The sequence below is a fragment of the Notolabrus celidotus genome, chromosome 10 (genome assembly GCF_009762535.1).
Source record: "Notolabrus celidotus isolate fNotCel1 chromosome 10, fNotCel1.pri, whole genome shotgun sequence".
Lineage (NCBI taxonomy): Eukaryota > Metazoa > Chordata > Actinopteri > Labriformes > Labridae > Notolabrus > Notolabrus celidotus.
In genome coordinates, this window is record NC_048281.1 from 10,466,887 (window position 1) to 10,755,244 (window position 288,358).

The window sequence follows — 288,358 nt, forward strand, 5'->3', positions numbered from 1 at the left end:
CCTCCAAGTCCAAAAAGTGAAAAAAAAGTCTCTCAGAATTTCTAGCACAAAGATGTTAACAAACAATTAGCTTGTCATCTGAGTAACTAGCTTCAAGAGCTCTTCAATACTTTCTTTGACTTACTATTTGCACATGATGGTCCCGTTTGAAGAAAAGTAGACAATGAAGCAGGGTAGACTTTAAGTTGTGGCTACCTTGAGATTGACAAGATAGAACCATGACTGGGATGTAGTAAAATATACGTAGAGGCTATCTGTTGTTTCTGTACGAATATTCATAATGTCTGGTTTATGCTTACCAAATATTATTCAAGTGCTAGCCAACACCTTAGTTTGACAAACACTTCTTCCTCTCAAGCTCTAGAGAAGGAGAAATAGCAGATCGAGGCTGCAAGATTGAACTACAATGGGTGTCAACAATTTGGCCCTCATACACCTACAGTCAACCATAGGAAATGGAAAAGAAGGAAATCTACATGCTAATTCAAAGTATATTTTTGTATGCTGTCTTTGGCACCATTCACCTGAAAGCTGGACTATTAAACGCCCCACCTTCCTCGAGCATCCACCTGCAAGTTTTGCTGCTTTTAGGTGTTAAATTAGAGATTCAAAACTGGCTGCAGGAGCAATAACACCCGGTTTAAGTTGGACGAGCTAACAGGACTAGCTAGGAGTCAGATGGAGTTTCAGGAATGTAGCATGTTGTGCTTTACAGAAGCGTGGCTGCATCCGGATATTCCCGACCACAACGTCTCCATTGAGGGCTTCCAGACTCTCTGGGCGGACTGGGATAGCACCGAGGGAGGGGAGATCGCAGGGAGATCTCACATGTCATACAGAGGTTTACATCCCCCCTCCGCCAACCCGACGACGGCGTCCAACGTTCTCAACGCTGCCATAGCCAGACTCCAGACAGACCACCAGAGTGCCCTCTTCCTGATCTTCGGGGACTTCAACCATGTATTTGTTTTCTAGATAGCTTGTTATTGTATAACTTATTATGTATAGAGCAACTGTAATGACTGAATTGTGGTCCCCCCTGGAATAAATAAAGTATTTCTGATTCTGATTCTGATTTGTAGTCAGCATTTAAGCATGTATCCAGTTAGGCTAAAGTCATGGTAGACCTGTGATGTTTTATCACACCAAACTGAGGAAGCCATCTATACAAGCCCTGCCTGGGGGTGTGCCATCTTAAAATAAGATAGAGACCACCTCACAGTACTACTGCACCATAAAGTGCTGCACACCAGAAGTGTTTATGCGTCTGAGGTGTCCAGATATTTTTTCTGTTGCATGATCTTTTCCCCGTCTGGCTTCATCTTAAATAGTTCTCAATAAGCCTCCACGTATAGTTCTGTGCTCTTCAGAGTGGCTCCGCGTGCGACAGTTTGGCTGCACGGCCCCCTGCAGTGTGCTGTGCTGTCCTGCTTGGCACTAGTACGTCCCCCTGAGCAGCTCTGTGCATTGAAGTGTGCGCCGCCCCGCTGAGCCATGCCGGGCTGGGCCGCTCTGTACTTCACACTGAGGCTGCACCCAACTTTGCCTCCCGTCTTTCCCTTGTCTGCCTGACAGTTTTGTTGTACTGAGGAAGATGGGAGAATTAGACGGCATTGTCAGCTCTCTGTGTTCCTATGACAACAAGATACTGTTGGCATCAGGAGGAGTGAGGAGAAACCTCAGGTTGGGGATCTAAAGAGGACCTCCTCCGCTGCTCCTTCGCCTCGATCCTCTTTTGTCTGCCCCCCCAAAGAGCTTTCTACTCCCTCAGTCCGTTCTTTCTGTCTCAGTCTGTCTCATCTCCCTGCTGCTGACAGAAACTGTTCACAGAGAGGAGCTTTTTGGCTTTCTCCTTTCACTCTCTGCACTAACACACACAGGCATACACATAAATGCATGCAGACACACACTGTTCACATCATACAGAAGCCTGCCATGAAGGAAACACTCAGAAGCCAAATCTCTTCTGCAGATTCTATGAATGCTCCGTGCAAGATGGACAAGGAGAAAGAGGGAGAGGATGGGGTGATAGAGGAGGGATAGAGAAGAGGAGGGTGATGAGGTAAGGGTCTACCCAGGACATCAGCCTCAGTGACAGCAGGGACAGAAGACATGCCAGGCTGTGCTTGCCGCTGTGACTGACAATAAACCCATGTTTTATTGAGAGCTGGGTGAAGCAGGGATGTGTACCCACACTGAAACACAGATATATGTGCGTATGTATGTGAGCATGATGCAAACGCGCTGAGAGCAGGAGAGAGTGGTGAGTGCATGAGCAGTTAAAGTGAATGAGTGTGTTCAGGGTTTCTCTGAGAAGGATGGAGATGAGCCACTGACTTCCTGGGCTCTGCGCCAGGACCAAACCATTCAACTCTGATGTACAGACTGTACAACAGAGGGGATTAGCACAGACATCGCCTGCCACAGAAATATAATGGATATATTTTTGCTTTTTTTGTCTACTGCAAAGGTATGAGGAGGATTACGCTATTGTCTCAAATTATTTTGGCAGGAAACAACATTCGGAGAATATTACTCTGCATTGTTTTGGAAACAAAGGTACAGAGTCGGAAAGAAATATATTTCACAATAGCCTCCTTTATCGGAAATTGTCAAATTCATGTTTTCACAAAAGCCTGGATGCAACTTTCTAATCCCTGTTCTCCAGACAATGAGCAGAGAACTGAAGGGGAGTTGTGATTAAGTGAATTAAGGCGAAGCCCGGCTCTGGCAGGCGGCACAGACATCCTGCCAGTGGGGGAAAAGGGGAATTCCTGGCAAGATCTAGAACAACAACAACAACAACAACAATAGCTCTCGCTGCTTCTCCCCACTGCTGTGTTGTTTGATTCCAGATCAAGAGCAGGGTGGTGGTCTGGAACATTTGCATGTCTCTTGTTAATTGTATCCATCAAATGAGAGCTCCCCGGTCCAAAGAGAGGATGTGATCTCTCATTTAACATTTTCAGAGCTACCTGACAGAAAGCATGCTGGGGAAACATTTGTGAGCCTGTCCTCACAGGCCTTAGTACAAATCCTCCAGCTCTCTGTGCCCGGTCTCTGGAGGGGGTTTTGTCATCGCCTCTTCAATGTGCCTCCTTATTAAAGGGAGAAATGGCTAAATATGCCGTACATGCTCGTAAAAACACAGGTGCTGGGAGCTCCTGTGCAACCTCACAGTATCCACTTATTTATCGCTCTGCATGACTCATCTTTTGACAATTTACCTGGCATCGTTTTGAGTCTCCTGGAAAGCAAAGTCAAGGTTTGAGTCATTTGAGAAAAAAACAGGTCTCAAAACCTTTGTGACGAGTCCAAGTAAAATGTACAGTCTCCATAGATATCTTAGTTTAGACTGAAAAAGATGGGAGACCACTGCAATATGAAAACAGACATGTCTGAATTCATTTGACCTCAGTACATTTTAAAGCCTAGAGGTCTAAACTCACACCAGATTTATCCGAGTTCCAAGTCCAAGCCTGCTCGTAAAGTTTGAAGTCCAAGTCACGACCCTGAATCCTTTCAAACAAGTTCAAGTCAAGCATCGAGTCACAGTATGGTTAGCCTCAAGTAAAAGTTATATTCTTAAATTTGAAGTTATTCTCTCATTACTTTTGACATGTGCGAGTCCAGTTTCAAGTCCTTTGAGAGTAGACAAGTTAGTCATCAAGTCCTCATAATACAATCTGAGTTTTTCATTTCAGCTCATGAAAGTCAAGTTAAGAAAAAGCTTTAGTTATTTAAAGGGACAGTCCATATCATTATTTATTTTTTTAAGTGGTTTTGTAAAAAGTGCTTTTTGTTGTGGTGGTTTTTGAGCATGTTCACCTTTATTAGGGGCCATCAAACTCTACAACTCCACCCTCTGATCACTGTACAATATTCTGTAGTCTGTGTAATGCAATAACCCTACTACTTAAAGCTTGCTCAAAACTATTCTGTGCTTCTGTTTATACTTTTATCATTATTTTTTTTTTTCTATTGTTATTATTTATATCTTTTTGTTTTAATTATTTCTATTAACATTCTTTGATATCCTTACTATTATGCATAAGAGCAACTGTAATGACTGAATTCCACCCTGGAATAAATAAAGTATTTCTGAATCTGATATGACAGATGAATAGAGACAGGAAAAATGGGGAGTAGGGAATGGGGGATGATGACCAGCCAATGGTTGTGCCTGGGAGTTGAACCAGTGACCACAGGAACAAGGACTGTAGCCTCTGTACATGGGGTGCACGCTTTAACAAGTCAATTTAGGTCCTCTGGGTCTTTTAAAAAGACCCATTGATTTTTTTATCTGGCTTTTTTATTTGAAGTAATTTATTTTTAGCCATGGACTATATTATTATAATCATTGTTTAAACAACATTTATGTATCTTATCCTTTTGACTTTAACTCATTTCTCTTTTTTTTTTTTTACCCTAAAGTTCAAGTCAGTAATAGACTAATAAGTTCACAACAAATCTCAAGTCTTTCCCCAAAGTAATTCAACAAAATTGAAGTCAGGTCTAACCTCATCTGTTCCAAAAAAATTCAGGCAAAGTCCTGATTCATTCAGGACCACGGATGACCATTTGAAACAAGAGTCTGACAAGAGTCTTAAAACTTCGAGGTCAAGTCAAGACTCAAAACCTTTTCAGAAGTCGATTGCCAAAAAAAAAACCCTCTTATTTTGAAAAACGTAACAATCGGGGGCAAGGTCCACGCCAAATCTGAATCCCTTTGCATGAGTCTATGTCACATCTTAAGTCAGCTCTGTTCGTGAACGTGTTAAGTCTCTGTATACAGTTCTGAATACATTTCCTCAGAGGCTCTCTTTGGTTTATGAATGAAGCGTTAATGGATCATAATGTCGGCACATTAAGTTGTCAGAGGATGTCCATTTACCGTTCACATGTAGATCGTACGCCGTGAGCCTTTCATGTCTTTGATCGCTGATTTAGTTGACACATTATGGTAACAATTTTCTTTCAAAGCTCTATTAAAGAGCGCACATGTAGAGTCATTCATGGATGTAGAAATGTAAGAAATTTCATCATGCTCTTAAACCAAGACTTTGAATGTTCCCTGATGCACACAGGGTGATAACTTGCACTTAGATTGATTTTGTGGTTATTTTCAAAGCTCTATTCCGTCTGCACATATTTAATGAGAACATAAAGCTGCAAAATGAAGACATCACACATGTTATTTGTGTGTCATGGTGATTATAGATCACCAAAATGTGTCATACAGATCAATTCTCTCACAGAATCAGAGGAACAGTAAACTCTCTGCTCTTTGCCTTGTGAATAATTCAGCTCTAGTGTAAAGGATGCAAGCAGCTGGATACTCGTGACAGAGCTGCAGACACAGGAACCTCTGACTGCCAGGTCAGAGTGCTTGGTAAGTCAGATGGGTCTGTTTTTTAAGTGGACCTCACCGGAGCTGGAGAGCTGCAGGAGAGATAGCAGATGTTAATATTTCATAGGGGTGGTAACAATGACAATGGATGGTGCAGTGTTGAATCCTGTGCAGCGCAGCACTTATTTCAGCTGGTGAGGACTTTTAATGGGATACAAAGCTTAATTGGTGGGCAGCCCAGAGAGGCTCATAAAAACAGCTATAAAAGTAATAATGGCTGAGGAGAGGACAAACGAACAAAGAAGCTGAATCAATAATGAGAGGACAGAATATTCTAATGTCAGGTGGGAGAGTGTGTAACTCTAAATGCTTCAGTTTTAAAAGGAGAAAGAGTCTGTGGCTGTCTATAAAAGAAAGGACGGTGGATTTCTGAAAAACAAACGAAACGCTTCACCATCACCAAAAACAACCAATCGAAATGTGACTTTACAGTGAAATAATTCTATAATATAGAAGGAATTATAAGAATCTATTTCATCCAAGGCGAGTAAGTCACTCACTGAGAGGGTTTAAAACAGCCTGGATGATTGGGAGCTGAACTTCTTCAAGTGATGAACTGCACACAGTCAAATCACGAGGGTGTCTATATGTGTGCCCTCACTCTGCAGGAGACGAGCTGCAGGTCTAGACTCGCTTCTGTCACATAAGAGAAGTGGAAACAGGCAGATAGCATGGTTGGATTATATATTGTAAGTCTTTTTTATTGAATCATATTAAATATTTTACGTCTTTATACATTTTCCAACATTGATGCACACATTTTTCAGGTTTTAAAACCCTGTGATGGAGTGGTCGGCCGTCTGGGGGGGGCGGGTGGGATTGGCCCTGCCGCCTCCGCCCTCCCCCCGCTCCGGCGCGCCGGTTGGTGGGCTCTGGTCCTGGTCCTGCCCGTCTGCCTGGCTGTCTGCTCCTGGTGCCGGCCCCCCTCGGCCCTGGTGGCTCCTTTGGCTCCGTCTTGGGGGGCTGTGGGGGCGGTGTTGTGGGGGTGTCCCTTGGGGGGGCTGCTGGATCTCTCCCCCCTCGCCCCCCTTTCCTCCTACTGGGTGACCTGGGGGTCGCCCTGGGTGCTCCGGCGGTACCTGCTTGCTTCCGGTCTGGGTCCTTGGCTTGTCCCCTGGCCTGGGTCTCCCGCGGCGGGTTGGGTCCTTCGGTCTGACTGCTCTCGCGGCCCGGGTGCCGGGCCGTACCGCTCGGCTGGTCTGACCCAAGTGGTTTCATCTGCACCAGTGGTGGTCTTGTTACACAAATAGAACACAGCACGGCGGCAACCCTCTGCGACCCAAGCTTCAGTAATGATTGTGGACACTAAGGGTTGCTTAATCATTAGTATCACCGCACGGATTTTTTTTTTTTTTTTTTTTTTTTTTGGCATCATGGTGAGATGGTCCCTCTCCATCTAAGTGTGTTAGGTCTCTCTCTCCTTCTCTCTCCCTGTCCCTTTGTATATCCTTATGTAATCTTTCTTTCACTTTCTCTTTTTTTTTTTTATTTTATTTGGCCCACCTAGGTGTGCACGCCCTCTTTTACAGAACATGATATTAGCTGCCAATAAAAGATAGGCCAGAGTTCTAAGAGGGATGGTGATGGTTGCATGCACACAGTCACAAGCACAGAAGAAAAAGGTTTTCTTTCTTTTCTTTTGCTGCAAGAATAAATTGCATGAATATTTGACAGTTTGTGACAAGCATGACACAAACCAGAAATATATATGCAGACAAGAGAACAAAAAAAAAAAAAAAAAAAAAAAAAGATCACTGAGGTACTTCCAGTTTGAGCCACTACCTACGAGCTGAGCATGCAGGTGTGAATGATGTCATCACAGAAGCTGGCAGAGCACTATTTTGGAGTGTGAGAATCAAACCAGGCCTGTGGATTAAATCAAACCAAGACACTGCTAAGATTAATTTTAGATTGTCGATAAAGACTTCGGCTTCAGACCATGCTGGTGTATCCATGCATCGTTCAGTTAAATAATTAATCTAAAAGTCTAGATTACAAACTCCATTTCATTGCATTTATTTGACCCAAATGCAGACACTGGTTGGATTTTCTTTCCATAGTTCATGTGGACTTCAAAACTGTTTTAGAATACAAAATATTGGAGTTAAAAACATAGGTTTCAAAATGTGATTAACATGATTAACTTTTCAAATTCAGCGATTCATTGTGATTAAATGAATTAATAGTTGGACAGCCCTAAATTATATGTATCCTTGGAATCTGTACAACATAAGCTAACAGGATATAGGTGCCTTGCTAATATATGAAACTATTGAAATAACTCCTAAAGTGGGAAAATTGGGCGCAATTCTTCATCAGAATTTGCTCAACAAACACACGAAATAAATGTCTTTAAATTTGTCCAAGTATAAAAATACAAACGACATACTGGAACACTTCCGAAGCTCTTAATTGTGAGTTCTTTTTATTTAATATGTTTATTCTAATAATATTATCTTCAAATAAATGTCTTGAATGCATTTTTCACTCATTATGAAGATGATGTGCTTTCTGGTTTCATCAGAGCTCAGCCCAAAGATCATGTCAGTTATAAAAACTACAATCTATGTGTTTTAGTTTCTAGTTCTGATCAGTTCAAGGATTAATGTTTTTCTTGGAGATCATTATTCAATCAATTTGTGTTGATGCAAAGGTAATAAATGTTGTGTGACATTTGACTTCAACACAAAGGAAAAGTTTCCCCCGGTAACTTGAGGTAATTAGACAAACCATCTGATGCCAGTGACGTGAAACAAAGGATGCTTCCTGTGCAATCAAACTCGTATGAACTTGACTTAAAGTTCAGTTTTCTATGAAAGATCCAACAATGTCAGACACCCCCATGACTGTCTCTCTGAGGTGAACACTCCAGATGCATTGTTAGAAACAGCTCTGACATTTCCAACACGTCTCTGAAGCATGCGGAAGATTTGGTGTTAAAAGCCATCAAACTCCCAATTATCAAACTCACACCGACATCCGTGGAAATGTGGGGGTAGGTGCGGCTGTCACTTTAATGTGGGATTACAGTGTTTGCTCATTATCACATACGAACACTGCTGATGGGACGGAAAACTCCAGTTAAGACTTGTTTTGTTGTTAATCCCTCAAACTGACTGTGATAATTGGTGTTGGTTACAAAATTGGCTTTGTCAGCATTATTACATCGAACCATCAAATTCAATCTGCACAGAAGTATGGGAGCTCCCAGATTCTGAACAGAGTAGGGACGCTTTTGAATCTCTCTTCAGTACTGCTGGTGAGTTTTCTCTGATTTCACATCATTGTCTCCGATCTATTTAATGATCTATTTCTCACCATAAATAGATAACTGCATGCAAGAGCAAATGACGACCTGTTCTAGATCAAACATTTACACTGCATACTTTGGTCTAAGAAGAAAAACTGTATGGAGAGCAAAAGCAGGAGGAATGCACATCGCGGCAGTAATCTGAGGACAATCAATTTCTCTATAAACAGATATCTGCATGCAAGAGCAGCTTTTCTGGATCAAACATTTACACTGAGACACAAATCTGTTGGACTTTTGTTGCAAAAGCACATCCGCAGTTACATTTCCAGACTTCCCATAATGCATCAGAAATGGCCGATTACTTGATGACAGACCTGACAAAGCTTTACTTTTTAGCATGATGTTTTTTCAGCAAGTTTCAGACCTGTGAATTGTACGTATTAAAACTGGTTTCTATTTCTGGATCGTATTGCTGAAGTATGCCAGAATGAAGCATATGTGCCTCTACTGTCAATCCGGGACTTACAGGTCCTTCTAACTGATGAGTCAGAAATTGTAATGCACCAAGAAATGACAGTGTTTACGTTGCAGACATGGACTGTATAAATAATGAACATAGTATCCGTGACGTTACCCATCTGTTCCTGAGCACTGTTTTGAGGCAAATCGTCTGTGGGTGCCGTATTGGAAATGTTGAAGTCAACCAAACTTAGCGTGAGGTAAAGAGGCTGGCTTTGAGCCTCCTAGCCAACAGCTTCAGTGTTCCAGCCATTCAATCAAGGCAGCTGTGCCTCTTATAATGGAAAACTCGTAATCTTAATAACGTCGAAACAGCCATGTTATGAAAAAAATTCACCCCCCGTACAGTGTGTGCTGATCGAGAAAGGAGCTATCCAGACTACACTTGTTTGTTGTACCAGGCTATAAAAATGTTTATTTCTGCTGTGAAGGTCGTCTTTTTTGAATTTGTGTGTATGTGGTTTCCGGTACTTCCGGAGCTAGCCTCAAGCGGATCCTCGATGCAGTTTTTAACACTTCTGCATTGGCTTAAATTCTTGCGGCCAGAGGTTGCCACTTGGTTGCAGATGCATAAACAGCATGGACTGAACATATAACCAACTTCAAAATGTTTCCAAGTCATTGGGTCTAACCTCCTGTATGCAACTTCTTCTGTAGACCTCCTGTGACTCCCCTCCTCCTCCTCCTCCTGAGCACAGTTAAATCTCTGCCTTGGGTCAGCAGCACTGACAGGAATAATGATATAATAATAAAGAAGCAAACATTTCCAGCATTACTGTTCTAATATATTAGATTACTGGGGTAAGAAATGCATGTAATTATTTCTGCATGGAGTTCGTTTCCAAATGTCAGCTCTGCAGCATTCATTGTGTTTAAACTTTTTTTGTTCTTTTTTTAAATCTTAATAGAAGCCAAAAACAGCGATAGCATTTTGTGCATAATGTCTTAATAATGAAGTAAAATGAGATGGAAATAAGGCAGCCATAATCTAATTCAGTGAATGGCAGCTTAATAGAAAATGCAGAGTCCTTTCACACAGTCATCAGCTGAAGAGATTTCTCACATGAATCAAAATCAAACTCATTCAACTCCGAGGTCATCAGCATCGGCGCTGAATGCACTGAAACAATGTGCTGAATTAATATTAATGATTTCAGGTCAGCACCCTTGTAACAATTACACTTCACACATTAGAGCACACTTTGCCCGTGTTCCCCTTTAAACCTATTTGCATGCATAATGAGGGATTTGAAGAAGAGGCCATCATTTATTAATGCTGTCATTTATATTTATGACTGGTGTACTTTTGTAGAGGAGGTGTCTGGTCAGAGGGTGCAGGGTGAGCGCTGCCATCCGGTCAAGAGTTTGACGGAGAGAATACGAGTGTCCACAGAGTTAGACAGAGACAGGATGGCAGTATGAGACTAGAATGAAAAGGTATCATTAACAGCAATTTTTTTACTTGCAGAAAATAAAGCATTAATGAATAATGCATGACTCTGACCTAGAATAATGTGCATTAATATCATTATGGTTATGATTCTAATACTACTATAATAATTGGTATTAAACTACTACAACTACTACTTCTACAATAATAATAATAAAAGCAATAGCAATTATAATACAAATTGTTATTATTGTTATCATTAGAATTATTATTATAATACAACTGCTGCAACTACTTACACTAGTAACAATACTGATAATAAACACAAAGATAATAACAACAGTATTATTGATAATAATAAAAAAATATCAACAATAATAATGACAAAACAATAATAATATAAATAATGATGGTATTATTATTAACAATACAGATAATATTAATACAAATGTGATTAACATTAATAATATAATAATACGAATAATGATAATAGCAAAAATATTATTAATAATATAAATAATATCAATTAATTGTAATCAATACTACTAATAACAATGATATAAAATAACCATAATTATTATTATTATTATGATTAAGTATATAAAACAACAACCATATTAATTATTATACAACACTGTTATGTCATTTGTATTATTTTTATTTTTCTTCTTATTAATATTGTTGTTGTTGTTGTTGAACCTAAATGTGACACAGATGACTCCTACTTTTAAAGTAGTTTTTCTTTTTCCTTAAAATAAATATAATTAGAAATACTTTATGTGGTCTTTGTGTTTAAATGGATTGCTAACATTTTAGCAGTCTTAATCGCTGCACCCCTCAACCAATGCAGACACTTATAGGAATGCTCTCATTTCTACCAACAGATTAGCTCTACAGTGAGGGAATAAAACAGATTTGGACCGGTCCAATGGTGCACCACAAACATTTTACCCCTGTCTCAACTTGTCAAGGAAAAAAAAGACCTACACATCATCACAAAGATGTATTTTTAGCGGCTCAAAGTCTCAACTTTGTCATGAGAGAAATGACCCTGACTTGAATGTATTGTCGTCCTTAAAACCACATTTAAGCATTCCCAAAATTTGACCTCTAGCTTTGGTAACATACTGCATACTGAGCATTTCTACCGAGGGATCAATGATGGTTAAAGTATATTAAAACGTCATCATAAACACAGCCACAGCCCGTACCATGTTAGGTTTGTTGTTTATTACGTCTCTTTTTTGTTTTCAGTGTTCATTCAGCTCTTTGCATCTTTAAATATGCTGTGATTCACCAGCCAGGATCAAGTATTGAAAACAGCTGCGTGATAAAGAAATATAACGGTGTAATCCTGCAGGATGATGGATTATCACCAATATGCTTCAACCAGATTGCATGCCTCAAATTGCAAAATAACAATAAGTTGATTTAGGGTGGTGTTATAAGTTTAATAAAGAGAGCAATGACAGATGTAGTCTCACTTAATGGTATTATGAGAGTTGTATAAATCATTGACAGATAGCTGGTAATAAATGTTTGACACGGTCTGGTGAAGTAATAAAGGCAACACTGATGTAGCGCGGAAATAGTGGGAAGTAATGACATCTCATATTTGCAGTGTTCACTGTGCAGGATGAACTCACTGCGGGATGACACACTGGGTGAAGGATTGAGACATAAAGCCATCTGCTGCTTTGACTGTGTCTCTGTCATGCTCTGTCCTATTTCTTTCAGAAGTAGAGCTGAGGCACACCGGAGGAGGCGAGGGAGCAGGACCAAGGGGTATCACACAGAGTCAAAGTTTGTTTATCTATCACGACATGTCAGTGTCGAAGAAGCACAAGGGGGGAAAAAAAAGTGTTTCAAGTGAGAGGGCCGTGTGCACCGAGACAGCTTTCCAACGTTGACTGTCATCAGAGGAGACAAAGATGCCTGTGGGATCTGAGTTGCACAGGTAGAGATCATGGAAGCCGATGCATTCGCATTATTGAGCCAAACTATGGTGAGAAAAAACCAACTTATCTGTCGTCTACATCGTCCTGCTGGCAGAAATAGTAATGGTAAGTTTTAAAGCATAACTTTAAATCCAGCACACCTCTGAAACTAAAGTCTGACAGCAGAGAAGTAACATGCATGCAGATAGGTTTCTGTGCAAGTCTTCCGCATAATCCTCAGTTGGATTTCCTCGAAGGGACCTTTCAAAATATCACACATTAACTGATTCACTTTCTAAACTTCTGCTCTGCAATTTGAGCAAAAGAGCATGAACTTTAAATCAGGACTTGTTCATTGTCATTACGGAGCTGCTGCTGTTGTCTGAGACACCTGCAGAGGAAATGAAACTTCTAATTAACAGTTGCAGGAGATGGTAGCTCAGACTTTACTGACTCTGTCACCTGAATTAAAGAGACCTTTGAGGGAGAAGAAATGCTCAGTGTGTCTAACAGTGTTCCCGCGTGTAAATGGGAGGGAGAAAGTCAGGAGGATTTTGCATCAGAGCAGAGGAGAGCTTGGCGAGCTGGGGGCAGTTCAGCCACTGATCAGAGCGTTGAGTGGGAGAAGTGTGACATGCTCCGGGCGGATGGGGACGCAGCCTCCCACTCTCCTGGTCGCTCTAACCGGTAACACAGACCTCAACGTGATCTTCTCCTCCACCGTGTCCTCTGCACTTTCCCTGCTTTTAGATTTGTGCCTTTCTGCAGGGCTGTAGTCTTATCACACACACAGCATGTTGCTGGTAGAGGTGGCGTGGGGTTGGTTCAGTGTAAGGTCTATTTTTAACCACATTTTATGCAGCGGCCTAACTTTTGTGAAATTGGGGTTGTAAACAGTGAACTTAGAATATCTAACCAGAGAGATTTTAATCAATCAAACAATCAATTATCCTCAGACTCGTTCCAAACAGAGCAGGTCTAGACTGTACTCTATGTTCTATTATTAACAAACACAAACCCAACATCAAGATAGGATAAGATCCAGTCCCATTTTACAGACAGGACTCAGTCTGATCTCATCTTAATCCACCATGAGCAGAGCACTTTGCAGTATTTAGCAAGTTACAGTGGCAAGAACAAACTTCCTTTAAAAGGGAGAAACCTGCAGCAGGACCAGACTCATGTTAGACACACATCTGCCGAGACCGAGTTGTAGAGAGGGATAGAGGGAGATTAAAAGAGAGAGATGATAGTGGTGAGACGGATAGTAGTTGTTGTAGCAGCTGGGGTCTGGCACGACCACAGCAGCATGCCGTCTATAGCAGAGATCCAGAGGAACCTACGAGACAAGGGAGCTTAGCTTATGGTTAGTAACTTTAATGGGACAGGAAGAGTTAAAGTAAGAGACAGTCTAAGCTTATAGCAGCATAACTAGGACCTGGTCCAAGCCTGAGCCAGCTCTAACTATAAGCTTTATGAAAAGGAAAGTTTGAAGTCTATTCTTAAAAGTAGAGAGGGTGTCTGCCTCCAGGACTCTGAATAGTAGATGATTCCAAAGGAGAAGTAACCACATGTAACCAAGGCTACTGATGACTAACCTTGGGGAGGCAAATGGAAAAAACAAGACAAACCCAAACGACAAACACAATCTACAAGAGCGTACAATATTTACAAACTTCCAATAACTACACTGACATATTAGTCAGTCAACATGGCCGTTTGCTCTTATTTTCTTTGGCGTATGAAAACCAGCTCTGTTCAGTAAAGTGTGCAACTATTTTTGAAGGTGTTTTCATGATTTGCTCATCTTTGTGTGTGCATCTCATAGTACATTTAAATGCAGACATTTTGGCTCTTTCCTCCTAACACTCACCATGCCAGTTGCAACTATATCACAACACCACAGTTACAGTTTAGACGTGACATTTGCTCATATGTGGCCCCCCAGTCAGCTTCATACTATATTTAACATATGGTGAAAGCATGGTGCTATAGTGAAGGCCTTTAATATTTAATGAGTTTAGTTCTTTTCCAACCTGTGAGAGAGACGTAGCTGTCCATGAGATCACTGCAACAGATGGGCAAGTCATTCGCTCGCTGCAAACGGAGCTATTTATAATGTGTCTGAGTGCAAATTCACACAAAAACACCACCCCTGAGAGAGCGAAGAAATATGGTGTGAAGCAGTAAAAAATCTTGCACCCTTACAAAGATGTGTCATCCCGCAGATAAGAGATGTCTGCGCAGAGAGACGAGTGAAGTATTGTCTCCAAAATAGACCAGGGGAGAAAAAAAGCAGCTTTCGCATGACCCCAACCAGAGCCGAGCAGATCCGCAGCCATCTGCTCGGAGCTTTGACAATGATAGGAGAGGAGTTTTTAATATAGAGAGGGAGGCCAGGCAGCGCAGTGACATCCAAATGAGAAGCAGTGTGAACATGTCTGTTCATATTACAGTGAAACGAGAACAGTTTGTGTTTGTGAGAGCATGTGTGAAGGCCTTTGTATGTGTGTATAAAGGAGCGGGAGGATATGTGCTGTGAGAGTGTGTGTGTGGTGAGGAGACATTCTGGTTGATCCACAGGAGTGTGGGAAGGTGAAAGATGAAAGGCAGGGAGGAACTGTCTCCGAGAGAAGAAGAGAAAAACACTCTCTCACTGAAACGTCTCTTCATATTTAAAACTCATCGTGTCAGAACTCAAGAGTTTACTTCACTGAGATTTACCGGCCACTTTACACAACTAGAGGGTAACTCATGATCTTTAACTTAGCCTAACTAAAGCAGCCTGATAATATATTAGTATTCAAGCTGGACTCTCTATGCAGTTGTACAGCTCTTCCCTAGACTAAAGATATTAATTGTGCATTTTGTCTGATATTCTTCTATATCTATATTACTCTTGTTAAAAGTTTTTGACCATAGAACCTCTGCCGTCCACTTTGGTTCCTTTTTAAGAATATTTTAATATCATAATGCAGCGATTTCAGAAGGAAGAACGTTTATAGTTTATCATAAAGACTTCCATTGCATCAGTAATGTGCAGTGTGAATGCAGATGTGTATCTCTGTCTAGCACCATCTGATACTGCCGCCATGGCTGCTACCTGCATGATGGTTTAGATCTAGTCAGTTGATTCAACGACTCGACTCAACTGCATTTACATATCACCTTTCATACAGACTGAAAACAATATAAACAGGTAAAATAATAAAAGACATGAATATATAAAGTATTTAAAAAAAAATCAAAATAGTAAAATTAATAAAATACATAAGGATAGAAAGCAAAATTTAACATCATGTAAGGTTAAAAAGATCAGATAAATACAAGAAATAAATATATAACTAAATGAATAATATAAATAAATGTTAGAAAAATGTAGTCCGGGGCTAAAATTAAATTACTCCAAATTGTTAATAGGAATCTTTTCATTCAAACCCGCTCCCCAATATGTTTATTTACCTTAAATTATTCAACCATTTTCTTTAAATGCATGATTATAGGTCCTTGTCGCGTTGGTCAACGTCTCGACTCCTGGTCCCTTTTTAAAACCAAAGCGGGTGGTAGTTCTTTGGCTTTTCTACACAACGTGAGTGCTGGTTGTACAAAAATAGTAACGATGCCTTCCTTGCACACTAAGATGCTTTGCAGTGGGTGTAAGGTCGGGCCTATAGTCTCTGTGGCACCTTTTATTAAAGATGGCCTCCGTTTGTAAATATGAACAAGCTGTGCAGTTTGTTGACTCCATTCCTCTCCCTGCATCCACATTAAAAATAAAAAAACAGAGACTTTTTTTATCCTCAGTTTGAACAGTGCACAGTGAAGCTCAGTCTTAATAGCATTGTGTACTCTGTGTATATTTACCTAGGTGCTCTCGTGGATGTGTGTCATTTCCAAGCAGCTCTCTTCAGTGTCCTGACCCCGAAACCAAATAAACAGGCCGACACTTTGCCTGCCTCTCTGTCCCAGTGAATGGTCTCTCTGTAGACTCAGAGTCTGTGGGGTCGTTGTCTGTGGTGAGTAAAGTTTCACCACAGTCACACCGTCACTCTGCATGTGACTGAACTGTATGGAGAGTCTGTAACTGGATTTCTGCAACATGTGGCATCACAGAATGATATATTTCGAACCAACAAACACTAGAAATGATGAGATCAGTTGGTAAGAAGCTGTGTCAAAGTCTAAGTTCGTCGTCTTTATTTATTTAAGGCATTTATTCTGGCTCATCCTTTTTATCTGCAAGCTGTGCTCAATTCTTGGAGAAAAACTAAACTGCAACAATGAAAACACTTCTTCAAAATGTTGCTGAAGTTGACAGGGAGTGAGCGGTAAGAGGCGGGAACAGGAAAGATATGAAAAGCCTTTCAAGAACCAGTTGAAAATCCTGCAGCAGCATTAGTATGAATTAGCCAAAATCCCACTCACTGTGATTTCAGTTCCGTGCATGCACCACATTTTTCTCACTATCGACATAATACGACGTAATCCCACTCTGCAAAGTTCTTCCTCTGCCCTACAGTCTCCCTCTCATTCACACACAAACCCACACAAACATGCGCTCACTCCTGGGGCCAATTAGTCAAGTTGAAACGTCTTCATTTTTCATTTGAGTGTTCAATGATCAGTATAATTGGAATTAATAAGCCAATTTCATTTGGCAGAGATGGGAGTTTTTGGCACTTGTTTTGAGCACGCTCGCAGTTGCTTATGGGGGAGGAAACCACAAAACAAGGGTCTCATTAACTGGGTCAATTACAGTCGAAACACATCACCTTATTAATCTTCAGCTGCCTGGCATAATAAAGATGCTTTGGTATGCTTATCAGGCGGCTGTTTATGCTGCATATTATTCACTGACACATCCTGCGCCATATGTTCACTGTACATCTAATCTGACTGATCCAGCAGGTGCTTTAAACGGCTCAATATATCTTCAACTCTCAGTGTTCAATGGGGATGAAAATAAACGTTTCACTATTATCATTATTTTTAGTATTGTTGCATCAGAGTGAACAAATTGACAATTTAATGGAAATAAAAAGGGTTTCTCAAAGTGGAGGCTTCTCTTAGTTCTGGTCTTGTTTTTCAGACTCACATCAGCCTCGTCTCCAGCCGCAGCAGCTCTTTAGCAGAGCAGTGCTGGTGCTGGGCAGGCAGCCTGGAGTGGGCTAATCAAACAGCAGGCTGACTCTGGTAGCTGTTAGCTGATGAACCTAGTGAAGTATTCAACTGCTAGTAATCCAGATAATAGGTCCTGGAAACCAAACAGGTTGTGTGAATACATAACTGATTGCAGGAATGTAGTGAAGACTTTGTGGTGGAAATGAAAACATAAATACTTTAACTGTAAATATTGTTTATGCTTATTGACATGGAGAGATGCATCATTAATACCTACTGTAGGAAATTCCTGCAGAGAAAGACTCACTTTAAAAAAAAAGTTTTGTCATCTAAAAAGTGTGCAGCATTAAAATGCAGAGGTGTTTCAATGTGTTACAGTATTTTAACGAGGAGAAGCGAGCAGACGTTTTAATGCCCAAAGCATGCTGGATAGATGGCATGATGGACGAGTCTTGTGTTGCCACTTTTTAACACTTTCTTCCCTCTGGTTTGGCATTCAAAGGGTGTGCCCCATGTACAAACTGGGACGCCGTTATAAAACTATTATAAAACTAAGATGCATTGTCTCAATTTTGTTACCCCAATATTCCAATGAATGCAGTATTTTTGAATTATCAAAACATTTGAGTCTTGTTCATGCAAAAACAGAAGTTCAGTGGACTGCAAACGAGGAATAGTTTGGTACTCTTGAGAACGAAATAGGACACAGAAAAAGAAGTATATGGTGAACATGGCTGGGAGCACTGCAACGAGTAAGCTAATGCACACACAATGGGCCTCATTCACTAATAAATGCATACAAATGTTCTTACTCTGCGCATAAAATAACTGCTTTCGCAAAATCACCGTCGGATTCATGACACGTGCGTACCAGACAATTTTGTTCTCACCACCGTGCGTATATTAGTGAATCAGAATCCTTCTAAATTGACAAGCGCGTGCCCGCAACCTGCAATGAGCATACTACCACGCCCTTATTCATCCATATAAGGACATCTGTTCGGTGCATCAAGACGCTGAATTCCACCTAGGCAGAGAGAGAGGTGATTGTTTCGGAGGTTGAGGCAAGAAAATCAACACTTTTCCGAAGCGTATCAGAGCAGGAGTCAACATGACAGAAAAATTAAGCCTCGGTTTCTTACTGAGGCTGTTAATGCTGTGTCTCCTGAGGTTCACACCATGGCTCAGGTTAAGAAAAAAAGGTTTGATATTAAAGTGGATGCAAAAAAAAAAGACTAGCAGAACAGAAAATAAGGAAGTACAAGGACCACCTGATCTGACAGCTCAGGATTAAAGAACGCCTGCGATTATTGGAGACACCTACATATCAGGAATATGTTCCCAAAATGAGGGATAAAGTGATGATATTCAACTGTCACCTAATGGTCATTTATTTAATTTAATGAACACAGCACGCCAAAATTATCTTGAACACGTTCTCGGGGGCGTAGAGTAACTTGCCACCAGCTGTCACCAAACACATCCAACGAGCCTTCAGCAGCCCAAATGTGCGCTCCACTCCGGCACACGTGTGGGCATGGACGTTGTTATAGCACGCCTCTTGGGGGTCGGGACTCGCAAATGGAATCATAAGCCTGGCCATATCTTGCGTATAAACAACAACATTTAAGTATAAACAGGATAGAGACTTAAGCTAAGTATAATATAAAATATGCTCACCAACTAGCCATCCGTTTCTTAGGGCACGGGTTCCCAAAAGGGGGGGTCGTGAGATGTCTTCCAGAATGTTTATTTTTAAAGTTGTCTAAAATAGTACATTTCTCCCATTATAATAAAAAACATTTTTCTTTTACTGAAAGTAGTTTAAATATGTCATGCATTTAGTTAAGAGTATGTGTTTACATTTTCTGAGAAAGTTGGTCACCATCATTTGTGCGTACGCATGGTATGAGGAAGTTCTAAATTTGTTCGCTGCGTAAGAACAAAGTCAAGTAAGAATATATTGATGAATCCCAGATTTGTGCTTCAAACGTGCGTACGCACAGTTTAAGCACGTATTCGTGCATACGCACTGTTAGCGAATGGGGCCCAATGGCTTTTGCTATCCCTTCCTAACTGGATGCATACTATAGTTGGATGGTTGCTTGATATTAGAGCCTTGTGTTGGTGTTGTAGTGGTGAATCTCAACCAGGAGCAGGATTTGAAATCACTTTAAATACCAAATCTTGGTAAAAATTTAAACGTCTGTTCTCTGAAAAGTCCGGCAGTCTTTCACTTGAAGGGATATTTCAAAGTCTCCCAGAGTACTTTAATCATCATGTTAAGAAAAGTTGTCTGTTGAAAAAGAAGAAGTTCTGTGACTAAAAACCCAAAGAGCACATCGTCTGGGAGAGCATACTTGTCCCCTGCCCGGTTTGATACCAATGCAAACCGTGCTGAGTGGAGGTGACCAGGTTCACCGCTGCTCCTGAGTGCATAAGCAAGAAAATTACTTTGTGCTTTTACAGTGAGTCAGTGGATGATGAGAGCAGCTATTTCCAGGATAAATGGATTTATATCTAGCTGTGTGGAGAACTCACTCTGGTTGACATCTCTGCATGTAACAAGTGGATTTATTTCCCTCTCCTCCATTCAACCTCCTTTCTTTTGTTTCTCTCTCATTTCCCTAAAGTCCATATCTCTTGTAATCCCCAGCAATCTTTCTGTTGTTTTATTATTGTTATTATTTTACTGTATGTCATTATTGTATGCAAAAAGCTGTTTGGTGTTTCCTCTATTATTTAGCATTTTCAGAGGCAGCCCCCCTCCTCTTCCTCCTCCTGGCTCTTTCTCTTCTATTTATGTGTCTAATGAAAGCCTATAATCATATTCTACACACCCACATGCTGTCTGAGGCTTTAAGATTATATGTCTCAGGGAGAAAGAACAACAGAATCATCATATTAATGGTAGTGGTGGAAGATCCTCATCATTGTTGCAGTAATGCTTATAATCCACTCTGTCTATCAAACTTGCCAATTATTCCTGAGATTGACTGCTGTGGGAGTGGAATAAACGAGGAGCAACAGATGCCTGAGTGTGGAGGGGCAGTAAACAAAGTATGCACTGACGTGAGATCACTGTAGCATATGAAGAGGGCAAGGCATAAAGAAGGGGACTAAAGAAATATGTAATGGTCGCATCAGTGTGCGTGTGAAGTGGGAGTGGGATGCATCATCCAGACGGAAAACATTATTACCTGTCACATTCACAGGCCCCTACTTTAGGGATGTGCATGGAGAGCATGACGCAAAGAATATTAGAGCTTGTCCGACCCATAGACTGTATAATGAATAGATGTAGTATCCGTGACATCACCCATCTGCTTCTGATGCTGATCGTCGGTGGGTGCCATATTGGAAATGCTGAACTCAACCTAACTTCTGTTGAGCTAATGTGAGGTAAAGAGGCGGGCTTTGAGCCTCCTCGCCAACAGCTACAGTGTTTCTGCCTGTCAATCAAGTCAGCCGCGCCCTTATTTGGGCAAAACTCATAATTTTAATATCTTTTAATCTGCTGAGTTATGAAAAAGTTCACCACCATAATGTGTGCTGATAGAGATATTAGCTATTCAGATAAAAATCATTTGACTTACATTTTCCTCACCCTTTGATTCTCCTGAGCTGCATCGTCTTTTCAAATATGGCCGCTTCTGGCTCCAGAAACAAGACGCCCATCACCAAGACTGCAAGTCCTCAAAATAATCGTTCCAAGTTAATAAGCTTGAGCCTACTTAAATTATCTGAAAGTAATGGCACGTTGTAAATTTGAAAAGCTAAAACCCTTTCAAAATAAACATTTAGAAGAAGTGGTCGTTTCTGTGTGTCAAGCTCTAATGTTCTCACCATAAAGTAAACGTGTGTCTTGACGTGCTGCGATAAAACGACCAACACAAAGACTCAGAGTATCAGATGTGAGGATTATAAAAGGCTGCATGGGATTGTTTACCAAATATTGACACTTGGAAGCTAAATTATTCAATCCTGTTTGACTCCTGCTTGAATAATTGATGGCGAGCAGGAGGAGAGGGTTTTTGTTCTGGAGGAGGGGGTGAAGAGTTTTCACAGCTTGACCATGTGAACCAGACTCCACAAACTAAACCTGCAGACTGCAGAACTTAATGTGAACAGACAGGTGAGTGTACATGGAAGAGACCCCCCGTCGCTCAGCCGTCTGCCTGTCTGTCTGCACAGCAAACACAACAGGTCAGATTATTAGTGATCTGAAGGGAGGGAAGGTCGGGCTCAGACTGCTGAAGAGATTATCATGATGGTTGTAGCAAATCTAACATTTGTCTTTGTTTATTTAATTTTTCTGGTCATGCAAAAACATCCACACAAAGCTTCTTAGAAGATAGAGAGCGGTCTCATTCCATTGCTTACTAAAGCGTCCATGTCTCGCACTTGTTCTGGTCTTGATCAGAGGCAGGAATAAAGAAAGATCTAAAATACTGCATGAATATTTTGGAGAGCTGTTCTGAAATGCTGTGAATCTCTGGCAAAGCACCTGCTGGATCCACTCTTTGTGCTGCTATTTTGATGAATACAAACTTTGTTGCTACATGTAGTGACGTTTCTAGCAGTACAGTGCTTGGTCTACAAAGAGATGACTTTACGAGCGTGGTGTTAAAAAAGTCGACTGGCCTGCAGCGTGTCTGCTTGGACAAGCTCAATCAAGAACTTAAAGTGCAGCTGCATTAAGGTTGAACCCCCAGAAATAAGAGAGCCATTTGTAAGTACTTCCAAATAATCTAGAGGATTTAAAAGAGCTGGGATTATTACCTGTCTTAAAGCAAAGGGTTATCTTCAACTGAATGGCAGTGTACCTTTGCAGCCAGGCTCCAACATTTCCACCTCATCTCACAGAGATACAACAAAAACACCACACGCTCCTACACACTGCACATAATGACCGTGACGTCTCCCATCTGTTCCTGAAGCGCAGTTTTGAAGCCGATCGCCAGTGGGTGCCATATTGGAAATGCTGAACTCGACCAAACTTCCGTCGAGCTAGTGTGAAATAAAGAGGCGGGCCTTTATCCACCTTGCTAGCAGCTACAGGGTTCCCGCCTGTCAATCAAGTCAGTTGTGTCCTTATTTGGGCAAAACTCCTAAGTTTAATACCTCCAAAAATAACGCGTTATGAATAAATTCACCCCCGATAGAGAAATTAGCTATTCAGACCTAAAGTGTATTTTGAACCAGGCTGTAACCGTGCTTATTTCTGATGTAAAGATCATCTTCTTTGAATGGGTGTGTCTGTGGTTTATGGTGTTCCTGCAGCCAGCCTCAAGTGGACACTCAAGGAACTGCAGTTTACGACACTTCCACATTGGCTTCATATTTTGAAGTTGCTCCACCTCTGATCAGCCGTAACAGAGGGTGGAAATGTGCGTTAGCGATGCAAAAGTATAACTTTAAAGTTCAACATATTCACAGTTAAGAGTTTTAAATACAAAAAAATAGTATTAGCTTTATACTTTGAGAAAAGAGGACATCTGGCCCGGCATGACATCCTCAGGAACTGTGTGGTCTGTCATGTAAACAATAAACTGTGTTTTGTGTGTTTGTGTCTCTGAGACAAGAAAATATCCCCTCCATCTTGCTTTTTGTCAGGTCATGCATCACTCCCCCACACTCCCCCCACTCTCCCCCTCAGCCCGGCTGGCACAGTGATGCCATTCAGGGCAGGGAAAGACGAGAGGTCTGCTCTATCGACCATACGGGGGAGAAGCACGATACCTTCGCTCGCTCGCTCTCTCTCTCCGAGCTGCCAGACACAATGAGGTTCCCACACACGAGGCATCGGGTTTGAGTCTCAGCCTCGCCTCCTCGCCTTTCACCATTCATCCTCCCCTCTGATAAGGAGGCAAAAAAAGTGAGAGGCATTAGGGTGAAAGAGAAGCAAGAGGAGAGAATGGACGAGCACTTGGGGAAGATGAGAAAGAAAGACAGACGAAGGGGAGTGATGAAGAGGGAGGCGGGGGAGAGAAAATGAGAGATTAGAGTGAAGAGGAGGGCAGAATGAGAGGAGGTAGTGTAAAGGCGAAGAAAAGGGGGAGTGTGAGGAAAGAAATGATGAAAGAGAGAAGCTGCATGGCTGGCGGAGTGTGTGTGAGAGTGTGAGCGTGTGTGTGTGAAGGTTTGAAGGAGCTCTAAATCCATCCAGCGACATGAATCAGCTTCACATATGACAGAAACACGCTCTCTGGCTACTGGAGACCTTTTAGCATGACTCGGTCACTCACACATGCACATACTTGAGGTGTTGGACCACATCTCTGATACTGTAACAGTATTTTGGAACAACTAGAAACACAAACCTGATTACTTGTCCCACCTACAGTGAAGAGAGGTTAGGTTGATTCTCTGAGCAGCCTGAGGCATTTGACCTTGGACAGACACAGAAACCTGATTGATGGATAAATGGATCGATGCTGAGCGTTCTTAATTTACAGTTTAATCAGAAGGTTAAATAATTCACTGGGTCTTGTAGGTTTTCTCAACACAACTCTATGTAACACATTTCATACAGACAAGCATGCAGAAAATGGTGCTTCTCAAAAGGACAGACAGAAAACAACAGAAATTAGTAAAATAATGAAAAACATAATAATCAGAAAATACTTTAGAACAATATATTAAATACATAGAGTAAAATTAATCAAATTAATAAATTAACTGATTTTTAATCTGGCTTTCTGGCATTGTTTAAGTTAAAAGGATCAGGTAAATAAATAAATAGGATAAATAAATGTTGTTAAAACAACAATAACAATAATTACAATAATAACTGATAATGATACTACTACTACTACTACTACTACTAATAATAATATTTTTTATTCAAATTAACTCAAGAGTAAAAAGAACATTTGAGTGGACTACTTTCAGTTGATTAAAAACATTTAAAAGCCAAAAGGCACTTTTATATTTTTCCTTATTTCCCCCCTCTTTCTGTCCATTTGTTTCCCTGTTTGTTTTTTATTCCGCTTTCATTTCTGAACTTTGAACCTGACTTCCTGCACTGAAACTTAAAATGTATGAAATTTTGAACATTTTACAGAGTTTAACCTCAACATTTCATGTATCTTAAAAAACTAAATCAATAAAAATAAAAAAAATAAAAAAGGAAAAAGTAATATGAGTGTGTCCTGACCGTTTCCTGTCTGCTGTAAGATACTAACATTGTTTTTTACACCAGTCAGCGTCATGAAAACGTACAAAAAAATCGTGAAGGAGGAGACTGAGAGCAAATACAAACTGGTCTCATAAATATTCATTAATGCAACCAGGAAACAAACAACCAGATGTAGACCAGAAAAGAAAAAAAACAACGTTAGATGAATAAAGTCATGCAAGCATAAATCCTTGTGTCTGTCTTGTTAGTTTAACAATGTTTTGAACAATACAACAAATAACACAATGTTAAACTCCAGTCCCAAGGCTATCAATTAATCCTGCAGAATGATGAAGGAAAGTTCTTCTTTTCCTGCAGAGTAGAGTCATCTCCTCTAATATGACTTATGCAAAAGAAGCAACACACTGCCGTAAAGACTAGCTAGCTGGTTACTGAGTCTTCCTCTGCTGCTGCTTCATCATCACTCTGTTTTTGGATGGTGGTGACCAACGAAAAGAACCGCTACTGTCCTCTATTATGAGTCAGTTAGTTAGGGCCCGAGCACCGACAATGTCGGCGAAGGCCCTCTTGTAACCCTAAGGATTGTTTCGTCTGACTTTTCAAACCCAAATGTGCTTGCCTTAACGCGGTGCAAAAGTCCCCAACCGTTGCACATGCACCAGGCCTGGTGAAAATTTCGACATTTTTGTGGTCCCGAAAAAAAAATCCCCAAAATGGCTAAACGGCGCCCCCTTGAATTTGAAAATTTTGGGGGGCCAGCCCCTCACGACGGTTCAACATACATGCATGAAATTTTTTTTGGTAAGGTGTCATGCCAAGATCTACAAAAAAGCCTCTTAACGTTGTGGTGAAATCCCAACAGGAAGTCGGCCATTTTGATTTTTCTGTTTTTGACCCCATAATTTTGGGTATGTATTTGTGTAAACTCCTCCTACAATTTTGGTCCCACCAACTCCCAACCACGCACATTTTGGAGTGGACAGATTAACGATCAAACGATATCAGACAGAATTTCTCTACGTCAATTTTTGTGGGCGTGGCACTTCGCTAAACTGGGAGGACATTTTTTCAACCGCTAAAGTATGTATTTATGTAAATAACTCCTACAATTTTGCTCCGATCAACTCCCAACCACGCACATTTTGAAGCAGACACATTGACGATCAAAAGTCATCAGACAGAATTTCTCTAAGTCAATCGGTGTGGGCGTGGCACCTCGCTACATCTGGAGGACATTTTGAAAAACTCTAAAAAGTTATATCTCTCATATGCAATAATGGATCAGGCCCAGACCGGTCATGCATGATAAGTGCCCCAGCCTGAACGCCTCTATAGGCAAATATTCACCAATATCATATAGCGCCCCCTACTGGCAGCAGAAAATACCATGTCCTACAGTTTATGTCCAATCAACTCCTGCTTCGCACCCAATGTAGTTGTCACACTGGAGATGAACATTTGTCAAAGGACTCTTCCTAAGTCAATGGATGTGGGCGTGGCCACGCCTCAAACTCTGATGTCTCGCCATGAAACAGGAAGTACTTATAGCTCCTTCATACAGTGTTCAATCTGTTTGAAGTTACATACACATGATCAGGGTCCATCCCTCAACACACCTATGGACTCATTTATCTACTACAGCCATAGCGCCACCCACAGAGCCACCCACAGAAAATACATGGTACTGACATTTACATACAATCTCCGATCTCTTCCAAATTTGACATGTTTCATCATGGACCCAGCCTGAACTCATCTATATACACATGTTTGTCATATGAATCGCGCCACCTATTGGACACAATGAGTATTTACTCTCAGAACATGTTTTTAACATGCTTGTGATCCCAACTCTTTCTATAATGATCTGTGATGAACAATCCTTCAGAACATAATTAAACACACAGCAGCACCTACTGGTGACAGGCAGTACTGCAATGTACACAATGCTGATAACTGCACAGGTAAGCTCACAGTTTCAGCCTCGGCAGCACAGCAACACCTGCAGCACATCAGGCTGTGGCTTAAATCAGGCGGTGGTGCACATCTGGGACTCGCGCACATCAGGCGGTGCTTGAACGAGGGCCCGCACATCGCCGCTTGCGGCTTTAATTTTTGTTGTTATTTAAGACAGTTATTGTCAAAACCAGTATATTTCAATAACTCCAGTGTCTTTAAATGAGTGCAGATTCATGTGCACACTAAACTGAGGCTAATCAAACTCAAACACACCTTTAATAGTTCACACAGCAGTGCACAAAATGGGACACACACCCAGACTAAGCAAAAAGTAATCTATGTGTACCCAAAATTAAATACACACACACACACATACACAGGAGACAGCACACTTGATGTCCTCTCCCACACACAGAATAACAGTGCTTTACTGAAGTGGATTAGTCTCCACAATGCTGCTCTTTATTCCCGGTGGAATGTGACTTTTTGAGGAGAGAGTACCTCCCCGCTCGCCCCTCAGTGAAAACCTCCAACTATTTTCACTTTTTAAAAACAATATCATCAATCAAGGCAGGTGGGTGGCTGTCAGGGGGCCAGGAATGCCCCACTTAGCCGTCACATGGCTGTGATTATTGTGTTCATCACAGGGAAGGGGGAAGTGGAGGGCTAGGACAGAGCGCTTCAAATAATGTCTCTATTGTGTGTGCGGGCAGACAACGCTGCTATCGATTAGGCCATCCACAAACAAGGTGCACACACAGGCTGTTTCTGACGTTTATTGGCGTTCCAATTAAACAATATTAACGAGAAACGGTACGTTGGATGTAAATATGAAAAACATTCTTGTGATTGAAGGTGAGGAGGCTGAATTTAAGATGCAGAATTGATTGAAGGAGCTAATTTGGGTGGAAATGAAGAATAAATATCTATCACAGTGAAGCACCTGGGGGTGTGAGACAGAGCAGGGGAGGTTGTCTCTAATGAGCTGGCTGCAGAAATGGCCAAGTTGATCCTGTCATGAAAGTTAAATGTTTCATGTTGCTCTGCTAATGGCTCAGCTGACTGAAAATATGAGAAAGGAAGTGTGTTCCAATTTGCTTGTCACGCAGTTTGCCACAAATCACCTGCGGACACACAGCGGGGGAAAACACTCTCCTATTTGCATTTAGCAGGAGTGACACAGCAGCTTCGTTTGCTAATGAAGCCGCTGTGTTAAGATTCTGTGTTGACACGTCGGAGCTGAACATCCGTTTACATCTCTCAAAACTCCCGGTGGCATTAGGGTTCAGCACAGACTCACACCTTAATGATCGGACTGAGGCCATGCAAGACGCAAGTTGAAGAAAATGAATCTTTTTTTTCCCCCCCTGCCATGAGCTGCCTCTACCTTCAGTCCTTAGCGTTCAATTATTCTGCTTTTTACTCACATAGCATGAGTCACAAGAAGAGGGAGAGGAGAAATCAGCGCGTTAAACAGCCGAGTTAATGTGCCCGTTTGGCAGCAGGGTATTATGTATACGTGCGAGTTAGCGACCTGAGTCTGACTTTAATTTATGTTAAAGTAGCTCGGTTAATGGGAATCTAATGTGACAGCTGCACACAATGAGAAAGAGGGAATTTAAATGTAAAGATTATACATATACAAAGATTACAATCCATGCGCCGAGCCATGAAACATAATGGGGTAATGAAACTAAACTATGAGTATCTATCTCAGGAGATCACAGCAGTGGGAAGAGAGTGTGCTCGAGGTGTTTGTTTGCAGGGTTGGGTTAATTTCTTCTGGCTTCTATGTCAAGTACCAACACAGGCAGATAATATGCATTAATCTATATCAGGACGGTAAACCAAGGAACTCAATGAAGCTCTGAAACTGAGGATTTCTACTGTTAAAAATGAAGAATAGTGCTTCAGCAGTGGAGGCCAGAATCTCTCAAGCATGATGAAGTTGTTGGCACTGGACGTGGATTTATAATGATGGCTTGAAGCTGTGCTTTAAGTGGAAATATATAAGTGCCAGTGCTCCCATCATTCAGGCAGTATCAGTGCATCAAACTACTTCAGTGCATCACAAATACAGGACTTCACAATGCTCCTATACGGTTGTCCATCATGCTACATAACCTGTACGCAGTAGCTTTGGTCTGTGGTGCAAAGACAACATCAGGCCTTCATTCGAGGACTACCCGAGAGAGAAGACAACAATGACTCAACTTACACAACACAACAGAGACAGACGCAGGACAGTAGATGTTGACGCCACTCTCTGAGTCATGTAACACCTTCAAAAGGATGTGATTGAAACGCAGTGTGTCATAGATGATGCACTTTAGGTGCCAATATGAATCACCTTGGAAATACTAACATGGAGTAGACAGGGAAGGGTACAGGCAGCTGGTAAGAGGTCCAAGTTGTGGCGGGGGAAGTATGTAGCTGACTTGTGTGCACTGGCCCGCTTAGAAGAGTGGTTTAAAATATCTTTTAAAAGAAGACATTAAACTAAAAAAAGCTGTCAACCAAACTCTGACGTCCAAATTCCATCAGATACAAGTCCGGTCCATCTCTGATCCATCACAGCACCGGAACGGAGAGGTTTCTATTCTAGTCAACGTCAGCATCTCTGGTCCGGCAGGTCGGAACGCAACGGATCAGATATGCAACTACAACAACAAACGGTCATGATGAGCGGAGCCAGGTCTGGAGTCAACAGGTCAGAGGTTTTCAGAGGACCAGAAAGACAACATGGAGGAAGAGAGGAGGAGGATCCTTGATTCTGTGATTGCCATTGGGAAACCTCAGCCACGTGACTCCAGCGGTCCTGATCAGTGCTGCGTTCCGAAAACGCAACCAGTGGGTTTTGACGGGTGAGAGAGCAAAGAGCCAGACGCAGTGGATCGGAGACGGACCGGACACGGACCTGGTGGAAGTCACGTGTAAAAGCTCCAGTGAGGACGTTGCATTTAATAAAAACATTACCTAATATATCTTGACTTTTAAAAAGCATGCATCATTGTTCAGTCATAGAAACAAGAAAGCCATTAAACCATGACTGGAAAAACTTCTGAAGTTCTTAAATCTCCTTTTTATTTACTCCTATAAACAACACTTTCAGAGGCTTTGGCTTCAACATCAAATGCACAAGTGAAAACAAGGTGCAATGCATTGTTCTGCACTGCACAGCCTCTTAAATCTGTCCACAGCCTCATTAATAGGCTCGGCCAACAGTTGTTTATAGTGTGCACATAAAAAAGTCTGTCAATCGATTGCTGGTAGTTCCAGTTTTTTACAAGAGGCATGAATGTACGGACAACATGCATCTAAATCACGTGGATATCTGATCGACAGACCAGACACTGTTCAATCATTGGTAGGCAAATGGTGAAATCTTAAAAGGTAGTCTTAGATTGCAGTGAGTTTCCAGTCAAGTTGGACCAAGAACAAGTGTGACAAAGAGGCCTGGCTCACACCAAGCTGAAGGGCAACGCAACAGTCATATCAGGTCGAGATAAAAGCCAGAAAAAAATCCTTTCTAGATCAATAAATTGTGAGAAAGAAGCTAATCTTTGAAAAGACTCTCTGCTGGCAGAAGCTAATGGACCTGAAGAATAAATCTGAATTTGATTAAAAGTTAGAGGAGACACATTTTTGAAGACGGGCAAAGACGTTTGTCCTCAGCAGACACTGGACATCATGCCACCTCAAGACAGAGCGAGTTTATCTTGCAGCAGTTGTGTTTTTGAAATAGTAAATATATATATTATTACTTTAAAGAATCTATCAGTAACTCCTCTGCCATTGTAGAGCCCGGTTAAACACCTGCACAAACACACCACAGATACAAGTTAACCTCAGCAGTGATAAATGAGTGCGTGTGTGACGGGTTGAACTTCAGAGTGTACACATGCTGGCTTATCCCTGCATATATGTGTGTGTGTGTGCGTGTGCATGTGTGCGCGCATGTGTGTGTTTCTCTGCCACCAGCATCCAGCAGCGGGGGATCACTGCACCAGATGTGTGTGATTTATGAAGTGGCAGAAGCTGCAGCGGAGAGGCCTCCAACATGTTGAACATTATTAACCACAGATGGAGCCGAGATCGCACCCAACAGCGTTCACACACATCGGGACTTTACCTCGCCTTTCATCCCTGCGTGCACGGCTATTTTTGTAAATGTGTGCAAGCAGGCCTTCAGTGAGGCATCTCACCTCACACTGACCTCGCTGTTGCTTTTTCAACAAGGTCCTCCAGTCCGGTTTGGGTGTCACATGGCTCTGGATCAGGCAGGCAGGCTGGAGGATGTGTGGCCATGTTTCACACACAGCTCTGACCACAGAGGGCTGATGAACTGAAAAGATACAAAGGAGGGTTTAAGGATAAGAATAGTGAAGAAGAAAAAGATATTCATAGCTGTGTCACTCTGGACCTCTTTAACCCCTGCAGGAGACCCGTCAGACCCCAGTTAAGCGCCTCATTCATTGTAATTGCGGGGGGTGTTGGCTGTCACCAGTCCTGATTAATATGTTTTACCCCTCAGGGTAACCTCCCAAGCCTTCCTGCATCAATCCCTTCATCCATCTCTTCACGTGTCCAGCTACACGTCCCGCAACTGATGCTTCTAATCTCTTCATTTGTCGGTCCATCCATCTGTCCGTCCTGCAAGTCGGACAAATATCCATCCATCACGCCAGATACCCAATCCATCATCGATTTTCCTGTCTGCCAATTCCTGGCTCTGCTCGAGCAGGTATTTTTGCTTCGCTTACTTTTGGAAAGCTGGACTTTAACTGTTGAAGAGCAACAGTCAAAGTATTTCTTCTCAAATACTGCAGAGTGGAGAGGAATATTCAAGTTCTTACTTTACTGACTTCAAACAGTTTGAGTGGACAGTGCAGGTGTGCAGCTACGATACAACAATGGCACATTAAAAGCTGCTGATGCCAAAGTCAAGCTACGGCACTAACACATTAAATAATCAAGACTTTGCAAGTTTAACTTCACTTTTGATGAATGAGTCTTATGGCTGGAAAAATAATTAGCCACCTCTGGTTAGAAAGAAAGTTCTTAATCCCTCACAAAGATATCTACTTTGAACACATTGTTGAATCAGGGGTGATTGCCTTTTAGGAATCCATTGCAGCCATTCAAGCAAATTTGCAGCTGCAATTTTTAACAGTCTTATGGAGAACTCTGAAGCTTTATGCACCTATTTGGTATTCAAAACCCCAAATATGCATTAAAAAACACAATTGGGGCGCTGGTGGCCTAGCGGTCTAAGCGTCCCATATACAGAGGATATAGTCCTTGTCGCAGAGGTCGCTGGTTCGACTCCCGCTCACAAACATTTGCTGCATGTCTTCCCCTACTCTCTAATCCTCACATTTCCTTTCTCTTTTCAGCTGTCCTATCAATGACGGCAAAAAAAGCCCAGAAATATAACTTAAAAAAAAAAAAGACAATTAAAAAGCTATGTTGATCTTAACTTTGAGAGTAATTTTCTTATTATCTTTCATTTTTATTTCCAAATATGTTTCAATAAATTTGCTGTGAAATGCAGAATATGAGTATATAAGATTGAATCTTCTTTTGGGCTTCCAGTTCGTGCATGAAGACATGTATTGCATTCAGCATTGTGCAGTTTCTCTGCAGATGTGCAGCTCTTTCCCATACCATCCGTTAACGCGACACTGCATGCATCCAATTTGGAGAGACTTTCACATTCCCCCTTCACTGGTCACTTGTCTTAAATTCAAGAGTCTTCTCAATCAAAGCAGTGCTCCACAAGATTTGTTTACTTGATAAACCACAGTTGCTTTAAATGCATGATTCAAATTTAAAAAAGAAGTAGCATTAAATATGGCGCCATCAGACTGCTCTGCCATGCGCCATCTTCTTTTTAATTAATATAAAGTTTCATATTGTGATGCAATCTTTACATGTGTAGCCAAGGGTAGCTGCTAACAAATAGGTATCAAGTATCCAAGCTGTATAGATATCTATACGCCAGGCTGCTCTTACTCTGTCAGTTTGAGAAAACGACACTGATGCTTTTTGTTCAGCCTGGTATCCACCAGTGTCAATATCACTTTGCCGTTTGCCTCCACCACGTTTCAAATCAGCTGCGAGTAAAACTTCTGCGTCCTCTCTGTGGAAGGCAATATAAAATGAGGAGGATTAAAGCAGAAGTGAATACGTAGCGAGCGAGGAGACGGTAATACTGACTGACATGGAGGGAGGCTACAGATGAATGAAGAAAGAAAAAGAATGAGTGCATGGTCTTGTTGAACACAGAGGAGTAGAGTGTGTGAGGGTCTAAAGAGGCAGACACAGAGAGATAGAGAGGGGGGCGAGGGCTCAGACCAGGCTGACAGGTGTAATTGGAATCTAAATAGCAGCGAGTGACGTTGACTGACAGCAGCTTAAACCTTCCCGGTGACGCCCCTCCCTCCCAAGATGCCGCACTCCCAAAAGATACACAGCGCCTTTATATCACCCGCTGCAAATATAGAGCACAAGTGAACGGGCTGCTCTCCACCTCCAGGCTCTGACCATTCTTCTCTTCACTCTGTGACCTGAACATTTGCATCTCAACCTCTGCCAAAGGCAGAAACAGAAAAATAAAATGTATTTCTGACCGCTCTTACTTCAAACAGAGGGGGTTGATGAAGCTGCACCATTGTGTGAATTATTGCTGCAACTAAAGACGGTTTATCAGCAAACGTTTGAGTCTTTTAAATGTCAGGGAGATGTGAATCTGCTGGAGAGTTAAAAACTGCTTTTCTGTCGTGCCAAAAAAATAACGAAAAGCGTCAAGACCTTACGTTTAAAAAGCTGAAACCAGTGAATGCTTTCACATTGTTTTTTCCAGCAGGACAATGCTCCATGCCACACAATGAGGTCAATCAAGGTGTGGATGAAGGACCACCAGATCAAGACCCTGTCATGGCCCACCCAATCTCCAGACCTGAACACTTTTGAAAACTCCTGGAGTGTGATCAAAAGGAAGATGGATGATCACAAGCCATCAAACAAAAGGAGCGGCATAAAGCCCCCCAACAGCAACATGAGAGACTGGAGGAGAGCACGCAAAGACGCATGATTGACAATCAGAGTTAGTCCACCAAATATTGATTTCTGATCTCTTCCTAAATTAAAATATTAGTATTGTGGTGTTTAAAAGTGAATATGTACTTGTTTTCTTTGCATTATTTGAAGTCTGGAAACATGGAATCTTTTTTCCTGCAATAGTCATATTTTTATTTTTTTAAGCAAAATGTTCATTTCACTCAAACCAATACCTAAAAAAAAAAGAGAAAAACAGAGAAACTGAATTTTGCAGTGACCTTTACATTTTTTCCAGAGCTGCAAGTAAGACGTGTGTTTTTTCTGTCGTCCTGCTTCCTTTTATCGGTCAAATGTTTAATCTGTCTACAATCCTTGCCACAGAAAATACAGAAAAAGTATTTTGCAGCATGCAGATGCTGCCTTCTCCTGAAATCTACTCCATGCAGCTCCAGACTTCAGAAATGATGTTTCAGAAACAAATATGCATAAATATTGATCTCAGTCTGTTTCATAACCAGCTATAAAAATCAAAGGAGCTTTAAGATTCATTCACTGAAATATTTTCATATTTTTTTGAGCAATATTTGAGCAAAACCTCTCCTAAGTCTGTTTCTCTTGGACATAATGCACAAAATTCTGTAAAAATGCTTGACCTCTGCAACTTCTCTTTATGTGCATCATGTACCAAAATGCTACCATGACCAATTAACGGGTCGATCAGTAAACATGGAGATGTCCAGCCAGACAAAAGTCAGCAGGAGTTACAGTAAATAGCACATTAGCCGATCTAATGTGGGTGTATGAAAGGAGGTGAGTTTCTGGTGGTCTGTGAGTGGGGTACTAGAGAAAGACTACTGCCATGGAAACAGCATCATCACACACGGTACGGCTCCGCCATGACACCACTGGATCTAATTAACCAGAAAGCTGACACGGAGATGCTAACTCTGGTAATGGCTCGATGTGAGAAGAACAGACGGTTTGGAAATAGCAAAGTTTCATCTTGTTGATCCACCTCATGTTATTTCTCCATCTCGGTCCCTCCACTTCCATCCCACCCCTGTGGTAAACATGCATGTTATAAAAGCCTTTTGAAAAGACTTAAGAGCCTGAATACCAATTGAGATGGTGTGTGATGACGTGTGCCAGCCCCAGAGAGACGGCTATCAAACAGCGCACAGGAAGCAGATATGGTACATTAGCAGAGCTGTAAGGTCCATTAGTACCTGGGAGGCAGAAAAAACATCATGTTCCAGAATAATAAGATATTTTGTAACTGTGCTGTTTACCTGTTGTGCTTCTGGTTTGTGGTGAAAGAGAAAAAAAAATAAACGTGAGACTCTCTGTAGCATCTCTTTGCTATCATAATGGATCAGACAAAATGATCCACATGCTGCGCTGTAGACAACAAAATGAACTCACAAAGAGGAGGTGAAGAGAAGTATGACAATAATATACGTTCTTTATATACTTTTAAAAGTGGATGTATAGTACTTGTAATGCCCTTTTTGTTGTTGCCACCTGGTACAATACACTACTTAAAACATGCATACAGGGGTGCAGAGGTACTTTACTGTGCAAGTGGCCTTCACCTTGCAGAACATGCTGGATACATATCAACACAGACTTGTTGGTGGCACCACTTTTTATTGCTCTTCTACCGCATCAGGCTATCATCATGCATTTACAGAAAACAGTGGAATACTACTCAGGAGAGTTTTAGCCTGGTGTCATTAGCAGCGGCCACATGCAAAAGTGCCTTTGGACGTGATTGGACAGATGTACAACCAAATCAGAGCAATGCAGTGTGTGATGTAGCTGCAGAAAACGTAAAACAGAAAGTAGCACGCATTAAAAAGTGCAGGGGTTCCCAAAGTGTGGGTCGGGACCCCTGGGGGGGTCGCGAGACAGCTATGACATAAATGGGGGATTGTGAGATGTCTTCCAGAGTGTTTATTTTTTTATTTAAGTTATCTAAAGTTAGTACATTTTAACTATTAAAGTAAAATATATCGACAAAAACAGTAGCTTTACATGAAATAAAACGTTGAAAATAGAAAATGTAATGAGTTTTGTACCTTTTTTTTGCCAATGACTCCTAAGTTTAGGGTTAGTGAACAGTTAATTATCAACAGCACAGGAAACACAGCCACATGTTCATATAGGTAGGCTAATTTTCTACAGACCACCAAAATGAAGCCACATTAAATCACTTTGAGGAACAGTGGGGGTCAGGAGTCTTTGACATCTACTGTATATTTTGGGGGTCTCGGGCTGAAAAGTTTGGGAACCCCTCATCTAGGGAGTTTAAAACGCCTGTAATGTCAGATTCAGACTTCCCTGTGGCGGAGGCGGCCATCTTGGCTGTTTCTTATTTATTTTCATAATTCTTTTTTTTTTTTTTTTAATCTTTACAGTGTTTTTATTGGTCTTAAATTATTTTTAAAAGTGTCTTATTTTGTATTTTTATTTTGTTTTTTATTTTATTAGTGTTTTATGTTCTTAATGTTTAATAACAATAATCCTAATAATCATAGTAATCATAATCATAATAATAATAGTAATAATAATGAAAGCACTTTGGGTAATACAGTTTTTTAATGTGCTGTATGAATAAAGTGGATTCGATTGAAAAAAGGCAGAAGGAACACTCCTGTGTCGTCACCTTATTTAGACCCAGCACTATTTCTACAAATAAATACAGTATATGCTGGCTAATTGGTTAGGCTACTCTTAGTTAGGTTTCATTTAAGACAAGAGAGCAGCGGAGAAGGGTACTACAAGTCTCTGCAAACTGGTAACTGGCAATAGTTCTGTCTGTTCCTCAAAACTATCAATGCTACTGTAGGCTGAGCATACTGGCAGCTAACAGGATCCCAACTCCACATGGCAAACACACATGGTTCTAGAAAGAGCTACACATCTGCACATTGTTGACTTCACTAAATGCAATGGAACAGGTCATGCAAGGAAGACAGTTTTAAAGCTTTTCCCCTCTGAGATCACTCCAATAAACAGATTGCATACTAGCCTGACTTGTATTCCAGATTTAACAGTTGTTTTTGTAAAGCCTGTGTCACACTGGGTAAAAGAACCCGTGTGTAGGGCTGTAAAGATTAACTTAACAAAACTACAAAACGCAAAAGGTCAAAGAAGAACTTACTTTGAATGTCCATGAAATAAATCCAAACGTCCAACAGAAGATTTCAAAATCACACCACTCAAGGAAAGACACAAGGAAGACTCAGTGATCCAAAAGCACAAGAGAGGAAACACAGAGACTAAATACACAGCAGGTAACGAGCAACAGGTGAAAACAATGAGGGTAATCAAAATGGAGGGAAACACACAAGGGCAGGAAGTAAAAACTAAACCAGACACACAGAGAGCAAGACCTTCAAAATAAAACAGGAAGCACAATAAACTTGACTAAGAAACACAAGAGAAACACACACAAGGAAGACTCTTGAGAAGAAGACTATTTCCAAACAGAGCAGGTCTAGACCGAACTACCCTAAGATCCAGCCCCATCTTCCAGACAGGACATCCTAATCCACCATGAGCAGAGCACTTTGCAACATTTAGCAAGTTACAGTGGCAAGGACAAACTTCCTTTAACAGGCAGAAACCTCCAGCAGGACCAGACTCATGTTAGACACACATCTGCTGAGACCGTGTTGGAGAGAGGGATAGAGGGAGATGAAGAGAGAGAGAGATGATAGTGGTGAGACGCATAATAGTAGTAGCAGCTGGAGTCTGACACGTCTACAGCAGCAGAGATCCAGAAGAACCTATGAGACAAGGGAGCTCAGGGACTCCAGAAAGGTCTATGGTTAGTAACTTTAATGGGACAGGAAGAGTTAAAGGAAGTGACAGGCAGACAGAGGAGAGAGAGGGAGAGACAGGATCCCAGTGTCAGTCTAAGCCTATAGCAGCATAACTAAGAGCCAGCTCTAACTATAAGCTTCATTAAAAGGAAAGTTTGAAGCCTATTCTAAAAGTAAAGAGGGTGTCTGCCTCCCGGACCCTGGCTGGTAGATGATTGCAAAGGACAGAGGTCTGAGGTGTACTTCATTTTCCAGAGATTGAAACTAAATGTATATGTTTCCCTTACAGATGACATCATACAGGTTTTAATAAATACCATGGGAGTGTAAGTGGAGCCAATTTTTCCACACAGCCAAGGTCAGGTTCTCCTGTCACCTGTCAGAGCCGGGGGCACTGCTCTTCTTCTTGGACCCTTCAATTTGTGCCAACACAGTCAGAGGGTCTTCTGCAATCAACGCTCTGTTATGAATTACGCTGTCCAAAGCGCTTCACCCCTGACATTTTCTTTCTTTAATCCCCACAAAGAGAAGTAACATCGCTCATTTTCTTGGAACAGTCTTCATACAGTAATAACCATAATTAACATGCCATTGTTGGTTATTTGGGTTCCGTTGCGATGGCAACAGATTCACCTAAGCCGGCTAGAGTAGGCAGTTTTTCAGAACCCAGTGTTGCCACACAGTAAGCTATGTGAAAGAGGGGGAGAATGAAAGAGGGGGAATGTAGAAAGAGGGATTTAAAGAAAGAGAGGGGAAAAAAGATGCTTGATGCAGAGGGACGGCTACAGACCCAGCTGTAAGATGTACAAGCTACGAAGAAATGACGGTAAAGTGGATGTTTTTAAAGACGAGGATCCTGCTCGGGGTCATATGGATATTTTAATTATCCAATTAGACAAAGACGCATGGTTTAGAATCCACAATAGATAAAAATGCAAAGCCGGGATGAAGAGGAACCCTTTGACCTTCCGTTGGAAACAAAAATACACACTGCTATCCTTTTTTCTCTCCCCCACCTGTCGTCCTCATGCTCACTCTTTATGTCTATTTTTACTCCAATCTATCACCAGATAACAACAAATAAGGTGGCACGGGAAGAGTTGATGGAAAGCACAAGTGACAGATACATCATGCACTTCAATGAATGCCTGCGTCTCCGTTTCTGCTTTCCAGAAAGTTGTGAGACGAGGCGAGATGTTTGACACAAAGTTTTATGTACTCAGCCCTGTTACCTGCAAAAGTCTTATAACGATCATGTAAAAGCCATGCAGTGTTGTATCTCCTCATGTTATAAAAAGTCAGAGAACATGTTTCATCTCCTTTAAACACCCTTTGCTCATAAATATTGGGGCATACCGGAATCTATGGTACCTCTCTCCACACTCCTCTCTCTGTTTTTCTCTCTTGTTTCATATGAGATGCTCCTTCCGCCAAAACAGTCATGCTTCACTGTATTTTAAAACTTAATATAAATACAGATGTAAAAGGGCTTTTTTTACTGTCACCATTTTTTATCATTATTATTATTATTATTATTATTATTATTATTATTATTATTATTATTATTATTATTATTATTATTATTGTTATTATTTATGCAGGGTGGGCGGGGCTGAGTCTGTGCATGTGTGTGCCTGCTGTAGGACTGTGTGTGCATGTGCATTTAATTGAGTGACAGATCCCATGAGTACCTGCTCATTTGGTTGGATTTGTGCATTAACAAAGTACCTTATGTATGATATATATTTGTATTATCCATTTTCTTGACATCAAATATAGGTCCACTCAACCTGCAGACAAAAATCGACCAACGGCAGCTCCTATAAAGTGTTCAAATAATGCAGGAAAACCACAAACCTGGCAACCCTGAATTACCCTGGTCCAACATTTTTACTGTGACTGTCAACCAATGAAGAGATCAGTTCAGATCAACACCTGAATGTCATCATCATTTACTTATTTAAATCCTCTGAAACACATTGAGAAACAGAGACAGAAAACAACAGAAATGGTAAAATAACAAAATACATAATCAAAATTAAAACACTTAAAAATAAAATCAATAAAGTAAATATTAATAAAACAAGTAAGAGTAGAAAGCAAAATCTAAAATAAATGTTAGTTTAAAAGATCGAGAAAAATACAATGAATAAATAAATAGATAAATAAGATAAAAAATAGTAATAATGCAGTCCAGAGCTAAAAAGAAATTAATCCAAATTAAAAGCCAGATTAAATATAATATAAATAAGTGTTTAAGTGTTAAAGCAAAAAAAAAAAAAATCAATAATACAGGAAGTGAAACTGAATTGTCTCAGTGGTATTAGTGTAGTCAACTTAAAGTTTTTTCTTAGTATTTGGAGCATAAAACTAAAAATATGCATTAATAATTACTGACTCTAACTGAACCAGAAGCTTCTCAAGCTCTTGCATCTTCAAAAAAAAAAGCCACACTTTTCCTCTCTGCAGAGATAGAGTTGTTAAATCGTAGAGAAACTATCACGGTGTGAAAACTCTGCAGCAGGTTGCCGACTGCAGAGCTATAATTTCATGAACAGCTTGTATCTTGGCCTAGTTTGGTCAGATCAGTTTGAACCAGCAACACACCGCTAATATCTGAGCAGAACAAAGTCTGAAACAGCAACAGACATTAAAGTTTCATAAATGAGAGTAAACATATCCCGTTTGATGTACCATCATCTGCTAAAGTGGAGCTAAATCCGCTCCTAATGAGTCTATTTTTAGCCTGCTTTGATGGTTATCATTGATTTCACTGAGTCCTGTGCAATGACTGAACAGAGTTGAGGACATACTCTGCAGAGAAGGATGGCATTGATGTGTTTACATGTTATGTTCACTGTTGTAGCCGCAGAGATGGAGACATTAACCCACTGTCTAATGTGGTCAAACATGCTTCCATCGCTGCCTTTATGTTGTAACCCTGCAGATGCTGCGAGTCAGCCGGGCTACAGGACGCGGTGAATAAATCATGAGCTCTCTGACCGCCGCAAGAAGAACATTTATCCTCCTTAAGAAGAGCTGAATCGGGAGAATATCCTCTTCATCCACTTAAAGCTGTGTGTAGTTGTTAGACAAGATAACTTTTAGATCTTATGCCACTTACACTCACCCCTCCTGGCTCATTTGTGCTGGAAGTTCTCCAACATGAGAGACATGACAATTGGAATGCAGGCCAGGATATAAAGCATGAGGGGACTGTTCACATGAATAAGACATGGTGCGGCTAAAGTGAATACTGATGATGTGCAGGAGATTAAAAGCTGCAGTTCTACATATTTGGTTTGCAGATTCGATGTGAGTTTGATCTCCAGCTGTCTTTTGGCTGAAGTTGTTGCACCCTTAAAGCACTTATTCCCCCCGGAGGAGGAGAGTTCTTGATTCAGTAATTACCGCAGGAAATTTGATCACCCAACTCCAGCTGTACGGCGGTCCTGCTCTGTGCTGCGTTCTGAAAATGCAAACGGTGGGTGTTGATGGACGAGATTGCACGGAGACAGACTGGACACGGATCTGGTGGAAGTCCCGTCTTACTCCAACTCTCTGCATGCTATTTAATTGTTCATTGTGCACACTCCACCATGCATGCTCCTGGTTCCTGTAGCCATCAGCTGTTTTCATCACCTGGTCACATCTATCCAATAGTGCTGCAACACACCCTTACTGTCAGCCAATCATTTTGCCCCTTTCTTTTCTTTTTTTTTAAGATGGCTCTCTTCCTCCACTTCATTCATGCACATGTTGCCTTACAACATTTGCTGCTGCTCAGGGCAGATACCATTCAATCACTCTTTCTCCCTGCAGAATCCAAATGCTGAAGAGGCTCAATATCAAACAACCTTTGTAAAATAGAAACTATGTTTAATTCATTTACTTGTCTCTTCTGATTGAACTGATGTAGTTTACATAAAGAAGAGGCTCCTAAATTGGGAACTCAAACAGGTCGGCACCTCTGGCTGCAAGTTATTTGGGGTATTATAAATGTGCAAACTCATAACATATAATCTAGAATCTGGAACAGTGATGAAATATGTCAAAACCACCTTTAATATCATGCATGGAAAAATAAATCCAAACATCAACCCCACAGGGGACAGGAATGGAAAATAATCAACTATCCCATCCTATTCTTACTCAGTCTGTTTAAAGGTTTATTATTTTATCAAACCCCACTGAGCGAGAGAGTTTCACAACACAGGAGATATGAGTGCAGTTACTCCTGGAGAGCAGCTCTCAGCTCACTGTGTGTCTTTGTAAATTACTCTTGTAATTAGCATGAACAGAAATGCTAGCATTGATTAAAGTAGCTTCCAGTTCCCTGCAGGCAAAAGTATTGAGCCAGCTTCAGCTCCAGCGCCTCTCCCACAGACCGTGTTGACTGACTTCTGTCTGCCAACAAGCGTTACGTCAGTGCAGTGTGGAGTCAGCTAACACAGAAAGCAACATTTAGTCTAATTAACAGAGGCCCTTAATCTTTTCATGTGTAAATACGTTGATTTAAACATGAAACAAACAGCACGGGTATCATTTTAAAAAACACAAGGTTAAAAAATCAGGGCATGTTAATTTGCCAGAGCTAAGCAATTAGGTGGAACACAACGCTAATTTCATCTATCTGCTCCTTTGGGATATGATAATGCACTGTGTGGAGAAGCATAACATGGGAAGGCACAACATGTCCATGCTTTCAAGCGACTGTTAATTATTCATTTCATGTTTTTTTTTAACTATTTCCAACTGGGAATGTCGCCAGCAGCTGGCTTCCCAACTTGCACTTTCTCCAGCAGAGATCCAGAGGCCTGAGCATGAAGCTGCTCCGTCACAGAGACAACTGCATGTGTTATCAGATCTCACGATGGCTAACTGCTTAAGTGTGTTTTCCAAAAATTGCAAGTGTGTGTTTGCCTGCTTTCTTAGATGTGTGTGATCCTGACCACCCAACCTGTCAGAGTGAAATATGGGCAGACCGGGCCTGTCACTCAGGAGCTGCCGACTACAAAGAGATCTGAGAGCGGGAGATGAAAAAAGGGGATGGGCCAATACACATTACCAGATAATGTGACATGACCTTATCCAACAAATAGTTATGATGGCAGAGCTTAGAGCAGCACAGAAAAACACCAGGGGGGCCGTCTCAAATCAGGTAGTGATGAAAACCGTCCTGACTCAAAGTGCTTTTGAAAGCCAAGGCCAAGGGTCTAAATACTGCAGCTAATATAATTAAAGCAGGTTCACACAGGTCCTGAGCTCCGGGCTTTGGGTCAGCCTCCCAGCCAAGGGAATGTCTCTATTCCTGTCTTGCAGAGTAGAGTTGGGGCCCCAGAAAGTCCTCAGGCCCCCCGCAGGCCTGTGCTTTTCCATTTAACCCAGTTACCAGGGGGTTTGGGAGGGAGGGGGCTCTGCACTGGGGGGATAATGAGAGGCACTATGGAGATAAGTGTTGTGAAATGGAGGGGGGAAGTGAAGCGATCCCAGCCGTGAGGTTCCTCAGGATCAGGACCCAGTGGCTGACCCCTTCACCTCTGACCATGCAGATTAGTCCCAGGGGCACAGGGGAGCGACGTGGATGTTTAGCAGGGGGCTTGAGCCGCTTTGGAGGAGCTCAGAGATTTCTGGGGGTGGAGGCCGAAGAGCTGGTCCTGAATGCAAACCTGTGCAGAGATTATTCCAGGATTATTGATGTTTCCAAGGTCACCTATTCACATCAGTCTTGATCCTGAAAAATAGACAATAGACAAACTGACACTGCTTAGTATTTGAAATCTTAAATTATAATTTCATGTGTCCAAAAATCCTTGACCACCTTGGAGCTGCAGCCATATGAGAGAAGAGAGCACCCCCAGTCCATCCTGAGTGCTCCAAACAGCAGTTTTGCATGGCTAACATCCTACAACATCAGCTTCATCTTATACCACACACTTTCCTTTCAGTCTAACAGTTCTGAGCGCAGACTGAGAGCCCTCTTTTCTTCGGTCCTATGGATGATTTCCATAATGTTCCTCTGATAATAACAGTCTGAGCCTGTAAGTGGCAAAACAAGCAATTTTGGTGGACAGTTTTGATTGGGCCAGTTTCCTCACAGTGATTATGTCGTAGCCATTGCAGCGACTGACAAAAGCAGTTACAGCAATTCAAACTTTTAGAGGCTTTAATTCGTACAAGACTCCAAACGATGTCAAACTTAGTCAAGATGTAGAAATCTAAATAATCCCTCAGGTTTAAAGTTGCTCAGTTGCACAGGTCGGTTTTGAAGTTATTTTGCAACTAATGCAATAATAACGAGAATAATGATAACTTTATTTAAAAAAACAAATGTTTACTAAGTGCTTTAACTAAAAAAGCATGGCAGGATTCAGGCGAATGACAGAATCACCCTTTAACAGAGAGAGAGGAGAGTAGAAATTTTAACAATGCAAAAAAACAAAATGCAATGAGGTTAAAAATAATAAGCATATATTAAACAGAATAAGTGATGAAACAGTAGGCCAATAAATCATTGTAAAGATATATAAATACAAATAAAAGGACTACATGCCTCCATTCATGGACCAGATGTCTTAACCACTAGGCCAATCTGGCACCATATATCCACAGTCCTGGTGTTGCCACTCTGCACTTATTCTCCACGGTTCATGCATCAATCACTCACATTTCCCTCCTAGAGCATGTCTACCTGCTGCTGCATTGATCAGTGTGAGGAGCAGAGAGCCTCATCAGTAGGAGTGAGCAGAGCTGCAGTGTGCAAATGAATTTCCTTGGGGCTAACATCCAGTTGACGTGCACTTGGCTTCCATTGATTTCCCATTCCCTGCTGCCGCCCTCCCCCACATGGCACCAGATTACATCACACAAAGCCCACCCAGTTAGCCAGAAGAAGACCATCATAATCTGTCTTAAACACATTTATCACAAAGATTTTTTTATATGTCACTGTATTTCTCTCTACCTCTGTTTGTCATTATCACCCCATCCTTTACGGTCTCTCCACCTCTCCTCGGCTGTGAGCGAGCTGTTGGAGAAAAGTGGGAATGATGCTCAACACATTGAAACAGCAGCGGGCGGTCAGTGTAAGAGCGAGGAGAATGGCAGTCGACAGAGCCGAGGGAAAATAACAAATGGAGTAGTGAAGCTGAAACAACAGTCTGCCCACATCACTCCGCTGGCTGGCAAACGGCATCACTTCTTCTTCTTCTTCTTCACTTTGTGTATTGATGGAGTTAACGCTCAAACCGCTGAGGCTCACATTGAGTTTGTGAGACTAATTCTCAAACAATCTGTGTCCTGACAAGTGGCATTATGGAGTGATAATGGAGTTCAAAGGTCTGCTTGCATTTGGCCACAAGCTCTGAGTCAGTGAGTGGAGAAGCAGTCTATTAATGACAGCATTATGCAGAGCCTGTTTGCACAATTCTTCCCCGCCACACAGGGGATTTAGCATAAAGCCATGTTTGCTGACTGAAGGCTTCACTCTGCAAGGCAAATAACAAGGGCAGCACTGTGTTTTCTGGGTTTAAGCTCAAAGGTAAACGGTCAAATGTTCAGGTGCACGTTCAAAAACCCGACATAAGTGGATGAAATTATCATTATCTGTGATTCTGGTCAGTTTAAATCATAATAAAGTATTTGTGTCTTCTTTTAAACGCCATCGACCGGTCTTAGAGATCCATCTTTAGACAGCTTACAGATACTGGGTTTCCTGCAGGCAGCTGTGCATGCATGTGTGTGTGTGTGTGTGTGTGTGTGTGTGTGTGTGTGTGTGTGTGTGTGTGTGTGTGTGTGTGTGTGTGTGTGTGTGTTGGAGGAATAATTAGGCAGGAGGGCGTGAGAAAGGAAGCATTACCACCATGGTGATTCTTCTGATATCTTTATCGCTCTAGAGGTAAGGAATAAAGACCAGGAGTGGACACATCGAAGGACAAGGAGGAAGAGAGGACACATGTGAGCCCATTTCATCTCATCTCTCATTTAATCCTCAAATCATAAAATAATATAAAACAGTGAATGAGAGAGGGAGACGGAGCAGGAAATGACAGGCGATAAACAGGCTCGGCTGCTGCCTCCATTAGCCGTCATTACGCTGCCCACTGTGAGACAGGATACCATTTTCAAACGCTGCCGAGGTCCTCAGAGAACGAGGGGCCCAGAATTATTACAGACGTCTCATAAATAGATATGTCATATCCGTCCAATCACTGTCTTTGGGGAATATCTGAATTGCCCGTCTGAGGTCATTTGCAGGCAGACGTCTGAATGGCATCTTCGCTCCTCTTTTCTGTCTCTCTGATGAAAATGGGAATTGTTCTTTTATAGCTGACTCCTTAAACTCAACCATTCAGATTATCAACCAGGTTGACCTGGAGTCAGCTCGCTGTTTGGCTGTCGAGTACGAGCACTTTCGCTTGTTTTGCTGCCTCATGTCACGCTCAGTATTGCATAAGCCACAGACCACAGGCCTGAAGTTTAACACGGGTTAGGAAGCCAAAATAAAGAAGTTCATGTTAAAAATCTGGTTTTCTATTTGCTATTGGCTTCGTATGCTTCGGCTAGAGCTGCATCAAAGTTCATCTCAGGGTTGCTCCTCTGATAACCTGAGCTAAAAGCAACTGGTTTAACATGATGTCTTCAATGAGGCGTTCAGGGTCATCTTTTAAATCTCTTCTTAAAAACGTACTAATACAGACTTACCTATATGTGATTTGCTTTTTATTGCCTTTATATTATCCTTTTAAATCTCATCTTATTCCTACTCTTCTTTTTGTTGTTCTATGTCACAGACTTCTTTTTAGATATTATTTCCATAAAGTTTATTGCTTTTATCACTCTTTATAGTTTTATTTATTTACTTAAAATGCTTCAATACTTTTTAAATGTATTTTGCTGCTTTTATATATTTTTTATTATTTTGTTTTTACTTTAAATGCTTCAATATTTTTTAGATTTATTTTACTGCTTTTATTGGTTTCTTATTTACTTTAAATGCTTTGATGGTATTTATTAATTTGTCTGCTTGAATCTCTTTTCACTACTTTTATTCACTTAAAATGTTTGATTGTTTCTACTTATTTTACTGTTTTTATTATGTTTTATTTACTTTAAATACTTCGATGTTTTTATGTTATTTACTACTTTAATTTTTGTTTTGTTTTTATATCTACTTTAAATGCATCTATTGTTTTAATTTATTTTACTATTTTTATCTTTTTTTATTATTTGTATTTATTTTAAATTATTGGATGGATTTTATTTATTTTACTACTTTTATCTGTTTTTGCTATTTTTTTACTTTCAACACTTCAATATTGTTTTATTTATTTTACTGTTTTTATCTATTATTATTTACCTTAAATGCGTCAACGGTTTTTATTTATTTTACTGCTTCAATATGATTTTAGTGGGGTTTTTTTATTCTGGAAATATTTTCTCTATTGAATTTGTTGTCTTTCACTGCTTTGATCACTTCCTTGATTTAAATTAGCTGCATATTTTACATCCTTGGTCCTCTTGGTCTCAATTTATGCTTTTGGGTTTACTATCTTTTTACAAAGTGTGGACTGTGAGCAGAGCTATTGCTAGCATCTTTATAGGTGCTCAGATTATTTTGAGCTTTGGTTTTGTTTGTGTCTAGTAAGACATAAATTACCCACAGAGTCTGGATCATGCCTTCTTCCTTCCTATATTTATGCCTGACGTCAAGATGTTGTGAATCTCTGCGTGAGAGGTCTGGTGTAAAATCTCACAAGTTAAGCAACATGACGAGATAAAAACATAAAACTTTATTTAAACAGTGCAGCTAACAGCCGTTTGACCTGACACACAAGGCTTAGCTAATGGAATGTAGTGGAAAGTGTGTGTGAGTGTGGTTTTTTTTTGGAGGGGGGGAGAGATGGAGACCGACTCTCATTTTTCACTGTAACTCTTTGTTTTGTTGAAACTGTGCTGGGGATATGACTGTGCACTCCTTTATCGTGTCTGAAGAGGGAGAAGAAAAATCACCCCGGTGAGAACAATAGCTGCTGAAAAGTGAGAGAGAGAGAGAGAGAGAGAGAGAGAGAGAGAGAGAGAGAGAGAGAGAGAGAGAGAGATATGAAATGGTTTGGATGACAAGAAATGTCTAAGCCTGCTTTCCCTTCCTCCTTTCTTTCTTTTTTCTCTCAGTGTCTGCTGGAAACTTTGACCCAGCTAAAAGCCTTCACATAGGCTCCAATCTGCAGCGTTTTGTTTGTGTAATTGCTGAAGTGCAGCTAGTTACCATATGCTGGAAGAGGGGTGGAAATCACAATAACTGTGAGTAACCTCGGAGAGACACGGGGATTAAAATGATTTCTCATTCTGAGGCAATTTCACAAAATAGTGCAATTAAAACTACATTTGTCTCTCTTTTCATATACTTCAAATTAAAACATTACCCAACATTATTTCTTCTGAAAAATGTAGCTTGAACATCTTTACTATTATGCTAAATGAATCGGCCACGGTACATTTAATTAATTAAAATAAATTAATTGTAAGCTGTTGTTTGGAACTTTAAATGTGTGTTTTATTCTGCAGGAGGTTTACACTAGACTGAATTAAATATGATTCACAGTTTATTTTCTTCATAGCTTATTCCGTCTTCCGTATACACTTTTATTATCATTATTTTCATTGTATTAGTATTTATATCTTATTAATTATTAATTCTATTAATATGATTTGATATTCTTAATTATTCAGTACAGGAGCAACTTTAATGACTGAATTTCACCCTGGATTAAATAAAGTATGTCTGATTCTGATTTCTGATTTAAGATAATGTATGGAGAGACAACCAGCATAACTCCCTCTGCCCCAACGATCTCTGTAAGCTCAGATCATTTAAAGTAACACGCTCAAGGTTTTTACTGACAAAGTAAAAAGGTAGAAAAAGAAAACAACAATACTCAATGCAGTGATAACAGTAATCAATCAATCAATCTTTATATGTATAGCGCCAAATCACAACAAACATTATCTCAAGATGCCTTAACAAACATAGGAGGTCTAGACCACTCTGTCAAATTATGAACTGAGACCCAACTTCAATCCATCATGAGCATTGCACATCGCAGTATTTAGCTAGTAACCTCAGGCAGAACCAGACTCATGTTAGACACACATCTGCTGAGACCGAGTTGGGTCTTGAAAGAGGGATACAGGAGAATAAGAGAAAGAGGGAGCAGTGATAGTGATGAGACGAGTAATCCACCAGATCCATGTCCGGTCCATCTCCGATCCATCACAGCACCGGATCTGATAGGTTTCTATTCTAGTCAATGTGTTAACTTCCACGATATCCGCTCAATTTACATTCCCGCTGCATCTCTGCATCATCTGGCATAGATGCTGGATGCCGGAGCACAACGCATCAATCTCAACAGAGCAGATGGAGCGGGACAGGAAGTCAGGCACCAAAACAAAATGAAAACATCCGGTTAATTTCAGAATAAAACACTCTGTGTTATCACCAGATCGTATTTCACTTAACTACAACAACAAACCATCATAATGAGCGGAGCCAGACCTGGAGACAACAGGTCAGAGGTTTTCAGAGGACCATAAAGACAACATGGATGAGGAGAGGAGGAGGAGAATCCTTGATTCAGTAATTACCTCAGTCACATGACTCCAGCTGTCCGGCGGTCCTGCTCCGTGCTGCGTTCTGAAAATTTAACTGGTGGTTGTTGACGGACGAGAGAGCACAGAGCCGGACCACAGCAGATCTGGTGGAAGTCTAACGTAAGAAGAAGAGATGAGACCTCAACAATGATTTCAAACCTTGAACATTGAAAGTTGGGTTATATAAGGCAGTTCCAATCCAGTTAGAGCCTGAAAATCAACAGCAAATCTTTAAAATCGATCCGGTAACATACTAGTTCTAGTAGCTCTTGAATTAGCTTGAATAGATGGGTGGTTTAAGTCTACAAACAAAAGTCAAGTGGAGATTTTACAAATGTTTGGATAACCCTCTCTAAATCTAAAGAAACATCAAGACTCTGAACAGACAAGAGAATAAAAAAAAAGAAGATGCCAGAGGGCTGAGAGTGAGCATCCAACATATCAGAGTGTACAAAAATGACGACCTCAGTCTTGTTTTCATTAAGGTTGAGGAAGTTTACGCTCATCCTTGATAATAGAAGATAAGAGTCCTCTGAAAGGTGAGTAGAGGTTGTTCTGAATCAGCAACAGAGATAAGAGGAACATTTATACATTTTCTTACCTTCCACTGCTCAGAGTGTGAACAGTTATCGATCGGTCAACCTATTCAAAGCCTCTCTGCAGCCATTATGTCCGTGAATACTACGACACTGTGATGCTTCATGCAGAAGGTCAGCTAATGTAGCAGAGGGATGATGTCGTCAGAGTGCTTCATCCACGCCGTGTTTGTTTATCAAACCCAGCTGAACATGTTTACAGCATGTTAAAAGGAAGAAAACAGACCTCGAAACAGACTGTAAGAGAAACCTTGAAAAGACACAACAGGATGGCATGAAAAGATGCTCCAGATGCTACCATGAGTGTTTGTATTTCTAACCAAAGAGGAGCAGTAACAGAGCGTCACACATTCGAGGGAAGAGAAAAGAAACATCGTGCACAAGTTTTAAAAAGATTTCCTTCAAAGCAGTGACTGAGGACACGTCACTGTGAGTAAATGTGAGTAAAATGGTGCCTATGTTGAGGGTGGTGACTTAAGAAAAAGGATATAATAATGCTGTATAAGCTACGTGATAACCTAGGTATGTAAGTGTGTAAGACGAGTACTTTGAAATATGTAGGTAACTTGCATCTCTTGCACGTTGCAATTCTACACATGCGCTGTAGTACGTACACATTGCTTGTCGAAACGGCGCAATATTGGTGTCCCAGTGTGTGATTACACATTGCACCATGGGGTTGTGGAAGTGCTTGTTGCAAGGTTTGTAAACACACAGCTGGAGCGCCACATACACTGTACACACATACACACACACTGACATGCACATACACACGGGGATGTTCCATCCTATCGGCTTCGACGCTACATATCGCCACCTTCTTCCCTGCAATCAAACTCTGTCAATATGTGTATTGCACATGTCTGTGTGATACACTATCGTAAATATCCCGCCTGGAAATTTAAGTATGGAAGCACTTTTATATTAAAAGCTTGGAAAACAGGAGATACAATCTGTCCATCATGAGAATAACCTCTGTGTTGAGCACTACAGCAAATATTTATCATCATTAGTGAACATATTTTAATGTAAACAAAGTGCGTGATTGAGGATGTTGACACCATTCTTAAATCACTCACTCCCTCACAGAGCTCTGGTAGATATTCCTGTCTCAGTGTGGTCTGAGACAAAGTAATCCTCTTCAGCCTCTGTTGTTTTAAACCAGAAGAGGGAGTATTGTTTCACCAGCAGAGCCACAGCAGACACAGGCCCAAGTTTCCTGACCCCCTCCACTCTTTCCTACTTTATGTCTATGTACACATTTCCTCATGAAGCCAAGCTTAGCCAAACAATAGAGAAAGAGCTCTGCAGCAGTCTGTTTTAAATGTTCTGATCTGGATCACTGCTCCTTAGCCTTAAAACATCAAGGAATTATGGGGCTGATCTGCAGGCAGAGCTGCAGTCCTTTGGATCATCTATGCACTGTGATCTTAAAGGAAAAATCGGCTGGGTTTTTTTTATACCCTGTCTACGATGAATAAGAAGCAAAAGGGAGGAGTGAGATAAGAAAAATTAATCTAGAGCTGAACCCTCATGGTCAAAATATGTGCTTAATACGAAGTGCTGTCCTGACACAGTGACCCTGAATCATTATTTCCAAAATCAAAACATCTGCCCTCAATATGAAAAAGCACAGGGACGTCTTTAAAAATCATATTTTAATGAATGTTTGAAAACTGCAGCAAGGACACGTAAAGAGTGTAATCTATTAAAAATCTGATCTCTGCAAAAATAGGGAGGGAGAGAAATTCATAGTATAAAAACGCAGAGCTTATTTTTGTACAGGAAACCTTTAAAGCTCAGGGAAAATACCCAGCTGAGTCTTAATGTGTGAAACAAGAGTAGTAAAATAGTAACATTCACGTCACTGAGGCAGCTTTATGTGCCTGGAATTCAAAGAAAGCTGGTTCTTTGCCTCTTTTGGTACACATTATCACCTGGCTTTACCACTCATTACCCAGCTGTGCTTAATACTGGATTTTGATTGGTCATAACTCTATAACGACAATGATTAATCACCAAAATCAAAGGTACACCGGGGACAAGCTGATCACACATGCCATATCAAATCAACCCACAGAAAGGAGTTTGGCACTGTGGTAAATACGTTAGAATGGAAAGGGACAAAATGGAACAGAACACATCAAAACAAAATGGAATGCTGTCAGTTGATCAAAGCCAAATAGAACAGTGATGCATTCTAAACAACAAAAGAGACACCAGGAACAACCTAATCACACGTCATATCAAATAACTCCACAGAAAGTAGTCCATCTCAATCCCCCTCTGCCTGTTGACACTGTGGTAAAAATGGAACAGTTGTCTCAGGCTGGTCTTGAGAGTGGGGAAATAATGACAGCTAGCGGGCAAAAATCCAGGCAACGACATTTAAACCATAAGGGGTAGTTATTACTTTTTTTATTTTATACTACTTTTTTGTTTTAAAGCTTGCCATGGAAACTAGCATGAGTTTGAATGTAGCATTTCCTCAAGTCTCCGTCTAACCCCTCCCCTCGGAGGTCCTCCAAAACGATGCCCCCACTCACATGCACAAGCGCCGCTGATTCACAACCAAATGATGGGGACTGATTCAAAACCGGTCCTCAGCACATCGTTTGTGTTTTTCACTACGTCAACTCATGTCTCACTCAGCGGTAAGACACTCAGCAGGACTGGATTTGATTGGTTTCATAATTTGGCTCCTGATGGCAGGGATTGGTTGGTGTTTTCCCAGGTTTACTCCGGCTGTAGATAGCGGCTTTTTTTTCACTCTTTTTTAAGAACAAATTATGTATTGATGCCATCGGGACATAAGGATCATTTTAACCAGTAAAACAAAAAGTGTATCTAAATCTGACTACCAACCCCAGCTTTAATGATAACCAGATAGCTGTGAAGATACCTATTTTTAGCAGTTAGAAGCTTTCAAACTCATCATCGTGAGTATAAATTGCACTATAACATAGAAGAGAGCACAGCTTCTCTTTGGGATCAGGAATCACATGCTGCCGGTTTCCAAACAGTGATCACAGAGAGAAAAATAATTGGACTTTAAATCAACAGACGTGTGTGCGTCATTCTGAAGGTTTACCCTCAGCTGTAGTTACTGCTGAGAAAAGCCCAGATTCCCTCTATGAGAATGTCTTTTTCTTCACTCTGTGGGTCTCTGCTCTTCTTCCTGTAGTTTCTCTACAGCCTTGGCACCGTGGTCATTATCTGCGGAGGACAGAAAAATAAACACAGAGGCCAGATTGTCATCGACTGTGATGCCAGACAGAGGCCTTGAGAACTGTTGAGAGGGAAAGGGAAAGAGCTGAAATGAAAAATCTATCCAAAAAGAGAAGACCGGGAGATATATTGCAAAAGTTTGTTTAAAAAATTGTTACGGATAAAATTCCTGCCTAGCCAGCCATCGCGTCAGTTCCCTCCGATAACTCAGGTGGGGCATTACCTAAAGTCAGTGAGAAATTGTGGCCCATAAAAGAGAAACATGGCTTCTTCCTTTTGCTGCCTTTGTTTACCTCGTTTCCTGGGTGGCTATAAAGCACAAAGACTGATGTTTCTGTCAATGCAGTGATGTCGGGTATGTTGGGGGAGCACAGCACATGCAGGTGAGGGAAAACACATCACAACAACAAATAGGAAGTGACACGTATGTGTGCAGAGGAGCGTGTGCACACATAAACAGACGCTTAGAAACATGCCCCAACTCCCTAAGACACACATTTACTCTCTTGTTCCCTCACACACACACACACACACACACACACACACATTCAGAGCGGCTGAGGAGTGCGGCTGGCGTCTGTCAATGTGGCAGGATGGTGGGCTTAGTGTGCTCCGCCGTGTGTGACCAGGACTGCCTGAGCCACTTCACACTGTGTTTGCAGTGCTTATCTGAGTCAGGGGCCGGGTCAGGAGGGGTCAGCGCTTGTATTTGCCATGCTGATAGACTGGGTAATGAAAAAATCTCCCAGCACAGAAGCCACACGCGCTGGGAGCAAACACTCAATGCTGTTGCTGCGATGCATTTCTCACACACTCCATCCTCGTTGGGATCCCATAAAGGCTGGTTACTTCAGGGTTTATGTCAGTAAAAGCCTGAGTCTCATTATACCACAGCATTGGTCCAAAACAGGTGAGGTCAGGCTTTCTTTCATATGAAAAATGCTATATTACAATAATTAAACCTAGGCCCTATTTTACATGGTGTACTGTAACTAACTAACTTACTAATTAAATAAATAATAAACTAACTAACTGACTAGCTAAATACATGATTAACTAACTAGCTAATCAATAAATAAACTTACTAACTAAATAATTAAATCAAATATAAATAAAGTAAATAAATAAATGAACTAACTAACTAGCTACATAAGTAAATGAACTAACTAAATAAATAAAAAAACCTAAATAAATAATAAAATAAGATAAAAAAAAGAAATAAACTAACTAAATAGTTAAATAAATAATAAATAAACTAACCAACTAAATAATTAAATAAACTAAATAATTACACAAACTTTCTAACTAAATAATTAAATAAATAATACATAAATAATAAATAAAAGAAATCAATAAATAATGAATAAACTAAATACATAAATAAATAACTTAACTAATGAAATAAGTAAATAAGTATATAAGCTAAATAAATTAAATGAAAAATAAAAAAAATACATAAACTACCAACTAGCAAAATCAATCAATCAATCAATCAATCAATCAAACAACTAAATAACTAACTAAATAAATTAATCATGTTGACATAATTTCTTTGGCCACATTCATCCACAAGGATTACATGTTGACCATTACAGTCTATATCACAGCCGATGGTTGGAACACATTACGCTAAAGTTAGCGTCTGATTTGCAGGTCACATTTGGCTATCAAGAGGAGGGATAAAGAAACCAGGTCCTGATCCAAAACCACTATACTTGGACTAGATCACCTGAGAGGGTCTACAGACTCTTTAAAACTGTGTGTCAGATTTGTGAAACCTTTTATTACTTTTGTGGGAAATGTAAAAAAGGGAAATGTCACAGCTATTCTTGTGCAGGGAAATCTTTTTTGCATTTTCACAATAAGAGTAAAGGTTGCACAAGTCTGAAAACCCTCTCAGATAATCCACTCCAGATATTACAAGTCAAGGAACAGGGGTTTGGATCAGACCCTGAACCAACATTTACTCATGCATAAAAAATTGTGTTCAAAACAGCTTAAATTTCCTGCAAGTGAAGGTTTTTATTGTCATTTAACAGAAATTTAATTTATATGAAACTATAATAGTGTCAGAGAGGAGAATCCTTGTTTGAAATGAAGAAAAATCTGACTAATTTATTAAAAACCCAACAAAGGACCTTCTCCTGGAGAGAACAGTTTTTCATCAAGTGCCGTTGGGCTGGACGGTGGAGAGATCACTGCAGGTAGTTATCTTCTGCTTCTAGTCTCCTTGCTGAGCTAAACTAATTGCCTCCAGACAGCTCTTTACTTGGAGAACAGATAGAGGAGTGATATTGATGTTTTCTGCTGAGTCTTGGCAAGCAAGGAATGTGCGCACTTCCAAAAAACAATTCCTTGAACTCCTAAAAACTTGCACAGATCCAAAGCTCTTGGCTTGCTCCGGAGAAACTAAGATTTATTTTTAGCTGCACTAGTGATACATTTTAAGGCTCTAGATGTTCTCAAAGCATTTCCATATTAAAGAGCATGATATTTAAAGTTTCCATATCCTATATGAGCTATTTTTCTTTATTCATAATTAAATTGTTTCGGATCAAAACCTCGTTTATATCCCACATTGAGCAGGATTCCTCCCTCGACTCGTGTCACACCTCTGTTTCCCCTTCAGAGATGATTATGGCGAGTATTTACACTTAAGGAGCTGCACTGTTTGGAGAAAAAGAAGTGTGTACTTGAGGCTATAATGAGTGCCATCCATTTAACATGCAATACATTCCCCATATATACTCCATAAACCCACTCTCCTCTTTCGATCTCACTCTCCAGCTCCCCTGCCTCCCCTCGTCTCTTCATTTTCCTGCTCTCTTTCTTGCTTTAGGGAAATCTCAGCCTCTCTATCCATCACCACAGCTCCTGTGTCACTGTCTCCCCCTGTGTAAGCAATAACAGCACCAACAGCGCTAACACAAGCCAACCAAAGCCCCAGCCCATTCAATCACTCCGATATGAATCTGCTTAAAACTCAGCTGTGCAGCGCCCGGCCAAATCCATCAGCGCAGGCTTAAGATCGGTGGCACACGCGGCTCTGATAAGACGGTCTCTGTGGTCAAGGGCCTGTGATGAAGAGCAGGGTAACAGCCGCTTCTGGCTGGATGACTATCAGGAGCACTTAAAAGTTAAAATAGTGGTAACGGACAAGAACCATTAGATAAATACTTGTGGTTCCAGCTTTGAGTTGGTTTAGCTGTCGTGGGAGCAGAGTCGGGGGTTTCGTTTAATTGGGCGGCATTTTTGAGGTATTATTTAATATTTCTCTACAATTGTTAGACGGCTAAGAGCTAAATTGGATAGCTGCCCTATTGTCTTTATCTTTTCCTGACTTTCGCACTTTTAAGACCCATGCTAAGTGAGATGTCTTAAACTTGGACCCTGTTTTTTCCTCTTCTGGAGTCTAAAGGAGTAATAGGTGTTTTTTTGACAAGAAGGAATAGAAAAAGACATTTTGTTAATCCCATTCATTTAACATGCAACACACACCTAGGTTGGAAATACACTAATGAAGAGATGCCAGCGTGAGGGGGTTAGTTAGAGGTCTGATCAATCAATCAATCAATCAATCAATCAATCAATCAATCAATCAATCAATCAATCAATCAATCAATCTTTATTTATATTTTTACAACTTATACAATTTATATAATTCCAACAAATGTGATCTGAAGACTCTATCCAAACAGAGCAGGTCTAGACCATACTCTAAGTTCTATTATTAACAAAGACCCAACATCAAGGCAGGATAAGACAGGATAATATCCAGTCCCATCTTACAAACAGGACTCAGTCTGATCTCATCTTAATCCACCATGAGCAGAGCACTTTGCAGCATTTAGCAAGTTACAGTGGCAAGGACAAACTTCCATTAACAGGCAGAAACCTCCAGCAGGACCAGACTCATGTTAGACACACATCTGCTGAGACCGTGTTGGAGAGAGGGATAGAGGGAGATGAAGAGAGAGAGATGATAGTGGTGAGACGGATAGTAGTAGTTGTAGCAACTCGAGTCTGGCACGTCCACAGCAGCAGAGATCCAGAGGAACCTATGAGACAAGGGAACTCAGGGACTCCAGAAAGGTCTATGGTTAGAAACTTTAATGGGACAGGAAGAGTTAAAGTAAGAGACAGGCAGACAGAGGAGACAGAGGGAGAAAGACATGGATCCCAGTGTGTCAGTTCCCCTTGGTGCCTTGCTTATGGGAACCAGTGCAATTTCCGCACTTTGGTCTGCACAGGGACTTGAATCTTGACTCTCTGGTTCCCAATCCAAGTGCTGACAGCTGCCCTCCTCACTTCCTGTAATTTCTGATCAATCAAAGTATATCCCTCCATGCAAGTGTTGCTTTTCCTCTCTACAGGCTGTGATTCTTCGTCATAGAGTCCTTACAAGAACAGACCTGTATGTTAAAGAGTACACGTTTTTTGAATCAAGAATCAGCTGTTCTATCACTGTCTTTAAAGCCTCCAGACTCCATTGAGAGTAAGAGTAATTTTACCTGATCTATAATGACCTTGATCTAAACTGGTCAAAAACATCAAAGCTACACAACAGCAGCGCCCAAGTTTTTCTCTATAAAATTCTAGTTTCAGTCACTGGAGTCAAGTGCCCTTTAAAAGAGACGTAGGCTGTTTCTGGGTGAACTAAAGGATTGTACCTGAACACAGAGCTCCCCCTCTGTAGGGACCTTTTCACTCAGAGCTTTGTTGTTGCACGTAAGTGGGGCAGCGATTTGTTTCCGCGGCACAAAACGATATTTCTTTGATTCTTCAGAGGACTGAGAGCTAAACTGGAGGTCTGCCCTTGATTGTGTTATTGTCTTTGTCTTCTCTGTCTTTCACACTCTCAGGCCCTTGCCGAGTGTGTGTGTGTGTGTGTGTGTGTGTGTGTGTGTGTGTGTGTGTGTGTGTGTGTGTGTGTGTGTGTGTGTGTGTGTGTGTGTGTGTGTGTGTGGCGAGCATTTCTCCTGTGTGTGTGTGTGGCTGTGAGTTATATACTGTAGATTAGCAATGTCAGCTAAACACACACTGCTGGAAAAAAATAGAGAGAGCTCAAGGACAGGTAGCTCATAATGGAGCGTGTGGGCTCTGTGAACCTCTGCAGCCCCCACAGATGGTGGGGGTCGAGAGGGGCACAAGCCTGCTGGGAGTCAAAGCCAGGGGCTTGATTAAACACCAGCCCCACTGCAGGGGACCCCCAGAGGAGCCACATGAAGGAGCCAGACTGGCTGTGGTTCGGCTTCATAGCCTCTGTGCTGCGCTCTGAAAGTTTGTGTGAGCGGGTCAGCAGAGGAGAGGAGGGAGAGAACAAATGGATAAGAAAAGGACTTTGAGATTCTAAAAATCCATAATGGAGACGAGTGAGATATAAAGTTGACGTGTTTTATCTGTAAAGACAAAAAAATATGGGATCTGGGAGATAGAGGAATGATGACAGAGATGAAGAGGAGAGAATAAGAGGTCAAAGGTCAGATCAGAATAATAAAAGACACTAAACTGAAAGGCATAAACAAAGAGTTTTCTCAGTGTCCAGATAAATCCTCATAAAGGCCTCGTCTGTGGATTCACGCCGAGCGGACGCAGCTGCAGCAGTGTGAGCAATGATATTCAGTTTCACCTCTAACATCTTCAACACTTTTATCCCAGTCCTATCTCTCCGCTACATCTCAGCCTCCTGCTGGATCTCCAGGTCTCCACAGGCTCAGCATGGATCGTAAATAAACATCCGTCTCTCTCCTGTCCTCTGCCGCATGGCCTTAAAGGAGATTAGAAATTATTCAGACGCTCATCCATCTTTCACTCCAAGAATGAATAAAAGAGTGGGGCTGTTATCTGCTCTCCGTCTTCCTGAGACATCTCCACCACATCACATGGTTTAAGTTTTCCTAATCTCCCTGCTCTGATTTCTTTACAGCCAACCACAGGCGCTCACATTCTTCCACTGCGATGGGGCAATCTGCTTTATTTAATAATTCACGAAGCAATCAACCTCCAGCACCGATTGTGGACGAACATATGCAGCTGAAGTGGGGAATAAATACAAATAAGATCTGCATGCAAGGGGTGTGAGACAGCTTTATAGTTTTAAAGATAGAGTAAGACATCTCTTCAGTAAAGTTTCATGTCACCAAGAGGATTGGAAGATTAATCAGGTTGAAGCTGCGTTTCTTTTTAAACCTTGAATATATTTTTACATAACTAAGGTTTAAATGACTGCAAAATGATGTTGCATATCTTTAGTCCATATCTCAGCACCCCCTTCACAGATAAAGATCTTTTTCTGGAGGAGTGTTGAGGAACCGGAATAAAATATATTTTGTATATTTTGCAGAACATATAGGAGTTGCTGATCTACCACCACCTGCTGTTACATGGCACAACACCAAAATGTACACCCGTTCAGCTAAAGATATGTGACAAGTCTACTTTCGACGGAGCCCACACCCAGCACGCATCAACCTGAACAAAGAAGATCAACCTAGACAGGAAGTCAGGCACGAGGATGGCAGGCAACATCCGCTCAGTTTCAAAATAAACACCATATACGAACTCCCGATCGTTTATCAGATCGTATTGATTAGAAATACTCATTGATTATGGATGTAATAGTTAACAGCTACAAAACAGCCATATATCCGTGATCTATGTCCACCACAACAGGACTTTAAGGTGATAACTATGTCAGAAGGTAACAGGACAACAGAGTAGAGCAGAATTATTCATATTAAACTCATCTAAACCTGCAAAAACTAAACTTTATAGTTATGCAGCATACTCAGAAGCTCTAAAGTCATGGAGTACCATCCAAAGAGCAGTAATTCAACCACAGAAAGGCTCTATAACTTGTTGTTTGTATGTTGTTCTCTCCTGTGTGGCAGGTCGCATGCCATTGGATGGAGCAAACTCATGAACTGGAATGTGGTGCACATGCACACTGCATACATTTGCAGAAATAGGTGTGGGGACCTTCGAAGGTGCAATTGAATGGCTATTAATGGTAAAAAAAAAATGAATAAGGATATTATATTAAGGGAAGTAATGTATCTGTAGAAGTAATTTTGTTATGTCTTGGGACACATTCAAATTTGCACCAAGAAAATTGTTGCAACATGTTAGCCCATTTCGTGGCCGCCATCTGAAGTGATCCACTGCAGTACTTTCAAACAGTTTTCTACTTCCAAAAGTAGATCCCAAATTATTTAAAATAGCACTTTGAAATACTGAAACTCTGATTCATGGCACCTGATGAAATTTAAAGATAACTCTTTATCTGTAGTAAACTGTTTTCTGATCATTCGTGAACCAACTAGACGGAAGTTGCTTTGAAGGCACGTAGAATGAGCTTTACACAATTTCATGCTTTCTCCTGACTGGAGCAGAGTTAGAGGGAGAGATAAGTGGATTCTCCATTGCAATTTAACAGGCTAATGACTTGTCATTCAAATGAAGGGGGCTGTAGAGCTTTGCCAAGCTGTGGAAATGAGGATGAGAGTGTGGTTTGTGCTGGGGAATGGATGTAAACAATGTGACAGTGAACACGAGTGCTGTGGAGGTTATATGAGGCTCAGATTTATTCAGCTTGTACACGAAGCGACACAAACATGCAACATATAACCAATAAGACATAAAATTGGGACATAAACAAATCTGATGCATTCTGGGAAAACTCCTCTGAGTGTCTGAAGAAAGCAATGAGCGCTCTGCAGGAGAGGAAGCCCCGGGGGCAAATACGGAAAATATGCAAATACAGATGCCTAAACAGCACATCGCTCCAAGAGCCGAGCTGTACGCTACATCACTGAGAGGAATCACTCACTGTGGAGCTGTGCTTTCTTTTACCCTCACTTATTCCATGTTACAGACTCGTGCCAGTAATCTCAATTAATTACAATGTAGCTAATTATAATTTCATTTGGCACTCCGCCCGATGCAGACTGGTTTAGACTGAAGATATACATCTGAAGAAATGGGTTTCAATTTGATTCAATTTAAACAAAAGGGCATAGAACATCCTCAGAGTCTGTGCATCTTAAAATGCACTCAAACGTCAGTGTTACAGGTGCAAGGCTCCAGAGGCAGGTTAATAATAATGTATATGTGATATCTGCTTAGACTGTCAAAACAAAGCTGCAGAGTTTGAGATATCATCAAGAATGACAGGGAGAGACTTACAAAAGTAACCTGTATTGTCGGTGATAATAAATAAGTAATGCACTAACGGACCACTGAAATAAAAGCTTGCATGAAAGAATGATTAACATGGTCAATCCTGTGATCTATCGTCAATGATTGTCAAGCATCATCTAATATAATTCCAACGTAGCTCCTTTTCCGTGCTGTGTTAACATCTGCAAAAACACTGTCCCCCAATGCAGTGCCTGTTCATGTGTTTCTGATCGATTTCAGTTCAACAGTAAATACCAATTTACACAGAGGCTTAACTGAAACTGATGTTCTTGTGATGTTCTTGTAATTAACAAGTCTTAAGTTTGCTGAAATAACAACATCATGATGCAGATTAGTCAAAAGTCAAGCTTTGTCAGGTCTGTCCTCAAGGAGAAGAAAACTACTTTTACAATGTCTGTTTATTGAATGGAGGTCTATGAAAGAGGATTAGAGGAAACTTGTGTTTTTTAGGTCTGACCTTCTTCATGGAATGTTCATATTTTTCCTCAGAATTCTGAGATCTTCTGGAATTATGTCTTTGATGTCAGAATTCTAGATCACCTGCTGTTGCTCTCCATACAGACTGTTTCTCCTGCAGACACCAGAGCCTGCTGACACCTGATTGGTGGATACTACTCAGACTACGACATAGACCAGAACACTTCTCAGACTAAAATCCAGACCCTGAGATCCGGATTCAACATGTTTCTGAATCAGAATCTGTAATTACAGGTTAGTTGTAGCTGAAAGTAAAAAGCTTTGTCAGGTCTGCCCTCAAGAGGAGAAGAAAACCACTTTGACAATGTTTGTTTGTTGAATGGAGGTGGGATCCATCGTTTATGATGCTGTGTTCCAGGAAGTCAGGAAATCTAAACGCTGATTGTCTTTAGTGACACAGCAACAAGCAGATTTGTGTCTCAGTGTAAATGTTTGATCTAGAACAGATTGTTAGCTGCTCTTCATGAAGATATCTGTTTATAGAGAAAAATAAATCCTCTTCAGATTACCACTGATTAGGTCGGGATTACAGTAGACTGTGTTCTGCCTGTTTTTGCTTTACATACAGCCTGTTTTATCTGCAAACACACTAAAGAAAGATGATATGTGAGACCAGAACACTTCGAATATTCAAATCCAGACCCCAAAATACAGATTCTACATTTTTCAGGATTAGCTTTGTATTATAGTCACAGCTTTGTTAGATTTAGGCACCAAAACAAGGTTCAAGGGTCAAGGTTTGGATTAAATTGACCCAGCGATCATTCTCGACGGTCAACTAAAGTTACTGCATCACTAAGTTGCTGCAGGTGTCCTAATAAAGCACTTCAAAGCTATTTTAAACCATCCCTTGTGAACTCCTGGAACTAAAACTCCGTGTATGTGATGTACAAACAATGACAGGTCCTTGTACAGCTGCTCAGAGGCCAGCAGCATCAGCAGGACCAGGTGCACTATGCGGGTGAGGATGCAACTTCCTGCATGTGAAGTAGGACAGTGCTAAAAAAGGAGCCTGCACAATCAGCAAAAAGCCCTACACAGAAAAACACAAGGACAAAAAGCCAGACACACACACCAGCTTTCTCTCTCTCTCATCATCCTCATTTCGTCTTCACATCTCCACTCTGTCACATTTGCTCCTGACTCCCGCTGTGCAGAGCTTGATTGACACATCACTGACTTCCCTGCATCACGTGGCGATCATTACTTTCAGATGGCTCCATTATTAGTTCTTGGAGTGAGCAGCCCTGTGCCCACAGGGATGCAGAGAGGAGGCAGAGCTCTATAAAAAGATGAGACATGGTTAACTCTCATCAAAACAGACAAGCAGGCAGGATTAGGAAGGGTCGGTGGCGCTTCGCAAAACTCTTTGTGCAGCATATTTCAATGCTCTTAATTGTTTCCCGAACATCTGCTTACCTCCTCCCTTTACAAGATGTTAGTTAATTAGGGAGTTCTGTGTGTGCATGTGTGTGTGTGAGAGCAGCAGAGATGTGCAGAAAATTAAAACACAAAGGGCAATAAGTGGCCAGCTGTGGGCTGAATGCTCCTGTAATGTGTTTGACCACACGTGGATCTGCTGAGGGCTGAACAAGGGAAATTGCTGAAACTGCAGTTTTCAACGGTACAAGGAGAGAAGGTGAGCTAACGTATGAAAAGACACAGCAAAAGAAAATGAGTAATTGTTTTCGGGGGTGTGGTAAAAAGTAGAAACAGAAGTAAGAAAACAGAGGACGTGAGGATGCAGAGTGTGCAGAAAGTGCAGGTGTGTTGAGGCAGCAGTGCATGAGTATGTGTGGAAGCAGGTGCTTTCATGGGTGTGCATGTGTGGCTGTAGCTTTGCCTGAGTGAGCCTGCTGCTATCTTGACTGATACAGTGTGGTCATGCATTTTAATCAGACTTTTTGTGTTTCTTCGTATGTTTCTTCGGTTCTCACATGCGGCCCCCGCTGGCACCTCAGAGGGAGGCCTTGCCCTCACAACAGGAACGCTGGGACTTCTATCTGTCTCCCAGAATTAGATGCCTGTTTTCAGCCACACACACCCAAGCATGCCATTACACCGTACTGTAATGTTAGATTCAAACCAGCATGGAGGCAAAAGGACAAATTGTTGCAAGACCTCCTCCCTCCCACACGTGCGCACAAACACACAGCCTTTGAATTGAACACGAGGCCTTTTACTCCAGCCCACTCAGGTTTGCAGAGACAGGACTGGAACATGAATAACTACAGTGAGTGTAGTGGCACAGTGATGGAGGCCACTGCCTACCGCCCGCCTCCCCTGTAGTTAAACAGCGTTCAGAATAACTTATATGAGTGCCAATCACTCCAAATGAAAAGTGCAAATTAAACTCTCACGCTCAAATGCATAATTAGGCCTCTGACTTGGCAGTGAAGCGTGAACGATTGAGGGCGAAGAGATGAGTGCACATGCAGGTTTTTTCTTTTGCTCCTACACATAGGTACACACATATTGTGATTACACTCTGCTGCTGTGTCTCAGAGCAAAATCCTGCCACACTTAGCACATGATATTTTCAGCGAATCAGAAAACCAAATACTCTCAGAGAAAAAGACAAAGCTCCTTTATATCTTTTCACGTCAGATGATAGAGCACACTAGAAACAAAACTGACCACATATTTATTTGTTGGTGCTTGCTCTTCTTTCAAGCAAACACTGGTTACAGTCATGTAAAATAAGGATAGAAAAAAATGTTGAACTTTTTCAAAGGCTACTGGTAGCTGTTAAACTGCGCCTACTCAGGGCATCATAAAAAAAAAAAAAACTCCTGGAAGAAAATTCAAAGAGATAGCCGAGGAAGTATCTGCACACCAATTCACCAAGCCACAAAAAGTCTGCAGGCTGGGATAAAAGCAGAAATAGTCTCTCAAAGTAAGACATGAGTGGTCGAAACAAAAGGTGAAAAAAGACTAAGAAGTTGATTCTGATGTTTTTATTAACCTTGTTTGCACTGGGAGCACCTTTACTTGATTGTTTGGGCTTACAGGCGTTAAATGAGGCAGAGCGCCTTTTGCCATCGTTATAACCTGGCTCTTAGACTACAACAAAAGACGAGAGGAATAAGAAGTTGCCAAAATAATTTAGTCATTTGTTGCAGTGTTAAATGCACCAAATGATAATGATGGATATGAGGTGTGTTAAGTCTGCAGCAGCAGTAGTGTGCATGCATGGTGTAGAGAGAGAAAGAGATCAAGGCTGCAGGAAGGCAGCTTTTATATCAGGTGTAGATCACCGGTATCAGGTGCTTCAGATCTGAGAGGATGTTTCTTTGAGGTGTTAGCTCTTCTTGCAGCTCGTAGAAACGTACAAATTAGTGCGTGGCCACATGAATATAAACATACAAGCAGGGGCTGCCATGCATGAGAAGATAATAGCTCTAGAAGTATTAATATTGATAAAACTTCAGGCTGATTGGGTCACACAGGTCCACAGTAGGAGGTGATCTACATTAAACCCGTAGGAGGATACAAAGGTTTACATCAAACCACAGGATTTATTTAGAGCTCCATCCAGGACTTTGTTTGCTTCACTTTCTGCAGCGTTCCCAGAGTATTTCTTTCTTCCTCTCACTGATGACAGACCCACAAAGTGCGTCCACAGTCCAAAAGACAATAGATGTTGCTGCAGATGTGGTTAGACTTGTTGTTTGGGGTGTAGACTTGGCCTGAGTTGAAGCAGCGTGGAGTCTGCTGTGCACAATATTGATTTCAAGGGATTTTCCACTTATTGTTTGAAAAGAAAGTCCAATGCATAAGAAATTCGAACTCTGCTTAGTGACAAAAATTAAGATGGTGCTTATTTATTATAGCTTGTGGTGTTAACAGGCTGTGGAGTGAATTCTCAACCAGTTTTGCATGTCCAAAATAAATGTTACAGAGAGGCATCTGGATCAAATGTTTGGGCCACTTCATCACACAATGGATCAATTGTCAACTCGTTATTTGTTGTTGAGACTTCAGTGTGTCTCAAAAAGTGAACCCAGACAATGGACCATATTAAAGGAGAGTATGGAGTCACTTTGAGTTTACCTATTGTTCTTTAAACGCCCTTTTAAGCTTCAGGTTCAGCATTTGCCGGGTCCATCCAGCTTTTATTTGTCTTTTTAAGTTATTTTTGGACATTTCTAGCCTTTATTAAAAAGATCGACAAGAAACATGAGGAGCAGTGGGAGATGTTATGTAAAGGGCCTTGACTGGGAGATGAACCTGAGACTGCTGCTCTGAGAACTGAGCCTCTGTACATGGGGTGCACACCTAAGCAGGCCAAAGTGGCGCCCTGCATTTTGGGTTTTTTAGAGCCAGATATTTTTGCACAGGATTGAAAAGCATTGTTACAACTTGATGCCAGTAAACAGGCCCTTGTAATATCATATTGTCTTTTGCAGGTATGCCATAAACTATTGCCTGCTTTGGCTCTATATACACTCCTCAAAAAAATTGTGATGCCAGTCATACACCTGTGACTGGTACACACCTGGCAGCACTTGAAGCTCAAAACAAGAGTGAATGCCAACAGGAGAATACTGAAGGGGATTTTCCACTTGTTAAGCTGTGTTGTTCATTCAATGAATGTGCATGCTTACAAGTTAGATCTTGGTTTAAAGGTGACTAATCTGGCTTTCCAACGATGTAACATGCAACACCAATCGATATTATTACAGGGGAGAAATGATTGACTGAAATAACGTTTCCAAACGTTTTAAAGCAATTTAGTTGGGTGTCTAGTCTCAGTCTTACAGATTGTGCTGCTGGAGTTGGGCGTGTGGAGGGAGCTTGGAGTAGAGCTGTTAATACTTTGCATCAAAATAAGTCAGTTGAGGTGGTTTGGGCATTTGATAAGGATGCCACCTTAAGGCTTCCCTTTAGAGGCGTTCAAGGCCCCAGGTAGACCTTGAGCTTGCTGAAAGGATTAAATATCCAACATAGCCTGGGAATGCTTTGGGATCCCCAAGGAGGAGTTGGGAAATGTTGCTGAGGAGAGAATGTCTGGGTCAATTTGTCCACCTGGATGGGTGGATAGGACCAAAATGTATAAAATGAACACGTGCAGTAGTAATGAGGGCATTAAATTAATTTTGGAAACAGTGAGCTCATTATGACAATGACTTGTAGAAAAGCTATTTTAAGATAATTTACCTTTAGCTTTCCGTTTTCTAACAACCTGGGATTTGGGAAGAGCAGGTTTAAGGCCCTTCTGCTTTGGTTTATGACCAAAAGTCGTACAGTTTATGACTCAGACACCTTGAGAGAGGGCACATTTATCTAGTATCTATACCATTTCTACATTTTCAAGATATCATGCCCAGAGATGAGGTTGGAATGTAAATTGGCCGGCCAATCAAGAGCCTTCTTTTAGCCTTCTGACTCGCAGTTACATCACATGACACTAACTTGTTTTTCTCAAACTCAATCACAAGAAAACTGAGACATAAGGAAAAACTTCACTTGTCCTGAAATGGAGGCAATGAAGCTTGAAAAGAGGACTCAGATAATTTGAAAAAAACTGAACTTGAAATTGTTTCTTGTTAACAATGTACTTGAAATGGTTCCTTGTTAACAAAGAAAGCATTATCTTGTCTTCTTCTGGAGCTGAGTGGATCTTGGTGAATAGCGAGCCACTGCCTTGGAAACAGACGCCGTGCAGAGAATGGGAAGCTGATTAGATAGAGGCAGCTTGTCTCCAATCAGACTCAGTGTCTTGTTTGTTCACTGGGGGCACATCCAGAGAGCCCTCCACGCTGACCCGCATGGCAGCACAGTCAGTGTCGCCATTTGTGACTGTTACTGGAACCCAAAGCCGAAACGTCTGCAGCAGACCCAGCCTCTGGTACCAAATGGTGATGCATATTATGTGTAAGCATTGTTTCATCTTGTTTAGAGCGTCAGATTGGAGAATTACGTGAAATTCTTACGTGATTGAGTGCCTGATTGATAGCTTTCTGTCACTTTTTTTGCATCTTGCTGTCAAATGATGTAACCACATGAAACCGAAGCAATCTCTTAGGAGAGTATGTGGAAAGAATAACTCATGTTGTCTACAAGACCAGGGCAAAAAATCACAATATGTCCTCATCAGTATGCTTCTGATTCATTGAAGCCATTCCTAAACATCTAACGCTCCAATGTTCAGAAGGAAATTTACCAAACATGGTTCATCTTTTTGATTTAATTCATCAAAGTAACCACGTGATCAATTTGATGACAGTCTCCCTTTGCTCATTTCCAATGTACACAATACAATATTAATGCAAATGGATATATTCCCCCCTCCCTCCAGTCCATGGAAAAACACTGGGATTACATTTGCAAAGCAGTTGTTGCATTGTTGTTGTTTTTTTAATATTATTGAAGGTCTTCTGTGTGCACAAAAATGTCCCTTTAGTTCTTCTGGAGGTCATGTTTCTTCATTTGAGGATCTGTTTTGCTTTTTTTTGGGTCAACAATTCCCTCAAAAGAATGAAAGGTTTTCTCCAATTGTGTGGATTGAATTTGCTTTTTTCCACAAGTATGATGCCACAGGAAATCCTCCAAAGTACAGACACGTCAGCGGTTACAATCCAGAAGCAGAGGAGTCTATCGCTGAACCAAAGTGGGGCAGAATCATGCAATCAAGGTCCACTAAGACTGGTCATAAACTTAATCAAGGAAGTGGGAAACACAGGGAGGTCAAACAGGTTGTCAACTGACCAGGAATGAGAGAAAATTACACATTTCAAAATAAAAGAGGAAACACAAAAAATTAAACATGAAGTAAGTAATAAAAGGTAACTGATCAACCAGGAGATGTGACTGTCTTTATAATACTCAAATCAGACTTCACATTATAAGTAAAATTAAAGCACAATCCAGTAGACGTAGGGTTTCTGGACTCGTCAGCCTCATAAACCGATTGCTTTATCCAGTGCAGTGGGTCATAGTAGGTGACGATCAAACATAGTGACGCCTCAAGACCTCCAGACAGAAAGTCTAGCAGATCTGATTTTCTTTCTGCCTTCTAAGACGTGTTCCGTCATGCTAGCAAGGTTAACCAATGAGCAAACTGCATGTGTTTAAGTCACAACCTTACGGAAACAAAATATCAAAGTGAAACACGTAGGCATTCCCTGATGTCATCTAACCCATTCCTTCTTCCTTCCAGTCATGATGATTGGTCAGGTACCGCCATGTAGTCTGCATGTCTGTCAGTGAAGTCACGTCATGAATTCATGGCTCTGTGATTACCTAATTTGACACCATGATGTGACCATCGCAACTGGCAGAAAGACTGACCGTGGCATCCAACAATAGCAATGGGACCAGGTCTAAGATGGTTCAGATGGGGCTACCAGACTTTGCAAAACTGATCTGTTTGTGCACATTGAATACTCCCAAAGGACCTGCTTCAAATATAACTTTAACAGAAAGACCTTTATCCTTTACCCACTGTAATAATAATATATTCTTACCGGCTGCAGAGGTGAGCATGACATAAAACCTTGAACCAGCTACAGTGGTTATATTAAGCATTTCTTCATTTCTCAAAGTAATTCCGAGCAGATATTTCTTATTTCTGCATGAACATGAGCAGTTGGTCAGAGTACCTGTTTCCATTTGCATCTTAAACAGAGGGGAGAGTGAGGGATTGAAGTAATGCTTGCAACTAGAGGATATATTTGTTCAAGTGCATATTGATATCTTTTGGTACGACTCCAAATATCCATCTGTGTCTGATAGTCCCATCTCCCATACATCCTTATCAAAACTTCTTAACGTGAATTCATCGCTGCGTAAAACTTGCATGCATCATTTACCCACATTTTTGTGCACTGGGTGACTTTTTCATTACAAAACACTCACTAGAACACCAAATGTGCATGAATCTGTGGCCAAAAGTTTAACCAGCTCCTCATGTTTGTGTGAGTTTCAGCTCTTTCTCTGGCTTCACACATCCAACATCACCTCATCCTCTGAATGTGGCTTAGTGCCAGCCCAAATTGGCGACGATAAAGTGATATCTTGAACTAAACGCTATATGAAAAGCCCTGCTGTGGTCAATCAGGCACTTCGGCTTCCACACGGTCTGAAAATTCACACACAGTCACACAGGAAATACATGCACACAGAGGAAGGGATTTGCAGGGATTAAAATTCTCCAACATCCTGCAGAAAAGAGCATGCCACAGGTGCAGATATCAAGCCACAGGTTGTACATCAAAAACTAGAAAGAGACACACACACACGTTCTCCCACACAGTCACAGATCAGAAGTGAGTGTGTGAGCTCACAGGCACTGGGAAATGCTACTCTGATGTGTATTAATACACACATTGTCACACACACACACACACACACACTCACAGGCAGGGCTTTATTTTGGCGTGCTGCTCTGCGGTGAGCCGTGTGAGGGTTTAGAGGGATTGGACGGTGTTGACTTTGCCGTGAACCTGCGGAGCCTTTGGGCTCTCACAGCTGCCTCCCTCATCATTTGTGGAGGGCCTCCAATCACTGCAGAAAATCAGAGCTGGGAAGGACAGGAGATATATCACTCCCTCCCCCCCATCTCTCTTTATACTGCACTCTCCAAATATAAGGGGGGTTTATTGCCTCCTCTTCAAGGCGGTTGTCATAATTCACATTTCTTTGAGTTTATCTAATATTCCAATTATACAGCTGCATATTTGACGACCGCTATTTTTAAGAGCACTTCTCAAGGGCACCGTTGCAGCTCAGGCAGGTTTAGCTAGCAGACTAAAGCAGGTTGGCTGATGTGACAGTTCTGGCACATCACAGCCTACTATTGCATTTTAAATACCTGTCTGTCTCAACAATGGAAAAGTGAAACATGTCCACCTGAGATCTGTTAACAGGAAATGCAGTTTTTTAACAGATTCTGAACCGGGAAAAAAGCTTCAGCCTGAAAAGTGTTTTTTTCTTGTTGCCTGACAGACCGAGGTGTTGCTTGAATCTACCTGGAGGAGTTTTCTAACTTGAAATGAAAGAGACTGAAATAATACTGATGGCCCTGTATGACCCTGAAAAGCAAACCAGACCACCAGGAGGGAGATTAAATATTTCTACAGTGTTGTTTTGTATGTCTGTCAACAGGCTGGTGTCAGATGTAGTGATTTACCCTCAGACAAAGTGCCTTTGTTTACATCTTCTACAGAACAGATGTATTGTTTGTTGCGTTTTCAAAGGTTAAATGAGGAAATTAAAGGTTAGAAAACATTACATGTGCATGCACAGGAAAAGTTCACACACTGCTTTGTCCACAGGGGTTGCCAAAATTGACACAATCGACACAAATCATGTCTGTATACTGCACAACTTTTTTATTTACCCTTTCCCTCGCTATTATTTAGCTCTGTTATCAAATAGCCAAAACTGCCTCCATGATATGACACCGCTGGTTTTATCTTGGCACTGGTCAACAGCAAATAAAATGACTTTCTGTTTGTGGAAAAAGGCTGAATGGGGTTAACACATCCTCAGATAGTGATCAGCAACCTCTGAAGCTCAGTCAAGATCAGCACATTTTAACTTAGCTACTAGAAGCTAAGAGCTTCCTCTTATTGAGCTGGTGATATGTACGGGATGGAACAGAATACAATGGAATGCTTCTGATTGGTCAAAACCCCAGGTGATTCATTCTCAACATCAAAAGCGATGCTTAAGGTGACCTGATCACACGCGTCATATCCATAGACTGAATAAATAATTGACGTAGTATCTGTGACGTCACCCATCTGCTTCTGTAGTGCTGTTTTGAGGCCAATCATTGGCAGCAGCCATATTGGAAATGTTGAACTCAACATAACTGCTGTCGAGCGATTGTGACGTAAAGAGGCAGGTTTTGAGTCTCCTAGCCAACAGCTACAGTCTTCCCGCCTGTCAATCAAGTCAGCTGTGCCTCTCGTAATGGAAAACTTGTAATCTTAATTTCTTCAAAATTGCCACGTTGCAATAACAATTCCACCCGGGACAGTGTGTGCAGAATGAGAAATTAGCTATCCAGACTACACTGTAAAGATCGTCTTCTTTGATTGGGTGTGTATGTCGTTTCCGGTACTTCCGGAGCCAGCCTCAAGCGGACACTCGATGAACTGCAGTTTTTAACACTTCCGTATTGGCTTCAGTTCTTGCGGCCGGAGGTTGCCGCTTGGTCATATCAGATCACTCTAGAGGAAGGAGAATAGAACGGAATGTAATGCTGTTGGTTGACCAGGAACAACCTGATCACACGTCTTATCAAATCAATCCACAGAAAGTAGTCCATCTGTTGACACTGGTAAAAACATTAGTGTGGTCTCGGGCTAGTCTTGAGAGTTTGCCTTATTTATGTTTAAAGGTGAGTCAACGTCAAAGCTCTGAGAAGAAGGAGAGCTGAATGAGGACAGAAATATTAACATCAATATTCCTGCAGAACTCCAGTTCACCTCGTCATTAGAAATACTCACTTTAGTGTGAATTACAACAAATAAGCAGGATAATGTAACTTTACCCTAAAATGAAACGTCCAGTTTTACATTAATGCCTCTCCCAAAGAGGCTGATAACAACCTGTTACCAACTTGAAACAAGGAGACTACTGCTAGCAATATAAATACATATTTCTTAAATCAATGTGTCATTTATTTTATGTCTTGTGTCAGTAGCAGGGCAGTAAGTGGGATTATGTATAGTGATTAGGTGGTTGTGTAGATTAGAAGCCCGTCTGGGTCTTGTTTTACTCTGCCCAGATTATCTTGCTTTCTATAAGTTATCCCAAATGTTTCACATGATCTTGAAAGCAGTCTCCTGGGTTCAGTCCTGAGTTTAACCTATCCCAAACCCTCGACCACACTCCCAGATGAAGTTTATTGCTCTCCTATTGCTCTACTTTGTCATGACCACAGCCTTTTTTTCTCCAATTCCACTCCAGCAGCTTGAGGTTGAGGCCTGACAGTAACTGTAAATATCGGTCTTCATAGGCTGTTGCACAGAATACCGACAGTACACAGTTATGTTTCTGGAAGTGAGTACAAGAAAACAATAACTATGAATCAGCCTGAAATGATGTCACTTTTGCTTTGCATGTATTTGGAGTTGCTTGACTTCTTAAAGAAAAAACAGTCACTTGAAACTCTGGCTCTTACCCAGGTGCCCTTGGACCACCTTTAGCTCCAAGTCCTCTGCCAGTTGGCCCATTCAATAAACAACCCTGTTAGTATGCTCAAGGAATGTACTCAGAACCTGAGGGCAGATGGTGATGAAAATTAAGACTTTAAGTAAAAGCAAATATGTTGTGTTGATTTGCATCCAAATTTGAACCTCCTCTAGTTTTGGTGAATTATGCTCTAAGCCCTGTCTGTAAAACGCTTTGAATCTAATTTTTTGGCTCAAAAACAAAATTGGATGCAAATTATTACCATATTAAATCAAGTTTTATAAGCAAGGGACCTGATCTGCTTGTTAAATCTGTGATATCAAGCATGCTAAGGCGTTGAGGTATGGATTGATAAAAGCAGAACTCAACCACAGGCCTGAACACACTCCAGGCCTGAAATTGAATTGATAGAGTCGCCAACATGGCCAACAGCACTGGCTCTTTTCCAGAAACTAACCACTAAAGGTATGTTTCCTCTAGTGTTTGGCATTGATACATGAGCAGGTCTCCAGCCTGCAGTTACTGCCTCTCTAAATCTAGGCTTAGACCCGGCTAAGCAAGACATATCTCTTGCTCATTCGCTGCCTGAAAACCCAGGAGACGGAAAATAGAGAAATGATCTATTTCATTTCTTAATGAAAGCCAGTGCACAATTCTTTTCAATTGCATTTCTTGCCCAGATCGGTGAAATTCAAGCTTGTCCATTCATTCCCTGAAAACAGCCCGCACGTTCCAGAGACCAGGGCGATTTATAGCAACAGCAGAGAGAGAGACTGAAAACAAGAGAGTGGATAACAGACAAGTAAGGGGGAAAAAAGATGGAAGATCTGGGATTTATTTGTACATGCACTGGTGGCCAAAGAAAATGGACGCCCACTTCCATTTTTCACTCTGTAGCTGGTATTCTACACGACTCACTGACCCTCTCTGGTAACCATTGGCTGCAGGCGGACAAGAGATTCTTGTGCACGGTTGAGAAACGTTTCTGTGGTTGAAATAGAGAGCTGGAGAGGCAGTTTCTTTGCTTCTCTCATTTTCTTTCATACCTGTGAGACGGCTTATAAGACACTCAGACCACAGGGCCAATTTCAGGTGCAATTTCCTGGCGGGCCTAAAGCAGCTGTGCTCAGAACCTTGAGCTGAGCGCTGTAATATAAAAGCAAATGGAGCAAGGCTTGAACTCTTGTCTATTTAGGGCTCACATATGGTCACATTTCATGGGTAAATGAGAGTAAAGAACAGCACACATTTCTCTGAATATGTTATTCTTTTAGACAAAGTCTTGTATGTTTGGGTGCCTTTCAGCCAATTCTGTCTTTTGTTTTCCCATCACTGTCAACGTTCAGCGTCCCAGAGCGCTAACTAAGATTTATCTGGCACCCGGACATTTGTTTTGCACGACTCTGCTGGCTCTCTTCCTTCTCTCCATGGTCAAGGTCTGTGGTAATATCATGCAAATGATATTCAGAGGCGGTTTACTTGACAAGTCGGGACCTAACTGTTACATCTCACCTTTAATTTGCTCTGACATATCCGCCAGTTAAAGCATCAAAGCCCACAGCAGCATTTTCTGAGTCATTTCCAAGACCATGCAAGGCTCGTCCCTGAGAAGCCGCCGGCCAGTTCAGGGGCCATTTAGCTGACCTACTAATCAGACAGTTATGCCCAGAGCAGAAATCAGCTACTCTGGAGTTCTGTGTCAGCAGTTTTGTGAGGGCGAGACACGTCTGAGCTCTTCAAATCAAAAGACACAAACATCATTTTCCAATCCGTGAGACCCAAAGAGACAGCATTTAATTTGCAAGTCACTCGAATTCATAATTCAGCCAATCTCCCTGAAAGGAAATGTAATGTGCATACTTTCTGGACTAAATTCATATGCAACACAGAAATACTGTGGGAAAGAAACGCTAGCCGGTGACTTTTCTTTTTCCGTTTCACATCTACTTGAACAACAACAGCACGCAATGCACTTGGACACAGTGTAGAGATGTAAACAAGTTATTTATCATCACCCCATGACCTTATGTCTGCTCGTATTACACTCTAATGAAGCTGCATAGCTTTGTTTGTGAAAGCTGGTAGAATTAAAATCATTTACATATGAGAAAAAGAACATTAGGGCCAGACAGTCAAATTATTTTAAGCTCATGTGCACAACAACTTTAGCAGATATTTTCTCCACTTCAGTTCATTCATTTGTTTTGTCTATGAGCAAATTAAGCCATGTGTGGTCCTAGGGAGCAAAACGGGAATCCCAACCACCACCATCACAACCTTTCTGTGCAGCGTGCATCACAGCACTTTCAAGCTAACACTTTTAAAAGGTCTGTAGAGGACAATGTACCATGCAAACACAATATTCATCTTGTTAATTGTTGTCTTAATTAAGTTTTTAGCCATTAAAAATCGAAAAGTTATGAAAATGTTCTTGTCCATTGCTCTGGTTAGCAGCTAAGGCCGGCTGTGAAGGCTGCAGAGTCATCCTTACAGTGTCTAGTCATAGTATGTCCACTAAATGTTCTTGTTTTTGTTGATGACAGGCAGATGTGTGAGACTTCACCGAAACAGTAATTCTACCTTGAAGAACACATGAGTTGGCGGTCTACCACTGCTTTCCACATAGTCTTCTTTTGTTTTTGTTATTATGTGCTGAACCTTGTGCTGCAAGGGTTGTGTGTCATCTGGTTTGTGCTTGCACCACTGGAAGCCACATTCAGTCACAAGATGAAGGCTCTTAGCCATAAACTGACCTCATTCTAAGGTCACGTCTCGAGGAAGGTTGAAGTCAGCTTCTCAAAGTTCCTTTTTTTATCAGCTTTGATATCTCTGGTATTTTGCATATTCTGAAATGTGTCTGTTTTCCAAAATATACTTCACATAGTTGAGTCAAGCATTTTTGTCCACAGGTGAGTATTTACCTGGTTTAAAATGTGACACTGTGGCCAGAGAACAAAAAGACGGCACTATTATAGTTCTGTTTTAATACGTTCAAGTCAAGCGTCAACCTCCTCCTTAGAATATGAAGCCCATGTGGAAGTGCTAAAAACTGCAGTTCATTGAGCATCCACTAGAGGCTGGCTGCAAAAACACAGGAAACCACATACCCACCCATTCAAAGAAGACAATCTTTACAGCAGAAACAAACATGTTTACAGCCTGGTTCAAAAAACTGTTTAGGTCTGAACAGCTGATTTCTCTATCGGCACACACTGTATGGGGTGAATCTTATTATAACTTGTTATTTTTTAAGGTATTAAACATAGCCTACAAGTTTTGCCCAAATAAGGGCATGCCTGACTAGATTGAAAGGGGGGCACCCAGTAGCTGTTAGCGAGAAGGCTAAAAGCCCGCCTCTTTACCTTACACTAGGTCCTAGCTTGGATGAAGTTAGGTTGAGTTCAGCATTTCCAATATAGCACCCACTGACGATCGGCTTCAAAATAGAGCTTGGGTGATGTCATGAAAGCTACGTTCATTTATTATACAGTCTTTGGGTGAAGTAGACCTGTTTTGAAGGACATGCCCACCCTGAACCACAACCTTATCGTCCCTCTTGCATTGAACATCCATTGGCTTTTCCTCCCCTTTATTGATTCAGTATGTCTAGGGATATTGATCGTAGGTGTTCTTCTGATTGTGAAGGAAAGTTACAGCTATTTTCTTTCCTCAAAGATGAAGGTGGCAGAAAACAGCGGGAAGTATGTGTGTTTTCAGGCCAACACAGGTCACATCATAGCTGTTTTTGCTTGCCAGTTCACTGATGTCTCTGTCGTAAACAAAGGCCAGGTCGAAGCTGTTCCACGAAGACTAAGAACCACAAGCTGTTCTGATGAGTAACATCATAACAGCAGGTGATGTAATAATGGCGAATGTATGCCAACTGTGCTAAATGGTAAGCTAAGTTGGGGCTAATGGCTAGCCTGTTACATTTTCTGTAAAGGCATACTTTTCAGGTTGTTTCATGACTACAAAGCTGTGAGAAAAGCAACACCCACAAGCTGTGTTTGACTTTATATCAATGGAACAACAGCCAAAATGGAGTGTTTCAGGTAGGGGCTGCAAAGTGCTTCGATGAGGGTTCTCATGGATGGCAATAAAAATCATGCAAAGCTCCTCCATAGGTGTCCCAATAGTTCAGGACAGTTATCAAGTCCATAAAAGTCAAAGTTTTAACACTTTCAAAGATGTAAAGATATAACCTGATAGATCCTGGAAATAAAACATAAGGTTGAATAAATTATTTGATGACGCAGTGCCATCAGAGTGTGATTAAAATCAGGCACAAAGCAAACATCATTCACACGTTACAGAGAAAGGAAAGAAACACGATTCAGGAGGTGTAAGTACATAAACTCACTTCTCATAATAGTCCAGGAAACACAAAGAGTGGGACCTTGACTGAATAATAACCATCAGCCATGTAAAGGTGTTTCATTATCACCTGGCTGTGCATGTATGTAAAAAGCTCTGGTTGTTCAGTTAAAAGAAAAGCTTTCTGGAAATGATTCTTGGAGTGTGAAAAGCACAAGATTTTAACTTCAATGTGCCATCAGCCTGGAGCTTATGCTGTCTCTTTTAATTAGTGTGTTCGGGTGAGAGGCACTCTGTAAAAATAGCACACTTTCCCCCACGTTTATTTCAGCGGAATATAACACGAGAACGCTGAAGATTTGGGGATGAAATAACCATTCAGTAGCTCTGAGCTGACGGGAACAGAGCCTCTGTTTAATATGGAAACAAAGCAGAGAGAAGGGATGTGAGGTTGGTCGTATTGATCACATGATTATTAAATAAACAGTCATATCTGTCAGCAATAACCACAACTCCTAACGTTATGAAGCTGTGTCATATGATTGGGTCAAACCCTTGTGTTCCCATGCCTCATGCAGCCACATTCACACCACATTACATTTACTCAACATGACTCCAGAAATATGAGGAAACTTTCAAAATAAAAGTGGAATTAAACCTTTAATAGTTCCTGTTTTGTGCTATCGTGACACATTCCCACAAACCTGCTGACACATGAGAAATATGATCGCAGAGTCCGGGAACTGACAACCTTGGGATGTTTTTAACCGACATCATATCATAATATTTATTAAAAATGAAGAGTTATGCTGCTATAGGCTTAGACTGCTGGAGAACTGACACACTGGGACCCTGTCTTCCCCTCTCTCTCCCTATTACTTACTTTAACTCTTCCTGTTCCATTAAAGTTACTAACCATAGACCTTTCTGGTTAGTAACACCCTTGTCTCCCTTGTCTCGTAGGTTCCTCTGGATCTCTTCTGTAGACGTGCCAGACTCCAGCTGCTACAACTACTACTATCCGTCTCACCACTATCACCTCGCTCTCCTCATCTCCCTCTATCCCTCTCCCCCTCTAACAGATGTGTGTCTAACATGAGTCTGGTCCTGCTGGAGGTTTCTGCCTGTTAATGGAAGTTTGTCCTTGCCACTGTAACTTGCTAAAGGCTGCAAAGTGCTCTGCTCATGGTGGATTAAGATGAGATCAGACTGAGTCCTGTCTGTAAGATGGGACTGGATCTTACCCTGTCTTGATGTTGGGTCTTTGTTAATACTAGAACATAGAGTACAGTCTAGACCTGCTCTGTTTATAAAGAGTCTTCTGTATCTACAAGTTTACAATGGATATAAGACAGAATTTGTTTTATGCATGAACACACGAGGACAAATCAGATAACTCCTCTCTGATTGTGCCGTCAGATAGGAGAAATATGTCTGTAGGAGGAACTAGTATAAAGGCCTGAGTTAGGGCTAGATTTATCCTTTCAGAGCTTAAGAGTCAGCTGTCACAAGAACCAGACCTGAATATTTTGTTGATTCATTAATCATAGAAATAATACATGAAAATGTAGCTTAAAGTTTATGATGTTCTTCTCTTACAGGTAACCCAGTTTTACTCGCTCAGATGTTCCTGCAGCTGTGAGGCTCTACATGCATACATACCGGCGCTTGGTACCGAACCTGGAGTCTGCTGATCATTTCTGATTCTGAGGACGACCACAAGTAATGGAGTGAGGAAGGGAAGTGGTATGGCCTCCGCTATACAAACACAGTTCTGCAATATCTTATGCATGGAAAATGAAATGTGCTCATATGGGCCGAGTCTTCCCGCAGACTTAAGCTTGACTGGTAGCGCTACATTACTTCTGCTCCTCCACTCTCACATTTTCTCACAGCCGTCTGTCTGCTGCTGAATATAAATGGAAAATTTGGACGGTGCAGTCGCAGTTGCCACTTCTACTACTACTGCGAGGTACTTGTGAAGTTAGATTTTCATTCTAAGTATTTCTGTCTGCATTCAGCCGGCTTTTTTCTAGCCTGCGTTTGGAGACATTCTTGTCTGTTTCCTGGTTTATACAGAGCAGCTGCCAGCAGAGCGGATGCAGTCTATTGTGAATATGAAGGCGTGATGTGGTGGCCAGAAATGACAATCACCACCACGACCCTGCTCCATTGTGCCAACCTTCCTCTTGTTTCCTGTGTCGCCTTCTCTGTAAAAACACCCCTCCTCTCCCTCTCACACTTAACACTTAATTGTATTAGTTTCACCATTAGCCTCTGCAGAACAGCAGCCGCTCAGCCTAATGGGGTCTCCGTCCCCCAGGCACACACCCCTCGTCACACTTCCTGCATCAAATGCATCCACAGCTGAGTCACAAGATTTTCAGAGCAGGTTTCCAGTGATTGACAGGTCACAAGATCCTCCCCTACGCCTCCACATCGCACACATCCGCTTCTTTCTCCCCGCTGCTGCCCTGAGTAAACACAGTCTCTCAGTCCACATCAAAATAGCAGGAAGAGTGTCGTAAAAGCTGTGGAACGTTGGAAGTGAAAAAGTGCTCTTTCAAATGGAAAAAAAGGAGAAGTTCTCATGTATGGGAGCGAAAGAGTAATGCTTAGTTTTCCTGCCATGTTTGAAGAAAGTCAGAAAACTTCCATGTGGAGGTGTGAGGAGTCAGATCATCAGTGAACGTCTAAATGTGAATCATCCTGTTGTTCTTTCCACTCAGTGAAACCTGATTATCACGTCAGGCTGAGTGGGCTGAGGTGACTGTGTGTTAAATTCAGATTGTGCAAGTGAGGACATTACAGTAAAGGTCACCCACTGGTTAGGTGTGACTGCCTTTATTCAATCTCAAATTTGAAATGTGGCCACTGTTCTCTTTTGTTATGGTGCCTGATGCAACCATATTTGGGCAGGGGGAACTAGCTGTAGAGAGACAAAAGTTAAGCAATCATCAGGCCTACTGTCACACAACAACAATCTGGATTCCTATGGGGAAGTCGTTACAAATAAATCAATGCATGTGAACTAAAAACTGCATAAAACCATAGACAGTACAGTAGCTACCAAAAGTGAAGCCAAAAATGTTAAAGCTCCTCCATTAAACAGATGGGACATAGGTCAAACTGCCTTCTCCTCCTGCTTCCTCTGCAAACTGCTTATCATTCCATTGTAAACAAATGTTGCTCAGATGGGGAGGAGTTGTTTTTGTAGAGCAGTATTTTCATCAGTGGATTAATAAATATTCACAGTCAGCAGGATGGTGCATTGAGCATTAAGCATTAAGTCAAGATAGACTACAGTGCTCATCATGGTAAAGAATGAACATGTTTCTGTTAACATCAACAAAACAGCTTTCTGACACAGGGGGGATAAGATATGAGGCTTTAGATACGACGCTTATACGTGTAAGCCAGCATTTGTTGACAATAACAGATATACAGAACCTATAATTAGGGTTAAGTCTATAGGGGAGGGTTCGATTTTGGTTTGTAATTATGCGGTATTATGTTCGTAACAGCTCTTACAAGACAGACACAATGGTTTGCCATAGTGTTGCATAAATTATGATGTACACATCATTTCAAAAAAGCTGATCTTTACAGCAGAAATAAACATGTGTACAGCCTGGAACAAAAGATGATTGTAGCCAGGATAGCTAATTTCTTGATCGGCTCACACTGTACGGGGGGGGGGGGATTTTTTTCTAACGCGGCAATTTCAAAGATATTGAGATTACAAGTCCTCCATATTTATAGAAGTGTTAATTAATATACATGGTCCTTTTAAACAATAAATACATAAATTATGAGTCTTCCAATGAGAGGCACAGCTGACTTGATTAACAGGTGGGAACACTGTAGCTGTTGGCAAGGAGGCTCAAAGCCCGCCACTTTACGTCACACTGGCTCGACAGCAGCAATATGGCTGCCGATGACGATTTGCCTCAAAACAGCGCTTCAGAAACAGATGGGTGACGTCTCGGATAGTACGTCCAAAATTTATACAGTCTTTGTTTTAGCTCACTGGAGGTTGCTGCTTGGATCGCTATCTAAAAGCAGCATGATGCATTGTGGGAAACCAAGTCAAGATTGATCCTGGTACAAAGACTTCTGCTCTTGTAAGTTTGTTGGCTCCAGTCTCTTACCACTCTTGGTCACTAAATGTTTTCAGAATCAGAATCAGTTTGTGGAATTAGTGGAATAAAATTCACAGCAGGTGAAAAACTACATCTAAAAATACAGTTTTTCTCAGAGAATTTGTGTAACAATAAACATTAACCTGTCTCACTATGAAGTTAAGGCTGATTTATACTTCTGCGTTGAATCAATGGCGTACCCTACGCTGGGGGTCCGCGTAGCTCCCGTACCTACGCCGAGGCCTATACACGTAGCTGACGTGCACCTCCTCCAAAATGTAACTCCCCGTAGAGCCGACGTGGACCGCAAGCCCTGTGATTGGTTCGCCCGGCGGCTTTGTATTTCCCGCATTTACAACACTTCCGGGATCCCGCACATCGGCCGCACATCGGCTGTGTATTTCATCTCCTCCTCTGTATTCTTCATGTAATCATGTCTGTATGATAAACAGCAACATGTATCAGCTGCAGATTAACATAACACGCTCTGAATCTCTGTGGAAAAGTAAACAGAGATCATAGCGGGGCCGGAAGCAGGCAACCGGCTATCAGAGAGACCGCACTGCCCTCTAGTGTTTCAGCTGAGAATTGCTGCGCGACACTGACACACCGACGCACAAGTATGTGGCGCTCATGTCCGCGTCAGTCCCTGCTGCGTAGGGGAGACGCAGAAGTATAAATCCGCCTTTAGAAAGATTATAACGGCACATTTTGCATTCACCTGTTCTTCATGAACACAGAAACATTTGAGTCTGGCTCAGGAGATCACTGGTTTGCCTCTCAGGATTTCTGTACAACACCAATGTAAACACCCTCTAATTAGAGTTGAAAGTCATCACGTCATCTTTAAATTCAGTGTCCTGGAGGTTCAGAGCACACCAAACAAAACCGTGCCTCCCTCTCCAAACACAGATAAACTTCATTATACTGTCTGTGCATGTTCTTCTGTTTATTGTCCCAGACGAGAACACCAAAGCAAATATGTTTACATGACAATTACAACAGCAACCTGCCAGAGCAAGCTCCCCAACAACTCCCAGCAACCCCTCTTAAATACCACACAGTCAGCATAACCACTGTGCAGACACACTCCTTCATCTCCTGACTGGATTGAGGACAGCAGCAGCCAAATCAAAGACGGGGAACACAACAAACCTTAAGGCAAACCATCCCACACCTGACAGCACCGGGCTGAAGACACAGACACTTTCAGACTCTATTGCATAATTGCAGCTTTGATGTTGGCAGCGGCTCAGAATTAAAGCGCAGCAAACACCTCTGTGTGCCGTCAGTGAGGCTGGAGCTGCTACAACACGTGTAGAAACAAACAAATGTAAATTACAACGCTGGTTTATTGATGGGAAAGTATACAGAGCAGTGAAAGTGACTTAATGCTCAGTTGATTTATTTAATGAAAGAGAGAAACATGAAGGTATGCAGTGTTGCATTCCTCCAGCCTCCACATCACCTCAGTTTGTTTGTGTTGGGAAAGAAGGCTGGATGAGTGTCTCCGAACACCCCGTCCCTGTGCAGAGACTCGGCTGATGGACAAATGTGTTTTGAGACCAAATAAAAAAAGAGGTAGTTCAGTCTGGGCCTCCACGTCCTGCTGGGTGGTGACGCCTGAAAACGAGACACAAATATTACACTTCAATGAAGGTAACTGTTTCTGACGTCTCCTCTTCCTGAGAATCTTCCCTCTCTTGTTTTTTTAACACAAGAAATAACAAGACATGGAGACATATTTGGACAAATACGTACTGAAAGTGACAGGTAACGGACGCCGGGGGAGGGAGAGTAATGACTGCTGGGCCTGTTTTTAAGTCATCCTGATAACATCCACTGTTTTTAACATATCTTAAATTACACACAGAGCTTTGTCTCATTTCAGTGTTGTTTAGAAAATGTGTACAGATGAAAGTGTTTGTCAAACAAGGATCAAGCAACAATATGCTAGCGGTGAAAAAAAATTGTGTGTGTATTTGACAGAAAATCATATAATTAGTGCTTGAGTCCCTTGTCTTGCTCTGTGTGTTGTGTCTGTTTGTTTGATCAAACAAATCATTTAAACAAAGGGTGTTAAAACCACTCCATTTAATTTTCTATTGTATGAAATAGAGATTACAAACAATGCATTTCTCAACTTTTTCAGTTCACTATCTACGGAGTCACAGCCGTCACATCCATTCAATGGACTCAGCACCAAGAGCATCGACTAGCAGTGTCAATGTTCATCCTGAATGCTGCTAAAACATGTACAGACATCTATAATGTCTTAATGTAAATCACATTGAGTTGCAGTTGCCTTGCCTTGCATATATAGAACTGAGAACTGTATAACAAAGCAACATTAAAGAGAAAATCAGATATGTGGATTTTAAGACACAATGCTGGCTCTATTTAGATCACCATGCTAACTTACTTAGCAAAGCTGATCGGGACCAAGTTATGTTCAGAGTTTCAGCTTAAAACAGGCTGAAATGTGAGCAATTATGACATTATGATTATCTTAATGGACCGTTTAGACCTTCAGCACAACTTTAGGTAAATAAACTCATGTGACACCTTTACTTCAACTCAAAACCATATCACCCTGAGCAACCTTAAAGAGGCAGTGCAATATATGAAATATAAGTCTTTTGAACTTCACTAAAGAACTCAATGATACAAATAAAATTAGAATTAAATAAGGACTATTTGGTGAGAAATCTCATCTTACACTAGCATGGCACTTGTTAGAATAGTTTAGGTTTGGATATTCTAAAGTTGTTGATTTAATTCTAAATGTTATAAATAATGTTAGACACTTTAAGTTCATTATTCTGAGATTTAATAAAATGAATAATATCATATGAATATAATGTATGTTCTGACATCTATTGTAATTTTGTGACAACTGATTACTTATGTGAATACATTAAGTAACTAAAATACATAATGGCTAAATCTTAATGTGTTGGAGAGAGGTTGTTTCAGAAAAAGGAATATTCGTTATTTTTGTTTGCAAGCTTACCAAGATTCATGACATTTTTGGGAGATATCCCCCCCTCTGTTTTTTCACAAATCGCACCCTGGATAGAAGTATGCTTTACTTTTAAGCCAACAGTTATTGACAACAACAAAAATACAGAATACAACGAGTTACCCGATAATTCATCCACAGGGCTCACCAGAATCAACACACCATGAAAACTCCTCAAAGTGCCTTTAAGAAGCATGCCACACACACACACACACACACACACACACACACACACACACACACACACACACAGACACACACACACACACACACACACACACACATAAACCCAACAAAATCAACAACTACATGCTCCTCTCATTGAAAGAGCTTGACCTTATTGTAAGTCAACACTCACGCTGTAAGAACACTGACTTTTGTGACTCTGCAGTGTGAAACTGAACGACCTGTTTTAACTCTACAGTGAGATAAGTATATCTTCGGGTGTGTTCAGGTGTTTCCCGTGTTATGTCTGAGTCTTCTGTTTGACTTCAGATACTGAATGCTGTTACATTTCCTCCTCTTCACCTTCTCCACGTGTTTCCTAAACCTCTGCTGACACTCGGGTCACATCCTTGATTTTATACTCTGGAGGAACATTTACATCCTATCACTAAACATTTACACATGTTGGTTATTCCATAGGCTCTTATTTTTGGATATATATTATAAGTACTTTAAATAGGCCAGCGTAATCAAAACAATACATGGACTGTATAATTCACAGCGACTAACTCACTTCCCCTCTGGTGTTTTAATCCTGTCAGGATCCAGAAACCTGCTCTGACTCTGAGGCTGGAAAACACAAGTTACAGGAAACCAGCTGTGAGTGAAGTACAGGTGATGAAGGGAGGGGGTATCTGCTCTCAGGTGGACTCTGGTTCATGATGTTAGAAATACACGAACGACCAATCAGTGTCTCCTACCCAGGCTAAACACAGGAATCGTTTTGTTGTGTTTCAAGATCTTAAAATGCAACACCTCTTCTTAGGTGCAGAACAAATATTGCAAAAATGTGCAGATAGACGCACTGCATGCATCTCTCCCATTCACTGGTTGATGCAACTTCCTGTGCAATGCAGTCAGGGATACGTAGTGACATAAGCCAAGCTGGTGGCGCCACTTTTTAACAACTTTTCATCCTCATTGTGTCAAAATTATTCGTAGGAAAATAATTGTAAAAACTGTTTTAATGCAAAGATCTGCATGGGAAAAAAGGAGGCGGGGCTTCGGTTCTTTACCTTTTCAGCACATAAGCCAGAAATGACGGTCAACTATGTTAACGCGCACCCAGAAATTACCTTCATGTGTGAGAGAAGCATGACTCGTTGACCTTTAAAAAGCTAAAAAATGCCAGGTTAAGTGTTTTGTTCTGCATTTTAAAAATAAAGTCAATGGGTTTTTTAAAAAAAAGAGGGCAAAGGTTCGGACAAAGGTCTGACTTGTTTAGAGGCAAAGATTTATTTATTCACATCTTTTGCATTTTGAGTATAAAATCAAAATATTGAAAATAAAGTTTAAATGTCAAAAAATGTGATTTAAATGTTTAGTTTTTATTCTTGACATTTTAAATATGTTGCAGATTTTCCATTTTACGCTTGACATTTTACTTTTTTCTCAGAATGCGAAAAACAACAATAATTGTATAAATAATTATGAATTTTCTTCTTTTATTTATATTTTTCATATACTTGGCATTTCGAATAAAAGTTTGTTTTTCCTAATTATTTGACAATAATGTTCAAATGCAAAATAAGAAAACATTCGTCTATCTCATAGTTTTCTTCACTCTGCCCTTAATGCTCGAATGCATCTCCTCAAGGTGTATGTAATGAACAAATCCTTAATTAAACTGTGTATAATATGGCAATATAAATGCCTTCAAATGATTCATCAATATAAATGCCCCCTTAAGTTGCCCCGGCACAGTTGCCCCTCTCCATCACGGTGGGTTTTCCTCCATGTCTGTCAAAGTCATGAGATGAGCTGCAGACTGAGAGGAGGAGACAGTTTGGTAATATCTGCTCCCCTCGGCCTCGTGTCTGCCTCTTAATAGCACTTCACAGTGGTAATGGTGCCGGGGTTAATGTTAATGTGGAAATGAGTGTGTGTGGTGTGTGTGTGTGTGTGCGGTTGAGGGTCGGCCTGTCCTTCATCCCTGGAGCTGCAGCTCTCCATCAACCTGACTCTCTCTCTCTCTCTCTCTCTGTGTGTCTGAAAATGAGCCGAGAGGACGCTCCTGGCTCGTGGCATCATCCCCTCGCCCTTTTCCTGCCTCTTCCCCAAACACATGCACACACACGCTGATTTACTGGCCCGATAGTGGTGAGCCTGGGCGTGGCGAGACAAGGTCTGAGCTGCCATCGATCCTGCGTTTGATTGCTTCGTTTTACGAGCTGCGGCGGTTTAATTGAACAGAACTAAAGGTCCTGAGATTTCACCTTCTCGACCGGAGCTGATGTGTGATTAGTGTAATGGGGCCGGACAGTTTCCCCTACATCTTACATCTAACGTCAAGTTTGTATCAGACAGATAAGATGTCTGCGTGCACTCCTTATTTACTACCACAACAAGCAGAGATCACAGGCATGTTAAGAGACGTGCATTGATTTTAGCTCAGGAGGGAGAGTACATATTGCTCCTGAAGCTCTGAGATGGAGCTCACTGTGGTTCTACAGAGCTTTGTTTTGTATTCGTCATGTAAAAGCTGCTTTAGACATGAATGCATCCAACACAAATTCTCCCCTCTCCTATCTTGATAACACATTATGGGAGAGATCTTGGAGTGATTTTTATAAAACCTCCATTCAGACAGGCATGATAAATCAGTGTTTCAATCCTGCTATTATCATCTTAGAAACATTTGAAGCATGAGATCATCCCACTCTGCAAACATCTGGAAGCTCTCATGCATACCTTCATAACCAGGCCATTAGCCTTCTGTAATTCCCTGCAGAGGATCATCCTTAAGTTTGTTTCCATGATTTTAACTCACGCTCTGAACCTTGCTTTCTTTGATGAGTGTGATTTGCTCTGCTTTTGTAGAGCTGTTAGTTTGTTGGTTTCAATATCTAACATCAATCTGAGCCAGACAAGAGGAGCAGCTTCCCAAGCCTCCAGCGGGAAACTCAGCGCTTTCATAAGAGAGATACCGGAGCACCCTTTAATTGATGGAGAGAATTATGTTGGCTTTTTGTTTTAAAGTATTTTAGAGTAAACCTTCAAATCATTTTTCATAAAAGGCTCATGTGGTTTAATCTCTGAGGGTTGAGTCATTGATGAACAAAATAAGTTTCTAAACACCGAAATGAAGGGAATTCCCAGAAATCACGATGAAGTATTTTTGCTGATCTGAGTAAATAGAGCTTCATTTAGAGCGCAGAGTGCATGGTGCTGCATTTATCATAGACTGTAAAAAAGGACAGAGTCTATGCGATGTCACCCGATAGTTTTTGAAGAGGTAAAGTCAATGTAAAATATGGAAATGCTGAAACTGGAACTGAGACTGCTTGGAGAGACCTAAATCAGAGGGAGGTTCAGGTCTACTCAATTTCTTACATTACTATGGGGCTGCTAACATTGCAAAACGTATCTACTGGATTACTGCATTCATAGGTAAGTGGGGACCCCTTTGGTTAGACATGGAGTTAAAGGCCATACTTAACATCTCCAATTTCATTTCTGACAGCCTCCACTTTCATTAAGCACCAGAAACCAGAATTTAAATTCAAACCTAGTAGTTAAAAATTCAGTCAAATTTGGTGCCAGTTAGGAAGCATTTGTGTAATAATATAAACACACTTTCTCCAATCATGTCCAATCACTTATTCAGGCCATCTCAGCTAGATTCAGCTTTCTTGATGTGGCATAAAAATGGCCTGGTCTTCTTTAATGGTTTGTTTAACAACAGTGGTTTCCTATCATTTACTTCTCTGTCCCAGTTGTACAATCTGCCAATATCTACTTAGATATCTCCAGGCACACAGTTTATCTGTAAATTCTTTGCAGGTTATCCCACACGTCCCCCAGATGACCTACTATACGCAGTTCCAATATTGATCCCTTCAAGAAAAGTTTAATTTCCAAAATATATAACCTGATCCAAAACAAGACTGCTCACTCATGGGATAAAACCAAAGCTGACTGGGAGACAGATATTTCTCATCCGGACAAAACTTGGGGAGACATAATTCCACGTATACACACTTCATCTTTCTGAGTCAGACATGGAGTTATCCAGGTCATAGTAGTGCACCGGCTTCACTAATCAAATGATAAACTTGCAACGTTTTATAAAATGTTGACCCAGTGTGTCCCATATGTCAGTACTCTCCAGTCACCCTTGGCCACATGTTTTGGACATGTCCATCTCTGGCCAATTTCTGGACTTCAGTCTTCAGTTCACTTTCAGTAATTGGTGGTGAAGCCATTCACCCCAACTTTGTGTCTGTGATTTTTGGAGTGGTGGAGGGAGGTAGGAATGTGTTTCAGCCATACAGAGATGCATTTTACTTTTGCATCTCTGATAGCCCGCCGTCTCATTCTGCTTAACTGGAAGAGTAAGACCCGTGCTTGCTACAACATTTCATTCATCTTCACGTGATATTGAATTGATACTGCAAAAGTATTGCAACCTCTTCTTCAAATTGTATTTAATCAATTTTGTGTCATTGGTGTATATTTTGATATGTATGTCCATGCATGTACCCGTGTAGATGTTATATATGTATGCATATGCAATTTTATGGGTATGTGCATAAATGTACTTATGCGGGCGTGTCTATGCCTATACAGGTCTGTGCTGGCAGATTTATGTGGGTATAGATTAAGGAACTACTTATTTCTAGATGAGGTTTTAGTCAGCTATGCATTTTTTCTTTTCTATTTCTATGCAAACAAACCCAAAATCAGCCGTAAATACAACCATAGATGTGTTATCAAATGTCACAGCAGTGGTTAATAATAAAGCCCAGATAATTCCCCAATTAGATTTAAAGTCTTATATTTTTTTCTACCTTTCTGTCCTCACTTAACCTTATAAATAAGCTTCATTTGTTTAAAGTTTTAATATTTGTTGTGTTTCAAAGTTTGTTTAGCTTTAAGTTAAGTTCAATAACATATTAGTTGCATTTTAGAAGTCTTGTGTTTTGATTTAGCTTTATATATTTACACGTTTGTTCACTTTATCTGCCTTTCAATGAGTTTTATTTGATTATCAACTTATATTTATGTTTTGAGTCAGCTTTAGTCCTCGCAGGTCTATAAAAACTGGCATTTTCTTAAATCATTTATTTATTGTCTCTTCACATTATCTTAAGATTTATGATCAAGTTTCCTCTGTTGCTGTTGTGATAAAATGCTGATATAATAGAGCGCTTTTTCATTGGCATTTACCACATAATACTTGGTGTGTGCACAAGGGGTTATTTTGTGAGCACTTTGTGTTACACTCATTTGTAAGATCAGTGTTAAACAAATACAGGCCAAATGATTGATTGATTATACTCGGAGGTAACAGTTCCTAATCCTAGTCAGCCTCAGAGATTTTGCACCACTCTGGTGTTTTCTTAAATATCCAGCTAAAATGCATTCACACACATTTCATATTCAGACTCCAGGGGTAATAAATACCTGGGCTGTTCATCTACTGCTATTTTACCTCATCTGCTTTGGACCGAGTTCCAACCGCCATCTGGCTCCTTCTTTATTTTCCCAAATTGATCTACCACTCAGCTAAGCCTCCCCACACACTATATATGACTTCACCCTCCCATTCTCCAGTTAACCCACTGCAAATCAGCCATTTAAGCTTGGGAGCTCAGCCAAGGCTATATCTCACAACAGAAAGAGAGGGAGTGAGGTGAAAATTTGGGCCTATGACTAAAAGCGTTGGCCCGCACCCAACTGAACAGTCAGGGTTAAAGTAGCTGCAGCTAACAGCTCTGGATGTGTGAGCTTAGAGCTGACATGTTGTATGCCTGTTTCTCTGTTTCCTGGTGTACAGTTTCACTTCTCATGCTGATGGGAGGAAACGCTTTTTTAATTCCAGCCTCCTTTGAGTGCCTGTGCAGCTCTGATTTACAACCCCTCGATACTTTGCGATAATACATTGTGGCAGGATCACATTCGCTGTAAGAGCAGGCAGTGTTAACATTAGCATTCATACTGTAGTGTGAGTACAAGTGAGTCATAAACACAGCGGAGGCAGATGTGAAAGGTTTCAAATGCAGTCCCAGTAGTTGGAGCTAAGTGTTCGGCTCATCCACGGCAAAAATGTTTCGCACTAAAGACAAGTCGGATTGTTTTCTGAATCAAATGTGCATTTTATACAAACTTAAAGTCCTCATTAGTTTAATGCATGCAGAGGAGAGACAGAGACAGCTGTCCTCTTGACCACACTTCTTCTCCTTTTTGACCATGGATCTCCGAGATGAGCTCTTGCAGTTTTATAGCCTATAACCATTCTGGGTTATAAGGGGAATGTCATTATACGTTCCATGGCAGAGTGACTCCCCTCGTCTGTTCTGTCCCATTGAGCTGCAAGGTGCTTTTCAAAGGAGACACGCCAAAGACGGGCCTCCCAGGAAATGAGATGCTAAGGTCATTAACTTTTATCCTTCAGCTAGGTTATGGATTCAAGTTGGGATGCCAAGGCTCGGCTTAGGATGTCCCCGTGCACAAGAGACAGAGGTGCATCATGGGAGGCAAAATGAATGGAGAGAAAAGTGGATTCTGAGAGTTCAATTATTTCCTTAATTTCTCGGTTGGTTTGTGATTGGCTGTAATAGTGTAGGCGGTAAGTAAAATGTCTTTAAGTTGTCCCAATATTTAAATATGAAGCTTATGCTGAAACAAGACTGCAGTTCCTGTAGTGTCCACTTGAAGCTGGCTACAAAAGCCAAAACTCATGTTAACATGTGTATACTAAGAATAAACATGTTTACAGCCTGGTGTAAAAACAGTTTTGGTCTGAATAGCTCATTTTTCAATGGGCACCAAGCGGCAACCTCTGGTCTTAGAATTGGAAGTGTAAAAAACTGCAGTTCCTCATCTGTCCACTTGAGGCATGTTTACAGCCTGGTCAAAAAACAGATTTGTTATGAATAGCTCATTTCTGTATTGGCACACACTGCACGTGAGGTTCATTTTATTATAACTCGTTATTTTTGAAGATATTAAAGTTGTGACTTTTTCCCAAATAAGGGCGTGGCTGACTTGATTGACAGGCGGGAACTCGTAAGCTGTTCGTGAGGAGGCTAAAGTAACTTCTCTCTTGCTAGGTTGAACTGACAGTTAGGTTGACTCAGCATTTCCAATATGGCGATCGCTGTTGATGGGCTTCAAAGCTCCAATGAGGGACATATTGGAGACTACGACCATGTTTTATTCAATCTATGGTCCGGACTGTTTCTCTTTAAGATTACAGTCTATTTATTTTCTTGATTTTTGTGAAGAATACCCTCAAAATATTTTAATGAAAACCAGACACTGCCTACTTGTCTGGGTACGCCTCAAGCTACAACCATAAACCTGGATGTTTGAACAGAGAACATCACTGAAGCATAATATGAAAAAAGGCACTAAACCCACACATTCAGCCAAAAGAAGACAGGGAAATGTGAAAAATATAAAAGCACACAAGAAGCAAAAGTGCACTGGCTGTCAGTCAATGTCAGCCTGCTCCTGGGACAATAACGACAGAGTGGGGGTGAGAGACTTTGTAGCACATCACATGCCTGGAGGGTAGAGCAAGCAGGAGACGAACACAGCAGGCTTCACCCTTGGGTTTTTGCTTCATCTGCAGAAACATGTGGAATGTTTTGATTTCCATAGGCAATTATAGAGGAGAAGATGCTGCGAGTGAATCAGACCGCAGCAGTCCTTCTGCCTGACTCAATGCATGTGCTTTTCATTTACTCCCTTTTTATTGCTACTTTGAGATTTCTCACATTTTCACATTTTCTGCCCTTAATAAGAAAGAGCAAGATTAACCTGTGAATCCTTGTGATTCAAACACGTATTTTTTACCTTTCGGAGTAAATAACACACAGATGCAGAAAGATATACAGAGTCAAATCAAAGTAAGTCCGCTTTAAGACTTCGATCTGTTTTTGAAAGGCTCGCTATTTTTTCTAGGTGTCTAGAAACGTATGAGAAGTATCCTTTCAGAGGCTCTAGACCCCCACTGTTGCAGAATTACCAGAGGTACAACATGTAAAGAAACAGCAGCTTTACTCACACATACGTACATCGTTATTAAGACTGTAAAAGTAGTATGGGAGGTCGAGCCTTCAGATAGCAGGCCCCTCTCCTTTGGAATCATCCACCAGTCAGGGTCCGGGAGGCAGACACTCTCTCTACTTTTAAGAGTAGAAAAACCTTTCCTTTTTGATAAAGTTTATAGTTGGAGCTGGCTCAGGCTTGGACCAGGCTTAGTTATGCTGCTATAGGCTTAGACTGCCAGGGGAACTGACACACTGAAAACCTGTCTTTCCCTATCTCTCCTCTCTCTCTCTGCCTGTCTCTTACTTTACCTCTTTCTGTCCCATTAAAGTTACCAATCATAGACCTTTCTAGAGTCCCTGAGCTCCCTTATCTCGTAGGTTCCTCTGGATCTCTGCTGTAGATGACCTGCTGCTGTGGACGTCCCAGACTCCAGCTGCTACAACTACTACTATCCGTCTCACCACTCTCTCTCTTCATCTCCCTCTATCCCTTTCTCCAACACAGTCTCAGCAGATGTGTGTCTAACATGAGTCTGGTCCTGCTGGAGGTTTCTGCCTGTTAATGGAAGTTTGTCCTTGCCACTGTAACTTGCTAAATGCTGCAAAGTGCTCTGCTCATGTGGATTAAGATGAGATCAGACTAAGTCCTGTCTGTAAGATGGGACTGGATCTTATCCTGTCTTGATTTTGGGTCTTTGTTAATAATAGAACATAGAGTACAGTCTAGACCTGCTCTGTTTAGAAAGAGTCTTCAGATAACATAATCTGTGTTTTACCTTGTGCTGAGTCACCCCGAGGGATCCTTGTTTTAATATGATCAAACACTTTGAAATACAACCCCAGCCTGTAAGATGCAAAATTAATAAAACAAGTATTGCCATTTCAAAAACTTTTTGCATGTCATTTCGACCCAGACACACAGAAAATAGGTCCCATGGTTAAAGACACAGTACTACTTTCAGAGTGAAGTTTTCCAAGTTCAAGGACGAACGAATGAAAATGCATATTAAAAGTTATCACTACGACATGTTCGATAAGCGAGCGAGGACCTCTGAGGAGAAGTTTTCTCGCAGTTTGTGATCTTCGTGGCTCCTCCCTAAGCTGGAGAGCGAAAGTGACCGTCTATGCTATAAAGATTTACACAAATGAGATGCTGAGTGTGAGGTCACTTTGAGACCTTTGATCATTTCATGTTTTTTTTATAGGCTCAGTGGAAGGCACTGATCGTGGGACAGGTGTCTTCTCTTTCTTATGTGTTTCACCTCGGTGACTCTGAGACTACAGCCTCCACTTCAGGTCAACTCCCACAACAGAGGACAAAGAGATATGAGGAAGGAGAGAGGGAATAAAAGAGAGAGAGGGACGAACTGTGAAAAAGTGATAGAAAAATAGCGGTTGAGGGAAATTAAGTTTCTGCGTGAGCATGCAGGAGCATGCCTCAGCTCCGGAGACCGAGCACAGAGAAGCAGAACAGCAAATTATGACAGTTCAGGGATGAGCCCAGAGCTGTCAGCATAAATGGAAATAAGAAGGAGCTGTGAGTGGGCCCAGTGCAAGTCAAAGTGACAGCCATGTAAATAATATTGGAGGAATATGCTGCAATTTAGGCATAATTTACTCTGCCCCTCCCCGACCCAGAGAGAGAAAAAAAACAACAATTTGTCCTTTGAAGGTTGAAATGAGCATTTCAGGCTTCCAGGAAGAAAAGGTCTGTGTTAGCTACAGTAAGGGCACTGTGAGGAGAGCAAAAGCAGGCCCATGCACTTCCTGCACCGCTGCCTGGCCCGAGTTCTGAAAATCATTACGGCACCATCTGTCTGTCATGACCTTGGCATATATACACCTCACATTTATGACATTTAAACGGAAAACAGATGCAAGCGGCCCGTAAAGAGAAGTCTGATCCACCACTGCAGGCTAATGGCTCAAAAGTGTGAACGCTGCCTTTGAGGGGCCTTTCTTTGCCCACTTCAATATCAAGCCATGAAATGAAAATACCATACAAAGCATGCAACCATGGCCTCATTATGAAGACTGGCAAATGCACTTAGTAAATTCTTCGGTCCTTGTGCTGTGAGTTTGATTCTGTTGTGTTGCACGGAGGACAAGGACAAAACTTTGGGGGGTTTCCCAGAAAGGTACCAGAAGTCAGAATTTCCAGTCTTGCATTAGTGTTTGTGAATGTCCGTTCTTTACTTTGCAACTCAAATGCTCCAGAAAAGAGGTCTAGAAAGTCAACGTGCATCATTTGGTGGCATCCATCTTGGTTTTTAGAAGCCAGAAGTGGTCATATTTAGATATCAGTGGCCACAGAAGTTCAGGTAATTAGTAATTGCTTGGGCTAGCTTAGTTAGCGAGGTAAATCTGTCAATCATTAGTTGAATGAGCTGACTTCTCAGAGTGTCTCTCTGTAATTAGTCTGTCTTAATCTGGTGACAGCTGAGGAAGGATCCAGAGGAACCTTTGAGCTGACGGAAAAATGTAAAGCAATTAGAGCTTTGGATTCCCCGGATTTTCTGTCCCAATATTGTTGTTATTCCCAATAAACAGATGCAGCTTAAACATGCTGAAATAATTAAGTGTGAGATCGCTCAGCTCTCAGACAGTCCAGGGTCAGAACTGCTGGTGGATACGTCTCCAGGGTTTGTGTTTCCCTCCTTTAGATTTGACAGATTTGACAATATAATAAATGCCAGGAAGGATTTGAACCCTGATGTGACGCTGCATGTGCATTTAAATATGACAGTTATTGTAGCTTTCATTACCAGCATTCCTCCATATTTCTACCATCTGTTGTGTGCTGTTGCTTTAACAGTAGAAAGTCACATTTAAAATAATTCATAATAACATTAATAATGGCTTGTTTCATGGTCCAGACATTCCTCTGTGGACGCTGACATTTCTATCATTCAGACTATTTCTGCAAAGTTGCTTCTCATTTTAAATTTCCCAAAGGCTTCAAGAGGAAGCTGCTCAAAAAGAGTGATGTGGCAATATGTTGTGCATCCTCTTATGGTTCAAAATAATCTATGCAGACATCCCATAAATGTATGAAGTGACTTTTGGTGAAATAGTTTGCACCAGAATTGTAACTGAATCTGTGCAACCGGTGATCAGGGAGGTAAAGTGATAGTCTTCCATTTTCAATCAGAAGTATTTCTTTACTTCTTTTAAATGACGTGCAAAATGTAGATTCATTGAGGCACCAGTGGTTAAGTTGGTGCCCAATGTGCTAAAGCACCCAGAGAGTATTTTCGAGTAAGAGTAAAGGTGTGGTATCATGCACTCTAAAAACACACAAAGCTTAAATCTATAACACTGTCACTGAGCCATAGCCACAGTTTCCCCCTCCCCAAACCACCTTCATCCAACAACAGACAGATTAAGTCATCAGACCTTATCAGGGAACCAGAGACTCATTGTCCATTTTCCCAGTGCTTTCATGTGCAACAGTGGACCCAGTTGAGCCCTCAGGAGCTGATTAATCTGAACGCTATCCCCAGCCTGCTGCCCTGCCCCGCTCCGCTCACCTCTCAGCGCTACAGAGAGAGAGAGAGGAAAGGAAAGCCACAAGGTGCAATCCAACACCCCTTAGGAGTTCTCTTCCTCTGAGTGGGAGTATTGTGGAGCAGCTCAAACAACAGCGGTGTGTGTGCCAACAAAGGTTCCCAAAGGAGCTGCGGTGAAGTAAAGAGCAGGAATACCAAATTCTGGACTGCTGCTGCTCCTCCTCCACTCTTACCTCCCACTGCCCTCCGCCTGGAGAGCAGGGAATCTCTGTAGGAGTGAGAGTTCAGCAAAGAGCAGCAGCCTTTCCAGTCTCATTCCATCAAACAGCTCCAGTAGCAGGAGTGATCGCAGCAGCAGGATGTGAGATATGTAAGCTATACTTTTGCAAATATTAAAGAATGAAAACAGTAACATGCACCTGCGTTCACTGAGGTTCAGCACACAGCATCAAACACAGACGACCCACACTGACTGTCCCAGGAGAAGCTCTGCAACCTAAAGCCATTACAATGCTCCATACAAAATAAACAATGAGGGGAAAGTAAGTTCTCTGAATATAAACATTCACCCTCTGAGATAATCCTGCAGTGTCACATCAGGGTCTCTGACTGCAGGAAATAAAAAGCAGTATTTTCCCCTTCAAGATGAAATTTTCTCAACACCAGAGAGGAGATACAGGGAATCAGACTTCTCAGTATACTGATTTCTAGGGAAATTCCAGCATTTCCAGCCACATCCAAGGCCAGAATTACTAAATGGCTTAAAGTAACAGAAAGTTTTTATTGCTCTGATACTTGCCACCGGTTGGCAGCTGTTGAGGCTGCAGGTAAACCCTCAGGGAAATGGCGCCTGATCATTGTACATCCAGTTGAAGTGTCTGTTTCTTCCAGAGACCGGCTCAGGTTGTAAACTAAGTGACTGACAACATCACATGTTTGATCACAACACAGGTATCAATCAATCTTTATTTATACAGCACCAAATCCCAGAGAGAGAGAGAGAGAGAGAGAGAGAGAGAGAGAGAGAGAGAGAGAGAGAGAGAGAGAGAGAGGAGAGAGAGAGAGAGAGAGAGAGAGAGAGGAGAGGAGAGAGAGAGAGAGAGAGAGTTTTAATTTTTTAATTTTAAATTTCTGTAAATAATCTATAGTCATCTGTTAAAGATAAATGAAATTATTATTATTATTATTATTATTATTATTATTATTATTATTGTTGTTATTAGTACTACTGTTGTAATTATTATTTTTTGTTGTTGTTAGTATTATTATTGTTATTTTTATTTTTATTATCATTATTATTCAATATTTTCTTTCTTCTATACAGCTCTGTTAGTTTAACATTTAATCTTATTATTCTGTAATTGTTGTCATTGTTGGTTTTAGTTCTTTTTAAGCTTTAGCAATGATTACGTATGTTTTCCATGCTATAAAGCCTCTTTGAATTGAATGAATTGAATTGAGAGAGAGAGAGAGAGAGGAGAGAGAGAGAGAGAGAGAGAGAGAGAGAGAGAGAGAGGAGAGAAGATAGAGAGAGAGATGAGAGAGAGGATAGTGTGTGAGACGGATAGTAGTTGTACTAGCTGGAGTGTGGGACAGGAAGAGTTAAAGTAAGAGACAGACAGAGAGAGGGGAAAAGACAGGATCCCAGTGTGTCTAAGTCTATAGTAGTCTAAGCCTATAGCAGCATAACTAAGAGCTGGTCCAAGCCTGAGCAGGCTCTAATAAGCTTTATCAAAAGGGAAAGTTTGAAGCCTATACTCTTAAAAGTAGAGATGGTGTCTGCCTCCTGGACCTTGACTGGTAGATGATTCCAAAGGGGAGGGGCCTGATCTCTGAAGGCTTGACCTTGGAGGCGTAGTAGTGTTCTAGAGGGGTAACAGGGCTCAATGAGCTCTTTAAGATATGAAGCTGTCTGCCAGTTAGGAGGTTTGTAGGTCAGAAGAAGGATTTTAAATTGGGTAGACTCCTTTTTGTAAAAGTAAGATCAGTCTTTTTAAAGCCACCAAACTCCAGTCATGAAAGTAGAGAAGTAGAGTGCTTTCTAACGTGGATCATTTGGAGCTTTTCTGAAACAGTGAGCGTTTCACTCCTTGGCTCATCTCCTGGCTCAGTCTCCAGAATTTTGACAAGCTCGTCACCAGAGCCTCCACTTTTGCCCATAAGCTGGCCTCGTACCTTTACATACAACTGTCTGAGTGTCGTGGTCTTTGTGCGTCACTGCTCGGCAGGTCGGTGAAAGCTCCTCTTGTTCATGCTCTGACTCACAACTTCTGTATTTTTGTTGGTGGGTTTACTCTCTGACGTCTTGGAGCCGGCTTCTCACAATGCAAAGTGTGAACAGTACGACATGTGTTTACCTACGCAGTGGGAAAAGGAGGCTGTGACGTACACAAGTGAAAGCACAGAGCACCCTGCACGTGCAAAAGTCACAAGTTTGCACAAGTGACAAACAAAATGGTACAGTGAGGAAAGGTAGGAAAGATGCCTGCTAAGCTGTCATTGAGGGCCTCCTGGGTTCTGTGAGGTACAAAGATGAAGTTTCTGGTCAAACAAAATGATCTTATTCTTAAACATGGAGGTCTATCTACACTGTTCCTCTCCAACGTGATTTTATCCACTCAGTATTACATCTCCGCCTGTGAAGCACTTTGAGAGGATATACTTTGGCTGATTTGTCTGCAGAGAAGTCCTGCACATTGGCTCCCAGCTGCTGGCAGAGGCACTTCCAAATGCATTTGTACCTTTAAGATTTTTATACCTCCAGATATATCAAACTAGGTCCCAGGTTTTAAAATACCCAAATCCCCCTTTAGCATGAAAAGAGCTCAGCTGATACTCTATGTGAATGTCAGTCTGGACTTTTTATCACAGAGACTTGGCCGTTTCTGAAGTTGTGTTGACTTATAATTACTCTCTACGTATGTCTGCCAAAGTCAATGCTCTCTGCCCCTGTTTTTCCCTCTTACTCCCTTCTCTCTTTCTGTGGATTATTGAGTGGTTTCTGCCCTGGTTTAATTTGGAGACGAACCATAGCTGGGTTTCTTTAATCCCTGTAGATTTATGGCGGCCTCGCTTGCTGTCGAGGCAGCTGTCACAGAAGGAGAGCGCAGGCAGGCAGCAGCCACAGGCCACAGAACATGAGAGAGAGCGAGAGAGGGAACGAGCCAGAGAGAAGTGGAGAAGGTAGGTCTGCTGCCGGCCCCCTGCCAGTCACCCTGAACACTTTTATTGGCTTCCATTAAAGCACTTAGACACAGTTAGACTGGGCAGGGGGAGGTCCGAGGGCTCCACTCACCCTTATCCACTCACAGAGTACCTTCAAGCTTTCAGTCAACATCCCACTTTCTCTGTACTGTGCACAAAATCCTTGTTTTCACATGTTCTTCCTCCTGCATCCTCCTCCCATGACCTGGGGTGAGTCCTGTTGGTTTAAACGCCTGCGACAGGATTATGGGAAGAAAAGTGGACGCCAATCAAATACAAATGAGATGCAACAGGATGCAAACAAGACTGCTCCCCTCCTTTTATACGAGCATGCCAACATGTCTGAACACCTCAGAGGAAGTGCATTCCAAGAAGCACAGAGTGAGCAGGGACGGTGGGATTGATGGGTGAGCACATTAGTGAATGAAATGAGTATTCATGACCCTGTGTGATAGTGTAATACCTCCGTGTTTGTGCTTGTCATATGTTTGTCTGGTCCGAGGACTCCTGCGATGACAGTTCCGATCAATCACAGCCGCCACCAGAGTGCAGAGTTCAAGGAGTGTTTTGGCAGCGGTCTTCACTGGGGGCCCGCCAAGGCAAAGAGACCGAGCCGGAGTAATGATTGCCATTAGGCGGCTTTATGAATATGTATGACAAACATCTGCACAGGAAACATTGCATGACTCAGAGCGAGCAGAGCGACGGAGGACTCTCGAGCCAGCAGGATGGGAGCCGGGCAGCTGATGTCTGATAAGCCGGTGGAGGGGTCAACGGTCACATGTGAAGAGGAGTCAGGCTCCAGCAGGTGAGCCAGGTGTCTGGGGTCAGGCTCAGAATCTGAAGGCAGAGAGCTACTGGGGCGTTGTTGATCAGAGTCTTCAGTAAGTAAGTTCTAAATTGGTTCCTTTTTTAAATCACTCATTCACAGTAATAACTTCTGTGGTTAAGAGGGAAATATTGAGCATCAACACTTAATTTCATGTATTTTTATGCAACAAAATGAAACGTCTTTTCAAATGAGAGAAATGAAACGCACTCCCTTTCTCCAGCCGCTCTTCTCTCTCTCTCTCTGCCTCCTGCAGCGTCCTGAAGGAGGGGATTATGAAATAACTACAATAAGTTGACTATTGTTTCATCATTGTTTGTGGTCAGACTGAATTCAATTATAATACATATATTTGTGGAGCTTTACCTCTCAAGCTTTCCTTGGTAGCCTGCGAATGTTTTGGAATCCAAGAGTTTGCAACAATACAGGTTGATGTTTCATGTTCATTCATGTTAAAGCGGTGTTTATGAATTAACACTTCTTTTTGAGGATATTCATGTTTTGGTTAACAGATCTGCTGTCTGCATGTGCGTATACGTCTCTCTGCAGAGAGTATAAGAGTTTAAAATGATAAGAGGAGGAGGAATTTTGTTCATCATGCACATTTGAGAGAAGTTTTTAAATTCAATTTAGAAAAAAAAAAGTTAGAATACAATTTTGAGGAATTTGCTGAAACTTCTGGATAAATCTGCTGCAGCAAATTGTATTTTCAGTACGCTCCAGTGACGTGTGCATCGCTGTTTTAAACAGGGCAGAGTCATAAAAAACATTCATTTATGTGTTTTCTGATATGCATGAACGAGAAGAAGAGGTGAAGTCAATCATTTTAGTTACACTTTAAAACTTACTGCATAGGAAAAATATGTTTTGTTAGCATGATGCCATAAGCTAATCTGTAAACATGTGCAAGAAACTATTGAAGTCGTACACTTTAGTAATCTAGACACTGAAAAATACACTTGCAAGTAGCTGCAGAAAGATATACAGTTGTCGTGTGAATGCTCACAGATCCCGGTCTGTGCTCACTTCTTCACTTCCTCTCCCTCTGCTGAAGGAATTCACACCTTGCAGGTGGCGTTAGCAAACGGAGGAGGGGCTGATGTATCACAGCTAGCTGCTCAGTTTACAAAATGTGCTGAATTTTAAGATCAGATGAAAACAAAGTCAAGACGAAAAACTAAATAACAACAACAAGCGGTTTAACGTTACTTTACTTTTATCACTCTAACCTTGGTGCTTTCTCGTCCCTTTGGTCTTGGTTCATACTGTTGGTTTTCCTGTGTTGCCTGGGTTCTCTTCACGTTTGTGTTCTTGATGGGTTTTTATGCTATGTTCTCGTCTGCAAAGCACTTTGTAAACCCTTATTTTTAAAGGTGTTATATACATTAAGCTATTACGTGTTTGTGAACGATCAGCCGAGCTAGCATCTGGTGATTCTGTTTTTATTGAGACTGCACAGATGAGCGGATTACATCTCGCATTACTACATGCTTGCTGCTTTTACTCGTTTTATTTAACCAGTGTCTTAACAAGTGTCTGCATTTTATCGTCTGTTTTTAACCCTGTTATTATTCTTACTGCCCTTTTAATATGTCCTGTAGCACTTTGAGATTTGTTCAGAATGTAAAGTGCTTGATAAATAAAATGCATTATTATTATTATTATTATTATTATTATTATTACCCTGTGTTTTTATTATGCATTGGCCCTTTATTTACCATGCAGCAACACAGAACAAGATAGAGCAAGAATTGGCGAGTGAAGGAACGTTTCAAACTCAGTTTTCTGCAGGAGTGTGACATCGCCAGTTAGCAACCATCTATTTTTTTACAATAAAAATTGTATTTCAACTTTTTATCATTCTTGTCTATACTGCCTTTCAGATTAAAGACTGAAGAGTGAACTTTACTTAGTTTTCTCTGTTTATTTCTCATCGTAGTCCCTCAATTCTTACTCAATGTTACATTTCACCTCCATCAGTGTTGTGCAGAGCATTTTCTTACTCAACATTCTTTGCCCATTGCAGCACTCTATAATTACACATCTGTTAGTTTGTCTCCAGTCGATTAATTAACCTCCTCACCAGTTTACAGAAGTTAACTCTCTTAAACAATAAAACTCACATGGTCTAAAAAGTTTACTCCATGCAGCTACAACTGCCAACAGATTAAATGTTGCAGCTTCATGTGACACATTTCATAATGTGATATTAGGCCTGCCTGTGGAGATAATTAGAGTCCAAAGACAATAGAATTAGGATTTGATTCCAACCTCTGTGGTGATAAATGCATTACAAGCTCAAGGCGTGAGGTGTAAGAGGTGTAATTCTAATTATTATCAACAGACTGAGCTGAAAATTAAAATGTGGTGTTCAACAGAAATAACTCTGAGTTAAAATCTGATAATTTTGGGTTTCTTTCTGTGATAGCTGACATCCCGAAGCACCTTTAACGTCTAACTTTCTACTCTGACACAATTGGGACAGAATGAAATCCTCTCAAAAAGTACAGCACTGTGTCTGAGCTCTCATCAGATATCAGAACCCCATCTCTGGGACTCAGCTATCAGCCACAGGTGATCTCCATCCTGCTGAGTCTGACATCACGCCGAGGCCACGGGGGGTTTCCCAGGAGGTCACAGCCTGGAAGAGATATGGAGTTAATGAAAACCAACAGGATGGGGGGTGTCTGCGTGTACAGGAGGTGATAAAGCTTGCAGACAGTGGGGAAATTTGTGGTTTGGGTTTATGAGAAGGCAGCGGCCTCTGGGAAGTGTTTTAATTTGGTTTGTATGCTAAAGGAAGGTGTGGGTGGTCTGAATGCTGTCGCAAGCTGATCCTGAAAGCAATTAGCATGAGCGCTATCTGTCATTTCCTATTTCTCTTACACTGTCTCCTTACTGTCTCTTATAGAGAGGATTTTAGGATTCATATTCATTCAGGGATACTGTGCACATCCTCGTTTTCCGTGTTTAATTTATCTCATTAGCATGCAACGTAAAAAATAAATAGATCTGACTCTGCTGAATCCAATCTCGCAGCATCTTACAAATATGACTAAGATGCCTGCATGCTCCACAGTACTGTACCAGTTCTTCTGTTTCTTTTGTAATTCTTTAAGTTCTTTTAAAAGCTTGATAATGTCTGTTAGCTTATGCTAAAAGTGTCATGACTTGTTTTTGTTTAATTGTGTATCCCCTCAGTGGTGGCTTCTGTCTTTGATTTCCTGATGCTTCAATGACTCTTGTGTTAGTGTTTGTTATGTTTCCTCTCACCGTTCATCCTCTACTCTGATAATCCAGTGCACACAGCTCTGCAGGAGCTTCATTGGTCAACAGAGCTGTCAATCATGGGGTTGATGATGGAATAGACAGGCAGAGTTCTAGAATTCTGCACGTGAGATCGAAGGTAGAGTTCTAAAATTCTGCCCGTAAAATCGAAGCATACACTATAAAATAGGACGTAGTATCCGTGACGTCACCGATCGGTTTCTGAAGCGCTGTTTTGAGGCCAATCATCGACAGGAGCCATATTACTGCTGTCAAGCGATTGTGATGTAAAGAGGCGGACTTTGAGCCTCCTAGCCAACAGCTACAGTGTTTCCGCCTGTCAATCAAGTCAGCTGTTCCTCTCATTGGAAGACTTGTAATCTCAATATCTTCAAAATTGCTGCGTTAGAAACAATTCACCGAGCCAATCGAGAAATGAGCTATCCAGACTACACTTCTTTTGTACCAGGCTGTAACATGTTTATTTCTGCTGTACACCCTGGACAGGTCACAAGCCTATCCCAGGCCAACATGTAGAGATAAACAATCATTCATGCAGTACTGAGTGACCAATCAACGTAGTAAGCAAGCTTTTGGACAGTTGCAGGAAGGTGAACTACAGTTTTTTGTACTTCCGCATTGGACTCATATTTTTAGACCGGAGGTTGCTGCTTGGATCAAAGGCAGAGTTCTAGAATTCTGCCTTTGATCTCAGAATTCCAAGAAGTCAAAATTCTGAAGAAAAGTTGGATCTAAAAAGGACGTTTCATTAGCCCCTCCCCTCTTTCCTGCTTTATCCCTCTTTTTATATCATCAATATCTATTTCAAAGTAAACTTGAACGTCAGAAACATGAACACTGAGACATACATCAGCATGATAAACTCTAACTGTACCTCATTGGTCAACAGAGCTGTCAATCAATCATCATTTTACCATTACTAACTTCACGCTGAATCAAGAGAATGAGCTAGGAGGAGTACCCAAGGCTTCATATTTTGAGAGGTTAAAATCTCTGACCAAACTTTATTCTCTGACAACTAGGAATTGAAATTGGCTTTGTATACACACATGTACTCAGGTTGGCCTCCCTGGCTTGTTGAGCCTCAATGTGGGGTAGTGTGTAAAGTAGGGGGGGTCTTTTCTTTTGACAGCGTCGGATGCATCAAGTGAGAAGTGTGTTTCAAGTGGTGCCAACAGCCCCTTCTGTCCCTGTCCCTCCTTCCACCCTTTGTATGTGAGTGGTGCTGCATGTCACGGGTAGGCCTCCTAGCGAGGCTAACTGACCCCCCTCCTGACCCCTCCCAACTGTTATTGATGGAGGAAGTATCATCCAGGCTCTTATTATTCCAGCTGGGCAGGAGCTACCTCTACCACGCAGCCCGGACTGTGAAGTTTGGCTCTGAACTGACGGCCAGAGAAAGAGAGAGGATTGTGAAAGCAGTGCTAACGTACACATCGGTGTGTGCCAAGTATCTTTTTCACCCTGTCTGCCTAAGCTTTAAGATAACAAACAAGGGGAAGTCATTTCACAACGGCTCACTATCACAGGGAACACTTAAAAAAGCTTGGATGACCCCTGAACGAGTGTTATCCGCTCTTCTCTGTGTCTGGAGGAGGGCGGACCCGCCGAGGTGTCACAAATGAGGTAAGAAGTTATCCGCCAGGGACTCAGAGGTCAACCAGGGTTGGGCTTGTTTTTCAAACAGACATTGCCAGCTTCAAGCCTTCCACAGGCGGTCTGAGGGTCTTGACGTGGAGGCTTCCTGCTTTGAGCCCTGTGCTCAAGTAAGCATTGGCCAGTCAGCATTTTCAAGTACAAATGTAACATGGCAGCTCATATATGCTTCAGAAACAGCATTCCATCTCGGTGATGGCACCTCAAATGGGTCGGATTTAGAAACATCACTCATGCAGGAAATTTCTACCACCAATAAGTCACACTGGCAGCAATGCAAGCCAAAACACCTCCCTGAGCCATTGCCGTAATCATATACTTTAATGATATAGTGCCCACATCAACGCTTTTTGGTGGCTACAGCCAAGCTCTGTGGGTTAGCCTCATTCACTTCCATTACTCCTTTAAATTACATACAGACAACACTCATACGCAACCATTTCTCAACTACAGTTTACAGCCTTTACTTTTATATCCTTCCACGCAGAGTTCACAGACAGTGTAATGTAATATAGCATGTTTTATCAAATGGTGTGAAACACATATACAGCATTCATAACCCAGTTTCATGACTCGCTTTTATTTGCTTTGTATTTTCCATGATGGAATGAGAAGAGATGAAATGCTTGTGAGAAAAAAATGGTTCAACATTCAGAGTGAAACATGGGGGCCTGAACTGATGCACACTTTTTTAAACTCAAATCTCATAATCACTGGCAATCACTGGTGAGGGGTGCAGGGGAAGAGCTGGGCTAAGTGTTCCCCGTCCAGTTCCCAAGTCAGTTTGCAATAAATGCTTTACTCTTTTATTTATAAATGCAAATGCACAGAGCAACTACAGAATGAACCAATAAATGAGAAATACTAAAACTATATTTGCACACAATGACCATCTACGTGGAAGAGGACACTCAAAGATTAGCTGCCACTGACTGTAGATCTGGTCTCTGTTGGCCAATGGTGCCATCGCTTTCTGACGTCTCAAGGAAGACAAACTGTTTGACCATGTAAATTCAAAGCCCATGAAGCACCAAACAACTGCCACGATCGGAAACTAGCAACACAACCTGCACTGCACGGTATGCCACTGTGCATTAGGTGTAAGACTGGGCCCAGTGCCTCAATTTAAAGATACACAATTCATCCAAAAAAAACATTCACTGTGTAACTGAATTTGCTAGAAGTTGCTTGTGAAAACAATCACATCTTGCTGCTACAAGATAGCAATGCAACAACAATATGGCTAATCGCCTTATTTCAGAGCCATGGGCATGTAAACAGTTGCAAGCTTTGGCCATGAAAACGAACGGCATTGCTTGGAATTGCCTGGCAATGACAATTGTTCTGTGTGCTGCTTTGTGCAGGGTGTACGATAGGGCCACAAAAGCTTGCTACCAAGCTGGGTCCTGATTTAGTTTTAAGCACGACTACACCTAAACCATGCTAATGTTCTTGAATAATTGTTTGGTTATGCTTTCAATTTAATGCAGTGTTTTTCTTTCACTTCTCTAGGATGCTGAACAAGGGCATGCTAAAGAAAAACTAGCCCTTTAGCTCACTCAGGTGCATTAACATTGTTTGATTTTGATTTATGTATTTTGGCGATGCTTTATTTGCCTCAAAGTAAATTAAACTTCCCTTTGAGGGCATCTGTTAATCTGCATTGTGTACAGTTTCACAGAAGCAGCCATCAGTCACAGGTTGAGTGGGGTTTTACTGTCCGTTACATCACAGAGTGACATTATCGTTGCCCCTCTCTCTGTACATCTTTGCCTCCTGTCAGGCCTGGCCTTGTGTTAAACACCATGGTAGAAAAGCTTCCCTGCCTAATTCTGTGCTTAATCACGTCATTTAACGCATTGTTAAACACATTAAAAGCCATTCGCTTCACAACACCTTTGTTTTGTTTTTCACATCCAGCTCTCGTTCGGCGGGAGCCGGTCACTCTCTGGGTGGCGGCGCTGCCTCTTCCCTCACGTCAACAACAACTACTTTCACTTGCAGATGGAGTGACCTCACCTGACCTTCTTTAACAGGTTCCCATTCTGTGTTTTTCTCTCTGTCTCTCTTAACAGATCGCTTATAATTAGCCCAGTGAGACATAGAGAGAGCTTTTTTAACTGAGTGCTTCACTAATTGTGTCTCTTTATTATTTTTTGCCGCCTATGTGAAAAGGGGTATTTAGCGAAATAGAAAACAGCTGCTCCATTTATCCCCCTCATTGTTTTGACTGTCACCGTCGATTCAGACCCGCTTCTGTTCCACTCTGTTAGAGTACCTTTGCCCCACGGTGCTGGCGAAGGTGGGCGGTATGAGAATGAATATTGCGGGGTAAAGCAAATGCATACTATTATGCCATTGTCTGCTGACACCACCTATCCATCAATGACACCCTGGTTGGTTTGGCAACAGGTGAACCAAGGTATTCCAGATACCCCTCTCACCAGCAACCTTCTACCAAGTCTCCTCAGGGAATCTAATGGCCTTCTCAAGGTTCTCCTACCTGTTCTACATCCTCTTAGCCCTCAAATAAAGGCCCCTTTAAAGCACCAAATCCATCACCTTACTATCATCTCTTTCTCTTTATCTCCCTCTATCCCTCTCTCCAACACGGTCTCAGAAGATGTGTGTCTAACATGAGTCTGGTCCTGCTGGAGGTTTCTGCCTGTTAAAGGAAGTTTATCCTTGCCACTGTAACTTGCTGAATGCTGCAAAGAGCTCTGATCATGGTGGATTAAGATGAGATCAGACTGAGTCCTGTCTGGAAGATGGGACTTGATCTTATCCTGTCTTGATGTTGGGTCTTTGTTAATAGAATATAGAGTACAGTCTAGACCAGCTCTGTTTGGTAAGAGTCTTCAGATAACTCAGTTTGACCTGTACTTCTGACCTTGGGCAGCAACTCAGTCTTTACCTGGAAGAAGCAATCTATGTGTTCCTCTTTCCCCAAAAGACAGGGCTCCAATCAGAGCAAAGTCCTGGAGGTCTCTCATGCCCAATTCATGGTGGGTTCATCGCTCCAGAGGAATAAAAACAACAGGCCAGTGATCAGTCATCTATCAGTGTTGGCCCATTGAAGAGCAGCTCTGGCTCCCGTTTGGTGCACTGGCACTAATAGGGCCTTGTTTGCTGCTTCACAGCTGATTGAGAATATTGAATGAGCAGCAAAGCCTTTGGTGAGATTATCAGTGAAATGAATCTGATTGGCTGCTCAACAAATCCAAACACGGCAGGAGAAGAGAAACAAAAAGGAAGAATACAGCAATATGACTGGTCCTTTGTTCTGTGACCAGCAGCCAAGGAATCAAAGGCACCATTTCACCCTTAAGCTTGATTAAAAGCAGCTATACTACAAAACAGTCTGCATCACAGCGACAACACTTTTGCAAATGCATTCTTATCAAAGGCCTTGCAAGAAGAAGGACCCCTAGCTTAGCAGTAGCCTTTCTTTGTAGAATTTGCATGCCGGGGTTCTCTCTGCCTAATCCGCCTTCCTCCAACTGTCTAAAAGCTTGCTGGCTACATTGATTGGTCACTTATAAGTGCATGAATGATCGTTTGGCCCTGGGAAAGGTTTGTGACCTGTCCAGGGTGTACCACGCCTTGAAACTAGAACCTTGAATCGGGAACACGGGTTAGATAATGAGTGCATGGATTTTTATCAATACCAGTTTTAACACCTCTAGTCCTACATCTTGTGGGTTTCCTTTTTGAATGATGAACACTCACAGACAACCCCTCTGCAGAAAATGAAACCTCTCAAACAGGCGTAGGATTTAAATACTCAGTTGCCATTGGTTGTAGTATTTGTGGTGGGTTCAGGTGCAACTTCCCGGCCCTGACACTTGCAGCATGACGTTACACAACATCCATCCTTGGTCTTTCTTTGGTTCTTTGGTGCTGTTTTCTGGGCTTCAGTCTGCCCCTCAAAGAGTCACAGGGACACGAAAATCCCTCTACCATGCTAAGGCGCTGATTCTGGGAGAGTAATCTGATGTGAAAATCACATTTACATTTCCAGTTGGCTCCCGTTTCATGTTCTGTCCTTTTGACCTCAGCTTCAGAAGTAATTATAGATACATGTGTTTGTGTGTGAACATATTTACAGTAAGGATGAGTGTGTGAGTTTATGCATCTGTGTTTACATATCTAAGTCTAAGCCTGTGTGTACCCCTGTGTATGTTCTACAGCCTATTGTGTTTTTAGACTATATTTTGGAGCTACACGGTAAGCAGATTTGATCTCTTTATAGCTCTTGGGACTAAAAAGGTAACCATATGTTGATCAAGGACAAGGGCATCTGGTCGGTGTGAATAATGCTGCGCCAGTGTACAGCACAAAAACAATATATCATTACAGAGCACAAAAAAACAAAAGACCAATGTGCATACTATTGCTTTAAAGGTGAGTCTTGGCACTTTCACGGTGAGTCAGCGGACCTGTTGTTGAGTGAATGATCAAAGGATGTGTTTGAGTAGCTCCAGGGTCAGCTGTGAGCTGAATCATACACTAAAAACAAATTCAGAAAAACATCATCATTTATCATAAAACTTCAAAAGTTCCTTTTAACTTCTGAGAGATCTACCGCTTTGTCCAAGCTTGATTGTAAGAGAAAACTTTGAGAACAGCGTAATTGTGCAAACATCTTCCCAGTGGTCTTTATTGTGAACATCAAACTTTCAAAGTCCATTCTAAGTCTGATTTCAAAGTGATCTTTACAACCCTGACTAACACCCTAAGCTGAACAATCTCACTTTGAACAAGTTTCCTGGAGATGTTAAAGCAGCTCTCGAGACGGTCAAGTTAAACATCCAGAAATAAAATCACCCAAGAGCAACTCTGACCCGAAGGAGCTCCATGTACTGTGCCTGCTACATGGTGGTATGTTCCAAAAAAATACTAAATTGTGATAGACTACATCAGAGGAAGGATGAAAGAGTAAAAAAAAGGAAAAGTAAGATTTATGAGAGTAAGGGGAAGAGGGCAAACCGAGTGGAGACAAAAGAGAGGAATGTGTGCAAGAGAGAGACAATAGAAGGATTAGCTGCCAAAAAGAAGCTTGAATGAAGTAGGCATTCAGACTCAAGCTGACCAAATACTGAGTGTAATTCACATAGCAGAAAAAAAAGATACACACAAACCTTATATTAAAAAATGATGTCTGTGGTCTAATAAAATATCTGCTCATACCAGACATTAATATCACAGCCTTATACTTGTGCTACATTCATACATTTTAAGCTGTTTGTTTTTTAATCTCTTTGCATTTCTTTCCTCTCCTACCTACGCAGTAAACTCACCTCGTAGAGACCCCTGTTGTCCTGAGGTGATTAAAATGTTGCTCATAGCTGCATGCATGCAGAGACTTTATCCAAAAACCTTTATATTTAAAATATATTTTAAAGAAAAGGCAAGAAGCTGCATAATTTTCTCAGGGGTCATGTGGCAACAAAGTAAAGAAGAACATTGATTATTTAAATGGTTTTAGCTTAAACCTTGCCTAGATTTTTGTATACATGTTATAACAATAGATAAAATATTCAGTTTTAAATGACTGGATATTCCCACTTTGGGAACCACGTTTGTAGTGCACAGCCTGCAGACTTGTGCATTTATTCTGTTTTGAAATCTGACGAAAAATGACATTTTACGAAATTGAAACAACACATCCTCCTTTTTTATGTAGGCTATCAATTTGAAACCAAAACTCTGAGAAAGTATGACTTCAGCATATAGAACAAAACGATTTATCAGCCAAATTCCAACAGATCCGTGTTCGGTACGTCTCCAATTCATCACAGCACCAGATCTGCTCCGTTGCGTTCCGGCTGCATCTCTGATCCGTCAGGTCAGAGCCCTCCGGATCAGATACACAATATTTCTATTTTGACCGAATGCCGGAGCACGATGCATCAATCTCAACAGAGCAGATGGAGCGGGACAGGAAGTCAGGCACCAAAACAAAATGAAAACATCCGCCTCATTTTCAGAATAAAACACTGTATTATCACCAGATCTTATTTCACTTAACTACAACAACAAACCGTCATGATGAGCAGAGCCAGACCTGGAGTCAACAGGTCAGAGGAAACCTCGGTCACATGACTCCAGCTGTCCGGCGGTCCTGCTCAACAGCAGATCTGGTGAAAGTCTTGCGTAATGGTTAATAAAAAGTTTTGATTAAACTTAATTCCTTGTTTAACTGTCAATCCTACACCAAAGCACAATTAACAAAGACACTTTTCAACCTTTTGATATGAACTATTGTACCTGTCAGTCCTGATTCTGCAACATCTTAAAGATAGGGTTTGTTTGTGTACATTCGGTGATGAGATTTTTCTTTCCTCTAAATCATTAGTTTAAGGTGTCTGAGTGCTTTGACACTGGTTATTTTTACTTCCTTGAAGTGACATTCTTGTTCTGTTGGAAGATAATTCTGGTTCAGTAATATTTTCCCCCAGCTTTTTCAGTCTTGTAATTAAGGGCTGACATTTTGCCGTACGAGGCGTTCTCCTTTCAGAAGATGCAGCTATCAAAGTCGTGCACATTGTTGTCATGGCATCATTATTTCTTAACGACATCGAGTTCACAATAAAGTGAATATAATAAAGTTATAAAGACAAAGTCGAGACTCTTCTTCACACACCAATGAGTACATAGCACATGAAGAAGAAGTGTTTATGATGAAATATGACGTGCTGTATAAAGCAGAAGCTGCTTCATATATTGTACGATACGGCCGACCTTGGTGAAAGTGAGATTCTGATGCAGTGTGAAACAAAGAGGAGCGAATGAGTTTGGAGTGTGGAGGCAGACAAACACAAGGACTGGTTTCCAGGAGGTCATCACCGCCGTTCTCAGCTGTGACTCCAAAACTCTTGAGTGTCATTTAGAGGGCGGAAGAATGAGGAGACAAAGAAACTGAAGAGAACAAGACGGTACTCGACTTTCCCTGAGGCCCGACGGAGACACAGGCTTCACGAGCAAGAGTGTTGAAGTGACGTCACGAAATGCAATGGACACACAACAGTTGGGACTTTTTCAGGCTGAATTAGACTGTAATTGCTATCCTGAGGTATTTCTCCACACTTTTGATTTGCTTACCAATGTCATCTGCAGAGGAAAAGCAGAATTCCCTGCAGCATAATGTTCATTAGCAGTTGACCAACAACAAATTAAGGTTTACCCAGAGGCTAATTTCCTCATTAGTGCTCAAATTTAAAGCATATTTTTTGTCCACAGGCCTTTTCGAGTTTGTGCAAGTGCTGCAGGAATCAATGACCTCTAATAAGAGAACGGTGGTTTCCACCTTGAACTCTCTGTGGCCTGCAGAGGATGTCTGATTAACCCTTTGAACTCTGACCTCGTATCTGTGTTTGGTTATGGAGATACCCTTCCTATTGGAGCTTTTTAAATGCTTGTCTCAGAGATAGCACAGACTAAGTTTAAATGTAGTAACTCTTGGTTTGTGTTGACTTCTGGGGCTCCTGTCCACATGTACCTCCTGTGATTTTGGGCACAAACTTAGTACAGCTTTAGAGCTGTCTGAATTGGATTATGTAGATTTTTCTGTCTTAAAGCCTCAGGAAACGTAAATGGAATACTTGAAATTCACATACACTACCGTTCAAAAGTTTGGGGTCCCCCAGACAATTTTGTGTTTTCCATGAAAACTCACACTTTTATTGATCAAATGAGTTACAAAATGAATAGAAAATATAGTCAAGACATTGAGAATGTTAGAAATAATGATTTTTTATTTGAAATAATAATTTTGTCCTTCAAACTTTGCTTTCATCAAAGAATGCTCCCTTTGCAGCAATTACAGCATTGCAGACCTTTGGCATTCTAGCTGTTTATTTGTTGAGGGAATCTGACAGACAATTTCACCCCACGCTTTCTGAAGCACCTCCCACAAGTTGGATTGGCTTGATGGGCACGTCTTGCGTACCATACGGTCAAGCTGCTCCCACAACAGCTCAATGGGGTTGAGATCTGGTGACTGCGCTGTCCACTCCATTACAGACAGAATACCAGGTGCCTGCTTCTTCCCTAAATAGTTCTTGCATAATCTGGAAATGTTGCTTTGGGTCATTGTCCTGTTGTAGGAGGAAATTGGCTCCAATCAAGCGCTGTCCACAGGGTTATGGCATGGCGTTGCAAAATGAGTGATAGCCTCATTATTCAAAATCCCTTTTATCTTTTACAAATCTCCCACTTAACCTGCACCAAAGCATCCCCAGCCCATCACATTACCTCTACAATGCTTGACAGATGGCGGTCAGGCACTCTTCCAGCATCTTTTCACTTGTTCTGCGTCTCACTAATCTTTCTCTGTGTGATCCAAACACCTGAACTTTGATTCGTCTGTCCATAACACTTTTTCCAATCTTCTTCTGTCCAATGTCAGTGTTCTTTTACCCATATTAATCTTTTCCTTTTATTGGCCAGTCTCAGATATGGCTTTTTCTTTGCCACTCTGCCTAGAAGGCAGCATCCCGGAGTCGCCCTCTTCACTGTAGACGTTGACACTGGCGTTTTGCGGGTACCATTTAATGAAGCTGCCAGTTCAGGACCTGTGAGGCATCTATTTCTCAAACTAGAGACTCTACTTTACTTGTCTTCTTGTTCAGTTGTGCACGGGGCCTCTCACTTCTCTTTCTACTCTGGTTAGAGCCTGTTTATGCTGTTCTCTGAAGGGAAGTAGTACAATCGTTGTACGAAATGTTCAGTTTCTTGGAAATTTCTCGCATGGAATAGCCTTCATTTCTAAGAACAAGAATAGACTGTTGAGTTTCATATGAAAGTTCTCTTTTTCTGGCCATTCTGAGAGTATAATCGAACCCACAAATGTGATGCTCCAGATACTCAACTAGCTCAAAGAAAGGCCAGTTTTATAGCTTCTCTAACCAGCAAAACGTTTTCAGCTGTACTAAGTAACTGCCCAAGGGTCTTTAAGGTGTTTCTAATCATCCATTAGCTTTCTAACACGATTAGCAAACACAATGTACCATTAGAACACTGGATGGATGGTTGCTGGAAATGAGCCTCTATACAACTATGTAGATATTTCATTAAAACCAGACGTTTGCAGCTAGAATAGTCATTTACCACATTAACAATGTATAGAGTGTATTTCTGATTAATTTAATGTTATCTTCATTGAAAAAACAGTGCTTTTCTTTCAAAAATAAGGACATTTCTAAGTGACCCCAAACTTTTGAACGGTAGTGTATATCACAATTAAATGTTTAATCAAGCTTCAACAAAATCTGAGTGAAAACAAACATCCACAACTATCATAAAAACAAGGTTTTCAAAAAAATCTTATTTTACAGGTCAGGACCATTTCTCAGGACTCTGTGGGCGTGTCTTTGATTGACAGGTCAAGAGAGAGTCACAGCCTGCATGTTTAAACCATCTGACTCTGAATCTAAAGACATAAAAACTCCAGAATCTGAAAATTATTCGTTTCAAATGGTTCTCTGAGTGCTGAGTTACAAAATACTTCAGAATCAGAACTTATTAGTTCATATCATTTATTTATGATTTATAAATGTATCATTTATTAGTTTTATCACTCCATAGTCTCCGGGGCATTAGGACCATGGGACTGCCAGAGCAGATGAGGCTGGAGTGTAGTTTGTGCACGCAGAGGAGCTGGGCGCTGGGTGTCAGACGGAGCTTTTTGGAGAAAGTTAGTTGACCGGTCCTGGGGAAAGTTAGTGAACCAGTCCTGTGGAAATGAGCCGAGCATATGCAGGACTGCTTGCGCCAATTGGCTGCAGCTCAACTCAACCGCGTCCCAAAGTTTCCCCAAATCCACCGCAGTTAGGAAAATAGAAGAATGACAACAAGCTGTCGTCTTCACCGGTGGATGTGCAGACAGAAACACACGAGCACAGTGGTGCAAAGAGCAGAGAGACAGCTATACAGAAAGATTACAGGCAGTACGTGATCAGTGTGTTGTCTTCGCTGCAGCGTAGGAGCTGCGACTATCCAACCAGCTAAACTCTAACTTATACACTTGACTTGAGTCATAGTATAGTTTCCTGTGGCTTAATGTGGCTCATCTTCATACACAGATAGAGTGAAAACTGTAATAAACAATACAAAAATTACAATTTGCTTATTTCACGTGGTTTTCACAGTGCAATTACATGTACATGAATTCTCTTTTTAATTACAACAAATGAAATGCTTTTTTAAATGTAAATAATATATATATAATATTTTAACCTTAAATTATCATTAAACTATTACATTAATTATTTATATACTTACAACATTGCGTCTGTGGCGCTTACAGTGTCCGAAAAGGAAGAGAACAAAGCCATGTGCTCTCACTGAACTGACTCTCTGGAAATGACTAGAAAAAAGTTTGCAGTCTACAAGCATGACAAACTGGCCTTCCAAATAAAAGTAGCCTTACCAAAATAAAAGTCTCAACAATCTTTTGCCTGAAAGGCAAAACAATCAGCAAACAACTAACAGCTACTGCAACACTGAGGGTAGCTGGCTGAGACGGTCTGAACAGGAGCGGAGTAGTTTTGTTGAGCATGTGTGCACGTGACTCAGTGTTTCATTTCTGATTGGTTGGACATTTATGACGTAATAAATATCAGGTTACACCAGCCCCATAAAACCCAGTGTGAAAACATGTTAAAAACGTAATTGAACATGTTTTAAATATGTATCAAAGTTGAGTTCTAATATTTTTACATAGTTTTCAGTATTTACATATGGTCTGAAATATCATAGGCAGAATGTTTTTGTTGATTTGGGTTACCAGAGGCTTTAAGACTGATACAAATTGGATCATGTGAAAAAGCACACCCCATGGCTGATGTTCAGTCTGCACTCAGAAGGTTCAGGTGACTAAAAGCTGCAGGAATGGATCACCTTTACCAAAAGCTCAATGATTACCACCTTGAACTTGTCATGGCTGCACAGCAGACCTTACCTTAAAGATAGTAACCTCATAAAGAGTCATTACCACACATGGTGTACCCGCATCCTTGACCATAAACAGCCAGGCTTTCCCGGGTATTCCAGCAATATTTCACTAACTGCAGATGGATCCTGAACACTAATGTACCTCCCTGGAAGGACAATGGGTTTCATGTAGCACATTTCTGCCACGCTTAGAGGTTATCCTGGGATGCGGTGCTATGTGCAGCCACATGAGACACATTTACAGCCTAGGGAAAGGAGGCAGCCTGATGGATAAAGATATCATGACGCTCTGGGGTGTATATATCATTTGTGGGCCAGGTATCTCTCCGGTGTTTTCATTAAAGTGATGGAGAAAAGGGGTAATATGCAAAGCCAGGGCTCCTCTTAGGGAATGACAACCTCAATCTATCACTGCCTGCTTTCCCCTGATCTGAGAGACAACAATGTAGGAAAGGATGGAGAGAAAGAGACGGCCAGCGGAGGCATTTTCCATTCCATCTCCTCTCTGCCAACTGATTACAGGGCACAGGGTATCAATCTTGACAAGTCATGCTCATAGAGGTGATAGCTTTCTTAGGGATTCATTTTCAAATGAAGATGACTTTCAGATTGACGTCAGGGGTGAGGGGAGCAAAGAGGAGGCCGGTGTTTGATGGCTAGGAGCACAGATATATGAGGCCTTGGCAGGTTCAGGGCGTCTCTGGCGGATCTGCAGACTGACAGAGTTTACCTTGACTCAAGACAACAATCTTGCATCTAACGAGAGAGCGAGAGGTAGAGAGACATTTAAATGAGCTCTTCTTCATTAGGCTTACAAGACGTGAGCAAAGAACGAGAGAGCCGCTGTGTTTGCACGAGGCTGCTGCACTGTAAATGGCTTTTTGCTAATAGGATGACACATGGCATCATTTGCATTTATTAGCAGGCAGGAGTTGAGACACTGGCACCTATAGCAGATGTTAAAGTTGGCCTTTGATTCTGCTGGAACAAACACGAGCGTGGAGGTTGCTGGTCTGATGAAGTGAAGTGCTGATCAAGTGGTTAATGGATAATTACTGCTTAAATGAGGAGAGCTGTACGGTTTATGAGGAGGCTGGGATATTAGTCTGAGATAATTAGCTTGTGTGTGTGTGTGAGTTCCCAGCGCACGTGTGTTTATCGGGAACTTTTTTTATGTGCTTTGGATTTATCACCTGTAGCTTAAAGTCGCATAACTGTCGTGCAGTCCGACCAATAAAAGAGGAGCAAATACCTCTTAATGGAGAGACAAGAAATGTTTAGTTACATAAATCATTTTTAAGGCTGCTTTCACATTCACACCCTCCCAACTCACCATATCATGGCGCCAAAGGTAACATCCGAGGGTCAGTTTGGCTATAGGCTCTGCAGTTAAATTGTCTGTAATAAATATGAAATAAACCCGAGCATGCTTCAACCACACACCAACAAAAGAGAAAGAAAACAGTCCGTCATGAGAGACTGGAAGACAAGGAAGCAAGAGCCAGGTTGAGGAGACACTTTGGGCCGTCTTACACAGGACTTGCAGATCCGTTTCCAGTCGGTCTCCGATCCGCTGCGGTCGAGCTCCTTGCTCTCTCATTCATCAACAGCCACTGGTTGCATTTTCCTCCTCTCCTCATCCATGTTGTCTTTATGGTCCTCTGAAAACCTTTGACTCCAGGCCTGGCTCCACTCATCATGATGGTTTGTTGTTGTAGTTAAGTGAAATACCATCTGGTGATAACACAGTGTTTATTCTGAAAATTAACCGGATGTTTTCATTTTGTTTTGTTGCCTGACTTCCTGTCCCGCTCCATCTGCTGTGTTGAGATTGATGCGTCGTGCTCCGGCATCCGGCAAAAATAGAAGTCTTGCATCTGTGATCTAGAGGGCTCTGACCTGTCGGATCGGAGACGCAACCAGAACGCAATGGAGCGGATCCAGTGGAAGTTAACACATTAACTAGAATAGAAACCTATTAGATCTGGTGCTGTGATGGACCTGAGATGGACTGGACAAAGATCTAGTGGAATGCATGCTCTACCTTCCCTGACACCCCTACTAAAGACGTAATGCACAGTGAAGTGTTTGCACCTCTGCTTCTCAGTGACAAACACAAAAGTTCTGTAGGAATGAATCAGGAAAGAGAGAGATAGACTGAGCTCAGGAGACAGAGAGAGAAACAGATCACCTGTGTTGTTGTATCAGAGCTGGGACCACAGCTATTCTGAATGACAGCAGGGTGGAGTAGGGGGGGCAGGCGGTTGTACCCTGGAGGTGCCGCAGCTACACAGATACTCGTATCTGATAGTGTTCACATGGTGACACTGTTTACTCTCCCTCAGGTGTTTTTATGATTGCTCGGCGAGTTAGTTTAAGTGAAGTTAAGTATTCTGAATCATTGTGAATCTTTGACTTTGAAAGGGTAAATTTAATGAGATGTTTTTCAGAGAACTGACAGCTGACAGCCAGCGGCCAGTAATGAGATTTAACCACGCATCAATAATCACACGTTAAGCCCTGCCCAAACACGCCCTAAGGCCCAGAGTTATTGCTGACGCATGATTTACTGCAAAGTGTTTCTGACTGAAGCCTGAAGATGGCCACCAGTTTCATGAAAGTGCAAACGATTCCAGCAGAAATTGAATCAGGGGACTCTCTTCTCTTAAATAGAAACAGTGGATCATACATTGGTGTGGTCATGGATTATTGCAGCAAAAGAAAGGTCAGTGTACAGGAGCTGATGCGTCAACGCGTAAGAATGTTTAGGCTTTCATTGGTAATTTGAAGTTGTGCTTTTTCTTGCATCAATTGGCATGAATTTGCGTTGCCCTTTGTCATTTGTTAAAAACCATGAGTCCACGTCAAGCTTCTTCAAGCCCGTATAAGATGGACTTCCTGATTCGACAGGCGAAGGAGGTGTCCTTCCTTCGCCCCTCCGTCACCATCTGGTACACTGCTGACGCTGTCATAAGTAAGGGCACGTTACAGTGTTTCAATAGAGCTGAAGTGAAGGTGATATTTTCCATTCCCTCCATGTTCTGAACTCCAACAGGACCCTGAGGCATGCAGGTCAGACTGCAGCCATCTCCTGCAAGGTTCACTTTATAAGAGTTTCTCCTGCATCAGGACCAAAACCTCACGACATTCAAACGACAGCTATGTTTCTTTTCAGGAGATCCAAAAGTTACATCTGTGATCTAACTTGATCTTATGAGCAGTAAACAAAACTTACACTGTGGCCAGTCCGGCCTGAGGGCATCTGAAGGACAGGCTGACAACAAAAATGACTGTTTGGCAGGGAGGAAGGTATAGAGAGGCCGAATCTGTCATTAGGTGCCATTAATCTGCAGACGCAACAGTTTTTAATGTTAATCATTAGTAGGAAATATTCAGTTTGGGTAGTTTGGATACTGGTCATAGCTGTGCTTGAGCCATGAAGCGATTACAAAACCATAAAAGATAAATATGGCTGCTATTTGAAATGTAGAGTACGGCTTTGCTTCCAACCACAGAGATTCAGCCAGAAGATACAGAAGCATTTCACTCATGCAGGCTGCAGGCAAACATTTGCAGAGCCAACAGCTTCAGCATGAGACACAGCTCTGATTGGTTTTATTAGTGGTATTAATCTGCTGTATCATCAGATGCATCTCCTGCATAACAATAATATGTTTCATGTGAAAGTCAATCCTGATCTTCGTGTCTGTCTCCCCTCCTCTTTGTTATGATTGGCTCTAGTTTTGGCAGGCATAGTTTTTGGAGGCAGGGCTTATTTGCAGGGGAACATAGTTTATCTGACTCCCCTGGCTGACCCCCTGTTTCCTCTCTCACCCTCTGACGTTGGGACGGGACTTCCTCAGCTGGTCTTATCAGTTCGAAGCACAACCCTGGATCAGACCTACAGACCCAGATCTGTAGAGAAATACTGCACACGTCACTGAAGTATTTAACTCGAGTTAGGTTTGTTAGATAGAAGTTTGGTTTAGCATCAATACGAAACTCATTAGTGTTGTAGATAGATGATGAGTCTGACTGATTCCTTACCCTGGAGGCAACATGCTATTTCATTAAATAACAGATGCAAATCACAGAAACATGATGCACCTCAACTTATCTTCCTGGAGAACCAACACTCGATTGGTTAATCCTCACAGGAACTAACACAGGACTTCCACCAGATCCATGTCCGGTCCGTCTCCGTGCTCTCTTGTCCGTCAACACCCACCGGTTGTGTTTTCAGAACACAGCACCAGGACCGCCTGACAGCTGGAGTCATGTGACCAAGGTTTTCCCCTGGCAATGACCGAATCAAGGATTCTCCTCCTCCTCTCCTCATCTATGTTGTCTTTATGGTCCTCTGAAAACCTCTGACCTGTTGACTCCAGGCCCGGCTCCGCTCATCATGACGGTTTGTTTTTGTAGTTAAGTGAAATACGATCAGGTGATAACACAGAGTGTTTAATTCTGAAAATTAACTGAATGTTTTCATTTTGTTTTGGTGCCTGACTTCCTGTCCCACTCAATCTGCTCTGTTGAGATTGATGCGTCGTGCTCCGGCACCCGGCATTAATAGAAATCTTTTGTATCTGATCCGTTGTGTTCCGACCTGCCTGATCAGAGACTCAGCCAGAACGCAACGGAGCAGATCCAATGGAAGTTAACCGGACACGTACCGGACACGGATCTGGTGGAATTTGGTTATTAGTAAGGACTCTGCTTCAGAGGCACCAGCTGTCAAATGGCAGACCAAAGGGTCCTTGAGTCGTAACGAGAAGAGCTGCTAGAACCTGCAGGACCAGGTATTAGAGGATCTGGTACTTTTAAAGAAAGTTGCAGAGTGCAGTGCCTGGAGCCAGAAAAGGGAATGACAGTAGCATCAATCACAATGTTCTGGTTCTGCCAAACTGAGGTCATGTCCGTCTTCTTAATAGGAAAAATAAGACTCTCTAAATACTTCGACAAAAGTAGACGGGTCGATTGAGCAAGAGTAAACTGGCAAAAAAAAGAGCTCTGCAAAGAAGCCTGTTCACACATGTCTCTCTCAGCGTGAAGTCTTCCCTGTTGGACGAGCGGTTGTGGGGATGAAGCAGGACATGAGATCTAAAGCATGCTTCAAAAGACCAGAGACCGACACTATGTGAACAGTTTTTGCATTTTCATCAATATTGCATGTGAACGACAGATGTGCAGACATATTCTTGAAATGATTTGACTTCTTCAACCTCAGATGTGTTTATTCATTCTTTGCTCTTTCAGGAAGTGTGCCCCGACTTCCTGTGTAGATAATTCCAGGGGTCAGGTCAGTGATGAAAATTGTGGCTTTTTGCATTCACACACGCAGCCCACCCTGGAAATGTATGTTACTAGGACTTGTACATGTGTGAATGGAGCATACAATAAGGTGGGAGTATCGGTTTCCAGTAAAGCCTCTTACAGGCTGCACTGGAGAAAAAAAAGTCTTAAATTGTGCAAGCTACCTGATTTAAAGACAATGACAGATGTTTAAGAGAGAAAAAACAACAATGTTTTAATTGCATTCGCATAATCTGCTCACTTGAACCCGTCAGTAAAGTTGGGAAACATGATTAGCACTTTCACTGCAGTCACCTCCCAAGACGAAAGGTCCAATGAAAAAGCAGTTAGTTTGACTTGATGTGGAGGTGAGAGACTGGACAAAAGTCAAGCATGTGGTTTTGGATTGTAAAGTCATTAGAAACACTCAGTGCACACACAAATGACTTCAGGCTTCTGGATTTGACGGCTGCAGTGGTATTATTCTTTGCTCCGTTTGAATAAACAGCGCGGCTCTGAGCCCGGCTGTGGTGATTCCAGAGGGGAGATAAGCAGAGTAAATAAAGCTGAACTCAGACTGGAAAAAGGTTTCCTCAGTGCTGCTGCTGCACTGTTTAACTGTTAAAATGCCTCCAGATGGGAGTTAAAGGAGAAACTCTGGACCACTTTTTCATCCTGTGTGACAAACAGAGAGAACGATTGGTGTGTTTGTGTAGATATGGAGAGAATGTGGGAATATAGGGCCAGGGATGACTCTACTATGACTTTCAAATCTCTACTTCAGTATTTTTTTGTCTTACAAAATCATCCACAACTACTCAAATACAACTCAGCATAAATATCCATGCCTTGTACTTCTTACTTGTCCAAAACTGTCTTGAGGGGAACAACCAGTTAAGGATTTTGACATTGTATGAATCGTGCTCTTCCGTCACAAAAATAAGACCAGTGTTCCCTCAACAGGTTAGATAAATAAGCACAAAAAGAACAGTTTTCCACTCCATCATTTAGGAAAGATCACCAATACAGATTTTATTTGAAACATGGATGAAAGTGAAGCCTCCAATATGGCCGATGATGGAAGAGCAGATTCAAACCAGCAAGACGTTCCTAATCCAACACGTTGGAACAAAGTTAATGATAATTATCACCAGTTTATTCATTCCAGTTCAATCAAGTCAGGATGATTAATGTTTAATTGTTAATAAAATGCATGTTAAGGTTGAGTTAGCTTTGCACAGAAACAGCTCGGGCTGGAGAAGAGCGAGGTTATTGTTCTGACATTTTCATGTCAAAATTTCTAAAAGGTACCGACGACAAAAACGAGGCACGGAGGTAAAGTTCAGTGGGTGAATTAGTTGAGGAGATGAGTGACAAACTTGTGAGCCTCATAAAATTATTTCATCGTCATCGTCTGACTGAAATATGTTTCTCTGCTTTAAAGAGAGCATTTAAAATCAACCCTGATGGGAAGTGACTGTTTTTTTTAACTAGCCCAAGTGGCCACCTGAGGAACTGCAGGTTTGCATCCATTTCTCAGGATGTTTTCTCCAGTGAAGGATGTGTGTACATCTGCTGTCTCTTTTGAGTGTGTATGAACAAGTCAATCTGCTCCTTGAATGCAGCCCTGCTTGTGACCTCCTGTGGTTTGCATGTCATGTATAAGAGCGATGACGCACGATCACAATGGACTATTTATCACTGTTAGCTGAGCATGTGTGTGCGTGGGAGATGACTTATCTGGGGCGAACACCTTGCAACAGTACCACATAAGTTATTGGTGAAGAATAGTTTTAAGGAAAATGACGCTCCCAGGAGAGTGAGGATTCATCATTTTTAAAAGTGGAGATGAAGCAGCGTGACAAAGCGATGTGGCGTTAAGTGAGAGATGAGTTGGTGTATGTTTAACTCGGACCGAGGCGACTCCTCTCTCCTCGGTTTCCCTCCAAAGTGACTGACATTTATGGTGATGGAAAGCCTGGCGTTTCTAAACGGCGGCTCGTTATTCCATTAAAGGTAGCGTCTTAATGACTCGCAGGAAGCAAAAGTGATGACAAGGTAAAATAGATTAATTAAGGTACTGCGGCGTCGAAGCAGCCACTTAATCATAGATTGTGCTTGTCACAGGGATTTGAAATCTGATTGACTTGAGTAGATTATGCCGCTCTTCATTTTCTGCCTTTGTGCAAAAGAAAATTAATTGTCAGTGACATTTGGTTGTAATCCCCCCCCTCCCTCTCTTCCTCTATCTCTACTTCCCCAATTAATTATTGGCTCTCTTTTATATTCTTGTTCCAAAGAGTTTCTTTGGAGATACACAAGAGGCTGAATCATTTCCTCGACTGCTGAGGACAACATCCGCCGTTTGATTGAGTTGAGGCAATCTAATCATCAGCCGTCGCTGCGGCGATATTCTGCTCTCATACTTAGACTGCTGTGTCAGTGCTATTACCCACCGGCCTGCTGACACACACACACGCACAGGCATACACACACACACACACACACACACACACACACACACACACACACACACACACACACACACACACACACACACACACACACACACACACACACACACACACACACACACACACACACACACACACACACACACACACACACACACACACTCACACACCCACAGTGAGTGACAGCTTCACAGAGGGAAGGGTACAGTCCACCTCGAGTCGTCGATCATCTCTGAGTTTGACAGCTTATTTTGCAGAACAGGTAACAAGGAAAAGAAAAGAGGATAGGAAAGGGAGCAAAAAAGGAGGGATGGAAGACAGGGAAGGAAAGAAGTCACAAGGGCTGGAAGGATAGGGGAAAAGAAATGGTGAGGAGAGAAAATAAAGGTGTGCAACAGGAGAGGAAAGGTTAGGAGGAGAAGAAGATCTTGGAGCGGGAGTTAGAAGAGAGAATAAGAGAAAAGACAGGAGTGGAAAGAGATGATAAAAGAGGATAGACTGAGAGGAAAATATAAAGGATGGAAGAGGAGAAGACTGGAAAGGAGAGAGGTGGGGAGAAGAGAAAGGAGAGCAAAAGAGAAAATAGGAGAAGACAAAAGAAAACAAAAGGTTGAGTGGAAAGAGAGAGAGATGGAAGACAGGGAAGGGGCTGGGGGGAGAGGGGGAGAAAGAAGAGATGATAAAAGAGGTTTGGAAATACAAAGAGATAATGGAGGAGAAGAAGGGAAAGTATAGAGGAAAGGAGAAAATACGAGGAGAGGAGAAAACAAAGAGTTGAAGAAAAACTAAAACAGTATCTGATATTGGAGAAAAGGTGGGAGAAAAGAGGGATGGAAGACAGGGAAGGGCAGAGGTGTAGGAGACTGGGAGGAGAGAATGGTGAGGATGGAAAAGAAAAACAATCTAGGAACAGGGAATGTAAGAGAGGAGATGAAAAAGATGATAAATAATGAGAGGACAAGTGAAGAGATAATGGAGGAGAAGAAACAGTGAGCAGAGGGTAGAGGGAAAGTAGAAGAGGAGAACATGCAGGATGAAAGAGGAGAAGAAAGGAAAGGAAAGTAGAGAGGTGGGGGAGAAGAGAAAGGATTGGAAATGTGAGGAAAAACTGAAATAGCAACTGAAAGGAGAGAAAAAGGTGGATGAGTTATGGAGAGGAAAAAGAAGACAAGAGAAAAGTAGGAGGACGAGAGCCCCAAAGAAAGAGAGAGAGAGGGGATGAGAGGAAATATGTGAAAAGTAGAGAGTGCAGGATAAAGGAGTGAGGATATGAGATAAGAAATAAAGAGAGGAGAGACACAAGTAAAAACAGAGAAACGTGTGGAGGGCAGATGGGGTGACTGAAGGAGAGGAAAGAGGAAGAGAAGACATGAGTGGACATGGGGGAAAAGAGAGGAGTAGGAAGAGGGGAAGACATAATGAACAATAAGAGAGATGAAAGAGAGCAAAGAGTGGGGGAGGAAAGGTGTTTTTTAAAGTGAGAAGACTGATGAAAGAGAGACAGGTGAGAGGAGGAGGGAATAAGTGGGGATGGAAAGAGAGAGAAAGAGAGCAACATAAATGAAGAAATAAAGAAAGGATGAGTGAAAAGAGTTAATGAACAAGAGATAAAGAAGAAGATAAGAAGAGACTTTATTGTTCAAGAGAAGAGGAGAGGCAAGAGAGAGGTCAGCGGAGGAGAGGAGAGATGGAGAGACGGATCTCTGTCAGTCAAACACACGAGGGAGGAGGAGGAGAGAGAAAACGGAGGGAATAATTGTGGAGGAGATAGCATTGTGCATTGTGGCATGATGAAACTGAGGTCAAACATGTGTGTTTGTGTGTGTGTGTGTGTGTGTGTGTGTGTGTGTGTGTGTGTGTGTGTGTGTGTGTGTGTGTGTGTGTGTGTGTGTGTGTGTGTGTATGTGCTATTCTCACTGTGTCAAATTAAACAACAGAGGCAGAGGGAGACATTTCATTTTCCGGCTATGATTGATGGATAATGTGTGTGTTCCAGTGGATGTAAGATATCCTGTCCTTACTTCACACCCATATGCATACACACACACACTAACACATACAGGCAGGGTTACACACTGATTCTGCACTAGACAAGACAAGGAAAGAGACGTCATGAAGCCCAAAGATGACAGTCAGCATGTTTGAAATGCTGGATCCAACTAACTCATCCAAACACCAGCAAGGAGTCATTTCCGAGCAACTGATGTTTTGGTGTAAAGAGTGACCATGCTAACTGGTGACGGTCAACCGAATGTGTCAGTGATTGGTGCAATTACAACAGCTGTTGAAACACAAAAAGTGTCCATGCGAATGCATCCTACTTTATGAAAAACTAAAAGCGTTTGTGAGAGGCGCACTCGGCTGACAGTCACCAGTTCACAGGGTCACACGTTACACTGGAACACCAGCGGCGTGTGTAGCAGTGAGCTATTAAATCTCTTCTTTATTTGACCTCGGTTCATCAGGTCTGACTGTAACTGAATAATATGAACTGCAGAATATCTGAACCCAGTTATCACAGTGAAACAGTTGGTACAAAAGACGAGTGTAGTCTGGATAGCTCATTTCTCTATCAGCACACACTGTACGGGGTGAATTTTTTTATAATGCAGTAATTTTGAAGAAATCAAGATTACCGGTCTTCCAATGAGAGGCACAGCTGACTTGATTGACGGTTGGGAACACCGTAGCTGTTGGCTAGGAGGCTCTAAGCCCGCCTCTTTACGTCACAATCGCCTGACAGCAGCATATGGCTCCAGCCGACGATTGGCCTCAAAACAGAGCTTCAGAAACATATGGGTGACGTCACGGATACTACGTCCATTATTTATACAGTCTTTTGTTTTGTGCCGAGGTTACGACCAAATTAAGACAATTAAGACTCAATATGGAGAGGTCAGTAATACGTGACAGTTTTAATTATGGCACTTTCCTGTCTGGATTTAGTTTTCTGGGTTGTTTGTTATGACCCAGGTCTCAGACGTAGCGGTCTTATGAGCTTGTATTTGGCGAGCACACAATTTCTAGACACAAGTTAATGCCTCGATATTTAATGGTATGCACTTGTCCAAAGAAAATTTAGTCTTAGACATGACTGACTTGTGTGTTTAATAACTCTCTGGTGTTTACGCTGGTTTCTCAACTAAAGATGTAACAATTGCGGTTTGGATGGTTAACTCTCTTGCATAGCTTAGCAAGCTATTGTAAGATAGAGAGATGAGCTTCTTAGTGGACCTCATGGAGGGATTGTTATGGGTGTCATATGAAAATAAAAATGAATTATTGATGAAAAAACAATGTTCTCTACAATTAAATATCATGAGTACAGCAGCAGTAAAACAAAGACCCATCCTCAGTCGTTGGCTTTTGGCCTCTCTTCCACAGAGTCTCCTCTCTGACGCAATCACCTGAGACCACCAGAGTTTATCAAGGGCAAAAGTTTGAACTCCCCCCTGAGGGAGCAGAACTGCGTGGTTCCTTTGCAGCAACTTGGGGAGGTTACTGCGACTTGTTTGAAGAACAGTAAGCAGAGAGACGGCGCTGTGTATTTTCTTTATGATCTTTGTGTACTCGCACGTTGCGGTTTGAGGGTTTAACGGAAAAGTCCTGTTTATGTGTGAGAGTATCAGCGACATGGGGGAATGCTAATAATCTGGATATTTATTCTATTTTCTGATACACAAGATTGCCCGGCTCTATTTGTGAGAAAGCAAACAGGGAATACGGCTCCAGAGGAAAGATTAGGATCCATCTATTTTAAACTTCCCTCTGGTCTCTTTGTTCGCCAAAAAGCAAAGAAGAAAAATGAAGACCGAAATAGAGATGGCATGAGGAATGACTAGCTGAAAAGTAGCCTAGGAGAGGGGAGAGTGAAGAAGGGTTAAAAGTAGCTCAAGTCAAAGGAGAGGGAAAACAGACATCCATCTCAGTCCCCCAGAGTCCAGGTTTACAGTGCTGATGTGCTCCCTGCTCTGATGCATCCTCCCAGTATGGGTCGCGCCCTCCGGGGGCTCTGCAGCTCTGGTTCAGCATGATACTGTGATGTATGTGCAGCAAGGGAAGTCAGCATTAGCTCTGACTTTCCCCCTCTGTGCATGGAAGGAAACAACCTCTGACCTCAGCACTATAGAGAGACTATCGGACAAGCTGAGTGTCCATTAATTGTCATCATAAAGTTGAACTCTGGAGTCAGATTTCCACTGTCCGAACTCTGGTATACATCATCATTATGACGCTGGTTTCTTTGTTGCAAAGCTTCATTTTGCAGTATTTAGTGGAGGTAGTATATTTGTTCATTTGGACAGTTTTGCTGTTCGTAGTTGGCCACCGGGGTGAGGCAGGCTTTGCATTGTTTATGTGGATTTCCGGACACTAAAGAAAAACCAGACAGCTGCTGGTTTTAATGGTCTGAGGCTTAACTGGCTGTCTGCTTAGAGTGGGGCGAGACTCAAGGATCAGATGGGTTCAGTGCATGTTAAAGAAAAACTTGCAAGCATGACCAATTGTATCATCAGTGATTAAAATCTCTGTCCCTAGTTGACCCATTTAGTTGTCTAAAAGTCTCGAAATGTTCAATACTTCAACTCTTTTCAGTTCCACTTGCTTCAAAACAATATAATCTGCATTGCTTTTACAATTTATAGCATCAAAAAACACAGAGGCTTATAGTAAAAACTGATTTACACTCATATTTTGACCCAAAGCTGCATGAATAAAAAAAAAGAGAGAAGCGGTGGTTGATCGACATACACGAGGTATAGTGAAGAGGAAGAGCAAGAGGAAGTTATTTTCTGATAGTTTCACAGCAGTTAAACTTTAAAGAACTTACAAACACAAAAACAATCCTGTAGAAAAGTGCCTTATTTCTTTGTTGGAGATCTGTAAGAGATCTGAAATCTAAAGGTTCTTCCCTTGAACACAGACTCTGCTGACCCCCTGAGAGCGGGTCAGAAGGAAAGCGAGAGTACAGTCTCGCTCCTACAGCCCTATCAGCCCCATGAGGGAAATGATGAACAGGGGGTTGGACAAAGCCAGCACTCAGCTTTAATTGGACGGAAGGTGGCTGTACACTCATACCATAAATAACCGGACCCAGGGAGAGTGTGTTGGGGCTGAGTCTGGTTTTTGTCGAGGGGGGTTAACCATCATGCAGCAAGCTTAAGCACCACTGAGCTGAGAGAGGCTGTCGGGGACCTGGTGTAAATATCCTGCAGGCTAACTGATTTGTCTACGGTCGTAAACACGACATAAAGAGCTAATATACAGGTCAACACCAGTGATTTACACCCTGCAAGACCCAAAACTTCATCGAAGAATTTCATTTCCCTCCTCTTCACTTCCATCAAACTTGTTTACCAAAGGTGATCCACAAATACAGTCCAACTGGAAAGTCCAGATGACTCAAAGTTTGGGTTATTTTTAGAAGGCCGTCACGTAAAAGCGTTTGCTGATTATTTCAAGAGATTTAGAGACAATTAAGATTAAGATTTACAAGATAGAAAGTCTTTAATTTGTTTGTGGGCTCGGGCTCTGAATCAATCAGGCTGCGGCTCAGAGACAGATGCATGAGTCCTCGTCGTCTGAGCTGCTTTCAATCCCTCAGAGAGACAGACGCTCTTGCTGAAGAGCTCACTGATAAAAACATCCAAGAAAGCCTCTTCAGTTTGAAGTTTGATGATTAAAATAACTTGGCCCATTAAGTGATCAGGATGTCCACATTTTTGGGGCAAAGAAAAATTTGAATGGTGGGAAATTTGAGTGGCTCTCTGATATCTTGTTCGTTCAGCATGTGGCCGGGCTGTTTGTTTCTGCAAGGCTCGCAATGAACTACTGAGACACCACCAAAGGAAGGCTAAGGACACACTCATTAACACCTTTTGTGATGTGCTGTTATTTGAAATCTGGCCAGAAATTAAATATTTAAAACACAATATCAAATGTTCAACAATTGACTCTAAAAGAGCTGCTAAGGCAGGAAAGTTGTGTCTTTACTTTCTTAACTGCTTTGTAATAAAAGCAAATAAAACACATTTGCAAGGCATTGCTGTTCCAACTGTAAGCTCAGCTAGTCACAGAGCTAGCAGTGAGTATCTAGGTGACAAACACAAAAGTTAGCGACTAACATACCAACCTACCTCAACCAATCGTCAGCAAACTCTGGAGACGATGAGATCCGGGAGCTCCATAAATCTCCTGTGAGTTACTTTTGGTTCGTGGTGATTTTGGCGCCCCCTGTGGACAAGTGGTACATGTTGTCTATTAGCTGTTACCTCGTCCTGCTTTCTTTTAACAGCCAAATATATAACTTTTTTTCAAAGTATAAAGTTGTGATGTGTCGGTCGCAAAGAGCCAGCTCTTTGAAGTGAACAATGGGAGTCAGCTCCTGATTGGGTACCATTTTTTTTTTTTTGTCTTTTTCTGTTAAAGCCTCATGTGATTAGTCAAGACATGTGGTGGCGTCTTGACCAATAACGTGTCCACACTGAGGTGAATGGAGAGGGGAGGGGTTACATAAACGCACAGCACAGTGAGCACACAAACAGGAGGGAGGGAGATGAGAGGGAGAATGTGCGCGACAGACAAAGAAGGTACTGGAAAGGTGAATAAACGAGTGACTGCAGGAAACGCAGTAAACTTTAGACACATTTAAACGGCAGAGACAGTTCAAAGGCAGAGTGTTGACTGTGCAAGGTGAAATGTCATCAATCAGGGTCCACAAAACGCTGGACTAAAGACAGTCAAGGGAACCTGCTGTTAATGAAGGTGTTTAAAGGCTTATAAATTATATAATCACAGATTGGACCTTTTTGTCTCAGTGAGATGGGTCTTGTTTTTGTACTTTATAAATTATTTTTGTAGCACTCTGCTCCATGTTAAGTATATACATAAAGCTTGATAAATAATAAAAATGTTGATATAATGTGTGTTTTTTACATTAGAATTTAATTTTACATATCATTTTAGGTAATGCATTAATTTAAATAAGAAAAAACCTGAGGAGCCATTCAGGAGCCGAAAGAGCCGGCTCTTAGCGATGAGTGGAGCCAAAAAAAAAATAATTAAATTCCCATCAGCAAAAGGTAAGTCACGTGGCACCTAGGGTTTTAGAGCTTCAAATCAAAGTGAAAAATTTACCCTGAAAAAACATGTCTATACAAAATGTACGACCCCTAAAATGATGGACAATTTAAGTTACTGAAATGACTTCTTATGTTGCTATGGCTGACTCCTGTTTACTCTTTACTCTAGTGTTATTGAAAGTTATGAGACTGTAAATGGAAAGAAAATGTGAGCAATGCATGAGATCTTTTAAAGAAGAATACCAGCTCATTGCCGTGATTTGCACACACTTTGTTTGGGATCTTGCAGCTGACATTTTAAGGGGAATAGTAAGTGTGGCGTTCCTCCTTGCAGACATTTGACACATCCATAAATAAAAACCATGTGTTTCTCTGACATACACTTTGTACACTGAGAATCAAACGCCCCAAATCCTTCAGATTGATATTCATGTGATATGCAGAAGTCAGTCTAATTCATCTTCCTCGTGCGTGCCCTTGGAAAAACCACAACTTGTCCCTTTGTGCAGGAAAATGTTCAGGACACGAGGCGTGGAACGTAAAGCTCCATCATCATCAAGCCTTTTCCCTCTCTGTACTGGCCCTAATTGCCTTTTTCTCCTTGTGATGTGTGTGTTTTAGTGTGTGTGCCTCAGACAAGTTGTCCATCTATAACTTGCAGAAGGAGGGACCCCCGCCCGGGCCGGCCATCTGTCACCTGGTCACCTGGAGGGACTGCAGTCTTGTGTGGCTTAAAAGGTGAAATCATTAAGATGTTAGAATAACAAATGTCCGGCTATGTTTGGATCTCAATCACCTGCTTCAAGGTGATGAACATCCCCGTGTCACTGCCTCTTAGCTCAGGTATTCGAGCAGATAAAGACACTTAAGAGGGGGTTTCTCTTCTGTCGCTTTTAGATCTCTGGCCTGAATCCTGACGCCGGATGTTAACAAGCAGTGGGGGCCGCTGTCCTGCTGAGACATGTGCACACACAAGTATGCACACCCGCAAATTAAAATACCACCCAAGATCATACAAGTGACTACATTCCATCACTCCTTCCCAACACGTCTTTCCCTCATTTTGTGCTCTCACTGCAGAGCACAAGGTCAGTGGAGGTCTGCTGGGACGTTGATGAATAGATGTGAAATGTGTCATCATGGACAAACAGAGCCTGCCCGGGCCCACATGCTGCTACATCCTGAAAAATATGCCTGCTACACCAACAGCTGAGGGAGACACTGTGGCGTTCTCTCACATCTTCTGCATTGCTCACTCTGTCTCTCTCGCTGCAGGGGACACACATATTGTGTCAAAGTAAGAAAGTAAGAAAGTATATATCACACCCACACATACCATATGTGCTGAATACATTTCAAATGTACGTGCACATTGTATTTACTTTACGGTGGAATAGTTGTCATGATCACGGGAAAGTTGGAGCGACATCCCTTGTGAATTCTGCAATACAGCTCCCGCCAAATCTCTGCACATTTTGAAGCATAGCACCGCTGACCAACCTGGTGATTAGACATACAAGGGTGAAAGAAGGCCATGCAGGATGATTTCAGTACAAAAGCTACAATCTGATCCATGAGACAAACCCACGTGCGGCTCACACAAGGTCAGTGTTTTTGACAAACGACGATGATGTCAACGGTCCAGCTTCCCTCATGCTGTTACCGCCAAATAAATATGTCTGCCTCTGCTGGCTAATCTCTGATGCCACCCTGCCTCACGCATGCAGGGGGGTGCAGATAAATAGCTGTGTGTTAAAGGCCTCTTAAAATATGACATTGCCACGCTTTCAGTGGGAGAGAGGGACAAACTGGACAAGGGAGGAGGAAAGGACAGGAACCATGACAGACAAAGGCAAGGAGGAGTCTGGCTAGATGTTATGCTATCTCCTTTATGATACATTTTCAAGATACTGGATATTAAAGACACATTTTTATATTTCTAAAAAGGTGAACGCTTCTGTGAGTGGCTTGGGCCATGCATTGACATCCATCCACACTGACACCCGACTTAGACAGTAGGAACAAAGCCGACCCAAATATGCCAACCATCCTACTTTCAGGGTTCCCACGCGTCCTGGAAAACCTGGAAAACAGTTGACCAGTTTTCCAGTACTGGAAAACACCTGGAAAATGGGAGAAAAAGTAAAATGTCCTGGAAAATCACATATAGTCCTGGAAAATTATTCCAACATGGCTGCGTGTGACCTGACCCGATTAACAAAACACATCCCCATTCATTGAAATTTGAGTGCACGCTGTGCTGGAAGTGTGACCAGTGGAGTCGGGCAGAGAGCTTGGGGGTCTGTGCCTCACAACTTGCTCTGCAGGCTGAGAGCTCAATTACCGTACTCTAGCTCAGTTGTTCTCAAAGTGGGGTCCTGGGACCCCTAGGGGTAAGCGAACCATAGCATGGGGTCCGTGAAATATTTTGAATACATTTCTAATAAATTATAAAATTGTGCTGTGTCATTACAAAACAGCATATACACCACTGTTATGATACCATTTGGTGTCTCGAAGGGATATGTGAGTCTTGCTACTGTTAATTTTCTGAAAGCGTTTAAGATCAATTACTTGAAAAGTATAAATGCTGTCATGTTGAGTCCACAAGGAATGAAATGACCCTCTGTTTTAAAGTATACAAGGGGTATTTACTTGATTCAAATTGAAGTGTTATCTGTTTATCACTATGGTACAGGTCTGAAGTATTTACATTGATACATTTTACAATACAAATAGTTCCAAGGGCAACTAAGAGTGCAAATGGTAGTAAGCATGTTCTTTAGTGATGGGAACTTCGGCTCTTTTCAGAGAGCCGGCTCTTTTAACTCGGCTCCCAAAGAAGAGCCGGCTCTTTTGACTCCTGAACGGCTCTTAATTTAGGATCTTTTGTAGCCGTATATTTTACCTTAACTTTGCAAAAACTAATGGTTTGTGTTGAAAACCCTTTTACGTACAGTGTTTTTATGATAAGCCTTATAATTGCCCAATTTTGTGAAATGTATTCTTTCACAAAACCATTCTCACCCTGATCCTAGGGTTAGGGTTAGGGTTATGATCATGCGGCATCCTCCAGTCTCAAACGATGAAGCCCATGCAGAAGTGCTACAAACTGCAATACATCGAGAATCCCCTTGAGGCTGGCTGCAGAAACACCAGAAACCACATAGACATGAATGGGAAAAAGACAATCTTTGCAACAATAATAAACATGATTACAGCCTGGTTCAAAAAACGGCTTGGCCCTACGAAGCTAATCTCTCTATCGGCACACACTGTACGGGGTGTGAATTTTTTTCTAACGTGATGGTTCAGAAGATATTAAGATTACGAGTTTTGCCCAAATAAGGACATGACTGAAGTGACTCCCGGTCGAGAGCACATAGCTATTGGCTAGGAGGCTCACACTACGTCACACTCTGCCTGGTTGAGTTCCGCATTTCCAATATGGCTGCTGCCGTCGATTTGCTAATTGCTACGTCCATATTTTATAGATTCTATGGTTGTGATTGGGGTTAGGGTTAGGGTTGTTATAAGGGTAAGGTTAGGATTAGGGTTAGGATTAGGGTTAGAGTTATGATTGGGGTTAGGATTAGGTTTTGGGTTAGGGTTAGGGTTATGATTAGGGTTATCATTAGGGTTAGGATTAGGGTTATGATAAGGGTTAGGATTAGGTTTAGGGTTAGGATTAGGGTTAGGATTAGGGTTAGGGTTATGATTAGGGTTAGGGTTATGATTAGGATTAGGGTTATGATTAGGGTTATGATTAGGGTTATGATTAGGGTTATGATTAGGGTTATGATAAGGGTTAGGATTAGGTTTAGGGTTAGGATTAGGGTTATGATTAGGGTTATGATTAGGGTTAGGATTAGGGTTATGATTAGAGTTAGGGTTAGGGTTATGATTAGGGTTAGGGTTAGGGTTTGGATTAGGTTTAGGGTTAGGATTAGGGTTAGGGTTAGGGTTATGATTAGGGTTAGGGTTAGGGTTAGGGTTAGGATTAGGGTTAGGGTTAGGGTTAGGGTTAGGGTTAGGGTTAGGGTTAGGGTTTGGATTAGGGTTAGGGTTAGGATTAGGTTTGGGTTAGGATTAGGTTTAGGATTAGGGTTAGGGTTAGGGTTAGGGTTAGGGTTAGGGTCACGATTAGGGTTAGGTTTAGGATTAGGGTTAGGGTTATGATTAGGGTTAGGGTCACGATTAGGGTTAGGGTTAGGATTAGGGTTAGGGTTAGGATTAGAACCAGAACTAAACTTAAGCAAACAGAGCCAGAACCAAATTCATGCAAACAGAACCAGAACCAAACTCAAGCAAACAGAACCAGAACCAAACTCAAGCAAACAGAACCAAAACCAAACCCAAGCAAACCCAACCAGAACCGAAACCAGACCCGAACCAGACCACAACCTGAGCCGTACCAGAACCGAACCAGAACCATGCCAGAACCCAACCGAACCAGAACCGAACTCAAGCAAACAGAACCGGCAGCAGAACCAAACTGAAGCAAACAGAACCAGAACCAAACTCAAACAAACAGAACCAAAACGAAAATCAAGCAAACAGAAACCAGAACCAAACTCAAGCAAACAGAACCAAAACCAAACTCAAGCAAACAGAACCAGAATAAAACTCAAGCAAACAGAACCAGAATAAAACTCAAGCAAACAGAACCAGAACCAAACTCAAGCAAGTAGGAACCAGAACCAAACCCAAGCAAACCCAATCAGAACCGAACCAGACCCGAACCTGATCCGAACCAGAACCGAACCACAACCATACCAGAACCGTACCAGAACCGAACCAGAACCGTACCAGAACCATTCCAGAACCGAATCGAACCAGAACCGAACTCAAGCAAACAGAAGCAGAACCAAACTCAAGCAAACAGAACCAGAACCAAACTCAAGCAAACAGAACCAGAACCAAACTCAAGCAAACAGAACCAGAATCAAACTCAAGCAAACAGAACCAGAACCAAACTCAAGCAAACAGAACCAGACCCGAACCAGACCACAACCAGAACGTAACCAAAACTGAACCAGAACCGAACCTGAGCCGTACCAGAACCAAACCAGAACCATGCCAGAACCCAACCGAACCAGAACCGAACTCAAGCAAACAGAACCGGCAGCAGAACCAAGCTCAAGCAAACAGAACCAGAACCAAACTCAAACAAACAGAACCGAAACGAAACTCAAGCAAACAGAACCAGACCCAAAATCAAGCAAACAGAACCAGAACCAAACCCAAGCCAACCCAACCAGAACAGAACCAGACCCGAACCTGATCCGTACCAGAACCGAATCAGAACCGAACCGAACCACAACCATACCAGAACCGTACCAGAACCGAACCAGAAAAGAACCGAACCGTACCACAACCGTTCCAGAACCGACTCAAACCAGAACCGAACTAAAGCAAACAGAACCAGAACCAAACTCAAGCAAACAGAACCAAAACCAAAGTAATGCAAACAGAACCAGAACCAAAATCAAGCAAACAGAACCAGAATCAAACTCAAGCAAACAGAAACAGAACCAAACTCAAGCAAACAGAGCCAGAACCAAACCCAAGCAAACCCAACCAGAACCAAACTAGACCCGAACCTGATCTGTACCAGAACCGAACCGTACCAGAACCAGAACCGAGCCAGAACTGAACCAGAACCGTACCAGAACCGTTCCAGAACCGAACCGAACCAGAACCGAACTAAAGCAAACAGAACCGGAACCAGAACCAAACTCAAGCAAACAGAACCAGAACCAAACTCAAGCAAACAGAACCAGAACCAACTCAAGCAAAAGAACCAGAACCAACTCAAGTAAACAGAAACAGAACCAACTCAAGCAAACAGAACCAGAACCAACTCAAGCAAACAGAACCAGAACCAACTCAAGCAAAAGAACCAGAACCAACTCAAGTAAACAGAAACAGAACCAACTCAAGCAAACAGAACCAGAACCAACTCAAGCAAACAGAAACAGAACCAACTCAAGTAAACAGAAACAGAACCAAACTTGGTTGCACTAATAAAGTGAAGTGCTGTACATCTGTGGTTGCAATATTCTATTATCAATTTGCCATAATTTTTAAGTATGTAAGAGATGATTTCATTGATAGCCATAGACTGCATGTCTTTCAATGTAGACTTCCACTGAGAGGAACATATTAGACTATTAGGAACTAAATTTAGACTGTCATACCAGCTTGATCATCAATGAAAATGTCCTGGAAATGTCCTGGAAAATGATCTCTGGAAAAGAGTGGGAACCCTGTACTTTTTACACTTGAATCAGACCCAAACGTATGCAGTTGACATAAACCAGTGCACTGAGTTTGTCTAACTATGTCACATAGCTGTCCTGTCATAGTAGCCCCAAATTAGACTGCATCCTGCAACTGTCCACATGTTGCACAGAGGCTGAATCCTGATCTTCTTGCCATCATATCTCAGCAGAACCCCACATGAACAACAGCTGCACAATCATCATCATTTTCTGCACTGACAACTAAATCAAAATGCTTAAATTTTCTTGCATTATTTTTATCTTCTCCTTTGTCCTTCATCCTTATCACATGAACATTCACCACATGATTTACATGGATACATGTATGCATACGTATATAAACAAACCTTGACACTGAACAGGAAGTAGCGTATCCAAACAAAGAAAGTAGGTCCATCATTTTTATATATTTAAAGTTATAATATCACACAAAGTAACCGTAAAGAAGCTCACCAACCTAAGTAGTAAAAAGTGAAATGGGGAAGGTGTGACTGAACTTAAAGCTCCTGTGAGGAACTTCCTGTTTGTCTTTCCTTCAGCGCCCCCTGTGGACAAACTGTGCCTCCTCTCACTTTGCTGATTCTGTTAGCGAAAATATCATCCTGTTTTCTACAGTTAGATATATCTCTTATTTAGAATTAATGCTATTCATCCACAGGTTGCATTTTCAGAATGCAGCACAGAGCAGAACCTCCGGACAGCTGGAGTCAAGTGACCGAGGTTTTCCTGCTGTAATTACTGATTCAAGGAATCTCCTCCTCCTCTCCTCATCCATGTTGTCTTTATGGTCCTCTGAAAACCTCTGACCTGCTGACTCCAGGCCTGGCTCCGCTCATCATGACGGTTTGTTGTTGTAGTTAAGGGAAATACGATCTGGTGATAACACAGTGTTTTATTCTGAAAATTAACCGAATGTTTTCATTTTGTTTTGGTGCCTGACTTCCTGTCCCGCTCCATCTGCTCTGTTGAGATTGATGCGTCCTACTCCGGCATCCGGCACAAATAGAAGTCTTGCGTCTGTGATCCGTTGTGTTCTGACCTGCCGGATCAGAGACGCAGCCGGAACGCAACGGAGCGGATCCAGTGGAAGTTAACAAATTGACTAGTATAGAAAGCTATCAGATCCGGTGCTGTGATGGATCTGGGGAAATTTGTCTGTAAGCCAGGACTACTAGCTGTAGGTTAAAAAGTTTAGGGACATAATACACATTGTCGCTGACACATTGGCATCAGTTTCAGCCTGTTTCATTAGTCGCAAAAAATTCCTGACAGGAGCTTTAATCAAAACCCAAACATCATAAACGCCTGAACCTGGTCTGACCTGCTAGGTACCATTGGGTTCAGGTGTCCATACTCTAACTCCCACAAGTATGCTTCAAACATGGGATAGGAGAGCAAAAATTAGACAAATATGTGTATAATTCACGGGCCTCTTCCATGGGTTTGCATACTTTGCCCGATTTTGACCACTCAGCAAGAATCCACATCTATAAGCATCTTTTTGCATTGACAGTATAATCTCAGTACGTCTGTTTCGGTCTGAACTAGCCTTTAGATTTCATTCATTTCATTAATTCTCATGACAATAAAAAGGATCCTCCCTCTGCTTTAAACCCAGAACACTGGCGGTAATTTATGTGCTGTGTAAAAGAATGATACGGTTGTACATCACACCATATATTAATTTCTCGACATCAAAGCTGATTTCACATCAGTTTGTTGTGTTTGTCCTCCGCACAGAAACAGGGTGACGGAGCAGCCCTCATCCTTCGTGTACGAGTCATTCAAGAAGGTATGACTGGAATGAGCTCCACTCTCTTTGATCTCGCTCTTCACTCTGACTGGACTCAAATGATCCAGTTTGAGAGGAGCTCTTTGTAGTCAGCCGCTCCTCCTGCGAGCAGACGGAGAGAGAGAGAGACAGAAACAGAAGACGAAATTTTATGCTGAGGAAAAGAGGTGGAGGTCGGAGAAGGTGGTGGTGGTGGTGGGGAGGCAGGAAATATAGAAAGAGTGAAAAAGCGAGGGGGGAGGTAAAGGTTTGTGGTGGTGTATAAATGGGACAGAGAGCGTTAGTGGCTGGGTGGGGGGTGTTTCCATACAGTACACGAGGTCAGGGAGATATATGAAGGCTTGTCACATTGCAAAGGTTGAGGTATGGTCTCTATTGGTCCAGACAGTGACCTCCAGCACAGGGCCAAAACATTTCCAGATGTCTGCCAACAGCGTTACTGGAGCTGCCTCTATGAAAGGAGGAGGAGGAGGAGGAGAGGGAGGAGGGAGGTGAACCCTATGGCACATTGTAAAGGCGAGGAATGAATCCGGCTTGCAAATAAAGTGACAAGCAGAGACATAAAAGTCTTTACAGAGAGCAGGAGAGGGAGCAAGAGAGTGTGGAATAACACGACCGAGACTGTGCGTGTGTGTGTGTGTGTGTGTGTGTGTGTGTGTGTGTGTGTGTGTGTGTGTGTGTGTGTGTGTGTGTGTGTGTGTGTGTGAACATGTGTGTGTGCATATCTAGATGTTGATGAAAAATGGAGACAGAGACATTAAAGCGTTTTAGATTTCTTCCCTCTGTGCTTCTGCCCAGAAGGGAATCTTTGACGTTCATTTATTCTGCTCCCCAGTGCGCCAGCTCGCAGAGAATCCAACATCAATCAAGTCGTTTCATTTTTTAATGTTCATTTTGTATCACCATTTTGCATTTTGGTTCGTCATTACTGGTGATGAATAGGCAAAGGCATTGTCTGAGCAACAGTTACATTAGGGGCTCCGATACATCCGGGACTCTCCGTGAGTCTGAATTATGAGAGGAAATGTTTCTGTTAAAGTGGAATCACAAAGTTTGGGCTCAGGGGAGGAGATGCTGCAGTTGCAGGAGGATCCTTTGCAGAGGAATCCTCACCTGGGATTCAAAGTTGGTATTAAAGCGGAACAAAACCTTAAGCGCAATAGTTCATGTTTTGCATCAGCTGTCAGAAGCAATTGCTCTGTTTTCTGTTCAGTAAAACTCACAGATTTAACTGTAAAACTGAACCAAGCAGTGATGATTCCTCATGCATTGTTTGCATAAATTATCTGCGCTTACGTCTCTTTCCTATGTATTTAAAGAACATGAAAGTTTGCAGAAGTTTGGCATTAGAGAAGTCCATCCTGTTCCTATTCCCAGCTTCTTCTAAACCCCTCGCTCTGAGCGTGAACCTGAGACTGCCTCTGCTGTTTACTGCTCCATCTCCACCTCCACCTGTCAGCCCGCCACGCCGTCTGAATCTAAAGAGGCTTCCCAACAAAAGGAAAAATTTTCACCTGGTCAGAAAGTGATGCTAAAAACTCACTGTCACCTAGCTTCAATCACCAGATGACAATGTATTTTTTATTTTATTAAAATGTGTTAAATGAAAGGAGGATGAGATCAAATAATCCACTTGATGTCACATAAAAGATGCATTGATCCCTGTGGGATACAGCGGGGACAGGAGGAATAAGAAATAAAGAATTTAAGTGACTTGGAAGGAGTCATTTCAGGTAATATTATGCACTTTATTTAAAATGACAGAATTATTTCTTTTTTTGTCCATGAAACTCTATAAATAGGTTAATTTTAATTATTTTTATTATGGGAAGATAGTTTAAGCAACACATTTTTAAGCATTTTGCAAAAACGGAACTGTCATAGCATGAGCTGATAACGCAGATAGGGTCTAACTTGCATCATCAAAACTGCACCACCAAACTTGTAAGCCATTAAGCATAAAATAACTTCATGCATTATTTGATGGGGGAATGATATATCTTAGAATAAAGTCCAGGCACTTAAGAATCAATGCCATCATCTTTTAAATCTCTTCTGAAAACATACTTTTATTGTAGAGCCTTTCCTGATTTTATCTGAATTGTATTTTATTTTATTTTATTTCAACCGTCTTGAGAAATATATTTCAAAATGATTGTATTCCTTTATAGTTATTTAGGGGAGTTTTATGTCTTTTTAAAAATGCTTTATTTCTTTATATTGACTTGTGTGTTTTTATGAACTGTCTGTTTTATTTTGCTGCCCATGTGAAGCACTTTGTAACATGTTTTTTGAAAAGTGCTCTAAAATAAAATTATTATTAATATTATTAGTAGTAGTAGTAGTAGTTGTTGTATTAGTAGTAGTAGTAGTAGTAGTAGTAGTAGTAGTAGTAGCAGTAGTAGTAGTAGTAGCAGTAGTAGTAGTAGTAGTAGTAGTAGTAGTAGTAGTAGTAGTATTTGTTGCAGCCCATGATGTATTTTCTGTACATTGTGTTTGCGTGAGAGTGAGTGCTCTGTTTGTGAGTGGATCTTTGTTGTCAGTCCACAGGTGGAGCTCTGATCTGTCAGGAGAGGCTCGACCACTCTTTCTTTGTTAGGACTCTTCGTTCTCAGGTTCTTAAGTTTTATTTTGCTCAGAATTTCTGTCTCAGCTGTTAAACTCCTGCTTTTTTTCTTTGGTACCACTTTTTCGGGTGTTCTGGGTGAATTAGTTTCACTCAGGATAAGTTACTTCCATTTTTCTCAAAGAGATATAGTTTGTTTCTGTGGCTGTTTTGGCCATTGTTTTCCCTGACACACTATTTTCTTCAGATCTTGATATATTGCACTAAAACGTTTGTCATGAATTATTGTGGTGAACTGGTGGGTGGAACAATACTCAGAGTCAGAAGTCTTTGTTCAACGAGCAGGAGTGCAACTTTATTGACAACCACAGAACAAACAACATCGCTTTCAACTCGTCAACTAACTTCACATACCATAATAAATGTCACAAACATACACAACTATCAGGGTTACTAACTGAAGGACTGAACAACGACATCGCAAAGGCACGAGTCCGAAGTCCAGGAGACCTTCACTTCAGGGTAGCTCCATAATTCATAGTTTTCAGTCACGTGACCACCGCAGAAGCCTGGAAGGCAAAAAAGAGCGTAGTGACATGACAGCTTCCATTCATTCAGATGTGTAAAACCGTCTCTCCCTCCCAAAAGTTCACCATCAAGCCCCAACACTAAATATTAACCTTCTCCTTAACTTCCCTAAGAACACTTTATCACCACACTGTCAGGATAAAAGTGTTTGGCTGTGAAAACAGACGTTATTACTAAGCTAGCGCTAGCTGGTTTGCTAGCGGTGTCAACAAGTTAGCACTGGAGTTGTTTACATCGGTCCACGCACACCGACCATGTCAGGAGTACTGCATTGAGTAAACTGTGTTTACTTCAACTGACCGTTAATGAAATGTACACTCAAGGACTTGTGGACTTTTGTTGTTGTTTTGTTCCCTCACCAGGGACAGAATAAGTGTGTGACGTCACATGAAAACTATGAACTGTCAATGGAAACCTTAGCACCGCCGTTGGTTTTAGAGACGAGAGAGGGAAAATCTTGTTTCTTCTATGTTGCATTCTCCTTAGATGAGTGCGTAACGGCATGCAAAGGCTTTCTTCATTAAAAGCTTTATGTGCCACATACAATTAAATCATTTTTAACAGTAACAGTGAGATGCAGCATCACACAGGAACAGTTTCAGACTTTAGGAAACATGTGGTATTCATTTTAGAAAAACAACAACAAACCAGACTCCTCAGCGCCACACTACTGTGATCTGTGAGATAAACTCTCTCCTGGCCTAAAGTCTCCTACATCTGCGGTGTCACCTCCAGCGCAGCCGTATCACGATGACAAATTCCTCACACTCTGGGATTGTGCAAGGCCCGCTGCAGACAAAAGGCCCAGTGTAGTGTCAGCAGCAGCGTGTGATTTATCTGAGCCGTTCAGACATGGATGGAAACATCTGCCCCAGCTGTCTGTGTCAGAGTCTGAGTTAATACAGCCATATGGAGATCCAGCTCTGAGCCGGGCGTCCAAACTGCTGAACACGTCCCCAATTTAGAGGAAAATCTCACCCAAGAGACACAGTTGGTCAGGAAATTAAAAATTCATTGGGAAAAACAAGATAGCAGGTTCTGTCCTCCCTGCTCTGAGCCTCAGCATGCTTGGCTGGCTGAAATTTTGGTCAATTTCCCCTCCATGGCGATCGAATGTTGAGGTTTAATCACTGTGATTAGCCTCGCTGATAAATGCTACCGCCGCACGGACCAGGTTAAGCATTTTCCTCTTATCTTCAGCCGGCTGTCACGCAACAGACCCAAAACTGAATTCCAAGACGCAGACCTCTCTTGCGTCGTCCTCTCCCAAACAATGAGGCTATTTTGTTCCCTGGTTGACCTCAGGGCTCGTTCTGCACTGCTACTTCTCCCTGTAATACCAGTTGCCATAGGATACATGAAATGAGTGTTTCTAAATTACATACACTCAGTTTGTGCTGTACATGCTGTTCTGTTTGAAAGCCCTATACAACGAGAAGAAGAAAGGATCAGGGCAACAACATACTGAAAGACGTTCATTGTGATGTGAGAAACGTGCAGAATTAAGGGTTTTCAGGATGTAGACAATAGCAGAATAATAATTCAGAATTGGTATGCATTTTCTGTTTTGAGACATATTTCTGATGAATTCATGTGTCCCCATCACAGAATCAATTTTATTTGGTTGAATCTTTCTTTCTTGATCTCATTTTTCAACAAATTTCATGTTTAATGCTTGTATTTGCATAATGTCATCTTTCTTGTGTTGCTGTTAATGTTACTGTTTTGTTCTTAACTCAATAAAGCACTTTGAATTGCTCTTTGCATGATTGATGCTTTGTTAATTAACCTCCCTTGCCTTGAAAGTTGCACAAGACATCAGCAGTGCACGGCATTGTCTCGCATCTGTTTTAAGCATAGACTATATAAATAATGGACGTAGTATCCATGACGTCACCCATCTGTTTCTGAAACACTTTTTTGAAGCCAATCGTCGGCGGGAGCCATATTGGAAATATTGAACTTAACTTAACTTCTGTCTAGCTAGTGTGAAGTAAAGAGGCGGGCTTTGAGCCTTCTTGCCAACAGCTACAGTGTTCCCGCCAGTTAATCAAGTCAGCTGTGCCTCTCATTGGAAAACTCGTAACCTTAATATCTTCGAAATTGCAGTGTTATGAAGAAATTCTACCCCCGTACCCTTTGTGCCGATCAAGAAATGAGCTATCCAGACTACACTTGTTTTTTGTACCAGGCTGTAAACATGTTTATTTCTGCTGTAAAGATAGGCTTTTTTGAATTGGTATGTATGTGGTTTCCAGTACTTCCGGAGCCAGCCTCAAGTTGACACTCAAGGAACTGCAGTTTTTAATGATTCTGCATTGGCTTCAATTCTCGCAGCCGGAGGTTGCCGCTTGCACATGACACAATACAGTATCTGTATAGAGTTTAGTGTGCTCTTAACAGTCACATAGCATCAAACAATCACTTTGCGAATGCCCTCCTGTCCAAAAGTTGCTGCACTGAAGTGCGCTCTTGGATTCCACTGTAGATAAAACATTACAAATGTCGTTCTCTGGTGCTCTTCCAGTGGAAACACGTTAAAGACATGTCGTCTGGATGCCCTTACAGTCAATACATTATTAAATAGTGACCTCTGGATGCCCTCAGTCAATAAATTATTAAAAAATGACCTCTGAGTTCCTCTCCATTGGATTGAATGCACAAAAGTGACCTTTGGAAGCCCGTCCAGTGAGTTAAATGGAAGAAAAAGTGCCCTCTGGATGACGTATCCAGTAAATAACTTGACAAAGTGCCCTCTGGATGTCCTTCTAGTATCTTTCAGGTTATAAACGGTGCTATAGTTGCTGCTTTAGTGAGATAATAAAGGATACCCCGGAAAAAATTAATGTGCATCTGATGGTCACATCAGATGTATGCACTCTGATTTTTAATGTTTTCACTGAAAAAACGGTCTCCCTTCACTCATGCACCTGTCTGTTTTTAATGTTTGATTAGAACTTGTGCAAAATATTGTGATATTTATGGTTTAGAGAACGAAGTTGATAAAATTCCTTGTATGTGCACATGCTCCTGGCTACCTGGATGTTTCTGATTATGTGGCTGCTTTAGGGTTAGTATTATTTGAGCGTCAGGATAAATTGAACTTGTCTGATTGGTTGGATTTGGATACCAATGCTTCTTGGTTAAACTCCATGTGTACTCGTTTCACTCAGGACTTAAAGACACTCTCCAGAAAGTTGTACATTTAATTAATAGGCTTGTTTAAAAGGAAGTTGGACCCAAAGTTATCTGCAGCTAAATAATTTATGAAAGTAATTTATATCCCTTATCACTGCCGGCCAGAGAACTTACATGGCCAACACTAAATTTGAATCAGGCTCAGAATATCAGGTTGAACTGAACCGCTGGGCCTTGCTCCGTCAGTAGTACCTGTCAGCCAGACTGCTGCTAATTCTGACTGACAGCCTTAACACCCAGAGCTGAACAGCACCACTGAGCAGAGGAGGTGTCAGTGAAACAGGAGCAGCAGCAACACTGTTCAAGACATCCCTGATATCCCGATCTGAAACTCTAACAAACTCTCCTTCACGTGTTTCCTTTTTTTTTTTTTTTACAGCATGATTTCTGGAAACCTTCCAAAGAGGAAAAGCAATTTACTCCAGGAACACTGACTGTCGACACACAGAGATGGTGGTGCTGCTGCTGTGATTCTTGGCATGGCTCTCCTGAAGACGTGCCCCGAACAAGCGCCAGTGATTATAGCTGGTTATCCCTTATTAAAGGAAGATTAATGCTTTGGCCTGAAACTCGGGGCTGAGGATCTGTTGCGCTTTGATTTGTGTCTGTAATTAGTTTATTGGAGACCTAAAACTAGCATCTCACATAAAGAGTTGAAAGGTGATGAGTTAGCTGACAGAAGTTTGAAATTTGTCCGATGTATCAAGACGCTCTCATCTCTCTGTTTCACTGGATTGATTCGGACAGAAACAGAAGGGCTTGGCTTCTGATCCTGACAGCCAGTCAGTCTCAGACTCAGCTCTGCAGCTGGTCTTGAAATTGACCCTGTCAAAGCAGTGAGAGTACCCCTGAACTGTGAAACTCTCTGCCTCTGGACATTAAACAGAGAGCTCTCTGGTTGTTTTTAAAAGTAAACCCTAGACTTTCCTTTTTAACTTGGAGTAATTTCTTTATAGCCCTGAAATACATTATGACCATTGTTTTAGCAGCATTTTTATTATAATTTTTAATTTTATCTTAATTTATGTTATTTTATTTGATGTTTCTGGTATTTATCTTATTTTATTTTATAGGTTTTATTGCTTTTTAATGTAAAAGATATTATTTTTTTCTGATATTGATCTGATTTAATTTTGTTGATTTAACTTTTATTTTCCGGTATTTATCTGATTTTATTTTATTTATTTTATTGTAATGCTTTTTTTTCTTTCTGGTATTTATCTGTTTTTTCTGTATTGATTTTATTTTAATGATTTAATTTTTTTCTGGTATTATGTGATTTTATTTAACTGATTTTATTTAACCGATTTTATTTAACTGATTTTATAGTAAAGATTTTGTTTTAATTTTTAGTATTTCCTATTACTTTCCTCTAACTTGCTTTAGCCTTGTATCATTTTACCCATTGCTTTTGTTTTCTGTCTCTCTGTACTTTCGTGAAGCACTATTGGCTGCATGTTTGAATGTATGAAAGGTGCTATATAAATAAAGTTGAGTTCAGTTAAGATTAAATGCAACTATAGGGACATTCCTCCAACAAACCCTGAGACAGCTGCTCTTCTTTGAGGCACTAATAATCCAAGCTCTCCTCTTCTTTCTCCAAACACCTGAACACTCTCTCACCCTCTCTGTATGCAAGCTAATGAAAGCAGCTTGATCAAATATCATTACCAAAATCAACAAACAGGTCAAGGCAGTAAAAACATGCACAAATACTTCCACTACAGCTACAACAAGATAAATATCCAGATATGTAGCATCATTCTGAAGGAGTCAGGCAGACTTGCTGAAACTGTACTCGTGTGCATCCCTTGGCTTTTTTTTAACGAGCTCAATTGGATTTACCCCCTAATGCTCTGATAGATAAGCACTTTACTCATTAGCATGGATTCAAGGGCTCTGGAAGGAATGAAGCAATCAAACGGTAATTCCACAGACAAACACGGAGGCCATAAATCACTCGCTCCCACACACTGAGAAACCAGATTACATCGCCACTGTGACCGCCCAGTAAATACCAACCCCGCATCCAGCCAACCAGACGGAACGACCTCTAACAACTTCACATGACTCCCAATGACACGCAACTCTCAGTCAGAGCCAAGGTGTCAGGAGGACGAAGAATAAAACAGCATCCTAAATTCCACTTTTGATCAGATTTATATATTCTGAAGACCTTAAAGAGGCGAGACTGAGCAGGTAAGTGGCGGCTGGAGGAGAGGAAGCAGCCACTTAAAAGGTCCTGTCGTCTCAGATTTGGTGCTTGGTCCTGGAAAAGTTAAAGAGCTTTGCATAATTGGACCACATGCAATGAAAAGGAGTGAAGTGGTAGAGGACCTGAGTTATTAAAAGCCTTGCAGGAGTATTTTATCATTTGAATGGTAGCTGGTGTAAATCATGGCAGAATGGGGTGAGGACTTGGGAATAATACGGCACTGACGGGGAACTCCTGGGTTGAAATGTGAGAGAGTTGGAGCAAATAATTGGGATCTTAGATTTGTAGCTGTTGAGGTTAAGAAAGCTTATTATTGAGAGGTTTGGACACCAGGATTTAGGAAGTTTCCTCCATGAATTAAACAACCTACAAAAGGCTGCCAAAACGCTGCAAAGTGAATTTTGGAGAGCAGGGAAATTAAAAATCTGACTGAAGGATTCAACTATCAAAGAGTAACGTTACGGAAATTTGGAGACTGTGCGTAGCATAAAATCAACTGTGTACATTCATACGTGCAATAATGAGATTTAGCTTGGCTGCAGTAGTTCAGCAGGAGAAAGGGTGAAGTCACTGTAATATAGAGCGATTAACAGCCTCGGTTTTTGTGCTTGCAGCACCTTATTCCTGCACAAACCAGTGTTTCTACGTTAGCATCTCAGGCACTGTTCCCACCATGCTTTCATTTGGAAGTAGCCCAACTTCTACATACATATACACAAGTATATCAACTTTGTGTACGACAATGACGGAGGAAAAAGTAACCAGACTAGTTCTTTGATTTTGTTTTTCCAGGGTACACTTTCCCAATCTAGAAGCTGCTGCTAACACCAATGACATATTTCCTTTCCATTGTTTTCCCATTTGCATAAAGAATCATTTCAAATAGATTTATCGTACTGCAGCGACACAACTTTCATAATCTAGCAACCGTAAGGAGTAAGGCTCTGAAATTGAGGTCGTGGATGATGCCAACACCAAAAATGATGCCAATGGACACAGGCTCCAAGTCTGTTTTGGTCACAGAAACTAAGAGCTGGAAACTGAAACATTTGAAGCAAAAGGTAAACACTGACTTTTGAGATTTATTGCCATATATGTACTGTAATGTAACTGGCATTTGAAGCGCGCATGGTGCATGTCTCTGACCTGTAGGAACATGAAGCTGAGTGATCCCTGCCACTTGATGATGGCGCCAATTTAGGGATCAGTCCTTTGGTTTGCATAAGAGGGAAGAGACAAAGACTTGTGGAGCATTTTGCCTGAGTTACTATCATACAAAATTATCTCTTTCATTCAAACATCCTGAGATACACAGTAATGTCCACAACTCTTATGTTCCAGTGAGAGATTTTCAAACCAAGCTACGCCTGTTTTTTATTCTTTCAGTGCTTTTTTGCATTTCCGATTGATATCTGTCCAGTTGCATGATGTGTATTGCCCATCAGTGTATGTATACACTCTGTATATTTAACATCGAGTGTTGCTGCCAACCCACGAACATCACAGAACTCTGGCTCCTCTCTCAGCTGCCCTTTGGCTCTGATATCCAACAATCACATAAAAAGACTGTAATGTAAAGCCATTGAGGAAACTGCACCATGAAATGAGCTGTTGACTCCCTTTCCTCCCACTCTGTGTGCAGTCTTTCTGCATCATGCCTTATGTTTACCATACTCAGACTTATATGAAGGAATATGCAGCTAAGAAGTTGCATCTTTCACCTCCTTGATGACTTTATCGTGCTTTCCCTACCCTCAGTTGAAACTTGTTGAAAGTGTGGGTGCATTATCAAAGAATATCAAAGCTTTGGACGTGAAAGAAACAATGATGGCATCAGATTCAACAAGCCTCCACTTGTTGCAAAAAGGTAAAATGTGACCCCTCAAGAGGCCGCTATACAAATAAACTGAAAGACTCTACTCCAACTGTGTTTGATCAAAGGCCGAGGCGGCCATCATCTCCTGCTCATATTCCCCTCAGGTTGCCCATCATTTTCCTTATCTGTGGGATGCATCAGTTTTCCCACAGACACCCTCTGCAGCCCAGCCCACTCTGCCCCCACTCAGCTCTGATACATTCTGTATAAACACATGCTGCTTATCATCCCAGGAGAGCAGTGATTGAAGCTCTGTGTTCAGAATACATCAACCTGTTCTGATTCATCAGAACCAATCATAAATCTGAAGATCCATGTGTCTTTCTTTCCTGATGAATGAATCAAATCTGACATGAGATCACAGGCGATGTAAATAAAAACATGTTTATGTATGAGTGAAGATTTCAGGAAATAAGAATCTACCACGTCTTACAACCAAAGAATGGAAGCCTGGACTAAACAAAAGTGCCATTTCTTCTTGAAAAAATAAAGTTTCACCTGATGCAAATACACGTCCAATATTTAACTTTAGTTCCCTTGAAATCTGGTTACTTCTAAATCTGGCCGAGTGTTTCCAAACCATATCCTGTATAATATACAGATGTAGTATCCGTGACGTCACCCATTTGTTTCTGAAGCCCTGTTTTGAACCTGATCGTTAGAGGGTGCCATTTTGGAAATGCTGAACACAACCTCACTGCTGTTGAGCTAGTGTGAGGTAAAGAGGCGGGCCTATAGCCTCCTCGCTAACAGCTACAGTGTTCACACCTGTCAATCAAGTCAGCCACGCCCTTAAAAAGTTGTACGTTTATCTTTAACTTTATCAAGTTATAAATAAAATCACCCTGTACAGTGTGTGGGGTTCGAAAAATAAGCTATTCAGATCTAAACAGTTTTTAGAACCAGACTGTAAACATGTTTATTTCTGCTGTGAAGATTGTCTTCTTTAAATGGGTGTGTATGTGGTTTCCGGTACTTCCGGAGCCAGCCTCAAGTGAACACTCGAGGAACTGCAGTTATTAACACTTCTGCATTAGCTTAATTTCTCATGGCTGGAGGTTGCAACTTGATCAGAACACACAAAAATCAAAGCTTTATACAGAAATACAAACCCTAACGTCTGTAACTTGTCACGAGTGAGATCCTGACCTACTATATCCTGTAAAAAGCGATGAAGGCATTTCATAACACATTTTTTCCCCCCAAATCCCATCATGTTATCTCTATCTTTAAGCTTTCATCCAAGCAGTGTGACGAAAACCATCTGGGAAACACTTCTACAGACAAAGTTTTGATCGTGCATTGGCCCGGTCTTCGTGTTCACTCTGTTGAAGACTGGCTTTATACGCAGTCACGTGATGATCTTTGGTGGTGTTTTATTACAAAGTAACACCACCAACTACTGGTCTGGAATGCCTACTGCAGTTGTTTTGTGTTGTCATGTAATATGCAAAAGACTTCCAAACAAGGCTTAAATGTTGCATCATAACATCCCAATGACCCGACCATGAACGCTGCCATTACTGTTTGTTCTTATGGCTTTGTATTGTTGGATTTGGCGCAGCACATTTGTGTTTATAATGGTTTTAAAGAGGCTATTGTGTTATCCAGTGAAGTCTCAGTTATGTTGACTCAGGGCTGAAACAGAGAGATACTGGATCCGATACTCAGCATGTACTTAGATTGTGTTCTTTTATAAATGTTTGTTCTTTAAGAAATGGTTTCTGCAGTAGTTTTTGTTATTTGCTGTTTTGTCTGGCATCTATTTTTTTATGTTTTGAGTGTAAAAAGCCCAGAGAGCTACAAGATGATTATTAAACTGAAGAGTGAGCTGTGCTTTTTTAATGGAATCAACTTCTATCAGCCAGTATCTTTGTGTTTGTACGGAGCGGTTAGTGAACACTGAGCTGTAAAAAGATCATTTCTTTGAGTGCTCTCGATGAACTTGAGTGAAATTAAAGACTTGTTCTCGGGGTGAGAGGGTTAAAAGAGTCGGACGAACGTTTGAACATGAGTAACACCTTTGGGATACTGCCCACTCTCGATGCATTTTTTTTGCAGAATGAGTTCACGGTGATACTTGATTCCATCTTTATCAGTCATAATCTTTCCTTTGAATAGACTCCTCTTACACACATGCACCCACAGACCTGCATCCTCCAAACTATGAGTCACACTGTGTGGAAAGCCCCGCAGGAGACGTCTCAGTCCTGTGGGTTCGCTTCCTCTGGAACAGTCCAGCTCGTCCCCTGAGAGTCTGACAGTGATCGCTGTCTCAGAGAACAGGAAAGCACTTAGCCTCCTGAGGAGTCTCTTCAATGCTGCTGCTTTTCCCCACAGAGAGAGAGGGGTGACACCGGACGCCACAGTGTCAGACACACTCTGCTTTACAGCTGCAGTGAAAGCAGTTCAAGGTTCTGGTCTGGGGTCAGGGTTAGGAGAGGTCACGTGAGGGAGAGAGCCTAGAGGGGGTCAGAGGTTGGACTTTGATGCTGGATGCGGGCCGGCCTCGGGCTGCGGTTTGATGGGGAAGTCCAGGTGTGAGAGAGACGGGTGATGAGAGGCCTGGGTAGAGTTACTACTGCTGGCAAGGTGGTATATGGATGCTTGCAGATCTGAAAGTGCATCGAGGAGTGGGAGTTACAACCCACTGTGCTTTTGATCACTTCACAGGCTGCGTTTTGAGAGAGTGGGACCTGCTGAGAGCTTTTAGTCGCACACACAGAAAGAGAAAGCAGAGAGCGAAAGCCCAGGTAGGCTTTGAGACAGAGAGGAAGAGGCTCAGCAGGTTCAGGGTATATAAGGAAAGTATTTGTTTGAGATTTATTTTAGAGTTTTAAAATGAAAGTAGAACTCACAGAACAAAACCGAAGTCCTGCTTTGACCTTAGTCTGAGATTCTGAAGAGTTGTGCTCCAAACTTTGCCAAGAAACTGAGATGTCTCCTTTAGAGTCATATTAAACAAACTGCATTAACGTTTTAATGAGAAAACACAAAGGTTTTGGCATGGAAGTTATTACAGTAACACAGATATTCTAAAATATTTCCAACTAATTATTTTGTGTGAATGTAAAATCTTCCCTTTCTGCACTCCTGACAGTTTTCCAGGCTGCACCAATGCAAAAGTGCCTTAACTATGCATTACCTTGAATGGCCGGGAGGGGGTTCTGGATTGTACGAAACTAAAAAGGAAGAATGGACCTAGTCTCAGTTATTTTGTGACCTCAGTAAACTTTTTCTTGCTGAGTTTCTGGCATTAATTGTTAGTTTCAAATTCTCTTCAATGCAGAGTGATGGAAATGGTCCCATATGGGCGGCTTTGGCTCAGTGGGTAGAGTCGGCCGTCTATCAATCGGAAGGTTGGCGGTTCGATCCCATCTCCAGCAGTCACATGCCGAAGTGTCCTTGAGCAAGACACTGAACTCCGAATTGCTCCCTCTGTTGTTCAGAGGTGTGTGATTGTGAACAAATGAGATTAACTAACTCTGATGGTCCCTCACTCTAGCAGCCTCTACCATCAGTGAGTGAATGGGTATGAATGGGTGAACGTGACGAGTAGTGTAAAAGTGCTTTGAGTGGTCAGAAAGACTAGAAAAGCGCTATATAAGTACAAGTCTATTTACCATTTACCATTTAGAGTGAATAGACGATAACTCATAGCTTGGCTACCTTGGATTGAAAAGTTTTGGTCCATCAACAAGGATTTTGGGGTCATTTATGCTCCCCGTATGTATGAAAAAAGATCTGTTTCTGTCATAATTCCATACGTTATTTGTGTTGGAATCAACAATAATACATTTTTATGCATGTGCAATATTGAACATAAATGTTACCATTTGATGCATTGTACTAGAGTTAGCTTGAATCTAATTTACATCTGCAATCCCTTAGAAATGGACGCAGTTTACAGACGAATGGCTCCGTCCATATCTGACGTAAAGCATGCATGAGCCTTAAGACGCCAGAAATGATCACTTATGGTACCAAAATAAGACGACCAAAATGCTGGTGGGTCACAACCAAATGTTTATATCTACAGTTTGAGGTCACACGATCACAGTTTAACCTTGTTTTTTTCACCATCAGTGCAGCGTCTGTTCTTGAAAATGTTCTAACGTGACGGACGTTTGGAGGTCTCAACGATCACTCAATCCCCTCTACCTGCCAAGTGGCTCCAAAAGGAAAAACCAAGAGGTAGGCTTAGTGTCCAAGGAAAGAAAGTGGTGCGAGGTCAAAGTGATAACACACTACGAAGAGACATCATCAGAGTGCCTCATCTCTGAGGAGTATACTCTGGGATTTTCCACAGCTAAGAGCAGATATACTCGGTAGAGGAAAAGGGAGTGAAAGGGAGTGAAGTTTCACAAATCATTGCTATAAAGACTGCAGACTCCAAGGTTACCCAACCGAGTGGCCATTGAGGAGACCACAGCAGCTGAGTGGAGGAGGATTAGGGAAAAAAAGGATTGAAAAGGGAAGGGAGGAGAGGAGAGAGTGAGAGAGGTGAGTGGAACAACTGTGTGTTCATACCTCCCTCTGACCTCCTGTTCTGCACCGTCAACGAGCAGTAATCCACGGAGGATGAAGATGCAGGGAGTGGCTCACTGTGCAGGAAAAAACAGTGACAGGAGTGTTTTCAGAGTGATGAGAGAGGTCTGATTTGTTTGGCATGATTACAGCAGAAAAATGTTTATGGGGGCTCTTCTGAAGGGATTATAAAAATGATTCATCGTCCTTCCTGCAGTGTGGGGGCGATGGAGGTATGCCCACCCAGTTCCTGCTCAAACACACAACTTTTTAATGCAAACTGTTCATCCATTCAAAATGGATTACAGGTCAATGCTAAGGTCCAACTATTCTATGAAGCAATCAGTGATGAAATCAGCTGCATTATTCCTCTATGGGCCCTTGCAGCAGCTAGAGTTTTAACGAGGACCAGAGGGAGAGCACACATTACGCCTATTTTAAAATCTTTACATTGGCTGCCTGTTGCTTTTCGTATTGATTTTAAAATTGTTTTACTAGTTTTTAAGGCACTGCATGGCCTTGCACCAGACTACATCTCAGAGATGCTTTTAGTATATAAACCAGGTAGGTCTCTCAGATCCTCCGGCTCCTCTCTTTTAGCTGTTCCTAAGAGCAGAACTAAAACATTTGGTGACGCTGCTTTCAGCCACTACGCTCCCAAACTATGGAACAGCCTGCCGGAGGATCTGAGAGGAGCTGATGGAGATATTGAGACTTTTAAACGTAAACTAAAAACATATTTATTCAGTCTGGCTTTTATGTAGGGTTTAACAATTTTATTACCTACCTTTTATTAGAATATTGATTTAAATGTTGCTTTATTATTTTAGTAATTTTAACTGTTATCTTATTCTATTTTTATGTATTTATTCATTCATTTATTTAATTTTATTTATCCACTCAGTTTTATTGATATTTTTCAGCCTTAGTTTTATTTTTCAACTCTTATCCTTACCTTTTAAATCTATTTATTTTAACTATTTTTATTTCTTAATTTTGATGCTTTAACTTATTTTAATTACACATATTTTATTTTGGTGTGCATTGGTCTCTATTTTATTTTATTTTTATGTTGTTCTTATTTTTAATTTGTATTTTTATTAGTTTTATTATTATCATTATTATTATCTTCCACTAAAATGTCTTAGCATTGTCTCATTTCTGCTTCTTTCTTGTTTTCAATCGCTGTAAAGCACTTTGGGTTGCATTTTATTTGTATGAAAGGTGCTATATAAATAAAGCTTGATTGATTGATTGATTGATTGAAGGATCAGTCAACGCTTAGATGAGAGAACAAAGTATTGAGCATTATGTTGCAATTGACAAGATAGCAGTCATATCAGAACTTCCTATAAGACAAGATCATTAGATGAGTTCTGCTGCACAAAGAGCTGACTGTGAGACAGTGTGTTGGGTAAAACCCTAGACTGCATACTAGACGATGTAGAAAAGGATGGATTGAAAGGGTGAATTCACATATAAACCAAGTCCAAAAAAGTTTTTAAGAAGAGTTTTAAAAGATGTCACATACTCCGCAAGCCTCATCTCCTCAGTAAGATCATTCCAAAGTTGAGGGGTCCTGATACAAAAAGCTTAATCCCCTTTCAATTTGAGCCTAGACTTTGGAACAACCAGAAGTGCCCCACCTGAGAATCTAAGGATACGATTCCTGCCAGTCGCGGGTTCAAATCCCAGCCTGGATCATTCGCTGCAAGTCCTACTCTCTACTCCTCACACTTCCTGTCTCTCTTCAGCTGTCCTGTCAATAAAAATGCCCCAAAATATAACTAGAAAAATGAGAACTCTGATTGTATTTTTGTTTCAGACACTTCTTGAACTGGATGAAAGTCCTGCATTGTTTACGCTTCCTGAAGAACACATCGTGTATCTACAGAGGACGACAGGAGGGTGAGGTAATTCTGTGGGTTATATGTTTATTATAATGTGTTCCATGCAAACTGTGAAAGAGAGAACCCTCCACAAAGTCTTTCTGATATTTTTAAGATGTGCAGTTTATGTTCTTTAGACTCTGCCACAGGCTTCTTCTGGAGCTCATAAGTGTTCTGTACTCTGTGTCAAACTGAATCTCGGTCTGTGTTTAGACTGAGAGTGTGGCCTTCATTTTGCTCTCTGTGTGTCAGGAACATACAAAACACAAAACTGATCATTATCATGTGCCAGCCGTGCTTTCAAATTGATTTAAACTTACAAAGTCAGATCTTCTTTAGACAGGTAAGACTGGATCTGGGAGGCATAAGAGAGAGAAATGTATAAAAAGAGGCATGGATCATACTTTTAAATGAATGTGGAAACATATGGATTCAAGTTTTCTGTGCACACTCTGGTGGCCCTGAAATAAATGTTACTCGTTTAGATATAAATATTCAGGGAGATTTTTACATAAGCAGTCCTTATCTGGAGTGCAGCAGCTCATTAAACTGCAGATTACTCTGTTGAGTCTGGAGATTGGAAAGAAATGTCTTCATGTTGATAAATGTTAATTGATCTTTCCTTCACCATGCAAATTCTTAATTTCCGTGGCATTGCCCTTTAAGGAGGCTGCACTCTCCGGAGTGCAGCTTCTGAGTCAGTACTTCATCTCATGTATAGACACGAGCAGCCGCCGCCTTTGCCACTTATTGAGTCTGAATGCTGCACATGCTTCATTTATTCTGTTTCTCTCTGTCTTTAATACCCTCGACCTCCTCTCCTCTCTCAGACCGGCGTGCAGCTTCACCCCATGCTCTTCCTCGGTCCTGCCAGCAGTGAAGGGTTTTTTGTAAACAAACGATGATGTCCAGTTTGATTTATAATCCAATGAGAGCTGGCAGGCTGGACTGTTCCCAATTTTGCATCACCGAGCTCCAAAAAAGATTAGCTATGGCTGACTTTCCCTCTCTTCTTACCCTGTTCTTGTGTTTTTTGTCTCTCTGGTCTCCTCTGCAGCTCTGGAGGCGCTCCCCTGAGGACCACTTAAAAGTGCACATAACCACCACATCCCTTCAAACCGAGTGTGTGCTTGTTACTTTGAATACTCTTAAACAATATGACTATTTGTAAGCATGATTGCATGCATCTGATTTCACTTGTCAAATAAGATTATGTGCAGTTGTGTTCAGCTCATGCACACATTGACCTACAGGGGAACAACAAGCCACGGAGATAAAAAACTACCCAAAATAACCCAGATTAAGATGAAAGCCCCTGAGAGAGACTCAGAGTGAGTGCACTGGTATAATCAGTGTTTAAAATGTAACTTTAATCATAGATTTAAAACATATTTGAGCTTAAATTAAGTTAATTATGTCGCTTATACTGCAGTTGTTGATCGGTAACATTGCTGCAGTACTCAAGTCCAGGACTTTGACTCAAGGCCAACTTGAGTCCCAATTTTCAGGACTCCTGACTTGACTTTGAGTGATAGCTTGGACTTCGATTCATGCACTGATTGCATCCCGACTCAGAAGTTGTAGAGGAATACATGGGTTTATATTTTGATTAGGATTGTTTCATGGTCTCTAATAATTATTCACTGACATAATCAACCTTTTTTTATATATCACCAAATCCAAACAAATGCTATCCTCAGACTCTTTCCAAACAGAGCAGGTCTAGACCGTAATCTATGTTCTATTATTAACAAAGACCCAACATCAAGACAGGATAAGATCCAGTCCCATCTTACAGACAGGACTCAGTCTGATCTCATCTTAATTCCACCATGAGCAGAGCACTTTGCAGCATTTAGCAAGTTACAGTGTCAAGGACAAACTTCCTTTAACAGGCAGAAACCTCCAGCAGGACCAGCAGGACCAGACTCATGTTAGACACACTTCATGCAACCAAGTAAACACTGATTAGCAGGTAATATTTACTCTCCACTATTGAAATTTGTAATATCGATACCATTGAAGTTCATTTGTTCCATTTTTGGGTCAAAAAAACGCAACTGAAGTAATGCAAACAAATGAAAGGAAAATACCGTATTTTTTTACCCTCTTATTCCTACTTTGTTCAAACGACTAGAATAAGAAGTCCACATTGTTTGACGAAGCATGCTAGTCCTCACTTAGTGATACAGAGATAAATATATGTGTGTGTGGGTGGATGTTTGCACACTATTCAAAGAGGTCAAGAGCATCCATATGGCAAATCAATCATTGTGTTTGCGTGGTAAACAGCTCCAAACGGCTCACCCTTTACTTTTGCCCGACTTAGTCTAACATATATGTGGATTTGCACACAATCCTCACAATCCTCAGCGTTCATGTTCTCATATGCAGTCAGCTTTAACCCTTTAATTTATGTGCATTCTTCACGTGTTTCCTCAACGATAGCTCACTGAAGCCTCGCGTTGTCATGAGCTTCACTAAGTTATATGGGGGCTGTTAAGATGGACCAGGCTGCAGACATGGAGGGTTTATGAGAGGTGCACTGTGTGCAAGCATCTGTTACAACACGGAGTCTGTGAAAGTGCTGAGGGGAAAATTAAAATGATTGAGATTAAAGTAGTTAATTTTTGAAGGGCATCTTTACCGCATCTAAGAAAGAGAGATTGTACTTTATGGAGCAGGATGTTGGTAAACTTTGCAAAACATGCAACATGTTTCTAACTTACTACTGATCCAATGAGACAAAAAATACCAACAATTAGTTTATCTAAGTACAGAGTGCAGATTTTTTCTACTTAGCCTCATTGTTGCACTGGGAGACATGTTTCCTCTTTACTATGAGCACTAGCATGTAATTTATCATGGCCCCTCTAAAACAAACCTCCATGCTGCCGTTTTAGAAGAAATTATGTTTGCATGCACGCTGAAAATAATACCCCACAAATTAACTATTTTCTCTCCTTTGAGTTACGTTAGTTACAAGATACAGTAACTGGCTGTTTCATGAAAATATCCAGTCTTTCTCCAAGATGATATCTTTATACATCGGACTTCCACCAGATCCGTGTCCAGTCCATCTCCGATCCACTACAGGATCGCCGGACAGCTGGAGTCATGCGACTGAGGTTTTCCCACAGTAATTACTGAATCAAGGATTCTCCTCCTCCTCTCCTCCTCCATGTTGTCTTTCTGGTCCTCTGAAAACCTCTGACCTGTTGACTCCAGGCCTGCCTCCGCTCATCATGAAGTTTTTTTTTTGTTGAAGTTAAGTGAAATACGATCTGGTGATAACACAGAGTGTTTTATTCTGAAAATTAACCAGATGTTTTCATTTTGTTTTGGTGCTTGACTTCCTGTCCCGCTCCATCTGCTCTGTTGGGATTGATGAGTCGTGCTCCGGCATCCGACAAAAACAGAAGTCTTGAGTATCTGATCTGGAGCTCTGACCTGCCGGATCAGAGACACAGCCGGAATGCAACGAAGCAGATCCAGTGGAAGTTAACACATTGACGAGAATGGAAACCTATCAGATCTAGTGCCGTGACGGATCGGAGATGTACCAGACACGGATCTGTTGGATTTGGCTGTAAGCCTTCTTAAAGATCCATCACCTCAGCTGACAGGGATGCATTTGGTACTCAGCAACAAACTTGAACAGGAATCACAAATAATCATAGAAAGAGTAACAGTGTGGGTTTTGCCTAATTATGGACGTCAAATCAACTCTCTCAGATGAACGCGTTGATGGCTGTATTTTGTCATTTCTAAACAGAATTGGTAATGTTTTCATTTGCTGATTTTAAGTCCAACAAAAAATAGAAGTTGCTTCGTTGGAAATTGATAAGAATCAGCACAATCTTTCCGGCTATATTTGTCTATATTTGTATATTTGCATAACACCAGTTAAGTGCAGAGTAATTGTTCAACAAGACATTTAATGTGACATCTAATATTTCAGGATGAAGCTGAATCGGACGCTGTGTGTTTATTTCTCAACACCATAAGAGGGTAGTGACCGTTTAAGAGGCGGTGTGGGTGAGCTGCTGCACACTGGCCTAATTCCCTCCATTACGACGTACAGTAAAAGTACCTTTGCAGTGGTAAAAAAGAGTAAACGCCTCACTTCTCCAGTATATAAATGCAATATATGGGCTGGCTGGTATTTCCCAGTGGACAGGTTGGTCAGCTTGACCTCTGTTAAAGCTTCCGTTTCTGTCACCAGCAGCCTGACTGAAATAAATTGGCTTCGGTCTCTATGGGGGAGTTTGCTGTAGCTGCAGACCTGAGGCCGTATTGGTACAGCCGCAGTCTCGCCAGGGAGGTCTTTGTGTGTGTGTGTGTGTGTGTGTGTGTGTGTATTTGTGTATTTGTGTGTGTGTGTGTGTGTGTGTGTGTGTGTGTGTGTGTGTGTGTGTGTGTGTGTGTATCTGTGTCTGTGTGTGTGTGTGTGTGTGTGTGTGTGTGTGTAACCCTGACCCCACACAAGGTGTTTGTATGAATTGCTGTGACCTGGGAGACGGCTGCAGTGTGTATGTGTGTGTACGTTTCTGTGTTTGTGTTGAACCTGTTTCCAGTGAAAGCAGAATGTTTGAATGACCGTGACCTCTGTGTCTGCAACAGTGTGTGAATAGGTCTGTAATTGTGTGTGTGTGTGTGTGTGTGTGTGTGTAAGTGTGTGTTTTTGTGTTGTTGACCTCTTAATACTGTGTGTGGGAGTGAGGAGGGCGGTATTGTTCAGGAAGCATAACTGAAAGATTGCGGTGTGTGAATAACTGCCCACACATCCCCAGGTTTCATCACCCGGGTGTGGTGATGCTGATCGAGATCACACACTCAATAAATGCAGTGAAGGAAGACCAACGCTGTGTTGTAAGTCCAAATGTTCTTCTTTTAACTATCAAATTGTTGCTGTTAGAATACAGTGCACAGGATGTTTGACATTTGGAGTATTGATAGATACTACTCTCCTGAAATGCATCACAGACAAAGAAACTGAGGATCTGCTCAGAGCTGAAACAAGCAAAGAGAGATACAGCCAAGAGTAAAACACTAGGAATGCATGCAATATATATTGATATCAGGCCAATAGGTTATCGGCAGGATATAGGGGATTTTTAAAGATTCATTATTGCAATAATGTAATTTTACCCGATAAAAACAACCAATAAAAGATACAGAGAAGAAGAACAGCAGCAACAACATCCTGACAAGAAGGAGGATGTTATTCTGTTTCATAGGACGATTACGCGGTTGCAATTTACAAAATGTACAGCAAGTATTCAGAAGAAAAGAGTCCTCAAGTTTTAACACAAGTCAACTGAAAAGTCGTCACAATAATAAAGATAATGAAGAAATATGAATACTGCAGCTAGCATTAGCACCATTAAAGCAGGACAATGCTCCATGCCAGACAGCGAGGTCAATCAAGGTGTGGATGAAGGACCACCACATCAAGACCCTGTCATGGCCCGCCCAATCTCCAGACCTGAACCCCATTGAAAACCTCTAGAGTGTGATCAAGAAGAAGATGGAGGCTCACAAGCCATCAAACGAAGGAGTGGCATAAAGTCACCAAACAGCAACGAGGAAGACTGGAGGAGAGCAAGCCAAGACGCATGATTAATTTCTGAACTCTTCCTAAGTTCAAACATTAGTGTTGGGTTGTTTAAATATGAATATTAATATGAACTTGTTTTCTGCACTGCGTATTTGCCATATTCTGCAAATAAAAGCTCTAAATGGTGATATCTTTATTTGGAATTGGGATACATTTTGTTGGTAGTTTATAGATTAAAACAAAAATGTAAATTTTACTCAAAGACATACCTATAAATATTAAAATCTAAGAAACAGATCATTTTGAAGGAGTCTCTTTTTTTCAGAGCTGTAGATGCATCTTTGCTCACTAAATCTTGCAGAAACTACACTTTTAAAATACAAAAATGGGAAAATATATAACAATAACCATATCATATCAACCACCAGGAGCAAATTATTATCGGTTATGGAATCATCTAAATAAAACTGTATCATACATTCTTAAAATTTTCATCTTTTGTTTATATTTGGCAACAAGATTCAAACTTTGTTGATTTTTTATCAGGTGTAGTCTCATTCATTCATTAATAACACTGCTGGCTTAACTTATAGAATTAAAAGTGTTGTTAAAAGACCTTATTACCAAACATACAGTGATCATCGGACTGGGACCTTTACTATGGACCTAGATTCATTATACAAGGGAAAGGCAGACGGTAGGATAAATGGCTCGATGGTGAGCTTCAGGTCCTACAACAGGTCGCGTTACAGGATGAACAAGGGATGCGAATGATCTTAGTTTTGTCTGCAAAGGACTTAAGGTTTAATTACAGAGTGACGCTATTTAAGGTGCCAGGTCTTTTAAGGTGTTTACTTAAAGTCTCAGTAGTTTGGTCCTCTAGGACCTAATCAGATGCAATAACTACATATTTAGCATTTTATCTCTCCCTGGAGAACATATTAGCAATACGGTTGGAAATGTCGTCTCTCTCCTTCAAATCTATTTCCAGGTCCGAAGTTCCAAGCAGATGGAAAAGAGATTTTTAGATTGTGTGTCCTTTCTCAGAATAATAGCTGGCTTCACAACAAGCCCCAGAAGGATATCTATATCATCATCAGTGACAGCCAGCAGGTTTAAATACTGGGATTTAACCTTAATGTGGACGAAAGGATTCAGGGAAATGTGACAGGAATCCACTGACTGCTCGTTCAGATCCGTCAATCTAGACCAAAGTGTGCGTAGAGAAACTTCCAGACCCACTAAAGAAACTCAAAGTCCTGTAAAATGTTTTCTTTCATCTGGATTTCTCACCATATGGACGCTGTTTTGAGGCTTTTCTTCCGGAAAATACTCACAAAAGTAAGTGATTAAAATCAGGCGGAAAAGCCTGAGTAAACAAGGGAGCGAGTGGAGGAAAAAACAGAGACAGAGAATAAACAAGTGAGAGCTCAACAGTAACTCCGTCTTGGATGACCAACTGATGTATTTTCAAGTGAGTCAGATAAGATAAAAATGTTCTCAGACTAATTAGGGGGAAATTTGCTGGGAGAAAGAAAGATAAATATGAAGTAATTTCTCATGATGCTCAGAGAAGTAAAGGAAATCCTCAGAGACCTGTACGAAACTGTTCGGGCTGAGAGGTTGCTGATCTTCACTGTCATTATTCAGCACTTTAAAGTCAGGATGCCGGGGTACCTTTCAGCACAGACGAGAGGCCGCGAGGTGCAGACACACCGAATGCCAACTGTAGACTTCAGCCATGTGAGGGGAATCTAAATTAGGCAAATGCGATTCACCTCATCTTTACCCCATCTGGCACTAGCCCGAGCATGAGAGACAAAGGCTGGAAAGGAAACACACAGCTAGAGGAGAGTGTGTGTGTGTGTGTGTGTGTGTGTGTGTGTGTGTGTGTGTGTGTGTGTGTGTGTGTGTGTGTGTGTGTGTGTGTGTGTTTGAGGGTAACAGTAAAGTTTGGAGTAATGATTGGTTGTGTGGGAGCAGCAGTCTAATCCCATCTTTTGTCATGCCTCATTACAATACCTGTGCTTCCAATATATCTTTGTGTGTGTGCGTGTGTCTATTGTGTGTGGGTGTATTTGTGTGTGTGTTTCCATGGTATTCATGCTACTATATGCATATTTATCACAGGGATAGTCATAGGGCCAGATGGTGGAGCTCCACTGTGCATCTGGGCTGTCATCACATGCTAGACTGCGATGGCGAGACTCTATGTGGTCTAACAGTGTTCAGCAGCAACGGTAACGCAGACAGGGTCAAGTGGTTTTTAGTCACACTAAGGATGTTTGCAGGACTTCATTAAGTAATAATTACATGATAATGTGAAGCATATTTATGCACACTGTTGAGCATAAAAATAAGACAATCTTCATCTCGTGTTTTACTCTTGCTATCTTATACAATACCTTAGCGCCAAATCCCAACAAATGTTATCCTCAGACTCTTTCCAAACAGAGCAGGTCTAGACCGTGCTCTATGGTCTATTATTAACAAAGACCCAACATCAAGACAGGATAAAATCCAGTCCCATCTTACAGACAGGACTCAGTCTGAGCTCATCTTAATCCACCATGAGCAGAGCACTTTGCAGCATGTAGCAAGTTACAGTGTCAAGGACAAACTTCCTTTAACAGGCAGAAACCTCCAGCAGGACCAGACTCATGTTAGACACACATCTGCTGAGACCATGTTGGAGAGAGGGATAGAGGGAGATGAAGAGCGAGAGAGGTGATAGTGGTGAGACGGATAGTAGTAGTTGTAGCAGCTGGAGTCTGGCACGTCCACAGCAGCAGAGATCCAGAGGAACCTACAAGACAAGGAAGCTCAGGGACTCCAGACAGGTCTATGGTTAGTAACTTTAATGGGACAGGGAGAGTTAAAATAAGAGACAGGCAGAGAGATGAGAGAGGGAAAGACAGGATCCCAGTGTGTGAGTTCCCCTGACAGTCTAAGCCTATAGCAGCATTACTAAGAGCTGGTCCAAGCCTGAGCCAGCTCTAACTATAAGCTTTATCAAAAAGGAAAGTTTGAATCCTACTCTTAAGAGTAGAGAGGGTGTCTGCCTCCTAGTCCCTGACTGGTAGATGGTTCCAAAGGGGAAGTGCCTGATAACTAAAGGCTCGACCTTCCATACTATATTCCTCCACATGTTCTGTGAAAACTGATTTGCGATGGAAAAATCCTCAACTTTTGCAACTTACAAAACATTTCCAGAGAAGAGGCAGAGATGCCAAGAGAGAAATGGCAAGCAGGGGTGCATGGAGGGGGAGGGGCTTAAAGGAAGCCACAAGATTTGATTGGTTTAAGGATTTGACACGAAATACAGAAAGGAAAAGAGCTCAATTAAAATGAACCTACGAGACAAGGGAACTCAGGGACTCCAGAAAGGTCTATGTTAGTAACCTTAATGGGACAGGAAGAGTTAAAGTGAGAGACAGGCAGAGAGAGGAGAGAGAGGGAAAGACAGGACCCCACTGTGTCAGTCTAAGTCTATGACAGCATAAATAAGAGCTTGCATGTTTGAAGTAAAGAAGCAAACCAGTACTAAAATGGTTGCAATGAATAAGACTGAAACTACAGTCTCTTATTTGCTTCCTTACCACTCTGTTGTTGCTTATAGCCAGGATCTGTTCAGGAATTGAAACACAGATTATATTTCTCATTGATAGCCGTCGCCCCTGATTGAAGGAAGAATCAACCCATCTAATTAAGCATGTTTATATGTGGCAGGTTTATTGATAACGCAGCTCAATCCTCCTTCAGAAAATTTGGGACAAAGTGGCTGCTGCAACCATTGGACAGTAAATCTTAGGAAGTGTTCAAATAAGCTCAGGTTACATCTTATCATAATGTCTTCTTCCTTCTTAAAAGTCTATATCTTGATTATTTTATGCATACAGTAAAAATGCAACAAATCTTCACCCCCTCTCTCGGAAACAGAGATGAGTGAACATGAGCACCATCTCAAGCTGAAAAAATGACCTAAAAATGGAAGCCCAGTCTAATGTTTATAACGTCTGCAATAATGAGCCTTATTTGTATTTCCTCTGATGCCATAAATACAAGAGTCATGCATTTTCTTTGCCTCTCTAGACAAATTAAAGATACCATATGCAATTTTTGTATGACATCTCATCGCCAGATGTTGCTGCTTGTCTCCAGCTGTGACCTCTTATGCAAAAATAGGAAGTAAAGACAGCAGTACGAGTACAAAAAGCTTGATTATTAATGCACTTAAAGACTTTGTACCTCATTGTAAGGGATCATTTACCCTCATTGATTACAGTCTTGAGTTAAAACTTGAGAAATGAGCGTAGATGTCTTCTGTGATGTCTGTTTTATTTCCTCGTGATTGCCTGCAGATCATTTAATCATCTTTTCACACGTTGCTCACCCGTTTTTGTTTATTGTGCTTAAAAAAGGTCACAAAGTGTATTTTCCTGATATGTTGCTTTGCTGTTTCCTAACACTGTTTGCTTTAGATTCCTGATAAGACTAAAGAGGAAGTCGATGCACATGGGAACATGAGGTCATCGCTGTAAACACTCAATAATTATAATGACTGTTATTTTTGGAGCAGCCAAAGGTTTGATTGTTTAAGGATACAGAGGATCAAAGCTGTACACTTCTTGTTCTCCAGATAAAGGTCACACTGTGATTAATGAGTATGTTTATTTTCAGTTCATCTGGAGAGTGTTTGGAGAATGAGTATGAAAAGGTTACTTTGAGTCGTTCTTACATTATAAGGTCTTGATAAATGTGAAATGATTCATAACAGCTCTGTGTTTGAACAGTTAAAAGGATGATGAATCAGTCAAGTTATATAAATACCAGAAACTAAGCTTCTGTCATTGTGAAATAATGTCACCAAAATGTGGAAATTCACATTCACAGATGCAAAACGCCCTTCAGTTTCTTAAATAAATATGAAATATCTAACAATCTAAACTTAAAACTACTTAACGTACTTCCTATTTTTATCAACAATCAATAATTTTGTTCTTCGTTCAGAGTCTTTTCTTGCAAACACACATTTAAGTTCATCATGGCCGGTCTTACATGCTGTAAAAAGCCATGTATAAATTATGCCGGCTATATCGACAAGTTTGAGATGCTCTGGTGTTTTTTTGAGGCTATGTTGCAGCTACGTCTGTTTCCCTGGTGGTTTTTCTTTAGATGTTTAAGAAGCTAGTTTTCAGTGGTGCAGCGTCTTTCCTATACATCAGTGTCACTCATAGCGGCTGCTTGATTCCGATTGGCTGGACTGGTGTGTGTTATTTTTGTAAAATGATACATTGGCATAAAAAGACCCCCATGATTTTGATGCACATTGAGTATCAACATCTAAAAAGACACAGATTAAAATGTTATTGTTATAATAATGTTATTAATAGTTGGAAGAGGATAAAAAATAATTAACTACTATGAAAGAACAAGCACTTGATTGCAAATCTTTGAAATGTTTTGATTAAACTATTACAAAAACCTACTTCATATGTTTGACAGTTTAGAACAATTAAACCCTTGCTGTTCAACTTCTGTTCCATCCTGTCACTCTTTGCATTTGTTTTTTTTTATTGATGATGTCGTGTTTTCCCTTTTACAAAGCGTTGTAGATATTGAAGTTGTCTGCCATTTTACTCTCCACCTCTTCGTTTCAAGTTACCCTGACTTCCTTGGGACTTCTGAATGTGTCTGGGACCTCCACTTTGAAAGACACAGATTAATAATAAGTTGACACTAGTGTTGCCAACTCCTCAGTGAGGAAAGTAGCTATTGGCTGTCCTAAAAGTCGCTAGAAGTTGCTAAATGACGTCATCACTTAATTTGTATATTTGGAATTGTAATGGACGCTGGAGGAGAGACACTAAAAATGTTATGACTACAATTATGAGCCTACAACAAATCAAAGTAAAACATTACATTTTTCAACCATAAAATTTTCAAGATGTTTGTGTATACAATCTACATGAACTATCTAAAATGGACCAAAAAGAGACAGTAGGCGGGATCAGCCACCGGTGTCTTCGTACATGTGTGATACATTTGCAGTCTTGATGTGGAGGGGTGAAGGCCTCCTGCTCTGAATGCAGCTAGGAGGGACCCACAGCAGCATCCACTGCTCATTGAGAAGAGTAAGAACGAGACATGCTTTTTTTGAAAAAGAGTCGCTAGAGGGGTCTGAAAACTTGCTAAATATAGCAAGAAAGTGGATGACACCTGTCCATGCTTCAATCCAGAAGCAACCTGTGAGGCATACACTAGAGAAGGTTTCATGCAACCAAACTGGTCTTGTTGGGCCGAATTGTGTGTTGTTTGGTGTCTTAAAAACATGGAAATTTAATGCTAATTCCTATCCTTTCCACTTTTCCTTGCCTGTTCAGCTCTCTGTTACTAATTTAAATTCTGCCAGATACCTTAGACAACATCTTTGTGTCACAATTCAGAGACATCTTTGAAGCTCTTGCCTGTTCAGAGCTTTCCCTTTTAAATCCCAAACATCACATCTGGGCAAGATACGACTTGGATCAGTTTCATGCTGCAAGACAAATGTGCCAAATGCATCCCATCTGCATCGTCCTCATTGATTCATACAAACGCATCTTACTGGAAGGATTCCTGACATTGTGAATCAACAACAACAAAACCTAACTCAACATTTTGGAACCACATCCACTCCCCCCTTCTCGTACCACTGAATCACCTCTCCAAGGTCAGACCTGGGCTCCGCTCTCATAATTACCACTGAGGGTAATTAGTTTCCACAGCCCAAGGTCTCTGGCGCCCCTCTGCACACCTTTACTCTGTCACCTGGGCCCCGCCAGGAAAAATGAACGCCGGGTCGCCTGGGCCCTCATGATCCATAATAAGTTCCCCTTTGGAGTGGAGCTGGATTTGTGATTGTGATTGTGTGTGTGTGTGTGTGTGTGTGTGTGTGTGTGTGTGTGTGTGTGTGTGTGTGTGTGTGTGTGTGTGTGTGTGTGTGTGTGTGTGTGTGTGTGCATCACCGAGTGCAAGGAACATTACCAGGGAACTTAATGATGTCTCTTTCTTTTCCAAAGACAGTATCACAATGTCAATGTTGGGGGGAAATCATTAGCCTTCACACAGTTAATGAAAGTCAAAGATTTAGTCAGCCGTTGTAAAGAGAGGGGGGGAAGACTCGGGCCATCATTAATAAACTTCTCCCTCCTTTTATTTCCAGCCACATGTGGCCACTTTCACCAAGCAGCAACCTCCTGTCTCGAAATATGAAGCCAATGCGAAAGTGTTATACACTGCAATTCATAGAGCGTCTACTTGAGGCTGGCTGCAGAAACACCAGAAACCACATGCACACAAATTGAAAGAAGACGATCTTTGCAGCAGAAATAAAAATGTTTACAGACTGGTTCAAAAAACTGCTTGGGTCTATGTAGCTCATTTCTCTATCGGCACACACTGTACGGGGAGTGAATTTTGTGACTGTTCAGAAGACATTAAGATTACGAGTTTTTGCCCAAATAAGGACATGACTGACTTGACTGATGTAATGGTAATTTTGGTTGTGTCTATACCTCCTAAACCTCCCGCTCGAATACACAACCCTGTCCTGGTGCAGATACATGCAGCACACAGGGTGTGAAACATACCTTAGGGGGCATTCCTCAGGTATAAAGGTTTGGATCTTCCCTATGCTGTGGGTCTTTTTTCATTCTGACCGCTCGTGAATTGATTGACCTTTTCTTTGCAAAGAAAATAAAACCTTGTCGTCGGCAGAAGAATTTCATTCTTCACCAGTAACAGGAAAAACTTCCACAACAATTTTGGTGTCAGAAGTGGGATCCCTCACGCGATCGTCTGGGACAGAGCACAGTCAGGGACAGGCCATCCTGGGAGAAAAAAGATTTCTGGCCTACAACCTCAAATCTCTTTCTGAGAAGGGAGGATTGACCGCAGATGCCCCAGATCTTTGCCGCTGGGATTCCACAAATGCAATTCAGTGAAAACCCCCAGTAACAGGAAAAACGTCCACAACACTGACAGGCGGTAACACATAGTTCCTGTTGGCAAGGAGGCTCAAACCCTGCCGCTTTACCTCACACTAAGTTTGGTGGAGTTCAGCATTTCCAATATGGCTCCCGCCGACGATTGGCTTCAAAATAGCGCTCAGGAACAGATGGGTGACGTGACGGATACTTCGTCCATTATTTATACAGTCTATGGTGGGCACTTTCATCGCACAGTGATTCTGTTTTTCTCCTTCAAGTTTAGGAAGAAAAACTTCTGTAGCAGCTGCCAGCCAGCGGCCGCTTTATATACAGACATGTGAACATACCAGGAGTAAAGTGAGCACACCGGGGGAGTTTGTATTAGTCTACAAAATAACACCACAAGAGATTCTCTCAACACAACGAGGACGGTGCATAAATATAGTAATGCTGACTCGTGTCTTATCGCCACAGCTTCACAGTGTCTTTGAGAATCCTCCCAAGGGGATACACTCCGACCAGCACGTACTTTCTGCTGAAACAGGCCGTAATACACCTGTAATACCTGCCGTCTCCATGGAGACTCCCAATGTGTTGACTTCAGCTCTTTCCCTCTCTCTCTCTCTTCCTTCGCCTCGTCCCCATCTCTCACCTGTGCTGCTCTGAGTTTCACAGCACGGATTCGGCTCACTTCCATCATCCAGATCCCATCTGCCCTGTTCTCACCTCATCACTGCAGAAACAAGACTGTGCATGACTAGCACATGCCAACACACACACACACAAACACGCACACACGCACACACACACACACACACACACACACACACACACACACACTTCCCCTCCTTCCTCTAATGTCCACCACCATCTGCGTCTACCGCCATCAGCTCTAATGTTGCATCATAAGAAGCTGCTCATTTCTGCACATCAGACAGTAATGTTTACTCCATCACGTCCTCGCTCTTCCTCCTTCCTCCCCATGACCTCGCCACTCTCGCTCCTGCTCTCCCTCCGTTGAATCAGTGAAAGCTGGCAGAACACCTCGTAAAGAGCCAGTGATTAAGAAGAAAAGTATACGCAAACTTTGTTTAAGCTTCTGAAGAGCTTTGCGAGGTATCGACTGCCCTTCCTCTTCAACCTTACAGCAGCTTGATGTGGCTAAGAGTGAGGCATTGATCCCGAGCGTCACAGTCCGTCTGTGGATCAATGGCGAGGCGCAGTGAACACAGTTTTCCAGAGGTCAAGGCCGGATCCTGTGGACACTCTAAGGGCAGGTCTGGTTCTGCCGATACGTGTCAGTCAGGAGCCTCGCACAAGAAAAGCTTATCTCTCCTGTGAGACTAATGCAGCGGTCTACTGCACACATCCAACACACATCACCTACAGAAACACACACAACAGCACAGAACATACAACCTCTCCGAGCTGCAGATCGTTACTCTGTTTGGCTGCCTGAGCCCAAGCTGCTCTGAGCGATTCCCTCCTGCAGCGACCATTAAAAATGCCAATAGCTTTCTAATCAACATCAAGCTATTACACATTATGCATACAGTTGGGTATTGACGCGGAGGGAGGAATTTTTCCCGTGGAAATATCCAGGACATAAGATCAATGGAGCGATTCAAGGGGGCACTCTTGCATTAGAGTGCGTCGCTCTTTAATTATCTCCAGTGCAGATGGGCCTAACGAGGGGAAGGACTCTTAATTGAGAGGGGGAGGGGGGTTGATGAACCTCGGAGACTCTTGGCGGCAGCGTGCCCCGGCTTGCCGAGGCCAAATCCTCATTTCTGCACCGGCAGTCAGTCTCTCCCCCCATCAGAGTGAGGCTGTGGTACGATCCATGCGTGTCAATAAAGCTTAGCGAGTCGGATGAAGTGAGGAGGAGGCTGGTCGGTGCATTTTCTCTGTATATATTGTGTTGACTCCACTTCAACTCAAGTAGAGGGATTCTGCATTAAATACTGTTTTAAGTCATTTTCCGGCAATATCGATAAACTTTTTTACGTGCTTATTTCTCAGTGGATTGCAATAAATAAATCTGGTGTATGAAATCTAAACCTGTAAATAAATCAACTAATTAAACTGCCATAATTCCATCTCCTCTACCTGCTGCATCAATTTCAGGGTCATGTGGCTGTTTGCCATCTCGGCACACACAAGGTGGAAGCTGGGAAACATCCGGGACTCGTCGCCAGACCATCACAGGGATCTCTTGCCTCGGATTTCTTCCTGATAGAACAACATTTTAATTAAAGCGTGGCAGCCCAAGCTTAATTAACACCTACTTACTGTTCTTAGCGTGAATTTTTCACAGATTTCCAGCTTCCACATTCCCCCCCAAAAAAATTCACACTGTGACCAATTAGACAGTCTGATTTCTGCAGGAAGGATTTTCAACCCCAGGCAGAGTTCTCTAATGTGAGACATGTGCAACAAAGAACCTGACTGTGATGTATTCAGTGATTATTGAAGTGGATTTTATGATTAAAGGACAACTTGAATCTGGAGGATCATTCTGCAAAAGCTTCAAAATCTTCTAATGATGCATTTGATGCTTAAATTATTTTAAAAAATAAAATCCTTTGGCTATATTGATTGAAATGTCTACGAGGGGCAGAGTTTTTACTCAATTACCAAGCCAGTCATCACCGAATCACTCAAATATGTCAGTTTGCTTTAATAACTATGACCTGGACAATTTTTTAAACAACAATATGACTCTAAAGTCATGTGCTTTCCATGATAAGCATGCATCACATCCACTGGTGTGCCAAGAGTGACTTAAAGGCACCCAGGTGAGCTCGTTTTTTGGGCTGCAAGTTACTGTTTCTCATTTTGGTCCAATGCACAAAGTGATGGACTTTGAAGGAATGAAAGGACCCAAGCTGGAGAAGCTAGAAAACAACTTTCCTTTGAGTCTAGGAGGCTAACTAGCAACAATATTCTCCTCCCCCGCTTCTGTTGATGAATCTTTGTTTTACTTGATGTGAAATGGCGACCAATACGTGAGTGAAAAATCTAATCACCAAAAATGATCTAAGTTAAATGAATCCTGAAAACTCTGAGGTGCAGCTGTTGGTCGTATCTCAGCTGCAGGTTCAGTGGTTGGTCATTCGATCCAGCTCCAACAGTTAAGTCGCCCCTACAGGAAAGCTTACATTAGCAATTGGCTATCAAAGGTTAGCAGCGGTTTAAAACTTCACGCGGGCTGAAAAGACACATATTCCTGTTCTGATCGGCTAGCTGCACAACCCCACAATCAACATGTTGAAGTGTCCTTGGGCAAGACGCTGAGCCCAAAACTGCTCCAGGTGTCATGTTGGAATTGGTTAATACTGATGAGCACTTTAAATAGCTGCCTCTGCCATCAGTGTTTGCTTGTGGTGTGAATGGGTGAATGTGACTGGCGCTAAACAACCAGAGTCATTTCAAAAAGGTCCAAAGAAGAGTCATGCTGAGCTCATTTTTACAGATATGATTTTGTCCTTTTTCTAAAGAGTTAGAGCAGTGTGCAATTTTTGGTTTTGTGCGCCATATTGGTCCAAACATAAGACTCCGATTACAAGATAACCCCGGATTTTGAAGTGGCCTCTCTGTCTGAAAAACAGTCTGAGAGAATCTTGCAGTGGTCTTCACTCTTTTTGGGCTCACTACCTTCAGACATTACACTCTGTGACTCCATATATCCATTCAGTAACAGCTGTTTAATGTCTCTGCTGCATTGATGACCACTGTCTTACAATTTGCATCATAACTCTGCCTCTCTTGTGGAATAACTCCTCCCACTTTTGACCCACTTCGTTCTGGACGATCACTGTGTCTCTCCATCTTTCCCCTAATGCTGGATTTGTGAGTGACAGCTATAGCCTTGGTCATTAGGGGTATTCTTGCTTTACAGACAAGTGGTATGATAGTTTGTTTTTGCAGACCCCTTTCTGGGGTAAAATATTAGAAATAAGGGATTTGAGCTGTTGTCTGAAAGATGTCTAAAGTTCTCACAAAGATAAAAACTATTTTCCTCCCAGTCAGAAAGTTATGGTGCTGAACTGGACTCGCTCTCTCCCCACCCATCCTCTCGTCTGGACCGCCATATGCTGCTGTTGCTGTTGTACTAAAGTTGTGCAGGAAAGTGCTGCTCCAGCAGTGTTGCGACTCGAGGCAGGAAGCAGTAAGCCAGCACTGGAGAAGCTGCAGGAGCTCATGCATTGATCAGCAGCTGTTCTCTCCTATTTTATTTCATCTCCATATGTTTTTCTCTGGCTGTTTGTTTTGTTTTTATCTTCTTTCTTTATCTCTCCGCCTCCACCACTGGCCACCTCCACTCTCTGGCTCCGTCTTATTATTTCTTCCTCCCGCTCGCCTGATATTGCGTGTTTCCACCCTCGTGTGCATGCATTAGGTCCCAGGGGGCACATTTCAACCCCAACATTACTAACTGGCTTTATGAGGCGATAATAGTCCAGCATTTACTCATCCTGCTGTTAATTTTAGCTCCTTTTAATTAATGATTTTTTTTACTGTTATTCCATCACTTTATTATGTGTTTTGCAGCCTCACTGTGAAGTAATGACCTTCCTCATCGGCGCTGAGCCAAGACATTTTTTCCCCAAAGCGATAATCTCATTAGAGTCAGGGTGCTGATGATTTATTTGGTACAGTATGCGTGCGGCATGGAACTTTGCTTTTCCCGTTTTATCTCTTGTCTTGTTTTTATAGAACAAACATCATATGCAGGGAGTTTTCCCATAATTGAATGATGATTAAAATTAAAACCTGAGGCCATGAGAGCACTTCAGCTGATCGAAAACCCATGAATGTAAAGTACATACAGGCTGCAGATGCACTCAGAGGCTCAGCACGCTGATTGAGTTTGTGTTTGGCTCGTTCTTATTATGCAGGATCATTTTTTCTCTCTCTCAACAATACTGAAGACACTTCTCCTTTGAAGCTCTTATCTCCTCGGACATCAAAGGTTTCCACTAAACTGAGCAAGCCTGGGTCTACTTCCTCTATTCTTCTCAAGGAGTTCTTTGTAGCAGGCTGTATCTCTGACGTCTCTGCTTTTGTCAGAGAAAATCTAACTTTCTGCTCTCAGATGTCTCAGTCTGTTGGGGATTCATTTAAAATCCCACCAGTCGAGACAATGGAACCAATAAATGTTAAAAAGTGCTGGCCTGGGATCAAAACCCAGCGTGGCATTTCAGCAACAAATGGGCCCATTTTAACCCATCGCCAACACAACACAAATGTAAACATAAAACGTTTCAGATGAACCAAAATGATGATGAAATGGAAAACAGAGCACACTGTACCCTAGAGGCCCTGAGACATGTCTACAATGATGTAAGAGGATCTTTTAGTGTCATATCTCCTCTGTAAGTCCATAATAGATGAATTAATGTTACTGGGCCATGAGAAGGCTGGATGTTGTCCCTGATGTGCTGTCAACAGAGTTTTAAATCCTCAGTTACAGACACCAGAAAAGGCTTTATCCCTCGTATACCACACTCCCTGGCTACAGAAAAAAAGAACTATTTGTTGATGTCGTTGTGCTAATTTACAAGCCAAAACTACAGATTTTACCAGGTTGTAACTCTTCGCTAAGGTAAAGAAGGTTTAACCAATACCTCAAGGTCGTAATCTCAGTAAAGCCATCCGTTGGCGTCTGAAGAGGCGTAATGAAAGCCAAAGATGGCTGTTGCCTTACTGGAAACATTGATCAGACTATCTTCCTGCAGCAAATGTGGAGGTGAGGCCAAAACCTTGCCACCTTACAATGCACCCACCTGTCATTCAAATAAGCCCCGCCCCTAATTATATCTAAATATAAACAACTTTTGGCCTGAATATAATCAATCATCAACAAAGGAATGATGTACAGACGCTAAAACTGTCCTTTTTTAAAATTCATAGACTGTTTATTAAAATGGACATCAAATGAGCGCTTTAGCTTTGAAGCCTCCTTGACGTCAACACAAAAAAAACCTGTAAAATTTCTGTCATAATTAGTTCTTATCATGCTGATTTATGCATGACAAGTTTAATTTGAAGTAGTTATTTAAATGTAAAACAAGTGGTTGTGACATCATGATTGACAGCTCTGTTGACCAATGAGGCTCCTGCAGCACTGTGTGCTCCGGATTTTCAGAGTCAAGGAGGATAAGTGAGAGGAAACGCAACAAACACTAACGCAAGAGTCATTGCACTTGTGACGCTAGCTTCGGTGCAATTCTTTAGTTGCACAAGTGCAACATGTCAGCGCCAATGGAGGCGGTCTTTAACTTCAAAGCTCACAATAGGCAAAATGAAGTAAGGTTGTCCATTTCTAATATGGGCTTTGATGGAGTTTAATTAGCCATATTATTTGGCTTACATAAAGTTACTTTATTTTGGCATGTTGAATTCCTGTCTTCTGCCATGTCATTGCTGATGTAACTAGACCTTTGCTGCATGACCTCAATTAACTAATTAGTAAGGCTAATGAGTAAAAGTGTAGAGATACAGCACAATAGTCACTGTTTTCAGTGTTTCATTACACACTGTGTATTCGCCTCTGAATATCAGATTTATATGCAAAGCAATATATGATTGTTTGAGATGCAGGATGAGCTGCTGCTGACATTTCTTGATATTAACTGAACCTTGAAAAGCTGCTTGGCACCGCTGTGAAAAAATCTCTGGTGATTGCTCAAATCCGTATTTATACAACCCGCATCTCTTCAAGTATCTCTCCTCGATCCTCTAATCCCTTTATCTCTGAGATAGTACTTACTACAGTGACAGGTGAGACAGCCTCCAGATTGACTAAAGAACATTTGCAGAGTTTTTTTTTTTCTCTCTGGAGACGATAACATTAACACTGTTTTCCTCTAAGTTGTCGGAGTGAGAGTTACAGCGAACCCCCTGGAGAGGATCAGCTCTTTCTCAATACAGTGTTTATCTTTCAACTAAACTAGGAGCCTTCAGACACACGCAGGCATGCAGATTCTTGAGAAGAAGCACATTCAGATTCACACACACACACACACACACACACACACACACACACACACACCTGGAAGCTAAATTATCCCTGAAGCTTCAAAGTGCACACACAAACACCAGCATGCAGACGTGTAGTGGAGTCACCGGTTGTGAGGAGGGCCTGTATTTTCGGCTCAGCCAGGGGTATTGTTGCAGGGACGCCGAGGCATTAAAAGGTGGCCCAAGGGTTAATATCGAAGGATGAATGAGGCAATCTGCAGCTTTACATAACGCTGAGGAGAGGAGAGCGACTTGGCACCATTTCATGGGTCACTACATCTGCAGAAATTAGATTGGAAGCCGTTTTCAGAGTGCCGCGGAATATCAAGGTGTGTGTGCGTCAACTATGAGGGAGAGTGTGTGAGTGTGAAAGCCAACTCAGCAGGGGACGAAGTCTGCAGAAAGCAGCGAGGGACTCAATCATCAGTAACAGCATAAGCACTCCAATTTATCCATTGAAATCCATCAAAATCACTGCATCCAGTCCCAGTTGAGTCATCAAAGTAAATCAAAGTGTTGGAAAAATAGCCTGAGAAATTGCTTTTTGGCACCTCACGTGGATTTCACAAACAGAGGTTAATTACGTTTATCTGTGCCGGACAAAGAGCAGAACTAGCTGCCTGAAAGGACACTCAGGAGACTCTGTAACAAAAACGTCCTCACTCTCTACTCACCTGATGGGGCAGCGTAGTCTGTGGCCTTGCACTTGAAATATGAAGAGCTAGATAACACTCTCTCTGCTTGTTTCTGGAGGATGGCCTGTAGTTTGGTGTTTGGATTTTCTGCTGGAGGCAGATGGCGAAATATGAAGGGAGCAGAAGTCTTTCAACTAAGAGAGCCTGGGTTCAGTCCCCATATCCCACGCATATGACACTCTCAGCCAGTAGACCAGGTTTGATTCCAGTGTGAAAGCATAGTGAGTTGATAAGATTATAGTATGGACTGCCTCATGCTTGGACCAGCTCTTAGTTATGCTGCTATAGGCTCAGACTGACAAACTGGGATCCTGTCTTTACCCCTCTCTCCTCTCTTTGCCAGTTACTTTCTTTAACTCTTCCTGTCCCATTAAAGTTACTAACCATAGACCTTTCTGGAGTCCCTGAGCTCCCTTGTCTCGTAGGCTCATTTTAATTGAGCTCTTTTCCTCCCTGTATTTCATGTAAATCCTTAAACAAATCAGGTCTGGTGGCTTCCATTAAGCCCCTCCCCCTCCGTGCACCCTTGCTTGCCCCTTTCTTTCTTGGCATCTCTGCCTTTTCTTCTGGAAACATTTGTAAGTCGAAAAGTTGAGGGTTTTTCCATTGAAAATCAGTTTTCATAGAGCATGTGGATGAAGATAGTATGGGAGGACAAGCCTTCAGTTATCAGGCACTTTCCCTTTGGAAGTATCTACCAGTCGGGGACTACGAGGCAGACACCCTCTCTACTTTTATGACTAGGCTTCAAACTTTCCTTTATGATAAAGCTTATAGTTAGAACTGGCTCAGGCTTGGACCAGCTCTTAGTTATGCTGCTTTAAGCTTAGACTGACACACTGGGATCCTGTCTTTCCCTTTCTCTTCTCTCTGCCTGTCTCTTATTTTAACTCTTCCCATCCCATTAAAGTTACTAACCATAGACCTTTCTGGAGTCCCTGAGCTCCCTTGTCTTGTAGGTTCCTCTGGATCTCTGCTGCTGTGGACGTGCCAGACTCCAGCTGCTTCAACTTCTACTATCCGTCTCACCACTATCATCTCTCTATCTCGTTAACATCTCCCTCTATCCCTCTCTCCAACACGGTCTCAGCAGATGTGTGTCTAACATGAGTCTGGTCCTGCTGGAGGTTTCTGCCTGTTTAAGGAAGTTTGTCCTTGCCACTGTAACTTGCTAAATGCTGCAAAGTGCTCTGATCATGGTGGATTAAGATGAGATCGGACTGAGTCCTGTCTGTAAGATGGGACTGGATCTTATCCTGTCTTGATGTTGGGTCTTTGCTGCTAAAGTTTGAGAGCATAGGAAGAAGTTTTGATTTACTGTTGCTGAGATACTGGTTCATCGCTCCTGTGGGGAAACTTGTTTTGAACCAGATTGCTGACCACATTCAGCTACTTTTCAAACTCTCTGAGTCAGCTCACAAAGCTGTGAGATGTGAGGTTGTGGCATGAGAAGCACAGATAAAGTTCAGCTGGCACGATGGCAAAAACCTGAGAGAGGTGCAGGATGCCTCAAGGAAGAACAAGGGTGCAAGACCTGTTTGCATCCCAGCAGACGGCTTGAAGGAAGGTAGATCTAGAGAAGAAAATCCCTCTGCAGCGCAGAGAAGGTAAACAAAGTGACTAAGAAAGAGACCCCCGAAACTAAATTGTTCAGTTTAACTTGTCATATATACAAAAACACATCCTTTTAGACCCAGATAATACTACAGCATGAAGATGCTTTCCACATTGTGACAACTCTAAGCATGTGCCAAAGCTCCTTTATCCTGTGAAAGAGTGAGATTTAAAGGAAATTGCTTCCTGTTTTGAATACACTGAATATCCAGTTATTCTCATCTCTTCTTTCTTATGTCTTTCTTTGCAGCACAAAAATATCCAGCACTGGGATCAGACAACAGCACAGCTGTGCTAACAAGTGTTGCTTAAAATTGTTGCTTCCTCTTTGAACGCAGTGACACAAAAGCACATGTCTGAGTATTTTCTCAAGCTAACTGTGACTCCAGCAGCAGGAGTTAGATGATTATGTTTTTATGCAATCTCAGACACATGATGGTTAAGTCTCTGTGTTGAATCTCTAATGATGCACATGCAGCTCTTATATCAGACTTTCTTTGTGTTGCAGGTAGACCGATATAACTCACTGACATCCTGTGCAGAAACATCCATGTGATATATCAGCATTAAATTTCCTCTTATGAAGTGATCATTATCTTGTGATGCAGCACACATAATTAGTCTGCTGTGTTTAAAGCATGTGGAAAACAGCCAAGGTGGAGCTCAGGGGAGTTCAGATATGTTACCCTCTTTGATCGCCTTAAAGGGAAAGTTCAGTTTTTTTTAAGTGTGGTTGCATGAGGTGTTTATTTGTCAATAGTAGCTTGGCTTTTTACAGTAATATAGGAGCTCATTTTAGGGCTATCTTTTCTCTCTCTTCAGACATCACACTCTGTATTTCTTGGTGTTTTGACTAGGGATGGGCATTTCAAGCCAAAATACTATTTGATTATCATTCGCATCTATTCAACAATTATTGGTAATAATAGTCCCAATCCAAGTGTCGTCTTCCTTCTCTTGCTTGAGAAAATCCTCTGCTCTTGTTCTATGTTTTGTTAAACTTTTTCTCACGTCTGGTTTCTTTCTATCATCTAGAAAATGATAGAAAAAGTTCTGCAGACTTCTTCTGATTTCTTAAAAGTCCTTTATTTGTGTTTTCTTATCTCAATGCTTCACATCCTTTAATGCTTCTTTACCTCTATATTAGCAATAATTTATGTTCCACTACTGTTTTATAATCCATCTGTTTCATCACTTTTATCCTTCTTCTTATTTGCATTTATTGTCATCGACCTTTTGTATTTTATTTTGTTCTTGCATTCTTTGAATCTTTTAGACTTCTCTTTGTCAGGTTTGACGTTTGTTTTGTCCTGCTGAGTTTCCGCCATGCTTAGTCTGTCAAACAATTGTTTTTGAAGTTATCATATCAATTACGGATTTACAGCACAAACATTTCTTTAGTGAAAGAGTTATTTTAGTTATTTTTTCTGCATGCAGAACAAAGCAAGGAGAAAAAAAAACTAGTTATAGAGGCCTTAATTTGAATCAGAGATCTTTTATTTTGATTTAAAGGAAAGGTTAGGACTCTATCATCAATAAATCTCCATGTGCATTATTTTAAATGAAACATCTTGTAAAAATTAAAGAGTATAACCTTTCTTTTGAATTTGAAACCTTTGCAAAAATAAAAATATTTCATCAACAGAGACGAGGCAGTAATTCAAATAAAGAAAAAAACATTTATCGTTGAATGAGCCACACAGTCGAGTATAATATGTTTTGTTGTTTCTCAGGGTGTTACGTAAGACTCTGGCACAATTTTCCTCCATCAGCTTTTATATGAGCATTTGCTTCAATAGCACTATTCTGCTCTGTGCATGCATTGTGTGCATAAACATGCACTGTGACTCAAATAAAAGCAGCCAGTGATGTGTTTTTAAATCGAGTGGACGCTGGATTTCTGTCTCTCTGTCGGTGCATAGACAATCTGTAAGGCAGGAGAGAGCAGCTGCAAACAACACCCACGTAAACATGGAGGAAACATCTTCAGGACTTTAAATATTCAGGGCTGTATTTTTTGAAGTGCAGTTTACTGTATTGTGTCATATTGTTGTCGCTGTAAAGAAAACATTTGTCTCTATATTTTGGAATTCCAATCTGTGTGACCTAAATATACTCTATTTATTCAACTCAAGCATTAATATTTCACAGTGATAGTAAATGAGCTCATAACAAAGATTAACTGCCTGCTTTAAGCTGCCTGAGGCTGATTCCTCTGTCCTAAAACTGTCCTGCAGAATACCGTGCTCAGGCATCTGGTGTGTAAAACACATTTACAATACATTTAAGTGGACAGTTTCCTAACATGCACACACGCAATGTTTTCCCTTCGTCCTTTCCAAGTCTCCCGTTATAAACAGGCTCTTGAGCAATTAAGTGGAAGGCTGTCTCCGGAGCATAAACCCATTTATTATCATCCTCCCTTTTCTCCCACTTTTCCTTATCAGGCTCACAGTATCGCCCGGGAACCCGACAACAGGCTCATCAGGCCCTCAGCGCTGTGCAGGAGAGCGCACACTCACGCGAGCATGGACACACACTGACTGTGACCCACATCACGCAGGCACAGGCTCCGTGTTTGACAGAGGGAGCTGGAATGAGAACTTATTGGGGAGTTTTGGGACGAGGCCAAACGGGACGCAGAGATTATCTGACCATCATGCCAAAACAAGACTATCAGCTCTGAGGCCAGAATCACACTAAATCACACTGGACGCTTCGTTCCTTTTTCTTTCTACTACAGTCACTTCCTTTTGAAAAACTGCTATTCAAAGCATTAAATCTTACAGCATAGCAAAGCATAGATATAAAGAGAGGTTGACAGAAGGCTGCACAATCTGTGCCGTCAAAATGACCATGATTTCTGGAAGCTGCACTGTGTTATGTTGTTCCCTAGAATTACTGTAGAATTAAGAGCAATAAAATGCAGGGCCGATGTTTCAGTAACACACATTCATTTTTTTCACCTACATATTGTAGAATCAAAGGTGTACCTTATTTTTAATCTACCAAATCTTATTTTATACAAACTGTGTCAAGTTGAAGGAGTTTCTTGCTGAATTATGAGTTATATCACATTAATCAATCTTCATTTATATAGTTCCAAATCCCAACAAATGTTCTCCTCAGACTCTTTCCAAACAGAGCAGGTCTAGACCATACTCTATGTTCTATTATTAACAAAGACCCAACATCAAGACAGGATAAGATCCAGTCCCATCTTACAGACAGGACTCAGTCTGATCTCATCTTAATCCACCATGAGCAGAGCACTTCGCAGCATTTAGCAAGTTACAGTGTCAAGGACAAACTTCCTTTAACAGGCAGAAACCTCCAGCAGGACCAGACTCATGTTAGACACACATCTGCTGAGACCGTGTTGGAGAGAGGGATAGAGGGAGATGTTAACGAGATAGAGAGATGATAGTGGTGAGACGGATAGTAGAAGTTGAAGCAGCTGGAGTCTTGCACGTCCACAGCTTGTGTGTTGCAAACTTTAACACATACAATGCCACAACTTTGTGGTGGAGGCAGACTTAAAAAACATAGTTTACCAATCATCCAAACTCACCTCGGACCACTCAGCACACAACAACAAAACCTCGTTAAATAAAGGGTAACTAAAGCTGGAGCTAACAACACATTGTGTTTTTATCCTGCGTTACTTAGGACAGCGCTCTGTTCATTGTGTGACCTCTGATGAGGACAATGCACTGCTCTACAACCTGTAATCCAAATATTCACCCAGGATTGAGACTGAATGGAGTCGTGCCACTCTGCACAATCACCAGGTTGCAGGAATAATCAAACCCAGTTTCTAATCAACAGTCATTGTGCCGCTCTCTATTGTCCATGCAGCCTCTGCCAGGGAGGTAAATGACTTCCAAACTGGAAGCAAAATTACATTTTAAAGTGTCGCAGAGTGAAAACAGGTGAGCGCTTCCTGCTACATGTTGTACCTGCTCATCAAAAAGTTCTTGACTTAGAGGAGCAGGTGCAGGTCCCTGATGTCTCTGTTTCTAATCTTTAAACTGCGCAGACACACATCCCAATATTTAGATATCACAGATAAACCACGCTGTGATTCAAATCAGAAGTTTTTAGAAATCAAATTATAAACAAAGGCTGTTGTTGTGTAGCTTTAATGCACTCTCACAGCAGTTTGCAAGCTTTTAATTTTGGGTAATGTGCAAGCTGAAAAGTCAGAAATGAATAACTCAAAATATGAAACAGCATACAAAATTTGACATCCTTCAAATTGTTGGTTGGGGTATAGGTCAGCTAATATTTACACTAAACTAATACGTAATTTTCAGGACAAAAGAAGAAGCCTGACAGACGGAAACCCACGAAGGAAGCCAGACGGACAATTTGTGCCACCACCACCAAGACTGATATGAAAACTGTCCGTCCGTCCATTTTCTTCCACTTATCCGGAGTCGGGTTGCAGTGGCAGCAGTCCAAGGAAGTTGAACAACACTTTTAGTTACTCCTGGGGGATTTTGAGGTGTTCCCACGCCAGATGCATATATATACATATATATGTAATCCCTTCAAGCAAACTGTGGGTCTACTGTACTAGTTGAACGCACCCTAAAAACCTTGGAAGGTAAGAATCCAGGATACAAACAGAGCAGGTCTAGGCCATACTCTATGTTCTATTATTAACAAAGACCTAACATCAAGACAGGATAAGATCCAGTCCCATCTTACAGACAGTCTGATCTCATCTTAATCCACCATGATCAGAGCACTTTGCAGCATTAAGCAAGTTACAGTGACAAGGACAAACTTCCGTTAACAGGCAGAAACCTCCAGCAGGATCAGACTCATGTTCCGCTTATATCTTTGATTTCATTCTTTCAGTCTCTATTCAGCACTCTTGAGCAGAGGTGAGGGTTGGAGCATTGATCACCTGGTAAATCAGAGGCTTTACCTTCAGTTTGCACTCCCGCTTCACCAAGACGATCTGATACAACTCCCACTTTACTGCTGCAACCACACCCACTGTTGGCCCGTCGATTTTACCCTTACTCATGAAGAAGATGTGGGATACTTGACCTCCTTCACTTGGGGCACATCTGGGATACATCAGATTAAAATCCCTTCATGCACATGATTCTACCTGTAATCAATTGATGACTGTTTTACAAACTCCTGATGCTCTGAAATTTTCTGCTACCTGTCATAACTGGCTCCCAATCCACAGATTCAGATTTAATTTTAAAGGGTCTTATTCAGCACCTACTCGAAGCCTTTTTGATTCATATCCTTTATTGTTCTTTCAGTATTAATTTCCTTAATTCATCATGAAATCTTTATCCCCTCCCTGTAGACACATTAAAGACGTCTCTTTAGCTCTCGTACCTCTTCCTCTGCAGCAGGACTCATTTCCTCTCATGCAGCAGCCTCATGGAGTGACGAAGCCCAGACGCTCCTGCTCAAACAGACCCGTCAGAGTCAGCGGGACGCTACAACCTCTGGATTGTCTGGAGCTGCTCTGTCAGCTTGTGTTTGGTCCCTGAGGCCCACGGTTCATGGCTAAGACGCCAAAGCCTGTCTTTAACGTGGAGGCGGTGGTTAGCACGGAGAATGCTCAGTTGGCCTGCTTTGTGTTGTGCGCTGGCGATAACGCGCTCCGACGCGCTAACACAATCCAGCTGCTGCCCTACAAGGGAACACAGACACTGCCTCTGCTGCTCTCCTTCACTTGTTCTTTCTTTTTTATCCCTGCTCCTTTTATGTTACGCCGTCTTTCTTGAAATACAGACAACCTGTTCTGTGTGAAATGACCGACAGCGCTGCCAGATTTGCTGTTTATAGCTTCAAAGATAACTGCGAGGTTTCGGGTACTTTCCTGGATGTTTCCCGCTGCAGAGATTTACTGCACATGGGATCCTCTCTGGCTGCACAGCTGCACATTTAAACTCTGGAGATACTATAGAGTGCATTTCTTCTCCAAAAGTGGAGCATGCTGAAACTGCAAACTGAATCAGGAGCCACAGGGGGGGAAGGCCCGGGTCTGTGTGGACAGCTCTGCTCAGCGGTGATACAGTGAGGGGCTGTTTTATGATCCAAAGAGGAAGAGAGTTGAGGAAGCGAATGTGCAGGCTGTGGCCTTCCTCTTGTGGAGTTTTTTCTTCGTCAGGCGAGAGAGCGAGCAGCAGCCCGGTAATGAGATCGACTCAGCTCCTCTTAATTATCCAATAAAATCTGCTTTTACCTCAGCATGCTTATCCATCCAGCTCCAGAGAAATCACACACACACACACACACACAGATACTCCTCTCACGCACACACAACTTAACCCAACATCCTTTTCTCCTCACAAGCTCACATGCATACATCTGGAGGTACACACCCACTGTCTCTGTCTTCACCTCTGTGCCTGCGAGGTGTAAATGGTGGGTAATGGTGTGTGTCAAACCTGTGTAACAGCCCATTAGGCACGTGGAGTGAGTTAATCTGATCTAACGTCTTTCTCCCCTTCTTTTAAAAACCACAGCAGACTTCTCCTGAATCAGACTCAGAGGAGGCGGGTCCAGGGAGAGGGTACCGGGGTGGGGGGTACATCCAAAAATCTAACAGCGACGTGTACCCGCCTTGACACCTTCTTCGGCCAAAAACATTTCCATATGTCCCGAACGACTGGAGGAATTACTCCTCGCTTTAAGATGTTGAAGGTTTGCATCCTGTACAGCGTCAGATCCGCTTCCTTTCCAGCGAGGACTCCATGACGACATGACGTGCAGCTCATCAGGATAATTTGAGAGTTTAAGAATCTCTGCCTTACACACACGCAGCAGCGCCTGTTTGATTCTGATTCTTACAGACCTGCACACACACACACACTCACACACACACGTAGACTTGACATGGCCTCTCCACATGCTCTGCCTTCATGTGGCTGTGTGGATGTAAAGGCTGAAAATCAAACAGCAGGCCCGTTCCCAGGCAGGCCTCAGAGACTTAAGTGCTTTCAGACGGCTGGATTCGGTTTCATTACGACTGATGTATATTTTTTAAAGGGGCCAAGCTGTGGACACGCCGCTGCGGATAAATGTCCTGGAATGTGTTACATAAAAATAAAAGGTGTAATTATCTTTATTACAGGTTGATTTATTTATTAGTGGAAAGAAGACAGAAGAGGCTTGTGAAAACAGAGAAGACAGAGGAGAGATGCAGAATGGACTTTGAATGAGAGTCAACTATTCACTGGAATTTAGTGATGAGAAAGCATTTCTGCAGTTCAGCTTACACTAGCATGAGGAGTTTGTAAGTTGTTAAAAAGACTTGTGAGATGCAAAGAAAGAGGTAGAGAAAATGGAAATAATTGCACTCTTATTCAACACAATAAATAGTGATTAAGATCAGATAAAAATGGTGGTCCGCTTTAACCGGGTAAGTATGTAATAAATAAGAAAATTAACACTTTTGTCCCTTTTGACACACCGTAGTAAAGCCGCCGCAGCAGCTTCCTGCTTCCTTCTGCAGCTGTGATGGAAAACATAGAGACAACACTGTATTTTTTTTAATGAGAGAACATGATGTTCTTTGTTTCAAACTTAATTACAATATAATTAAAGTACTCTGAGTTTGAGCTACGAGCTAAGCATGCAGGTGCAGCTAATCAGACTAATGTCAGCGTGGAACCACATCACGGAATCCTGCAGAGCTAAAATTTGGAGTGAGCAAATCACCTCAGACCTCTTTAAAGCTTTCTCACACCTGTACTCCATGGTTTTAGAGCACTCTGGTGCATCAATGCAGCTTTTATTCCATCATAAATCACTGCATTTGCATTAGTTTAATTCTCAAATCAGGATACCGGTAAGACTTGTGTTACATAGTTTAAAAACGTTTTTGAAATGCAAATCATTTTTTAAACAAGTGATTAAAAAGTGCTATTAATATTGATCAGTTATTGAAATTCTAAAAATTGTCTGACAGCCTTAGTCTAAATTCATATGGTGTTCCTATCAGTGTTTGTAGGGCTATTTCAGAGGCATGGCAACTGTATTTGTGTAGTGCATTTCAAACACAAGGGCAACGCGATGTGCTTTATATTAAAACATTAAAAGCATTGGAAACATTCAGCCAAGCGTAAAAGAACACAATTAAAAATGACAAATATGATAAAACATAGAAAATAAAAGGAAAATTAGAAATATATATATATATATATATATATATATATATATATATAAAAATAAGCTAACATAGGAAGGCAGTGGCAAATAAAAACGTCTTAGTCTTTGATTTAAGAGGTGAGAGTTGGAGCAGAGGCCAAACAAACACTGGTATTTGTATAATTTTATGGCCCTTAATGGAAAGCTTCCCTCCTGCATTGCAAACTTGTTGAAGTGGAATTATGTAGCTTACATGACTTGCTCTTCTGATGGCTCATTCTGAAAGCCCCTCGAATTTACACTGAAATCAGTAGGTCAGCATTATCTGACCTCTCTCAAATTGCATCTGTTTTAATGAATCTATTGTTTTGAATGTGTTGTTTAGTTGTTTCTGACATGCCTCCGAGCTCGATGACATTTGAAATGAGGGGAACATCAATGTCCTTTAGAGAATAAATAATGGTTTTGAATTTAATTCATTCTAAAATAAGAGGTGAGAAGTATGAGAATTGGCTGAAAAACGGATGCATGTTTAGACTTGTTTTTTTATGAAATCAAATGGCTACTTTTCAGATTTGAATTCAAAGCTTCACTTGAAGTTTTTTAAATCAAGTCAAATACATTTGCATGTGAAAATGTATTGATGCCATTAATAAACTTTATTTATGTACCACTTTTTAAAATAGGGTTACACAATGTTTCATAAATGAAAAAGATGAGATGAGAGATTTGAGGTTTTTCAGAAATAAAACAGGATAAAAAATTTAAGATCACCAAAGATAAGTGAAGTGAAACAATATATAAATAAATAAAAAAAAACTAAATAAAAACAACCAGACACTTAAAAATGGAAGTCTTTAGTTCTAAGAGTGATTTGCACACAAAACGTTTACATGCTATTCAAATAAATATCGCTTTAAGGATCTAAAGGTTTGCTGAAACATCCACGACAACTTCAACCTTTTCACTACTTTGTAATCCAAAAAGTTGTTAACTGTCATTAAAAACAGCATGTGCTTTTGATCTTCGCTGTTAAACTTGATTCTATCTTATTAAAGTAAACTCTTCCAGCTCTTCCTGAGCGTGTGAGTGAGAGACAGAGCGAGCTGAAGCCTCGGTTTTACCCTCCCTCCTGCTGTCGCTGAAAACATTTTAATTCTCCATTTTTCCTCTCTTCTGTCCTGCCAGTTGTCATCCCAGCCAGCCAACTGTTTGTTTTCGAGCTCAATTACTTAGTGTGGGCGTGTGCACGGCAAATGAGGTTAATACGATTCTCCAACCAATGATGTGGTGACTCAGTACAATGGGCTGGCAGAGCAATTTGTGTGTGTTTGATGGCAGTTGGCGAATTGTTTCAGGGGCATTTGGATGGTGGGATAATTGTTTCCAGAGCTCCCTGTAGAGTAATTGCGCTTCCTCCACCCCAAAGCTGTACCTCCCTCCGAGAATCTGCTGCCCACCACGACTTCAGAGATTCTTTGGCCAGAGTAGACGGTCAAAATATTTTCTCCCAGAGAGTCAGAGCGAGGGAGACGATGAGAAACAGCAGAGGTTATAGGAAGGAGTGACTGCCTGCACGTGCAGACACCAGACATGTGCTTCTATCTTTGTGTGTGTCCACCTGTGTGTCAGTGTGTGTATTCTCACAATTAATTAGTGAGCAAGCAAACCACTCAGAGTGATTGTGAGTAAATTGCCCTCAGCTGCACATTTACACACACGTTGCCTCCCAAAAGAAAATCAGACAGTGCTGAAATTTACATTCCAGACGTCCACTTCAGACCACGTCCAAACGATGTGAAGAACACTCAGGGAGTGGACCTGTGGCCGCTCACACACGTGTGCTCCGGGTTGAAGGTTTCCATGCGGTTTCAAAATGACTGCTTCCCAAGAATAAATCACATTTATTCAACAAGAAACTAAAAAGATTCCTCGACTGCTTTCAGACTGCACAAAAAGTCGCAGATAAATTTGAACAATATGTTGATTCTTCATTCCTTCTTTTCTTACAAGATACTGAGTTGTTGTTTAAATGGGAAAATGCTCGCCACAGGATCTCTGGATTCTCTGTGTGTTAACGTATAATTTTGTAACCGTGCAGAAGGACTGTGATGCATGCAGCCGTTTGTGGGTGCTGCGTCCTATGTCCTTTGCAGAGCATTGTGTTTAGACTTTCAGCCATCGAGTTCTGCTCTTTATTCAAACTGGAATAAACCTGGCGCTGAACTGCTATGAGAACACATTTTGTATTGTGCAGTGTGTGATAACAGCTATTAAATCTGATAAATGAAGCTGCATACACAGACGAACACTTCCTTTATGTGTTGTGCACAAGCGGCAACCTCCAACCAACAGAAATGAAGCTGATGCAGAAACGCTAAAAACTGCACTTCATCAAGCATCCACTTGAGGCTGGCTGCAGAAATACCGGAAACCACATACACAGCCATTCAAAGAAGACTATCTTTGCAGCCTGGTTCCAAAACCTATAGGTCTGAATAGCTAATTTCTCTATCAGCACACACTGTACTGTACTGAATTTTTATTACTTGTTACTTTTGAAGATATTAAATTTACAAGTTTTGCCCAAATAAGAGCATGGCTGACTTGATTGACAGGCAGAGACACCGTAGCTGTTAGTCAAGAGGCTAAAGGCCCGCCTCCTTACCTCACACTCAACAGAAGTTATGTTGCATTTATTTTTTAATCCTGTGTTTAATTTGAGCACACAACAAAAGTATAGATTTTCTAAATTGTCAGTTCACGCCATGATATCTACGCCTCTGTAATGTAAACGCCACAGAGGTGTAATAATGATGCAAACGAGTCATCCCACTGTGTCTGCATTGAAGGAAGTAACAGAGACATTATAGGAGGTCAGACAGGAGAACCGCAATGAGGAACCGTGTGTGAGTGCATGACACATCATTCTTCTGCAAGGCTGTACCACAATATAAAAATAACACTGGGACACTTCCAGTATATTGTGCTGCTGTGGGTTGCATATGAAAGTACAAAGGTGTGATGACGGTGGAGTTTCGTTATGGTGCAGTTATGGACACACATTACAAAAAGGGTTGTTGCAACGCTAGTGACTAAGCATACAGAGCCAAAGGGACTACTGGAGAGGTGCTAAAAGGTGGAACATACACTCATGATGCCAGAGTTGTGTCTAATGTGACACAAAAAGTCAATTTTGAATTATTTCCCTGGCATAAGTTACACCTAGGGACTTGAGTTGCTGCTTCTTTTTGCGTTTTCATTATGTTCAGATGTTGCATGAAAACACCAATCCTCTCACTTTACCTATTGAAGCAGCTAGGGCGACTAAATTAAAGCAAACTGTGAAAGGTTTTTTTGCAAGTTAAGACACCAACATACCTGGTTTAACTCGAAAATGATCTTGGGACTCAAGCAGATCTTTCTAGCAGAGAGCCCAAAAAGCGGCTCGGTCTGCAGGTCCTTCCACCATCTTGCAGTTCGTGCTGACTGACATGAACAGGATTTCCTGTTGCAAGCACGAAATATACCTACTTCTAATTCAATTGTATTTGTTTGTAGTGTGCAGACTGACATGAAACAAAAGGGGAATGTGTGTCCATGTATAAACTTGTGTTTGAAACGTTTCCATGAGCGTTTCACAGACTCCCTGGAGACACGAAGAAAATCATTTAGCCACTCCAGCTGAGAAGGATATTTTTTCAGATGTGAAGAAGGAACACTGGGAAGATATTACCCAAGAAAATCATGGGGAGTCCCAGGTCTGTGAGTCTTCTGCAGACACATGCGTTTGCACATATAATACCCTACCTGGTGACGCTCTGACTCACACACTTCTGGAAATGTTGACTCCCAAATCCATCGTAAATACTAGGTCTTACTTTCTAAGTGGAAAACATGACTCAATAATAAAGTTACTACAGACTTAAATGTATTCAGTGCTGTTTGCCTAAACAGCAAAAAGTACATATTTCATGCGTTATTAAGTAGCCTGAGCGACAAATTAAAACATTTCCCATGACACCCTGGGCACTTAAACGTACTTTAGGAAAAAAGAGATGAATACGATTATTAACCGATTCACTTCTGTCAGTAGATTTTGTGAAAAAACAGGCGGATGAAGAGGAAGAGAAGTGTGAATGTGAAAGTATAGGGTGACAGGAAAGAATTCCGACATCAGCCAGCACACATAAAAGAAGAAAAATAGACAGAAAGACGAGAAAAGAGAGACTGCACCGGCCTGCATTGTGATTGGCTGTCTCTGTGGGCATACAGCTGCGAGTACAGCTGCTGGGTGAATCAAGGAGGAAGGCCTGAAAATCATTAGCACTTTAAGAGGGGGGGCAGAGCATAAATCTAAAGAGAGGTGGTTTCAGCTAACAGGCACATCTCTCTCCCTGTCAGCTGAAATGGATATTGTGACATTTAACACAACAGTGCATAATGAAATAATGGCTGTTTAAAGAGGTGGTCCGCTGCCATGTTGGAACTATTTTCTGGTAGGAGAAGGAGGAGGATGAGTTTTCCTTTTTAACTACTTCAGGCTGATGATGGAGAAAAGAAAGGACAATGTGTAGTGAGCGGATGGTGTTGCAAATTAGAATCACAACAAAGGGAGAAGGACCCCTGAAGCAAATGTGATCTATAATTTTCAAACTAACATTCTATCAGAGATGTTTGGGGTCCAGTAGCTCCTCAGGCTGCTCTCACATCTGCGCCCACTAACTGTCATTACTTCCCCACGACCAAGACCAGCCTGAGACCACACCACCGATTTTACCAGTGTCAACAGGCAGAATGTGATGGACTACTTTCTGTGGATTGATTTGAGATGACGTGTGATCAGGTTGTTCCTGGTGTCTCTTCTGTTGTAGAATTCATCACTGTTCTATTTGGCTTCGACCAACAGACAGCATTCGATTCCAGTGGCGGCTGGTGGAGTGTTCTCCAGGGGGGGCCATAACTCCAAAATAGCAAGCAAACACGTACTAAGGTATCACACCACAGAACTTGACACAGTCTATTACTTTAGATAGGTGAGCCTGTTTTGGTCAACCTCCTCATTGTGCTTACGGATCCTTATCCCGTAGCCTTCATCAAGCTGACATGAAATATTTATTTTTTCCTTCAGTGCACAGTGCATTTTCCATGTGCATCCCAGTTTGTTAATGCTTCTTCGTCTTTTCTGAAAAGTGCTTCAAATCAGTAATACCTGTCTTAATCCATGCTGGGTCAGATCCTGACGTTTGAAAAAGGAGGCAGGGAAAGCAGAATAAAGCATTAGCCTCACTACATGTAGTTAGCCAAGCCTTGTTGCTAAACCAGGTCCTGGAAAATCGGTGTATTGTCTCCCTCTGTCTTTGGACTGCTGATTAATTATGATGTTACACTGATCGGGTCCACGCTCTTTCATGTCAAGCTTCTCCTGGTACGTTCTCCTCTCAAAAGATGTCTTAAGTGATTTCACTGAATTATTTAATTTCTCTTTCTCCATTCTGCATCTCTGTCCGATCGTCTCTAACTCCTGTGGCTCCACCTGTCAATCATCCGCTATTTATGACTGACGGCTCAGCTGTGGTGTCGGCCCCATCCAGCTGCATTCAGCTCTGGGTGCAGGGAAGGTGCGCCCAGACCTGGTCCCATCTCTTGTATTGAAGAGGAGCTACTGCACATGTACAAATATTAACAAGAGTCTATGGCAAAAGATTTTTGCGCCCAGGGTGAAAACGCGTCACCAATCAGACAACAAAGATGAACGAAACAACTTTACTCATCATTAACTATAAAATATAAAATATGTATCTTGCTCATCTAAAAATACATATACATATAGTTCAGAATATGATTTTATTATGTAATTTCAATTTAATTGTTTTATGTCTGGTAAGGTGGTGGGGCAGCACCCTAGCGCCCTCTATTGGCCAGCCGCGACTGTTCCTTTCTGTTCCATTCTATTTTCCTTCCTTTAGAGTGATCTGATATGATGTGTGTGATCAGGTTGTATCAAGCATCCCTTATGATGTTGAGAATAAATCACAGCTGTTGTCGGGTTTTGACCAATCAGAAGCATTCTATTCTGTTGCATTCCGTTCATCTTCGATCTAATCTGTTCCAATCCATTCCATTCTAACATTTTTACCAAAGTGTCAACAGGCAGAGGGGGGATGAGACGGACTACTTTCTGTGGATTGATTTGATAAGATGTGCGATCAGGTTGTCCATGGTGTCTCTTTTGTTGTTTAGCATGAATCACTGTTCTATTTGGCTTTGATCAACCAACAGCATTCCATTCCATTCCTCTTTGATCTGTTCCATTCCATTCTAAAGTTTGTACTACAGTTGATGAGATGCGTGGTACCTACATCCTTGTATGTTTTAGCACAGGACACTGACCCAGCTACTTCATTTGTAAAGCTTGGAGAGGGAAAGTGTTTCCTCTCCACAGTGCACACACACTTAAACTGAACCTCACCAGCTGCATTCTAATGAACTCTCTTCATTATTTTGTATATCATGCATTCACATACAAACCACAGCATGTTTTATTAAGTATTATTTTGCACTCTCGAACAACATGATGTAAACTCAGGAATGCTTGTTTACACACTCACAGATACAAGCTACTGTTACTCAGTAAACTACTTCCACAAGCAGGCTAGACTGTGCAAAGCTTCAGCATGACAAGAGGAAGCAACAGGTGCTCTCCTTTGAGTATTAATTACATAAGAGTGGGTCATCCTTTATCATTGCAGTTAAAAGTTTCCTCTCTGCAGGGCGAACTGAACACTCAGGCCCATTAAAGTGATATTAATTTCTAAGACAAATGTGTCCTCGCCTGCACCGAGCACGCTTTGAACCCTCTGATGGCCGTCTAACAAACCTAGTGTGGCTTTAATGGTTGCTATTGCAGAAGTGTTGTAACCAGGGAGCCAATTATCCATCTTCTTTATCACCCCCATTCTGTTCATTTTACTGCCTGCACTTTTTGGGGAACTGGAAACAGTATATGCACGGGTAAGCATAACTTCCCTTCTTAATATTAGCTATTTTGATACCATCAATCACAGTAAATACCATCCTCTGGATCATTATTGCAACATATGAGCATTTTGAATGTCAACCTTTAAAACTGATAGGCAGTTACATTCCAGGAATCCTCCGTCTGTTCACTAAAGACTGAAATTTGTGTCATTTCAGTGAGAATTTCTCTAAAGCATGCAGACGTAGGTAGATTATACCCACCTCTGAGGGTTCAATGGAGGCTACACCCTGGCATTTGACTTTTCAAAGCGTAGAATCTTATTATCAAAAGCACTGACATTTCCCAGGAAATAGGAATAGGTTGAAGAGAGGGCGTGTTGGCAATGTTCAATTCCAGTGTTCTTGTAAAAATGCATGTGCTATAACTGCTGATAGGCAGGTGTGATAATCAGCCACTTCTCACTGCTATTTCAGAGACTTGCTCCCACTTCTTTAGTACTTTCAACAGACCTTACAGTAAATGGAAAAATTTCAAACACCAATTTATAAAAGCATAGCAACTTAATGGACAGGATATTTACTGGAAAATAAAATACCTTATTCTTGCAACAACTAGACTGATAAGGGAACATTTCCGCTTGTTACAGGTTACATCAAAAGATGGCAAAGATGAAAAAAAAGTGTGTTTAAAGTAACCATTGAAAAATACAGTCACATAACAAAGCCAGCTGAAAGAGGCAGAGGTGAAACAAAAGATGCTTTTCTGACCATCAGGTCGCTCTGTAGAAATCTTCTCTGCAAGAAATAAATCCAGAAACTCTTTTTGCATTGCTTTCTTTTAAGGAAACCCAACTTCATTAAGTAGAACAGTCATTTATTTTGCAGAACACACAAGTTACTGTTCTACAAATGCTTAAAACAGTCTACTTACTTTGCATCCAACATAACATTTGTGTTACACGACTAGGGTCGCAACTGTCCCGTGTTAGCGATGATATCATAGATCAGATCTGAGAGAGACAGTAGCCCATCATGCAGGGCTCACGTCCATGAAGTGACACCTGTCATCCAATCTCAGCCCCTCTAACATGCGTGAAATATACCTACAGCATCAAAAGTCCTGCTGGAACAAGTATGGATGGTGCTGTTCAGTTGGTTTGTGGTGCACAAGAGTAAAAACGAAAGGCTTTTCGTTATGACACGCAAGGGGAAGCAAAGAAGACGTGGGCTGAGCCTGTCAGCAGCCACTCAACAAAAGACGTCTGCAAAATAACAAAATGAGAAAAAGAAAGAAAGTCAGCGACCGAGGAAATGGTAAACAATCACTATTTCTGTCATTTCATTTAGCGTCTTTGAAGAAAGCATTGTGACGTCTATTTTTGCTTTCAAAAAAGGTCTGTCTCTGTAAGGAGCATTTATGCAATCTTACCAGACACAGAGATCACCAATTTGAGCCTGTCGAGGATAAAAAAAACTAATATTTCAGTGACACTGCAAAGGAAGCTTACCTACACCAGCTGGTGGATTGGTTAAAGAAAGATCTTGTAGTGGTTTAAAACCCAAATAATGAATGCCTCAAGTTTGAGTATAAGTGAGAGTTGAGTCTTTGTCCCTCAGGAGGAGAACAGAGCAGAGGGAGTTTTGTCATTTCATCCAACAGCTCCTGCCAAGAAAGAAATGTCAGACAGTAAAAGCTGACTAAAAGACTTGATGTGAAACACCCTTCATATGTCATCAAGTGCTCATTCCTTCCTCTTCCACGCTGTCATCAGGTACAAGGTTACATCTCATGATTCTCACCTGAATGACACAACTCTGTCCCGCTGTGGACTATTTCTGAATAATCAATGACAATTAACAGAGAGAGAGAGACACGCTCTGCAATGAGATCACTTTGGGTTTTTGGCTCCCTGTGTGGATTATTAAAGCATCTTTGTTTTCTCTCAGAGTGAGTTTGCCGGGCTCTGCTTTTAGAGCTCTGGCTGCAGAAAGTTATGAAACTGTGCGGCTGGTTCTCTGCAGCCTGCAGCAACAAACACACTGTACATGCTATTGTGTGATTCTTTCTTAAATGTGCACAAACAAACTTCTTACACCATAAAACATTGTTTTTAACCTAAGGCAGTTGTTAGCTGCATTGCTCCACTCAAAGTGACCACCCTCCATTCGTCTTTGTACCTCCCAGGACTTGAATCTGGTGGTCTACCACCGGCTACCCCGGGTAGTTTGTTTGTAATTGAGTTGTGTTGGATTGGAGCGGAGCTTTTAAGCCAGAAGGGAACAAAACAACACAAACAAACAGACCTATCATTGCAGTGGTAGACCCCAGCTAATGAGGGACGATTGCTGGTTTACTCACTGCAGTCTGGTGGCCTTCAACGGCTATTTCTTGTTTCAAAAGCAACTTACTTTAACAAAAGATTAATCTCTGAGGAGATTATATCCGTGTTGTTGTTTGGTGTTGTTAATGTTAAAATAAATTCACTTTAGATTTGTTTGTATCCACTTGTTTGTATGATTTAATTCAGAGGATGTAGAAATGAAGCTCAGGTTAAAAAACTCTTTGATTCTAAAACTACCTCTCCTTTCAGCGACGGTGATGCTAATGAGATTAACAGCATCAGGCCACATCTGCACGATTGTCCACGGCGATGTTGGAGGTGTGAGCAATGCTTTCTCATCATTAAGATGACAGTAAGTCAACAGAAGTTTGGAGCCAGAGAATAAATCTCATTATGGAGACAGACTCACACCCTTTGCTCTTTCCATCCCCGGCTCCGTCTGGGCCGTCGCTGTGTTAACTGTCTTTCATTACAGCTCTCCGCTATCCAAATTAAGTTATCCTTCCTCATTATTTTGCCAGGAGGGAAATGGGATGTGTCAGCAGAAAGTAAAAATATCATCAGTGGGCCTGTGCTATGACAGATTAATTGGATTATAGATGCATTTAGCCTAGATTAGGTCCTGCATGGGGACCTGCATGGTGACACAGATGGATTAAGTTAGTGAGTGCAACACTGACGGGAAGAGCTCTTAATTGTGTCGGGTAAACGCAGTGGCACAGGGGTGACATCAAATTCCGACTCTTCCCAGCCCCTCGACAGTTCTATTTAGCGTTGCTCTCCGCTGGGTATTTTTCAAAAGTCATTTGGACCGAGAGCTTTTCTGCCGCCGCTGTCCTGCCGTGCCACCAATCACAGACAGTTTGTTTCTGTCCTGTATCCGCTGCCTCCCCTGGCTCGGACACTTCGAGTCATTTTGTTGTTAGATTGCAAAATAATCCAAGGAAAATGTTTTAGAGAAGGTTTATTGGCCTGTGCAGGATTTTTATTTTGCCATATCCCCTGAAGGAAACTTTGTTCAGCACAAAATCTATGCAAGTGATAAAACGTTGGTCAGGACTTTCAAAAACTGCACTAAAGTTTTAATATTCTGAAATTATCCTGCAAGATGTTAAAGCTGCTGCAGAGGTCAAGGAAAGACAGAGCAGGCATACAAATACAAGAGCTGTGATCAGAACCACACCAGATTTAGGCTGATACCTTTTATAGGAAACGTCCTCCAACACCATATGTCTGGCAGCGTGCATTTGATCACACATCATGTCAAATCAATCCTCAGAGAAGAGTTCCAGCCGTTTTGCCTCTGCTTGTTGACACCATAGACCGTGAGGTGAGGTAAAACCGTTAGCTTCCGTTAGCATCATATTGGTAAACAATATGGCAAAAATGCTTGTTTCGTTTAGCATGCTAAATCGTTTCCTTCTTGCTTGTCCACAGGGAACTATGAAGACTCCGATCGTGTTTTGTTAAATTGGATATGAGAAATGACGCCATTGATCTTGCATCAATAATTTCAAAGTAGAAATGCTAGGGGTTAGGTTTAGGGACTAAGCCCACTAGGTTAGGGTTAGGTGAGTGTAAGATTTACAGTGACACCCCTGCCTCAGCTGACATCTCAGCAGTTTGGAGTAGCGTGCCAAGGGCTTGCACGGGCTGTCACGCTTTCTGTGTCCTGTCAATATCACTGGAGGAGATGGAATCTATGACCCATGTGCAGCAATTCTGGAAATGTTGCAAAAGCAGGAAACACAATGCTACCCAGCGGACCAATCACAGGGCTTGCTGTGCAAGATTTAGTAAAAATCTTAAGAGTGTATATTAACAATAGAAAACATCATCACATGAACAACTTATCTCACTGAAGGTCACAGGGGCCGGAGCCAATCTCAGCGCCCACATTTACACCTACGGTCGCTTAAGAGTCACCAATTAACCTGACAAGCACGTCTTTAGACTGTCTGAGGCGCACAAAGACAACCCTCGTATGCACAAAGAGAACATGCAAACTCACAGCAGAGAGAATCGGAAAAGGAACTTTTCAGCCGTGAAGCGGCAATGCCAAACGTAGCACCACCATGGAGTCAAGTTAGAAAACATGCACCAGTGAAACCCTCAAAAAGTAGTCTGAAGCTGGCTTAAGAGTAAGTGCTACAGCGACTGAGCCTGTAACATTCCCACTCTCAACCTTGATCCATCCTCTAACCCAGCTGTTACCTGGCCTCAACTCTGACCTGCTGCTGCTGCTGGCTGACATAACTCAACCCTGGTGGCTTCTGAAAGATGTAATTTCATGGTGTCTACCAGATGTCCACACTAAATCCAAAAAACAGGCTTATTCAGTTTGACTGCTGCAAGGAAGTAGCAGCCATACTTCATGTCCCCATGCAGATGTTTGTTGACTCATCAGACGCTCTACAGAGGCTCAGTGACTCAACTCCATCTGCCCCACGGGGGAACAGAGAGTCTTAGCAGTGAATTAGCACAGCATGTCCGATATGTAGCATGTATGATGTACGATAGCAGCACAGCTGGTGGGAACACATGCAAGGGGCCTGCACATATGTTAGGTATTTAACCCCCGATCAAAGAGATCGTAATCCAGTGAATTGAGTGGATCATTATTATAAGCATCCTTTGAACCAACTTTTAATAAAGATAACACACCACGCTGACCTTCCTTATCAGGCAGACTCATCAAATCCAGATGAGATAAAAGTGGAGCACATCAAACCAAAGTTTGTCAAATTACCATTCATCCGTCTTTTCTGTTCTTTCCCTCATCTCTCCATTGATATAATTAGGCTGCGTTGTGGGACTATGCCCGCTGAATGCATTAAGGCACTCAATAACAGCAGATTAATTTAATCTCTCCCACAATGGAAACATATATCCTTTAACGCTGGGAAGTTATTTTCTCTCAATGTCACTGCCGCTGGCACTGAAATCTGACGAAGCCGGGGAATCTACGTGGAGGAGCACAGAGATGACAGCGTCCTCTGCATCCTCTGACACCAAATTCAGCTTTTTCACTTTGCCTCTTTCTCTCCTCCTCTCCCCAGCCCAGCCACAGTAAGAAAAAGAGCTTTATAAATAATTGAAGGTCTGCTCGGGCCGAGTACTGACGGCAAGCTGAAATAACCAAAGACGCAGGCTGCAGATGAAGACAAGCTTTGAGAGCAGTGGAGCCCGTCTGATTTGTGCATGAGAAATGAGATGGGAATTAAAGCATGGTACACTAGCTGCCACCATATACAGAGCTGCTGCTGCTGTGTCGTCCTGTCAGATCTATCTAACTGCAGAGCGCTGCTTCACAGTCATGTACTGCAGCAGCGAGACTGATGCTCCTGATCCTATGCTGATACTGAATTGTTTTAACCTGCAGGGCGCCTGTCATATTTAATCCCCTCTCAGAATCAGAAAACACAGAAAATAGTGTATCCAAAAACACAAAGCAGGAACTCTGTGTTTTCACAATGGGGGTGCCGGGTCAGTTCACTCACTCAGTGGAGAGAGGGTCGCCAACATGCAGGGACAGGGTTTTTTGCCACAGCAGCCTCAGGCTCAGCTCCAGCCCCAGGCTCTTTGCTGCAGTGTCGTCCCTGCTCTCTGTCTCTTCACATATTTACAGTCTCGAGCTGCTGTCTTAGCTAATTAAAGGAAATGCCAAAATCGTAATCTGGAAAATAAAGTTCTTTGCAGACAGAGAGCCAAAATATTTAAATTCACAATGAGATTTTGCTTTTTTAAAACTAGTTTCTGCTGGACGATCTTAAAATGTCTCTGCAGGTTTAGCATTCTTCTCTATGTGCATAGCAGGAACTGTTTTTTATGGTTATTATTATATTCATATCGTTATATATACTTTTGGCCTTTATTCCTCTATTAAGAGAACAGGACAGTGGACAGAGATATTGCAAGGGGCCACAGTCTGTATACTTTGAGAGCAACAGCCTTTACACATGGGTTGCACGATTTACCACCACCATCTGCAAACAGCAGGACCTATCTGGTTGTAAATGACGAAGGAAGGCCCTGTTTTTTTTAAATCCGGGTCGGTTAGCTGTGGCAGCTACTCCTCCCTCAAACTCAGCACAAACGCTTTTAGTCTGACTTTTTAAAAACTCTTCTGTACTGGATGCAGTTAAGGATATTTCTCTCCTGAGTACTGAAATGTCTGTTTGGTGTTCACACTTGTCCTCTGACAGGATATGTGCAGTTCACACATTTGTTGTAAATATGAAAAGTTTGATTTTATAAAGAAAATAGCGTTTTAGGTTTTTAGGTGCTCAGGTTTTGCTTCTGTCTAGAGTTATCTTAACTTATTTGATTTACCTCATGCTACAAGTGCGCCATATTTGGTTAAAAATACACACATCACATCCATACAGGCCAGTTACAAAAAGCAACTCAACTGAAACTTTGTCTTTCATCTGGATAGCTTTCACACAGCTGAATGAAATAGTGTTTCTCACAGAGCAGGTGCCAAGTAGTACAATACAGCGACAGACACACAATACAACAGCCAACAACTTGAACACAGACTAGAACAGGGCTGACAGCAGTGAGGACAAAGAGAAGGTAACTAGAAGACAATAAACCTTACACCTGACAAACACAAGAGTTAAAATGTGATTTTATCTGTGGCATTGTGGAAGTGTGAGGGCTTAACCTTCTCTTTTATTTTCAGGTGCAAGTTCATTCATTCGTACCCGAAGGTAGATTTGTTTTGCGGCAGGATGATGACACTCAACAGATCCTCCACAGGAGTCTTTGACTGGTTCTGACAGGTTGAAATTAAAACAGATGCATCCTTATGACCTTCAAGACCAATAAAAAAAGTATATTAACAGTTTCTTAATTGTATTGTTTAATGGCTGTAACTATATGAGGGGGAGGAGTCAGATGAGATGGTTTACAGCTCTCTGAAAATCATTCACAGAGAGGGATACATTTAACTGTTAGAGAAAGCAGGGTCAGGGTATGTTTTAGAAAGGACAACTTATACATGCACAGGAGAAAATATGTATGAGGTACTGCTTCGTCCAAAATGACACAGACGCATTAGAGGCTTTAAGGTGGAAACAACTGGTAAAGAAGAATTTCTTCTTGCCTTAAAATAACCTAAATGAAGGTTTCACTGAAGTATTGCAACGTTGTTGAATGCCACAAGGGTCTAAAGGGTTAAAAAAAAAAAAGGATGTGTAAAATTATCCTTTGTGGAGTATTAGCTGTAATGCGAGTGTTTGTGGGAGGGTTTGAAGTTAGCACAGGTTTCAAAGTGATGTTTGTATACAGGAGCTTTAAAAGCTGCCATTAAATCTGCTTGTTTCAGAGCTTTCAAAGCAGGCTGTTGTCAAAAATATCCTTCAAAGTATAAACCAGAGTACAACTTCCCCTGTTCTCTGAGGGGCTCTTACATCTCTTGCTGATCACGCTCACATACACACACACGCAGATATAACACTACTCTCCTCATGCTGCGATCGTGATAAACGAGCTTCACAACAAGTCAACAGACACTTGTGTTGAGTTCCCTCCTCATCGTCCTCATTTATTTTGGTTACATTATGCAGTCCAAAGCTCTTTTTTATTCAATAATTTACCAGCGAGCTGCTCAGTGTCTCCGGGGAGCGCTACATTAGATTCAATTTCAGGCCCACGTCAGGCAGATTTAGGGCAGTCATGCAGATGCTTCCAGAATGCACAGACTGAATGACCGGCGGACCGTGAGCATGCACGCGAGCTTGTCTGTGTGTGTGTGTGAGTGAGTGTGTGCTGGATCTATGGCTCTGTGTGTCGCTGCCCAAAGGCCTCTCCCTCTCAGGATCTGTCCACGTCACTTTCATTAGGCCCGTCTCGCAGCAGATTGTCTGGCGTAGCTCTGAATTAATTGTGTGGTTGTATGCTAGTAGCTTCAAACAGCGCTCCCATATGGCGCCATGCACAGTGAAGTGGGCCATTCTGCGGAGGGGCAGACGCAGATGTGCAGACCACAGGACGCATGCATCTGAAATGAACTCTGCTGACTGTCTTGTTGTGTACTCTTACTGTCATTTCTCAGAAGATGGGACATGCTGCAGAAGCTTTGTCGCAGCAGTCTGCTAACATACCTCACTCTGAGAAGACTCTGCTCATCGGCTTGCTGGCATCCCGGGGCGTCCTCACAGATGTTGCTGTATCAAAACAAAGCCGCGGACATCTGGAAGAGGAAAACAAAGGTGTCAAAGAAGGAGCTCTGCACAGCTCCTCCAGCTCTGACCCTGAGGTGTTACAACCTTACAGCAGTTTGTCAATACACACAAGATTTAATAATCCAAATATGTATTTTACTCTTTTGTGTCAGTATATTTCCTACCTGCAAAACTTTCTTTTCAGTCAGCATGACTGCAGCCTGGTCGAGGCATGAACTTAGTGCCAGGAAGCCTTGAGGGCAGCCCATCGGAAAGCTCTCTCTCTCTCTCTCTCTGTCTCTCTTTCCCCAAGAGGCTGCTGCTCAAACCCCTGAGGAAACCAAAAGTGTCTTAACATAAAATTCTACACAAACAAAGACCCAACATCAAGACAGGATAAGATCCACTCCCATCTTACAGACAGGACTCAGTCTGATCTTATCTTAATCCACCATGAGCAGAGCACTTTGCAGCATTTAGCAAGTTACAGTGGCAAGGACAAACTTCCTTTAACAGGCAGAAACCTCCAGCAGGACCAGACTCTCAGGACAGAGAGAGGAGAGATAGGGAAAGACAGTATCACAGTGTGTCAGTTCAAGCCCACAACATAACTAAGAGCTAGTCCAAGCCTGAGCCAGCTCTAACTATAAGCTTTATCACACCTGATTGGTTGAAGGGTTTACATGCAATACAGGGAGGAAAAAAATCTCAATTAAAACTTGGAAATGTGTATAAAGAGTTATGCAGAATAGATTAGCTCAAAATCTTTGGTTCTCACATCATTGGTAAGTGATTAATTTGGATAAATTAAATGCAAAGCTGGTTATTAATGGTGTCAGAGTTTATCTCTGGTCCGTCTCAGGACGTAGAACAGAACCATTAGGGAATTTTCTCACTGCACTGTTGCAACTACCAAGTAGAAAGAAACAAGAACAGAAGTGGAACATTTGTTTAAAGTCTGTTATCATTTATTCCTACTGTGCTGCTGGACTCTTGTTTTCCTGTTAATGAACACACAAGTAAACGTAGCCGTCTCTACCGGACACAGGAGACGAACCGGTCTCTGCTCGTGGCGTTGGAAGCGTGCTCTGAGAAACTGCAGTTGTGTTTGAGACTGCAGCTTTTCACTTGGCACGTCATCGCAGGTTGAGGCACTGATTACAACTCATCAGCTCCATCAAATGAAACTTAATTAAGTAGACAATAAGAGCTGATTGCCTCTCCCTCCCACCGCCGCTGTTATGGTGACATCAATAGACGATGATCATCACGAAGACTGAACAGATTTCAAATGTGAAGTGAGACGTATTTAGCATCTGCATCCTGGAGACGAATGCAACTCAAAGGAGGCTGTGATTCGTCAGGTTGTGATGATCAGAATGATGCATTATCACTTTTAGTGATTATGCCTATAGCAACATTATGTGTGCTCAGTATAGTTTGTAATCTATGGAGATGTGCAAGCAAACGTATGCACACACCGCTCCACACGTCATGAATTAATTTGATTATTTCAAGTGTCTTCATCATGAGGGGAATAAAGTCTGCAGGATTTGAGTTTTTCTGCAGAGCGAGAACAACAGCTCAACAAACAACAACAACAAATATAGAGATCATCAAGGAACATATCTGTGGACTAAAAAACCTGAGCAGAACTCATAGCTTGTATGTGAGATGAAATGTTCCCTGGCTGTCTGAAGCTTCTATCTGTCACAAAACAGAGGGAGGACCAATTTGAAGAACACAAAGATTGAATCATCAAAAGAACAAAAAGTCAAAGGTCAAACTAAAACTCACTTGAATCAAAGTCCAGGAGAATCCACAATGAAAATCCACAATGAAAACATGAGGGCATCACGGGGAGCAGGAGAGGGGTAAAACCAAATGGAACACGAAGGAAACACAGAGACTAAATACTGACAGAGGCAGACACAAGTGAGACAACGAGACACAGGTGGAGCTAATGAGGCCAATCAAACTGGATGGAAACACTAGACAGGAAGTAAAACTAAAGCAGACACACAGGGGGAAAGAATTTCAAAATAAAACAAGAAACACTGAAGACTACACCCGACGAGGAATACACAGACATGAGGGTTTAAAGATTGGAAGAAGACCATAAAACCACACTAAAAAATAACTGAAATATAACACCAAGGCACCAAAAACCAATTAACACTGAACTGAAAACAAGGGGATCCAAAAACTTCTAAAGAAAACTCAGATCAGTCCAAACATGAGACTAAACTGTGTGATTAGGATTAGAGGAGATGAACTAACAAACATCTTTATCACATAGTAATGTACAAAAAGTGTCAACTAATCATATTTAATGAAAATAAGTCTTTGGAATAAACTACTGCATCACATTGTGACTCTGAACCAATATTGCTAACATAAGATTCAGAGTCAGTATCGGGTTTATTGTCGATTGGTTTTATACATACCAGGAGTTTGTCTTAGGTGCAAAAAGAAAGAACATAGATGTACGTTAGAATTAAAAATACAAATATATATATAAATGTAAAAAGCTTTGAAACAGCAGTACAATTGTCAAGAAACTTAATTAAGGGGTGTCGTTGGCCTAGCGGTCTAAGCGTGCACCCCATGTGCGGAAGCGATAGCCCTCGATTCCAGCCTTGACCATTTGCTGCATGTCCTCCCCTTCTCTCTCCTCCCCAGATTTCCCATCCCTCTTCAGCTGTCCTATGAATTAAAGGTGAAGATGCCCAAAAAATATAACTTTAAAGAAACTTAAAAAGAATAAGATAAAAAATATTAAAAACTGTATTCTAGAGTTGAAACAGAGAGCTGCACATTTCTGCAGGAAGGTGCAGGATGATGCGAGCACAAGCTATAAAAGAAAGACCAAAAAGTCCAGTGTACATGAATATAATGCAGTAAGTCTGATTGTTTTAATCTTAAAAAATATATATAAAACATTACAGCTTTGAAACAATGCATGGTTATTTATTTGCCAATTACTTGCACTAAGGATTTTTTTTTTTTTTACTTTTTTTATTTACATATTTTTATACTTATTTACTTTATTAATGTATTTTTTGAACATGTATTTATTTTACTTATTTTATTATTTTTACATTTTAATTTGATTTCATTATGCAGGATGTTCTCAAACTTTTATTCCTCAAATATTAGACTAAAATAATAGATTTCAGTGGGAAATAGCAGTGCTTTCGATGGTCAATAAAGGGCCTGCTGTAGGTTTAACAAGCCTGCACATGTTACTGTGCTCAGTGAGTGTGAAGCTCTAAAGCATTGAATCTTTTTGCAGCACACACATATGTTAAACAAAGCTTCACCTGTTCATCACTGATGGTCTAATTTGAATGCAACACTTACCCGTTTTTAATCTTCCTCTTAAGCCCCGCCCACAGGAAGTGGAAGAGACCAAAAAGTGGTTTCAAGAAAGGGGACTTTATTATTATTTTAAATTCCTCATGAATATCTTCATGATTTCTTTTAGATATATTATTTATCTTTGTTTACCTCTAAGTTTGAGAGATATTTGGTGATATATCCTTTGTGTATTTTCATGCATGCTTCTTTCCTGCACGTTTACTCTGATTGTTCCATAAATGAATCTGAACCAGTGCTGAGCTATCTGTACATCAGAGCACATTACCATCTGCTGCAAGCACTGTCTGTCTGACACTCTGCTATCTCCTGTATGTCTCAGTATGAAGAGGAACAAAGACAGATGCCACTGACATGAAAGCCAAGCGATCTTATCTGCATGCACAAAGGTAAAAGCTGGGATTGTTTATTATGAGGAAGCGTGTCTGCGGGGAGACTTCACAGAGACATGACAGAGCTCCGACACGCCACCGCTCTCCTGCTTATTTGACGGGTTAAAGGTCGCCAGCACTCTGAGGCACATGGTATTTATTTCATTAAGTGCTGTGTGCTTCCAGCTAACCTGGAGGGATGTCGGCGTGTTTGGTCGAGGAGGAGGGGCTGCTGGGTCAGATGGTATCTCTCCTCCCATCGAGGTTAAAGGATGCAGAGAGAGTGAGAGGCCTGCAGGCAAATTAGTGGATGACATACTGTTGTCACAAGTAGCTGTCTTCTACCCTCTCTCTTCACACACTGATAACACTTCTCTTCTGCTGAACTGATGCTATCTCTTGCTATCTGCAGGTACAACCTGAAGTCTGTTTTGTGAGTAGATATCACAGGAGAAAGATTTATCAACTCTAAGAAGCTCTGTCTTACAGCCAAATTCCACCGGATCCATGTCTGGTCCACCACAGCACCCGATCTGGTAGGTTTCTATTCAATGTGTTAACTTCCTCTGGATCCGCTCCGTTGCGTTCCGGCTGCGTCTCTGATCCAGCAGGTTGGAGCCCACCGGATCAGATACACAAGACTTCTATTTTTGCCAGATACAGGAGCATGACGCATCAATCTTAACAGAGCAGATGGAGCAGGACAGGAAGTCAGGCACCAAAACAAAAGGAAAACATCCAGTTGATTTTCAGAATAAAACATTCTGTGTTATCACCAGATCGTATTTCACTTAACTACAACAACAAACCGTCATGATGAGCGGAGCCAGGCCTGGAGTCAACAGGTCAGAGATTTTCAGAGGACCATAAAGACAACATGGATGAGGAGAGGAGGAGGAGAATCCTTGATTCAGTAATTACCGCAGGAAAACCTCGGTCACATGATTCCAGCTGTCTGGCGGTCCTGCTCTGGACTGCAGCGGATCGGAGACAGCCAATGTCACAGTTGACAGTTCCCTTTGAGAGCCTAAAGCTTGAAACATAAATGCAGGCCAACTTGTGTTCATGTGGTATACAGACCTATTCCTTTTCTTACTATCCAAAAATAATTGAATCAGAATCGATACAATTTAACCAGTACCCAACCCTCATAGTTGTTAATGTGAAAGGTGTTGAGATATTCCAGGTTGTTCTGAAATTATGGACTCATCTGCATTGAGCTGATAATAGTTTTTGATGCTTTCTGAATTCAGAAATCAAGTTCTTCTTGGTGTTAAAGTGTTTTCAGTCTTGTGTTCCCCGCGAGCAGACTTTTCAGCAGAGATACGAGCCGTTTGATCTGCTTTTTCCAGCTCCACCAAATTCCTTTCCACTGGTGATAGAAAATAAATCCAAAATGTTGATTTTGGCTCCCTGCATGCCGCTCGCTGATTTCCATGCCAGCTGAAAGAGGAACACTGGAATGCTCCGAAGCCACAGAGGATCACTCCATTCCCTCCAGTGGATGATTTGAGGTTGTGGTCAGTGGTGGCAGTGGGTGGAGGGTCACCTCTGATGCAGGCTGCCGCTCTGGCTGCCGTCCATCTTCCCCTGGCCAAACTCGTGTTTCAATCCCAGCCCTCCACCTCCTCCACCTCCACCTCTTTTCTTTCTGCTCTATGCCCTCCAGCCAGACCTCCATCCCTCCCCTCCCCTGACCCTGTGTGCCTGTCCAACCCCTCCAGCTCTGCTGCAGGCCGGGCACTGTGACAAAACCAGTGTAGCCTTTGGCTTGAGAACTGGCAGAATCTATTAGCTCCCAGCAGACCTCAGCAGAAGCTAGCAGGTCTCAAATTCTGCTGCTCTGAGAGAACAACAGAGAGGCAGGGGCAGGGAGCAGAGAGTAGGATGCATAGAGGGAAGAGAGGAAAGAGGATAGGAGGAAATTAGAAGAGAAAAGCAGGGGGGAAAAAGATGTCAGGATTGTATAAAGCATCTAACAGGAGGCAGTGGAGAGCCACCAGACTGTAACAAATCAATTAAGAATGATAAGTAACTTCTCACTCAGGCAGCCTTTTTCAATTTCCAGACTCTCTTTAAATAATAAAGTCTGATGCCTGGCTGAGTTACAGGTTGAGCTCAGAGCGGTGAAGTAAAGCAGCATCCTCCCACTCTGTCTGTCTGTGTGCTGTGACTGTCGTGATAAGGCTGGGTGGAGGGGAGACTCTTTCAAACCACAGAGCTGGAGTTTGGGGAGCTGAATTAAAGATGGCTTCTTCTCAGTGAGGTCGAGCATAAAACTGTGCAGCCACACTGCTGTATGACATTTAATTCAGTAATTACTTTTCTGACTTTCCAAACTTCCAAATGATCTTGTTCTCTTACTTTATGTTATCTGTGATATAACATGCCTTTAAATTAAAGCTTAGTTTAAAGACTAGCTAATGAAGCCTGCTTGCATGGTTTTAGAGTCACCACTGCAAAATCTGTGAGACCAAACATCACTGCATTAGGTCAGTAGGTTGTAAATTCCATGCACAAGTTAAATGCATTCAAAAAATGTATATTAGGGAGGAGGTGTGACAATAGAGTTTATATTGGTGCCATTTGAATCTATTTGTTTCTGTTCAGCTGATCCTGGAGAAATGCTGCAACATGCAGCAGACCAGAACGAGCCTTATGTCCAAACAAATGCAAAGTCCTGAGGTGCCTGCAAAAAGTTGACGAATAAATAATAATACCATCTATGTTTTGTTTTTTTTGTTAAATAACTTTTTTTTATTATTGTGAGATAATTAACTTGTTGATTCAGAAAAACAGAGCCCAATTTTTTTACTTCAGAAAATATTTTGTCTTTTTTCTGAGATGAATTCTGATGTGAATGCAACCCTCTTCCATACTATCTCCCTTGGTTTCTGCATATCATCTTGATCTGCAGAGCCAATCATCCTCAAACACAGTCATGGTCCTTGGAAGACTCCACTTATTTTAATTTTGGGGTGAGATTGATACTGTGGTGTGTTTAATTGAAACACTTTTTTATTATTAAGGCGACAAATGCAGTCCCATGAAACAAGCATCTGCATTTTTTAATGGCAGAGACTTGGAGATGTCGCTTTAGCATTCAACCTGTGCAGAGGCTACAGTCCTTGTAGTAGTGACCTTGGGTTCAACTCTTTGCTGTAAATCATTCTCTGCAGCCCACCTTTTATTTTGTTACATTTCTGACTCCATGTAATTTTCGATCCAGTCAGTAAAGGCCTCTCATGATCTTGCAAAATAGGGCTGAGATGCTTTAAAATATGTTCTGGTTTCTCATGGACCAAGAAGCAACATTTCATACTGGTTGCTGCATCTTTTCAACGTCTCCTTAAACTCAGCTATATGATTCAGTTGTTTAATCTCTTTGAGTTCCTGCAGCATCATCTCCTTGTTTTCATTTTATTCCACTCCTTCATATCTGCCTCTGTTTTTTCCCATGTTGACGTTTTCACTCCTTCATATCTGCTCCTATGTTTTTTCCCACGTTGACATTTTCACTCCACCATTCTTTTTGAAGCCGAGCTTTCTGCCTCGTATGTCACCGCCCATAAATTCATCAATCTGTTCTATTCTGTTCCCCTCCTATCTGCTTCTGCTGTTCTTCTCCGCTTCAGTCATCCTGGTTTTACCTGTTCAGCTCTGTTTGTGCTTTTTGACGATTCTGCAGAATAAGGGAAATGTCACTCAAGGACACCTGCTGAAAATAGAGAGAGTCGTAAAAAAAGGAAGAGAGAGCAGAGATGGCTATACTGCAGCCATTATAAAAAACATTTCATCTTAGAGCATCTCTCTGCACGTGCGAGGCTCTTCTGTGAAGTCCTCTTGTTCTTTATTTATTATGTAATTGCAAACTTACAAAATCATATCACTTCTACAGGTTGTCTTTTGAAAAGTTAAATGGACAAAACAAAAGGGTTAATGGTTTATAAGAGTTTGTTTAGAAAAAACAAAAGCATCACTGCTCAACTCTGCCAGATTAGATCAGGGTTCCCACGCGTCCTGGAAAACCTGGAAAACCTGGAAAACAGTTGACCAGTTTTCCAGTACTGGAAAACACCTGGAAAATGGGAGAAAAAGTCAAATGTCCTGGAAAATCACATATAGTCCTGGAAAATTATTTCAACATGGCTGCGTGCAACCTGACCCGATTAACAAAACACATCCCCATTCATTGAAAGTTGAGTGCATTGAGCTCAATTACCGTACTCTAGCTGGGGGGGAACCATAGCGTAGGATTAGGGTTAGGATTAGGAGTTGGGGTTAGGATTAGGGTTAGGGTTAGGGTTAGGGGTGGGGTTAGGGGTGGGGTTAGGGTTAGGGTTAGGGTTAGGATTAGGGTTAGGGTTAGGGTTAGGATTAGGGTTAGGGTTAGGGTTAGGATTAGGGTTAGCATTAGGATTAGGGTTAGGATTAGGATTAGGATTAGGGTTAGGATTAGGATTAGGGTTAGGGTTAGGGTTAGGATTAGGATTAGGATTAGGGTTGTGATTAGGGTTAGGGTTAGGGTTGTGATTAGGGTTAGGGTTGTGGTTGTGATTAGGGTTAGGGTTATAATTAGGGTTAGGGTTGTGATTAGGGTTAGGGTTAGGGTTGTGGTTGTGATTAGGGTTAGGGTTATAATTAGGGTTAGGGTTGTGATTAGGGTTAGGGTTAGGATTAGGGTTAGGGTTAAGATTAAGGTTAGGGTTAGGATTAGGGTTAGGGTTAGGGTTAGGGTTGTGATTAGGGTTAGGGTTATGATTAGGATTAGGGTTAGGGTTAAGATTAGGGTTAGGATTAGGGTTAGGATTAGGGTAAGGATTAGGGTAAGGGTTAGGGTTAGGGTTGTGATAAGGGTTAGGGTTATGATTAGGATTAGGGTTAGGATTAGGGTTAGGGTTAAGATTAGGGTTAGGATTAGGGTTAGGGTTAAGATTAGGGTTAGGATTAGGGTTAGGATTAGGGTAAGGATTAGGGTAAGGGTTAGGGTTAGGGTTGTGATTAGGGTTAGGGTTAAGATTAGGGTTAGGGTTAGGATTAGGGTTAGGATTAGGGTTAGGGTTAGGATTAGGGTTAGTATTTGGATTAGGATTAGGGTTAGGGTTGTGGTTGTGATTAGGGTTAGGGTTATGATTAGGGTTAGGGTTGTGATTAGGGTTAGGGTTGTGATTAGGGTTAGGGTTTTGATTAGGGTTAGGGTTAAGATTAGGGTTAGGGTTAGGATTAGGGTTAGGGTTAAGATTAGGATTAGGGTCAGGGTTGTGATTAGGGTTAGGGTTAGGGTTGTGATTAGGGTTAGGGTTGTGATTAGGGTTAGGGTTAAGATTAGGGTTAGGGTTAAGATTAGGGTTAGGATTAGAGTTAGGGTTAGGGTTAGGGTTAAGATTAGGATTAGGGTTAGGGTTGTGATTAGGGTTAGGGTTAGGGTTAGGATTAGGGTTAGGGTTAAGATTAGGGTTAGGATTAGGGTTAGGGTTAGGGTTAGGATTAGGGTTAAGATTAGGTTAGGATTAAGGTTGGGATTAGGGTTAGGGTTATGATTAGGGTTAGGGTTAGGATTAGGGTTAGGGTTAGGATTAGGGTTAGGGTTAGGGTTAGAACTAAACTTAAGCAAACAGAACCAGAACCAAACCAAAGCTAACCCGACCAGAACCGAACCAGAACTGAACCAGAACCCTACCAGAACTGAACCAGAACCGAACCAGATCCGAACTGAACCGAACCAGAACCATACCAGAACCGAACCAGAACCGTACCAGAACCGAACCAGAACCGAACCAGAACCGAACTGAACCGAAACAGAACCGAACCAGAACCGAACCAGAACCGAACCGAAACAGAACCATACCAGAACTGAACCAGAACCGAACCAGAACCGAACCAGAACCGAAACAGAAGCCTACAAGAACCAAACCAGAACCGTACCAGAACCGAACCAGACCCGAACCAGAACCGTACCAGAACTGAACCAGAACGGAACCAGAACCGTACCAGAACCGAACCAGACCTGAACCAGAACCATACCAGAACCGAACCAGACCCGAACCAGAACCTTACCAGAACCTAACCAGAACCGAACCTAACCAGAACCGAACCGAACCGAACCAGAACCAAACTCAAGCAAACGGAACCAAAACCAAACTCAAGCAAACAGAACCAGAACCAACTCAAGTAAACAGAACCAGAACCAAACTTGAGCAAACATTATTAATGTCCTCAGGTTGGCATTGAGAAAAATCTGATGCGTCAGCTTTGATGGGCTGATCCGATTTCTCCTCACAGTGAGTATTTGCCCGGTCTTTAAGAAGACTCTCTCTGAAGGAACAGGTGAAGCCAGGATACACAGCCTCCCCTCCATCACCTGTATCCTATATCCTCACATGTGATTGGCCATATGGCCGCCATGCTGACCAATCAAAACAAAGTTCTGCTGTGAGCAGAGCTGGGACTGAGCACTGTGAGAGCTAAGCAGCGAAAGGAAAAAACTGGGAGCCGGCTCTCTCTTGATGCAACCGGCTCTTTTGATTCACTATAAAGCATCGGCTCTCAGAGCCACAGCTTTTGATCATGACACATCACTAATGTGCTTAATCTGTGTTACAATTATGAGGGGGCCTTGGACAATTTTCTCACCTGTAAGGGGTTCCTGGCTCCAAAAAGTTTGAGAACCCCTGCTCTAGCTAGTAGGAGTCCAAATTCCCGATAGTGAAAACAAATGGAACAAAAAGAGCGACACAGCTGCACAGAAACTCCACGTTGTAGACATCGCTGATCATAATAGACATCGCCATGCAGGAAGACAGTTTACATTTTTTTAAATCTCTGAGAGATCTTCAAATACAGAGTGCGTCTTTACACCGGTGCGATTTTTTCAGAGTTTATGGTAACTCAAATAAAAAACGTGACATTTGCTTTGTTTTATATCGACCACTAAGCAGGATGAATATCATGATTAGGTATATTTTGAGTTTGAGTTGAGTTGAGAAACATTTGTGGCCATTTTTGTCATTCAGTTCTATTTAGGTCCATCAATGCACTGATCCTCTGATCATTATTATTAATATTTCTTTATTTCAGTAAGGCAGCTTCCTGATTCCTTTGCAGGCTCTTTTGTTTTTTTCTTAGCTCATTTTATATTTTTTGAGAAAAGAGAAAGGTGAGATGAGAGTTGCCCATCATTGTTACTTGGTTGCACTAATAAAGTGAAGTGCTGTACATCTGTGGTTGCATTATTCTATAATCAATTTGCCATAATTTTTAAGTATGAAAGAAATGATTTCATTGATAGCCATAGACTGCACGTCTTTCAATGTAGACTTCCACTGAGAGGAACATATTAGACTATTTAGGAACTGAATTAGGAACTAAATTTAGACTGTCATACCAGCTTGATCATCAATGAAAATGTCCTCGAAATGTCCTGGAAAAGAGTGGGAACCCTGTTAGATGCAAAATATTTGCTAAATGCACCTAGAGAATCAGAAAAACTATTACAACGAAAGCTCGTTCTACTACTTTTACCACAGAACAACAAGGTTTGAGATGAATATTCAAAAGAGGGAGTTTCATGCCAATCCAAATCTTATGGGGAGTTAACATCAAACACGAATAAAATCACTTACGTGACTGAATTACATGCAAATATGCAAGTTATTGTTGGGCGGAGCAAATAAAATGCACAAATGAATTCTGGAGAGTTGAAAAACCTGAACTCCAGTGAATCATTAGCCGATCAGCGTCCATATCCTCCGGTGATGTCTGATGTGATTTTAGCCTCTTGGGTACTTGTGCACATGAGATTCCGACACCCGAATTGAGCTAGTTATTCATGCAAATTGACTGATTGTTCTTGTTTGGTGTGAATGCAATATTAAAAGTACTTACAGTCAGTCACATGATGCTTTCAGTTGTACAAAAATAGTTATGAAGGTGGGTGAAAAAGATGGTTCTGCAGGATTATTGTAATATAGGTCACATCTCAGACATTATGTGTCGCAATGTGTTTCTTCTGCATATACTATTATTTTCACCACATTTCAACATGAGAAAATCTACTTTGTAAATGTTTAAAGAAATGCAGGTAACTTAAAGAGCTTTACCTGCAGCCTCCGCCTCACAATGCTGCCGTTTTGACTGACATAAATAAGCTGTAATGTTAAAGGTGCAAAAAAAACCTTAAGTTTAAACTATGTAAGTTTGAAATATGGGCTTTATGAGGAACTTGGTTGCAAAATTTTGTACGATATTCATACATGAAACCTGACTCAGAGGCGTGTAAAGCTGCTGTTGAGCTGTCTTTAAAACTGAATCGCCTCCATGAGGTCAAAGACAAGATGTTGCCAGTGTGTGTGTGTGTGCGTGTGCGTGTGTGCGTGTGTGTGCCTGTGTGTGTGTGTGTGTGTGTGTGTGTGTGTGTGTGTGTGTGTGTGTGTGAGTGTTTGAAGGGGAGATAAGGGAGAGCAGGAGTATGCACAGACATGTTTGCAGTATGTACAGCTTGTAGCTGTCAAAGGAATATATTAGGTTTTCACATGTTACCAGGGTTGAACAAAATCAAGCTTCAAATCTTGAGGGGTGAGTGTGAGTGTTGCTGCTTGTGTGTTTGTTGAAAGTGCAGTTTTTTTTCTTTTCCTTGATCAAGGGCGAGCTGCAGAGTGAGCCCAGAGAGAGAGACCTCTGTATAAAACTGTAACGTCAGTAGACTTTCTGCAGTGCCAGCTCCCTGAAGCTCCTCTGGCCTCCAATCTTCTCTAGCTCTCCTTCAGCTTCCTCCGCCGCGCCGCAACCTTCATGTAGGATACATGTCAGGCTGTCAGTCCCTCCGACTCCATGAACCCCTACCTCACCTCTCTCCCCACCCATAAATAATTAGCCCAAGGTCAGAGTTTTAAAGAGTTTAATCATCCAATTTACTTGGATTGTGAAAATTAGGGGCAGAACAAACAGCCTGATTGGCCTGGAGTACGAGAGGAATGTTTCATCTCTCTGCAAACTCTGGCGGGGCTGGAGAACGGGCCTCTTCTGATCAGTGACAACTGAGTGACAGCTGGCTACAGACTGTACAGTAAATACACCAAATATGCATGCCCCTTCCAACAGGCACATATTGTTTTCTTTGTCAGAACACACATACTCTCCTGAAGTTGGAGGTAATCTGAAAGCTGCAGGATTACGGTTTTAAGCACGTTTTACTCCAAAACGAGGACAGATGTGATGTGTAATTTTCCCTCATCAGATTTCCACACTGGCCTCAGCCAACAAGGAGTAATTTGTTGCTCCCTCCTTAGCAGTCACCACAAAGAGGAAATGTCAACTTGGCCCATCAGAACGAATCCCATCAAGTCAAACAGACCTCCTCCAGCTGAACCGGGTCTGACTCCCTTTGCCCCATCAGCAGGGCAATCACTTGTACAAACCTGCTTAAGATAATTGAGTGTTTTTCTTTGACATTCATCCATGTCATTTCTCAATTGACGACAGGAAACGTTCTTCTTCTCCCATCATGCAAAGTGTCAGGGGCCGGTTCGATTTGATCCAGAGCGCTGATTACAGGCGCAGTGAAATTACCTCCTGATCAGATGGGGAATTATGGGATTGTGGTTATGATTCTACCAACAACTGTAATCTTGACATTTCCTTAGAGAGGCTTTTTCACATGGGCAACATGGTCAAGGATTTCTGGAGAGAGGAAGTTGCACAATGGTGGCCACGCCAAGATTTAGTTTGACTGTGGGAAGCTGGTGTCGTGGTTTCTTAAATCAAAACCAAGAAGAACTGCTTTGAACTTAAATAAACCTCACAGATTGACAGGTTTTATATTTGCAGATTGTCTCTGGGCTGCACAAGTCAAAAACATATATCATCATGGTTGAGAAGTGATGCACAATTTATGTTGCCATTTAGAGCTACAACTTAGTGTCTGTTTTAAGGTACCCTTTAGTGTGCATGTAAGCTTTCTTTTTATGAAGGTAATAGTTTTAAACCAGAATTTTGCACCCATTTTGAAGGTGCCCCAGATTTAAGTGCCTTTAAGCATCTGTTTAAGGGTAAACTTAAGTTCTTTCAAGACTCTTTTAGCGTACTTGTGAGTCTTTCCAAGGTACCCTTAAAAGTGTAGTTCAAGGAACCCTTCAGTGTCTTGTCAAGTAACCCTTTTGTCTTTCAAGGTCTGTTTAAACGTAAGCTCAAGTTTCTGTTTCAAGGTACACGGAAGAAATCTTTCAAGGTGTTCAAAAGCATCATTTGGAAGATACACTTTGGCGTCTGTTTCAAGGTACCCTTTATCATAAGTAAATCAAGGAAACTCTATATCAGAAATCTGCATGGGTTTCATATTGTTCTAGCTTCCAAATTGCTTTTTCAGTGTGCTTTGTTGATATCTGTTTTGAGGTACGTATACATGTCTATTCAGGGTACCCTTTAGTTCCTTCATAAATCTGTTTAGGGTACTTATGATTTTCTTTTTGGTACCCTTATGAGTTTAACTTAAGGAACCCTCCAGTGTTTTAAGTAAGCTCTAGTTTCTGTTTCAAGGTACCCACAAACATAATTTGGAAGAGACAATTTGGTATCTGTTTTAAGGTACCCTCTGGCACCTGTTATTCAAGGAAATCATGTCAGAAATCTGCATGGGTTTAATACTTTTCCAGCTTTGCCTTTTAGGCATCTGTTCTGAGGTAGGCTGTGTGTAAGTGTCTGTTTCTTGGTACTAGTTTTTATTTCTATGTTTTTATGCTCTTAACCTTTAAAACATGTTTATTAAATTATTCTTCAGCCTTGTTTTAAAGATCGACCTTAGTATCTGTTTCAAGGTACCCCCAGTGCTCAAGTCAGCATAACCTTCAGCATCTGTTCTAAAAAACCCTGTAGCATCTTTTTCAGGTACCCTTTAGCATCTGTTCTAGAAAACCCTGTAGCATCTTTTTCAGGTACCATTTAGTTCCCCCAAGAACCTTTATTGGCTGCCCATGGGTATCTTATGAGTGCCCCGAAGAGTCTAATTGAGGGAACACCTTAGTGTATTTTCTAGGTAACCTTAGTTGCATCCGTACATCCCCCACTTGTGTCTTAGTCCCTCACACTGGAGATGGATGGAGGGATGCAAGGTAATGAAGAGACAGAGAATGATGAATGAAGGAATTAGACGGACAGGAAACCTGAGCAGTCTGTGAATGTGTCAGCTGTTTAAAATAAATTTGTCTTGAATTTGAAGTCAAAACACCAACTCTGTGAACTTTCATTTTTACATCTTAACCTTCTTATTCATCTTGACCATACTTAATTTGTTTTTTTCGATGGTTTTCTTTCAGGCGCTGCCAAACGCCTTTATTAGGAGGCAAAGCAGCATTTTGTTCTCTCGCTGGCTGCACCACTGATGAATTTAGTGATTTAGGGCAAACTTATTTCCCCGTTGAAGCCGTAATTAATGATGCTCGCTTCTCAGAGTGAATCCAATAACACTTTTGCATCAGTATCATCATTTATTATGAGAGCCCAAATTCTGCTCCTTGTTTTATAATATCCGACATGCTGAAGCATTAAATGACAGAAGTCTTTGTTTTGTTGCTGAGCGCTCACATGCTGGGTCTTCATTTATTCATCCATGCATAATTGGAATTTTTCCCTGATTTGAGAATTTCACACTCTTTGAATGGTTTATTAATCAGATTGTATTTTTTCTGCGTGCATAAGACACAAGGAGATGAGATAATTAATTACAGTTATTTTCAAGGGCGGAAAAAGATGCACATTTAATCTTTCTCTGTATTCTGACATCATTCAGATTAAGACTGATGCCAGTATTAAAGTCAGAATGAGAATTTAAAAGGTGGACTTCAAGGTGCACACCTAAAAAGAAAAATGATAAAATAAATAAAAAATATACTGAAACAACAAGTAATATAAATAAGGTTATTACAACAACGAAATCCAAAAGTCAAGACCAAGACAGTTAGGGATCAAGACCGAGACAAGACCAAGGCAGGGCTAGACAGAGACAAGACCAAAGCAGGGCGAGACAGAGTAAGGACCAAGACAAAGACATTTAGGGATCGAGACAGAGTCCAGACCAAGACAGGGCGAGACCGTGTCAAGACCAAGACCAAGGCAGGACGAGACAGAGTCAAGACCAAGACATTTAGGAATTGAGACCGAGTCAAGACCAAGACCACGACCAAGGCAGTTTGCCTTCAGAGTATGTTGTTGAATTTATTGATTTAAAATACGGAGTCCGCCCAGTCCGAGAACGAGACAGGACCGACTAAGAATACTTGCAAATATGAGACGATTTACCTTAAATAAGTGGCCTCGAGACCAAGATTGATCTTGAGTACAACGATACTACCTACTAGCCTACTACGACTAGTGTGATGAGTCAAACAGCTGTTTGTTCTGGTTCTGGGTCTCAGCTCGCTTGTTTTGCACCGCATCAGAGTCTGACTGCTGTTCAAGTGACCTGGGGCCAATGAGAGAAAGGGACCCTGTTTTAGAGCACCAACTTCAACAGACCAACCTCACAGAGACACAAACATCCTGATGTCCTGATGTGGGAGCGCTGCTGCTTTAACTTTTTAATTTTGTACTATAACAAAGCACAAAGGCACCAACAGCCTGAAATATGCAGGGGAGCCTTTTTGTAATGTCTGAGCTGAGCACGCAACACCAAACTCCACATAAAAGCTGCAAAATGACATGTTAATTTATATCCTGTATTACTTTAGACGACGATGAGATAACACACTAACTGGGATGGAATAAAGTCATCCTGCATTTGTTGTAAGCAGTCATTGTTAGACATTTCCCAGCAGTGATCAATATGGACAAAAGGACTCAACAGATGGATGATTTGTTAGTTTAATTAACCGGGACGCCGTTGACGGCTGCAGACATAATGTGACTGCAGGTTTCAGTAAACAAACCCACTCCGCTTTCACAGATTAAACCGGCAAAAGCCCAATTGATTGTCATTCTGCCCGCTGAGGTTTCACACCACAGGTTAAGCATCAGTGTTTGACCTGACTCAACACCACTCAGCGGTTTGTCAACAGGAGATTGCGGACAGAAAACATGCCACCATTGTCCCACTTTTATCATGGAAGGCAGGCGCTGAAGTCATGCAGCCTGCAGCCGGAGCGCTCCTCTCTTTTAATTAAGGTGAGAAATTGACTGCTAAAAGCAATTTGCAGCTCCAACCTGTCAGATCTGCTGCGTGCTGCGTTCGCCGCCCTCCAACTCATCTCTCTCTGTCTCACCAGCTCAGAATCTTTCCCTGTTACTCTCGGGTGTTGGAAAGCCTGCTTGGAAACAGTGCTAAAGATATTCAGTGAGGTGTCTCACATTTTAATTAACTCCCGCTCTCCTCTCAGAGGTGGTGAGAAACAACTTTTCTTGCCTTTGTCTCCCACTGATGAGCACAATATGTTTCCTCTCATACTTTAAACAACCAAATGAGGCCGGTTGGACGTCTGTGTGAAGCCTGGCACTGCTGAGTGGTAACCTTTGATTTAAATGTAAATGATTGTTAATCCCGCCCCCAACCTCAGCTCCTGAGCTTTTATGGTTATTGTGCATTGATCGTAATAAGTTTGGAGGCTTGCAGCATGCCGCCCCTGCATTGAAATGTTATGTCTCCAACAGATCAATAGACATTAGTATTCTGTGGAAGCTAATGCTCAGTACACTGTATCTCCAACTGTCCAGGCACTCTGTCCTGGAGAGAGCCTTTTAGTAAAAACTGCAGGGGAGGGATGAACAAGAGCTCAAGAGACTGAATCAAAGAAAGACTGAGAAACTGACACAAACAAGATAGATTTAAGAGAGAGAGGAGTGAAAATACAGACTACTGTTTTCATTAGAAGTGGACAAAGTCACCCTGATGTCCCTCCCATGTTTGTAGACTTCAGTTTTGATGCTTTACTGTTTGCATTTTTGCATTTCTTATCCTGTTAAGCCCAAATTTCAACACAAGTCTTCTGGTGCCAAGTATGAGTTTAGGCGAGTTCTATCTCAGTTGGCAAGCTTCATTCATAATTCACACAGCGACTGTAATTAATTTGAATGCTTATTTTGGCAGATAAAACCAAAAAGTTTAGAACAAAAATGTACTTACTAAATCATAAAAAACATAAATCATTTTAACAGATTGCTGCAGCAGCAGACACTTTTTTGGACACTGTGGTTGCAACTTGTCAAGTAAACTCTGCTCTGTTATATATTTTGCTCTAAATAAGATCAGACTCTTCGAAATAAAAGTCATGCTGAACTGAAGAGAACATTTACGCTCCCATAAAATAAAAAATGATAATTTTTCATGCTTGTGCAGGCTTACTTTAGTCAGCCTCCAAAATAGCAGCCATGAGACTGTGGAGGTGTGCCTCGTTTCACCTGCAGTGTAAACAAAGCTTCTGCAATGTGATTTCAATTTGCTCCTGTGATGACTTACGGTCCAAATTCCACCAGATCCCTGTCCAGTCCATCTCTGATCCGTCACAGCACTGGATCTGATAGGTTTCTATTCTAGTCAACGTGTTAACTTCCACTGGATCCGCTCTGTTGCGTTCCGGCTGCGTATCTGGTCGTAACGCAATGGATCAGATACGCAAGACTTCTATTTTTGCCAGATGCAGGAGCACGACGCATTAATTTCAACAGAGTAGATGGAGCGGGACAGGAAGTCAGGCACCAAAACAAAATGAATAACATCCGGTTAATTTTCAGAATGTATTTAACTTATCTATGAAAAACAAAATGTAATTTTGAGTGTAGGCAGGCTTATAAAGTCAAAGGTTTTCAGAGGCTGATAAAGACAACATGGATGAGTAGAGAAGGATGGGAATCATTGATTTAGTGATCATGGCGGGAAAACCTTGATAACATGACTCCAGCTGTCCGGTGGTCCTGCCCCGTTCTGCATTCCGAAAACACAGCGTTTCTGCTTCCTCCTACGCTGTAGTGGCTGTCATGCTCAACCATATACTGTACAGTGACATTTGAAAAGTAATACTTTAATTTTAATGTACCACTCAGAGAAATGCTGTTGTAACAGTGGCTGCAACAATTGGGGTCAGATTCTGGATCATATGTCCAGTTTGTCTGGAGCGCTTGTCGAATTTGTTTGGTGTTTTTCCGCATCTGCATCCATTCAAACTCTACCTTCTCAGACAACATTTAGCAGCCAATCTGATCATTTTCTATGCATCCCTGTAACATTGATCGCAGCATACCAGGCTGCAAATCCTGCACAGAGGCTGAATTTGTGTGAAAATTTGCTTCAAAGACCACTCGGACATGTTGTAAACAGATAAAAAATACCATCATATGGGACCATAAAATGAGCTCATGAGGAAAATGTTTACTGCATCATAAGTAAGATCATCATAGTGCACAATTTGACACACGATGCATCAGTCCAGTCCACAGGGTTATTGTACAAAGATATTGAGAATGGGGATATGTGAACGAGTCGTATTTCTGTTGGAAGAAATCAAACCTTTGAATCCATGCCTCATGAAATGTTTATGATGAAAGAAACGGTGGAGAGAGTGTAGGTGAGAAAAATGAGCTGGGAAAACACTTCCTTTCAGAGCAATGGTAGAATGAAGAAGAAGGATATTGTACGTGCAAAAACACAACCGTGGTGAGTGGGGGTGTTGAAGGGAGTGAAGATTGGAGGTATAAAAAGAGAGTGAGGAAAAGAAAGGCTGTTATTAAAATGGACTGATACGTGTGTGAAATAAAAGCTGTGGGAAGGTGGAACGATACAGAGCTGGGTTCCCTGCACGTGGGCCCAGAAGCATCTTACTCTGCCGTCCAGCAGCTTGTTGAGTGACTGTCAAGGACAATTTCATCTGCTCCTAACAGCCCTCCTGCTTTTTTCACGCTTTGCACAAACCAGTTAAATCATTATCTGACTGTTAATGCTGCATGTTTTCTTCCTCTTATCTCCACTCCATCACTCCAAACACATTCTCTTCTGTATATTTTACTTTCCTTCTGTGAGCGGGGATGCAAACACATTTGTTTCTTTTGGGTGGCATTTAAGTACACAGAAGAGAGGCACAGCTCCCATTCCTCCCTTGCGCCTGCATGTAAACACAACATCTGGGCAGAATAAGGGGCGCTCTGAGTCTTCCCTGTGCCGCTAACAACAATCACATGTTTGTTTTAAAGGCACTGAGGTTGCGGATGATGAAGATGATGAGATTGCCCGGCTCAAATACTGTAGAGGATAACTCAAAACACACAGAATTAGCATCACAAATGTTAACAAGGCTTGTCATAAGCAGAGGAGTCCCTCCCTGGCCCCGGTGCTCTAACTCACGCTTGATGGGAGTGTTTATCCGGGTGGGCTGAGCAGGGAAACCAGATACCCTTCATTCTCAATCCCCTCATCCATGACCTATCAGTGAAAGCTTAGCTGCCACTCTGTCCTCTTATGCTCGCACTATAACCAGAGAACAAACAGGCAAACAAAATGGCCGGCGCTGAGCGGATCGCCTTGCGCCTGTGGCCACCAACAAACCACTGCTGTTTACTCAGCACAAAGCATGCGGCGGCTGTGGCTCTCCAGAGAGACTGCGGGATTATTCCCAGCATATCTGGTGTTCTAGGATGACTTCTTCTGCCTGACATGATGAGTGTGGCAGCATCTACATCTGTTCGACCTCTGCATCTCCAGAAAGACCCACACAATCAAACAAAGGATATCAGATTCATCAGCCCTCTTCTTCAGGGGAGAGTCGTACCAATCAGCCCACGGGCAGAGACACCCAACAGGAAGCAGTATTATATTTTGTCTTGCCTTCTCAAAAATAAACACACACATAACCACTGATTGCAGCTCATTGAGAGCAGGTCCTCTATTATGTGAAACCTCAAAGCATGGCCTGCTGATTATGGGGACAGCGATCCCTGCATCCACGCTGGCATGGTAACAAAGAGAGGCTCTGCCTTCGCATGTGGCCAACGGTGGCTCGCATTACCGATTGTGCTGACCAATTAAGAGTGAGCATAAAAGGCCTGTTTAGAATGAGTTTCAACAGAGTTGGTCTTTGTGTGTTTGTGCAGTCATATTAATTACTCCTGATACAGCCTTTTGATGATTTTTTGTAACTGTTCCGATGATGGGAGTTGAATGCTAATGAGGCTGTGTGGGCCTGTCAGTCAGACCAGCAGCCACGCTGGAAGGAGCTCTTTGTTGCAGGAGACTTTTTGGAGACATTAAAAACACCTTGTTCTCATCCTGAATTCAATATGAAAGATTTAAATCAGTAAATATTGGGGAATATCATGGATTTAACCAACAAGATGGAAGAAAAGCTTGAGACCAATTTGCAGAGTTGATGTCATGTTGCACAGACACAAGGGAAAATGAATCTTTGCACTTTTGGTAATACATCTTTGTAGCATTACCTCGTTTCAATCTAAACCTCAGGAATTCATCCAAGTTAGAAGATTAACACAAATGCAAGCAGATTACATTTTCACCAACCTACACAAACACTGTCCTCTATTTTTAAAGATAAGTTGTAGTTTCCCTCCTGGTCCCTTTTAAGATAGTTTTTAGACTAAATATAACTATAAAGATGTAGTCCCCTGATAAAATATGTTCATTGTACATTTGTTTTACATTTATTATTGTAATTAAATAGTTAAAATGTAAAACTCAGTGCAAAGCTAGTTCCTAACTACAGTACATTTTTTATTATGCTGTCACTTTAATTCAGTGAGGAATACTGTATGTGTAGTAGCGATGGGAGCTGTAAATTACGAGCTATCCTTGACCCCGTCATGTACTGCTATGTTGTTTTACTGTTTTAGTGACTTACCCTTTCCTATCCTATCATGTGAGAGGGGTGGGACGAAGCGATGAAGAATAGTGAGTGGAAAGAGAAAAACTGGGCAATGGACATGGTATGTTGTTCAATTAACCACATTGGGCTTAAGAAGTCGAGCGAGTGTGGGATAAAACCATATTTCTGCACCAAGTTTTCAAAGTTATAATTAGAAACTTTAGTCAAAACAAACAAAGGATTGTTATGAGCTCCAACATAGCTAAAATAATTGGCCTCTCTGCACCCTAGGCAGGATCTTATACTGGATCAGTTATTTTGTATGCATGTTCTAAATGTTAGTCTACCTCTTACCAACTCATCTCCCATTCCAAGGTTTATTACAAGTGGCTAAATGTGCAGATTTGATGTAAACAAACAGAGTTGTGTAGGAAGGCTGCAAATACATCCTCCGTACATGACATGAGGAAACGCTGAAGTACAGAGGAACCCCTAAACCATCAGGAGGTCATCCTTACTTTATCCTGTTTTCCATCTAAGCTGGTCCCCCATTTTTTCCTCTCCTCCTGAGTACATGTTCTCATTATTCACTTTGCCACAGTGATGTGTATACGTGTCTCCGTTGTGAAACATAAAAAAGATTCCCGGGCATGCCGCCAGAGATGCATACAGACAATGACTTCAGCTAAATGTTTGGGACAAACTTAAAGACAAGGACAGGGGGGGAAGAGGAATGGCTTTTGTTAGCTGGTAAAGGGTAGCTTCGGGATGAGTAAATGGGATATGACCGATGGGTCAGTGGGGGGGAACCCAGAGGAGCACGAGCGATTTGAGTTCCAGGAAAACATTTGTAACGCTATCCTCTGTTTAAATTAAATGTCATTAAAGCGCCCTGAAGAAAGGCACTGATCCTCTGCTGTCTTCATGTAGCTGCTCATTGGACAACAAGAAGCTGCAGCACACAGCAAAGATAAACAAGGAGGACGCTAGTTAGTCTGGATGTACCTCTCCTCAGCATCTATATAGCTCCTCCTACTCGAACACCCAATGCCGTACCAAGGCCAGGTGAGGTTTTTCAAACATCCAGCTTGTTTCAGGTCCTCATCTGGGTCCTTTATCTGCTCAACGGGCATTTTTCTTTGCTTTACTGGTGGCAGGTTGTGGTGACATTAAGCTGAGCTAGTTGGTCCAGCCATACCTCTCCACATCAGCGATCACAGCTCTTGCTACTTAGGTAAGATGAGAAATATAATCCCTGCAGTGAGTTGAAGTCTAATCAGGGTTTGAGCCAGTTGGAATACCCAGAAGACCTCCTAGGGGAGCAGCTCAACAGGATCCTGACCAAATGCATGAACCTCTCCTTCTATCTCCTTCAAGATGTCTGAGCTGAGTCATGTGATCTTGTGGAGGAAGTTGCATCCGCCATCTTGTTCTCTCAAAGTTCGTTGACCCAGTTTTACCAAAATTGTTCAATGCAACTCAGGAAATAACGCCAACTCTACGCCTGACTGATGATCTCACGATGAAGAGACTCAGACTTCCCCACCATGCTCACTCTTTGTTTAGTTTTGGTGCAGATTTCTTTTGAGCGCCTGGTGATGTCGGTTCAACCAAAACAATAAGGCGTGAATGTACGTTGCACAGAGAAGCTTAGAAGACATCATGCATTTAGCAGGCTGTGAAATCTCTTTGCTGTGGTCTGATATTCTAAATCTCTGTGCTCAGTGGGTGGTGCAATATCCTCTACTTTAAAAGATCAAAACATATCATCATAACTCTTTTCATCTCAGCTGTTTCTTTGCGAGGCAGATTACCTGGCTTTGATTTCTGCACACAGAGAGCTCCCTCAGCTTTCGTTCTGGTCTTTCAGAGTCCTTATCAGGAATCAAATGCCTGATGGTGCATGATGCGAGTCCTGCCGGTGGTCTTTGGGTGTTCAGGGGGTATTTATGTATGAGCTCTGACTGTATGTGGGTGTTCCTCTGTGTGTTTAGGTCTCCCTCTGCATAATGAAAGCCTTCCTCTGTCTTGTTGCACCCAAACTTAACTGAATTAAACTTACTGATTGTTTAACCTCAGTGAGTTCCCTCAACACCTCAGGCAAATGGAGTTCAATCAACCAGCTAACGCAGGATAGATTAAGTGACTGTTGAATAAGTACAGTGATGAATTTTGGGATCGAGGCAGTGACCTTGACAGTGCTACAAGAAAACAGCGAGCTGAGCACAGAGGGAGTGTAGCGTGACAATTATAACTCTGTAGAACACGGCATTAGCCTCCCCCTGCAGGCCTTGAGTCATGAGCAGTGTTTTAAAAATGTATCATCAACTGCTTTCTAAACATGAAGCAGTGAAAGTTCAGTACAGCATGCTACTGAGGAGGCAGACTGACCAAAAGATACTGCTATAATAATGAGGATAAAGAAAGGCAAAGCTGTGTTATATTCTCAGGCTTTTATGCCTTTAACCTAAGAAGATAGGACGGTGGATGGAGGAGGTAAGAGGGGAGTAACATAAGGACCAAATCCAGGCCATCTGCATGGGGGCTATAGCCTCTGTACATGGGGCGCATGAGTTAACAACAAGGCCAGACCAGAATCCCAAAACTAGATACTTTAACAGGGTCAGTTACGTCAAACACAGTGTGACACTTTGAGTCTTTGACTCTGAACTTTATCTGAACTTCTGTTTTTATACTCTTAGAGGTGCTACATGGTTTTAGTGGAACTTCAATTTGTATTTGTTCATATAGTTTGTTTGTTAGAGCAAAATGTCAACCAAGGATTATCCATATTCAAGTGCAAAACCTATTGTGTATGACAAAAACCCACAACGAAGTAAAACTTGGGGCGCCATTGGCTTTGGGGTCTAAGCACGTGCACTATATACGGAGGCTGTTGTTCTTGTGGCAGCGGTCACATGCTCGACTCCCAGCCTCAACCATTTGCTGCATGTCTTCCCCCACCTTCTAATCCAACATTTCCTGTCTCTCTTCAGATATCCATTAAAGACGAAAATGCCCCAAAAATATTACTTAAAAAAAAGGAAGTGAATATTAGCCTCAAACGTGTAAAAACAGTCCAAACCAAAATCCCCTCCAAGTGTATCCAGAAAGTCCAAAACAAAAACAACAACAAAAACTCTCTACATTTAGTTATTCCGTTCAGTTCAATTTAGTTTCAATATTAAACTGAGTTCATGTAAAAAACAAAATGTTTTATTTAGTCACAAAGTCCACTCCAGTCAGTCAAAATCCATTCTAGGGTTTTGCTGCTGATGTGACCGTTTATTCTTCTATAAACAGAAGAATGAAGCTGAACCGTGAACAAACATGGAGATTGTAGAGGTTAATTTGAAGTTAATAATGATTGTAGTATAGCTGATGATGGATACAGAGAATTAAATGACCTCGGAGTTTTAACTGAGTTTAAACATGTTGCTATCGTCATACTCTCTCCTCTCCGGCTCTAACAGGAACCAATGAGTGAGTAAACAAACAGCTTGGGGTGTGAACATGGGAGTTTTTGTGTGATACTTACAAACAACATCAGCTTTTAAAAATCTGTAACACTGTAAAATGTGCCTGGGCACATGTAGCGCTCCTACCTCTTAGTTGAATTAGCTGTAAATCTGCTGTAAAAAGGCCTTTTGATATGGGCTCTATTGAGGTCTCCTTGACTTCTAGTGTCAGCCCCTAGTGGACACCCACTTAACTGCAGAACATAAACATGCAAAACCATCTCAGAGATTCTCTTCTGTAGCTTAGAGACCCTAACAGGTAGTAATATTACCACCAGTTAGTATAGTATGCTCCTTGTTGTCAGGTTGAATTTAATAGTCCAGTATATTTCTCTTCAAGTCTCACCTTTTATTCCACATATGGCCAAAATATTTATTACAGTAGAGTCGTATCAGTAACAACCTTCAGAAAGCTGTGTCGGTCAAGGTTATCAGAGCTGTAGCAGCAGCAGCAGCTCCCAGGTGTGAGCATATCTGTGTAAATGTGAAGCAGTGCTTCACTGAAAGAGAGCATGCATACTCAGCAAACCTTTCCTGCACAAATAAAGGTTGAACTACTTAATATAACCTGCGCTATTATTCCCTGCTCCTCTGAGACCAATTCATCTCTTAGTGAAGTTTGTCCTGTGTGCTTATGTAACTGATCCCTGATAAGTTTACACGGCCATGTATTTTATAAATAGTCTGGAGCTGCTGCTGCCTGAGACCACGAGCATGCATTATTGATATGACATTACTCAAACCAACATGACTTCTTTGGCCATTTCTTCCGTAATTGTTCCTTTCCTTGGCTTTCTCTGTCCCTGCAGCGATTGCATTGAAAGGCACCTTGTGTATGAGCAACAAACTGCCCTCTGTAGTCCACAAAAACTTTGTAGTTCACCAAACTCTCTCTCCTCAGTTATATCAAACTGTGCCCAAGCTGAAATAAAACATCAGAAATGTTCCCTCTCTTTCTCTGTTTTGGGTTTTTCAGCCGCCAGGCCTGCACACATGTGAAATGAATCATCTGCAGAAGACTGTTAAATCACAGCAGACCCCGATGTCAGGAGAATCTGAGATTTACAGTGAACTTACTGTGTGACATCTGTTTCATGAGACGTTATATCCACTGAGATAAACCCATCATGTGTTCACGTAGAGAAGTGATAGCTGTGACCAAGCAGCTATGAGCTTAAAGAAACACATTCCTGAGTCACCGCTCTGCCGCCGGGTTTCATATGGAAGCAAATGACTTCATGGACACACAGCGAGCCACCTCCTACTGTGGAAACAAAATGAGTTTGAGTGTCGATATAAACACTCAACAACACAAGCCATCAACATAGTTTGTGGTCTGCTACTTGTTTGTGATTGCAGCTCGCTGGATACCGGAGATATCTGCACGCTGACTCACCGTCCCCACAAAGTTATTTGTTACCATCTTGGCAGCTTAATTTTACACCTACAGAAGGATACACGCCCGGACGTGTTACCTTCAAGGACAAAAGCAAAGAGGGGAAAGAAAAACTTTAATTAAAGAAGCATTAGTTGCAGTACAGATGGTAGACAAGAGCAATATTTTCCATTCAAGTGGCTGAAGAAGTGTAACAAATGTGTGGGGGCGCAATTAAAGTGCCACTCACACGCTTTAATTTGCTTTAATTATTGTTGTGTCATGAGGTCAGCCAGGAAAAATCTGTCAGGAGAGTGGAGGGCCTTTCTCACAACTTCTGTATTTTTTAGCTGGATTTATAAAATAAGTAAACAAAGGTTAAACTTTCAGATTTTTTTTGTCCTCAGCCAAATCATTCCGGGACTAGGACTCCATCCTGTCCACTCCTTTATACATGGGGCGCCTGACCCCAGTTTGCTTTTTTCTTTTTAAAGTTGTGTTCTTTTGGGGTATTAAGAGAAGTTAGGAGAGTGGACAGAGAAGGAAACTAGTTAAGAGAGTGGGAGAATGACATGCAGGTTGGGTTGTCCTCTTAAGGACTAAAGCCTCTGTACATGGGGCGCACCACCTCGCCACTACCACAGACTGTATAATAAATGGACATAGTATCCGTGTCGTTTCTGAAGTCTATCGTCTGTGCTGGCACCATATTGGAAATGCTGAACTCAATCTAACTTCTGTTGAGCTAGTGTGAGGTAAAGAGGCAGGCCTTTAGCCTCCTCGCTAACAGCTACAGTGTTCTTGCCTGTGAAATCAAGTCAGCCACGCCCTAATTTTGGCGCCAATCGAGAATTGAGCTATTCAGACCTAAAACGTTTTTTGAACCAGGCTGTACTAAACATGTTTATTTCTGCTGTAAAGATTGTCTTTTTTGAACAGGTGTGTATGTGGTTTCTGGTGATTCTGCAGCCAGCCTCTAGTGGGCACTCGAGGAACTGCAGTTTATAGCACTTCTGCATTGGCTTTATTTCTCATGTCCAGAGGTTGCCGCTTTGCCACTACACCAAACCAGCGCCTCTATAGATCACTTTTTGCCAAATATGGGTTGGTTTTTGATTAATTTAGCATCTAAAGCAATGGTTTTTGCTAACAATCGTAAAAATTAAGCATGTGGCATGTTCATTGGTGCCTCATAATTGTCTCTAAATTGGATTTTATCATTTAGACTATTTACAAAAAGGTTCAGAACCAAATGATTGTAGTTGTTGGGGCAGGATTAGTCAAATTGTCCAATTAAAAACTACTAAGACTTAAACAATTTCACATTCATATTGTCATGAAGGACATTTGACCTTTGAACACATCTCTTAACCACAAATGACAGTTTGTTCCTTGTTGAAATTCCAGCCTGATTATTGCATCTTTTAAACACACATCTCTTTTCATTGTGTTGATTGTGCACAGTGTTGCATTGCTCAAACTGCAGTGTTCACTCCTCTCTACCTGCAGCTCAGCCCCTTCCTACCTGCAGCGTGCCCCGTGGCAGAACCAGAGCTCCAGAGCTTCTAAGGCAGAGGCCTCCGTGATGGAAACTCGTGGAGGCATTTGGTATTTCTTCTGCGGTGAGACACCTGCTGATGAGCGTGGGGAGAGGACAGGAAACATTATTAAAATTACACAAAACAAACACCCTCTCTGAAGACCAGGAATGCCTGCGCTCCCCGCTCTCTCTGTGTAATCAATCAACTTGTTCCCCCTCTTATCCTCCCCCCGCCTCCCCCTCATCTCTACAACTCACGGTTTCTTGGCAAAATATGGAGGGGAAATTTCATGGTTGGTGGCAGCGTTGTGAATATGTCACTCTGCGGGCTATAAATAAAGACATATGGCTTCCACTTGGGAGCAATTTTTCTCTGCGATTTGTTTCCTGCTGCATTTTTGGCTTTTGTGATGTGCATATTTTTGGATCACTCAAGAATATTTCATACTCTGCATACATGCAAAAAAAAAGAAACACCTTTCCTTTTCTCTTTCACTCTTTAGACTCACAACCTCCTGGATGTGTCTTTCCTTTCTGAGGCTGTGCGAGTGCTTTCAATCTCGACCTGAATCAATACAACTTTTGACACACTAATAAAACAAAACAGGCCGCTCTGGCGCCGCTCCTTCCCTCTGAAGTACGAGTTCAAATGTTTAGGTGAAGATTATATATTGCTCTGTGACAGCAGGAGGGGAGAGAGAGACGACCTGTTAAAGAAAATGTGAGATTTTTATGTAAACTTATAAATTCTCACTTGGGCTGGTGGGATATTTGCGGCACAGCTCGGCGAAACAAAGCGAGCGGATGATGTCATATCCTCTGGAGAGCGTTCACACAAAAGAAAAGTCGGAGTCCGAGTTTGCAGCGGGCTGACGGATTTATGGAGAGGCTCCTTCATGTGTGCACACTCTGACAAAGGCGCTCAAATAAATTTGTTGGAGGGCCAAAGGCGTTTTCAGGAGGGATTTCTGCCGTTTGACAAGCTTTGTGGTGAGGATCGCAAATATAACACAGCAGGTCTTTGTGTCCGATGGAAACATGAAGATTAAACAAAAACTTTCTCACATTTATAAACAGCAGCTGACAAGAAGTGAACTTGAAGTGTGGCTGAAGACATCTGTAACTTTGAAAATATTTGATTTGGGGAAACAGCAGACAAAGCAGCTGATCAATGAAAGACATCTGAGAGTCATTCGTCCAGTTGAACCCAAAAATGTAATAAGGCAGCACGATCAAACATTAAACACAAATAGCAAACTAAAATAAGCATGTCATGATAGAAGAGATAAAAAAAAGACATGAAAGGTCCCTCTAGTACAGGTTAGGAAATCAAACTTGCTTTGAGACTTTTGAGGTTGTCTTGTCCACCCTGTCAGGATTCTATTTCCCATAAACACCTGCTAGCCATACATTATCCCGCTTATCACCTGGCTACCAACTTAAGATATAAGCAAGTAGTTGAAAACATTTATTAAAGATTATTTTATTGATCTACAATGATTTATGTTTACAGTTTTTAAAAATAGTCCCAGTGATTCCTTGTCAGTTAGCGTTCCATGGTGATGGATTCTTCTCTGCCTGTTGCGGTGGTTTTAACATGAAGCTGTCCTCATTCAGCTCTCCTTCTTCTCTGAGCTCTGCGGTTCACACACCTTTAAAAATAAACAAATGTCACATCTTTGAACCCTGCTGCTATCATCACCAACACTCATGGTTTAAGTTTCTTTGTAGAGATCGCTAACCTAAAGGTTCTCTCACCTGCTCCGCTCGTTGATCATATTGCTGGACAGGATCCAATATGAAAACATCCGTAACCTGCCGATTTAGCATGCTAACCAAAACTGGTGTTTTAGCCACATTGTTAACCAATATGATGCAAACAGAAGCTCTTGTTTCTCTTCTCTACTGGTCAACATTGACCAATCTAAAGTTTTGTACTTTCAAAATAAATTGAGAGTAATTGAAAAATATTCTACATGTTGTTAAATGATGCTATCGGTAACTGACATTTATGCCACACTGTCAACAGGAAGAGGAGAAACCATTAACTAGAAAGATGCTTACTCCCTTCCACAGATGTATTCAAAACTATGCGTGTAATCAGGTTGTTCCTAGCATGCCTTCACTGTTACCAACTTAGGACCTGGCTTTCTCGCTGATCTTCCGGCTGTGTAAGATGCTTGATCCTGATTGGTCAAACCACTTGACAATGGTTATTAACTTTCACTTACATGAGCAACACCAGAGGGAAACTGATCGCACGTTATGTCAAATCAATCCATGGAAAAGAGTTCAGCCACATTTAGCTTCTGCTTGTTGACACCATAGACCGTAAGTGAGGTAAACTTTTAGCTTCTGTTAGCATCATATTGGTATATAATGTGGCTAAAATGCTAGTTACAGTTAGCATGTTTATTCGGCAGGCTAAACAATATGGACATCAATAAAATAAGCTTTTAATCAGTGATGGTATTTTAAATTAGTAGCCCAGTAATAAGTGGGGTATTGTCTGGTTAGCAGGTAGTTATGGGAAATAGAACCCCTTCAGAACCGAACATTATCCCTCACCTAAAAAACGCTGTTATGAGGTTTCGACCAATCAGAATCAAGTATCTAACACAGCTGTGTGATTAGTGAGAAAGCTGAATAATAAGAGATATGAAAAAGTCAGTGGCAGCTTGATCCAGCAGTTTCACTGATTTGAAGGCAAAAGATAAAATCTTAGAAACCAGCTCAAAGTGAAGGCTAAAGGGGAAATGTGTTCTTGTTTTCATGTTCCTATTAAAGAAGAAGCTGCAGCATTCTGGACCAACTGCATAAATAAGAGCGAGCTCTGGCTACAAAAACATAAAGAGCAGAGCTGGAGTCAAATCAGGTCGAGATAAAAGCATGTAGGAGCCTTTCAAGATCAGCAAATGATACAGAGTCGCTGAACTTGGAGACGAGCCCAGGAAGTAGCTGGGTTTGTTTACAGAGTTTAACTGTTGCACTCTGTTATCGTGTCAGTTATCACACAACTTTTACATCAGGGTCCTGTGAATGCAGCAGGACAGTAAAGGCACCATCAGGTCAGGAATATCACAGTCAAATTAATAATACAAAGCTCTAAAATATTTGAATTGTGCTCAAGTCCTCACAGAGAGGAGGCAGAGAGGATGAGCAGCTCTCTGTTTCTGTCAGTTTGAGCTCCTGGGACTCAAACAGATGAAACACCAGAACCTGAAACTCTCGCTTCAGACGATGCTGGAGCACAATGGCACAGGTGTTTTGAGCTGCTGCCCGTGTATTGAATGCAAATGTCCCCACTGTGAGCCATCTCCTACATCCAATTTGTCTCACAACCCTGAACCACATGTAAGCACGCCAGCCCAGGAGCTCCACCGCCAGAGACCGAACACGTGCACGAGTGTGGCAGGTTGTGGGATGGAAACACACGATTCAGAGCGGCCTTTTGGTGTGGACAGCACCTGTGTGATAATCATGATGTTTAATCAGCATCACTGTATGACACCTGTCAGGTGGAGGCTTTGTCTTTGTCTTTGTCGAGGTGCTCACTATCAGAGATTACACACTTTTCTGACATGTGAGGGAATAAATGTTTCAGGGTTTTGTATTACATTACCCGGCTCTCTTACTGATCTTCCTGCTGTGCACAATGCTCAATTCTGATTGGTCAAACCACTTAACAACAGTTATTAACTTTCACTAACATGAGCATTGCCAGAGAAAAACTGATCACACGTCATGTCAAATCAATCCATGGAAAAGAGTTCAGACACATGTTGCTTCTGCTTGTTGACTACACAGACCGTAAGGTGAGGTAAAACCATTAGCTTCCATTAGCATCATATTGGTAAACAATGTGGCTAAGACGGTAGTTATGGTTAGCAAGCTAATACGACAGGCTTAACAATAGCTTTCAGTGAAAGTTAATAACCGTCGTCAAAGGGTTGTCAAGTGTTTCTGACCAATCAGAATCAAGCATCTAACACAGCTGGAACATTAGTAAGAAAGCCGGGGAATAAGTGATGGATAGTGTATGACACCATAGACCATAAGGTGAGGTAAAACTGTTAGCATCAAAACAATGTGGTTAAGACGCTAGTTTCGGTTAGCATGCTAAATCAGCAGGTCACGGATGTTTACATATTAGATCCTGTCCAGCAATATGATCAACGAGCGGAGCAGGTGTGAGAAACTTTACATTAGCGGTCTCTACAAAGAAACTTAAACCATGAGCGGTGGTGATGATAGCAGCAGGGTTCAAAGTTGTGACATTTGTTTGTTTTTAAAGGTGTATGAACCGCAGAGCTCAGAGAAGAAGGAGAGCTTGTATTTGAAGTTGGTACCCGGGCTTTGTGTCGTGGTCTTGTCTCACCCTGTCAGGATTCTATTTCCCATAACTACCTGCTAACCGTACATTATCCCTTACACAGAGCTTTGTGGTAGGACATGCGATAAAGGCCGGATTACAATTTTGCGGCTGCATCTTGAACCTGCAGGAAACTCGTCCAAGTTCCTCTCTAATGGTGCTGTTTTATTCTCCCCAAAGAGGATGAGGTTAGTCCTCTGCAGAGCATTTTCTGCTTGCGTGTGAGTTACATAAATCCTTTTCTCTGTGTGTTCTTGTCAGTCATCCCATTCGGCAGTAATCAGCCGTGGCAGTAATACCCCACCAGATATGAATCGGAAATTATCAGCGATAGATGAGTCCATACCACTTTTTCATGGCACTTATTCAAGCCAATATAGAGAAATTGAATCTCTAAAGACCATATCATTATGTTTCACGCGCCAGCCCTGTACTTAGCTCCTCTATCTTGGTTATCAGGCTTCTCCTCGTCTGCCCCGTTTGATCCCAGCTGGGACCTCGACACTGACGATACCAATTAGCTTTGGTGGCAATTCCCCAGAAGTGCTTTGATCCGCCAGCCAACATTGTTCCAACGCCGGCCCTGGCTGGTGACGCTCTGATTGGACGGGCAATTGGCACATTTCTTGACTGACTAGTAACAGGCTAACGGGAAGTCTGTGAGGAATTTGGTACATCACAAGACAGTTGGTACAGTGTGTATATGTGTGAGTGAGATATGCCCACATAAGCCTGGATCTAGGATTAGAGCAGTTTATGAATTATGCAAATGCACTTAACAGAACAGACTGATTCTTCAGAAATGGAAATGTCTGTTTTTGTAGCTGTTAATATTTCAACATAAAAGGAAAGAAGGAGGAAAAATGAGCTGTTCAGCTGTCTCTCCATCCATCCATCTTCTCTCATCACTCTGATCACATTCATTATCTACGCCATCACCACTTTCTGGCCTTCCCTAATGCTTCCCAAGTGTGTCCATCTTTACGAGGAGTCCACTGTGATTACAATCAAACATGCACGGCCAAGCTGGCTGGAGACTTGTGCTCGTAACCTTCGGCAACCTCCAAATGACAGCCTTTAAACTGGACTGTAAACACTGCAGCATCAACTGTTGGTATAACTCCGACCAAGGCAAACAAATTACAAACACATATGCGGACATAAAAAAACACCGGGCAGTGGTTGTGGAGAAAATACATAAATCAGAGCTTCCTCCTGAAAAAGCACGGAGGGGGAAGAGAGAGGGCCATCTGGACTCGGGACGGATCATGTCAAGCGAATCGAGAGTTGGTGATGGTACAAATCCCATGGTTCTACAAACACAGCTCTTTAGGCTCCCACAGGGAGTATTCATGGACATATCGTCTTTCATGACACTTTTATGATGTAGGAATACAGATGTCTGGCTGGCAACAAAGAGCTGAGAGGGCAGAGTGGACTGGACCCTTTATGCCTCACATGCATGGAGCCTGATGGGATTTAACAGGGGGTGTGAAGGTGTTTATACCTGCTTTAAAAGGTGATTAGATAGTTTTTGTTTTGATTAGTGCGTCGGCTAAGTATAGATTAGCTCCTGGATTGTCTCTGCTGCAAAAAATTGGGAAATGTCAACATTTGGTAACTCAAACAGAATGTCTTGGTTGTTTTGCTGCTCTGGCATTTATGCCACAGTCCACAATAGTTGCTGCAACACAATGCAATGCAACAACGTTTGAATAACTTAACTACTCTGACATGAATTATTAATTCATGTTTTTCAAAAACTCAAAAATTGCTGCAACTATTGGAGGACAGAGCATTTACCTGAGACAAAGTTGTGAGAGTCTTATTTTAATTGCCAGCATTTGTCCTCAAAGCTTCTTTATCATGAGATTAGACCAACAGGAGTGCTTATGTCAAATAAAAATAATCTATTTAAGGAGATAAACTCAGTAGTGCTGCTTCTTCTCACTTTACTGCCGGCGAGGCTTACACTGCAACGAGACATCCTCCAGAATTTCAACTTTTGCATGAGATCTGAAAAACTCTCAAATTTGGCATCATGTTGCAACTATCCAACCATCCATTATCTGTACCTCTTATCCACATCATAGCTCAAGAGGAAGTTGGAGTGACCAATTCACTAGACTCTTTGGACTGTGGGAGGAAGCTGAAGTATCCAGACGGAAACCAATGCGTGCAACTGCTTTAGGCTCAGACTGCTGGGGGAACTGACACACTGGGATCCTGTCTTTCCCTCTCTCTCCTCTCTCTGCCTGTCTCTTACTTTAACTCTTCCTGTCCCATTAAAGTTACTAACCATAGACCTTTCTGGGGTCCCTGAGCTCCCTTGTCTCGTAGGTTCCTCTGGATCTCTGCTGCTGGGGACGTGCCAGACTCCAGCTGCTACAACTACTACTATCCGTCTCAGCAGATGTGTCTAACATGAGTCTGGTCCTGCTGGAGATTTCTGCCTGTTAAAGGAAGTTTGTCTGTAACTTGCTAAATGCTGCAAAGTGCTCTGCTCATTGTGGATTAAGATGAGATCAGACTGAGTCCTGTCTCTGAGATGGGACTGGATTTATCTTTATCCTTAAAACATGTTTCTTCTTTTATCAAAGTTGTAATTTTGGAGCTTTTAATCCCTCATTCAGAGAGGACAGGACAGTGCATAGAGCAGGAAACTTGGAGAGAGAGTGAGAGACATGCAGAAAGAGGCCACAGGTTGTAATAAAACTCAGTGAATAAAGTTTATTTAGATTCCTGTTGAGGTTATACAGCCGTACATCTCATTACTTTTCTTTAAATGTATATTTCCTTAGAAATTGAACTGAGTCTGAAGTGTTTGCATTGTTTAACATCATGTCCTCTTAATTAGAACGAACAAATGACTCGTTTGAAAGCAGTAATTATTGAGTTGAGAGACGTGTGCACACATACAGAGATATTTTCCCACATGAAACCTGTCGGGCTCAGATTGTAATTTAGGCGGCTGCATATTTCACCTCTCTCTGGAGAATCATAAAAGCAGAATGAGGATGTAAACTGCTGCCAGGAGACAGAGGGCATGACAAACAGACTGCAGGAGGAAGAGCAGAAGAAAAGAGACGATTCATAAATCAGAGTTGATGTGTGTGAGGAGGGTTCCCCCTGCTCCCCTCCCTCTCCCCCTCTCTCCCCCTCCCTCTCCCCCTCTCTCCCCCTCCCTCTCTCCCCCTCCCTCTCTCCCCTTATATTACTTTAATTGAAGTCGTTTAATAATTCTGAAACTATTTCGCCCTGAGCGTGTGCTGCCCATAAATCCAGCACTCTGTACACACGCTTAAGCTACACTTAACATTCCTCCATGCTGCTTAATCTTTCATCTTCTCATCCACCCCTCTCTGCACCCCCCCCCCCCCCCCCACACACACACACACACACACACACACCTCCGCCCTGTCTCTGTCTGTCTCTCCTCCCTCTTTTATCCCATGAGTCGATCCCCTTTCAATCCATCTCCTTCCTTCTCTCTTTCTCTCAGTTTCCCACCCTGTCTGTCTGCTCCTTCTCTTCTTTTCTGTAATTATAAATCACGTCAGCCCATCCTCGAGCTGTTTGTCTCTGTCTCCTCAGGTCCTCCTCTCGTCACTTCTGGAGAGGGATGAAGACAGGTAGGAGATCCTGTATGTTCAGCATTCTTTCCCATCCCGTCCTCAGACTCCTGAAAATACGTTTACATAAGTATATTTAATTGCCAGATATGTTTTACAGGAAATGTAATGCCACACAATTTCCAGTTTTCATGTACATGATTGAACAAGTTTTTTCTCTGACTTAAGATTAAAATATCTTAAACTTTAGCTGCTTGATTCTCATTTTGATCCCACCCAGCTTGTTGCACAACCAAGTACATTTTCAAGCTCCGTCAGCAGCCCAGATCTTAAAAAAGACACTACAGGTACTCCAGAAGTGAAAAGCAATCACATCCCCTATGTATTCCTGTAGAGGCATCTCAAAGTCCAAAGGTGGTGGCCTCCATATTGGAAATGCAGACTGTAAGTAACTTTCAAACGGTCTTGAGACAAGCAAAGAGGTGAAATACAAATGAGGATGGTTTATAGTCAGATATTATGCCAAAATATTGTTCATCATGATTGGCTGCCGGTGGTTCCACTGCAAAAAAAATGTGCAAGTCATTCACGCCGTAAAAAAGCATTATTTTTTCTGTTTCAGTCCGTGGAAAAATCATGGCAAACTTTTCTTTTAAAGGTTGGAGGATTTTTGCTGCAACCTCAGACTTCTCTTTGGTGTGTAATTTACAGAGTTAACCTTCATCAGCAGGACTCTAACCTTTGTTTTGCAGGGTTAGACATCAACTACCTGCCTTTTGCTGCTCTTAAACGAGCCAGAGAGCGAGCTTTGAGGAGATCCATGTCCAGCTGAGAGGGGGTCCTGAACAAGGCGATGATTTTGATCTCATCTGTCCTTTTAATTTGTGGTAATAAAGTCGAAACTCTGCAGCAACACTTCAAACCTTGACTTCCTCTCACGCTTTCCTCCATGGGTGAGGCAGATGACTCGCGCTGCTGCCGAAAACACAGCCTTGGCGTGCAAACTTGTAGCCCACACACTGACCTAAGTAACCAGAACCGTACTTCCTCCTTCCTCCAAAGTAGGCGTTAAAAATAGAGACTGTGTCTTACTTTGGAGGAGAAAAAACACACTAGGACCACACCTTTCCTTTTGCCTGCTTGTTGAAAATTTCAGAGGAGAGGCTAAAAAACTGAGACTGTTATAAACATCTGAGATATTGAGCTAAATCATCACATTAAAGGATTTGATAACTTTTAAAATCACAAGTATAATCATATGGATTGAAGAGGAAAAATCTGGGTTAGCACAAAAATGTAAGCTTATTTCCTTTTTTTGTTCCCCTGCCATTGAAGCATGCTTAAGGTGACATGCAGACAATAAACTTCAGTAAAGAGGGAATGACTCAGCACAAATCATGGCTAGATCAACGCTTTTGCAGGTGAGACCTTTTTTGATCCGTTGGGTTTATTTTTTATTAACTAGTGCAGTGAAGACCACATTAACTGAGACAAGACATGTCTGAGACCAGAGTGGACTGAGACCATGACAAGACCAAGACATTTAGGGATCAAGACCAAGTCAAGATCAAGACCAAGGCAGGGCAATACCGAGACAAGACCAATCAATCAATTAATCAATCAAGCTTTCTTTATATAGCACCTTTCATACAAATCAAATGCAACCTAAAGTGCTTTACAGCATTTGAAAAGCGAGAAAGAAGCAGAAATGAAACAATGGTAAGACATATTAGAGGACAATAATAAGAAGAAGAAAAATAGTAATAATACAAATTAAAAATAGAAACAGCATAAAATTAAATAAAATTTAGACCAATGCACACCAAAATAAAATATGTGTAATTAAAATAAGTTAAAGCATTAAAATTAAGAATAAAAAATATTGTTAAAATAAATAGATTTAAAAAAAGGGTAAGGATAAAACTAAGGCTAAAAATATCAATAAAACTGAGTAGATAAATAAAAAAGACCATATATATCAATGAAAAATCATTATGAGAGTAAACAAAAAAAATACTTCTGTTTATTTTATTTTATTTAGCTTTAAATACAATTGACGAGCAGCAAACAAGGTTTGTTTTTTTTATGTGTTGCCTTTCGTTTGACGCGCTGTGAAAGCCTTTTGACTCCTTAAGTTTTGTTTTGGTCGTCGTTAGTTTAACTTTCGCTTTCGATGAGAGTTGAAACAGTATTTCCTGTTGCCTGTGATCTCAGGAGAGATAGGAGGTCGTAGCGATAGCTTAGCAGGATTATTTTGTCAAGCCTTTTTTTCTCATTAGTTGTGTTCATTTTCTATTTTCTAATATTTGTAGTGCTTTTACTGTGGTTATCCTGTGGCAGGTATTTGTATGTTATTGTATGTGTATTTATTTCTTAATTAAACGACTTCGCAGACATCTCTGATCACAGGCACACAGTCTCTCCTCCCATTGTCTGTCTCCATTCATTAATGCATGAGTGCAGGGGGCATGTCACTTACCGTAGCACTGCGAAAGTCACGGCCGTAACAGGTGAGGAAAGAATGAATTAATTGAGAAAGGGGGATCTCTCTTATTACAGTAAAGACAGGGACACAGAGTGCATCAGTGGTGGTCTCAACTGGTCTTGATATAAATTACGGAGTCCGCCCAGTCCGAGACCGAGACAAGAACTAGTAAAAATGCTTTCGATTCCAAGACGAGACCGAGACCGAGACTGAGACCTTAAATAAGCGGTATGGAGACCAAGACCGGTCTCAAGTACTTCAACACTATTATAAACTAGGGGACACTCATTCCAAACATTCTTTTCAAATTTTATTGCTGCAAAGTGAATAATCTTAAATGTACATTAACTTCTTAACTTATTAATTGCATACCTTCTTGTGTTTGAAATATCTAAACCCTGAGACGCTGTTGTTTCTACTTTAAAATGAAAATGTTTCAGATTTTCAACGTGGTCCAGATCTCTTCATACGGCTTTCAAACTTGAAAAATGAGGAAGAAAGTACCAAAAACAACAGAGAAAAGAGACTTCCTGTGTAATATTTCCCTCCCTTGCAGTCTGTGGTTTGGTTCGTCCATCTCGGCTCTAAGAGTGTCCCTGACGTGCTTTAAAAAAAGCTTTCCTCGGCCTCTCGCTGTGAGGAAAAGCTCTGGACTTGGAGTACCATTCATCTTAAATGTGTGCAGTGAGCATTAAGCCTTCACCTATGGGGGAAAGTGTCAAGAGCTGATGAATAAGTCACAGCGCTTCTACTTGAAGCGGTGCATTTAGTTCACACCTTGAATTAAAAACACCGGCGCCATTATTCTCTCAAGACAGAGAGGTGAAAAGAAAAGAAAAGCGGACGCAGGAGCAAGATGACGCTGTGAACTGTGAGCTCTCACTGTTCTGAAGTATTCATCCAGAGGAAGTGGAGGTGAAATGGCTCCTCCATTCAACACCTACACCTGAGGGGCTTTGTCCTCCATATTTTTCACACTTTCTCCCAACAGAAAGCACTCCATTAAAGTCATCCTGCTCGAATTTTGGTCTTTTTCAATCTCCATCCACGGCCTACCTTTCATCTTTCCTCCGCTCCAGCCCTATCATTACATGGTTCCAGATACGGCTCACAAAGTGCTGCAGCACGGCTGGATACCGGAGGGAGGGAGGGAGGGCTGCAGAAACGGACTGTAAGAGTCCAACGCAGCACACTCAGGGTCGAGTCTTAACCGTACACTTTTCTCATCAGCGCCAAAGTCTCATGTTTAAAAGCCGCAAGAAAGCGTCTCAGTAAATGTGATAAAGACAGAAGAAGTGCAAGAAAAAAATCTTTGAAAACAAAAAGTAGAAATTAAACTTGGATAAGAGCGCAGAGTCAGAGCAGACGAGGAGTTTCATTCAGATCTTTAGAGTTTATTGTTTCTTCTTCATGTGTTTCTTTGACTCCAGAGACACAAAGTGGACCAGAGAAGTCCAGACCTTCTGAGAGGTCTGGACGGTCAGAACAGAGCAGCAGATCTGAGACGTGTTTTGGCATTAAACTAGAACACATCTCTGCGGGTTCACCAAAACTCCGCTGTTGGTTTTTTAAACAAGACCAACAGATGAATTTCAGCCCCGTCTCCAAAAAATAAAGATTACTGTAGTTCTCTTTTATCAGGCTGCCCTCGAAAGACTCTTCAGCTGGTCAAAAACGCTGCAGCTCGAGTTCTGACTAGACCTACGAAGAGAGAGCACATCTCTCCAGTGTTAGCTTCTTTTTACACTGGCTCCCCATAAAATCTACAGGGTTCATACTCTTTTCCAGAGATCATTTTCCAGGACATTTTCCAGGACATTTTCATTGATGATCAAGCTGGTATGACAGTCTAAATTTAGTTCCTAATTTAGTTCCTAATAGTCTAATATGTTCCTCTCAGTGGAAGTCTACATTGAAAGACATGCAATCTATGGCTATCAATGAAATCATCTCTTACATACTTAAAAAGTATGGCAAATTGATAATAGAATAATGCAACCACAGATGTACAGCACTTCACTTTATTAGTGCTTGAATTGGTTCTGTTTCTGTTTACTTGAGTTGGTTCTGGTTCTTTTGCTTGAGTTTGGTTCTGGCTCTGTTTGCTTGAGTTGGTTCTGGTTCTGTTTGCTTGAGTTTGGTTCTGGTTCTATTTACTTGAGTGTGGTTTGGGTTCTGTTTACTTGAGTTTGGTTCTGGTTCTGTTTGCTTGAGTTTGGTTCTGGTGCTGGTTCTGTTTGCTTGGGTTCGGTTCTGGTTCGGTTCGGTTCTGGTTCAGTTCTGTTCTGGTTCGGTTCTGGTACGGTTCTGGTACGGTTCTGATATGGTTCGGTTCTGGTTTGGTTCTGGTTCTGGTTTGGTTCTGGTACTGATCAGGTTCGGGTCTGGATCGATTTTGGTTGGGTTTGCTTGGGTTTGGTTCTGTTTGCTTGAGTTTGGTTCTGGTTCTGTTTGCTTGAGTTTGGTTCTGGTGCCGGTTCTGTTAGCTTGAGTTCGGTTATGGTTTGGTTTTGGTTCGGTTCCGTTCTGGTTCTGTTCTGTTCTGGTTCGGTTCTGGTTCTGTTCTGGTTTTGTTCTGTTCTGGTTTGGTTCTGTTCTGGTTTGGTTCTGTTCTGGTACGGTTCTGGTACGGTTCTGGTACGGTTCTGGTACGGTTCTGGTACGGTTCTGGTGGGCTCACGTTCGCTTCTGGTTCAGTTCTGGTTCAGTTCTGGTTCAGTTCTGGTTCTGGTCTGGTACGGGTATGGTTCGCTTCTGGTTCAGTTTGGTTCTGGTTCTGTTTGCATGAATTTGGTTCTGGTTCTGTTTGCTTTAGTTTAGTTCTGGTTCTAACCCTAACCCTAACCCTAATCGTAACCCTAACCCTAATCCTAACCCTAACCCTAATCCTAACCCTAACCCCAATCGTAACCCTAACCCTAATCATAACTGTAACCCTAACCCTAATCCTAAACCTAACCCTAATCATAACCCTAAACCTAACCCTAACCCTAAACGTAATCCTAACCCTAATCCTAACCCTAATCGTAACTGTAACCCTAATCGTAAACCCTAAACCTAACCCTAACCCTAATCGTAACACTAACCGTAATCATCACTCTAAACCTAACCCTAATCATAACCCTAACCCTAACCGTAAACCTAACCCTAATCGTAACCCTAACCCTAATCCTAACCCTAATCCCAACCCTAACCCTAACCGTAAACCCAACCCTAATCCTAAACCTAATCGTAACCCTAACCCTAATCCTAACCCTAATCCTAACCCTAATCCTAACCCTTTTCCTAATCCTAACCCTAATCCTAACCCTTCTCCTAATCCTAACCCTAATCCTAAACCTAAACCTAATCGTAACCCTAACCCTAATCCTAACCCTAACCCTAATCATAACCCTAACCCTAAACCTAACCCTAATCGTAACCCAACCCTAATCCTAACCCTAATCCTAACCGTAACCCTAATCCTAAACCTAACCCTAATCGTAACCCTAACCCTAATCCTAACCCTAATCTTAACCCTTATCCCAACCCTAATCCTAACCCTAATCTTAACCCTAATCCCAACCCTAACCCTAACCCTAAACCTAACCCTAATCCTAACCCTAACCCGAATCATAACCCTAACCCTAATCCTAACCCTATTCCTAATCCTAACCCTAATCCCAACCCTAATCCTTACCCTAAACCTAACCCTAATCCTAACCCTAATCATAACCCTAACCCTAAACCTAACCCTAATCCTAACCCTAATCATAACCCTAACCCTAATCATAACCCTAACCCTAAACCTAACCCTAATCGTAACCCTAACCCTAATCCTAACCCTAATCTTAACCCTAATCCCAACCCTAATCCTAACCCTAAACCTAACCCTAATCATAACCCTAACTCTAATCCTAACCCTAACCCTTATCATAACCCTAACCCTGACCCTAATCACAAGCCTAACCCTAATCCTAACCCTAATCCTAACTCTAACCCTAATCCTAACTCTAACCCTAATCCTAACCTTAACCCTAATCATAACCCTAAATATAACCCTAACCCTTATCCTAACCCTAACCCTAACCCCAATCACAACCATAGAATCTATAAAATATGGACGTAGTAATTAGCAAATCGACGGCAGCAGCCATATTGGAAATGCGGAACTCAACCAGGCAGAGTGTGACGTAGTCTGAGCCTCCAAGCCAATAGCTATGGGCTCCCGACCGGGAGACACGTCAGTCATGTCCTTATTTGTGCAAAACTCGTAATCTTAATATCTTCTAAACCGTCACGTTAGAAAAAAATTCACACCCCGTACAGTGTACCGATAGAGAGATTAGCTTCGTAGGGCCAAGCTGTTTTTTGAACCAGGCTGTAATCATGTTTATTATTGTTGCACAGATCGTCTTTTTCCCATTCATGTCTATGTGGTTTCCGGTGTTTCTGCAGCCAGCCTCAAGGGGATTCTCGATTTGTTGCAGTTTGGAGCACTTCTGCATGGGCTTCATCGTTTGAGACCGGAGGATGCGGCTTGATCATAACCCTAACCCTAACCCTAGGATCAGGGTGAGAGTGGTTTTGTAAAAGAATAAATGCACAAAAGTGGGCAATCATAAGGCTTATCATAAAAACACTGTACGTAAAAGGGTTTTCAACACAAACCATTAGTTTTTGCAAAGTTAAGGTAAAATATACGGCTACAAAAGATCCTAAATTAAGAGCCGTTAGGGAGTCAAAAGAGCCGGCTCTTCTTCGGGAGCTGAGTTAAAAGAGCCGGCTCTCTGAAAAGAGCCGAACTTCCCATCACTAAAGAACATGCTTACTACCATTTGCACTCTTAGTTGCCCTTGGAACTATTTGTATTGTAAAACATATAAATGTAAATACTTCAGACCTGTACCATAGTGATAAACAGATAACACTTCAATTTGAATCAAGTAAATACCACTTGTATACTTTAAAACAGAGGGTCATTTCATTCCTTGTGGACTCAACATGACAGCATTTATACTTTTCAAGTAATTGATCTTAAACGCTTTCAGAAAATTAACAGTAGCAAGATTCACATATCCCTTCAGACACCAAATGGTATCATAACAGTGGTGTATATGCTGTTTTGTAATGACACAGCACAATTTTATAATTTATTAGAAATGTATTCAAATTATTTCACAGACCCCCACACTATGGTTTGCTTACCCCTAGGGGTCCCAGGACCCCACTTTGAGAACAACTGAGCTAGAGTACGGTAATTGAGCTCTCAGCCTGCAGAGAAAGTTGTGAGGCACAGACCCCCAAGCTCTCTGCCCGACTCCACTGGTCACACTATAACTTAAATATAAGACTCTTTGAATCAAAAGAGCACTCCACAAGGTTAGTGTACCATAAAACATGACCAATATACCCCCGTTTTCTGTGAATGGATGATTATGAAGTGAAGGAGAAAAGATGTGAAAAAAGTTGCGCAGTGTCGCTGTCTTTTCCAGCACAGCATGCTCTCAACTTTCAATAAATGGGGATGTGTTTTGTTAATCGGGTCAGGTCGCACGCAGTCATGTTGGAATAATTTTCCAGGACTATATGTGATTTTCCAGGACATTTTACTTTTTCTCCCATTTTCCAGGTGTTTTCCAGGTTTTCCAGGTTTTCCAGGACGCGTGGGAACCCTGAATCTAGAATAGAATTTAAAATCCTCCTTCTTACCTACAAACCTCTTAATGGTCAGACACCTTTGTATCTTAAAGAGCTCATAGTGCCATATTACCCGTCTAGAACACTACGCTCCCAACATGCAGGCCTGCTTGTTGTACCTAAAGTCTCTAAAAGTAGTATGGGAGGTAGAGCCTTCAGTTATAAGTCCCCTCTCTTTTGGAATCATCTACCAGTCAGGGTCCAGGAGGCAGACACCCTCTCTACTTTTAAGAGTAGGCTTCAAACTTTCCTTTTTGATAAAGCTTATAGTTAGAGCTGGCTCAGGCTTGGACCAGCTCTTAGTTATGCTGTTATAGGCTTAGACTGACATACTGGGATCCTGTCTTTCCCTCTCTCTCCTCTCTCTGCCTGTCTCTTACTTTAACTCTTCCTGTCTCATTAAAGTGACTAACCATACACCTTTCTGGAGTCCCTGAGCTCCCTTGTATCGTAGGTTCCTCTGGATCTCTGCCGTAGATGGCCTACTGCTGTGGACGTGTCATACTCCAGTTGCGACAACTACTGCTATCTGTCCCACCACTATTATCCTTCTTTCTTTTCCTCTGCCTCTATCCAACACGGTCTCAGCAGATGTGTGTCTAACATGAGTCTGGTCCTGCTGTAGGTTTCTGCCTGAAGCAATCTACCAATAAAGGTCCATAAATGTGACTTATGGATTCTCAAAGTGTGCAATAACTGAAAAATTCTGGCATTTTGTGTGTGTTCTCCCAAACATTAATATATCCATTAGTAATAACTCACAAAACGATGAGATAAGTGTTCCTTTTCAGAAAACGGTTCAGTAAAAACAAGAATTCTGATTTTGTTCCAGAACTAAGAGAAGAAGGGAAAACAAATAAGAACAGACGGAGAAGAAATAACAAGAAATGTCTCCAAAGGGGGAGGAAGAAGGGATGCAGAAAGAGAGGTGAGAAACTGGTACCTTATCTTGTAATCTATCTGAGCTTTTAAAGTGTTTCTGTTGTATCCCCTCCTGTCCGCAGTTCCCAGCCCACCTGTCAGTCACACAGCAGCGCAGACAGTACGTGTCAGCAAGCCTCTGAGAGCCAGGATCCTGTACACCAGAGAGGAGATGGAGGGAGAAGATAAAGCATCCCCTCCTTCTCACACACACACACACACACACACACACACACACACACACACACACACACACACACACACACATAATGACCTCACTCCCCTTGTCTTAGAGTGTGTGTATGTGTGTGTGTGTGTGTGTGTGTGTGTGTGTGTGTGTGTGTGTGTGTGTGTGTGTGTGTGTGTGTGTGTGTGTGTGTGTGTGTGTGAAGCTAAATGGGAAACACAGCTAGAAGGAGTGTGGACCATGTGTTTGCATGGATGTGTCGTTTCATGTGAGCACATAAATCCTGAGCTCGAGTCATGCATCTTAAATGATCGGTTTTACAGTCTTTGTTGATATTTCCTCTATCTTACGGAGCATGCTCTCTCTCAGAAAGATTGTAAGATGTGCAGAAACTCTACAGATGTGGCTGCAAGGTTTTGCCATTACCTTTTCAGACACTAGCTCTTGCAAGCACTTATTTGGATCTGTGTCCGATCCGTCACAGCACCAGATCTGATAGGTTTGTATTCTGGTCAATGTGTTAACTTCCACTGGATCCGCTCCGTTGTGTTCCGACTGCGTCTCTGATCCAGCAGGTCAGAGTCCTCTGGATCAAATACACAAGACTTCTATTTTTGCCAGATACCGGAGCACGACGCATCAATCTCAACAAAGTAGATGGAGTGGGACAGGAAGTCAGGCACCAAAACAAAATGAAAACATCGGGTTCATCTTCAGAATAATACACTCTGTGTTATCACCAGATCGTATTTCACTTAACTACAACAATAAACCATCATGATGAGTGGAGCCGGACCGCCGCAGACCAGAGACGAACAGGACATGTATCTGGTGGAAGTCGAATGTTAGGGCCTGGTATCGGTACATTTCAAGGTACGCTTAGTGTCTGCTTGAGCTGTTTTTTCTCTCACTATACCCCGGCTTAATCCAACATTAGCTTTCTTATTCAACATGTAACTCAAACCTCAGTCCACCTAGGGTCCTCAGTTGCTTCACAAGGCCTTCAAATCGATCTTCATTAAATGTTGCAGCACACAAGTATCATATTAATGCAAATATGAACACTGACTGAGAACAGCCATGCTTGATTTACGTCATATCCGAATCCTGCCTTAAGTTTGACCATAAGGAGATCTGCTTGTTGTCCTTCATCCTCCCTGAGTTACCCTTTTCTCTCCTCACATCAATCAAAAGTATGATCCTATGAAGCGTGGGAGTGAAAGGTTGCAGGGTGTCGTACAAGCGGGCAACAAGGTGTAACCAGCGGTGAAATGTCACCTTATGAAGCATGTGACTCATTTTACAATCGAGAAGCATCATCGATTCTTGAACCACCGTGCACAGAGATCATCTGTAGAGCCATGTTCTTCAGATTCACATTTACAGAACCAGTGGATGTTGCAGAAAGAGATGAAGGCATTTATTTATCTAATTCTACAGTGAAACATTATTCTTCTCCCACTCTGCTGCAGTGAGACTAAACAGGACACTAAGTAAAAGAGTCTCAGGGGGCAATCAGGCAACACCCAGTCATTAAGGCCGGAATGAACACATAGAGTAGATTACATGACGCTTCTGTCATAATGAGCACCCACATGTGACATCATAGATTCAGTATGCACACAGAAATAGGGGGAGGTGGTCTGCTGAGCGCCTTGAGAAGACTCAGAGGTGCAAAAACTCCATATTTTGTGATATCGCTTTAAAAAATGACTCGAAAGCGGAGTTTAGTCCCCTGAAGAAGAACACTCACCTTTGGTGCAAAAAGGATCTGGTTTTAGATTTTCGAGTGCAAAGAGAGAAATGTTAAATGAAAGTTGCTCCAAGCTGACAAAAATTATGATAACATGCAGAATAAAGCTTGTCTATTCATCCCTTTGGATCTTTAAAGTATTGCAACATCCTTTTGAATGATTTTTGCTTTTTTGCTAAAGAAAAATGTACATTTAGTTTCATCATTCTCATCAATCAAGCCAAAAAAGAATTTGCTGCTTCACACCAAATATCAGGCTGCTACACCATAACATGCATCTAAAGCTCTTCTTGCATTGCTCGTTCAAGACAGGACTGTCACGTGTAACCCAGGTGTCATATTTATTGTGTATTATTTTGTATTATATTCACGTCCACCTAAGTGCTCACAGCATACTATCAGATCCCCTGCAGTCATGTGATATGCACCCACCAATCACAGTGCTCGCGGCATCCCATAGAAGTAGCAGCTGCCGTCAATCAGTGTGATCAGATGGATGGACAGAGTTTCCCTATCTGAATGGACTGTGATAATTGATGGCGAGCTACAGAGGACGGAGCAGCTTCTTGATCTGTGTGAAACTGTCAACCCCCTTATTCATCATCCACCCTACCAAGGCAGTAGGACAATACCATCCCCCCACTGTTTGGCATCTTCTCATTTCCCATATCTGACTTTGACTTTGATGAATGGACTATTGCAGGACTTTTTCCCTCCAGAAATGATTGGTTGGTGGACAAATTCACCAACAAATCATAACTGCACAATAACTCATTTTACATTAAGTGACCACCACTGAATTTGTTATTGTGTATGTTGCTGTTGAACTTCAAGAAGAGTCAACATAAAGGGTTGATCTTTATTTTTTGTTTTGTGATCAGGGTTTTGTGTGTTTAAATACACAGTTCCTTTTTCAAACTTGATTTGGTTCCTGTGTTTAAGTGTTGTCATTTCCTTCTCCTCCCATAGTCGAGCTAATTTGAAATCTTCTGCTTGGTAGCCAAAAAGGTGTTACACACGGCTCTGAGGTCTCATCCATGGTGTAAAATGCAAAAAGGTGTAATTGTCATTCACCAGATTCACCACAGAGGCATAGTGGAGACACTTTTAACATTGCAGTAGGCAGGAGGGAAGAGCCCTGTGTGTATGTTTTAGTGCACAGGTTCCCAAAGTGGGGGACGCAAGATGTCTTCCAAAATGTTTTTTTTTCTTTTAAAGTAACTGTCATGTTCTGGCAAAAACAAAAGAGGAGGACCCAAAATGCAAACTAAAAATAAAGTTTTTTTAGTTTCTCCAAAAAGTCCAACAACCATAGGGAAAGCAACAAAGAACAACACAGGGACAGGTTTGACACACAACTAATGCAGGAGAGGGGAAACACACACAACACACAACAAGTGTGGACACAGGTGAAACTAATGAGTGCAATCAAAATGGAGGGAAATGCACAAGAACAGGAAGTATAACTAAATTGTAAACACTGGGATCAAGAACTACAAAATAAAACAGGAACATGAGACTAGAAACAGAGAGCTTTATCAATGCAAGATCTCAAAGTCAACAAGACGTCTGAGAGATTTCTTGAAGGAGGTGGTGGGGACCAAAACAGTGCTTAAAGGAAATGTTAAGCATTCAAACCCCTGGTCACAAACTGCAAAGATTCAGCCACCATCTGTGCACCTTATAAATGTAGCCTCTGCGTAGTCTGTTTTGAGGTTCTGACATGCAAACGTGCCCGACACTAGGATGTCGTTTGAGCGTCTGAATGAAACACAAAGGTATGACGAAACGTCTGCATCAGACCAACACATTAAAGTTGAATTTATGTCCCCTGCGTTATGGTGGGAACAGTTTGAAACATCAGCAATAACAAGTCATAAAGTTGTTGTCAGAAATATTTTTGTCACGTCCCCAACCAATCAAATTCTGCCTCCACACACCTTCTGCTGAAAAAGCAACCAGAGCTAAAGCTGCTTTTATTCTTCAGGGGCTGAAGCTCTGAAGTAATATCTACATTTTCTGCTGCGCTGTGTTGTCTTAATATTTCCTTTCATCTCTTTCGGTTTAACTTTTCCTTTTCTTCTGACAGTTAAATTGCATCAAAGCTTAATTTTCTTTCTCAAAGCTGTAAAATCACATCAGCACTTTAACTCTCTGAGAAATCTTTCATGCACAGTTTCCAGAAGCAACATTAAATGATTTATTCTTTATGCTCTCAAACAGAAACTGTAGCATAAAGATTTAAAACCCTGTCCTAACCCTAATCCTGTGCAGAAGCATCCACTGCATCAGTCTGTCATCAATATTCAACATACACCGTCCCTTATCTGATTGCTCCAGTGAAGCAGTTCATTTTTTAAGCCTGTTACTGAGTGCCTGAAGATGCACGGGACGATACAGGCAATCACAGAACGAGCACTTTGCATGCAACATCACTTCAGGTGCTGATTACTTTCATTACAGGGGAGTAATTAGCACCTAAAGAGGAGAAGGTAGGTTCAGAGATGTGATCCCCAGGTGATTCTGAAGAGTTAGTTTAATCTCACCAGGCTTAGAATAAATTAAGAGTTCTCTCTCAGGGGAGGAAGTTCGTATCCGAGATAACACACGTGTAACAAACACTTGCACGGAAATAGGAGGACCTTTTATCCTATAGTTCTTTATCTACACCTCTGTTATCACAGAGCTACACTTTTATACATACTACAATCAGAAACAGTCCGATGTTGATCATTGATAGCATCACTGTAACAGTTATTAATTGATTATAAACCTGCAGGGGGAGGCGTTAACTGATGCAATCCAATAAAATAAAACTGAACAACACTAAAATGAAAGAAAGAAAAATATGGAAAAGTGGAAATGAGTGGAAAACAAAGTAGAGAAATATCATTTTGATTATGATTTTGAAGTATCCACCATAGCAAGTCCAATAATATGAAGTCAAAGGAGTGTCTTAAAAAATGAAGTCTGAGTAAGAACAGAAAGACACAAAATAACAAAAATAAATAAATACATTAAATAAAAAAAAAAGCTTTATAATTGTAAAGAGACATGGACCTAGAGAAATAAGAAAAGAAAAAAATTAACATGACACAAAAAAAGAACGTGACATTTTTAAAACAAATAAAAAAGAAAAAATATATATATATAATTTAAATGTTCAGTTTAATGTGAATTAGAAATATGAATAAATAAACAAGCTAATGTCTGAAAAATGTACCGGGTATATACAATGTTTAATTTAACTCAGACTTAGAAAACGTTATTGTCCTTAAAGAGTTAACTTGTGGTACAGCCAAGAATACAAACATGAAAATCACATCAGCCACACACCACAGATCCACATAAACCACAGCAGCTGTTATCAGCATTGCATTAAGACCTCATCAAACAAACAACATATATTCATAATAATCCATACCAGCTGTTGACAGAGTCAATAAATGTAAAGAAACAATTCTGGATTTATTATCACCTTGAACCATTACTGACCATGAAATCAGAGGGCCTACTTTTTTAAGAATAAAATAATCATGTATATAAATCCTTTTTAAGTCAATAAAATCATCTTTGATCAATGGTTAGTATTGACTTGTTTATATCTCTAGCTGGTGATTAGGTATTTAGCAGAATAACGTAAGGTGGGCGGGTAGTTTTATGGGATTAAGACCTCTTAATTCATCTCTTTTTTTCAGCATTAAGTTTCTTCTTCTTCTACAGTTTATTTATTTATGAAACATTTATTATGAGACTCCAAAGATTTCCCAGTGAGTGTGAAATGATTTGTTGTTGCTGCAGAACCGTCCATTAAAACAACACTGAGCTCTGCTGAAGTTCACTCCCAGCCTCTGAAACCTCACAGAAGACACACACTGACTGTACCATTGTTCTATTAATACAGTCATGAGCCGGAGCACAGTTCACAGAGATAAGCTAACATTTCAACAGACGAGCACAACGACGTTCTCAAAGGTCAGAGCGTTGCATGAGACAGAAAGTAGAAATGTCACATACTGTATCCGCCTGCTCGTCATTTGATCTGGCCTTTTATTTTCCCAGGGTTCAGGTCATCTCGGAAAAACACGGCGACCATGGGACATAATATACAAAAGTGCTACTGTTTATCGGGCCCGCTCGTACAAATATTCACTTCACATGTAAATGTAAACATAAACAGCGATGCGGTGAACAGATGTCAGGTTTGTGTACTCTGAGCGGGGAGGAATGTGAGGAGTGAGAGAGTTAAGTTTCACCTTCAATAAACACTGTGCACTAAAGTAAAGTTCATATATGTGAGCACACATGTATGTGAACATGCTGCAGACTGGTTCTACATCACCTGAGAACATCACATGTGACTGCCTCAAGGCATTCTGGGCAGGAGGAAATGAGCAAATATGTGTCATGTGCAGGAGATCAGGGAGGAACGTCATGATAGATATGCCTCATCGTCATTCCTGTCACCTTCACCGATCAGGCAGAGGAGGAGGAGGAGGAGGAGGATGCAAAGTTTAAAAAAGATTTCCTTAAAAAGAGCAAAGAGGCAGAGGAGGAGAGGATGTTTCATTCACAGGACGTCTGCAGCGATATTGAATTTATGTCATGGTACATTTCTCTGCGGTTTACCTGAGGCCACGGTCTCTGGTTGCACCGCAGGGTGTTCCTCATTCAGTAAACTCATTCAACTTCTGAGTGAGTTTGTTAAGTTAAAGAGAAACTGTGTTTTGTTCAACTTTTATCTCTTTGTTGTAACTTTTTGCAAAAGCAGGTTGAGATATATTCTCTCTCTAATGGAGCAGCCTTTTTCCTTGTATTCAATCATCTGTTCGAGGAAGCTAAAATCCAACACTGACAGTTTAAACACAGAAGTCTTCATGCAACATGGCTCTAACTTAGTCACAGGTTTAGTGAAGCTTTGTTCTATTTCATTGTTACTTTCACTTCATGCATTATGCTCTCTCACATGTGGTGATCAGCCGTTCTCAACAACTGGTCATATCTATCCAATCACACTGCAGCATACCCTCTTTGTTAGCTTGTCAGTTTGCTGCTGTGCATTTAAATAGTTCTCTTTTCCTTCAGTCATTCATTCATTTGATGCATGCAACCCTCCACCATCCCATCACCGCCCAGGTTACGCAGCTTCATCCTCCGTAGACGACTTCATCAACCATCTCATCATCACCACCATGCCTTTGCAGCTTCGATCAGCTCCTCCACATCATCAACCTCAGACATCTTCATCATCTTCAACACCTCCACCACCAGAGTCTGAACTCCACGGGGGGGATAGCTTCTGCAGACAGCCTTCAATCACCCTCTCTCCCTGTAGAGTTTAAGCACCAAAGAGACTCTGTTAATAAGTCATGAATACATTTGGCATTTATATTATAAATTCAATATCACCCAAGCTTTGTAAAATAAATATTTTAACTTCACTAACTTGTCTCTCCTGAAATAGGAAATAGTTAAACTAATGTAGGGCCATACATTAAATCTGCAACTAACTCATTTCATTTACATTTACAAATATTTGGTCATAACCCTTCATATAGCCAAAACTAACCTTGATTTTGGGGATAGAAATGCATCTTTAAGCTCGTATGACCTACCTAAGGACCCATCGACCATATATGGGCGTCAATCACAAGATACCCACACTTCAAGCAAACCTTATTTAACTGTTTGACTCTGAGGCCACATACACTGTGCTGTTGTATAAATGTTCTGGTTGAATGTCAATGCATTTTTCTTTGCAGACTCCCTTGGATACGACCTTTGTAAACCAATGCAGTCCAGAATTTCTGCTCTGCGCTCATGTTTCTTTCAGCTGAAATAGTTCAACTTTTCAACTTCTACCACATCGACCAATCAGAATCAAGGAGCAGCAAGACTTTTGATATCAACGTTTACAACATACATGGTGATGGAGGGACTAACAAGACTCCCAAAGAGCTGCAGATAAACCAGGGACACAATTCTGTCCCATTATTGATTTTTTTCTTTGTGAAACACCTTTAAATACAAATAAATATTAAACATACATATAGTAAAAGCAGGTTTAAGAGTTTGCAACAAAGTCAAGTTTTGTGGACAGTATGAAGAGCCCTTCGTTGTGGGCTGTGGGCAGGGCTAGCTCAAAAGAATATTTTTCCGACCCACTATTCTTCAAATAGTGGGTTGGATTTTTATTTTCAGTCAAGCTGAGCTAAGTGGCTTCTAGCTTTGTAGTAAATATACAGACATAGACTTTTCTTTATCACACCAAGACAAGACATCCTCATGTCAAAGTTATTATCATAGTCGATTAAATCTTCTCATCTAATGCTAAACCTAATCAATAATTCTTGTAGATACAATTAGTTTTCATGGCTCAAGCTTGTATGAATTTTGAAGCTGCACATGGTGATTCCTTTTCTCTTCTACGAGAGGATCTTTGGATATCTCCTGCCAGCAGCCGTCAGCGAGAGCAGCAGACAGATGTGGGCGGTGTTTCAGAGACCTGCAGCACGGCTAATCTCAGACTTTCAGACAAGACTCAGAGTAAACTTTTGCTTCTCTGCACACTCGTTCTCATCTGACACTCAGTTATCATTTACTGTGATTACACAATCAAAATCAAGGCTCGACGACTGACGATTCATGACTAACAAAACAAATGTTCGACCCATCCAGGTGAACAATCATCTGCTGACACTCGGCTCTAAAGCTCTAAAGCAGTCAGAGTGTGCCTCTAAAAACACAAAGACAAAAGACGCTCAAGTCCAAACTGTGACAGACAAGACAATTTGAGTCGCTCCGAATGAGTCGGGAGACAGCGGCACTTTGTGCAGCACTCAGAGAAAAGCTAAAGAGTGAATGCAGAATGGGGAAAGATGACAGTATTGATTATGATGTGGTTTATCTCGCCATCACTTTCTCCGCCTGTCCGACTGCAGCGGCTTAATCACAGCTTTCACTCTCAGGCACTCTGCAAGCCGTGGCCGAGTCTGCCAATGCTGCACACAGCCAGAGTGGGCGGTTTAATGGAATATAGGTCAAACTGGCCTCCAATTCAGTCACACCAGAGGCCTCCAAGTTTCTCTCTCCAGCGAGCACACAGATGGATGCACACATTTTCAAACTCTCTCTTTGCACTTCTCTCACTTTGCCCTCAAACTGTTTGGATGTGTTGCTTGTACAGTTGTAGCTCCCACAGTCTCGCTCTGCCGTTGTGCACTTTTGTGTTTCACTAGATATCAAGTTTGGGGTTATGCTGCCCTCGCTGCAACAATGGCAGAAATATCACACCACAGAATATGTTTGTGTCTGCTTGTTTGTGTGTTTGTTTGCAGGACAGATGATGTTAGTGTCTCTGTAACTTCACGCCAGCTGACTGGAACAACCCTGCTGATACTACTGTTCTTTGTATTAAAAATTAAACACCACTAACGCCGCTTCCGCTCTGATACCCCTCCAGAATCAACAAGTCCGAATGCACTGTGAGAATTTCCCCTTAAATCCTGTTTAATCTGATCTTGAATGTTAATGATCTTCGACACTCTGAGAGACAGAAAACAGATTTGTTCAACATGAAGTCCTTCTCCCTCTGCAGGGCTTCACATGTGGAGTGCAGCAAGGTCCTTTCCCTGTACAGAAACACAAATCCTCATTGCTTCTTTATTTAAATAAATGTAAGCACTGGTTCATTTGCTGCTGGCCAAGGCCACCTCTACATTTGGGTATGTTCTCCTCTTTAAACACAGTTTTACTTTGGTTGTGCATCCACACTGCAGCAGCTTTTTAAAGCCTTGAAAACAGACTTTTGGAAATGTTCGTGACCCCGTTTCAGTTAGGAAAATCTTCAGCGTTTAAAGGTTTTAGACTTGAAACTGTAAAGAGGGCACAAACATTCGGGTCCTATCAGTTTGTGACAAGACCTTCTCTTATTTGTCAACCTCTCATGACTTGAGGCTTCTTCCAGAACAACAAAAAATACATATTTGTGTCTTAGTCTAGAGCTCAGGCTTGAGGCATGAATGGAATTCAAGCATGGACTACATTCAGACTTGGAAGATGCAGAAAGACTTGATCATAACCATGCATAAAGACTGTGTTGTTGTTGTTATTGTTGGTTTCTTTTGCATTTAAGGCCATAATTATTTTTACAGTTTGCAGCAAGGGCTGCAACGTGTGGTCTTTAACAAATATCAATCAATCTTTATTCATATAGCACCAATTCCTAACTAATGCTATCCTCAGACTCTTTCCAAACACAACAGGTCTAACCCGTACTCTATGTTCTATTATTAACAAAGACCCAACATCAAGACAGGATAAGATCCAGTCCCATCTTACAGATAGGACTTAGTCTGATCTCATCTTAATCCACCATGAGCAGAGCACTTTACAGCATTTAGCAAGTTACAGTGGCAAGGACAAACTTCCTTTAACAGGCAGAAACCTCCAGCAGGACCAGACTCATGTTAGACACTCATCTGCTGAGACCTTGTTGGAGAGAGGGATAGAGGGAGATGAAGAGAGAGAGAGATGATAGTGGTGAAACAGTTAGTAGGAGTTGTAGCAGCTGGAGTCTGGCACGTCCACAGCAGCAGAGATCCAGAGGAACCTACGAAACAAGGGAGCTCAGGAACTCCAGAAAGGTCTCGACTTTAGATGTAGTGTCAGCTGGGTTACAAGCATTACAAGATAGCAGACCCCCAAGTGAGGTATGACGCGAGCATCCAACCGGTTTAAAGTTGAACCTTGTTGCAAATGTCAGAGAAGCATGAATTCAATCACTTCCCAGTTTCGATTTTGCACATTCGTTCCTACCTTTTGCATGTTTTCTTTGTTCTCATGTGAAGTGCAGTGAGCCTTTACAAGTCCATAAAGTAGAACAATTTATTTTTCATTGGCAAGAATCTGCACCGAGATCAACCTAAAAAAAGAAGATCTTGATCTTGGTGATACTCTAACCCATGTCAGATGTAAAACAGGCTGGTGTAAGCCATGAAAGTTTATTGGTCTCACAGATTTACTCCAGGAGGATTCTCCAGTCAATGCTGCCCTGGATGGTCTGAAGTGTTTGTGGTGCGTAGGTGTGTGTCAGCGTAGGTGTGTGTCAGCGTAGCGTGGGCGCGTGTGTCTGAAAGAGGCAGAAAGTGACAAAGATAACAGAGGGAGAAAACTGAGAGACAATTGCGGGGTGACTCTGCTCCCGTTTCCTCCGCGTCCCTGGTGATTACCTCAGCCGACTCCACTCCTTCACTCCATCCGTGAGCACATTGTCAAACAGCATCGTGCAAAAAATCACTCTCTCAAAGCCGGCAGAGAGACAGACAGATGCATGTAAACAACGTCTAACACCTTGACGTGCTGGAGAGGGACAGGCAGCAGCAGGAAAAGTGAAAATAGATAAGTCATACAGGAGCTGTGAGGGAAACAGATTAAACAAAACATGTTTGATTTCTGTAAACACAAAACTCTGCAGAAGAAAGGAGTCTTACGCTTCACATGTTGTTATTTCTGCTTCAGAGATGTCACTTATTGGAGCTTCATATCCCTGGAATCTGTGCAACCCAAGATAATGTGTCACGTAAACACAGTGATCTCCTGCAGTCATCCACTGACAGCAACACCTAGTTTCACTTGCATGTAACAATAAAAATGATCTGTATTCATATAGAACTTCAGAAGTAATAACAATCGGTAATATAAAATATAAAAATATAAGCAGGTAGAATATAAGAAATATGAAAATATAAAATATTGAAAAAATATAGAAAATATATAAAATGTACTTGATACAAAAATATAAAATATTACAAAAATGTGAAAATAAAAAATATAGAAAATAAAATATAAAAAGTAAAAATATATCAAATATATTTGGTAAAAAATATAAAATATAGAAATATATACAAAATATGAAAATATAAAATATAGAAAATATGACATATAGAAAATAAAATATACAAAATATAATTAATAAAAATAGAAAAATATGAATAGAAAAAATAGTAAATAAAATTTATAAAATCAAATATATAAAATATAGTTCATACAAAAAATAAATATTTAAAAAAATAAATAATAATAATAATAGAAAAATGTTAATTATTAAAACGTTTAAAAATACATGTCAATAAAAATATTAAATACAATTCTAAAATCCTGCCAGTGATACAGCCTGAAAAACATTAAAAGACTCTTATATAAAACAAGCTAAGGTGAACTCACCTGTAAAAGCGCATTGATAAAAACGTGTTTTTAAAAGAGGATAAAGAAGTTGCTAATCTGATCTCCTCGGGGAGGTTTATTCAGAGGGTCGATAACTCTAACAAAAAAGGCCTGCTCACCTTTGATCCTCATTTAAGGCTCTTCTTGTGGTCCCAGAGTCCAGGCTGAGGACCTCAGGGTATGAGGAGATCAGATGTAATGTAACGTCATCATCAAAAGATGAAAGTCTCAGCTGTTATCTGCAAGAACAGTGACGTCTGCAGCTCCTACAGTTTTTATTTCCCATGCATTTAAACAGAATCATCTGCAGGAGGTCAGTCCTCAAAGGGTTAATCCTCCCTCCTTCCTCCTCTTTGCAAGTCCACCTCTAATCAATCTGCTGTCCTGTCTGTGCACAAGTGTTCATTGTTCTCCCGTGAAGATCAGGAGTGTGAGCACAGACAGACCACCTACCATCCATCCTGCAGCAGACAATAAACAACACAGCGCTGCGTTTGAACACTGACAGAGTTCTGGCAACGCGGCAAGTCTTTATGAGTGCTAAAAGTGCTGTGTGAACAATCTGGGCGAGCTCGGCCTGCAGCCAACGTAGACGACACCGGCAGACATAACTGCGTGTGTGCGAGGAATGAAATGTGTCTGCTGCAAAACCGTTTGCTTTTCACCGGCAGAAAGTAAAAACTTGATTGGGAACAGAGGTGCCTATTACAGTCAGAGGTAATAACAGGGTAGAGTGACGGCATGCATCACAGAACAAAAAAAAAGTGGTCCTGGCAGGCAGGGAGGCGTAGCAGGGTGTGAGCGTGTGTGTGGTGGGAGGGAGGAGTTCCTGGTGTTGTTCGGGTGCTTATTTACTGCAGGAGACGGTAGTCAGGCATGCTAAGAGATAGAGAGGAGTGCCAGCAGACTATCAGACAGACAGGCAGACAGAGTAAGTGTGTGATGATCTTGTGTTACCTCCGCAGTGACACTACATTCGGCCTGCAGAGAGAGGACCTCTGACTCAAACACTTATTTTTTTATCAAACCGAGCGGGTTGTCACCGTCCGCATTGAAAACGACCAGTTTATCATGTCAAGCTTTCACAAAGCCAGACAGGTGTCCTGCAAATAGATGACAATCTGCTGCAGTCATTTAAAAGAAAATGGACTCAGGCTTTCAGTTTCAGAAACAAGGGAACACTCAGAGGAAGACGAGCTGACTGAGAAAATGATGAAGTGGTCGGTACAGTACGAGAGCACCCAAAAGCTAAGACGAGTACATTTCAACAAACAATACAGCCGGAGCAATGAATGAACAATTACTTTATCACACAAGGAAACACAAAGATACTCTAGGTGCTTCTAGTTTTTTACAGCCTGGCTCCGTGCTCTGATGTTGATGCATGAGAAGACTTGCTTGCTATAGCTACTGAAAACGAATGACTGCGATCTGAGTCTGCAGGAAGGTTGGGAGTTCTCTGACCTTTGAACCTGCTGCATGGATAGCTCAGTGATTTGATCACAATCAAACGGCAACGTACGGTCTCAAAATATGAAGCCCATGCGGAAGTGTTATAAACTGTTATACATCGAGAATCCGCTTGAGGCTGGCTGCAGAAACACCGGAAACCACATAGATATGAATGGGAAAAAGACGATCTTTGCAGCATTAATAAACATGTTTACAGCCTGGTTCAAAAAACTGCTTGGCCCTACGAAGCTAATCTCTCTAATGACACACACTGTGCGGGGGGTGAAGTTTTTTCTAACATGACAGTTCAGAAGATATTAAGATTCAAGTTTTGCCCATATAAGGACATGACTGACGTGACTCCCGGTCGGGAACACATAGCTGTTGGCTAGGAGGCTCACACTACGTCACACTCTGCCTGGTTGAGTTCCGCATTTCCAATATGGCTGCTGCCATTGATTTGCTTCAAAACAGCTCTCAGGAACACATGGGTGACGTCACGGATACTACGTCCATATTTTATACAGTCTATGATCACAATGCAAGTCCAGCCACCTTCACTGATGTCTGGATGATGCATTCTCCTTCTGCATGTCTAAGTATTATTATTATTTGAATGTTGCATGTTTAAACTGAGTATAAGATTTGCATGTCTCTCCTGCCCTGAGGTTTGAGTGTCTTTATGTAGTGTTCGAAATACTCTTTTTTAACAGTGGCAAACAGGAGCAAACAGCCACAAAGATACCAATCAGAAATAAATTAGCAAATTAAAAACTATTGCAAATTCAAATAATATAATAATTGTTCTAGCAGTCTAGTCTGTGTAATTGCACCCTTTCTTGCAGCACTTTGTTTCAACCTGCAAATATTTAAAGATTTTATTTTAACCACATATCCGTTATTTCAGTCCAGTGTCCCTTTTTTGATATCAAGCTCCTTTGTTTTGTTTTGATGCCACTTTGGATATTTTTTATGTAAAACTCAACTCATTTTCATTTACATATCACCTTTTATACGTTCAAGCATGCAACCCAAAGTGCTTCACAAAAGAACAGAGAGACTTTAAGGTACCAAGAATAGGCAAATGGTTACAAGGCTAAAACAAGACATATTTAGAAATGAATAAAATCATTACAATAAGATCAGATTTAAACAAGAAAAAATGAATAAAATCACTGAAACGAGATCAGAGAAATACATGAAAAATGAAATCATTATGATTAATCAATAGAAGAAGATAATATAAATACATGAAAAAAATATAAGATCAATACAATAAAATCAAGAAAATAACTTTTGATAAATACCTATTAATAATAAATAAAAAGATCATTTAAATACATGACAAATCCAATCGAATCAATCAATCAATTAAAAAAAGATCTGAATATTTTTTTAATTAAATCAAATTGATACCAGAAAAAATAAAAATAGCATATATTCACAGAGACTACATTCAAATTTAAGATTATGGTAAAACAATGGTAATACTGGTAATAATGCAGTTCAAGACTAAAAAGAAATGACTCCAAGTTAAAAGCCAGATTAAAATGGTTAGACTTTAGTTCATTATCAAAAACACCCAGCCAGCTCATCGTTTTAATATCCAGAGGCAGAGAGTTCAGAGTTTAGGGACATAAAAACATAAAGCTCTCTGACCGGGACTTGTGAGGGACACATGGGGAACACTCAAATACTGTTGTCACCATCTTGGCTTTCCAAACCTCATAGAGCCGTTCATCTTCATCCTGATTTACAGGGTTCAAATCTGCACCCTAACAGACCTGTACACTTCAGATCTCAAACACAAACAGGACCCTGATGATTCTGCAGAAAATATTAATATTAGCCGTCATGCATGAAGGAGTCGCTTTACTGACACAGCATCTGTCTTCAGATGCACAACCTGCAACCTACAGAAAAAGCTGCACATAGTCGCTGGTGTAATAATGCTCCCTGTGTATTTTCAGCAGTGATTGATGAAGCAGTAGCCGACAAGCTAAAGGCTCTTTCTGTCAAACAATGCAGATAGAAGGAAAGACTGTTTATTGATAACATATGTCACATTCACTCATGAAACTGACAAGACGCTGCAGATGATGAAAATCAGAGACACTAACGTGAAGGAAGCAGGAGGAGTGTGTGTTTCTGCACAGATGGTGCTGAACGTGCAGCGGACTCACGGTTTGATTCGTGTGAGATGGTAACATGAAAAAATTTAAGTCTGAAGCTGAGTGATGTAAGCACAGACTTCACCGCCTCACTCAACGACTTCAAAACAAAACCCAGATTCTCCCTGAACCCAGGACGGAAACAGGATCTGATCACACAGCTGGTTTGCTTCACTCTGAGTCCTGACGGCTGTCACGTACCGAGGGTTTCATCCAGAGTGCTCAAGTTTCATTACCAGATCAGAATCTGCTCAATAAAACAGGATTAAGAATTTCCCAATAGTGTAACAATAACTTCCTGACAGAGCTTGCATTTCTTCGTGATATGTCAGAAAGTTGATGAGCTAAATCTGAAGGTTTAGCACACACCTTATTACAGCTGGCAGATAAAATCACAGAGATTGAGAACAGCGAATGAATAAGAGGGAATATGAGAAGAGTGTGAGCCAGGAGCATGAGCAAAACAATTTTTGGGGTGGTGTGTACAGTTTTAAAAGTTTGAAGCATGGCCTCATATCCTGTTAAAATGTCTGACGCTTAAAGCTCAACGATTTAGTTTTCGAAGCACTCTCAAAAGGAAACTAAGAAATCTGTTGCAGAGGTCAGAGGTCAAATGGAAGCATAATCGTCCGTTTTAATACATGCATAGGGCAATATTTGTCATGCAGCAAAGTTTGCAAAGCGTTCAGCCTCTTGCATGTGCTAGACGTGTCTTTTCGTGTCTTTTCAGCAGGTGTAAAAGCTTCACAAACCTTTCGTGAATCAGGCCCTGAGTTTGAGCGCCGCAAGAAAGTCTCATAAATCAAATCCCCTCACTCGCTCTTTATAGACTCATTTCAGAGCCTAAAATCATTCATCAAGGTCAACAAGCTACAGAACCACGTATGAAAACTTATAACTGCTCTATAAAACAGGATCCTGCGAAATGAGACCGTGTCCTGGAGCTCCTCGGTGCCACAGCAGCTGCTGACTTCAGCACTGCAGAGGAGGAACTCTTCATGAGGCTGCACTTTCAGTCAGAGATATAAGCTGGATGTAACTTTAAACACAGAGTCCTTGCCTCACTCTTCTTTCTATGCCTCCTACATGAGAGACTTTGCAGTCGCTTAAATCAAGACACAATGGAGCGCAGAGGTGGACACTTTAAATAGGCTTTAAGTGTTCGTCTCACAGCTGCATCCCTGATTTGAGGAGATGTGCGGCACAAAGAAAGCTCACACAGTCAATAAAAGATAGAAGGGAAGCACTTTCAGAGAAGAAGGGAGGAGGACTCACCGTGTGTGTGCACAGAATCTGTTGTGAGCACTTTCTGAAAGATGAGATTTATGTTGCTCTGTCAGTTTTTATACTTTGACTGTAAACGTGATTTATTCCTTGTTTGGTGTATTTCAGTATGGTGTGACACTCTGAGGTTAATGTTCTGAATTCATTAAAAAACGTGACTGAGTTTTTAAGGAGTTTTAGAAGAAGTCACATCTGAGTGTTTATCAATCAATCAGACTTCATTTATAAAGCACTTTTCACACAATGACATCATAGCACAAAGTGCTGTATATACAAACAACTTAAAATAGAATTGAAAAAAAGAAAGAAAGATATATATAAAAATAAAGATAAAGAACCCTATCCTAATTCCAACCCCCGCCCCGACTCCAAACCCACCACACAATCCTAAGTCTATGAACACAATATATGCAACAACAATAATAATAATAATAATAATAATAATAATAATAATAATAATAATAATAATGATAATGATAATAATAATAATAAAGAAAAGAAAATAAATGAATAAATAATAGAAAAAGAAGTTGCTGAACAAACTGAGGTAAAGAGGCAATTAAACTCACCAAAATAAAATACATTTCTAAGGTATTAAAACACTAAAATATTAAACCCTTAAAATAAAATAAGATTCTATAATTAAAATAAATAAAAAAAATAAAAGTAAAATAAATAAAAAGTGACAAAAATGTGAACTAGATAATAGATAAGTAAATAAATAAAGTAAGGTGGAATAAAACCCAGTTCAATGCGAGACTAAAACAAAATGTGAAACTGTGGTGTATACAGCTTCAGTGTGTCAAGATTCCTGGGAGGTAAATATTAAAAATATTTTTTTTGGCAAATTTTTAAAGGTTTGCAGTCAGTGTTACATGTTTACCCTGAAATGTGTGCATGAAGCCGCAAAGATGCTCATATTTATGTTGTTTCAGTTTTGTTAGTTCAGACAGAGAGATCCGCTCCATGTTGTCCGTCTGTTTTTGTTTCAAACTACGCCAACATGTACACTAAATGACTTTGCTGCTCTGTTTCTCCATGCTTTGTAAAGGTCAGCCTCCTTTGTCCTTTACTTTCTGCACTCAGAAAGCAAACACAGCCGCTGGAAACACAAAGAGGAAATGTGTTACTAAAAGTACGGTAGCTCAGACGTGATACGACAACCTAAGGCTGCTGCAACCTTTAATACCTTTCTTCAGAAGGTATTCTTGTACACTCAGAGGGAACAGTGAGTAATGTGTGGGTGCATGGACCACATAAGCCTTCAATTATCAAATGAAGAGGCTGCTGTATTTAGGGCATGTTGTTTCAGGTACCAGTGGGAAGAGGGAATATAATCCAATGGCCAAGGACACTTTTTACATGCAGACAGAAAATACTATCATTTCCTCATGTCAGGTGTCTCCAAAGATTTGTCACCTTCCGGGAGCCAGATATTTTTCTCCTACCAGACAGGAACCGAATAAAGCATGAAGCTGCAACAACTGCAGTTCCTTGAGTGTGCACTTGAGAGTGGCATCAAAAATCAAGGAAACCCCATTAGAGTCCATGTTAGTCTTTCTTTTTACAGAATTCAATGTGATAACCTGGTGAAGACTTTTTAGTTTTGGAGTAAAGCCTGTTTCTTAGTTCTGCTTTGACCCAACACAGCAGCGGCCGACACTGATGTGAGCTCCACATACTTGATGCGTTGATGTGTTCATGACGCTCTGCAGTACTCCTCCGAAACACTGGAGGGCAGTGTGGTCTCTGATACGTCAAAGGACCAATCTCAGGGCTTTCAGTTTGCGTTGTTTTGACACGTGGTTACATTTTTGAGGAGGTACACGTCAGACATATGTGCAATTGCTTCTGCATCGAAAAATAGCAATGCAGGCGTTGGCTACGGCGTCGATTCAACGCAGAAATTTAAACATGCAGGCTTAAGGCACAACTATGCATAGCTAGGGATGTCGCTGACTATACTTACAGGTGTGTACGTTATAGTTGTTTGCAATGCCTCTATGCTTCAGCTCCTTGTCTGTGCTAGTTTATAAGATAACCAGAAGTTAGTTGGAGTTTGTTTCTATGTTCCCACATTTCTAAGATTTTTTCAATCTGGATTTGTTTGTCTGACTTAAGGAAATGAAAACAAGAGTTTGGCATCTATAAGCTCTGCTTCAGCCGAAACCCTTTTCAAACAGCCTATTTTATTTGTTCTTGTAATGACTGTGATTGTGACGATTTCTGCTGCTGATGACCGAAATAAAATTACTCATTCATTCATTCATTTACTATAAAGTGCTTCCAAAATAGGGCTTAAATTGAAGGGAAATGTCGGAACACAAGACCAGAGTTTGAAAATGTCCTAGAAGTTTGGGAACATAGGGATGACCCTAAACCTAGAAGTCCATTGGGATTAAACATCTCTTTTTTTAAGAGCGACCTCTTAAAAAAACATTTCTAAAAGATATTTCATTACACAGCAGGCTTTCAAGAATAAAAAAAAACAAACGTTCTTTATGATCATCTTCAATTTCGTACCAATTTTACCTCTTTTTGAAGATTATTCCACGTCCATGGTGCGTTGACCTGGGGTACAGTGAAGATTGACAAGTTAGAAGATCATAACTGCAAAAAACCATCTACAATATTTGTTTTTAATGTGTTAGTTGCTTGATAAATGCTTCTAAACACCCACAGTAAAGACACTAACTGGTTTTATTGATTCTGGCTGTGAAGTTTTGAGTTTCACGTTTAGTGAAGTCGATCCCAGGAAGCCAAACCCTAACATTTACGTTGCTTTATTGTTGATTTGTATCTGAATGAGATCAATATTTGAAAAACAAACATCATGATGACTGAAGAATACTTGAAACTAGAGATTTAGAACAAACACTCATTTAGAAAATGTTCAGAGATGTGTTTAGTAAAGTGATGTCGGCTCTTTTGAAACAAGTGGACGTCTTTTTGCATCCACAGGAGTTTGGTAAGGATGTGATTTGTTGTGGGTAAAGTCAGATGTCAGACTTTTACAATAGAAAGAGGTATTTTGTGAAAAATCCAAACACTACAGGAAGCTATAATTTACTTTAAAACTGGCCACAGTTTCCTCAAACGGTCCCACAAAGGGACAAGTCAGCGTCTTGAGAAATGTTAAATTCCCTGGAAGCCGTTTGTCAAAGATGTGTTATGACCTGCGTATTTGCTGAATAATCCCACAATGTCAACAGGAACTTTGCTTGTTCTGGGATGGTGGTGCTGGTAGTGACAGGCAGATAATGCCGGTGTTACAGCACATTATGTGCCTGTTGAAATATGTGACGCGGACACAGTGGTTGAAACTCTGACAAATGCGTTTTGGTTCTGGTCTGTTGAGTCAGCTTCTGTCTTCAGTCACACATTAATGTTCACAACACAGTGCTGCAGAGGGGACTGTCTCATGTGTTCTGCTCATGTTATCTCCTCGCTCTAAATCACAACGTTTGAGAAGGGAACTGTGGTTCTTGGATGTTTATGTATTATCTTTGAAGAGCTGTATTTTTTCATTATTCTGGATGTCGCTCTGAACTTCATCATTTAGGCAGGAGAGGGATTTTTGTTCGCTGGTGAGCTTAAGTGAACCCTCAAATTTGTGCAAGAGTGTCAGAGAGACCAGAAATCTAACCTCAAACTTTTTGTAAATATTTCTGCATTGCACTTCTCAAGGGGAACTCAATATTATTCACTCTAGGTGCATTTCGACCAAGATTTCCGGGGTCTTTTAGCCCCCAGGACTACTTTCCCCGAAACTAAGAGGTTCCTGTCCCCCCATTGTTATCTGCATTTCGAGCGCAAAGACAGTTCAACATGGCTTTAAAATCAGATGGCAGAGATCGGCCAGTGTTTTGGTTTAAACCACGACACTGTTAACTGGAGACTCTCAGCCAGTTGCATCCCTCATAAACATCTTTGGACGATCATTAAATATCTGACGAGGATATTTTGAAATCTTAATCAAAACTAAACTAGTTTGCATTCCCAGGAACTCCCTCTGTGTTTCAACAGTTGTGTTAACTCCACAAACACTGACAAGTTCAGCTGATGGTCTCAAGTTTACAGAGTCACTTTTAAAACCGTAACACTGGGAGAGACACATTTGCGGTGGGCTGAGAGAAGACTACTGTTACAAGCTGCTAAATCAAGAGAATCACAGCTTCTTCTTTTGAAAAGTACACACACATACAAAAAAGATGGAACAAATAAAAACAAATGAAAGAAAGAGAAATCAAGTGAATCACAGATGTGTGTGATGTTATTGTGGATGGTGGGCGGAATAAAACACTGTGGTTAATCTACCAATCAGACACATTCAGCATTGCGGGCCCTGCCCCCCGAATGCCCCGTGACCTTTGAAAGTACTATCCCCCAAGCAGGGGCTTTTTAGGGGGAGATTATCTACCCCTGAACTAAATTTAGACCATGGTTCCTCTGGTCGAAACACGCATAGTTCAGGGGTAAAGTCCCTGCGGTCGAAAAACGCCGTCTGTTGATGATGAAGCTGCACAGGACTCAATGAGCTTGCATTTATGGAGAGATATCAGAGTGAGGCAGCTTCACACGGACCAGAGCTCTGAGCAGATGAGGCTTCAGTGATTTGCTCAAGGGCACTTCTGCAGAGCCGAAACTAACACCTCTCCTACAACCAGTCCAACCTCTACACCGACTTTTCTTTGCATATATAAACTCAGTAGTGTTCATGCTGTAGTTCTGTGGTGTGGTGTGGTGTGGTGTGTGTGTGTGTGTGTGTGTGTGTGTGTGTGTGTGTGTGTGTGTGTGTGTGTGTGTGTGTGTGTGTGTGTGCTTTTAACAGGTGCTCCCAGCCTCTCTGCAGCAGCTGGTGATTAGACACATATGTACCTGATTCTCAATCAGTAGTAGGAGAGAGGAGGCAGTCAGTGCCAGTGGGCCTTCAGCTGCATTTGCATGATTCTTGGCATTGTTGCTCTTGTTCTGTCAATGCCAATGTGGATCTAACTGTCTATAACTAATGATGCATGTACTGTTTTTATATCACAGTCTTCTGTTTGAAATGTGCAGACCATGACACAGAGTTACACATCCTTTAAACATGTCAGACATCCATCCTTTAATTCATGCTGCTCTCAGCTCTAAGCTCCTGACTCATTGTCTTTAAGTCTCCTCTCAGACACCTCTGACCTCTGATCCCATCCAGGATGTTTGCTAAACCGGGTATGCACACCTCCGCTCCCTTCAGCCATGTTTGGGGTGAAGTGTCATCAACGAAGAAACAAACTGTGGGAATAATGCAGTCACACAGTCCTGTCATTAATAATCTCAATGACAACCCTGATGCTGCTGCGCTTGTACCACTCGCGCCTTGTCAAAGCATATTAAAGGAGCATTGTGCCGCTCCACAATAGACTCCATTGTTGTCTCTCAGCGCTGTCACACGGGGGGTGTAAACAGTGGCGCTGGCTTTCATTGAGGAGCTCTGCGATGCTGCTCAGGTGCAGGAAATACAGGCTAACCTTGTCACTCTGTGTTCTTGAAGTTGCTGGCAAAGAGTGATCCAAACACAACAGAGAACAATGAAGCACTGAAGCAGCAAAAGGAGGGAAGAGAGGCTGTGACTGTTAAACTATTAGCACCAACAGATATCTGATCTACAGATCTGGATTTACAAAACGAGCATGTGTGTGCTTCTTTAAGACACTCCAATTGTTTTATTTCACATATTCAAACACAAATATTGACAGCTAATTAATGTGTTTACAGAAACTAAGCAGAGGCCTCCCTGTAAATTATTATTAATCCACCGCTCTCTGTCCTGCAGAACGTCAGCTATAATGGAGCTCTCCGTCCTCTCTGCTCTCCTGCTCAAAGACGCTCCAGCAGCTCCGTCTGGTCCCTGCCAAGACTCTGCATCGTCGTGTATCCTTCACTAGACTCATGGAGGAAGCAGGTTCAGATCTGAAATCGGAGACGGGAGGAGAGGCGACTCTGCAACTTTTTGAGAAACTTTGACTCATCAATCATGTTCCCAATCCGTGCAGACTTTTGCCCCCTATTTACTACATCTACTGAGTTTAATGTCACACTGCAACCAAGCAGGATAAGATGGTGCAAAGTAAGTATAACAGCCAAATTCCAGGAGATCCGTGTCCGGTCCATCTGCGATCCGTCTCAGCATAGGATCTGATAGGTTTCTTTTCTAGTCAATGTGTTAACTTCCACTGGATCCGCTCCGTTGCACTCCGACTGTGTCTCTGATCCGGCAGGTCGGAGCTCTTCGGATCAGATGCACAAGACTTCTATTTTTGCCAGATAACGGAGCATCAATCTCAAAAGAGCAGATGGAGCGAGGCAGGAAGTCAGGCACCAAAACAAAATGAAAACATCTGGTTAATTTTCAGAATAAAACTCTGTGTTATCACCAGATCGTATTTCAAGTAACTACAACAACAAACCGTCATGATGAGCGGAGTCAGGCCTGGAGTCAACAGGTCAGAGTTTTCAGAGGACCATGAAGACAACATGGATGAGGAGAAGAGGAGGAGGATCCTTCATTCAGTATTTACCGCAGGAAAGAGAGATGGACCGCAGCAGATCGGAGACAGACCAAACACAGATCTGGTGAATCGTCAAACAGCTTTTCAAAGATGACATGGATTATTCCTGTTTTTTATTCCTGATTATTCCAAGGCGCCTTTCCATATTAGTACAGGTTGCTGTCCTTGAAAACCACCATTGCTTTTGCATTAATTTCCTATCTGCCATGTGTAAATTTCTGCATGTGCAAATAATAATATCTAGTGGAATATTTAGTGGTCCACTGAGCTGTACCTGGCCTCCTCTCCGTCACTCCTCTGGTCTCCACGGTGCACATAAATAAAATGCAGAGACATTGCATGTAAACCTGCACACATGCGAGACGGTAAAGCATCCTGCATACGTTGAGGATGTTGCACCGCAGGACTCCCTCTGACTGAAATCTGTTCAGCATCTGTGATTACTCAGACCAGCAGAGCCGTCTGTGCGAGCAGAGACGGCCTCCACCAGACGAGGACTGTTATTCACGTAAGCCATCATTATTATCATTATCCAACCCTGTCGTGATTATGGGCGGACACCCTGCAGACAAGCCATCTGTACTTCAGGTGGAAATCAATGTCACTCTGGGTCGTCTGTCGGCTCTTCACACCGTCCTCAAAGAGACGGATACTGCAGGAGCAGAAATAAGAGATAAACTGTGATGGAGAGATGAGCAAGGAGGAGAAAGATGGACTGAGAACAGGTTACACACCCCATATTTAACTGTCTTTATATTTACTGTCTTTAAAAACGAGAGAATTAACCTGAGGGCTTTTCTGAGAACGTACACAAGGAAGATATAAAGTTAATGACTAGCTATTGAACGCCATGTAAGTACTCTGGAGTTTACTCTGCACACCCTCAGGTGATACGCTGCACAGTATACACACTATGGGGAGTTTTTTCCTTTGATATGCTGTAAATTGTAAAAACTGAAGGCACCAAATACCTGTGATCAATATCTGTCAATAACTTCAATAATTTAATTGTGCACATAGAATTTTTTTTAGTGTCGGAGCAGAAATGTTGTCTAAGGAAACTGTTTTCAGGGACTCACATTTTTTCTTTATCCAAATAACATTTAGAGTATGTTTCAAGGTACCCTTATGTTTCTTTTGAAAGTACCCTTAGCCTCCTTTAAGGTACTATTTTGTTTGCATTCTTCAGTATTGGTCAGCAGTTCCAAGATAGCCTATGCTAGCTGCTTTAATATACAATGGAGTCTATTTTAAGGTACCCTGAGTGTCTGGTTTATGGCAATTTCTAAGCATCTGATTTGAGCATGTGTGTTAAGCTACTTTTAAGCTTCTGTTCTATGAAACAATTAATTGTCTGTTTAAGGCACCACTTACTTTCTGTTTTAAGGTTCTCTTTAAAGTCGATCGACTAGGGGCCTTTAATATGCAAATTATCCATAACCGACAGTTTTATGGTACCCTTTAGTCTACATATAAAGGAACTTTGTCATACATTTTTGAGGTATCCTTGTGCCTCAGGTCAAAGGCCAGCTTTTGAGTCTGTCTCATAGACTGTATTAAATATGGACGTAGTATCCATGACATCACCAATATGTTCCTGAGAGCTGTTTTGAAGCAAATCGACGGCGGAAATGCAGAACTCAACCAGGCAGAGTGTGACGTAGTGTGAGCCTTCTAGCCAGCAACTGTGTGTTCTTGACCGGGAGTCACGTCAGTCATGTCCTTATATAGGCAAAAACTCGAAATCTAAATATCTTCTGATCCCTGGCGTTAGAAAAAATTCACCCCCCGTACAGTGTGTGCCGATAGAGAGATTAGCTTCGTAGGGCCAAGCCGTTTTTTGAACCAGGCTGTAAACATGTTTATTAATGCTGCAAATACCGTCTTTTTCCCATTCATGTCTGTGTGGTTTCCGGTGTTTCTGCAGCCAGCCTCAAGCGGATTCTCGATGAATTGCATTTTATTACACTTCCGCATGGGCTTCATCGTTTGAGACTGGAGATTGCCGCTTGGTCTGTCTCAATGAGCTCTTAAGCAACCTTCTCTTTACAGTCTATTTGCAGGTACCCAGAAAATGACAGTTTGAGGTATCAATTTGTCTAGGTCCATTTTAGAGTATGTTTCAAGGTACTCTTTGGGGACTGTTTAAGAGCTGCCATTTTAGGTATGTATTTATGTTCCCTTTAGAGTCTATTTTTAGGTGCCCTATAGTGAAGTTACTAGTTGAAGAGTCTGTTTTAAGGTCACCTCTAGCAACAGTTTTTAGGTACTGTTTTGTAGTACTCTTTAACCTTACCTCTAGGGTACCCAGTGTTGTCTGTGTAAGGTTTCCCTTTTTTGTCAGAGTTTAGGTCTCTTTTATAGTCTGTTTCAAGGTACCCATTGAGTCTATATAAATGTATCATTAAGAGTATCTTTTAGGGCACCAAGTAGTGACTAGTTAATGTATCCTTTGCCTCGAATTTAAGGTCCCTTTTAGAGTCTGTTTCGAGGTAACCTGTAGCAACTGTTTTAAGATTGCCCTTAGGGGTCAATTGACAAGTTCTGTTAATCCTTACCCTTTGAGTTACCAGAAGTGAATGTGTTGGGGATTTTGCTCGGATTAAATATCCTTTTAGAGTCCTTTTGAAGGTACCCCCTCACAACTTTTTTAAGGTACCCATATTGAGTCATTTTTTTATGAACCCTTAATATTGTATTTTAGGGTACCCAGTGGGAACTGTGTAAAATATAATTTTGCCTAGGATTAAATGTCCTTTTAAAGTGTTTTTAAGGAACCCCTTCACAACTGTTGTACCCAGTGGTGACTGCGTAAGGTATACCTCTGTGTCAGCTTCAAGGTCCTTTTTGGGGTCTGCTTTAAGGTACCCTTGAGAGTCTGCTTTGTGGCAACCAGTCTTCTCTAGGGTTTCATTTAGCTCCATATTTAAACTCCTCTGGAATCCGTTTTTAGATACCGTTTAGTGCCTGTTTTAAGGTACCCTAATATATCAGCCATAAGGTATCTTTTTCCATCATTGTCAGAGAATAATTATGCATTTCTTTATGGTACCAACCAGATACAGTAGGTGTGAAAACTAGACGATAAATTAATTAAAATCAGCAGCTAACCTGGACCTGACGTACTTCAGTGTGAAATACGACCCTTAAATAAGTCCCCAGCTGAAGCTCACCTGGTGCCGAGTATCAGCTTGCCAAAGTCAAACACGGTGTGCTCTTCCTGCCAGCGTGATTGACACAACAATGGCCTTTTTTTCCACAGACTGAAGCGCTGACCGGCCATAATATCCGTGTTCCCACTACTCCTGCTGTCTCCGAGGCAGGAAGAGAGCCGCACATGTCATAACACAGAATCACCAGGTCTCCCTCAATGACTTTTTAATGATCATGAAGAGGAATCAGTTTGTTTTTCCTCATGGAAACAATGTCAGTCAGTGTGTGACAAAGACAAACGAGCGGTGTGGAGCTCCTCGTACCACAGGCGCAGCTTTCCCTCCCTGGATTGCCGGGAATTTTCACAACAATGAGAAGAAAAGTGCTAGGTGCGCGCACGACTTTTGTAATCATACGCCAGATATTTTAATTCCAGATGTTTGGTTCCAGATGTCTAGACTACCATTTGAATTAAAACCTGCTCCTTGTCTGTCTGTTTTCTTTTCCTTTCACTCGTCATTCCAACATGGCACTTATCTCAAACTCCAACCTGTCTCTACATCTCTTTTTTCATATCCGCTCCCTCACGGCCTGACATTTCTGTGCATATGACAGATAGAGTAACCTCTCTCCCTCCCTCCGCAGCAGAACTGATATTATTCCATCCTCGTTGCTCTGTCAGGGCAGTCTGTGTCATCCCCTCTTGATGTTTTGCAACCGTCCCTTCTTCTCTTCCTCTCCGCCTCAGTCCCAGCTAATCCCACACTACAGGCATGCACACACTGTGACACATCCACAACTGCATGCATGCTGTTTTCACCTCCCGAATCCTGGCAGCAGCTCCTCCACATGCCAGGCCAGGACAGTATTGTTCTCCTTGGCCGAAAGAATAACTTAGCCCATCCTGTGTGCTTTTATAACCTTGTTTTCTCACTCAGGTGAAATATTTTCACACCAGCTCTGAGCCGGAGGAGATAGAGACGGGCAGGGTGAGAGGTGTCGAGCGTTTCCGGCTCGGGCCAGAGCTGTGCCCCCGCTCTGCCGATAACACGCTGCTCCGAGGAAAACAGGTAATCATTTAAACAGATATTCAATGCTGCGTGTGTGTTTGTGTGTGTGTGTGTTTGTGTGTGTGTGTGTGTGTGTGTGTGTGTGTGTGTGTGTGTGTGTGTGTGTGTGGGTGTGTGTGTGTATGCGTGTATGCGTGTATGCGTGCAAATCAAAACATCAAAGGCCCATGTTGTGTATGTGTACAAGCTTACTCAGTATCACACACCACCAGGGTTTGAGCAACAATTTGTCTTGCATGAGTTTGCAGTTTTCAAAGTGTTTCAGCTGTGAATGTCTGCTCGTGCCTCACATACGAACAACAGGGGTTGAGTTTGAATATCATGCATGCTTCAAAAGATCCACACACACAATTTGGATCTCAATCACAGGTTTTTTTTAACATTATCACATATTTATATTTGCAAATTAGAAGGGGAACACTCACCTGATGAATTTGTGTTTCTTTTGTCTCTGACCACAACATGTTTCTGGAAGGTCAAAAGCTCAAATCAGCCTGATGCATCTGAAGAGTCAGCCATGCTAACCCATTGATCCGGATAAATGCATGTACATATTATTACAGTCCGTCCATCACTCCGTCATCCTGCAGCGTAATTTATGGCTAGATCACCAATACGTTCACAATAACACCCTGTCTGCTCATCACACTCGTCACAAAGACGACACGGCGAGCAGAGACACACTCCATCACACAGGTTCATTGTCTACCTGCCACTTCCCTGTGACGGCGCTCTGCTGCAGGTGTATAATTGTTATGTCTGCCTGTGTGGGGCAGCGTTGTGAGTGTGTGTTACTCACTGGCTGTTTATCTTTCATCAACAATCACCTGACTGTGAATGGTGGACGCTGATGGCAGCCTTGATACTGACAACAGATTTTAACCAACAACAAAGAAGAGATGACAGACGGGAAGTCCCTCTTTCAGTGAGCGTGGCTATCATAAATCTGAGCGCTGACCTACATCTGTGTCATTGATGCGTTTTGTTTGAATGAAAAACGTACGTGCATTAATTAAAGAGTCAAACAAATCTGTGATAGATTAGTTAAACTTAAAGAAGAGGATACTTTGTCTGTTTAAAGCTCCTATAAGGAACTTTCTGTTTGTGTTAATTTCGCGACCTATATCTGAAACCTGATGCTAAAAACAAGGAAAAAGTTAAAATTGTGCTTCTGATGTGAAAAAAACATGAAAAGTGAAAAAGAATTTAAAAGGGAAAATTTTGAAAAAAAAGTTAGGGGAGAAATAACTACTGATCTGACTCTAAAAAAATACTCAAAAAAATAACTACTTTTGAAAAAAGTGAAAAAAAAAATAAAAAAAAGAGATGACTGTTGACCTGATGCTAAAGAAATCATGAAAAAAGTTAAAATCTTTTAAAAAATGAAAAAAAAAATAAATGGAAAAGTGATTTAAAAAAAAACTGAAAAAAGTTACATTTTTGAAAAAACGTCATGATTGCTGACCTGACGACAAAAGCCTGATAAAAGTTAATATTTAGCAACTGACACGAAAAAACACAAAAATGTTAGATTTATAAAAAACACAATGCCTGCTGACCTGACCCTAAAAAACATTAAAAAAGTAAAATTTTGCTTCTGATGCAACAAAACATAAAAATGTTGCTTCAGACATGAAAGAATATGAAATTTCTGAAAAAAAAAGTGAAGACTGTGGACCTCACATGAAAAAAACATTTCAAAGTGAAAAATGTAGAAAAAAGTGTAAGAAAAGGTTGAAAAGTGATGATGCAGACTGGATGCTAAGAAACCTGAAAAAAGTGAAAATTTTGCTTCTGACACAAACAAAAAATGTAAAAAGAGAAGATTTTTTAAAAGAGAAAAATCTGTATCTCTAACAATTTAATGAGTCTAGTCTATTTCTTCAGGCGTCCTGTCTCTGTGTTGTCAGACTTTACCTATAAACTATCAGTGACTAACGGCAAGCATTTCAAGTGGGCGTATTTGATCCAGCGCATTTGCCCACAGGGATTACACTGGATTTTGTGTCTGCTAGCCGAGGCAAGCTACTGGAGCTCTTCCAAGCTAATTAATTATTAAGAGACCTGAAATTATGTAGAAAAAAAATGGAATAGGCTTTTAACGAGTGAAATTCCCCTTTAATGGGAGTAATAAATGGATGTTTGTTCCAAATAATCCAGACTCAGTTTGGTGTTGTTTTCACTGAAGCAATTTATATTCATTTGCCTTTTTGGTCTTCTTAATCAAAGCTGGGAACTGGTGTGACCTCGTGGCATTTTCAGCATAATCACACCAGGAATAACAACATAAATATAACCTCTAAACTGTATTATTTTTCCTCATTAGCTGTTTCTGCTGTATCTTTCGGCATGTAGGTGTAGGGATGACAGCTCCTTTGTAGGTTGCTCTGCTTCTTGTTACTCCCTGATCAGTCTCAATAAATCACCCAGCAGACATTTTGAAATGCAGCAGAACGACGCCGCTCGCCTGACCGGCCCAGATTAAAGCAGCAAGAGGAGGAGGAGGAGGAGGAAGAGGAGGGGGGGGGCTTTCACACACAACTCAGTTCAGAAAGAGCAGAAGAGGAGAGCTTGACATCTAAATTACCCACAAAGCACTGCAGATTAATCACTCATTCTTCTGCAAGCCGAGGCATGTACCTCTTGACACACACGGCTCTCCATACACACACATCACACACACACATATAAACATGAGCATGGACACACACATTGCTCTCACAGATATTCAGAGCATTCATAAAGTCTGTGTTAATCCTTACATTTTACAGCTTCATTAAAGCTCTCTGAGGCACTCCTGTTTTACAGCTGGAGCCTGACAGACGCAGCCTCTCGTCATAAATATCATAATCACTTTTAACGCCGCCGTTTGACTTTGACTCGAGTGTGAACACTAAAAACACTCAGTTTGGGAGCTGCTGGACTGATGCTGGTGTCAGCTCCTGCAGGAAGGCACATAGAGACGAGGTGAGGCTGAGCACAGGCCGATGAAACTGAGTCTTTATAATCTGTCAGGGTTGATATCCTCTGGATACTGTGTTTAAAGAAAAGTAAGAAGAGGTTTATGATGTTTTTAAACCTGGAATCTGTTTTTCTTTCACACAGAGATGTGCTAAAGTTTTGGTTTTGGGTGGTCTGCAATGTAATCTTTGTGGGTTAAAACTTGCAAAGCATGGTCACCAAACTGCTGCCTTTCTCGCTGACACCCTTTGCCTCAGATTGATATTAAAACTGTGACAACATGCACACAGTTTTTCTCTTTTTATAACAGTATCATCTGATATTTTTTACCGGTGATAGCAGTGACATCTCCGTCTACAAGGCCAGCACACTCCTATGACGAAAACAGTATTTCTCTCTAGCAATAGCGCTGATTTCCAACAACAACATGTCTGTGAGTCAGGAACAGGTAGTGTCTGCAAACATGTGTGACGGTACAGTATATCAAATTACCAGAATGCTGCACTTTATCACCTTTGGCAGTTTTAGATCAGTATCAGTAGAGATCTCTATTTGGCGTTTTGTATCTGTGGACATCACCTTTGGCTCACCTCTTTATTTGTTATGACAACTTTATTAAATGATGATGACATTATTTTGGCCTTTCATCCTTATCTTCCTTAAACTTGATTCTGATTGGTCGAAACCTCATAACAGGTGTTATTGATCCTGAATAGTGAAAGAGTTACGGCACATTTGTTTATGATTTCCCCTCTTCCTGTTGACAGTGTGACAAAAATGTTAGTTTCCTACCTCATCAGTACACAACATGGGGAATATATATATATTTTTTTATATCATACCTTTATTTTGAGAGGAAAGGACAGTGGATACATCTAGAAACCGGGAGAGAGTGAGGGAATGACATGTAGAAAAAGGGGCCGCAGGCTGGAATCGAACCCGAGCTCCCCACTGTATTCCAGTGTATTTGGAGAGCACAAAACGGTAGATATGAGGTTAACGTCTGACCAGTCACCAGCAGACGAATGAAATAGAGAGGAAGAAAACATTGAGCAAACTAGAGAGGGATGATAAAACACAGAAGGAGCTGAGAGAAAGAGACGTCTAACAAAATTGAAGAAAACAGACACGATGTAAACACAAACTACAACAGTGTAAGAGCTTTTTCGGAGTAAACTAGTCTAGTTAATTTAGAAGAAAACATGTCACTGTTATTTTCTGCCCCTATTAAACATGCCAACAGAAAAACATTCATGTTTGTACTTTAACATGAATGAAAATGTTAAATTTAACGTCATTTCAACCTGCAAGAAGACTGATGAGAAGACTGTTGCATGCAAGCATGACCAACTGTGGAATCTGAGGGACTATTTCTTTAGCTGTATTATCATTTTAAAATCAATATAATCATCTTGAAAATGCATAACCATCGCCTAACTGTACTTTATCTGTTACACATGATGGTCCAACAAAGACAACAGCATCCCATCAACTGAGACAGAGGTACAGCCATGCATGTCCAACCTGTTCTCCAAATAAGGACACTTCTGGCTTCAAAACATCAAGATAACAGTGAGAGAAACCAAAAACCTCTGATGCTGTATCTTGTTTTCCTTTATCTTGTTTTTATTGATTTCTTATTTACTGTTTTCTTTGAGGGTTATCTTTCAGCACTTTGTCACATGTCTTGTCTCGTTCTGTTTGTTGGTTGTTGCTAAAAAGGAGTCTGACTCACTCTCTGCAACCTACGGGTACAAATGAAGTCACCTTGAACTTAATGGAGGACATCACTGTGGCTGCCTCCACTTCTTTTAAACTTATATACAATAGTTGTCTTTTTTAAGTCCATAAAATCCACAAAGGATAGGTTCAAAGATGCAGTTTCACACTGAGAAGTTTCTCTTGGATCTCCTGCTGGATGACCTGAGCGTGAGCAGTCCTCACCGGCCTCCTCCCTCTGTTTATCTCTGCATGTGTGATGTGAGTGTGTTCACGTGCGCCCACCTCCTTTTTTGTTTATGTTATTACACCTTTAATGTGATAAAAATATATATATTCAACATCAAAGAGAGTTTGATCATTTTGCCTTTCAGCAGCTAATAAATCATTTAGAGCTCAGGACTGTTCAAACAACCCTGAAACGAAGCGCAGCCCCACTCTGATACTGTGTGGTGAGTGCATTTATGTGTACACTGAACAAGTTAATGAGATATAGATTTGTTCTTCATCACAATGAAATGACATCATTAGTGTCTGGAAAGTCTGATTAAATGCCAATCCAAACAAAGCATCAGGGATAAATTCTTCTGTCTGTGGTTTGGACTTGTTAACGCCCGCTGTCGACATGACTTGTTTGTTTTGGCACAGAAGGAAACGGCTGAATGTATGTCAGCAGCTCACCTCAGACTCTGTCCCATGCTTGTACCTGATGGACAGAGACACAGAGACACATGAGAGAGTTAGTCGATCACTATTCACTCTGTCTGTGCCTCGGAGAAAAGGAAGTGTAAAAAAACAGAAAGACAGTTTCAGTCAAAACAAGTTTTCCATCATGTGGACACACTTCCTGTTGTCACTGCAGTCTCAGCAAACAGGTACACAGTCTGCTGTTTGACTGGATGTGACAGTCTACAGGAAGCTTTTTGTTAAATATTGGATGTTTTCATGCACAGCTGAAAGGCTTTAGACTCATTTAGACGTGCAGAGGTAAAGTTTAAATGCACAATTTCGTGTCCCTCAGATTGAGTCCATCCAAAGTGTCCAGAGCTCTGCAGAAACACCGCTATGCAGACGTCAAATAAGGGAACGCATCACGCCCACACGAGAATCCCCGTTCATTACAGAATCCCTCACAAAGTTCTTCTGTTTCTGTTCAAAGCCCTTCACTGCCTCGCTCCCAGCAATATTACAGAACTCTTATCCCTGTACAGTGCAGCCAGACCCCTCAGATCATCTGATCAAGGGATAGAACCATCCCACGGTCACATAGAAAACTTTTCAGAGACAGGATCATCTCCATAGCTGCACAACAACTTTGGACGAATCTCATTTAAAAAAAAAGAATCAGCACATTCTCAGAATAAGACTAACTTTCATTCCTTTTCCTTCTGCAGTAGTGATGTGTCATGATCAAAAGCTGAGGCTCTGAGAGCCCATGCTTTATAGTGAATCAGAAGAGCCGGCTCGCTTGAGAGAGAGCCGGCTCCCATTTCTTTCCTTCCACTGCTTAGATCTCACATAACTTTATTTTCATTGGTCAGGATGGTGGCCATGCGGCCAATCACATGTGAGGATATAGGATACAGGTGATGAAGGGGAGGCTGTGTATCATGGCTTCATCTGTTCCCTCTGAGAGGGTTGGGGTTAGGGTTCTTCTCAAAGACAGGGCAAATACTCACTGAGAGAAGAAATCGGATCAGCCCATCCAAGCTGAGGCATCGGATTTTTCTCAATGCCAACCTGCACTGAGGACATTAATAATGTTTGCTCAAGTTTGGTTTTGGTTGTTTCCTTGAGTATGGTTCTGGTTCTGTTTGCTTGAGTTTGGTTCTGGTTCTGTTTGCTTGAGTTTGGTTCTGGTTCTGGTTCTGTTTGTTTGAATTGGTACTGGTTATGTTTGCTTGAGTTTGGTTTTGCCTCTGTTTGCTTGACTTTGGTTCTGGTTCTGGTTCTGTTTGCTTGAGTTGGTTCTGGTTCTGTTCTGGTTCTGTTTGCTTGAATTTGGTTCTGGTTGTGGTTCTGTTTGCTTCAGTTGGTTCTGGTTCTTTTTACTTAAGTTTAGTTAACCCTAACCCTAACCATGACCCTAATCCTGACCCTAAACCTAACCCTAATCCTAACCCTAACCGTAACCCTAACCCTAATCATAACCCCAACCCTAAGCATAATCCTAACCATAACCCCAACATGAACCCTAATCCTAACCCTTATCATTACCCTAAACCTAATCATAACCCTAACCCTGATCATGACCCTAATCATAACCCTAATCACAACCCTATCCCTAATCACAACCCTAACCCTGATCCTAACCCTAACCCTAATAACAACCCTAACCCTAATCACAACCCTAACCCCAATCCTAACCCTAATCATAATCCCAAGCCTAACCCTATTTAATAACCCTAATCACAACCCTAACCCCAATCCTAACCCTAATCATAATTCTGACCCTAACCCTATTTAATAACCCTAATCACAACCCTAACCCTATTTCAAAACCCTAATCACAACCCAAATCCAATCTCATCCCTAAGCCTAATCACTACCCTTACCCTAATAATAACCCTAATCATAACCCTAACCCTAATCCAAACCCTAATCATAACCCCAACCCTAACCCTAATCCAAACCCTAATCATAACCCCAACCCTAACCCCAACCCTAACCCTAATCACTACCCTATACCTAACCCTAATCATAACCCTAACCCTAATCATAACCCTAACCCTAACACCAACCCTAACCCTAATCTAAACACCAATCCTAACCCTAATCACAACCCCTGGTTCTGTGCTGTGGATATGTTAGCAGTTTTTGTTAAACTGTGCAATAAAAAAGTTTGATTAAATTACTAAACAAAGGTATGAATGGTTTTGTAACAGAATAAATGCACAAAACTGGTCAATTATAATTCTTTGGGAGCCGAGTCAAAAGAGACAGCTCTCTGAAAAAAAGACGAACTTCCTATCACTATTCTGCAGCTGTTAAGATGTGTTATTGTATTTTTTGTATTTGCACGTTTAATACGTTGGTAATTTTCGTTGCATAGATGTATATTTTTTTGCATGACATAAAGCACTTTGATGCAAACCCTGTTTGTCCTGAACTGCTCATGAAGTTAGTAACTCAAGTTCAGGAACAGGACTACGCCTCCAAAACCTAACAGGGGAATATTGCACCAGAGATGTGTCCCCAACCTGAGTCTAAACCCTCTATTGTTGACTATTCAGATACTTTGACCCCTACTCTTCCCTTCTCACCTGGACCCCACTCGTCCCTCCTTACCTTGTCCCGTACTCGTCCCTCCTTACCTCGACCCCTACTCATCCATCCTTACCTTGACCCCTACTCCTCCCTCCTTACCTCAACGCCTATTCATCCCTCCACACCTCAACCCCTACTCATCTCTCCTAACCTCGACCCCTACTCCTCCCTCAATACTTCGACCCCTACTCGTCCATCCTTACCTCAACCCCTACTCATCCGTCCTTACCTCAACCCCTACTCAATCCTCATTACCTCGACCCCTACTCTTCCCTCAATACTTCGACCCCTACTCGTCCATCCTTACCTCAACCCCTACTCGTCCCTTCATACCACTCCTACTCATCTCTCCTTACCTAGACCCCTAATCCTCCCTCAATACTTCGACCCTTCTTGTCCATCCTTACCTCAACCCCTACTTGTCCGTCCTTACCTCGACCCCTACACAATCCTCCTTACCACGACCCCTACTCTTCCCTCCTTACCTCGACCCCTACTCTTCCCTCCTTACCTCGAACCCTACTCATCCCTCCTTACCTCGACCCCTACTCCTCCCTCCTTACCTCGACCCCTACTCGTCCCTCCTTACCTCGACCCCTACTCTTCCCTCCTTTACTCGACCCCTACTCCTCCCTCCTAACCTCGACCCAACTCCTCCCTCCTTACCTCGTCCCCTACTGTACTATTGCTTGGTTTTGTTTTTTTGATGTTGAATGATGTGGTTTTATTTCCATTCTACAGCAGGTCTTGTTACAAATAAAATCACGACTAACAAAGGCGTGGTCTTGTCAATATGACCTTGAAAACTTTATTTTACATCCTATACTCAAGGTGCAAAGGTCACCAATGACTTAGGACCAAAGTTATTCCGAGAAATTTTGTTTTATGACCCAATACCTGCAGAACTAACGACATTCCCTGAAGCCTGAGTGATGCTCTGCTTAAAAAGACAAAACAATGAATGAGGTAAACATGCTCTAACATCACTCTGCCACTTGATGCATGATTGCATGCTGACATTAGATTCATTTTAATGCAGAGACTCTAACATGTAGACTCTTATGGTTTTATTCTGTATCTAAGAATAGGCTGGTTGTTAGTTTTTGTGCGTCAGGATTTTTGCAACAAAATCATCAAATTTAAAAAAGCTGGAAATCAACAAATAAAGTTACTTTGTGAAACTGAAGATTGGTTGGTCATTGAGGCAGGTAACTGGTGTATTTTACAATAAAAGTTTTATTAGGTCAAGGCTGACTGTGACAGGTAATAAGGAGGACAGTCGCCATCATACATACGGACACTTAACCATCATGACACTAGAAATAGAATCTGATACCTGCAGAGATTTAGACCAGTTAATATGTTTTAAATCTTCAGAGATGTATTTTCTATGAATAGGCCCCCACATGTACACACATCACGCTGCAGAGGGAAAATTAATTAACCAAATGCATGAAGTGAGGAAGAGGCCGGGTGTTCATCGGCTTCAATCAAGGTTAATGAAGAGTACCTCAGTAACCTGTCAGACATGCAGAGTGATTGGAGACTTGTCACCTGCTATATGTCGTCTTAGAGGAGGAGAGAGAAGTGTGGAGTGACCTCTTAAATATGGAGAATTTACTGCCAAGCCTACTTTTCCCATTAAGACACAAAGTTTCATAAAGAGGCGAGGCATTAACAGAGACAATGGGAACACTCGGACATCTGTGCTGACAAACCATAGAGATCCAAGCTAAGTGTTCAACCTCCGGATATTCAGTGGGATTGTTAAACCACAGAGAGCAAGATCTCAAGAAGAGACACTAAGACAGAGAGACATAATTTGGTTTTCAGTATTTTTCCTTTTTTTATACTCTGATTGACTACTGCTGATGTCCTGCGCCAGCAGTGCAACTAAGGGACTGTCACAAAAAAATACACATTTATTTATTTATATTTACTTATTATTTACACACACACAAACACACACACACACACACACACACACATATATATATATATATATATATATATATATATATATATATATACATACACACACACACACACACATACACATACAATGTATATGTACATGTGGATATATATATACAGTTGTGCTCAAAAGTTTACATACCCTGGCAGAATTTGTAATTTTTGGCCATTTTTCAGAGAATATGAATGATAAGAGAAAAACTTTTTTTTCATTCATGTTTAGTGGATGGGTCAAGCAAAATTGTTATCAAACAACTGTGTTCACTCTTTTTATACCATAAAAACAACAGAAACTACCCAAGAAATCATAAATTCTGCCAGGGTATGTAAAATTATGAGCACAACTGTATATATAAAATTTTGCTGCTCCCCAAACTGACTGTTAAGCAAAAAAAAAAGAATAAAATAAACATACAAAAGAATATAATAACAAATAACAACAGTAATGGAATTAATAATAATAATATTTAAAAATAATAATAATAATGACATTTGAAAAAAGAAATAATAATAGCTCATCACTGAAGCCTCGAGCCATGACTGCCTCTCCTGCTATTCATGCCTCTACTGCCAACTTGCATTGGATGAGCTCAATCACCAACTATGGAGAGCAAAAGCCGGTCAATCCCATAACAAACTGGTTCCATACTGCTATGGTATTTAAGAGCGAAACCTCTGTGTTATTTACTATCTACTGCTGAACTGAGACCTACTAGAAGCAGATAAATAGGCACTTCTAATGGATCAAGAAATGATGGTGACGTATTTGAGGCATATAAAAGGAATTCTCTATATGGGCAGAGACAAAAAGCAGCTACTCGCGGCTTTGGATTTGGCAGCACCTTTTTAATGTAAAATACAACACTGCTGCAAACAATTAGAAAACCTAATAAATAAGGTTTCTTCTGTTCACTAGTTTGTGTGTGTGAGTGAAGTGAGTGAGAGGAAAGATGAATCATCAGAGCTCATAAAACCTCTTAAAGGAGCTCTTTTCCTGACTGACATTATTGGGAACAAATAGCCAACGTTTGGATTCTGCATGTTGTGTTTTAAAGAAAATAAAAAAGGACATTAACATAATTAAAGCAGAGCTGTATTCTTGTTTCATCTCCGTTTCTATCACACAATGAACAAGTGTCCTCACACCCTGAGACATGCTCCAAGTTGTTTAAAAAGCAAAACAGAGAGAGTGGGAGGGGGGTTCTTCCCCCTCTTCCTCTGAGACTAAACACCAGCAAACTGTCGAGTGGGATCGAGACAAACCAAGCCCTGCTGTCTGACTTACTCCCCCCTAATCCACACAAACACATACAGTACACACTATATACTCGCACACACTTTGACTTTAATCTCCCAAGACGTCGTCTCACCTCAGTGGGAGGCATTTTACTTTCATGACTCCACAGCCACTGAAGCCGGCCCCGCCCTGCTCCTTCTTGATAACAGTGTCAAAGCCATGAAACGCTTTTATATATTTGTTCAACCTCAGCAGGTGGGGAGTGTGGGTATGTTACTGTGTATTTGTGTGTGCATGTCAGCAGATGGGGGGCGTGGGGCAAACATGTCATTAAGCACGGGCTCACCTCCATTTGTGACCCATAAGGAGTTGGAAACTTTACTGACTGCAAAGCCGCAGGCATACATCACCTTGTAAAAGTGTGTGTTTACAGTGTTTTGGGGACTGTGGGGCTTCTGGAGGTTGGAGAACACACAGATGTGATACTGAATCCGCCCAGAGAGGGCATGACTCAGAGTGTTTATTGTTATCAAACCCCCCGGGAGAGGGCCTGTGCTGTGCTCTGCAAGGTTGACAAATTTCAAGGGTCATAATGGGATCTTCAAACCTAAGCTGTGCTTTTTTTTTTTTTTTTTTTTACAGATTTCAGGGTCTAAATGACTAACGGGTTAAACATGTTAATGTGAGTGTCTGAACTTGAAGCAGCTTGTTTGCTTTGTTCTGATCAGATGATAAAATGATCCATTGTTTTATTTTTCCCTCGGGTCCTTTTTGTGTTCACACCACATTTTTGAGAAACGGGCCAAAGCACACACCATTGCAGAGCCGCCCTGTCACAGCCTCCTTTTCCCACTGTGTCAACCAATGCCATGCATACTTGTCACACTTTGCATTGTGGGAAGCTGGCTCCATGATGCTTCCTTATTTTAGCCAGTTAACCTACCAACTAAATCAGTCAAGGGTTGACGCAGAGCAGCGAGAAGGTCTAATATCTCATCGACATTTGGACAGATGGGTGTATTAGTCAAATGTTGGACACCACTCAAAGAAATAAAAGTTTACAAACTTGTGAAGTCAGTGCATTAAAGAGAGGAGTGTCGCACCAAGGGGAAGAGGCTGTGACAGCAGTATGTAGAGGTACGAGAGCAGCTTGGTAACAGTGGAGGCTCCAGTGATGAGAAGGACCTTCAACAAACGGTCTCTGTTAATAAGGATCAATGATAAAATACTGCAGAACGTGAAATAAATGGAAGCCTGTCAGAAGAAAAACAAGCTCCCACAGTTGATGTCCTTTGATGGAGCACAACTTCACTAGGAGTATATAACAGAAATTGCAGCCAGCTCCAAATTTTGCACATTTCAGTCTTTTAAACCAAGAAAAATGTAAATAATAAAGCCAATGTTTAAAACCTGGGAGTTTCCCTTTGAGTGAATGTCAAATTTACCATGCATTAGTCATCTGGACACAAATTAGACACTCGTTCTGAGTCAGACTATTTTATTCTTATTCAAATAAGTACTTCCCAGTGGGGATGGGGCTCGAATTAAAATTATCCCTCTGACAGTAAGGATGAAGTTTATGACACATCTTTATTACATAACTCCATTTCCTGTGCCTGCTTTGGAGATTTCGGTCAGCACTCAGCTGGATGTATGCAAATGAAAGCTGGGCAGTGCTTCTCAGAGCTAATTTCATTACAGAGCTTTAAGTAGATCAGTGAGAGCAGGAATATCAAGGAGACTGGTCATGAGTCAACACACACACGATGTGTGAGAACATTTGGACCAAGCAACACCGAAGTTACAAGATTGAAGTGTTTCTCAGTCTGTCAGCGTCAGCTGCGAGGACATTTTGAGTGAGTGGAGCATGATTTTGAGTAATTTAGAAACAAATAAACATGAAAACAATAAAGAAAAGATTCTGAAGAAAATAATTTGATTATAATATTGATTGTTAAATAGAAACCATGTGTGTTTGTTAAAGTGAGGATGTTTGAGTGATTTGGATCCAAATTTTTTG

General features: G+C 41.5%; 1 long non-coding RNA gene across 18 annotated transcripts; it reads right to left on the reverse strand.

Moving 5' to 3' along the window:
- Positions 1–53,068: 53,068 nt before the first annotated feature.
- LOC117820642 lies at positions 53,069–204,287 on the reverse strand. 18 transcript variants are annotated; one of them, XR_004632796.1, is made up of 7 exons: positions 204,133–204,287; positions 202,521–202,666; positions 202,276–202,364; positions 156,168–156,202; positions 153,962–154,035; positions 129,968–130,064; positions 53,069–53,083 (listed from the first exon to the last, which is right to left on the reverse strand). It is a non-coding gene; the product is annotated as an uncharacterized LOC117820642 (long non-coding RNA). The 18 variants fall into 18 exon arrangements; XR_004632792.1 differs by lacking the exon at positions 53,069–53,083 and adding an exon at positions 82,764–82,998; XR_004632794.1 differs by lacking the exon at positions 53,069–53,083 and adding an exon at positions 102,074–102,805.
- Positions 204,288–288,358: the final 84,071 nt, after the last annotated feature.